The 281,808-nt window shown below is 41.3% G+C and overlaps 1 protein-coding gene across 1 annotated transcript; it reads right to left on the bottom strand.

Moving 5' to 3' along the window:
• Window positions 1-51,928: 51,928 nt before the first annotated feature.
• On the bottom strand, window positions 51,929-270,500 carry CLYBL (citramalyl-CoA lyase). The gene is given in 11 exon segments (XM_033104835.1): window positions 51,929-53,505; window positions 54,542-54,641; window positions 72,115-72,158; window positions 72,161-72,187; window positions 72,190-72,237; window positions 77,147-77,314; window positions 78,624-78,717; window positions 80,474-80,575; window positions 84,520-84,708; window positions 146,349-146,532; window positions 270,416-270,500. Coding segments are annotated over 10 exon segments (1,011 nt in total). The 5' UTR covers window positions 270,475-270,500; the 3' UTR covers window positions 51,929-53,505; window positions 54,542-54,545.
• Between the last annotated feature and the right edge of the window lie 11,308 nt (window positions 270,501-281,808).

The following is a 281,808-nucleotide window of genomic DNA, read 5'->3' as shown; positions in this document are numbered from 1 at the left end:
TTAGCACAGAAGGGCCATGCAGGACTCGGTGGGTTGAAACATCCACTCTCTGGTGGGCTCTCGCTTGGAGAAAATTAAACCCCCAGCCCTGCAAAAATACACTGGGCAGTCAGGCAGGGCGTTATTTTACAAAGGGACTAGCTCCCATAAAGACAAAGGCTTGGTGCACACAGCCTTATTTACTGGTTTCCTCCTCCTCCCTAAGGAGCTCTTCAGAGATCACAAATAAAGAAAGCCCAAAGGGCCTCAGCCAAGGACCTGAGATCCAATTTTACAGATCGTGAAACTGAGACCTCAAGCAAGACTCAGAGAAGATTTTTGTCAATATTCCCCTCAAGGAGTTGGAAGCTAAGACTCTCACTGAGTCCAAAGATCCAGACAAGAGTGGAGTTCCATTTAAGGGCACCAACAGCCGTGCCAAAATATACCTTGCGCTCCAATTCCAAGCGTTTCATTTGATTCAAAATCAAATGGAAGTGGGGCAGTCGGATGGCTCAGTTGGTTAAAGCGCCAGTCCTGAACAAAGGGTGCTGGTTCGATTCCCACATGGGCCAGTAAGCTGCTGCCCTCCACTACTAGATTGAAGAACAACAACTTGGAGCTGATGGGCCCTGGAGAAACACGCTGTTCCCCAATATTCCTCAATAAAAAATTTTTAAAAATCAAATGGAAGTTAGTTTCAGCAGCTGGAAATTTCTAACCTTCAAAAAAGAGATATGAAGCTTACTGCCACTAACTGTGGCATAAATGAAACACATGTTTTAAGAAACTCTTAACTATCAGTTCTTTATCAGTTCTTGATGAGAAGAGACAAGACTTGTCTGGGTGGAGAGGTGCAGGGTACCCTGGCAGGTTGAGTTTTGCCTCCAGAACCTCCATGAGAGCTTCTGTCTCCTGCTGTGGAGTTCCAGATGGAGATGGGCCTTATCTTTTATCACAAGATCCCTTGGAAGTGGGAGAAGATGCCGTCAAATGCTCTTTCCTGTGAGTGTGATATAGCTCCTTGCTGCTGGGTATAGGGGTTTAGCACCCTTAAGTCTAGATCCATTTACAATGTCTGAGTCTCAGGCTGTGTCCCTTCAGGGGTCCCTCCAACCTGCTGGATTGGGAGCAGTCATGTATTCCACCAAGAGCCATCCTGCAGGAGAAGCAGTTCCTACCTTCCTGCCTGACTGGGTTTTGTGCCTGGCAGGGGGAGGAGAGGTAGTTGGGATCTGTCAGTCTGCAGACTTGGTTGGGCCTGCGGCCTACACCCTCTGCCAAGATTGAGAGCTGGAAGCTCCCTCCAGGGCGCGGAACTGCCTGGCCTGGTCACGAAGCTGGCAGAGGTGGGCATTGGGGTGGAGGAGAGAGGTGTGCCACTCTTCCCCCTCCATCCCCAACAGGTCTGTAAAACCTAAGACTGGGGTTCCCAGGCCCAACCGCCGACCAGGGTGATCTTTTTTGCACCTTTCTATTCAGTCCCCATCTCCCTGCCTCTACTTTTTTGCACGAACAGGCCCCAGGCCAGGGTGGGGGATGCAAAAACATGGGCTTTTGGTCTGGAATGCACGGTCGTGAGCTCATGTACACACACACACACACAACTAAATCCCCCGCCCTAGCCGGTGCACTGGGCACACACTCGGGCTCCAGGCACCTTGCCAAGAGCGCGCGAGCACCCTGCGTGGCACACTGGCTGAAGTTCCTGAACGAAGCGGCTGGGTGGGGTGAGGCGGGAGGGGTGGGCGGCGGTGGACGCCGCCGACTGCTGGCGGTGAGCACAAGTTCAGTGCTCAACTTCCCGCTCTTAACAAGACCTGGGATCCCTTTGGAGAGGCCCTCGGGAGCTGGCGGCGGGGCTGGGAGTGGCGTGGGTAAGCTGGCCGGCGCGGGCGCGGGCGGCGGGGCACGAGGGCGCGACATGAGGAGGGCGCGAGGGTGCCCGCGGCCGGCCGGGTGCTCGGAGAAGTCAGTGCAAACAGCTGTGACTTCACCTATTAGCCCCGATGTCTTTCCGAAGAGCCTGGTGGAGTTAAACAGCCCACAATGGACGCTCTGGGGCGCCTCCAGCCTGACCTCCACCCGGGTTTAATAGTTTCATAGGAACTTCATTAAATCAATTACTTAGTGAGCACATCATCATTTATTTGTAATTAGCAGCGAGGAGCGCGTTCTCTACCCCAGCCTGCGGCCGGGGTCCCAGCGGGGTTGACGGAGTTGCGCAAGCACTTTTGTTTGCTGGAGTGTTGACTCCCGGCATTATTCGGCCTGGGTAATCTTTACATCTTAATCTAGCATTCAGGGGGTGAAGGGAAAACAAACAGGGCGCAGGCCGGAGGCCAGCCCTGCGGTCCCAGCCGCCCGCAGAACATCTCCCTCACTCCGCGCGCAGGGCGCGTCTCCGCGGCCCCCTTTCCTCCCCGGCGGAGAGAGGGGGAAGCCACCGGGGCAGAGGATACGGAGGGGAATGAGACAGGCCTGGGGGACTTAGAAGGAAAGTAGCGAAGGAAGAAAAGACGAAGGAGCGAAAAGAGGAAACCAGAAACAGGAAAGCACGTCCTTCAAAGCGAGCACAAAAGGCAAACGTCTAGGCTCATGCGTGTATGCCCGCGGCGTTGGAGGGGGAATGCGTGTGTGTGCACGTGTGTGAGCGCGCAGGGTCTGCGTGAAATCACATCCATTTCAGCTGCTGGGGAGCTGGGCGGAGAGAGGGGATCGGGAGCAGGAGAACTGGCCTGGCGCGCGCGGAGAGCTGGCGCGCTGGGTGTCTGGGATGGAAAAGTGCTTTAATTTGGGGACTGCAGCCTCGGGCGCAGCCCCACCGCGACCCACAGATTACGAGCTAGCGGTTAGTGAGGAGGAGGAGTTGCTGAAAGCCGGGCCAGATCCTGCGCGTGCAGAAAGACACGAATAATGGCTCTGCGAGGAGTCCTGTTTCCTTTCGAGGGTAATCACCTTTCCCCACACGCTACAGTGCGGACCAAATACCGTGCGGATCGTAAGAATCTCGGCTCCCCGGGCCAGAAACGTAGGCGACGAGTCCCTGCGCCCTTCCCTGGGACCCGATTTCCAATGGAGAAGTCCCGACTTCTGCGAGTGATCCCAGTTCAGGAAATGCAGGGTGCCCTTGGAGGGCCGGGGGAGGCGATGGGTCCCCGACAATCAGGCTCTGCTACTCTCAGGAGACCACTGTGAGATTAGGAAAAGGCCCATGGGACACACACTCCATGAGTGAGTTTCCAGAAGAAACAGTGGTGCCAGGGAATCCATGAGGTTGGTCTCTTAGGTGGACCCGTGTGTTTTTGAGAAGAAGGTCCTGAATTTCTCCCCTGGTTTTTGTGGTCAGGACTTTTTGATTCAGGATAATATTTGGAGGCAGTGACTGTGTGAAGGTGGTTGTTGCCTTGTTGGTGATTCCATACAAATTGAATCAGTTTGGAGTGTTTGTATTCTAGTGGGCCCAAAGAGAACTTGGTGCATCAGTGGGTGGTTGCATGGTTGCAGGGTCTGTCCTTGGTGGGAATAGGGAGAGGATTGAGGTGTGGCCCCAAAGGCCTCTGGATTCAGCTGAGTGTGGTTGTGGCCCTGGGAGTGGAAGTTTATCTTGCCAGGGACCCTGACCTGGGTTCTCTTGAGGCCTCCTGTCTGGTGAGCCAATACCCATGAGAATGCATTGGGCTCCGAGGACGGGGTCTGAAATCTCCAGCGTCCTTAGTCCCCCATTCTTGTTCCCCTTTTCCTCAGGTCTCACCGTCCTGCACTCATTCTTTTCCTTTTTCTATCCTCCTTTTTGCGAAGTTGACTCACAAGTTCACTTGGCCCTTGACCCCAGAGTCTTACACATCCTTCTGCCTGCTGGACACAAGGATGAGAAAGAGGCAGGTGGCAGCTCAGACCCTGTTTCCAAATAGTCCGCGTTGTATTGCAGAGATCCCCCTGAGATCCCCAGCTGCCGCCTATCAGCCCTGCATGGCCTGAGAGCTTGGGTCAGCCTGAAAAACAGGAAATGGATCCAGAGAAGGCCCGTCAACCAGCGAGTCAGCAATCAGGTAGAAAGAAGCCCCTTTTAAAATATAAAAGCACTTCGCAACTTTGCATACTGCCTCCTGGCCCCCGCACCCGCCCCAATCTGCTGCTGGAATAGTTAAAATGGCCAGGCATCCAGAAAGACTACAAGGAGCAAAATCAAATGTGTATATATAAAGTAAAAGATTATTTTCTTGAATATATCTCCAAATAGTGTAAACAGGAACACTGCTTCGAGTCTGCTGCACGTGTTCTGCTCTGGTATAATGAATAGCTAGGCATATTAAATGTATATTTGATCAGACAAGTCTACACACACACACACACACACACACACACACACTCACAGCATATTTAAATCCAACCTGCAAATTATCAGGGCCTACACATCCTGGACGCAACCAAATTTAGGACAACTTTGTAGGAAGCGAAACTGAGTGAGATTACATTTAAAATAAGTTTTAAATGTAATTCACCCCTGACTTCTCTCTCCTCTTCTCCTTCCCTCCCACCTCCAATAGCACTTAATAGAATAGCATCATTTGGAGAAAGGAAGGCAAATCAGGCAAGCATTTTATGAGCTGGCAGGGAATTTGGTGAAGCAGTTGATTTTGAAAATCTGGCTGCGGGCTGCAAAGTTTTCTTAGTGATATTCAGATTATGTGTCTCTCCCCCTGCTCCAAGTCCAAGTGTTTATCCCGTTGGCTCACATCTCAGACTGTTCTGAATCTGACTTTACTGCGTGTGCACATCGCTGGCGCCCTACCTGAGGCGGCCCCTCCGTAGTGGGAGCTCTGTGCTCTGCTCCCCACCTCCTTCCAATGGGGCTTCCCTTCCTTACTAGCCCGTTCTTCTTATTTGTCTGGAGTCCATGCCATTGGGCCTGTCAGCCTGAAGCTAATAGGCGTCATGCTCACATTCTGTCATCTCTACATAGGGTTCTGAACAGGCTTCTCCATCACCAGCTGCAGGTTTCATCTTTCTGACCTGGCAGGGAGAAGACAACCTGGCACTGACATACTATAGCTGGAAAGCTAGGCCAAAGCCTGTGTGAGGAAACCCAGGAGCTCTTGGCAGCTCGGTTTGGGTAATGATGTGTAAGGGAAATTTAAGGGAGCGCTTAGGGGAGACTTGGAGACTTGGGTTAGGCCAATGTTTATCTCCCTTTAGGGCACAGGGTAAAGGGTTGACTTTTCTGGCCAGTTCTTAAATAAACTGGCCCCAAAGAGCAAGCATTAAAAAACCTGTGGCCTAGGTCTAGTGTCTGTTGTGTTACTGAAGAAACTTCTGGGTAGCACCGACCTCAGTTTGGGCCACCCTTTCTGCCTTCAGACCCAACAGCTTTAGTAGTTCCAGGTTCTTCTGCTTGTATCTCTGAGGGGGCAAAATCATCAAGTGATTCTAGGCAAGTGCTTTCTAGGAAGAACCCCAAAACACAGAATAGGCAAGTCCAGGAAAAACACTGCAATCTAACCAGTGCCACCCCTCCCCACACACTCCCCCTGTTATTTCTAAAGTTGACTCTCTAGAACCTTTCTATCCACCCCATAAATCAGAGGGCTGGCGTGGTCCAAAGACAGAAATGAGCCTGGAAAGAACTTTGGCCACAGGCAAGGAGATTAGAGTGTTCATTTTCTGAGACTCCTCCACTCTGAATGATGTCTGTTAGGAAGGCAGCAGAGAAATTACATCATGAAAAGTATCATTTTTGGTTCCTTAAGTTCTCTTTTGAGGTTAGAACGGAGTTTTAATGGGAAGGTTTCCCTGGACCAGATGGGTGTCTGGGGAATTGTAGACATAAAACTTCTCATTTCCTTAAGGGCAAAGGAAGGCCTGCATGGGTGCTGGGGGAGCCTCCCTTGCAGCTGGCCGCTCTGAGGCTCTGGGGACAGAATTGTGGGCCCTGTGCAGGGATCTCAGATAGGAGAGGACATGAGAAGGTGTAGAGAAGACTAATGTCCATTACTCACCTGCTTTTTTACCTCATTAACAAAATCTGGTAAAGTACATATAACAAAACTTATCATCTGAACCATTTTTAAGTGTACAGCTTTGTGGCATTAAGTACATTCACATTGTTGTGCAACCCCCACCACCATCCATCTCCAGAACTTTCTCATCTTCCCAAACTAAAACTCTGTCCCCATTAAACACTAGTTCCCTATTCCCCTTCCTGTGGCCACTGACCTTTATTCTACTTTCTGTGCCTGTGAATTTGACCACACGAGGTACCTCACGTAAGTGTAACTGTACAATATGTGTCCTTCTGTGTCTAGCTTATTTCACTGAGCATAATGTCCTCCAGGTTTATCCATGTTGTAGTATGCATCAGAATGCCATCCTTTTTAATGGCTGCATAATATTCCAATGTGTGGCTATCTATCTGCCTATCATCTATATAGAGACAATATAGATATATCTCTATATATGATTTTGTTTATCTGTTCATCTGCCAATGGACATTTGGGTTTCCGCTTTTTAGCTACTGTGAATAGTGCTACGAGGAACACGGATGTGCTCACATGCTTTTATATGCACAGATGTACCTATATACTTTTTTATGAACTGATGTAAAACACTTCAAACTAAAGGGGAGCTCCAGCCAAGAATTTAAAATATCAGGTATCTCACTTGGATCTGGCATTCTAGGGTCAACAAAGTGCAGCTGGAATTCAAGGGAGAGCCAAAGCATTGTTTTCCAGTTCCATGGTATTCGTGTGTGTGTGTGTGTGTGTGTGTGTGTGTGTATGTATGTGTGTGTGTGTGTGTGTCCAGCCCTACCCAGTGCTTCTGCTTCACAGGAACTATTAACACATTAATATTATCAATAGCAGGCAGTGCCTGAGCCATTAGGGATTTATGAAAACATCTGAAGCAAGTCGTTTCAAAGCGCTGATTTGTTTTATAGTCAGTATTACATTTTATGACAGGCTCTTTTGCCAGCAAAATGAGCGTATAAGCATCATACACAGCTCAGTAGACGGAAACTGGTGCCCTGTGGTGCCCCGCAAATTTGTGTTCCAGATCCCTTGGGGAGCTTCTGCAATTTGCAGACAACTGCTGACCCTTTGCTGAAGGGACGGCCCAGAACTCCATTGGGAGTATGCCCCCCTTACATTTTTAGCTGTAGAAAAACTATAGCCCCTTCCCTTTCTGTCATTTTCCTGAAACTTAGAACACAATAAGAAAGCCAGTCTCCAGTTGATCAAGGCCAAACATTTTCCTGGCCATTTCTGCTTTTCTGTTGTGATTTTTCTCCTCTCCTGAGTTTCACGGGGCAAATTCTCTAGTTCTGGATAAGTAGCCTCAGCCTTCCTTAGGACGGCGGTGCCTTAAGGCGCTGCCTTAGGACGCAGGTCGCTTGGAGGAGATGGATGGATGTTTCTCAGCTTCCAGGAAACTCTCCCTCTCCATTCAAACATCCACCACCCCTGCACTCCTGTTCCTAACAGCAACCCAAAAAGAAGGTTGATGGGGTGGGAGCCGGACCGCAGTGATCCGGAAGGAAAGATCACGTCCCTTCCCCCACCAGCCTCCACCCCAAAGCTGGGATTTCTGCGTCTGCTCCCACAAGCTCCTCTCTAGGATGGGAGATAGCACTAGAAAGTTCCTTCTCAATAGTTCCCAGGGAGCGGGGTTTGTAATATTTTACAGCAGCTGTTTAACATTTCCCTACCTAGTTATTAAACACGAAAGGGAGTAAATTAAAATGGCAAAGTAAAATGAAATAAAAGGCGTCTTTTCTTTCGGTAAAGAGACAACACCTAATTAAGGAATATTTGAATCCCACAAAAATGCAGACTCTCATGGGTGATATAAAACTTCTCCTTTTAAAGCAGAACAAAACCAGAAAATTGGGGACAGGCCCAAGAGGTAGTTCTTTAAAACAAAAAGCTCCTTCCTCTCGAGACTTCTGACTTGTTTCCCCTTTCCTTTTTTCCTCTTCCACAGTCCTGGGGGAGGATTAAACTCAAACGACTCCTTTGAGTTAAGGTTTTTTGGGCTGCGGCCAGCCAAGCATACAGCCAGCCCTCCTCTCCTGCCAGCAGCAGGCTCCTTGCTCCATCTCAGAACCGTTTCCTCCCCCGCCCTTCCCCCACAGAGCTTTTCAGTCCTAACTTACAGTGCCATCCCAGTTTCTCTTTTGTCTCCTCCAGACTCTTTTTTCTTTTCCTTTTTTTTTTCTTTTTGGAGTGTTGGGGTGAGGGAATGGGGGCAGGCAACACTCTCTCTAACTCGCCCATCTCTTTTTGGGGAGATTTCTGAAATAACATGCTCACCCCCATAGTCCATTTCCCTCAACCTCCCAGAGCTTGGAGAGTGGGCCCTTGGCTCTTATCTGGTTCTTGATTAAAGACCAGGAGGGTTGGATGCCTCAGCATTTCCACCCTGGGTCCCAGGATCAGTCCTTCCCAGCCGGAGCCCTCCCTTCCTCCACTGGGTGTGGTCTCCTTATCCCACTGGAAGCCCCACTTCGGCCTTTTCTTTCAGCCATTGGTGTTGGCTTTGCCCTAAAGCCTGTTGCGGGGCACCTGCTGGGAATAAAACTCAGCAAGTCTAATGGGTGTTCAACGTCTAGGAGGTGGAAGAAGCTGGCTTAGCTCCTGCTGGAAACTTGCCTCCTGCCTCTGGTCTGCTCTGGCAGGCTTCCTGGGAGGACAGCAAAGGCCGGGCCACTCCACCGCGAGGCCAGAGTTCTTCCCATGGGAGTTGCTGAGTTCCTTCGCTATCCCTGGAGTTACTGTTTTAGGAGGGTATCCTTGTTGTTTAGTCCTATCACTGGGGGGAAAGAAAAGAAAGCTACGGGGAGGCTAAAAAATATAGACTGACGTGTTTTGAGACATTTACAAACTAAAGAAATTCTTAGTGACTCCTGCAGCAAGCTTGCCTTTCGGAGATTATTTTAGGATTTTGATGGCTTGATAGTCCCGCAGAATTTTCCCCAACATCACAATGCGTGGGATGCAGTTAGAGGTTCCCAGATTCCTGCTTATTAAACAGTAAAAGGAAATCTTTTTTCTTTTCAAGAAATAAGGAGAGGCTATTTTGTTGCCATTTCCTTTTGAGGATGGATCCTATGTCTGGCTTTGCCTTTTACCAGGATAGCCGCAGAGGACACCAAAGAAGTATGTAATGGAGGCAATATCTGGTCTTCCCTGATCTGTTGCAGAAACATTTGTGTGGTTGGCTTTGCCCAGGTCTGGGAACCCCAGCCTCTTAGCTGCAGTCCTACTTTCTCTTTTCTTCTTGGAAACATGAAAGGAAAAAAAGGTTTTAAAAGTTATTTAATTACTTTTAGCTACATTAAAAAGCATTGCATATTTCAATGATAGTAAAACCCTAGGTGGTGTTTTTGGAAAATATCTTATATCTACATTGTATCTACCTAACACTCTAAGCCTTGCATATGTATGAATGAATTGGATTCATGTACTACTTCTCCAAAGTAGAGTGGGTAGAATTTATTATTCTTTTTTCAGGGGGCAGAAACTGACCCACTAGGTTAAGCTCACACAGTGGTAAGTTTAGAACCAAATGAGTTAATTTAAGCATGCTGCACAGAAATTAAAAAAATAAAATAGAAAGAAAGTGATGTTGCGATTTGGTCACCAGCTATCCCACGTTTTCTGATGGGATCAGCAGATGACCATGGTTCCATCCATTGTTCTCTTTCCAAAAAGAATCCTTTACACAGATGGGGGAACAGAAAAAAAAAAAAAAAAAAAGGATGTTTGCCTGGCCCTATTCCTAAGCAACACTCCAGGGCATGGTACTTATTTTTTGATGTACAGTATAATCTTTACACTGAGAAGGCCACCATCATTTTTTTCATTCAAATTCACCTTATCTCAAAAGTCAGCCCTTCCACCATCCCAGTCTTTAAGTCCTGTGTCATCACTCCTTTCTTTGAATACTAGTAGTCAGACAAACACTGTCCTCTGTAGCCATGTGCTTTACATAATATTGTATAACTCATTTAAATCTACAACAAGGCTATGAAGCAGATGCTTTTATTATCTCCATGTAACAGATGAGCAAACTAAAGCACAGAGAGATTAAAAAGCTAGTTCAAGGTCATACCGCTAGAATTGGCTGAGCTGGGATTTGAACCTCTCTAGTCTGGGCTCCATTGTCCATGTTCCTGACCCTTATATGATGCTGCCTGTCAACCCTATGGCAAACTTAAGACTGTTAGTCATCTTGCATGAATTATCTTACAACTCAGTGAGCTCTTCACCATATGATGCTGTACCATTTCCCTAGAGCCTGCATCCTACTTTACCTCAGGTGTGTAAAAGCACATTTTATCCTTCTTATATAGTTGTAAGCTGCTTGAGAGTGGTAACTGTGTTAATCAGCTTTAAATGCCCTGAAGTACCTATCACTTCTACAATGCACACATTTGAAACACACATGTATTTTCGAATTCAAGCTAAATCAACTGGAAAATCATTTGTTCCCCAAGGATTCATTGACTACCAACTACGTATGCAGCGAGCACTCTTAGGCCCTGGTAAGCAAATCAGATAAGATTCCTGCTGATAAGAAACTTAATTTTAGTGGAAACAGATGATAAACAGATAAAATAAGAAAACTATCAGTTAGTGTATTCTGGAAAATCAGAATGGGTGATCAGAAATGGCTTCTCTGGGAAAATAAGATCTGAGGTGGGCTATGAATGACTAGAAGGAGTGAGCCATGCAGAAAGTAGAGGAAGGGCATTCTAGGCCAAGGGAATAGTTTATGCAAAGGCCCTGAGGCAGGAATGAGATTCGCATCCAGTTACTTTAACAGTTAACAGTTAGGATTTCTCAACGTTAGCACTTGCCTTAGCTCAGACTGCTGTAACAAAATACCATAAAGTAGGTAGCTTAAACAACATTTCTTTTTTACAGCTCTGGAGGCTGGAAAGTCTCAGGTCAAGATACTGGCAGATTTGGTGTCTGATGAGGACCTCTTCTTCATTTGTAGATGGCTACCTCATAGCTGTATCTTCACATGGCAAAGTCTCATCATTTTCTTACATGGGCGCTAAATCCATCATCGGGGCCTCACCTTCATGACCTCATTTAAGCTTAATTACTCCCCTCCCACTCCCATTCCCTGGCCTCTACACATTAGACATCAGTAGTAACCCCTTTCCCTCTAAACTGTGACAATAAAAAATGTCTCTAGACATTGTCAAATGTTGCCTGAGGACAAAATCACCCAACTCTGGTTGAGAACCACGAGTTAGTAGACCAGAAAGATGCTAGCATGGATGGAGCATGGTGAATGGGATGGAGTATCGTGCAAGATAAGGTTGGAGAGACACAGGCTGGACTTCGATCATGTTAGGAGTTTGTGTGTCATTGGAGATGCAGTGAAAGCCATTGGAGGGGTTTAAACCAGGGCATGGAACGATGTCATTTACTTCTTTGGGGGCCGGGGGGGAAACTGGCTTTTATTTTGGGGGCCAGAGGGGTGCAGGAGGTCCTGGGAACAAGCTATTGCAATGGTCCATGTGACGGGGGAATGGAGATGGAAAAAAGGGGACAGATTTGGGGTAAGTTTTAGGTGATTAGTTGACAGCATTTGCTGAATCAATAGTGAGAGGTGAGGGAGAGGATGAAAGAAATGACTAATGATTTGAGTCTAGCCGTGCCGTTAGTGCGGCCTTAGCTGGTTTGGGACAGACGGTCATTGATGTGGAGGTGCCAGGTAGACAGAGGATATAAAATTCTAGAGATTCAGGGAGAGGTTGGAGATTTGGGGCATATTGATTTTTATTGGTATTTAAAACCACGATGACTGAGTGAGATCACCCAGGGGTATTGTATGAGTGCACAAGAGAAGGGAGTCCAGAAAAGAGTCCTGGACATATGTTAGCAGGTAGACGAGGAACCAGGGCAAGATCCAGATGGAGCTTTCTGTGAGGTAGGAAAGGATGGTGCCATGGGAGTCAAAAATCTATCAAGAGGGCTGCGGGTTGATTGGGTGACATAGAACTTGTCGATGACTTTTATATGACTTTTATGGGGACAGTCTCTGTGGATGGGTAATGGTAGAAGGGTGGCTGAGTCCAGGAAAGAGAGTGACTTAAAAATCTTTCAAGAGGATGGCTGTGAAGGGAGCAGAGTACGGCGCAGTAGCAGGTGGGGAACGAGGGTCACAGGAGTTTTCTCAAGATAGGAAGCTGTGGAAGATGGTTGCATGCTGGCGCAGTTGGTCTCGTAGGGGGCAGGGGAGACAGAGAGAGAGAGATCGTGAAAAGTCAATGGTGTGGGAGCAAGAGAGAGTTCTGGAGCCCCATGGGAGGCAGAGCCCAAGTCAAGGGACTAGGTTTTCTGAAATATATATTTTTTATTATGGTAAAATATATATGCTATTTTAGCTATTTTTAAGAATATAATTCCTGGCCTTAATTACATTTGCAACATTGTACAACTGGATTATATTATTTCCAATATTTTTTCATCACCTCAAACCAAAACTCTAACCATTAAGCAATAGTTCTCTATTTCTCCTCCCTCCCTCCCCCGCCCCCCAGAGAAGAGTTTATAAGAGCAGAGCACTTGATCCACAATAACAGGAGGGAAGGCATAAAATATGGCTAGAGGTAGGGGTGGGCTAGCAGTCTTGTCAGTGGGAACATAAGGGGGCTTCTAGCAGATGGCTCGAAATTTTTCATTGAAGCTCAAGAGTGAGGAAAGGGATAGAGTGTAGGAGGCAACAGGAGAAAACATGAAATAGTCATTTGGAGAGAGGGAAAGTGAAAAAACTAGGGAGGTATACCAGGATCGATGTCCAGTGCCAAATGTCCACCTGTTCTCTGTGCACTTGAAATTACAGTGACACTACCCAGTAACTACCCAATAATAAGAGTTTTTTTTATTGTGGTAAAATGTACATGACATAAAATATGCCATTTAAACCGTTTTTTTAAGTGCATTAAGACCATTCACATTGTTGTTCAGCCATCACCACCACCCGTCTCCAGAACTTTTCATCATCCCAAACTGAAACTCTGTACTCATTAAATAGTAACTCCCATTTCCCCGGCCCCAGCCCTTGGGAACCACAGGTGGAGTGTTTCTGGCAATGTCCAGCAATGTCTGGGTGCAGACACAGAGTGGGTGGGCAGTTGAGTTACTCAGGTTTGGTGAGGGAGAAGAAGGAGAGAAAGGGAGTTAAAGGTATTTCCGAGTTAGGTACTACAGTGGTGGACATGAACCTCAGGCTGCGTAAGTGGCATGGCGGGGGGGAGGTCCAAAAGATAGCACATCTTCTTTCCTTTTCTTTCTTATGATGCTGTAGATGGCGGGAATCAAACCTCATTTCAGATTTATTACTTAATATGGTTCCCTATTGCTCGTGACATCCCTGAAGAATGTTCTACAGAACAGCCCAAAATGGTCACTTGAGTCACCTGGCTTTGCCTCCTCCCCTTCCATGCCACAGGTCCCTAGGATGCACGCACCCAATTAGGTAAGAGAAGAGGCATATGGTGTTTATTTGGGGAAAGAGGTACATTTTCTATGAATAGCATAACTATGTGAACAGACAGGCTGACAGATGATTCCACTTTATCTGATCACACAATATGGGCATCCACACTGTGTGAAAACCCCCAAAGCTTCAGGAATTTGCAAACGTCGTCCTTGCTTTCTGTAGCTCAGCCCTTACGTTTCCCTTCAAAACTGAAATGGAGATGGAAGGGCCTTTTCTCAATCACTGTCGGCTCTCTACTCTGAAATTTCTTCTGAGCTCGCCTCTTTGGTTCTTTTCACATCGCTGGGCTATTTCCTGCATTATTGATGAAATCACCTCTTCTTCACAATACACCGATTATCTTTTCTGGAGATTGTGTTTTCTGTTTTTATCTATAGAGGTTGTTTTTTGGGAGGGGGGAGCTATAAATTCTATTCTGGAAGGACGCACTTGTGCTGTGTATAAGGCTACACCTTAGAAGGGAACATTGGCGGGGCCACCGCCCATAGCACAGATGTCCTTGATGAGGAGGCAGAAAGCCACAGGGAGTGGTTTTTTCCATAATGGAAGAAGCTGAGGCGGGTCATCATAACATTGGATTAACTGATTGACAGATAAGCCTAATCTCACATAGAGTTATGTTTTTAGTAGTACTTTAGAAGAAGAGGAGTTCATCAGAATGGCAGCTTTTTAAATGGTTATCATAGAGTGACGCCTCAGTACTAATGCAAAGTGTGTATTAGCGATGCAGAACTTACTGCATGATAGCGATATCCTATACTGCACCGTCCAATATGGTAGACACTAGAGTTCTGAGCCTATTGAACTCTTGAAATGTGGCCTGTGCAACTGAGGCACAGATGTTTTCATTTTATTTACCTTGAATTTAAATGGCCACATGTGGCTGTATTGGACAGTGGAGCTTGTAGTAGGTACCAAGTAACTAATGAGTTGCAAGTGTTTCAATTAATGTAACATAATTTTAACCAGATTTATTCAATATCTAAATGATTGTGATTGTTCTTGGCTGTGAGTAATGGGAACATGAATAACTACCCAGGCGAGGGGTTTGTATTTCTCCCATAACAGGCATTGGAGGACTGGACTGATGGGTCACAGTCTTGGGGGGCTCTTTTGGCCATACTTAGGGTGTGGCTTTCATCCTCAAGGTTGTGAGAAGGCTGCTGTACTTTCCAGAATCAGCTTTTGTGTCCTAGGTGGAAGAAAGGAGACGGAAAAAGAGCAAAGGACAAACAAAAAGCTTTGCAAGGCAAAATGGCACAACTCTCACAGCAGAGAAATTGGCAAGCTAGAGCACAATGATGTATAATATTTACCCTTCACCCCAACAATCCCACTTCTAGGAATCATCCCAAACGGTATCAGACATAAATACAAAATGACGCATACATAGTCACTGTGGCATTGATGATGATTAAAAAAACTAGAAACCCAAATGTTCATCAGTAAGTCTGTTTGGATAATCCGTAATAGCTACACAATCAAATACTATATAATGAAGAAGAAACGAGGAAGCACTACACATGTAGTTATGGAATGACCTCTAAGATTCAAGAATATGAAATAAAAAAAGAGAACAAGGAGAACATTGATGTGAATATAGATATATTGATATATATCCTTTTCTGTAAAAAAAGAAGGAAAGAAATACATACATATCTACACTTGCTTATATTTGCAAGGAAAACAGAAAGCAAACATCTATGTCTAAAGGAGAAGGAGGGAACAAGGCGTGGGAGACAGGAACGGAGGTGAGACAAGTGTGAATGTACCTTATTTCACACTTTTGATTTTCAAATCATGTGAAAGTTTTCATAGCTGAAAACTAAAGCAAAAAAACTCTTTAAGGAAAGAAGCCTCACCTGGACATTTCCTCTTTCAGTTCCTTGGCTAGAATTGGGTCACATGGCCACACTCATCTGCTAAGGTGTGTGGGAGAGGAGTATTCTGCTGGTCAGGGTACCCTTCCAAACCCAATCACGATTCGGTAAAAGGGGAAGAAGAGTCGGAGATGAGACTCTGGGCAGCATCACGCAGGGTCTGCCATAGCCACTCCACGTGCCGAGGAACATGGTCCCGACTGGCAATGTCTGTGGCTGTGCCAGGTCTCAGGAGGGCCAATGCTGCCTGCCTGAACACCCACCACGAGCAGCTAGCTGTGCTGGAGGTCGCGCATGAACTTCCTGCCTCATTTCTTACTTTCAAGCCAGGTAGCAAGGGACCATTTTCATCATCTTCTTTCTGTACAGCAGAAAACGGACTGTAAAGCATTTAAGAAACTTGCCCAAGGCAATGAATGGCAGAGGACAGAGGTGAACGCTCAACGTCACAACCCACACAGTACTCCTCTCCAGTCACCATCCACCAAATAGTCGTGAATTCTCTTCCAAAAAGTGATCTGAAAACTGTCACATCTAAACGTATTTAGCAGTCCCACTGCTTGATAGATACCCACAAGAATTGAAAGCAGGGACTCGAGCAGGTATTTGCACACCCATGTTCCTAGCAGCATTTGACACAGTCACCCAAAGGTGGAAACAACCCAAATGACCATCAAGAGATGAATGGACAAACACAATGTGGAATATCCTTACAATGGACTATTATTCAGCCATGAAAGGGAAGGAAATTCTGACATGCTACAACATAGAGGAACCATCACGCTGAACAAGATAAGCCATAAAGACAAATACCGTAGAATTACATTTACATAAGGTACATAAAGTAGTCAAATTCATAGAGTACTCAAATCTGGGCTTGGAGGAGAGGGGGAGTGAGGAGTTAGTGTTTAAGGGGTACAGAGTTTTTTTGAGGTGATAAGAATGTTCTGGAAATGGATGATGGTAATAGCTGCACATTATAAATGTACTTAATACCACTGAATTATACACTTAAAAATGGTTAAGTGATAAATTTTATGTTATGTATATCTTACCACAATTTTAAAAAAATGTTTTGCTGTGAGCAGAACAATGCCTATATAACAGGATAAAAAATAATTTGCCCCCCAGAGACATTTGACAATGTCTGGAAACATTTTTTTTTCGCTTAAAACTTAAAAAAAATTTTTTTATTTTAAATTCACTGTGTTTTTTAGAGAAGTTTTAGGTTCACAGCAAGTTGAGAGGAAAGTACAGAGTGTTCTCATATTACTGCCTGCCCCCCACCCCGCCCAGGCTCCCCCATCATCAACATCCTGTACCAGAGTGGTACATTTTTTATAATTGATGGACCTACAGCGACACATTGTTATGACCCAAAGTCCTTAGTTTACATTAGGGTTCAGACTGGTGTGTACATTCTATGGGTTTTGACAATTGCATAATGACACATATCCACCATTATGGTTTCATTCAGAGTAGCTTCACTGCTCTAGAAATTCTCTGTGTTCTGCCTTTTCATCCCTCCCTCCCCCCTAACTCCAGTGACCACTCCTCTTTTCACTGTCTTCTGGTGACATTTTTGGTCGTCACCACTGGGGAAGGGGGTGTTATTGTCATTTCATGAGCAGAAGGCAAGGATGCTGCGAAACATCCTACAAGGCACAAAACAGCCTCCCACCCCCCAATAAAGAAGTATCTAGTTCAAAACATTGACAGAGCTGAGCTTGAGAAATTCTGAGGTAGAGGATAAGCAGGAATTTCTTTAATCAATGACTATATGGGGTCCATAGTAGATAATATTAAGTAAATGAGTGAATGTTTACAAGAGAAACATTTCAATAACAGACAGACCTACTCCTGAATTTGCATAAGACACAGCAGAGCAAAGGGAAACACTATTAAATTCAGTCCTGTAGTTACCCAATTTAGTGGGGCGGGCAGATATGGAGAGAGCATTTTCACAATTTAATTACTGTGCATGGAGGTTACATGTAGTGGGTGTGATTGAGTTTGTGCCGATATCTTTGGTGGTCCATTGGCATTAGGTATGAATTACATGACTACTGAGAAGCCTCTGGGTGCCTATTGCTTTTCTCTGTAAGACAGAGGAGTCCTATCTAAGTATTTAGCACACGAATAGCACATTTTGGTACTTTTCTTCTTTGTTATTTGAAGCATTCCAGGATATTCAGAAACGAAGACAGGGTAGGGGCAACAAGCCCCTAAACATTACGTGAAAATGTATTTTTTGTCCTCGGAGAGTTTTTAATGCAGTATGTAGAACTGTCAGGTAAATACTAACAGAAAAGAGAGGCTTTAGATTTTTAGTTTGAAACAAAGCATAGAGACATGAGATTCAAATATAATGAAGGGAGGGATTCCAAAGAGAAATTGGGCCATATTTCCTGGTGCTTACTCTCACACGTCAAACAAAGCCCAACTTAGATACACACTGCCAGTCTGCTGTCTCCGCTCTATCATGGGATAGTGGATGTTAATGCCAGGGGTCCTTCGCAGGACACACCTTATCTTTTGGTGTGTTTAGTACCGTGTCAGGGGAATTGAGTCCCACTCCGCCATGGTCGGGGTATTCTCTGGATCCTGAACTTCATGTGCGTGCCTGGTATGTCCAACTTTTTTTTGACAATATTGAGTCCTACTCAGACTTCTTATCTCCTGCACACGTGAGATCGATGGAAATGCAGGCACAAGAGCAAGGTGTCCATGCCAAGAAGGCTAAGATTCCTTCTGATCACAAGGAACTCGTGCAGCAAGTGAGGCCTACGTGTGGATGAACTGTGTGAGCCACATGAGAGCGTGCTGCGTTTTCTGATAGAGTAGTATTTGCAAAGTGCAAGTGCTCTGGGGACACTGCAGGTGAGGCAACTCTGCTGGGACATCAGACTTTGAGACTGGACTTAAAGGGTGAATAAGAATGGAAACAGACAAGAGCAGGGGGAACATTCCAGGCAAAAGGAGTACATGCAAATTCAAGAGGTAGTAGATGGGCCTGGTGTGTTGGAATGTAGACTAAAATGGCCAGTGGGAATGGGCGTTAGGAGTTAGTGGCAGGTAACAAGGCAGGGGAAGTAAGTTGGAGCTTAACTGTGAAGGACACTCTCATAGATTAAAATGCAAAGCTAATGGTTAGGGGTGCAGAGCTGCACAACTCCAGGGGCGCTATTCATAGCATAGCTCTAACCATTGAGCCAACCAGCTGCCCTATTTTATCTTAATTCTCACAAATCCCCCATGAGGTGAATTCCATTTCCATTCCCATTTGACAGATGAGGAAACTGAGGCACAGAGAGGCACGCTTGTGCAGATACGAAGTGGTGGAATTGGAGCCTAAGGCAGGCTACCCAGCTTTTGTCATATATGGCACTCACATGAAGTGATGTTTTCTAACACAATAGGCTGCTCACAATCTGAAAGGCCCTGGCTCGGGGACTCCAGTGTCACAGGCTGCACCCTGGCCTCCCTGACAGCTGAGGGGATGCCCAGGGTCTTGGCATACCTGTGACCCATTTCTGCAGCACCCTGGGTGGCAGGTGGAGCTCAGCTCTAGGGAATACTCTTGAGGTTGCTTTTCCAAACAAATTTTTGTTATATTATGATTAGGTTCTTACATGGGGTGCAGGGAAAAAATCTTATTTACTTTAGGGCTCTAGATAGTTGGCTCTTGGTTTTGTAGTTTTGTAGGTCAAGGGCAAAATGATTGTGGAGAAAACATGGGCTCTGGAGATAGACAAATTAGGTCTTTGTCACGTGACCGTGGGCAAGGTATTTGCTGTCTCTGAGCCTCTATTTCTTGATCGATAAAAAGGATATAATAAATAAGCACTGAATTGATTTGTTGTATTACATGCAGGAGTATATGTAAAGCAGCTGGCAGTGCCCCTCAGTAAATGCACGCCTCTTTCTTTCTTTCCTCTCCTCCCTTCACTCTGGACATTTCTGATGGGGAACCACAGTGATGCCATGCTGGAGGGCACAGGTGTGGGGAGAGCCAGGTAATAATCACCTATCAAAACCCTTATCTTTATTTTTGGGGACATTGCTAGTTGTCATGCAGGGATTCAGCTCCCACTCCCTGCACAAGAACGCAGGATACGGCGAGGCCAAAAAGGAGCACCCACGGAGCCATGGATACGGGAGTCATACCACCACATTCTCGCTGGCGGCTGGGTTGGAGACACAGGAAGCAGGAGCCACACAATCTGCAGCCTGCCGTCCGCTTCTCTGCCAACCAACCCACTTGCTAACTGCAATCCGCGCTTGCTAGCTCAGCCATGGCAGTTATATCAGTGGCCAATGGCTAACTGGTAATAGCCGAAGGCCAACTAGTCACAGTTAATGGCCATCTACTACCCGAACCAGCACCCCTCCACGTGAGGCCGAGAGCCTGGAAACTACTCTCTGGGACTCTGTCCCCACACTCCACCCCTACAGGTTCTCACCTCACAATCTACGCGACAAGTGTCTTCTGTGAGGGGCCCTGTGTCAGGAACCCAGCTCACGAGAAAAAGTGCCAGTCCAGTTCACATAATGTCCCAGGGGATGTCCCTCGATGTCTACCTACTTTCTGGGCACAACCAGGGTTTCTCAGGGTACTGCCAGTCTTTCTGGGCACAGCTAGACTTCCTGGGCACAGCCAGGATTCTCACATATTCTCGACAGTGGCTGGTTGAGACACAGAAAGTAAACATCCGCCTGCACCCCAACAAGGGGTCTTCCTGTACCACAGTCTCGCTGGCAGCCAGGCGAGACACAGGAAATAATCATCCACGAGTACCCCAACATGATGGTACATTCCCAAGCAAACAGTCAAGTGGTCCATCAAATCAGGGATGGAAGGCAATTCCCCACAGTCCACAGTCATTCGCCAGGGCTGTGTGTTGGCCTCACAATGTGTGCCCTCTCCCTCCGGCGAGAGCTCCAAGTCCTCCCCAACATGGGGGTGAGGGACGACCTTGACCTCACCCACATCCTCCACGGAGGACTCAGCAAGCATTCCTCCTGAGACTACAAGTTTCACATCTGGGCTGCCTCAGCAAGCACATCCCAGCCCACACAGCCACAAAGACCTTCGCTTTCTCCAGCCTATGCTGGTTGGAGAGCCATACATGTTTTTCTACCCCTCCACGGGGGTCCTGAGACTGAGTGTTCACACGCACAAACTGCTCCACCTCCCTTCAGAGAGCTTTGGCCGGCACCATACCCTGCTCGTTGCACCATGTGTCATGCAGGGATTCTAGTCCTGCTAGACACAAGAACGCAGGACATGGTGAGGTCAAAAGGGAACACCCACGGAGCCATAGATAGAGGAGTCATACCGCTATATTCTCGCTGGCGGCTGGGTTGAAGACACAGGAAGCAGGAGCCACATGATCCGTAGCCTGCCGTCCGCTTCTCTGCCAACCAACTAACCCCGTGCTAACTGCAATCCGCGCTTGCTAGCTCAGCCGCAACAGTTCTATCAGGAGGTAATGGCTAACCAGTAACAGCTGATGACCCACTAGTCACAGCTGATGACCATCTACTGCCTGAGCCAGCACCTTTCCACGTGAGGCCGAGAGCCTGGAAGCTGCTCTCTGGGACTCTGTCCCCACACTAGTGACACCTCCATTTCTTTAGAACTCCTTTCTTACATAAGCACTGAGTTTTGTTGGCAGAAGTTCACAGGTGTTGAAACTGTCCATGGAAAGAAACAAGCAAAACTGTCCTATAACAGTTTCCATGATTCCCACACTTGTTTCCATGTGGTCCTCTTCGTTTAATTATTTCAACATTTGCATTTATTTTATTGTGGTAAAAAAAAAAGTTTAGAACATAAAATTTACCATCTTAATCATTTTTAAGTGTGCGTTTTTTTCACTAGTGTTAAGTATATCCATGTTGTTGGGAAATGGATCTTCAGAACTTTTTATCCTGCAGCTCTGAAACTGTACCCATTGAAGAGCAACTCCCTTTTGCCCCCTCCCCCAGCCCTAACAACCACTTTCATTAGTTAATTTTTCAGAAGACAATTCAATTTCCTAATAAGAAGAATATTCTGCCTTGCTAGTCTAGCAAGTTGCTTTTGGAATCATGTCTAGGTTAAATACTCCTGTGTTAGAGGCCAATCAGAATTACTGTCTTTAAAAAAACAAAAAAAGGATTCAGAGGAGATGAAGATTGGTGATACTACTTGAAGACACATATAGCTCACATAATATCCAAATCCTTTTTACTTCCTATTAGTTGACTTATCTCATGGTCACCCAGCGGTCTGAAAGTATCCTGAGTTTTACAAGTTCTCTAAAAGGCATATTACTGACTTTGGTATACAGATCAGACAAAGTACCAGGAAATTACTAATTCATGGTCAAAGAGTGAGAATTAGTAGAAAAACTCATGCATCTGGACTTCTGCCATTGAGAAAACAATTACATTCCCCTCCCTGGTACACCACGGAGAAATCGACACTCCCAAAGCCACCTGTGAAATCCTTGGGACGTGAAAACAACCGTTGCGTCTCTTGTTGAATTTAGTCCCTTGCGCTAAGAAGAGGCTCATGCATGCTAATCAAGAAAAGATAGAATGACTCTGGGAGCAGAAAGGAAAATGCTAAGAAGTGACAGCCAAGGGGTGTTTTACCGATCTGTAAAATCAGGTTTGTATTATTCATTATTGTCTGCATGGTTCTGGCCAATTCATAAACTATTAACAATGCAAGGCCCATTTTCCCAAATAAATTGCACTAGGAAATAGAAATTAGCCCACAACAATTGAGTAGGGAAGAAACCTTTCACAACTGGTTGGGGCTGTCATTATCTCTGCTTTACTTGGGTGTTGTCAGGCAGCAAGTTGCCATTTTTGTTTTCTCTTGGGGCGTGTGTGTGTGAGTGTGTGTGTGTGTGAGTGTGTGTGTGAGTGTGTGTGTGTGTGTGTGTGTGTGGGTGTGTGTTGAGATGTATGCTGATTTCCCATGCCCCAAATGTCTTCTTTTCTTCCATAGAGAGTGGGTTCTAAGATGTGTTGCTGTAGTAACAATGTTCTGGCTGCCCCAATGTCCCTTTCTTTTTTTAAAAAAATTTTTAGGGGGAATGTTGGGGAACAGTGTGTTTCTCCAGGGCCCATCAACTCCAAGTCGTTGTCCTTCAGTCTAGTTGTGGAGGGCGCAGCTCAGCTCCAAGTCCAGTTGCCATTTTCAATCTTTAGTTGCAGGGGGCGCAGCCCACCATCCCATGCAGGAACTGAACCAGCAACCTTGTTGTCGAGAGCTCGCGCTGTAACCAACTGAGCCATCCAGCTGCCCCCCAGTGTCCCTTTCTGGGTAGCATGTTTCAGAATTGGTGTTACTGGACCCTTACCCAGATGTTAAGAATCTGCTTTCCTTGGCCATCCATGCCTCTGTTTCTTGAGACAGAAGGAGTGTTTGTCTGTCTACTGGCGGGACCTTACTCATGTTGACTGATGAGATTTTTCTGGATGCCACAGCTTGGCAGTAGACTTTCACTTCATCCTCAGGAAAGCCTCCTCCTCTTCCCCTCTCTCCCAGCTCCCTCAGTTCCCATTCCTCATTAAGCTGTTGTCCCCACATCTCTTTCCTCCCCTTCCCCTTGTCTCTCTAATCTCTAGGTCTTTTGTGTCCTCATTTCGGTTCCTCTATTCATGACATAAATTGAGGACTTGGGCAGACACTTCAAAGCTTTTCAGTGACCACAAGTCATGCATCCCTTCCTTTGCTTGGTACTTTCTGTGCCCGCCCACGGGACAAATAATGATAAATCCATAAAATGTGTTTCAGTAATTCTCTTGCTTTACATTCTCAGGGACGGCTCTCAGGGAGGTATAAGGAAGTGGCAGCCCTCAGAACTTCTTCTGTCCTGTATCTTCAAACAGTTTGGCATTGATTGGTGTCAATAAATAGTCAATGGGATTGGAACTAATGGAAGGGGGACGGCTTAAAGGAAATCTGGAGACACTAGGTTCAGTATAGGCTAAGTTACCCTGGTTCAGTGCAAGACTCGAGTGCTCCCTGGGTTTACAGCGGCCACAACACATAAGGAATGTCAGCGGTGGAGGATAAGAAGGTGGAGAAAAGGGCCCAGCAAAGAGACCAGCCATTGAGTGTTTGTTGGGATATCATGGCATAGAGAGGATCCTGAAGCATATCAATTTCCATAGTGTTTGTCCTTAAGAAAAAAACATGGGCTGCAAATGGCACAGAAAGTGAGAAGCCTCTTTAGTGATGAATTTCACAGGAAGAACCAAAGCAATGCATATGTACTGGCCAGAGGCCCAAAGGAGGGCCAGGAGGGGAGAAGAAGAGTCAGCTAGAGCTGTAGGGGGAGGAGAACCGGTGGACAGCTTGGCACAGCCCTGCCCTGGTGTGGCCAGCAGGAGGTGGCCACAGGAGAAAGCCACATGAAGCAAGTCAAATTCTTCCCAAGATTTCCACTTTCTCCTTGATGCGTTATCAGATTCACATTTCTCTCCTTGTCATATTCTCTTCAGCTTATTACTAGTTATTAGCCTTGGGTAATTCGTGTTTTCATTTGATCGGCATTGGTTGTAACATCCCAAATCCATGACCTTCCTGGCTGACTTCCTGGGTTAGACAGCAGGTGTGAACAAGACATGCTGCCCTCCTCTAACTGGCTTGTGGAGGGGCGCTGGTGGGTTCTGATTGGTGGACTTTCAGTGTCCAAAAGGGATGGAACCTCATCAGTAGGCACACTTCAGAAGTGGAGATTATCATAATTGCTGTTGAAGAGAATAAAATTGTGTGCCTTTGATGCAACATATAACACTTTGTATAATACTCATTAATATCCAGTCCAGTAGGTTCTGTGGGACGAAACATCCCAGACACCATGGCTGAAGATCCATGCATATCGCTGCCCTGTGACTTATGGGAATGATGTGGGGACATGTCCTTAATGGTGTCCCACGTTAGGCAGGAGCGTGTTTGTGGAGGTCTGATGCAGAACACATGGCCTGGTGCGGCCCTGACATCTTGAAGCCTAGGCAGTTCTCCAACTCTCCTCGTGGCGGAGGTTCTGATGCAGGTGGTGCCGGGGGTCTTGGTGAGAAAGTGTGTTTTGAAGCAGTGAAGTGTCGAGTTTCATTTTGATTTCTGTGTTACCTATCTGCATGTGTGGACAAATACAAAGTTCATTGTCTTCTATTTAAAATGTACTGTTGGGATTAACACCTGTTGTTAAGTGCTTATTGTACTGTATCAGGCTTTATACACACATGTACGTAAGTGGTTAACGAGTATACAATCATCTTATTCATTCCTGAAACAGCCCCATTAGGGAGGAATCCTATTATTGTCCCCATTTTACAAAGGAGGGAACAGAGGCTTGGAAGTTACATGGCTTGGTCATAGAATAAGTGGCAGAGTCAGGATTTGAACTCAGTTCTGTCTGGTTTCAAAGCCCACACTCCAAACTGCAAATGACACTGCCTCTACTTCAAGTATTTGAGTTGGAGTGATTTATTTTCTTCACGCCCAGGATGGTCTCCAAACCACCACCTCCTCATACCTCTTACTTCTGCTTTCCAAACACAGGCCCGGCTCCTCTTCTGCTCAGAATGAATGATGGTGGATGCCTGGATGACATCCCCGGCGGCCTCCCACGGTGAGTTCCCCAGTCCAAACCAAATGGAGAGATAAAGCCCACTGGGGGTGTCATTTCCTCACCCCTCCAAAAGTAATTCAGTTGTTTCTGCTTGTCAAATGCTTCTGTTTCCTCACTAAGCCCGTATTAGTCATTGGGATATGTCAGTATGTGAATGGATTTACTGTGTTCCAACAGCTGCTGAGCTCCAAGCACATGCCCCACACATGGCAGAAACAGGAGCTGAGCAGGGGCGGGGGGGGGGCAGCAAACAACCAGGATCCCCACAATTACATCTAGGCCCTGAGATGGGAGAGAGAATGTGAGGAGGAGAAACTGTCAATCCTCTATTCAGAAGTGATCTGTCCCCATGTAGCCCCCACCTTGGCAAAGTGATGAGGACATTTTCTGTATGGGGAGAAGACAACCCTATGAAAATTTCCTCTTTGAGGCATGGATCGTCCCCACTCGGAACAGAGCCCATCTGTCCAACAGTGTCTGAAATAGCACCGGACTGCCAGCAAAGGAGTGTCCATTGTCACATGCACATTTGGACCGCAGGTAGTCCACATGGGCCCCTGTAATTCAAGTCAAAACAGCCTCTTCTGTGACAGGGAGGCGGGGAGTGAAAGTGGTAGTTGTGATTTCAACAACCTGGAGGATTGTTTTTCTAAGCATTTCTGCCAGTGGCCACTGAGGATTCTTTGTGTACGGCACCTGCAGGAGATCTCGAAATTTAGGCAGCGATCAAATTCCAAATTAAACACCTAGGCACTGCTGGTGAGCTGGAGAGGTACCCTGATCATACAGACCTGCGTTTGGGAAAGACCAGTATTTGACTGTCCTTGCTGCCTTTATGGAAACACTCCTAAAAGGCTTTCCCACCATTACGAATTAGATGCTGGGGTTTGAAACTAGCCGGCCAACAGAGCTCAGGAAATAGTCTGCTTTGAGACTCTGGCCTCAGCATTTTCTACAGTGGGCTATTATCCAGTTACGTGGAGATTTGTTTTTACTGTTTTTACACAGTGGGACCTTTAGCTTCCATCTGGCCTTTTGTGACTCCTTTTCCAGAGATGAGCAGTGGTCAGATTGTAGCAAACATTTTCTCCTTTTCCAAATACTAACTTTAATATCAGTGAGGGAAAGAATCAAGATGGTGTCCTCCGGGATTGAGGTTTATAAAAGATTTTTTTATGGCGTGTCATTGTAGCTTAGCACCGGCTGTCAGACTACTGGCTTCATATCCTGAACCTGTGCTTTCTGGCTTTGGGACCTTGGGCAAATGACTTAGCATCCTCAAGTCTCAGCTTCTCCATCTATAAAATGGGGATAATGGTCATGAGAACTAACTTGTTAGATTGTTTTGTGAATTTAAATGAGTTGATTAACAAAATGCTTAATACAGTACTTGGCACATATAAGCACTTAATACATTACTAGAGTATTGTCTAAAGATGAAGATGGAAATAGTTTTTTGATGTTTCTTTTTGTCCACTTCTCCCTCCTGAGGGAGTATAAGGTTTACTCTTCGGTTTTGGGGGGCTGGAATTTGAGCACAAACATGGGCCCCAGAAAGGCAGAAGGCCAAGCCATTGTGAGGTCAGTGGGGAAAAGCCGAGGTACAGACAATGGGGAGATGAGGCACCAACCTTGGGCTTGGTGGCCAGAGGTGCAGAGAGGGACAATGTCCAAACAAACAGGCCAGGGACAAGTTAGGGGTATGGGTAGTAGTCCCAGATGATTGCTCTTTGGGGTGCTTGGGTAGATAACGTCAGGTTTTAGGGATGGCAGAAAGGTGGATTTTTTTTTTTTTAAGTTTGTAGTAAAATATATACATAACATAAACGTTACCGTTTTAACCATGTGCAAGAGTGCAGTTCAGGTCATTAGGTCATAAGAACACTGCCATTGTTGTGTAACCATCACCACCATCCATCTCCAGAAAGTTTTTATGTTCCCAAGCTGAGACTCTGTACCTGCTAAACAGTAACTCCCTGTAGCCCCCTCCCCGGCCCCTGGCAACCACGGTCCTATTTTCTGACTCTATGAATTTGATGACTCTAGGAACCTCATGTAAGTAGAATCATACAATATTTGTCCTTTTGTGACTGACTTCTTTCACTTGGCGTGTTTGTCAATATTGTAGCACGCGTCAGAATTTTCTTCTTTTTAAGGCTACGTAATATTCTAGTGTAAGGATAGACCACATTTTATTCATCCATTCATCTGTTGATGGACATCTGGTTATTTCCGTCTTTTGGCTACTGTGAATAATGCTGCTGGAAATACTGACACACAAGTTTGAGCCCCTGCTTTCAATTCTTTTGGATCTATACCCAGAAGTGGAATTGCTGGATCATATGGCAATTCTATGCTTAATTTTCGGAAAAACCGTTATACTGTTTTCCATAGCAGTTGCACCATTTTACACCCCCACCAGCAGTGCACCAGGGTTCCAATTTCTCACCGATACTTATTTTCTGTTTTTAAAAAAATTTGTATCGAGAATTGCCATCTTAATGGGTGAGAAATGGTATCTCATTGAGGACTGATGTTTAGAGGAGTCCTTAAAGAATCAGTCTCTAAACAAAAGGCATGACCAGCACAATGCCTGGCACATGTTGAATTTTAATAACTGACCCTCCTTTAAGGAGCTGGCAATTGGAGTGTGTAGGACCAAATCATTTGTACTCCCTGGATTCTCTTCCTGGGGTAGACCCTATTTGGAGACAGGTGGCAACCTTGACAGTGAGATTTTATGGCACCAAAATGTCCATCTGGCCCCAAAGGTGGCCTATGTAGGGTGGGCTGACATCCCCAGCAGGAAGGTTAGCTGTTAACATGGAACCGAGTCACTGGAGGAGCAGCACAACACGCCAGTGTGAGTGCCTGGCTGGCTGTCACCTGGCAGAGTCCTGGAACGGTCGTCCGGGCATGCGTGTTGGGAAAGGCAGGGAGAAGGTCTGAAGCTGGAGACCTTGTTCAGGCAGCAGAAGCCAGGCAGCCTGGGATGGAAAGGAAGGCCTCCGACAGTCCAGGGGTAGTGGATTGTTTAGGGCCAGCACTTGTGTTGCTGGGGCAGTGGCTGCAATAGGGGAAATGTCCCCACTCGTGTCATAATTCCTGTGTGGCTTCTTCATACCTTTGTGTGATTCCCACTCATTCCATAACCTCGTCGGTGTCTCCATCTCTCATTTACTTTCTTTCTCTCCTGTCCTGAATGTACCCTGAGCGCATGTCTCTACTTCCTAGCTTCCTCCCACTTCTTTGGGCATTAGTTCTGGTATTTCTCACCACCTGGGTCTTTACTAGAAAGTCTAAAAGTCTTGATTCATCCTTATTCTAGATGGAAAATAGCTTCAGGATAAATGTGCCAAGTGGGATTTAGAGCAAAACAAGGATTCTGGAGAACCCAGGTATTTGTTCTTTCTATATTTGTGAACACATTGTTGTCAAAAGGGCTATGGCAGTTGATGGGGATACAAGTGACAGAGGTACTCACTCCCACTCTTGAGGAGTCTGTTGTGTGGCCAGAAACACAAATGTGGAAGCCAGTGGTGTGGACAGTTTAAGTGTGATGGGTACTATAATGAAGGTCCTATAGGGACCAACAGGGACACAAAGGAGCAGTTGGGGGTGGGTGGGTCAGGAAAGGGTTCAAAGAGAAGGTGACACACAATACACTCAACTCTGGTACAGCATGACATAATTGGGGTTTGGAACCTTCCAGAATCCAGGAACCCACGGTGCTATTCTATATATGGAATTATTTCTCTACTTAATTTTCTTATTGTGCATTTATGTTTTAAGAGAGACCATATATTGGAAAATGAAAGGTCATCATCTGGGGGTCCAGGCAGACTTTCATATCCTGGATCTGGTAACACAGCAGTTACTTTACACATGTTTCCCTATGGCTTATTCCTTACAGAACTCTGTTGGGGGATTTGCAAACTGATGCTTATGCTTTGAAAACCCCGTGTCGAAAAACATATTAGGTTAGTATCAAGTAGAAAGCGTTTCTTATTTACTTAGAGATGGTCAAAAAATCGAAGTGTATATCAAAGAAAGTTTAGCTATTGGGTTGATCATAAGGAAAATGAAATGATGTTAAAACATTATACTTTAAAACTCACGAGTAAACGAAAAATACAAGGAGAGGGAAGCTTTCATTGCAGTTCAAACTTTAGCCATTAAAATGAATTGAAAATGGAAACAAACATCACCATGAACTAAATTCAAGTGGCTCCCTTTGTCAAAATAAAGAATATTGTTAATCATTAGTATTACAGAATTTTTCAGGCCCTTGAGAACTGGGATCCAGAAATCCAAATCAAGTTTAAAACAGCATGACCTCCATTGTATACGATTTGAATAAGAGACTGGTTAGGGGTGTGCTTAATGTTTCATTTATTTATAATCATCCTGCAAATCTCCCCTGTGTATATGCCACCAGCCTCCCCAAATGTATTCATCTCCCCTTTCGAAAGCTGGTATATACACTTAAGGTTAGTGATAATAACTAGTAAATCCATTGTTACAATGACTGCAGCTGCGAGTGCAGCGTTTCATTGTCAATTCAGCAAATATTTTAAAAACAAGATTTAAATGCTTTTTTGCAAGTTGTAAATCTACGTGTTGTTTTATTGTAAAAAGAAAAAGTAATCTTTTCTTTATTTTTTATTTTGGAGATACCATCACATAGCTTTTTGTAAGTCCAGATATTGGCAAAAAAAAAAAAAAAAAAAAAAAAAAAGCTTTAAAGTGACTGCTAGTGATTTTTAGGCAGCGATTTATTCAACTATTTCCTCCTATTTCTAAAATACATAGAAAAGCAATATGCCTGCTTTCTTGAAGGATTTTCCAGGGCTTTACCCTTCAAGTGAAGTGATCCTGAATTCAGTCTGGTTGTCAGTTTCATTAAGAAGGAAGTAGCTCATCTAGGTACAAATATGCTTCAGCAAGGTCTGTCATGCTGACAGTGGTGCTTGCAAGGAGCACCCAGATGGCGGAAGAAGCTTTCCAACTACAGTTGGAAATAGTCTAAGAATAATTCATTTATTTTAGAGTTGGTGATGGTAGATTTTTGTTTTTTGTTTTTTCGTTTTTAAAGACTTCTTTGTGGGCTTGGACTTTTCTTGGGTAGCAAAGTGAAATCTGCAAGCCTTGGGCCTCTGCGACAGTCACAGGTTTAGCAGACTCTCCCAGTGCTCTCCCAGGAGGACGGTTACACCCAGTTTCCACCTCACATTCCTTATTTTATCCCATATAACCTCCTGATTGGAACACTATGCTCACATATTTAACAAACATATACTTGTAGTTCCTTATGGTTTAGCAGCAATGTCTTTTCTCTCAAAAGTAAGATATTTTTGAAAAGATGTATTGACTAGGAAATTATGGGTCAGGGATGTGTCTAAGACCAGGTGTTTCAGGTAAGAAGGAAGGAAGTTTTGAAGATGTTAGAAACCCTTGTTGACATTTTGGGCTGTCAGCTTGGCTAACTGGTAAAATGAAGAAAGATAGTTTCATTTCCTAATAGAAATGTGATGTGGGCTAGAGGAATATTTAATAATTTGGTGATCAAGACTTTCAACTGGATAGTTGAAGTGCAGGAGACAGTTGTCAACATTTTGTTGACGTCCCTCATATAAAAATCTGAATCATAAATTAATTCCAAGTGAATGGCATACTTCTTAGTTTGCTAAAATTATAAAATGGTCGATAGTAAAATAATGTGATCTGAGCAATAGGTAATGAGACTGACACTGGATGTCCTGTCTGGTCATGGAACATGAGAACTTTTATGTGTTTGGGGGTTAGGCAGGGGAGGGCTTGGGAGGACATACTATTTTGGGGTGCTCCATGTTAGCCAGGAGTCATGGAAATTTGCCTACCCTGTTTATGTCTGAGTTTGAATGGTTACACATAGGTTCTGTATATGATTTTAATGTCTTTGTTGGTTTGAAAGAGTCTTTGCATAAAAGTGCTTTTGAGGAATATCTGCATGAAGCTGGGAGCCATTTAGGGAACTGTCATAGAGATTCTTCCAGACGCATGGGCAAGGGAGAGCTACTGCAGGAAAAAGGGCAAACGCATTGGATTAGCAAAAGTAATAGCCCAGGAAAGGGGGAATGAGTTGGTCTCACCACCATGTGGCCAACAAGGCATGCTCCAAGCTTGCGATGCCAAGGAGCATTTTTAGGAAGGGGAGGTAACCACATGACTTTCTTTCCTGGTAAAGCACATAAAGTGCAGAGTTGACCAGAGGTGGCCAAATCAATGCCAAGCTTCTCTTTGGAGAATGAAGGCCATGGAAATGAGGGAAGTGATGCAGAGAGCAAAGACAGTGGATGGGATAAAAGTGAAAAGACTACTGCAATGCTTTCCAACCTTTTATCCACAGTGGCACACAGAGAAAACAATATTTTTATAGCAACTCGGCAGCTCTTGGCAGGAAATGACTAGCTTGGAAGCTCCAGCCATTCCTGGCCCTGTTTAGCCATCCAAGAGTTGGGGAGATGAGAGCCTCAGGCACACATCTGTAGCCCATTCTTTCCTTGTGATGGGGAATCTCTGGTCTGGTGAGCATCATGAATACACAGTGACAAGATGGAGGTCATGGAGCCCTTTTAGAATATGACGAAAGTTAGGGGCCTCTCTCCCCAGAAAGACCATGATGTATATACACATAGAATTTTGCTCACAATTTCAAAGGATTTGTGGAAATGCTCAAGTCTACTTCTGGACCTCCGGACAAGAACTCTTGCATTAGATAATTAATCAAGGAAAGAGTGTTGATGAAGAAATGAGGGCAAAGTCATATGGATAAATTCAGCAAATCAGATTAAAAAATCCACCTAAAGAAGGACAGAATCAAAGACCCATAGGGTTTTAAAAGACCTTTCTATAAAACTCTGCCTTTGGAAATGGTTCAAAGCCTGGGACACCAAGCAGAAAATATCCAGGCCGTGTAATTAGATACAAACAATTGAGCCCATTGCAGTGGTCGAGCAGGTGGCTTAGCTCTACATTGTCTGCTTTTGAAAGGTATTAGTGTTAACTTGGTCCAGGTGATTATTTGGTAAATGGTCAGTTCAGTGGCACAATTTTAATTTCTAAATCCCTTTCTTCCAAACATTTTTCAAATGGAAGCTTCTTTAATTTCCTCACTATGTGTGGCAGAATGGGGAGGGTATGGTGAAGGATGCCCTGGCATGGCCTTCCAAGTTTGACAGGGGCTGCTTGGGTACTTTTTGCCCCCAGCACTCTGCTCCTTGGTTCATAGTCATTTTCACTTGCCCAAAAAAGCCCATATGTACTCTCAAAGCACCTAGAATGCCACGATGACAGGTACTCAAAACAAGACATTCAGGGCTAAACGCCTACCAATTATTTCTGAAACAAAATAAAAACCAGATCGAAAAGACTAAATGGTGAGTGAGGGATGGTGCATCAGTGTTACCTTGAATAATGTATGACTTCTGTTAGTTTAATCTCAGGTCTCACGTCACATGAAAGTTGTGTCTTTGCAAAGTATAGCCTGGAGGGAAATTTTGCCAGTGTCGTGCTCTGGTGAGTTAATACGCATTTAAACAGTTTTTATAACAGATTATTTACCAACGGGAACAGAATGCCTTGGCAAGGCACGCCTTTGAGAGAGCTGTTCTATCACGCTAGCTAATTCCATTATTTCCAAATAATTTCCACATACCTCCTCGTTCTTGTAGGTTCTCTCAAACTCTTCCCTCTACTGGTGAAAGGAAAGAATTGACATGTAGGTGAGATTATGTTGCCCTCTGGTGTCAACCAATCCAAAAGAAAGAGCTAGAACTCCGGAAGGGGATAAGAAGTAGAAGGAAGTAGAAACAAGATACTCGATATCAGGAGAAAGATGGAGAGATGAAGAGGGAAGAAGGGAGATAAGCCTGGCATGCTGTACCCATTGGATCTCCTTCCTGCTGGTGAACAACAGGATTTCAACTCCTCATCTGGCTGAGGAGTAGAGTGATGCCATCAGAGCTATTTACCTGATGACCTGGGAGTCTCTGTGATCTGTGATGGGGAAGAATAGGTTCATGGAGAGATGGGGCTTGGCCCTCCTCTTTGGGGAACCGATTTGGAAGAGAACTGAGTTATGGCTAATTATCAGAATTGGAGGTTCCTGTCTGAGAACTCACCTCTTCCTTGAGAGGGAGACCGAGACTGCCATCCCTTTTAGGACTGTCCAACAATCCCCCCAAATGGGGGCTGGACCCCACTGTCTAGCTCTTCAGTGTAAGGCTGGACGTGAGGGCCTTGGTGGTGGTGGTGTGATGGTGACAGTACCACTACTCCCTGGAGCTCCTCCTTGCCCCAGCTCTTTGCCCAGCTCTTCCCCTCTTGCCCTGTTGTCAGGCTTGGCCCACTCTGGCTGTGATGTTGGGCACATAAGCAGCCTATTAAATCTTGAGTCATTTTTAGATGGATCTGTCCTGTCATTGACTTTTTATGCTCTCTATAGGACAGACGTGTCTTCTTGCTAAAAACTGTGGAAAGTCAGTGAAATATTGACGGTTTTTCTTTAAAAACAATCTATTTAAAGAAATCAAGGAAACCTAGAGCAAAAATGTGGGCAAAGTCTGGACAGAGGCATGGAGAGGTCAAGCATTCCATCTTTGGTCAAGACTAGAGCAGCTAATGGAGCCATGGAAAGGAATCCCTTGGGGAGCAGAGCCCAGAGCAGAACAGGGATGCTGGGTTACTGGAAAGGGGCAGGAAGTGAGACAAAGGAGGGAAGTGAAGTTGAGAGAAGGACGCCTCATCAGGTGCAAGTTCCTTTTGTAGATTCTACCAGGATCTTTAAATCCTAGTTCAAAAGACAGTCAAGCTAAAAGTTCTGATGTATTCCCCGGGCTGGCAGAACTCTTGAGTGAAAGAGGATTAATAGCCTAGCACTTAGCACCCAGTAAATTCAAGACAAATTATTGAATGAATGAGTGAAATATTGCAACTGACACTGTTATTGGTTTTCAAACAGAGGGATTGTAGATGGATGTTAAATAAGAAAAAACAAAAGGGAAAACAGATTCTTTTCCAACACTCCCCCCTAGCCCCCCAATGACCATGTAAGATGCCCAGGTTAGGGCTAGTTAGATTTGTGGAGACTATGAAAGATTAGAAAATATAAGAGAAGTTTAGCGGGAGAAAAGGAAACCAGTAGAATAATTTTCAAAGATAGCTAATTCACAGATTTGTAAATTAATTTATTTAATAATTATGAAATTGAAACAGAAGAAAGCATAATAACAGTTGTTTCCTCAAACTCTATTCTATACGCAAGGCTTTGCTTTGGGGGTTGAGTCAGGATCCCAACCGGGGCACTTCCTGTTTTTGTCCCCAGCAATTCTCCCCACAGGGGAGACCAGCTCAGGTTAATGCATATGAATATCTAGGATTGGATTTTTGAGCAAAGAAGCTGCAAAAGGACACTGAGCTGGTGGTGTGTGAGAGATCAGACCCATTTACCTCGGTGCCTTCCGGGTGGTCTATGCCTTTGAACTTCTTGTCTTTGAGGACCCATCCACCTCAACCCACTTCCTTTGCATTTGCTCCCTCAGAGGAAGTGGCTGAGTTTATTCTACTCTAGCACTGGCTTTGCCTGTAACCTCAGTACTCTTTTCTAGAAAAAGATTTGGTGAGATCCCTTGTATTCAGACTAGGTTGTTCCTTAAGAAATCAATTCATTTTGGCTTCATTTTTATTTGTCAAAATATGAGCTATACCACTACAGATCAATCATTTTGCTAAATCTTTCTCCTCCCTGCCCCGCCCCCATCTTTCTTTGTAAGTCAAAGCTATTTTGTATTACCCAAGCAACAAAATGATTTACAAAATGTAAGAGAGGGACAATCTATTCTGTGGTTAGAAGGCAATAAAAAATATTTATGTGTGCCTGGCTGATGCTGACTTTTGGAGAGCGTTCACTTGTAAACTGAAAGCTGGGGAAAATGAGAAATGAAAAGCCAGTCCTCAGGGTTCTAATTCTGAGTACACGTCGTCTTAGGAAAAAATAAATCCTCATTTTTTTGGTTTCAGAATCTGTATTTGTCAACGGAAGCTGTTAACTTGGAACCCTCTGTCAGTAATGCTGTGCAGAGTTGTAGCTGATTTTCATAAGGCTGATTCTCAGAACTGGGGCTTGGAGATTGCAGTCAGGGGGAGAGGCACTGGGGGGTGGGGTGGTGTCAATCCTTAAAAGGCAACACGGCTGGTTTCCTGGGGCACAGGTGGGGGCAAGGGGGGCTCTGAGGTTCCAACTCTTCCTAGGCCTCATCTTTCCCTTTATCTTCCTCCCTCTCTCAAATAATAATGCCCTTGTGAAGAAAAAATATTTTTTAAATTAAAAAAAAGCAGACGATGATAAAGGCTTGTTTCATTCTCCTACCGGTGGCATCATCCACCTTGCTGAGCCCTACCTGCAGCCCAATGTTGGGTGTGCAGGAGATTTAAGGCAGTTGGGCTCGCATTGTAAACCTGCTTACACCCTGGCTGATGCATCAGTAGTAAAGCTTTGCTCTGTAATATTTGTACAGAAAATGCAATGTTTGCACAATAAAGCTCTCCAGATTTTTAAGCCGTGGGAGTGAAGCCAGTTTACAATCAGTGATAACAGGTTTCCCTCACTGCCATTACCACAAATAGTATCTTATTTCAGCAAAATGGTGGCAACCAGCAGGAGGGCCAACAATACAGATTTTAATCAGAAAATTTAATTTTATATACAATTCACAGTTGTGCACGGTGAGAAATGTTTCTCACTGCATGAACTTTCAGGACTCAGCTCGGAGCAAAAGGAGTTTCAATTTATGTAACGCCTTTCTCAGCAAACAATACCCCTAAGCACTTCCTTGGTAATATATGGCTTAAAATTACCCAGGATATTTATTTGGAGCAATTAAAGGAAGCGGCTGCATTCCACACAAATCCGTTTTTAATGTAGACATTAAATTGGCCAAGATTTCAATGCTGAGTTTCTCTCCCGCTGCACTGTGTTTTCTGCCTGGATTTGCTCCCTTGTAAAGCAACTTTCCGCCTGGGCTCATTTTGTTTCCCAGCTGACTTGTAAACTCTCGGAAGAGAAGCCTACCATGGAACTATTGACAGTCTTTACATGAAGAGCCCTGGGTTTGGTGGAGTTGACTTGCAGGCTCGGCTCAGGAAGCCGGATGGGCACAGGGAAGAGAGGAGGGTCACAAGCTGTTCCGTGGATAACTGAGAAATGCCAGCCCTTGACTAATTTGCTGTCCTTGAGCATGGGCTGTGTCCAAAGGATGCAAGGCCACTTTCTCTGGGTGGGGAAAGCAGGATCTGCTCCTCTGTGTGATGGTAGGGGGACATCACATACATACTTGGTAAGAGCAGGCTGTGACACAATCAGAGGGGTGAAACGGGGGCAGGGGTCAGACAAAGAGGAGAGGCAGAGTCAGAAAGGGTTAGGCTGAGTCAGAGAGGATTAGAGAGTCAGAGTGGGGCGGATGAAGCAGAGCTAGAAGGCCAAGGCTAAGCTCCTCAGGGACCAGCCCTCCTGATTGAAGAGGGGACAGGAACTCATGTTTGAGGCCTTCATACAGAGGTCCAGTTGGGAGGAGGTAATGAAAGTGGCTCCAGAAACAGAGGTAAGTCAGCCCTGAATTAGGAGAAGCTAGAGAAGGCAGGGGCGGCCAGGTGGCTCAGTTGGTTAGAGCACGAGCTCTCAACAACAAGGTTGCCAGTTCGATTCCCACATGGGATGGTGGGTGGCGCCCCCTACAAGGAAAGATTGAAAACGGCGACTAGACTTGTTGCTGAGCTGCGCCCTCTACAACTAGATTGAAGGACAATGACTTGTTGCCGATGGACCCTGGAGAAACACACTGTTCCCCAATATTCCCCAATACAAATTAAATATATATATATATATATACATACACACACACATTTTTACATATATATACATATTTTTACATATATATCTATATATATCTATATATATGTATATATCTATATCTATCTATCTATCTATCTATCTATCTATCTATCTATCTATCTATCTATCTATTTCCTTCCAGTCTTAAAAAAAAAAGAGAGAGGAGCTGGAGACGGTCCTGTCCACCTGGCCCATCCCCAAAGTCACCAAAGGCACCTCTCTGGGAGTCAAATGTCCCCTCCCACAGGGAATGGGTGGAGTCCCTGCGTGTATGGGGATCCTTTCATTCCCCATCCCTCACCCCTCCTACCACTGCTCCACTGCTGACCTTCACTCTTCCCAAGTGACCTTGAGTTTATCAACAGTTAATGTTGAGTGGGGGGCAACAGTGGCTTAAACAAGAGCGCCAGGAGCATCCCAACCCTGTTTTATGTTAGGCCAGGACCCTGGCAGTGGAGTCATGAAGGCACTGTGCCTGGCTGAGGGGAAGACAGATCTGGGCTTAGCAATGATGGCATCCACCATTGACTGAGAGCCCACTCCAGCTGCGTACAGTTACATATGACATTTAATCCTTGCAGCGATCTGGGAGGCAGGTCCTATTTACCCAAGAGGAATTGGAGGCTCAGAGAGGGATAAGTAACTTGCATAGCGGAGGTCACATAGGTAGCTAAAGGCCATGGACCCACAAGGGGAGGCAAAGTAGAACCTACTCCATTGTATTCTCTCAGGAGTCAAGGTTGACAGGGCATTTTGGGAGCTGGGCTTCAGTCATGTGAGAAGGGCAGTCGTACGGGTGGCTCCTGTGGCAGGGGACTGGCACAACCCTGAGGCCCAGAAGGTAAGATTTAGTCCAGAGACACCAACAGGCCCTGGTTAGCAGTCACTGTCTAGGGCCTCGTTTAGAAAGCATTTCTGAGCCTGAATTTAGACACAATTAGAAAGAACACTGAGGTTGATTAGTAATGTCTGTCCTGGACCAGGGAGGGGAAGTAGTCGTTGTTTAGAATGAATTTACAATACAATCCTGGTTTAGGTGTTTCTTTGCTTTAAGAATTGTTTTCATCCGGTCAGGTGCTCATTATTTTCCACAAACAGGAATCTAACCTTTCCTTCCCTTAGTAACCTGAGTCCTCAGCTTTGAAGTTACTTTTGGTCACAAGTCCTATTAGGGAAGAAGAATCAGACATGCACAAAGAGAAACCCAAACAGAGAGTTCTTAATGAGAGTTTAAAATGCAGAGAACAGAGGAAAGATTTATTTCACGTATATATATATATATATTTGGTACTTAGTACAAGTCTGGCACTACACTGAATGTTTTACAAGATATTAACTCATTTACTCTTCATAACAACCCTGTGCTACAGCTCCCAGTGTTATACTCATTTTTACAAACGGGACAATGAAACCCAGAGAGGCTAAGCAATGTGTCTAAGGTCATACAGCTTTGTGAACTCGGGCAGTCTGATGCCAGAGTCTACATGAGTAAATGACAGTGAACTGCCTCTCTATCGTGTACATATTTTTGTTTTGCTTTCCATGTGGTATTGTGCTTTCTATGCTTCATGTTTGTTTTCGAGACTAGACTGTGAACTTTGAAGGAAGGGATTATGTTTTACAATGACACATAAGAGGAGCTGAAACATGAGTACTGACTATTAGTGGTAGATTTTAGGAATCAATCACGTTTGTATTTGAATCATTTTTCTATTTGTGTGTCTGGCTCTTCCAGGACAGCAAGCTTTTAGGGATGGGACTCAGTTACATATTTCTGTATCCCCAGCATCTAACACTATACAGAAGAGAACATCTCTTATTTGTTCATTAATTCATTAACTGATTAATTCAACAAAAATTTATTAAGGGCAACTACCACACTAGAGCTCCGAAATGAACAAATTAGATAAACTTTCTGTCTCTGTAGTTTAATTTTAACCTTAATTAAGAATAGATATAGAAAAATGATGTTGACAGTCTTTAAATTTGACACATATGTCCGTGTTATAAAGAATACTACTAGCTTATTTGTTATTGCAAATTATCAATTCCCTACTTACTACACCGTGTGAGAAATAAAGTTGCAAACAGTCATTTTATTCCTACTTTCCTTACCAAGGAGCATTGGTTGCCCATTGTAGTCAGATCTAATATTTAAAGTTAAGAGCGAGCCCTTTTGGTATAGTCAGTGGAAGAATTATTGGGCTTCCACAAGGCGAGGGTGGCTGTTCCATCTCCTTTTGTTGTGTGAAAAGCTTCAAGCAATATTAAGTGAAGACAGACAGTACACTTGCCTTTTGGTATTTCTGTGAAGGCTTGCTTGCAGCATGCTGCTTGGAAGCAGGAATGATTCCACAAATGGTCAGACACGCACCCTCCTCCAAACCGCCCTTGGCACCAGGTCCAGGTGTCTAAACAGAGCAGACTGGCCCTCTGCCCTGGAAGAAGGAATGCCGAGATTGGAGAGGAGAGCATTACAGTTTTCAGGATCTCTTTTTCTACCACCAAGGCAGGATCTTAAAAATGTCCTCGACTGCTTTTCTGATCCTTTGAGGCTGCTAATTGCATCAGAGATTCCTCCTTACAGAGAAGGAAAATGCTTTTTCCAAGAACTCACAAGGAATGAGTGGCAGAGCGGAGACTGGAACTCAGGTCCCTTCCTGTGAGTCCTGAGTGCTTCCCTCTCCCCGGCACCGCCAAGGCTGTCCTCCTGGTGAGGGGACGTGACCATGCTGCCCAAGTCAGAAGGAGCCCCTTGGCAGCTCATGCCCAGAGTCCTGGCAGCAGGATGTTTCAGCTCATAGGAAAATTATCTGGTGGGGCTTCTCTATTCAGGGTTATAGGCTGTAATCATATAATGATCAAAAGCAGGGCTTCAACAGACTTTTATTCGTAATTAGCTGCAACCTGCGTTTTAAAAATTTGATATAGGTACGTATATATTTAATGAAAAATTTGGAAATATAAAAATGTAAAAGGAAGTAAAAATAAAAAATCACCCATAGTCTTGTCATCCAAAAATAGTAATTGCTAACTTTTTGGTGTGTTTTCTTCTGATGTTATGATTTCTTTTTAAGACGGTTGTACTCACGTTGTAATAATAATAGGCACTAACATTTGTCAAGGACCTACTATGTGTCAAGTATGGTTATTTATATGTATTAACTCATATAAGTCTCATAAAAATCCTATGACGTAGTTACTATTACCTCCATTTCACAGAAAATAAAAACAAGGCGCAGGGAGGTTAGTACCTTGCCCAAGGTTCCTCAGCTAAGTGGGGGAGCCAGGGGGTCCAGCCTGCTATCTGTTTTTGAACTTGTCTTTATATTAAACACATTTTCTTTTCTTCAGAAACATCAGCTTTAGTGGCTGCCTAATATTCCAGCAAGTAAATATCCCCCAGTTTACTTAACCAATCCTCTGTAATTTAAATAATGCAACTGAGAACTAAGTAGGGAATGAGGCTTTTTCTGTATTTAGGATCACAGCATTTCCTTAGCATAAATTCCTAGATCTAGATTTAAAAGGCACAACAAGATGACAATAAGTCTGTTGATACACAGACAAATATTTTTTAAGAGGAATGTACCTGGTCATACTGACACCAGCCCTGTGTGTGCTGGTCCTTGGAGGTTACCACTCAAAAAATGATTAATGAATTTGATAGGCAAAAACACCAAAAAACAAAAAAAAAAACAACTTATTGTTTTCAGAGGTTCTCCTTGCCATTAAAAAATTTTAATCTTTTTATAAACATTGTTTTTTTTTAATGGCTGCTTGAGAATCTACCTCTAAGATACTTTTAGATTTCTTCCTTTTTTTGGTCTCAGACCTGGAAACAGTTCTTGGTTAATTTGTGTGTTTTTTGTAAAGGATAATGAAGACTAATTAGAACAGAATTGGGGGTGAGGGCAGGGAGGGAGGGGAGAGAACATGAATAGGAAAAGCCTCCTCTGTCCACCCTGCTTTCACTTCTGATGGAACTACTGGACCAGAGGGGCCTTAAGGCCACCTCCAGGATTACTCTTTTAGCCCTCACTAACACAGTGATGTTACTTACCACAGGCACATAATAGAAGCTCAATAAATATCTGCTGGAGGAGTGAATGAATGAATATATGCTACGTAGGTCTGCCATATGTTAACCTACTATCTGGTAGTAACTCTATCGCTTTAATCACTGCATCTCAGTCCCTTGGTTTAAAAAAAAAAAAAAAAAAAAAAGGTTTGCATCTGTGATCCCAGGTCCTGGCCTTATTAGGATCCTAGAAGAGTGGCCAACCAGAGGTCTTTTAGCCCAAGGCAGATAATTGAGATCAAAGTTTCCTGCATCTCTCAGGGGAGGTCCTGGCCTGAGAGAATCAGGCCCTCAAGTCAAAAGGACTGGAGCTCTCCTTTTACCTTCGTGACCTGCAAGCACACCATCTCTGTACAGGGAAAGGGGAGAAGGAGGGAGATTAGGGGAGTGGGGGGAAGGTGAGGAAGGTGTTGTCCTTGGGGGAGGCAGTGTGAGGGGAAGTGTTTACAAAGATGGCTCAAAGGCCCCCTGAGCCCCTAGCTCTGAGGCTTCTTACTAGAAGGAGCCCTTGCTCAGCATATCCTCTCTTGCTGTCTCGAAGCCATCAGAGATGGTGGCTAAGCTCAATCCTATCTTCATGGGGCTGTGGGAGTCACTCGAATGAGTTATTTGACATCCCTTTGCCTCCATTTGAATAAAAACTGTACAGTGTAAAGTTCCACAGTTCAGGTATTTTGAGATCTTCAGATGATACTCAGACAAAAATTGCGTTTTGCCTATATGTTTTACATATATGTAAGAAAAATAAATGTTCAGAATATGATCCTGCCACAGAACAGGTCAAAATTTAAGTGAAATATATAGGAAGGCAGCCATCCATACAAATGTACCTTGTTTTAAAAATTAAATGTGAAACATTTCGAGGCTATGTCTATTCCCACATCTTCATGATCAGTCAAGGATGTGAATGTGTATAAAATTAGAAAGCATATCACATGGGAGGAATCAAGCAACTATTACAGAATTAGTGTGGCCCAAAACATAATTATGGAAACTTATTTGTTTTAAGTAAGTTTGCTTTTTAAAGTTTAGCATGGCCAGGAGTTCCCAAATCATATTATAGTTATGTATTTTAGACTTATAATATAAAAGGCACATTTAATCTTTCCGGGTTTTGTTTGTTTGTTTTTCACTTTTTTAATCTGCAAAATGACAGGTCATATTTGAGTCTGATTTAATGAGTCTCGGTGGGGCCCAGACACTGGTATTAACGTACAGGTAATTCTAATATGCAGCCAGGGTCCAGAACCATTGACCTAGATAATCTCTAAAGTCTTTCTTTGGCACCAAAATGCTATGATTTCTATAATTTTAAAATTAAAATCAAAGTAAATTAAAAAATCAGATTCAACTCGCAGATGATTCTGCTGAAAAACATCTTCCTAAATTCAGCGGTTTAAGCATCCTAAAATGAAACTTCATAAGTGACCCAACCCCCGTGAAATATTTTGGGCAGATCTTATGAATTTGGAAAATTTATGTTTGTCCACATTTCAATATTCCTAAATGAGTTTTAAGTCAATTACCAAAAAAAAAAAGTATTTTTCACCTTTAGAGTCAAGATGTGGTCAAATTTTTGATTTCCAAATGGAAATCAAAAGGATCAAATGAAAATGTTTATGTATAAAGATAGATGAGAAATGAAGATACTGAATCTTTGCTACCATGTTTCCCTGAAAATCAGACCTAGCCGGACAATCAGCTGTAATGTGTCTTTTGGAGCAAAAATTAATACAAGACCTGGTGTTATATTATATTATATTATATTATATTATATATTATATTATATTATATAAGACCCAGTCTTATACTATAGTAAAATAAGACTAGGTCTTGTATTAATTTTTGCTCCAAAAGATACATTAGAGCTGATTGTCCGGCTAGGTCTTATTTTTGGGTAAACACGGTACTAGCTTGGGATGACAACTCGTGTGTGTGTGTGTGTGTGTGTGTGTGTGTGTGTGTGTGTGTATGTTCACAAATGAGCCTCTGCTGGGGTCCAGGAGGAGCAGTTGATGATGGGGTAGTAACTCACAGAAACTATAGCGACTGATGGTGGCAGACTGCAGCCATGGGCTACTGATTTCAAGGCAATGTGCACCTAACACCCCTTCTTCTTGAAGACTATGTCCCCAGAACCATCAAGTTTTTAAAATGTAGTTCAACTGGAGATGGGTTTTATTTTCTTGTTATGAAAGCTGGGTGTCCAAACTAAGGACTCAGATGAGTACATCCCATGTCTACTGAGGAAGAACATCTGTGGCAAAGAGAGGCTGAGGCTGTAATCTCTCCATGAATAAGTCAGGAAATAGATCTATGTTTGGTATTTAGATTAGAATTACAAGTGAAAGAAGTAACATTACCATCAGAAATGTGCATTTCTAAAGATATTCATTTGAAAGTTTTGAAAAAAAGTCAAGCTCATGCCCTGGGGCTTCTGGGAGTATGTACAAAATACAATAATTAAATTAAGTCCAGCAGTTAAAATTCCTCATAAAAAGAAAAAGCTGGAGCACTTCCCAATGGGGAATGCTTGACTTAAAAGAAAGGTTTTACTCTGTGGCCTGAAGGTCAACAAACTGGGACTCTGTGGGAATGTATAAAATTTCTTAAAGGGGTTCTTTGGTCTTTGTTTTGTTGAAAGAAAATAAAAGAGTAAAAAGGGACAAGTTTTGAAAATTCAAAAAATGAAGGTGCAGTCCGAAAATCATCATGATTTTTATAAACGCAGTACTGGAGGCTATGAAAACATGCTCTCAGATTTTCTGAGTACTAATCTAACACATATGCTCTTTGACAAGGAGGAAAAGGGCCAATGGCGCCATTTGAACAAGCCATTTTAAATATGCTCATTTTCAGAGGCAGTGAATGCAAATTTGTGACCATTCATCTGGTACTTATTTTGAAAATATTTACCTTAAATATTCTCATAAATACATTTCACAATTTAAAATTCCTTAGATGACACAAAAACTGATTGGTTTTTAAAAAGGTTTTTACGAAGCAAGGTTGTAAAAAATGATTTTTTGTGGTCATCTCCTCAGTAATCTAAAATAGAATATTATAATTTGAAAATATCTGTTTTTATAAATAATCATTTATAGATACCTTTCTGGTAATGTCCCCCCAAAAAGGAATAAGGTAAAGAACAGGATAGAAATCAAATTTTATATCCTTAAACTTTGTTATTTATAAGCATTATTCTGGACTCCCTTGTGAATTTCAGGCTGCACTCAAATAGTTTCTACTGAAACAAAAAGAACCAATACTGATCTGCCAGATCCTCATCTTCTTTATCACTTAAACAGAATCTGAATGTTGGCTCTGCATTAAGACAGCGTGATCAAATGTAGGACATTAGGAATAGCAGCTTAGGCAGCAATATGTAATTTACTGAATAATTAGCAGCCTCATTGACATTTCTACTTTGATTCCCAAAGTACAGTATGAGCGGTCGGGCCTCTGCTCTCAGGCTCTCTGCAGTAAAATGGGCTAATAAACTTCCTGTGCCAAGTTCATAGTAAATGAAGGACTGCGAAGCATCCTGCAAGCCACTCACAACTTAAGACACTAGATTTACTTCCAAAACACGGACACAGAATTAGGAAAACATTTTTTTTTACAGGAGCAGCCAGGTGGCTCAGTTGGTTAGAGCATGAGCTCTGAACAACAGGATTGCCAATTCGATTCCCACGCGGGCTAGTGAGCTGTGCCCTCTACAACTAGATTGAAGACAAGGAGCTGCTGCTGAGCTTATTGAGGGGCCGCTGGATGGCTCAGTTGGTTAGAGCCAGAGCTCTCAACAAGGTTGCCCTCAACATACAAGGTTGCGGGTTCAATTCCCTCCATGGGATGGTGGGCTGAGCCTCCTGGAACTAAAAATTGAGAACGGCGACTAGACTTGGAGCTGAGCTGCACCCTCCACAACTAGATTGAAGGACAACACGGAGCCTACAGAATTTAAGAAAAAAAAATTATTTTCTATTCATATGTTTTTGTTAATTTTGCTTTTGGAATTGTGAGGAAAGGAAGGTAAAATAAGAAACAGGAAAAGGGAAGTGGCAGCAGACAACAGTAGACAGTAAAAAGAGAGAATGAGCTATGTATAATACATAGACTGATGAAAGCCATGGAGGATGGGGCTGCAGGCGTGAGGGCGGAGCCAAGAGGAGGCCCAGGGAGCAAACACAGCTCGGTGAGCGCAACCTCTGCCCTTGAGGTCTACATCCTGCTCCCTCGTCCTTCCACTACGACGCCTTTCCTTAGACCACCCGAGGCATTCTCCTGCCAGTTAGACCAGTCTCCAGTAGACCATCCTGCAAACTGTATGAGGGCCTGTTCCGTGTTGGAGGAGATGCGGGCCTACAGGGACCAGACGGCCGTGTAGGCCTACAGCGAGGTAGTATTTACCTGGTGGCAGAGCTTCCATGCTGTGTTTGATGACTAGTTGTTTGAATTGTTGTGAGCCCAAATATCTTTGCCGGGGTCAGGTACTGTCTCTAAGGGAGGCAGTTGTGGAAAAGATGCTTTAGCTATTTTCTTTTTTTTCATAAAACTCATTTGGAGCGTCCTCAGAAGGGTAGTTAATGTAAAACCGTAAATCTGAGGCGTTCTCGGGTATGGAGCTGTGTGGTTTAATGGTTTAATTTCGAGACGTTAGTTGTAGTCTTGGTTTTGCCAGTTGTGTGACCTTGAGCAAGTCCCCTCAAAGGGCCAATATTGACAACTCCAGGAGGTACACTCACATTGTATTTTTTTCTGTGTGAATGGAGCCCCCTTCAGCCAGCAGTCGGTACTGCATAATCCTCCAGAGCTTCAGTGTCTTTCTCTACCAAGTCAGGTGGTTAGATAAAATGATAACACGTTTCTCGTCAGAATGCTCCAGAGTAGGAGAAATTTCCATAGTCCAGGAGTGGCAGTAGGAGATTCTCAACAACAACAACAACAACAACAACAACAACAACAAAGCCACAAAGCTCCCCTGGAATACACATGGCTGCCTGGGATTGGCCCCACCAATGTTTTCCTGTGAGAACGTTCCTTTACCTACCAATAAAGTAAATGAGAAAACGGGGTTCATGTAGTAAAAATTCACTTTCCAGCCAGCTTTGCTGCAGTAGGATTCCTATCCTGGACTGCAGCACGGGTTTAGCCCACGGGATAGAAATATTTGACCTTTACGGAATGCTATGCACCAAGCATGATGCTAGGTGCTTTTCAAAAAGTACTGTATTTATTATAGTTTTTAAAAAATCTTTATTTGACATTCATTCATTTTTAAAGATTATTTTCTTTTAATTCTGGTAAAATATACATAACATAAAATTTACCAGATGCAGTGTCATGCAGGGTGTCATTTGGGTCTCAGCTCCCGCTCCCCGCACAAGAACGCAGAACATGGCGAGGCCCAAAAGGAACACCAACAGAGCCATAGATAGGGGGTTCATACCAGTATAGTCTCGCTGGCGGCTGGGTTGGAGACACAGGAAACAGGATCCACACGATCTGCAACTTGCCGTCTGCTTCTCTGCCAACCCACCAACCCACTTGCTAACTGCAATCCGCGCTTGCTAGCTCAGCCACGGCAGTTATATCAGTGGATAATGGCTAACCGGTAACAGCTGATGGCCAACTAGTCACAGCTGGTGACCATCTACTACCCAAGCCAGCACCTTTCCACGTGAGGCCGAGAGCCTGGAAACTGCTCTCTGGGACTCTGTCCCACATGCAGGCTGCCCTGGGAAGGGTGAGACCTTGGGCCAGGCCCCTGTCTGCAGTTGAGGAGGATGCACTCACTGCCCCAGCCAGGCAAGTGAGGACTCTCGAAGGGGGATTTGGGTGATTGCACAGCCTCCTCGTAGTGACTCTTTGTTAGGTAATATTCTTATAGTTGACAAAACTGATACTCAGAGAGAATAAAGGACTTGTCTGAATATACCACAACCTGTTAATCATAAAGCCAGGATCAAAACCAAAGTGTTTGATAGAGGAAAGACTCAGTTCTTAATTTTAATGAACACACTTTTAGCAAACTCTTGCTGGGGGTGAGAGATAAGCAGGAGAGGGATTGAGAGATGACTGACAATGGCTAATATTCAAGGATCCACATTATTTTGGGGATACACACACATAAAAAATACTACAACAGAAATCTGATCCAATACAATGGAAGGACTGGGGGAGGGCCAGCAAATTGTGTCTGGGGAGTTGGGCAAACTCACAGAAGTGGCCTTCAGGTGTGTCTTGAAGAATGCTTAGGAGGTTTTTGGATATGATGGAGAGAACTTGTACAAAGGCTTTGCGAAAGAGTGTCAGGCGCTGCAACCAGGCATAGTCCGGCTGCATGGTGGCCAGCGCCCTTTGATGGAGGCAAAGCGTCACTGGTATGGAAATGCTGGTGGGGCTCCCAGTGGCTGGAGCTCCCTCATGACAGACTGTAAGAAGCATCACAGAGCTCTCATGCAAGCTGCTGCAGGAATTCCTCTCCCTGGAAATCCAATGGAGGAAACTGATGTGCTCCTTTCCTCATTTGGGAGTTTGGCTTATTAACATAGTTTTCCCAGAGAATATAAGCCAGAAAAAGTTCATGTTGGTTGTTATGTTCTTCCTTCCATGGAACTCAAAGGAGCCCATTAAAAAAAATAATAATAAATTAAGCCAGATGCCTTAATAGAGTGTGCAGTCTTCTGAAGGAATTCTCCACCATAAAGCTACCTGAAATGGAATGTTCATTTTTCTCTTGATTCTTTTACTGTCTGAATAACTAAGGCAATTTGATTCATTATTTAAAAACAAAACAAAGCCCAGCCAAAACAGCTATTTGGCATTACGTGGACCATAAAATCGAGTTCCTTTGCATTGAATTTCTCCCCTTTAGCTAGACATTTTAACATCATGAGGTAGTTGTTTGGTCTCTCTTGTTTTTCATAAGATGGAGTTTTTAGTATATCAACTCTCTCATTTCTGTCATGAAGGGAATCTCTAAAGTTCCTTCTAGGGCTCAGACTAATCTCTGGGACCATGTCCAGTTTTCTATGTGTAAGTGTTGCACACACAGTATTAGAAAGATTAACTTTGACCAATGGAGAAGTCTAACAGGATTCCCCCTCTGTCTATAGGTAGGCACAGGTGACTTGAGAGTGAGTTTTCTACTTCTCCTGGTAATAGAAAGCTTTGTCTTTGACTTAGGGTTCAGCAGTTATACCCTGGAAGTGTGGTCCCCTCTGCCCTTCCTGAATGGGTTGATTCCTGAACAAGAACTCATTGGAGAAAAACACCTCAATTTGGCCAAATTCTGCCCTAAGCCTGAGCACAGATTTGCAGTTCTCTTTGTAAGTCTAAGAGGAGGCCCGGCAGAGTGTTTGTTCCCTTCGCAAGGCTGACAGGCTGTTTACAACATACAGAAGGGCTGAGTTTACTCCTCAGACTTCAGCCAGGACTCTGGCTGCAGGACTGTAGCCTGGCTGAGCTCCTATGGACCAAAAGAAGAAGAGAAAAGATAAAATAGGTGGAAAGGTGGCTGGTTTTCAAAGCATATGGTGTGTAGTTTTTCAAACCTGTTAAATTCTTAATTCGCACCTCTTGTTATTATCACTATTGTAGCCAATGAACGGCATTTCTTTTGGTTATGGCATCTAACCTTATTTTACGCCTTTGCTCCTCCTTTGACTTCACACAAGAGCATCTTAATTTTAAAAGTGCATCCAGAACCAGTACTAGACTTCCAGACTAGCTGCCTGGCACCTAGTTGGGCTCAACAGATGTTTGTTGAATGAATAAACGAATGAATGAAGTGATTTTCACGAAAAAGTTCAGAGAAATCTTTCAGCAAGGTTTTTGTTTTTTAAACTCGGGATCATCACTTAAAGTATCCTCTATGGATTTGAAAGGAAAATCGGCAAAGTTGATTTTAGAGGTTTTTGAAGAAACTCTCCAACCAAAAGCTGTCCGGAACAGAATGTTCATTTTCCTCTTGATTCCAATACCATGTTTGAATAACCTGGGCAATTCAACTCCATGATTGGAAAGCAAGGGGACCCGGGTCCTCTGTAAGTCCCTCGGGCCATGGATCCCACGGACCTGGCTCTGAGCCGGAACAGACTGAGGGCGCGGGACTCGGGCCGAGGAGACCAGGACTCCGGAGATTTGCGTGTCGCTTGCACGGGCCCTAGGTCCTCGTTCTTGCGCCTGGCCCAGGCGCCAACTTTGGGGCTGGAGAGACACAAGGGCCGGTGGGTCCCCAGGGAGGGCGCGAGGGCCCCGCGCAGGTGTCGGGCCTGTGTGCGGGGTGCGCCGGGGGTTCTGCGGGCCTGGGAGACCCGAGAGAGACGTTATTGTTACACTGTAACGAGTCTGATTAACATGCTCCTGACACTTTCTCTTAGTTTCCCCGGCTCCTAGCAACAGCGCACAAAGGCGCAGGATTGTCCCGGACTCCGCGGGGACACGGGGCAACCTTTGATCTGCCACCATTACAGTGGGGCTGCGCGACAGGCTCGCGGGCTCCGGGCGGGAGAGCCGGGCCGCAGTCCGGGCCCTCCGGGCTCCTGCCTCTGCCCGACCCGCCGGCCCGACCGCCGCTGCGCTGGGAGCGGCCCCCGCGGGCGCGGTCGGTGCTGTTCTCCGCCCCGGTGCTCCGCGACCTCGGGCCTCGGGGAGCGCGGGCGGCGGGGGACTCGGGCTCCGCGTGTCCCGGCCCCGCGGGCGCACGTCCTTCCGTCCTGCCTCGCCGGAAGCAGCAAACAGAACCGAGCCGGTCACTTACAACGTGGGGGGAACAGACAAATTGAAAAAGGAAGGGTGCGAGCGACAAACAAATCCCAAAAGATTCTGTTAAAAAACAGAAACAAAAATAAATCTGCAGGCTTCGTCTCGCTAAGCTGACCCTGGGTTCGTTCCATCGGCAGCAAACAACCACCACAAAAGGCGCTAACGAAGATTTCGGTTCCTTCCTGCACATCCCTTTCTTTATGTCTTTGGCAATTCTTACTGATTCGGAAGGAAATCTGCTGCCAAAGAATTGCTGGAATACAAACAAACTTCCAATCACAACAAAATCACCCGTCACAGAACAGCAAAAAGCTGCCCGGTCCCACCTTGCAAGTTTTCAGGTACGAAGCTAGGTATTTGAAAGTCATTTATTTTCCATTTCGTTCGCTCTTTCAGTCCTCCACGTCCACCCCGATTTAAAATAAAGCGCAGAAAGACAGACTAAGGTTTTCACATTTAAATGTTGCGGTCAGCTAGTTACTTTCCCCCTAAGTTCCATCTGAAACCCTCTTGGGGGAGGGCGCCTGGGCTGGGAGGACAGTGACCCCGAGCCAGTGGCTGAACCTCTGAGGTTACAGACCCGCTCGGGGACTCCCGCCAGCATTCACAAGCACAAGATCCTGCTGGTAACCCCATAACCTGTATCGTGCCACCGATTGCCTTCCAAGTACTAGAGGTAAAAAAAAAAGATAATAATAATAATAATAATAATAATAATAATAATAAAACCCACGAAGACATTTAGCTTTCCAAGATAAACGGAAATCGTAAAAGCAGAATGTACTTCAAATAAAAAAGCGTGTATTCTTTTTCCACTTCTAAAGACATCATTGGAAATTCAGTGTTTCCAAGGTGAGTCAGTTTCCCGAACTCCCACAAAACCATTTTGGAGCAAAGATGTTAATGATAATAATTAACACACATAGTCTAGAAAAGGGGAAATAAAAGGGGGGGAAGAGACAGAAAAAAGGTCTGCTCCATCTACCCAGCAAAATGTGCCAGGCAACGAGTTACTTTCAAATTCAAATTGGAGGCCGTGAAGCCTTCGTTTTTTGAGGACACTTTCCCCAGCCCATTCCTGGAGGAGAGGACGGAAGGACAGCCTGCTGTAAAACACTTGGAAATCTGAAGGGACCAGTTCCCAGATAGCTGCCCAGGAACTTCCCAACCTGTGCTCCCAGGACAGTGCCTGACTCCACCGGAGTTTGCCTCACCATTTCAATAAAACATGGTGGTATTGATATAATCCTCTATACATTAAAATGAGGTTGTCACAGATTGTCATTAAGACCTCAGTAAAAACAATGAAGACATTATTGGACACCCCCCCCTCAGGCAAGGTATTAGGGGAATAAAACAATCTACACCACACGGGTCCTATTGAGATTAATGAAAAAATTATGCAAAAAAAAGGTCTCAATTTCATTTTCCCGTGACAGTGCTTTGCATACATACAGTCAGTCTTGCTTTGCACCTGATGATTTATTCAACTAATCTGCAGTGATCACCACTGATGTTCTCAACTCAATCTTGTCCTGGCTCATTTTCTAAGTAATTGTTTCTCATTAGTTCTGATAATGTTTTAATAGTGTTGCCCATAATTTAGCCCCCAAGAGTTAATAAAAGGGGGGTGGTGGGGTGCAGGGGCTTGTGATGAGCTACACAAAATATAAACAGGTATGGTTTTTAATTAATCAGATTACTGCAAAGTCTTCTTCTTGTGGTCCATTCCTAGCTCAGAGGAATCCCCCAGGTTGGGCATTGCCATCATGTCAAGTGGGATCAGCTCACCCTGCCCGCCTTCCAGCCTTCCCACCTTCCCTGTGATACCAGCCCCCTCCCATGGCTCCACAGAGATGCAGGTGGGAAAACAGTGGTGATGCCTCTGGTCTCCCAGCACCTCCTGTCCTGGAATTTTGTTCTTTAAGAAATGAGGCACAACGGGTTTCTGGTCCTGACTAAACACTCTTCTGGGGCTCTGATTAGGGTCTCTACCCCGAGTGGGAACTTGGTGTAGATTTTCAGCTCTACTGGGTCCCACTCTCATGATGCTACCATAATCAGGACCACGGGTTATGAGGAAGACGATAAATCTGACACTTAGAGAGACTTAAACAATAAGGTGGTTTTATTTGAGCAAAGTGGTTTTGTGATAAAGGGCATGGTGACTGGGCCAACATGGTCAGGGACCTAGGACCCCACAGGCCTGTTGGTGATGGGGGTGGGGAGACCTAGCCACATCCAGGCTCTTGCACCACCCAGAGAGGTTGCTGAGGGGACAGCTTTTCCCGAGGTCCAAATGCCTTCACCCCGGCATCGGACGTGCCCTCAGAGGGAGGATTTGACTCTTGGTGAGCTCGGTGGCTTGAGGCCCACCTACAGCTTGGGGGTTGCCTATGTAACTGGGGTGGAGACTAGAACATCTGCCCTTTCATCCTGCCAAAACCTGGAGGGGTTATCTGGACCAACACAAAGAGCGGCAAGGACACTTGGGTTGAAGTGGGGTTGCCTATGGGGAAGGATGAAGGAAGGTTTTTATTTTTTCTTTAAGACAGGTCCTGCCTATACATCTAGCACCCTGAGGGGTGTCTATGTGTGAGACAGGTCAGAAGGAGAGGAGGTCTTTGTCTTCTGAGCAGTCCTCCTGTGTTTCTGCATTTTAAATACACAGGTCTGACTGTGGGACACCTATGGTCCTAGATGACCCTTGTGAATACCTGACGACTGGCATAGGTGGGCACAACTGCTACAGCAGGATGGGGTGGGGGCTGCTTCTCCTGTAACTGCCACGCACTGCCCCTGTCCGCAGTCCTGAAGCCCAGTTTGGCTGGAGGACAATCATCTCGGAAGTTGGCTGAGATGCCATCTTTCTCCTTCTAGCCCCTCCCCATGAGGATGGGGCTAGCTCTCACCTTCCTTTCCAGCTACCTCTGAGGCAGCACAGGGTGACTAAGGTGACAGGTGACAGTGCTCTTGAGTGGGTGAAGGGGGTGCCCCAAGGAGGGGAGGTGTGTTGCCCAAGGCAGGCTAGGACCCCAGCCTGGCACATCCCTTCTCAGTTTAAGAGCTGTCTCCTCACGTCCCATGTTTGGGAATATTAGTTGGTGTCTCAAGAATGTGTTTCCCCAGAACCATCCTGCCTGGGTCAGGTTCATCTGCTGGACTGTCAGAACTGGATTGTGCACTTCCTGCCCAGCGGTGGGTGGGTGGGTGTTGCGTGATGGCGTATGGGACCCTCCCACTTTGGTTTGATTCCACGGTGCCTTTCCTTGTATATAACTTCAATTCTACTCCCCTCTTGGGCTTCCTGTAGGAATGGAAGAGGTAGGGGGAAAGTAGACCCCTTGTTGGGGTACATAGTAGGGGCCGCGTAGGAAATAAACAAAAAGGGCATAGGAGGAGGCGAAAACTGAAGATAAAAAACAACTGTTTTCTATTTACAAATTTAAATAAACAGAACAGCCTTCCCTGCGGTGTTTGTCTAAGAGTAGCAGCCTTGCTGCTGTGTAGGTCATGAAAAGGTTGGTGTAGAGTTTAAAACTTCCCATTCTGTTAATTTCTTAAAGAACAGTCGTCCAGAGTCTCAACACAAAAGCTCATGATTTAATGAGGAGCAGAAACAAAATCTCTGATTGTTGGTGTTTCAAATTTCATTGGCGTCCTCTGGCAAACACAAGTTGATCCTTCGCAGCTTCAATACCCTTTAGCCTTCAATATAAGAGCACATGCTGAATAGGGAAGAATGGCTGGTTGTTATGTTTATTTACCCTTCCTACAAGCTGGGTTAACCTCTTCAAAACAGCTTTACTAAGCCCGTTAACCACACCACCCATACGACCTGTAGCAGCATCTCTAATGTGATGCAAATCTCGGAGGGGACCATATGCACCAGCTCCGCCGCATTGTGTCTTCTTAGAGGCTACAAGTTTATTGCCGAGGGGGCCCTGTCCCGGCCATACATTTACAGGGGAAATGGCCTCAATGGCAAACAGTTAAACGGGGAAATAAAGGGGGAGAATGGATGGTCTTGTGCTTCTGCACATTTATTTTTTAATGCTGGTAACTGTTTACCCAAAGCATTCACCCAGGAAGAGGGCTTTCATAGTCATCATCTAGCAGTGCAAGGATTATGGATGTTTTGTTTTTTGGGGGGTGAGGGTTAACAGAAATCAGCTTTGAAGAATTATTTGTAGAGATATCTGTAAAAACCAATAAGATACTTAATCAACTTTTCAATGCCCTCTCTGGTGTTTTATCAGTTTCTAGTGAAATAAACACAACCCCTTCATTTCGTCATTATTTTTTAAAAGGCTAGCCTTTCTTAAAATTACGGGGTTGAGTGAACAAATGAACAATGTGGGAAATATCTAATGTGGGCACTTCTAACGTGAGAAGGGTAAAGGGAGTACTGTGTGTGCGAAAGACCTGTTTCATTAAGACCTCACTTTCCCTCACAGCCAATCTTCCCCCACTATTTTAGCTCCCTGTGACGTTGTAAGTCCACATTTTATAACACATTCATGAACAATAAAATCATAAACTTGGAACCAAAACGAAGAAAGTTCATTTTTAGAGGACTCACTGGCCAGTGCATTAACAACAACAAAAGTAATTGTGATCAACATGAACTGTAAATGGAGAAAGGTTCCAATCTGGCATGCTCACAAGTTGCCCTGAGTATTATGGTTTGTCTTTAAGAAACCCACTGTATATGTTCCGCCCACCTGATGAGAGCCTCATTTACCAGATCATTTTTCCTTGATGGATGTGGCAAGCGTAACAATGTTCTGGGCTTGCTTCAGTAATGGCATGTCGATCATGCTCCCTTGGAAAGTAAAGGCTCCCTGGAAAACAGAGAATATAAACTTCCTGAAAAAAACGCTCAGAAATTATAGGCTGCCTTTCGGCGCACACTCATACAAGAACATTTTAGATTCCACCTGAATTATACTGACTTTCCCACCCAACTTTTGAGAAAGCCAATGTAAATTACAGGGGAAAGATTTTTTTTTCCCCTTCTGAAAAGGGGAAAAAAAAAACCTTTAGCATTTTAATGGAGTGGAAAAACTTCAGACACACGTGTTGGAAACTTCATTTAACTCTTGAAATCAAGCAGAAAATAATTATGGAAGGAAAATGTCAATAATTCCTTAGTTAGGTTTTGAAATATTGCATAGAACTTTGAAAACAGTAATATGCTCTGGTAACTGATTACTGTTTGAAAAAACTAAGTGTATGATCAAGTTTCCGGCAAAATGCTTCCTCCTTGCTGTAACATAATTGAAGGGTAACACTAACATGTGATGAGAAAATGTAAGGTAGGATTGTACTGAGTAAAAAGAGATTCCTCTGTTGGTACAAACTTGCAGAAGTGGATTAGAATGACAAGGGACATGAGCCTGTAACAACAATAACAAAAATGGTGAGACTGGAAGGAATCTCTGAGATCTCCTGGTTTATCCCCATTACAGATTCATTTTTTTTAAACTTTCTGCAAATACTTATTGAATGTGTCATGTGATCTGGGTCCTGTTCTAGATGCAGAAATGGAGGCCCAAAGCAGTTAAGTGATTTTCCAAGGTCACGTGGCTAGGAAAAGTTAGAGCCGGGGCTAGCTAGTGCTTGGGTCTCAGAACTTCAAGTCTTCATCACAGACCCCACAGTAAGATAACAAGGTAGTTCCCTCAACGCATCAGAAAAATTTAACGGACAGAGGCAGCATGCCCAGAATCTGAAGTTAATATCTGGTTATTTTTGTTCTTTTAATCACTTCTTTTTGCTTTCTGTAATCACAGCTCTTCATCTCAATTCTCCTTCCTTCTACCTGTTGGCAAAGATGCTGGTGTGAGTGGACAGCAGGTGGTCTTTTGAGACCTGGAGGTGAATTGGAGCACTCATAATCCTAGCTGGCCTATTTGTACATATTTCCATCTATTTCCGGATTTTACAAGTACTACCTGTCAACAGTCAATGCCATTATTCAGGACTTCTGGGATGGATCTCCTGGGCTCTTTGAAAATCCTTATTTCCCACAATAACATAGAGTTATACATAAGATGGAGGTTAAAAGAAATTGGCAGGGAATCCTTAGCAATGATTTCAGAATTTATTTTTCAATCAAGAGAGATTTAAAATCACTAGGATTAGCAGTTGCACCAGTGCAGTCATACACCACAAACTACGTTTCTGGCAATGACAGATCACATATACGATGGTGGTCCCATAAGATTATAATGGAGGGGCGGCCGGTTAGCTCAGTTGGTTAGAGCACGGTGCTCATAACAACAAGGTTGCCGGTTCGATCCCCACATGGGCCACTATGAGCTGCGCCCTCCACAACTAGACTGAAACAACTACTTGACTTGGAGCTGATGGATCCCGGAAAAACACACTTAAAATAAATAAAAGTTTAAACAAACTAACAAACAAAACACACAAAAATTGTCTTAAAAAAAAGATTATAATGGAGCTGAAAAATTCCTGTCACCTAGTGACACCATAGCCATTGTAAGGCCATAACGCAGCACATTAGAATTGCCTGTACAGTCACATGCTGTACAGGTGTGTAGCCCAGGAGCAGTAGGCTGCCACACCGTACAGCCTAGGTATGTAGTGGGCTATACCATCTAGGTGTGTGTGAGTGCACTCGTGATATTTGCACAATGATGAAATTGCTTAACGATGCATTTCTCAGAAAGTATCCCTGTTGTTAAGCGACGCGTGACTATATTGCTTAACCTTCTCAGCCTCAGAACGGTAAATCTGATTCATAGGAACACCTGTGTGGCCTAAAATCCTACACTGTAAGTCATTTCCAACCCTCCTATTTTCACTACTGAGACTTCCAGATTGGCCTTTGCCTAGTTTCATTTAGCCTAGAACTAATTTTGGTCATCTCCGTGACCCTGATGAATTTGGTGAGAAGTTCCGAGGATGTTCCGTGGGTTAGCATGACACGTGAAATCAGCGCATGGGACTCATGCTGTTTTACAAGGCAATAGTCTAGTTTCCTTATTGGAGTAAATGACGAAGACCAAAGACCTCCTGGTTATCCGCCCACCAAGTGGATTACGGCCCTGTAAAACTGCACATCTGTCCTGCGAAGGCTTAAATCATAGGCTGGCAGGACGAAATTAGCATAGATGCACACAAAATCAAAACGATGCACAGAGAATTAAAATGACGGTTTTGGGTCTATGCCATGTTCCCCGAATCTGCTTTGAGTTCCACATGTAAATCAAAGATGCAAAATATTTCATGTAGTGTTTCAAGCCAGAGAGATCATTTCTCTCTTCGACGGTGGCAGATTTTGCTTGACTTCCTTTATGAAGCTTAGGCTGGGAAATCAAATCCAACACTATTGTTCTTCGTTTCCTTCATCTCTGCAAACTAGTGTTAGGAGTCACACGGCTTAATATCAATATCCTCCTGCTTTCACGTATCGACCTAGAATATGGTTGGTTTTTTTAGCACACGGATCTACCTGTGAAATGTGAATGCTCTGTTGGTCCAGGTTTAGAAAAATACAGTTTGTGAAAAGCTATTTGAATTTGCGGGGAGGGTTTGAAACATTCCTTGATAAATAGTGATAGGTAAGTTTCACTTTCACAGCCCAGTGCATTCCTGAGAAACTGGCGCACGTACCATTTCCAAAAGTAAAGGGAACTTGCATCAGCTTGAAGATTCAGACTATAATTTGGATTAAAATGCCTTTAAATAGTAACCCATTCATGGTTAAAAACCTTAACAACCATGACTACAACAATCATAATAGCTGTAATTTTTTGAGCAGTTGCTGTCTGGGGACTGTTCCTGGAACGGGACATGCTTTATTTCATGTGATGCTCATAACACCACTGTGATACTGTTACTCATTTGCATAAGCAATATTTTTTCTATTTCTTTTTAATTGTGGTAAAAACATGTAACATAAAATCCACCATTCTCACCATTTTTTTTTTTTTTTGAGGTTTTATTGGGGAAGGGGAACAGTGTGTATTTTTCCAGGATTTTTTCCAAGTTGTTGTCCTTTCAATCTTAGTTGTGGAGGGTGCCATTCAGCTTCAAGTTGTTATCCTTTAAGTCTTAGTTGTGGAGGGCGCAGCTCAGCTTCACGTCCAGTTGCCGTTGCTAATTGTAGGGGGCACAGCCCACCATCCCTTGCGGGAGTCGAACCAGCAACCTTGTGGTTGAGAGGACACGCTCCAACCAACTGAGCCATCCGGGAGCTCAGCTCAAGGTGCCGAGTTCAATCTTAGTTGCAGGGTAGAGCCCACCATCCCTTGAGGGAGTCGAGGAATTGAACTGGCAACCTTGTGGTTGAGAGCCTACTGGCCCATGTGGGAATTGAACCGGCAGCCTTCGGAGTTAGGAGCATGGAGTTCTAACCGCCTGAGCCACTGGGCCGGCCCTCTCACCATTTTTAAGTGTACAGTTCAGTAGGGTTAAATATATCCCAGTGTCGTGCAACACATCTCCAGAACTTTTTCATTTTGCAAAAGTGAAACTCGTTAACATAATATTGTATGTTAGTTATATTTTACTACAACTCTTTAAAAAGACAAATAAAACAAACAAAAAGTGAAACTCAGGACCTGTTAAACAACTACTCCCCATGTCCCCTCCCCTAGCCCTGGCAACTACCATTCTGCGTTGTTTCTATGAGTTTGTATTTATCCTCATTTTACAACTGAGGAAATGGAGGCACGAAGAGCTTAAGAAACCTGGGCAAGTCTGCCCTGTAGCTACTGGTAGGAGGCATAGAATTAAAACCTGAGTTAAAACCTGGCTCTATCTGATCCACAGCATGTGCTCCAGGCTTATCCCCTGAAACGTGTGCTCTGAGTGGGTTCCCCGACCACCTGAATCAGAATCATCTGAGGGCAGGGGGCGGGGGGCGAGGAGATTGTCAAAATGCGGATTCTTGGGCTGGACCCTATATTGTTTGACACCGAAAGCCTGTGGTTTGGCCAGGAATTTTCTGACGATTCTGATGCACACCGAAGTTTGAAGAGCTCCGTTTTAGCCCCCCTGAGTAGAAATGGTTATGATGCAGGACAGCTATGATACAGGTACGACTCCATCCCTGCCCTCAAGGAGCTTCCAGTTTGCTGGAGAGATGGGGAGAAAGAAGCAGGTGCCATAGAACACAAGAAGAATGAGAGGAACAGCCAGTGTGATGGGCACAGAGCGCTGAGAGGGTCGGAAATGGCGGCCCGTTCCGATCAGGAACGGTTTCTGCTCGTTTGGACCGCTCACTTAGGTTTGATGTTGTGTCCCTGCCAGAGCTGCCGGGGAGCTCCTTGCGCAATGGGCTCTTATTCAGCGATTACCTATTGAGTTAGTCCGTTGTAAAAAATGACTGGTCGATCACTTTGGCACATCTTCCTATACGTGTTCCTTGGTTTCAGGCTCTTGGAAGTGAAGGGCAGTATCACCTTAGCATGGGTATTATCTGCACAGGACGGAAGACGATTACTATGGGGCTGTAGTTTGTTTGTTTTTTTAAGGAGGGCGCAGCTCACAGTGGGCCCATGTGGGGATCGAACTGGCAACCTTGGTGTATTAGCACCACGCTCTGACCAACTGAGCTAACCGACAACCCAGGGCTGTAGTTTTCTAACACCTCCGTCATGGCCTGGTGGTAAGATAGGCATTGAAATAACAAGAACTTTATCAGATCCTGAAGTTCTCCATGGGGGGGGATCTGACTTATAATCTGATGGCAAAAGTATTGATGATGATGGTGGTGGTGGTGTGATGACAACAGTAATCACACCTGTGAGAAACACATATTTTGCATGTCTGGCACTTAGTACTTGAGAATTGCCTTCTCTAGAGTAAAGGAGTAATTTTCTGGAAACCATAAATTGAATCGAATGCTTTCCCTACCCACTTGATTTTCAAAGAACTTCTTTGGGCATTCAGGGAGTTCTCTCTGGCAGCTTCCAATGATGGCGTTACTGCGATTCCCTACGAGAGGGATTTTTCTGGTCGGCATTAATGATAGTATTTGAGTATAGCTGTTACAAGTCCGTTTTCAGGGTAACCTCTTCTCTGTGATGCTAAGTCTTACACCTAACTGATTAATTATTTCCCTTACAAACAATTCCCAGTGAATTCTTAAAACTTTCAGTCAGCGTTGGCCATTATCAAATTTCTCTTCAAGATCTTGGCTGTATCTCTACTGGCTACAATCTCTCAGGCGCAGCCGTGACCTCCCGTGATGTAGCTCTTCCTTCCCCATAGAGTTAACTGCTCCTTGAAACTCCTCCATATGGGGGAAGATGATGCTCTGACAGTCTTCTTCTTCCCCATTTTCAATTTATCACACCTGGAGAGTCCTTGGACAGGCCTTCGTATGGCCTTGGTGCTCTCAACCCTTCGGTTATGATGTTTCTTTTAAGGATGTAAGGTTGGTGGCCTGTCACCCAAAGCTCAGTGGGGCAGCTGCCCGGCTCCCAGGCCGGCTAGCAGAGGTATCACTGAGAGAGTGCTGGGATACTTATTATGGGGCAGTGGCACCTTCCTAACTGGGATTGTTATTTTTCTAAAATATAGGATAGGATGATCCCATTTGCTTAAACCCTGCTTTGGCTCCTTTGGACTTACAGAATCAAGTGCAATCTTCTCAGGAGGAACCTTAGGCTCCCCTGATGGGACCCCGGCCCTGCCTCTACTTTCAGCCTTGTCTCCTGCCAGTCCACCAGTGCGTGCACACACACACACAAACCCACCCTTTCCCACATGCTGCTCCTCTGCTCTGAGGGTCCTTTCCTAGTCTCTCTGGCAAAGTCCTCCTGGTGCTGCCATGCACAAAAAGATGCCATCTCTGTGAAGCATGTCTGGATATTCCTGTAGGGCTAATCTCCTTCCATTCTTACCCAGCCTCCCTTTACAGCCCTTGTCACACCTCTGTTGTAATTACTTGTTTACACTGCTGTCTTTCTCACTATGCTGTGAGGCCCTTGAGGGGCAGGAAACCATGTCTTCATATATCTTTGAATCCCTAGAACCCAGTACCCCCCAAAATCATGTTTGAGGTGGAGCTAGGCTCTCTTGTGGGGCCTGAGCTGGGTGACCGAAGAAAGAATGATATAAGAAGATAGAATCTATCTTACCTTTCTCCTTTCCTTTATCTGCAAGCGTCTTTCTGCACCATTTGATCTTTCCCTGGTCTGGTAATATACGCGTATACTGGTCAGTTGGTAACACTTGCTGAGCGCCTCCAGTAGGATACAGTAACTGACCCCAACAAATGTGATGCTGCGTTGGGGTCAGGTTAGCTCATGCAAATGACCTACTAGTTAAAATGCAAGTAAGTAGAAGGTACATGGTACAAGGATGGAGGAGCCACAGAGAGAAGGAGCCATCAAAATGGGGGTGGTTTGGCCAGGGAAGGGCTTCAAGGAATAGGTACTTTTAAAGTGAGGTTTATAAGGTCAGAAATGTCAAATGAAGGTCGAGAGAGAGAGAGAGAGAGAGAGGAGAGAGAGAGAGAGAGGAACTGGGAGTAGCACAATGAGACCGAGAGTGGGGCAGGCTTTCTCTCTGTACCTCAAGAGCCACCCGTGCCTCTGACCATCAATGACTCAATAGATCAAGCAAAATGAAGGACCACAGTATGAGATACTGCATCTTTCTTTGGATTTGTTGTGGACGGAGGGGTTTCTCTAGGGCCCAAGGAAAGGGAGGCTAATCTAGCCTAAAGTAGAGCAATCTGGGAGACAGACAACATTTTAAAACACTGGTTCTGCTACTCATTCGCTGCTTGACTTCCCTTATGACAAAGTACTTAGACTTGTCTTTGCTTATGAAGCAGGACTGGAAACCCCACGAGGGATCCCTCTGTCCTTGCTGCCCTGGTGGGCCCCAGACTTTACACTTTCCTGTGCCCCAACGGGAGGAAGTTGAACCACCTGTTTCCTTTCCTTTATTCTGGGGCACTTTCCCTCTGTCCAGGGTGGTACGGGGAACCCAACAATGGGAAAGCTAAAAGAGCTGGGTGGGTCCGGCTCAGCTTTGCTTCTGAGTGGGACCATGATGGATGGAATGACTCTTTATCCATAGATCTGAGAGCCAGGAAAGGAGGCTGGCGGTGGGAAAAGGATGTTCACTCTCCCTTGCTTGAAGAGGAAATATGAAGATTCTCTCAGCAACTGTGGTCCTATACTCTAACTATAGCCTTCAGCCCTGGAATGTGCATTTCCAAATTAAAAACGGGAAGACTGTACTCTTACTAGGAAGACCCATTATCAGAAAAAGAGGTTTCATCTGATAGTACTTTACACTTTTACAAAATATTTTCAAAGATATTTCTCACTTGTAGTAAGGGAGGAATGGCTGTCTCTCTGATTTACAGATGCAAAAACTGAATCAGTATTTTTTTTTTAAAGGAACTTATGAGAAGGATAGGATGAGAATCTAAGGCTTTTCCTCCCAAATCGCATATTCTTCGTACTAACTCATATATCCCCAAAGTATGGCTGTCAACTGTGATACTGGTGATGATTCTAGAAAGAAAATTTAAAATATAAAAAAATAATCTATATTTGTTTTATATATACTTTAAAATTTTATTTTGATATCATATATAAAAATATAACTAGCATATCTAAACTGTTATTTCAGAGATATTATTACTTAGGATGAGACTGAAAAAAATAATATATAGGTAAAGTACAGATAAGCAATATGTGAAAATGCAATTTTAATAACTGAATTTGGGGACTACTGAAATATAACATGCTTCCATCCTGAGTTTCCACTTGAGAGTTCTTACTATAATTGTCTTAATATCAGAAATACCAAAGGATATTTTCGGTGAGAAAAAAATTCAATAATAAATGTGTGAATGACATTTTTAAGTCCTCAAAATTTCAAAGCATTTATAGAAGGATTAAAAAAGGTGACACATGATCCTTGTATATGCTTCTGGATATCAGTAACCCTTTGTTTTATGGATAAACCATCTTTTAAGAGAGTAAAGAATATCTGAAGACTTGGGAAATAGAGAACATGTTTTTCCTTTTAAAAACACTTTAAAATGTACTGATAATTTGATAGGTATTTTAATATATTTTCAATTAAAATTCAACAGCCATTTACTCCCATGGCCAGAGAATTTACAGATGCTAATGTATCTCTGTGAAAATTTCTAAAAGTTCTTACTGAAGGCATTCAACACGGACAAGAACTCACATTGGGCTAATCTGTCATTACCATGAGCCTGAAATTCTGACACATGACATTCCATGGCCTTTGATGGGGAAGCCGTTTAAATGATTCCTAAGAATGGAACAGTTGGAATAATCGAAGGGAGTAATTTCATACCTGATTGGGAGAATGCAGTAACAATTTAGGCCCTGTTTGAACTGCTTCAGAAGGTCCTTTCAGCCCTGGCCTCAGAGCAGGGCCTCAGAGGGGGCGGGACCCTGTGTCCTGGGCAGTCTATTGGATTTATTTTCCAAGTTCTGAAAGGTGGAAAAGCCTGGAGAAGCTCCCTCCTTATGCCTCCTGTCCTTTCCCCTGTAGCTCTCTGGCTTTAAAAAAGAACATAGAACCATCACTGCAGAATGGAATGAAGGGCTCTGTACGCTCCCCCAGCACAGGTGCACTTGCCAGGTCAGTGCTGGCCTGAGAGGACACCAGGGATCACCTGTCCAAGCAGCTCCTCTGTGACTTTCCACCAAAACCAAATAGGCAAACTCTCCAAGATGGGCACATTCTCAGGTGGTATTCAGTAGCTGAAACTGAAACAAAAAACTACACAAAGATACATGGAGCTAAAGGGACTGCTTTTTTGGGCTGTCCCATTTTGAGTCACCTTAATGCAGAGGTCAGGACTATGGGCTTTGGGTCAATACACCTGGATTTGAATCCAGGCTCTTCCTTTTCCTAGCTGTGTGATTCACAGCTAGAAATAATGGTACTTTTCTGAGCCTCAGCTTCTTCATCGTAGAGTGGGGATTAATACCTCCCTTGTAGAGTTATCATGAGGATTAAATAAGACACGCAATGGCCTGCCACATACCAGGCTCTCAGTACATGGAAGCTGCAACTGCTACCACCACTGCCATTCTGTCACCACGCAGGACCATGTCTGTGTCGAAACTGCTGCCACTACCATCACCACCTCTATCTGATGGCCATTACCAGCAGCGTGATCACTGCTACCTCCACTGCTGCTATTACCACTGCTGCTGCTGTTCGCGAGAGATCATTTCATTCCACGTATCACAGAAAGGCCCAGTGAGAAGCAGAGCAGTTGAATTATAACAGGATTTTATGATTTCAGAGTAGCTTTAAGGGTTCTGAGAGACCAACGTTATTGAAGATGCAATGAGTAGAGGCCGACTCTTGCCTAAAGCTTCCTGTTCCCTCTAACCTCTTATAAATCGTAGATGGGATCGCCCCTTTAAGAAACTAGAATCAGGGGTGCTATATATTTGACACGGCACCAGTATGTGGAAACAAACATATTTAAAAGAATTTAAAAACTTAAGAACATCAGCTGGAGGAGATAATAATCAAATGCCAGTGACCTGAAATTAGGAGCATCGCTTATGCTGGGGGAGGCAGTGAAAAGAAGGACCGAGTTTTCAGCACAGGGTCAGCAGGACAAGGAAGCGGACGGATAAGCAAAGACAAAAGACCTGATGGGTTTGAAAAGGAGGAAATTCCTTGGAATGTGGATATTGTAGGTGTAAAATGAATAGACATCATTACCATTTTGCTCTTTAAAAAGGAATGATTCTGCTTTGGCTCTACGTAGAAAATAGAAACAGTATTGTAAGATTAATTTGGGACTTTACCAACAGTTTTAGGAAGCTGGAGGAGGGAAAAAAGAAACAGTAGAAGGTTTGGAAAATGAATTTGGCAGGGAAGGTGGAGGCGGCTGAACAGTAGGGAGGAGAGCTGAGGTGAATGTTTGGGTCAATTATCTTAATCTGTGACCAGTCCAGAGCTGTCTACTGCCCAGATGGAGGGTCGCAGTGGACTGGGGCCATCCTTACTTCACAAATGGAAAGGGGAGACCAAAGGTGACTTGTGTTCTTAAAATTCTTCTCAGAGCTCACCAAATGTAGGCAGCAACATTTATCTTTAAATATTTTCAGGCAGAATGATCAGATAGAAATAGACAAGTCTTTGTTTTAAATAGCTTTTGATAAGGAAATCTGGGAAAATCAAGCCAAGTATGCCACGTGGAAAGCTACCTACCGAGGTGAAAAAATTGGATTTACAAGCACATTGCAAAATCTAAGGGAGTTTCCACATCTGCTAGCAAATAAGATGTTGTGCTAATTTTCTCAGTTTTATAGCTTTGTTGAGGTATAATTTGCATACCATAAAATCCACCCATTGGTAAGTGTATAATTTACTGATTTTTAGGAATTATCTAGAGTTCTGCAACTATCACCTCACTCACAGGTTTTTATTTTTTTTTTTGACTCTAGAAATCTTGTTTGAAAATAGTTTTATTTTTAACACTGAGATAAATGTGTAAATATTTTTATTTAATTTAGAATACTTTATGTCACATTCAAGCTGGTATTGCCTATGAGACAAGCAGAGAATGAAGGATATTATAGCAGCTTGCAGCTAAGACCAATAATGTTGAACTTTTATTTTATACACTATTTTATACACTGCAGACTTACTCTTTCTTTGGAAAATACATCTAAATGAACAAATATTAACTGGCAGGCACTTTGAACTTTGTAGGATTTACTGATATACAACTAACTGATAATAACAGATGAAATAATTGGTGAAAAATTTTTCTTTCACTTTTTCTAGAAGGAAACAAAAGGTCAGTATCGTATATACTGTTAAAAGTAGAATGACACTTGAAACCTATGTAATTTTACTAACCATTGTCGCCCCAATAAATTTTAATAAAAAAAAAAAGTTGAACAAATAATTTCTTTTTAGCACTGTCAGAAGCTAGAAACCAGTTAGCTAAATAGTATTTACTAAATGTATATTGTGTACCTATTTCTGTCCAAAATGCTGCAGGGAGGTAAGTGATACAAAGAGAGAATTCTTTAATCTCTAGAGTAGTGGTGAGAAAAGCTCCCTCCCTTTTTTCATTGAGGTCCACTAACCAATAATGAAAAAAAAAAAAGAGAATTATAGTAGAAAATCTTGACTTACATATTTTATAAAATAAAATTTCAGTTACTTGCTTTTAATATAAAAAATTACAAAATTCTTTAATATATACAACAAAAACTAAAAGAATGCTCTGAACTTCTCTGTTATAAACAGTTAAAGGAGAGAAGGCAAGGGATGGTGGTGGGGTGTAGAGATAAAGTGGTGAGAAAGAAAGATATAATTATAGAAAAAGAGGACACAAAAAAGAATTCATGGAAAGGAAAACAAGGGAAGAACAGGAAAGACATACACAGAAACACACATACAGAGCTATACATACTAAGAGGGAGAAATACTATAAGGGGAAAAGAAAGAGAAAGATGTCCAAGGAGTAAAACCATCCTTTCCTGACCCTTATTTGGATCTTGCTATTAAAGACATGAAAGCCATGGTGTGTTTGTGCAACCACAGGTGTAACTGAGGACATCACTTTGGGAACCTGTCCTTTGAGGGAGATGAAACTGAGGTCGGGGCTAGATATGGCCTCTTTGCCAAAGGCTCCCAGTCTAATTCTGAGTTTCCTGTCTAAATTGGGAAATCGAATGAATGATGACTAATAAAACAGGATGGGTTTCGCAGTGATCTGAGCCAAGAAGTCTTTCTGGAGCAAGGAAGGTAGACAGTATAAGACAGAATCATGAACGAGGGAGTGATGTGGGGAATAATGGCTGGGAAGGCACACAGATACTCTGTGCTCGAATCTAGCTTTGGTCATTAACGTGGGGATTCGCTGGGACTCAACTGAAACCACATTTATGCTCAGATCTTTATTTACAAATGAGTCCAGAATTCTTGTTGGGGCTCTACCTGGTTGGGGCTGTGCCCTGACCTTGGGCAACTTCCAAACTCTTCTTGGGTCTTGGTGTATGAAGCTGTAAACGGAAGGGATTTGACTAGAAAATTTCTGAGATTTCATCTAATTAAAAGAATTACCCTTTTACATTGACACTGAGCAAAAAAAAAAAAATAAAATAAAAAAATAAAAAAAAAAAATAAATAAATCCTGAAAAATATAAACCAGAATAAAAATATTTTGATTAAAATATCCCTAATAATGTGTTATAAATTAAGGATGTAAGGATGAAGCAAACAACTTTAAAAGTTATCAGATTTAACCTATGTATAAAATCTCTTGTCCTCTAATTCTAAACCAGCCATTTGACACTAAAACTATGTGAAATAGGATATGATCAACACTAGAACTGTCTTGCCTTGCTTTAAATATTTAAAAATCTGCAATTTGTTGTTAATCATCATTGGCAACTCTCAGCTTTTCTAAGATTGGACTTTTTAAAGTCAAAATTATGGCATATAGTTCTAAAAGTATTAAATAAACAAGGAAATAAAGGGAGAAAAGCAATGTGTAAGAATCTCAAAAGTAAAGTTCTATCTCTTCATCTTTCATTTTCCCTAGAATCACTTGGTTCTGATTTTAGTATTCCTGCTTACAAATAAAGGGGGAACCGGCCACGGTGGTGGGAAGTCTGGGTGTGGGAGGGTGCACTGTTGTCTATTCGTAGAATCAAGCCTTTCAGTTGACTAAGACAACAACCAAATCTGTAGATGGTTTATTTGATCTGCGTGAAAGAGTGGCAGTGGGAATTTTGGCACTTGAATAAGCGGAAACAATATTTTTGGCTAGAGAGACTTCTGTGTTCTCTCAGGGAGCCTTCTAGAAGGCCATCTGGACCAACAGTATTTCTTTTGTAAAGCCCTGCATTTGGAAACACAAATGAAAGGTGTGTGAGCCCTAATCTATGAAAATAGATACCTATGAAAATAATTTGCTTTCAATATTGGTGTGTGGGTTTCATTCTTTGTAATTTTCGAGATGAAAAGACTTACATGAGGAAAAAGGAACTCTTACTTTTTCCTTTCTTTGTTAAAATATAAGTTCCTAATTTACGTTCCAGTAGAGGATTTGTTTATGAATATAAACTTATTATTTTGCATTATTGCTTGTTCCAGTGAGTGAAATTAGAATATTTCAGTTATGGGGTTGTTTACAGTTGTTATGTCAGGTAGTGACCTTGTTTTTGACCTTCATAATTGTTACTTGAACCTAGATTTTAAAGATGAACACTTCCTCTTCCTTGATTTTTAGCCAGCTTGTGAAGATGTAAAAACAAAAAATTGTGAAAAAAGTTAAGGAAATCTTTGCAAAACCAAATAAAGCATTTATGGCAATGATATGAGTAAAACAGAGTGCTTGGAAAACTGAATATGAAGCAAAGCCATATTTGTAGCTAGATACTATAGAGATATCAATATTCTAGCAAAGTACCTTTAAAAATTGATCATGTAATGCATTTTGCTGTTCTTACTACATTTTGCTACTCTTTCACATTTGTCTGTTAGAGCTTTCATTTGGAAAGAAATGGTAAATTATTATATTAAGATTTCTTGGGATTATCAATCATTTTAAAAAAGCAACTATTTCCTTTAGCTGTCATTTTTGCCCAAGAAGTGATGAATATGGAAAGAGAAAAAATTTAGCATTGAGTTTATAATATAGACATGAAAAAATATGCCTAACATGAATATATATAGTATAAATATGTATATTACATGTATTTATTTATAAACAAATTATAGTTTCCACTGACATCAACTAATATTAAGTAATTATCTGCTCAAGATATTTCCATTTCAATGATTCAATTTCATATTACATATAATTCTTAGTTGATAAAAATCTGTTAAAATCATACTTTTTAATTAGCAATACTAAATTCAGTGCTGATGGAGAATTTTCAAATACTATTGGAATGAACATTTTTATGAAAAAATGACAAAGATGAAATTAACTTTTAAGAAAATCCTTTATAAATTTAAAACAAATCACATGGAAGTGATTTATCCTGGCTAAAGTATCTTAGCAAACAATTTGAAGCTAAAGTGATTAATGACATGCAGCTTGCATCTCAAAATATATTTTTTTTCTAGAAGGATGGAAGAAAAAACTCAAGTTTGATTAATATTGCAGGTATATACCTCACAACTGATGTCAGCTAAGTCAGAACTGTTTTAGCTTATGAGAATTAAAATAGAGCATAGAGTATGGGGAATGTTTAAACATTTTCCAACAGATTTTAATAGATGATAACCTCAGTCCCCAATGTCAGTCTATATATAGTCTAATTCTTATTAGTGGGAACTGTTGTACCAGGCAACAAAAATTCTTTGGCCTGTAAATATTTTCAGTTTCCTGAATCAAAGCAGTCACAAATATCATTACCAGCCAAACAGTGACAGGTTATATGAGCAGATTATTATTTTTTAATGTAAAGTATTTTCACCCTACATTAGACTAAGGGCATCAAACTTTATTTCCTTAGATCTTCCAGTTAAAATAAAACAAAAAAATTCATGTGGTACCAAAGACTGAATGAACCCCAATCATTTATCTACTCATGATCTAAGTATTCCCATGAATTTTGTTATTTGGAGAGGACAGGAAGAAAAGGTAGAACTTTTATTTTTGAGTAATAACTATATAACAATAATAAATATTATTACTATAGAAAACACAGATGAGGTGTTTATCCAGCATTAACTATGAACTTCTGCTATACCTTTGGTCTTAGGGCAGAATATAATTTAAGATGGGAGCAGGAAATAGAGAAAAGCAAAGATATATAATTTTGCCTTCTTGGGTCATTTCTATTTAAAAACATTACTTGAATGAAATTTTCATCAGGGGGGAAAAAAGGTCCTTTAGAAATTTATAAGTGTCTCACTAGGACATAAACCATCAGTTTCCTACCATTGACAGAGTCACCTGTGCTTTGGACAAAATATCCGAGGGTGTATGTTTTCATCAGTGATTCACATTTGAAATAAAACAGATTAGATGTTTGTTGGAAGCAATACTTTACACAACCGAGCAACCTATTTAGACTAAATCTGTACAAACAGAACCTACATTATTTAAACCCTAAGACCCCTCAAGACCCAAAGTCACCTTCCTGCAGACCCAATTTTTGTGACCAATTTATGGGCAAAGTAAAAGAAACATGCGAACTGGATAAAATAACCATATGTCCCCACTGGAAGCCCCATTACTTGAATCATTTAAACCTTGCTGGACAAAGCACCAGGAGAATTTGCTGTAGGAAACAAACCTACACGAATGGGCCAGGGAAGAAATGACCTAATAGTCAGTCTCCCTTCTGCTCTAATTTCTACGGTTCTCTCCTAAGAAAAGCTGCCACATCATTGTGAAAGCTTATGCCCCAACAAGAGGGAATTTCTTATTTAAAAAAAAAAAACAAAAAAGTTCAGAATTTAACATTTAAGTTGCCATCACCAAATAGTAAGGACACTTTGAGATGATTTTCCCTGGGAACAACACTTGCAAGATACAATGGAAACCGTTTTTTTTCCTTCATTCAAAAACTTAAATGCCAGTAAAAGAGTGTGTGTCCAGATTGAATTTTGTTTGCTGGCTACTGAAATTTGGGGTAAGCCTTCCCATACCCCGAGCTGCTGACAGTGCCAAGTGGCACCCTTTGATGTTATCCAATGTGAAACCAATGTGGACGGTTAATGGGGGCAGTGTTGGCCCAGACTGGAACTCTGCTTGGCCTGCCGTTTTGATGGTGCACATCCTGCCTCAGTTTATTATTTCAGTAGGATTTATCACATGCATGTCCTCAGCTGGCATAAGGAATACACAGAGGTGTCGGACATTTAGTGAGCGTGTGCAGAAGCAAGCACGCAAGAGAATAGAGTGGATAGAGTTATTTGCATGCATGAATGAAACAGTACATGGCTCTTCTCTCTAGGTAAATATTGGTGTTTGAGGAGCTGGGATTTTGGGTCAAGATATAGAAGTGGACATAAAACACAATGTCAAGTTAAAAATATTTTTCTATGAACTGCGCTGTTTGCTGATGGCCACTATTGATTTGAAATGGAAGGATGCTATTGATCCTGGAAGTGGTATGAGTCCAAATGGGATGTTTTCCATAGCACATATTCTGCCTTTTGATTTTTAAGTGAAGTGTGCACGTAAGTGTGCAAAGGTGTGCTGGTGTGAGGGTGAGCAAGTGTGCATGGTCGGGACTGAAGGCAGGTATCCAGAGTGAGAGGAAGGCAGTGACCCATTTAATACTGCTACTCACTTTCCCAAGTCCTGGGGTTTTCAGGTGTTTTAACTGCCAGTGAAAAGTGCAAGTGACATTTCTCACATCATGTCACACTGAAAACAAGTTGTGTCTTTTTTTTTTTTTTTTTTTTTACAGGGGACTGTTTAACCCTTAGAACCTTAATAATGTTTCAACATTCTTTTTCCCCTTAAGTACTTCCACACGGTAGTACCAAAACCTAACTCCTTATGTAACAAGGCGGAGTTTAGATATTACCTCTGGGATAGATTTCCAAATGCCGCTTCCCCTATCCTCTTAAAAAGAGGCACACGGTATTATTGCAAATAACCTTTAAGATAATTAACTGACAATGCTGCAACTAGCATAAAATCTTCCTTCAGGCGACACCTAATTTAAGTGTTACTGGCACAAAGTGGAGACAGATTGCCGCATCGCCACTGCAATATTTACATAGCAGAAACCCACAGAGCAGGAAGCGCGGGGCTCAATGATGCACTAAATTAGGACAACCGCACCCCAGTGTTAATTTGCTTTCCATTCTATCCAAATCTCAGGTCCAGAAATGGGTACAACACAGACTACAACCTCCCACTCTTAAATGACTAAACCGGAGGAGATTTTTGTACTTTTCCCCCGCAAAATTAAAATAACTTGAAATTTATTTATTCTCTCCACAAGAACCGTTTGATCAAACTGTGTTTATTTCATTACAACTTGCTCCTCACTTGATCTAAAATTATTTTCATATGAATGCTGCATCAGAGTCCTAGAGAGAAAACTAAACAGAGTTCTATTTCTCGAAGGCTGCCAATATAGTTTATGAAAAGAATAAAAAGAGAAACTTGAGAGCCGGTGGGTGAAATACTTAGGAACACGGAAGGGCAAACTGATTGGGGTGAAATGTCTCACTGATGACTATTGTCCCCCCGATACAACTCCCCCCCCCCAAAATATGAGTTATTTTTTTAAATCATTGACACAATTTTTTTTTCATTCTCCTCCGTAGTATTTTAAACATCAGTTTCATCCAAGGCACGAATAACACATTTACCTTTCCTAATTGTTGATGTTCTTTAAAGGCAGCAATCAGTTCTCAGCCCACTTAATTTTTTCAGGGGATGGAGAAACTGCTCCTGGACGACTGCAATTTGGTTAGGGTGTATCACCTGCTTACCTACAAGAAGATTAATAACAGTGGAAACACAGAACAACAGACAGATGTTCAAACAAAATGTCTCAACCACGCGAGGCTCCTGAATGCCTCACAGACTGTCTGTAAAATAACTCATTATTTAGAACATTTTAAAAAGAAAATAACCACAATCGGGCAGCCTTTTCCAGAATACCACGTAAGAACAAATACAACAATGGGAGTAATTGTGGTTTCCGATCCTATAGAAATGCCACCTTGGTGCAGATAATCTCTCAGTTTTAGTTACAGGTGGATTGACTAGGCAGCTCGTTGAATAACTGCTTTGGCTGGAAATTTAAAGGATAATGTCTGCAAATTAGAGTGATTATTTTGAGTTTCATGAAGAAAAAAAAATTATGTTAATTCTTTCTAATTTTATAAGTTGTCTTTGGCTTATTTTGTACCATTACCCCTCCTTCCAGGATTTCTTTCAGGAGTAGTCTGTTTTCATAAAGCTTACAGAAGCACACATTACAACTATACTAATATCAAATAGTGTCTTATAATACTATATTTAACTTCCTTTCATTTAGGTAAATATAGTATGCCATTTCTAATCACTAATAGAAAATTGGATTTCAATTAAAAAATCTTATTCAGTAAAGTAAAATAGAAGGCATATTTGAACACTGTGGTCTCTAAATTACTCCATTTAAAAATGTTTAAATAAAAATTACAGAAAGTTTCTCTATCCTAAAATAGAACCAGATTTTCCCTTTTTTCTTATAGAATGAAGAATGGATATTTCCCTTTTATATAGATACTTAGATACCCCAGATGAAATCTTATCTGTGTAGTAATAGCTTTAAAAAAGGGTTTGTACTTTTTGAAGTGTTAGGATCTTAAATAAAAACATTATACAGAAGTAAGAGGCACAGGATTCTATGAAATCCTGCTGTCATTAAAAAACAGTGTAACAATCAGGGAAGAATGGAATCTAACCAGTCATTAATAAAATGAAACATAATGTTATAATATGATGAGGTTATATTTTATTACATGATAAAATCATGGACATATTTGGTTCTTTAAAAATGAATTTGCACTTAGTGATAATTTACTCTGCTCAATGTATTTGGTTGGTACATCAATTAGCTTTGCTTTTGAAATACTTGTTTTAACATTTAGTCAGTCTAAATTATATCCTTGGTGTTTTAGAAAAGGTCAATTCCTGTTGCTGTCATTATTCTGTCAAATAGAAAAAAGAACAATGCTTGTAAAAAAATTTTTTTTAGTCTTTCATGAAAAAGAGTTTAAGTGAATAAATATAGTAATATCTTTTCTTACAGTGGCATAATTAAACCATCCTCACATTGCTATTTCATTCTTATCTGTCAGCATACTAATATTAGGTTGGTGCAAAAGTAATTGCGGTTTAAAAGGTTTAAAACAGCAAAAACTGCATTACTTTTGCACCAACCTAATAAAACATTCAATATATATATAATTCAATATCTATATAAATAAAGATGCTTTAAATTATTTGAGGAATAATTTCTGTGATGACAAATGAGAGCTTTTTTCAATAGTAGGTATTGAAATTATATTTAAGTAATCTAATAGTTGTTACAATATTATTAATAAAGGATGTCAGTTCTGGTAGTCACTTTGTACTAATTGTTAGTGCTGAATTTTATAATTTATGTACATAATTTACACTGATGTGTAAAAAGCCAGATTTCATGGGAACTTCTTGGTACAGACACTGTAATTTTAGAAGCAAAACCTAAACTATTCAAAATACTGTGAAACTATTGATGCCTTGCAAGTACCCATATTTTGATAATAAGGCTAATTTTAAGATATGTTAGCATTTAGAAATTGATGAACATTCATGTGTGAAGTTATCTTTTGTCGAGTCTTATATACCCCCAACAACTGAGCATCAGACTTTCATGCCATGTGGAAGTGAAACAAATATTTTATACAGAAGAGTTGTTATTGACAAGTTACTGAGAGGGTACAAAATTGGAAGACATTAAAATTATGACCATGAAATCCTTTTACAGTACCACTTGATATATCGTGCTTTAAATCAATACCTGTCAAGTCTTTTAGGTAACTGTATGATGGTGTCATTTTTGTCTTCTACAAAAGACTGCAAAAAAAAGAAGAAAACCTATAGTGCTTCATATTTATAATCTTTCTTCTCAGCATGAAGTACTAGAGTAAACTGTGATGAACAAGTCAGCTGTTAAAGCTTTATTCCAAGATTAATTTTTGGTTTCTTTTTATAAAAATAATTCCTGAATTAATAGGCCTTATGCAGCCACGCATTGATTTAAATCTATCTACTGGATTGGTGCTCTGTGAAACAATGACTGCAGAACAGAAACTATAACCTGCTGTTGATGCATGGTTAACTTTTAAAAAACTACACCTCATTAGAAATATATAGAAAATTTTCAAAGTACAAGAAAATCCATGTGATTTTATAACATAGACTGAGTGTTTTTCTTATCAGTGCTATGGATAACACAATATCTTCATTGACATTTAAACCTTTCAACCACCTGCTTTAAATAGGATATGTATCTCCCCTCCCTCCTTCCCTCCCTCCCTCCCTCCCTCCTTTCCTTTTCTCCTTCCTTCCTTCCTTCCTTCTTCCTTCCTTCCTTCCTTCCTTCCTTCCTTCCTTCCTTCCTCCCTCCTCTCCCTCTCTTTCTCCTTCCTTCCTTCCTGTACTTTTTCTCTTCCCTTCTTGTGCAAAGCCCAAGGTATGGCAATTAAATGACAAACAATAGGACAAACAGATCATGAGCGGCCTAAAATACTCCTTAAATCATTTATTGTTTAAAATATTACAGATAATTTCATATCTTATCAGACTAATTACCTTCTATTGGTATGGAGAAATATAATTGGGACAACAAAGACCTTCGTTCTAAAAATGGAAAAATAGCTATAAAGGTGTAGCTCCCTACTTTACTGACTTGTTCACTTGAATAGATAACGGGCACTGTACCCTTTGTGCCTCCCCGTTCCCCCCTTCCTTTTTTTTTTTTTTTTGTGATTTAATACTCCCTGTTGTTGAGAAACAATAGTGCCAAGCCCATAAGCTCCTCATGCTGAGTTGGGCACAGTCTAGAAATTTAAATCTGATTTGAAATAACTTGTCTTCTGCGATTGAATTAGGGACCAATTTAATTCAGTCCTGTATCTTGGAGAAACTCTCAAACTCTTTTATAAAAGTTCTGGAGCAAACATTTACCCCAGAGGAAGCAGAGGACACCCAGGTTATACTGAATGATGGTGACAGAGGCCCACATCAATTCAGTGTTTTCTGTTTTTTATTGCATTAGTGCCCATTTCAGAGCAACATCTGGCTGCTTGGCAGCCAGTGCCACACATTTTAGACCAACAACATCAGGCTCTATTAGATAGATTTCATGGAGTTTTTCTCCAACTTTTCCATTTGGGCTGCGTTCTAACTGGTTGTTGGGAAAAGGCAGGTGTAACAGGCCACAGGGACCAGGGCAACCCCAGGGCCAGGGTGGAAGGAGTCTCTTTCTCAGCCACTATTAAATGTAGGGAGGATCCATTGATTAATAGTTCAATGATGCAAAAATATTTCCCTATGAAAAATCATATTCATTTACTTATTTATGTATTAAACAAATTTGTGGGATCACATTTTAACTCTTTATGTTAAAAACACAAAATCAAATGTCAGAGCTTTATTTAATGCAAATATAACATTTAAAATGTTTTCTGAAGCCTTTCAATTTTATTTTGGGTTAAATCATCATCTAGTATTAAGATACGTCTTACATTTAAGTTCACCTTATGAAATGTTTCTTTCTGTAACCCCTAACTGGACACATTTCAAATATACAGAGGATGCCAAAAAAATGTATACACATTTTAAGAAAGGAAAAAAAACTATTAAAATTGTAATACTCAATATATACCGATAACAAAAGATATTCACAAGTCATGTGTATACATTTTTTTGGCACCCCCTGGTGTATACATTTTTTTGGCACCCCTGGTATATATACAAAAGGGATATAGCATGGATGCTTTGTCTCTTTTCCGTATTATCTGGGTACATTTTTGATCATAAGATTCTTAGAACATGCAGCAGAAGAACAAATAAGAAGCAAATTGTAGTGTTTTTTTAAATCCACGGTTGCACATGTGTGAATGTGTGTTTGTGCAACTGCAGATGTGCTTGGGTATAGAATCCTATCATGGTTTCTCAAAAAATAGATTTCTGTTGCAAAAACACAATTTTCAGTTGCCCCCTGGGCTCCTGGGGACCTGGGTGATCGGGCACACCAATCAACAGATATCCGCTTGCACTCCAGGACCGGATTGCGAGGGACCCGCTGATCTTAGTGCCAGCCAATGCCCGTAGGTGTCACCAGGTGCACAGACACTTACTAGGCGGTGGGAGAAAAAGGAGGGGCTTGAAGTGGCAGAAGAATAAAAACCTAGTTATGAGTGGAAAAAAAAAATCAGAACAGATATCACCAACATTTTTTCAGAAATGAATTACGATTTGGACTATTGGAGGAAATTTTTCTTCTACCCATCAACCCAAATTCTTCTGGCAGTTCCTCCAAAAACTCTTCAACAATAGCCTCAACCCTCCTCTCATGTCAGAAAAAACTGCAGCAAAATCCTTAAGAGGACAGAAAAAAAAAAAATGGTCCCTAATATAAAGAGGAAATAAAATGAGTGATTTGATTGTTGATTTGCAGAGCCAAAGAAAAAACCTGACAATTTGTTTCGCAGGTTCTTGCCCTGGATGGCTTTTTTCATGTGTCAAATAATGGGATAAGTATATGAGCTACCTTAGAAACAGTCATTTCTGGTTAAATTTCTATTGTCCTGGAATGTCGGTGAATCTAGACACTGCTTTCTAAGATGTCATCAAGAATCATACCAGTAAATCCCATTGCAGCTCCTTCTCGTGACTGCCTGAGAAGGCCCTCTCCGTCTCGAAAGTCGATGTACACCAGATCTATGGCCTGGAGACCAAAGGCCTTCGCTACAACAATAATCTTTTGTCGGGCGTAGAGAATATCTTGGGTTTCTTTACTACTTGTTGCACCTGAAAATGGGATGTTGATAGAAAAAGGAGCCGTTAACTTTGGAAACTGAACCCATACATCTGTTATAAAAACTCAGTTTGTAAAGACCTGTGTCTTCCTGAAAATTGCCCCCAGAGAAATGATGATTCAAATATAAACGAAGAGAGGGATGTGTGGAGGGAGAGTTAAATCTCCTGTGTGTCTCTTGCAAGGCATCTTTCAGGGTAATTATTTGCGTGTGCTTTAAGAAAAGGCCCCTCCCCCACCTTAGGAGATAGAATCACCAATAGCTTGATAGGTCACAAATGACTCCTGATATGGCTCCTTCTTGCCAGTGCTTGGAAAGTGTCCGTCCAAAGATAGCACCATAAAAGGTGGCCCAGCAGCTGTGCAAGGAAATGGTTAACTTCTCTCACTGAGCACAGAATTTCTTGCGCTGTGGTTGCAATGCCCTGTTATAACTGAGATTCTGAGCCAAATCCTGCAGCTTCAGGGTTTGGATGGAGAACTTGGGGAATGGAAGGGCACTCATTCTGAGAGAAGCAGCAAGTGTCCACTAAACTGTCAGAGACACAAAAGTCTCCAGGAAAGACTGGTATTAAAATAAGTTCCTTTTTTCACTCCAGGGGTTGGGGTGCCAGGGAGAGGGTCTGTTTATATTTGCTCAGGAAAAGTTCCTGTCTTCGGGTCACTGGTAGTGTGGTTCTGAAACACTTGTGACCTTGGCCTCTTTTCTAGATGCATTCACAGTCTCCAGTTATACACGCACGCAGACCAGAGACGTCACGCCCAAGGGACAGGGAAGATCAGTGAGAGCAAGCATACTATCTCAATGAATATTTAATAATAAGAAGAATTCTGAAATATATTTTAGAAGGAATTTAAGATTTATTTTAAATAATATTTACATACTACATTTAATATAGAACATTATTCATTAAAGCAATTGTGAAATTGCTTTAAGTTTGTGTTAGAAGCTTAGTTAGCCCTCAGACTGATGTGAAAAAATATTTAAGCAACATAATATACTTATTATGAACAAAGTAGATGCCATATATTTCTGAACATATCTGAGGCTGCAACAGGCTTTTTATTAGTTATTTTATAAATGAACAGAAGTAATAATGTCATGTTCTAGAAGCAGGACAACTATGAGGTATCCTAAATTACCAGGAAGTGTTGCCTATTCAGCTGAAAAACCATTGTCATGGTTGGCAAATGTACGTTGTCATGCAAATGTAGGCTTGTGAAGGGGCAAAAAATATATATATACACATATACAGAGAGAATGAGAGATAGAGAAGAGAGAGAGGAATGAATCTTTGACACCTATACTGGCTCGAAAGTCTTCTCCTCCAAAAACGACTGCATCTAGAAAAAGACCCACTCGAGGCCCGGTCTTTACTGCTTCTTCACACACTGCCTGTAAAAGAGCATAACAGAACCAAATCTCACAGAAACGCACGAATTAGAGAGAAGCAGCATGATATATTTCAGTAACAGAAAGCTCTAACTCTTAACACAGTTTGGCTGAAAGCAGTCCTAAAAATGCAGCTCTTTTTAAAAGTATTTAATATTGTCCAAGATAAGTTATGTTGTATATATTTGCTTTGCTTAATGAATTTTATTAATATAGTTATTAACATATATTAATATAGCTATAATGTTCAAATTGTAAGTCATCCAATTTCTAGAGAAATTTTGAATTAACTCATTTTGATTGTACTGTAAGTTATTTGTATTTTTCCAAAATTTGTTTTTGCTTTAAGAGACCCTGAAACGATACACATAAAGCCGCAGGAGAGAAGGAAAGAATTTTTTAAATCAAAGTAATTGGATTATTTGCATTAGGATCAAGATTTCTTAGTAAATGCTTTTAGGATTAAAGATATACAACACAAAATCTACAATGCTAGAGGGGAAAATAAAAATGCAACAAGTCATCCAAGATGTATTAATCAGTAACTTCGACATTTCTGTGTGAAATAAAGGTGAATAACATTCATTGCAGACATAATTGAATCTACAAAGGTGGAGATGCAGCATGCTAATGTAGGTGGGTGGGGAAGACCTGAAAAACGGAGGACACTGCTGATTAATTCAGGGGTTGTAAGTGCTTCTAAGTATAATGTAGAATAAAATGGCAAAATAGCACTAAATATTAAATCATTATTCTGAATCTAGCTGCATCTATGGGATATGCTTCGATTATATTCCCAGAATTCTAGGGCGGGCTGGGGGAATTTGTGGTTAGTGGTGTAAACACGCTTGATCACGAGGGTGGAAGCAGCTCCCCAAACATTTGCACTCCGCCCCTCCTGCCTGCTCAACTGGGTCTCAGTTTCCTCTCAGAGCATTTGCTCACGTGTTACCTCTCCAGTACAATTCAACTATCTTTTGTTTTGTTTTGGAGATTTCTTTCTTAGGGATTTCTTTTTCTCCTGTCCACTGAGATGGGGTGCCACACTAACATTCACAAGTCAGGTGGAATGTAAGGCGTACTTTGGAAAACAATTTAAGGGACCACTGATAAAGGGATTTTTTACAAGCTAGCTATGAATTTGTTAAGGCAAATAGTTCCATGCAACCATACAATGCTGGAAGACACTTGACTCAGCTAATCTTCCTGAATGTATATTAGGAAATATTTTATGTTCTAATGTAGTAAATTAAAATAATATGCGACAGAGTATTGGTATATACTAATTAACAAATAGTAATCCTATCAACTAGACATTATGGATAATGTTGCTACCAAGAGGCCAGAAAATTTTCCAATAAAAGGCAATTGTTACAAAAGAATAATTGAAAGTTAATTCATAAGAGCGACAAAATAAATTTTCATTTTCATGCACATTTAATCTATAAATGTAATAAATCAAAGCATATATTTACAAAGTGGTTATTTAATTAAAATCATTGCTAGGAATCTATAAATATTTCATTTAACAATTTAGGACTGGGAAGTTTCTCCTTGCTATTTAACCAATTTCTTTGTTTTCTAAGATGCTCACAACCTGGTTTTGGATAATTACAGATAACAAATTATGCTCAAGGTTTACTTTGCTTAGAAATCTTTCTAGAAAAATATTTTAAGTAGATGTTCAAATTGAAAACAAAAGTTCTCTTTAGGTAATAAATAAAATACTAACTTCTTAGCCACATGATGGTTTTCTTACCTTAAAATTGAGCAAACCCATTGCAGTTTCCACAAAAGGGATTAAATTCATAGGCTGTTCAAGTTTTCGGCCTTTTAAGTAGAATGAAAATTTGTCTGAAAACTAAAATAAAAAATGTCATAGGTGATTAGTGGGGCAAAAATGTACAACCACTGAAATGTAGACGTCGAAGTAGTATTTAAGTCTTTGACCTGAGGAAGTAATATCCCAGCCTCTTTCATCCACACAAAAGAAAAAGAAAAAGAGAGAGAGAAAAGCCCAAAGAAAAAAGGTAAGAAAGTTCTCACAAAACTAAATAGTAAAACCCCAAGCATTGTAAATTGTTGGGGTTTTTTTTTCTTCTTTTTTCCTAAAAGAGCAATTTGAGGCCTAGAAGTTAGAACTGGACGGAGAGATGCTTGAGTTTAAATGCTTTCCTTGAAACCGTATTTACTTCAGACCTCTCGCCCTCACTTCTTAAAATGTAAGTGGAAGGCCTCTGAAACAATAGTCTTGCCCTACCTGCCATTCTGTGTTTGTTTCATACCCAGCTCTGACATCAGTGTAAGTGTGCAGCAGCCTTCTTCATGGAATCCATATTATTCATTATAGCACCATGATTACCCTTTGTTCAGAAGGGTTTTCTTCGTAATTTTTTAGCTTACCTAGGAAGACCTTAAAAAGGAAGTTTAATTCTTTGAAGACCAAAGCTCGCCAATTTTTTCCATGAGACCAGTTCACAGCTAGCTCGGTGCTGCCAGTGGGGTAGCCCAAATTCCAAAATCTATCATCTGGAAACACACAAAAGCTCTTGCACAGATTCCCCCCCCTCCCCTTTTCAAAAGGAAAAAAACCCCACCACACTCTACATTGTAAATCTATCATGTCTATCTAGATCTAATAAGATGTGGGGAGATAAAAAAAAAAAATTAACACAGGTATGACAAAGATATTTTTGTAAATAAAGATGAAAACACATATATCCATTTTAAATTTAAGGAATATTCAGCCATTAATGGATATCAAAGGAAAAGGGAATTTTAATCATCTCTCCATTCAGTCTCAGTTGGGTAAATCATATCTAAGAGATTTGCATAAATATAAACCATCAAAGACTTTTCATCTTCAAAGGGGGTTTCAAGACCCTATAAGCTTTGTACTGTAATCATCGCAGGTCACCACCCTGCAGGAATAGGGCTGCTATGGCAACATAAAAAAACTAATGCTTAAGGCTTAGCATAATATTCTGACTAATAGAAAGGAAACTCATTTTAAAAGCTGGCAGCCTATTTACCAGAAGCAGGATTAGAGGTGTTATTTCCCCTTTTAGCCGCCCCCTCCTTGCTTGTGCAGCACCCCCCCCCAAAAAAAAATCTAATCACTGGGATCTTTAAAAAGCTTTTGAGCAATTTGCAGTAACTTTACAATTAGGCTAAAATAAATCACAGCTTTCAGTAAATGAAGAATTATTCCCAGTTGTTCTCACTGCCCCCTCCCTTCCTCCGGCACCATCATCATCACCTCCTTAGTAAGTTTGCAAGGGAAGGCATAACTCAACCAAAATAGCAAGAAAGACGAGAAGGCTACGATTGAAGGGGACAAACATAGAGTATCCCATGTAAATGAAAATAAAACCTAATTTATGTCACATTGAAGCTAGAAAGTAGGTAGTGAAATGTTAGTGGTTTTGGTGTTACATACGCAGTGGAGGAATTTTTTTTTCTCATTAAAAACAAAAAACTTATAATGTGACATGCCCCACTCTTTGGGATAATAGTTATGACGAAAACATGATAAAGTTTAAAACTAGGTAAACACTTTATAATCTAGTCCCTGTTCTTAGTGAGAAAATGTCTAACGCCTTTTGTGTTTAAGCCCATAGGAGCATTTAAAAATTAAATATTCTAGCCCATTCTCCTTCTCCTCCTCCCCTTCTTTCTTAAAAAATTGCATTAAGTACTAACACAAAAGGTAACTAGTGGAGAAGTTTCAATTAATTTTTTCAAAAGGAGACGATTAAATGTTTCCGGCCTGGTAAAGTGTTCATTTCAGCGAGGTGGTGGGGGCTGGGGGGGTAGGGGGAGGAAAAGAAGGGGAGAAAAATCACAAAGAGATTGGGGAGGAGATGAAGTAGCAGGGCTCAGCAATTCTTTCAATTCCAGTGCACACCCAATAGTGTGTTGGAAGAATGCACACTGTTCGGGATTTGTGGGAGAATTGTCCCACGACAAAGGAGGCAGAGTCACGCTTGTTATAGTCCAATAAGCCGTGCCAGTCAAACAAGAACCCACACTAGCGACAAAAGGCCAGCAAGAGATTCTCACACAAAAGAAAACAAGGAAGCCCATCTTTCAGTTGTGCATCAGGCTCTGGGTTTTATGCTTCACATAAATACAAACGGAGAGGAAAAAATAAACAGCCCAAAAGACTTCTGTTAACTAGAAATCCTATTTAGATTTCGGTATGTTCCTCACATCCAGGGATTTAAAACCAAGAACAGACGCCATAGCTCAAGGCGGGGGTGGGTCCTCCCCTCTCAAACGAGGGTAATAATGGTGATAAATAGGCATTAACTATGAAACCAAAAGGAATCAGTGACTTCGGATTCCATTTCAATCAACTTAAGACACATGCGAATGGGGTAGGAGCCCTCGCAGATATTAACCTACTATATAACCAATATCTCCCAGCCTCTGAGGGGTGACCTTGGAGAGGAAAACTCTACTTTAGAGAGTAAATATGGGACCTTGAACACAGGGCTTCAAAAAGATGCCAACAGGGAGCTGTCCAACAGAAAAATAATGGCAGCTACATACATAATTCTGAATTTTCTAGTAGCTACATTAAAAGAGTAAAGTGAAACAGGGGAATTTAATGTTTATTCAACCCAATATATCCGAAATATTATCATTTCAACATGTAATCAGTACAAAAAATTACTGAGATAACTTACATTCTTTTTTTTTTTTTTTTTTTTGGGGGGGTGCCTGCTACAAAGTCTTCAAAATCCCATGTGTATTTTACACTTCCAGCACATCTCAATTTCGACTTGCCCCATTTCCAGGGCTCAGTAGCCACATGTGACAGGCGGCCACGGCATAGGAAAGCACAGGTCCAACCTATCTACATGCATTAAGGTGAACAGTTTCGTCAGGTGTTCCAACTACTCAACATATTGCTACAGTAGCAGCCATGGCCTTAGAGATAATCCCACATGTGGCATCAAAATCACCACTGTCCACATGCCCTTACCATGCGTCCAGCACTTATGTGTCACAGGCCCTCTGCTCTGGAGTGGCACAATGGAGTGTTATTTTATTCAGCAGAGATCTGCAGAATCATAGCAACCCCCAAATACAATCTCGCCTCCCCCCACTTTAACAATTAAAACAATCAGAGCATAATTAGGCCCATTTCAAAGTTTTCTTAAGTAATTTGACATGCCAGGTTTTTATTGGCTGAAAAATCTGTCATGAAACACAAACACACCTGTCAGCAATTTAAAAAGGACGAACTAGAGAACTGCTCAGGAAATAATATCTGTGCTAATTAAAACCACTAGTTAAAAGCTTCCTGTTTATTCCTCTGTTGGCCCTAAGGAGTGACCTTTTACCTCTCCCCCTCTAGGTTCATTTTTTCATTTGTGGCTAATGTGCTTTCGTAATCTATGATGTCTTCCAACAAATCTGGGTAAGAGCCACTTACATCACCACCCTCCCGGGTGAGGGTTAGGGCCTGGCAGGATGTAAGAAGTGATGCAATTCTCAGACAAGCTACTTTCCAAGGACTGCTCTGGAAAGGCGAGTGAGATGGCCATTGTGTGCAAACCACAAATCCGATTAGGGAGCAGAAGCATCATTTCAGGAGTAGAGTTGTTCTGTAGAACACTTTGGGCAAAGCCAGGTTCTCCTTGTGTAAAGAATACGGTCTCTTGGGTTTACTCCTTTTTCTGAATTCCCTTTCTGCACATGCATTTGTAAAACCGGCAGCACCTGAATCCTTCCTTTCTGGTACTCCTTCTTAGCTCGTCCTGAGTCTTTAATTAAAGCAAAGCATTAGCTACTCACCCACTGGATTTCTTCAGGACCTTCCACCTTCGGTAGCATTAGGCTGGAAGGAAGGACCCGGGATTGCAGGAGGGCCTCCAAGTCTTCTTCAGCCAGACCACTGGACACTGAGTTGACTCGCACACACTTTTCAGTTGGGCCCAGATCAAAGTCTTCAAGAGTTTTTACTATTCTTAATCGAGCTTCAAGCTGTAAGTATAGAAAACAAATGTACCTCCTAAGTTTATTTATCATTGAGAGGAAACACAATCAAACCATCTGTGAAACTGTCATGTGGATTCAGAGTTTGAGCACCAGTACAGCATCCGCAAATCGCCTGTCCAACAAATAAATGGTATTTGAACCAAGTCATCCAAGCTGATAGGGAAGCAGTTGGTTTCCACTCTTCATTCAAGATGACTATACCATAGGTGACAGCCATTATCACGCATACTGGGGTTCTTCTAAGTAGACTCACCTTGCTCATTGGTATTGCTTTCCAATTGCAAAGGTAAAATAATTAATAGGTAACATTTATTGAGCATTTACTAAGTACTAGGCAGGGTTCCAAGGTCTTCCACCTGCTATTTCTCATTTAATAAATATAAGAAGCTAGATAATATATGGATAATGGTAGTCTCGTCTGTCAGCATATTCACATTAGGGAAAAAAAATTTTGTTTTTCTTTTTCCACATGCTTCGTGCTTTTATACTCGCTTTTAAAAAAATTTTATATTTTTGCCACCGAGTTGAATCTTGACATTCAATTAAGAAGGTGCTCACAGGAAAATGACACTCCACACTACAAAAAAGCACCAACTTATTCAGATGGAAAGCCATAATATCACCAAAAAACCCCTTCATGAAGTGGTAGACAAATACAATTTTTTTTTCTTTGATTTGACAGTCTTTGCTCCAGTTAAGAAAAGCTGAAAGGTTGAAAGTCTGCTTCAGTATGTGAATTGTTCCCAGAAAAACTGTCTGAAACCAAACATGTTATTTATTGGCTTTGAGTTGGAGGTGCTGAAGGTGAGGGAGTGGGGAGAGAAAGGAGGGCATTGAGGGGTTCGGGGTTGGAGCTGAGGAAATAAAGCACTTTGCGGTCATTACTTCCTGCCAATTTCAGTTTCAAAAACAAATTCCTCCAAGTTGCCAAGAGCTCTCAACAAATTCTCATTGTCAGAATGAACATGTATCAAAAGTAGTTTCATTTGGGAAGGGTTTTTATGATACTAATAAAACTTTAAGGCTTCTCACTGCTGATGAATGTGGTTTAAAAAAAAAAATGTCTTAACAATATACAGCCATTTGAACAGCAATACTTATCTAGGGAAATAGCAAACCAAAACAGAGACAAAGAAGAATTATTTGAGCCAATATTGAGTCTAAGTCTAATCAACAAGACAAGCCAGGACAGTAGATTTAAACCAGACGGATGTAGGTCTACGACCCAGTGGAAGCAGGGAAGGCTTCCAAATGTGGTCTGAGTTAAACAGTGTGAGGAAACAGTAGCTTAGAGTTGTCAGGTCAGATGGAAACAGAGTACGTAGGATCAGTTTAAGACAGTTCTGTGGAGTCCTGATTTAAAGAGCTCCGATTGCCAATAATTAGACCAAGCTCAGACAAAAGCAAGAGAGTGCTCACGCTAGTTAAAGTGAGGGACGCCGCAGCCAACAGTGCTTTGGTTCCACATGATGCTGTTGGCCAGTCCACAGCTGTACCACCCATCCACGGCTCTACCATGCCATCTTGTTACATCCACTAAATATGAAAATCCTGAAGGTGAAAGCAGAAGCTGGCTCAATATCGTGGTTCTAAGGCTGTCTAGAGCTGGTGAGAGAAAATGTTTCCAGCTCTTTGGCAGTGCGTGTATTTAGATCCATGGCCTCAGAGAACCTAAAATGCATTACGTTTCATGTAGCCTGCACAACTACAAACTTGGGATTGCTGCCGTTTGTAAACATGTCAACTTCTAGGATTTCTTTCAAAAGCAGGTCGGGCTTTGTGAAGAGATGGTTGGGACAGAGTGAATGCAAAATGGAAGGGAACTAACTAGATCGTTTAGGCTGAAATGCATTTTAAAACTAGAGTTATTTGAATCATCAGTCTCCATTCTTTAATCTGCATGTGTGCTCAAGGAAGCAAGATCATGGGCAACGTCAGCTTCCTGAATTGTTTAATATCAGTGTCAAACAAAATGTGACCTCTAAGCTGTTTTGTTGTTTCACTTGGCTTTGAACAGGACTGTTTGTTCAAAGCTCATGTTTTAAACCTATTTGTGATTTTTATCTAAAGTCAGATTGCCATGGTATCGGCACATTCTGGTTTACTTAGTAAAATTCAGCCCTTGTGAAATTGGCTGCAAATGAAGTACCTAATTCCAACTTTAGGCATAATCTGATTAGTACTTTTCATGTTGTAATAATGAGCAATGCATACTCAGCATTTTATTACACTTTTTTTCTCCTTCTGGCTCACAATGAAAATCAAGTTCTTTCCACTTCATCATTCTGTACTTTTCCAAAAAAAAAAGAGTGGCTTTGGAGGTATATTGCCACACAACACCCCTCTTAACAGGCTGTTGCTTGTTTCAATTTACATAAACTAAGAGTGCATCCCTCCACTATGTATCCCAAAATATCCAACAACTTCACTGGATTTACACCAACCAACAAGCATGTTGATTTCTTTTTTTTCTTTTTGGTATTTTAATGGTGAAATATGTTACTGTGCTAGCAAACACACCCATGCCATCTGTTGGGTGAGAGGAAGGCAGTTTCTAAGAACAATTGAGTTTAGTTCTGGGTGTTCAGCTCGAGAAAGCCAGTCTATCCAGTTGTGAAAAGAAAAGAAATTCTGTTCATTCTGTTCTCTCCCTCTCTCTTTCTCTCTTCCCCTCCCGTCTCTAGTACTTTACTTCTTGCTACTATCTCTCACATCTTGTACATCTCTCTCATCTCCATCACCTCACTCCCTTTCACATTTTCATTCTTTTTTCTCTCTCTTTTTCTTTGGCTCCTCTTTAGCCCTGACCATCCTTTAATTTCCATCTTGTTATAGGGATTAGTAAAACACAGCCTGGCAGACAACCCTTCTCAGAAGGGCTGTCTGGGTGATCTGCTGAGATTATGGGGAAGTGCTCCCTGGAGAAAGAAGGAAAAGAAAACGAAAGCAAAAAGAGGCCACTCAAAAAAGACCGTGTGTGTGTGTGTGTGTGTGTGTGTGTGTGTGTGTGTGTATCTTACGTTCTAGTAGCAAAACAGGTTGCTCAAAGTGAGGTTTACAAGGAACCCCATTCTAAATGTGCTCACACTATAGGACAGCCTTGGTAAGTGTTTCGCATGCAGGATGAACTTGTCCCCCTAAAATCTGACAACCTGGAAAAGACAGAATAATGGAATTAAGGCCTCTATCAACAGTTACATTAGATCTTTGCAGAGACTAATTGCCATAGTGTGTTCTGTAGCACGTTTGATTCCAGAGGTGGGCTCTGCAGAGGTCACAGAGAAAGTTGGCACAGATCGCAACCTTCACAGGCTTCTATTCTAAAAAAAGGGGCTGTTACCAAATTTCCTGCACTCAATCAATATTTCGTGCCATGGGCTGCTCAGTGCAGTGGACCAGTGGCTAATAAACTTGTCCTTATACATAAGCCACCGTATTATGTGACTCTGTCTGGGCTAGGAACCAAGGCGTGCTATGATTTCAGAGAGTGGGTTCTTATCACCTGGGGAAGAGACACGCTCTGGTGACGTCAGAAAGCAGATAAATCAACCATTACCAAGACCTGCAGACTCTGAAATTAAAGGAGAAAATATGCGTGCAGTCGGTTCAATTGGCACCCATTAAAGCTAATAACTAATCATCTTTGCAAGTTTCTAGCTCAGAATGATCAAATCTGCAAAGAAAACAACATCCGTCCACTTTTACACGCCAGTGGAAGAGGTGGTCCCTCGCGGCAGGGCGGCACAGTCTCGCCATCTGGAGAATAAATCGAGTGTGAAGTACGGTATAGTTTGGGACCAAGCTCCGTGGCGGCAGCTCAGCAGTCAGTTCATTAGTTCCAAACTTCCAGGGATTAGAGCGGCATCAATTCTACTGTCGGATAGGAAGAGACAGACAGGATACCACATTCAAGGAGGATTGTGACAACCAGGAAGAGCCCCTTGGGCTTATTTATAAAACTACAAAGTATAAACAGACCCAAATAAATGCTTTCAATAACAGCATTATCACAGTTTCATAACATCTGAATTAACACCTTTCCCTTCTTTCCCCCCCCCCACCCCCAAACCCTGGATGTTAATGTATAGTCGTTTTCAGAGGAAATCGCGAAGATGACCCCTGGATGTAACAGCAGCAATAAGAAAGTGTGTGGCTGAACCGAGATTTGGTAATTAAGAAATACGAGAGGCTCTCTAGACTCCAGGGAAATGCGTAACATTTGTGATTTTTTAAAAAGGTGTAATTAATATTTTCGTCCTGCAAAAGGCAAATTGCCATGCCGCATATTAAAAAACACTAGTGAATTCTGTCCTTTCTAAATGTGTCCATCTCATCTCATTTCCAGTGTATCTAATTTGTAAAATGATGTCAGGCATGGAGTGGAACAAATTTTGGGCAGAGGCCTTGATATCAGCATCTATATGAAATTTTTTTTTGGAAAATTTCAGAATGTTTTGTTTAAAATAAACTCTGAGTGAACTGCTCCATTTAAGGTCTCCTTTTCTATATAACTTCTTTTTACACATGTATATTAAAAAATAGAAGTGTTTGTGACATAAAATAGGTCACCACTAGGAAATTACATTTTTGTATTTTTCTTATAAATGTATAAAAATTTACTATAATCACAGAGTGTGGTAGTGACCGCATTGGGAAAAAAGGCAAATAAATTCTCATTGATTATTACAACCTGGTAGTGTTTCTTTCGGAAAAGTGACAGTGTTGAGTTTTGTTTTTTTATCCCGTTGTTTTTTCCACATGAAAAACAAATCTTGGTTTGCCTGTTTCTGAAAACAGAAAATCTATAACAATATTGAACATACCATGAATTAACTGGTTTAAAAATTTCATTCATTGGTAACTCCAAAGGCACAGGTAACAAAAGAAAAAATAGACAAATTGGACTTCATGAAAATTTTAAAAATTAAAAAAAAATTTTAAAGGCAACCCACAGAAAGGGAGAAAATATTTGTAAATCATATGTCTGATAAAGGATTAACATCTAGTATATATGCATGACTCCTAAACCTCAACAACAAAAGAAAACAACAACATAATTCAAAAAGGGGCAAAGGACTTGAACAGACATTTCTCCAAAGGAGACATACACGTGACAATAAGCACAGGAAAAGATGTTCAGTGTCACTGATCACTAGAGAAATGCACATCAAAACTATGAGATACCACTTCAGATGCATTAGGATGGCTACTATTAAAAAAAAAATACAGAAAATAACAAGTGTTGGTTAGGATGTGGAGAAATTGGAACTCTTGTGCACTGTTGGTGGGAACGTAAAATGGTACAGCTGCAATAGAAAACAGTACGGTGGTTCCTCAAAAAAAATTAAACATAGAATTACTATATGATCCAGCAATTTTACTTCTGGGTATATACCCAAAGGAATTGAAAGCAGAATCTCAAAGAAATTATTTGTACACGCATGTTTATTGCAGCATGATTCACAATAGCTAAAACATGGAAGCAACCCAAGTGTCCATTGATAAAAGAATGGATAAGCAAAATGTGAATATTACTCAACTTTAAAAAGGAGGAAAATTCTGACACATGCTACAACAGGAATGAACCTTGAAAACATCATGCTAAGTGAAATAAGCCAGTCACAAAAGGGCAAATGCTGTATGATTCCACTTATATGAGGTAGTTGTTAAAATCGTAAAGACAGAAATAGAATGGTCGTTGCCAAGGGCTCGGGGGAGGGAACGATGGGAAGTTATTTTTTAATGGGTATAGAGTTTCATTTTAGAAGAGTAAAAAAGTTATGGGGATGGATGTTGGTAATGGTTCATAACAATGTGAATATTACTGTACACTGAATCAGTACACTTAATAACCACTGAACAGTATACTTAAAAATGGTTAAGATGGTAAATTTTGTGTTATATATATTTTACCCCAATGAGAAAGGTGAAAAAAAATTCATTTATTGATTCATCCCACAAATTATTACATTCCATGTAATATTACATGTTTACAATGAAAATGTAGATTTTGGTAGAGAAAAGTTTCTGATGTGTTAGTTATGAGACATACATACTACACAGGTTTATAGTTAAAATGCCAAATCAGTTTTCATTAAAAAAAAAAAAACTAAAAAGAATTAGGATGTGTATGGATGGGTAGCTCATAATACGTAATTGGCATTTCTGCCCCCATCAGAGATTTAATGGAAAGAGAAAACCCTACAAAAACAACACTAATATATAATAAATTTATGAACATAATTTATTTTGAAGGTCTCTGAGCAATTAAAAATATTTTTAAAAGATAGTAAATCAATGGCTTTAACTTGAGTCAGACAGGCCTATACTTTTGTCAAAATTCACAGAATGTACACTTAAAATTTGTGCATTTCATTGTATATAAATTTTATCTCAAAAGAACAAAGAGAAATGGAAACAAATACTGAACTCTAATCAGTGGTGTGTAGCATGCAGAGTATTTAAGGGGAGGTATACTGCTACTCTCTGCAACTTACTTTGAAATGAATTTAAAAAATAAATGCATTGACGGATGGACAGAGGGATAGAGAGTGGATATACATTGAAGCAGGCAGAGTGAAACATTAATGGGAGGTATATATGGGTATTCACTGAACAGTCTTTCAACTTTTCTAATGTTTGAAATTTTTGTAACAAAATTTTGGAAAAAATTTTAAAAATACCTCTAAAATGTTGATAATTTTTAGAGCTGATTGATAAGTACATGAGGGCTCTTTACACTATTCTCTTTATATTTGCATATATTTGAATATTTCCACAATAAAGTTAGAAACTGGTTAGTGATTTAAACTGCATTTTACTTGTTACTTGTGACAAATAATTTTGGGGAGATTATTTTTATACTTGTGATTTTTTTTTCTAACAGCTTTATTGAGGAAAAATTCAAATAACACATAATTCACTTGGTTAAATGTTTGTTAGTGTATTCACAGAGTTGTGCAATCATTGCCACAATCTTTAGGATATTTTCATCACCCCCAAAAGGAACCCTACCATCTGTAGCAGTAACTCCCATTTCCCTCTTGCTCTAGACAACCACTAATCTACCTTGTGTCTCTATAGACGTGCTTAGTTTAGACATTTCATAGAAATAGAATCATGCAATATGTGGTCTTTTGTTACTGTTTTCTTTTACTTAGTTCAAGGTTTATCATGTTGTAGCCTGTATCAGTACTTCCTTTTTCATTGACAAATAATATTCCATTGTATGGATATATCATATTTTGCTTATCTATTATCAGTTAATGGACGTTTAGGTTGTTCCCATTTTTGGCTATCAGGAAAAATTCTGCTATGAACATTCATGTACACGTTTTTGTGTGGACATGTTTTCATTTCTCTTGAGTATATACCTAGGAGAAACTGGAATTGCTGGGTCATGTGGTAACTCTATGTTTAACCTTTTCAGGAACTGCTAACTGTTTTCAGCTGTGCCAATTTACATTCCCACAAGCAGTGTATGAGGGTTCCCACTGCTCTACATCCTCACCAACACTTGTTATATTTAAAATATATATATATATATATATCCATCCTAGTGTATATGTGGAGGGTCTCCCTGTGCTCACTGTAGTTTTGATTTGCATTTCCCTGATGACTAATGATGTTGAGTATCTTTTCATGTACTTATTGGCCATATTTATATCTTCTTTGGGGAACTGTCTATGTAGATCCTTTGGCAATTTGCAAAAGTTGTGGTAAAATACATATAAAATTTTCCACTGTAACCATTTTTAAGTATACCTTTCAGTGGTCTTAATTACATTCACAGTGTTGTGCAAACATCACCACTATGTTTCCAAAACACTCCAAACAGAAACTCTGTAACCATGAAGCAATAATTCTTCATTCCCTTCTACACCTTGGTCCTAAGAACAGCTAATCTACTTCTGTATCTATGAATTTGTGTATTTTAGGTATTTCATATAAGTGAAATCATACAATATTTGTCCTTTTGTGTCTGGCTTATTTCACTTAGCATAATAATATTTTAAGGTCCATTCATGTTGTAGCATGTATCAGAATTTTATTCCTTTTTACAGCTGATAATATTCCATTGTATACAAATACTATATATGTTTTTATCCATTCATCTGTGGATGGACATTTGAGTACTTTTGGTTATTGTGAATAATACTGCTATGAACACTGGTGCACAAGTAGTTCTTGGAATCTCTGTTTTCAATTCTTCTGGGCATATGCCCAGGAGTAGAATTGCTGTGCTATATAGTAATTCCATGGTTAGCTTTCTGAGGAACTGCCAAATTGTTTTCTACAGCGGGTGCATCATTTTACATCCCATCAGCAATGTACCAGAATTCCAATGTCTCCACATCCTTGACAACACTTGTGATTTCCCATTTTATTTATTTACTTGTTTTTGTTAATAGCCATTATAGTGGATGTGACATGGTGTCTCATTGTGTATTTGATTTGCACTTCTCTAATGATGAATGATGCTGAGCATCTTTTCGTGTGCTTATTGGCCATCAGCATTCTTTCTTTAGAGAAATGTCTATTCTAATCCTTTGCCCATTTTTAAAAATTGAACTTTTTGTTGTTGAGGTATGAGTGTCCTTTATTTATGTATTCTGGATATCAGATATATGATTCACAAATATTTTCTCCCATTTTGTAGGTTGTCATTTCACTTTCTTGACGGTGTCCTATGAGGCATAAAAGTTATAATTTTGTTGAAGTCCAGTTTATTTATTTATTTTTGTTGTTGTTGCTTGTGCTTTTGTTATCATTTTGAGACCATTGCCTAATCCAAGGTCACAAAGATTTACACCTATGTTTTCTTCTAAGAGTTTTATAATTCTAGCTCTAACATTTAGGCCCTTGATTATATGTATTTCAGGTCTGATTATATCTATTTTAATATGGTGTGAGGTAGGGAGGCTTATGATATTTTTATTTTGTGTTTTTTGTCTTTGTCTTTCAACAAAATACAATGGAAATTCTCTGGGAAAAGAAAACTTAAGTGGAAAGAAGGGGCTTACTTTCCTCAGCCTCTTCATTCAGCTTTGCCCTAGCCCCTGACTGGCGAGTGGCTGGCGTTTGGCTTTCTTGCTAACATAGCCCAGATACTTGAAAACATTTAGATAACTGATAGGATGTTTCCTTTTCTTTGTGATTGTTTGTGATTCTGAAAAGAAAATTTCCTAAGTACTATCCCCAGATTCTGCCTGATGCCCTCGTCTGGTGCATTTAACATATTTAACCAGTAGGAGAGAATCAATCAAACGCTATCCACTATGCTGGGTGTGTGTGTCTGTGTGAGTGTGTCGGGGGCTGGGGTAGAGAAAGATATCGAGGTCACCTTTATATCGATACATAAATCAATAGAGGAATGTATCATCTATTAATAGTTGTGGCAATGAAAGACCCACAGAATAGGAAGTGAAATAACAGTTCAATTCCGTGGAACAAAGAATAGGACCATGGGACTTACAGACAGCAGGGAGCACGTCAGGCTGAGATGGGGGCAGGGGAGTTGAAGATTTCAATAGGTGCAGAGGAGAGGGTGGCACCCAGCAGAGAGCCGAAATGGGCAGAGATCAGAGGCAGGAAGGGTAAGTGAATAAAAAGGCAGATGGTCGCAACATATGAAGTCAGGTAGGGAAGGTGCTGGTGCCAGGAGATGGACAGAAAGACGGGAGATTCCAAAGCAGGCAGGGCTGAGCCCACGATTCAGGAACAAAGGGCTGAGGCCTGTTACACGGGGGGGGGGGGGGGGGGGGGGGGGGGACGGGGGACGAGAGGGTGAGGGGGTGAGGGGCTGGTGGGATACGACTCGCGGGTCAGTTGAGAAAGGACCTTCCTTATTGGAAGCTGCCTGCCGGCTGCCCTGGCCTGGACTAGAGGAAGGTCAGTGCCCCGAAGTCCCTCGAATGGAGAACGTCCCTTAGTGGCGAAAGTCCCTGCTCGAGCCTGCCCTGCTCATTGGTAACTTCCTCCCTGGAGCGCGAAGCACGCGCTTTTGTCGCGAGGGCCTCTCGCCCCAAAGCGATTTAATTTTATCTTTGGGTTGGGTGTTTGTACATGGATCTCTGATCTGGGGATTCACAGTACAATACATTGAAAAAGAAATGTAAAGTACCATGGAGAGGGGACACTGGCCACCTCCCTCCCGTGGGCCTTCTAATTGGTCTCCCTCCGCCATCCCTTCTCACCTGGTGCAAAACACAGCCCTAAGCAAAGCTGCCCTCTTCCTCTCAACCCGCTATATTTGTGTTTTGCAACTTCTCTGGGTTAGAGGAGGTAATTAACTGTTTTGGTTTAAAAGCCCCCTGCTGGGTTGCAGTCTGCGTGGGAGAATAAAAATAAACAAGCAAAAGGGAACAGTGTCATCAAAGGGCTCTGCACCTACCTTTCTTCATTATAAGGATGAAAACGCTCGTTTGCCACAGGTGCCACGGATTACCCACACAGGGCAGGGTCCGCGCGCCTTTCATTCTTTTTTTAATGAGAAATCAAGAGTGATCGATTCATAACTTAATGCTGCAGCCTTGCCATGGTTCCAGACGTGGCTCAGACAACACACGTGTCACCTGTCCTGGACTGACCAGTTTTACTGTGACGCTCACAACATATTCTGGCTGATGACTTCCTTTAGCTCTCAAGCCGGCTTGAGATACATTGCTAGAAATGATCCAAATTAACCTCTTTAATGTAAATGTGAAGAACCAGTTTTTTAAAAAGCCAAAGCTTCTATACTTCCGTGCCCGTCGCTAAATTTTGGAGGCAAGTCGGGCCGCTTCTCTCCCGGAGCCGCACTAAGGGGGTCCTGCGCCCAGCGCGCAGCCCGTCAGGGTTTTCTGTCTGTGCGCCAATTGCTCGAGCAACACTTCTCTAAGGTGCTGACACAAAGAATCTTGTCTCCATAAGCAGAAGATTCTAAGAGCTTACAGATAGAAGTGCAAATGTCTAATGATAAGGTACATCCTTGCAATGAAACAAACCCAGCGAACGCAGGCTCCAGGCCTTGACTTCTCATTCTGGGGAGGAAGCTTTACCCAGCAGCGTCCCAAACAGGATTCTTTAGATTCCTTAGTGTTAATTAGTCTCCCTGGCAGCCCCGAATGAAGAAACCAGGTAACTGCATAAGCTCTGTGACAGCAGAAATAGTACCTAAAGAAAGGTTTCTTGCAGTGCACTAAACTGGATCATTATCCGCACAAACTACTTTGAAGGTAGGAGAGGCTTTAAAGCTAAAAAGGAATTTTAAAACTCCCCGCATGATATCACCAGTTGGTTCTACCTTTGCATATGTTGATTTCTGTTGCTCAAATATACACTCACACCCTCATTTGATAGGAGCTAATCATTTGTTTTCATGGTTTGCTGCTGTTGTTTGTCTTGCTTCCTAATTATTTCCTAAAGAAAGTGGTAATTAAAAAGATTTTGTTTCTTTTTAGGTGGCGAATTTACAGCTACTTTTAAAAGTAGAACTTTTCCATCCTATTCTTTATCTATTTTATCTTATTGTAAAATCAATCAAAGGAAAAGAAAAACATAATGTGGAAAACTAAAGAATGGAGGATGATGATGGCCATCAGAACATTTTATTTAAAAAAAAAAAAGAAAAGGCAGATTCTGCCCTATGAGAACTGTGGTTACAGCAATGGGCCCTCCCTTCTCAAGGACCAAGCCGCGTGGGAGGAGGTTCCCCTTGGCACTCCACTGGAGCGTGCCACAATTCCTCTGAAAATGGGTACTGCGGAGAAAGTGGCAGAGCCCAGTGTCATCTTACCTAGCGCATGTACCCCAGATCTTCTACAACTGTCTTCCTCGAGAAAATGCTAGTAAAACAATGCAATGCTGGCGCCGCGTTTGATTTTCATTGCGTTTTACACCTTTTTCTCGTGCCAGCTTTTCACGTTGACTTTCTCGGCGGCTTCATTCCTTCACTGATGCCAGGCAGGCTCACTGTGGAACCACTTGGGTTTTCTTCCCTCTTTTTGCGCCCAGTAAATTTTCATAAAGCATTTAACGTGAGAACAAGCAGTTTAATTTCCCGTGCCGGGGAGCCAGGCTCTCAGAAGGCTCTCTGCAACACGGCCGTGTTTTGGCATCGGACGGAGTCAGCGGCCTCTGTCCCAGTGGTGAGGATGCTTGCCAGGGCCTTCTCTTTGCAGACACCAGGTGTGATTTAGCATAACAGATTGTGTGGATGCTCAGCGGTTTTGATAACCCGTGCATCAGAACCCAATGGTATCCTTCGTGCAAGACGAAGATGAAAGTCTCCTGGGCTAGTTCTGCCAGGAAAGGCCTCTGGACATGTAGGAAATGGGAAAATCACCCCACCTGGCAACACACGCCTGGTTTCAAGAACACTAAAATCCTTCTTCATGAAATCAGTACCATGTTAAAATCCCCTGTCATATCACAATGCTGTTTTCCTCTAATGATAGGTAGGCAACGAGAACCAAAGATTTAAAAACCATATACATAGATATGCAAAAAAAATGGAATTATAGTTGACCCTTGAACAACGCAGGGGTTAGGGGAGCCAATCCCCCAGTGCAATAGAAAATCCAAGTGTAACTTTTGACTCCTCAAAAACTTAACTATTAATAACCTACTGTTGACTAGAAGCCTTAGTTATAACATAGTCGATTAACACATATTTTGTATGTTGTATGTATTATATTCTGACAATACAATAAGTTACAGAAAAGAAAATGTTTTTAAGAAAATTTGCCCTGATACCTAAAAGATTATACAGCAAGCTGTAACAAATATCCCAGAACATTCATCTTAGAGCACTGGTCTGAATATTTCCTTACGATAAACCCTAGAATTGCAAATGCTAGGTCAAATTACATGCTCATTTAGGCTCCAAAGGATTGGCCATGAAATCCCAACTCTCACAGACTCTCTCAAAACTAGCTCTGGATCCAGCAAGTCTAGTTTACTTTCCCAACTGTGCCCACTGACTGGCTCTGTAAGAGACTGGACAGTCTCTTAACTCCACTATGCCTCAGTTTCCTCATCTGAAAAATGGGGACAGTAAAAGTCCCTGACTCAGGGATTGGGAGGATTGACAATGGTGTAACACAAGTGGTAAATCAGTGTTAGATTAAAAAAAACACACACACATATGCTCATTTTAACATGTACACTTGTATACTAAAATTGCTTTTTAAAAAAGGGATGTACAAATTTAAACTCCCATTTCCTGGTGCCCACTTACTTGGGGTTGGTTCTGAGCTCATACTAGCTTGATCTGATTTCAATCCCCAGTGTCCTCATACCAGGACTGGGAGTGTATCTTGTAGTTCATACCACCAGTGCATAATTGAAAGGAAAACACAGGGGCTGGTCCCCTGACACTAAGGAGAGCCCCCCAAGGGGACAATCTACTCACAGATAATGGGAGCTAGCTTGTCCACCAAATCTTACACCTTTTGTTTTATATGAAATTGGATCTTAAATATCTAAAGAGTCTACTCTCCTATGGTTGCTGTGGCCTTCAGACAGCTGATTTCTTCAGGAAGGCAGGTCAGCTAGTGTACTCACACCTTCACATATTAAAAAACAAACAAACCCAAAACCCACAAATAGCAACCTGCTGAATGTTTTTGTTCCAACTTAGAAATCCCAACCCTGGAATCTTGAATCAGTGCCTCAGCAGAACTAGAAGGCCACAAGTTGCAGATAGCAAATGACTTACTGCAATCTGAAAGGGTCTAGACTGTCGGTACAAAACAGAACCACGTTCCATTTTGTTCCTTTGCCATCTGCTAAGGTTATGGTCTAGAAGTGAGGATGATTTTAAAGATTCAAATGTGGATTGCGTTTAAGCTGACTTCTCAAGCCATATTTAATATATTTTGGCAACAAACACTATTTTGGTAGCATTTCTAAACTTGAATCTGGGGCTCCCACTGTCCTTTATCTGGATGTTATGTCCAGACTGAAGGTATTACATCTGGGTGGCTGGCCACACAGGTGACTCCTAAGAAAGCTGGTAAACATTTTGCTTGATTCCCATGTTAGACTAATTCTTCATCCATTCAGTGTGTTAAACAACATGATTTTTATGGCAGTATTCTTAAATCCAGCCATCCTTAATACCAATTTTTCAGTTTTTCAAAAGGGTTTTAAGAATGTCATACGTGTAATAACTTATAGTAGTATGGGAAGATTACTATATTCCATGAAAGTCAGTCTTAGCCTTCTCCAAAGCTAAACAACAATATGTGTATTTAGAATTATATTTTTGGCAACTCATGTTTATCTGCCATGGAAAATATGGCACAAATGGTGGCATTCTTGAGTTAAAATTTGAGGTGCTTTGGACCTCAGTTTCTAAACCTGCAAGATTAGCTCTGAGTATCTTTCTGGCTTTAACATTCAACTTTCTCTGTATAAACTTACTCTGGTCAATTGTCTCACGAGAACCTCCTCTTTCAAATAATGGAAATGTGCACCTTTATTACTTCGTTTTGCATAGAAATAATAACATAGTGCTGGCCTAATATTTCAACTTAGTATGTATTTTATGGTAGAAAAGTGCAAAATGTCTAATGTTTTGAGTATTCTTTAGTTTTGAATATAAAAGCTTTCAATCTTTGTCATTTTAGATGGAATATTTTTTTTTATTAGCTGAAATGTGTTATTTACCTTTATGCATACATCTACTATTGGATTATGCATAATCAAAGAATAGGTAATGCCTACCATCTTTAAACTGTATTAATAAAGCATTTAATGGACATAAAAGCACTGGGAGTTTAAGAACTTAAAACCAGTTGATATAGAGAAGGGTAAATCAGAAATAGTAAAAAATATTTGTTAATTTTTGAGATCCATTTCTCATTTACAGTTAAGAAGCTATATGATGAACCATTTTTAGTATTTAGCAATTCATTTCTTTGCTATTCTTGATATTTGGCTTCTTTGACTTGATTGGTTTGGGTGGGGCTTACCTTTTTTGCAATAAACAGAAATGAAAAATTGCAGTGCAGGGTGGTGTACGTATGCGCGTAATAGGGAAGACATCACACAGTGGTTGCACAGGGGTGTGGCAGAGACTGCTAACAGCCCCAGCATCCGTTCTCACCTCTTCCTTTGAGTTTTGGCAGGGCACGTGGTCTACACTTAAAGCCTACATGTACCGGCCCCACTCGCAGCTAGGATGTAAATGGAACAGAAATGGTGAGTGTAACGTTTAGTCCCGTAAGAAAGCCACTTGTCCTCTACTCTCTCTTCTCCCATCTCACAGGCTAGAGTTCAAACATGGTACAGAGCCAGTTTCAGCCATGCAAGTTAGGGTGTCATTGCAACACAGCAGAAGCAACATGGGTTTCTGGAAGACCTGAGAAGGAGCACTGCCTACCAGCCTGGCCCACCCACCTGCCTCTGCACTTAGTTGAGAAATACACTTCATTTGGTTTGAGCCACTATAGCTTTGGACCTTATTATTATAGCAGCTGAGCCTGTACATTAACACAAAAGAAGAGAATAATCCCTTGTACATGAGGGTGGGGGTGATGGTGAGAAGAGAGCATGCAGCTGGGGCAAGGAGATCGTCTGGGAGAATGTAACAACAGAAGCACAGGCTCTGCTACCCGGCCTCTGAGCCCTGGGCTTTGCCTGGCAATACTTTTGCTGGTCCTGGATAATTCCCTTTCTCATTCCTCTGTGTGTGTTTTGGGAGCTGGAAAGCATGTTCCAACAACAGAGGGAGAAGACCTAGGAGGAGCAACGGGTTTATGTTTGTAGATGATCAGTTTGGTTTTAGATGTGCTTGTTTAGGGCCTCAATAAATTATAACTCTTGAGCATCAAATTTCTCAAACAATTGAACAATAAGACAAAAGAGTCAGCAGGGAGAGATACAAACATCTCCCACATTTTTGATAAAAGCTGAGTTGAGTACAGATTTTGGTGAAAGCAATGAACTGGCTTTCTAATGCTGAACCCTGGAGCTGGACTGATCATTATGTAGTTATGGCAGCATCTGCAAGATTCCAATATACACACCTGAAACTAAAAAAAAAAATTTAAAAAAAGATTCTGATATAATGTAACATTTAGGGTTTATTTAATCCTTCTTTCCCTTTAAATGATAAGAACCGGTGGAGTAAAGAAATATAAAGTAATGAAATAATATATGATAGTATTTCAAGATCTGCTAAATAGTTCCATTAACATATAATGGTTATATGATGCATTCTTTCTTTTTCTTTTTTTCTTAATTACCCTCCTTCTTCCTCTCCCTCCTTTTTTTTTTCTGTAACAGTTTCGATTTGAGATCTCCCACATTTAATTGGCCTTCATTGGTGTTCAGATGGAGCCATTATTGATGTTTTGTTCCCTTTCTATAACTACCAGAAATCAGAAGTTATTATAAAAACCCCCGTTCCTAATTCTGATTGTGACAAGTAGTTAATAGCCAACTTGCTCTGTCCATTAAGGGATGAGTTCTTGAGCTCTCTGGTCCACTTCAGGACTAGAGAAGTGTGTCTGATAATAAACTTACTTTCCAGGGTATTTCTCACTTTTTACACAAGTCTGAACACACTGGCTCACACCTATTCCAAGTCACTCCTTACACCATTTATTGAATGACCCATCTGTATGTTGGTTTCTTCTACCTGGCTCACATGTTGTAGGTATTTAATAAATGTTTGTTGAATTGAATAGAATAATAAGAAAAAGCTTATATAAAATAATAGGAATAAGGTAACAGTGGAGTCTAAAGTGGGTTCTTTCAAGAGATCATCTTAAGACAGGAAAGGACAAACGAGTGGCACAATCCAGTGGTGGGCACTGTGGAAATGTGGAAATGTCAGGAAGACCCAAGACCAGGACAAGTTAAATGCTTTCATAGTTTCCCCAGTGGAAGTCAACCACCAGAGCAAAGTTGCTCAGATACTGAAATTGGATTGGGAAAAGCAAGCAAGCACACAACGTGCTGTTATTTAAAAATCACTCATTTGCAAATAAATAATATTTATTTATTATTTGTCACAAACATTGTAAGCTAGTCACCCTCAATTGTGAACTAGTAAATTGATTAACATCATTTCTAAATTTGAAATGAAAACTATGTTGGAAAACAGTTATTAAAAGATGTACTGAGACAGAGCTGTGAGAACAGGCCAACAAATTCTGGCCAAAAGAACAGAGAGTCAACTGTTTGGTAAACATATAATAAAACAGCAGAATGTTATTGGTGCCACTGCTCTATGGAGCTGAAATACCCTAGAATGGAGAGGTTAATGAAGAGTGTGGAGCTGGTACAGAAATGAAGTTACAAAAACAAGGCCGGGCATAGAGGAATATAAAAATGAAGCCCGTTTCTCTAATAGTGGGGTGTTTTCCTTCTACAAAAAACAAACAAAAAAAAAATTGTAAGAAAATAGTGGCTCATTCAGGAGGTGGTATTTACAGACAGCTATCATGTGAGCAAAAGAATGATTATCTCAAGAGGGATCTAATATCCCTATTTAATATAATATTATTTTATGTGTTAAGTCAGTGTTCTCTGATTTTTATTATTAGTACAACTGACCGTGATGTTAACAGGAAAAGAGATAGTGCAGTTCCCGATTAATTACGTCCATCTTTTAAGCTGCATTCATCTGAAGTATATTCGTTTTCAAAGGCTGCCATAACCAATTCCAAAAGTTGGCTGCTTAAAACAACAGAGATTTACTATCTCATAGCTCTAAAGACCAGAAATTTGAAATCAAAGTGTCAGCTAGGCTGTGCTCCCTCCCTTGCTTCTCCAAGCTTCTGCTGGCTGTTAGCATTCTTGTGGCTTCACACTCTAATCTCTGCCTCTGTCTCCAAGTGGCCCTCTCCTCTGTGTGTCTGTTATAAGGACACTTGTCATTGAGTGGACTTAGGGCCCACCCAGATGATCCAGGATCATCTCATCTTGACATTGTATCTACATTTCTGTAAAGACCCTTTTCCCAAAGAAGATTGCGTTTGCAGATTCCAGGGATTAGGATGTGGACATATCTTTTGAGAAGCCATCATTCAATCTACTACAGGAAGCCTATTCAATGAACAGTGGACTGAAAGATTCCTTAAAAGAACTACTAGAAAATAGTATGTTAATAAAGGTGAGTTCTCCCTTTTCCATTCTTCCCTCTCTGAATACGACAGACCGAAGTGCTCTCTGGAGCCACATTCAGCCTCCCCATTCTTTCTGTGCATCAGTGCCTATTCTTTCCCCTTTTGCCTCTCAGCTCCACTGAAAGAGTACCTGTTAAGGGGAAGAAGAAGGTGGCACTTGTGAATCACTGTGTTTAGGCTGTGTGCTTAGAGTAATTCTTCCCGCCAAGATGGCTGGCTTTTCCGTTTAGGCCTCGTAGATATCTTTCATCATCCAGAGAATGCATTTTTAGATGGTTAGCAAAGGTTTGGAATCATAAAATCATACAATTTTAGGGCTCAAGAAAGATCAGCAATTATCTAGTCATTTTAGAAACAAGGAGAGATCAACACATTACTGAAGTTCCCTCAACATAATGGGGGTAGAACCAGGACTAAAACTCAAGTCTCCCCATATGTATTTAAGTACTTTTTTACTCTGTTACGCACAATACAAAATGTGATGCAAAGCTTGCTCCTACCTGAATGAATCTTTAAATGTTGGCCTCATTGGTATCATCCAATGAGATAACCTACCTTCTATGGACTGAATGGTTGTGTCTCCCTAAAATCTTTATGTTGAACCCCTAACCCCCAATGTGATGGTATTTGGGGGTGAGGATTTTGGGAGGTAATTAGGTCATGAGGGTGGAGCCCTTGAATGGGATCAGTGACCTTATAAGAACAGATGCAAGAGAGATGATCTTTCTCTGCACCAAATGAGGTCACAGGAAGAAGGTGGCCATCTATGATCCAAGAAGCAGGCTGTCACCAGGAACCACACCATCCTGCACCTTGATCATGGACTTCCCAGCCTCCAAAATGTGAGAAATAAATGTTTGCTGTTTAAGCCACCCAGTCTATGGTATTTGTTATAGCAACCAAAACTGACTAAGAAGACACAACCCAATGAAAATATTCAATGATATTTAGTGAATGTATGCTACGGGCAGATAAGGTCTCCATGCTCCCAGAGCTTGCACACTCAGGTGAGTGAATGATTGACAGTAGCTGAAGATACAAGGCTCTGATCCAGCTTTCACATTAAGGTGAACTAGGTACTAAGCTCACCTAGTTCAACTCTTGATTCTTCACTATACCTTTTAGAGGAAAGGTAAAGTAACCAAAGTTACTGTCCCCACTTACAAGTGTTCCTTAACTTTCAGATGTCATCATTTCAGTCAAAAGCACCTCGTGGCCTAGAAAATAAGTCTCATCACTTCCTCTCTAGTGCTTAACTAGATTAAGCTGGAATCCAAGGTCAGCCACAACAACAACAAAAAGCTTTTTTTTCCCTTTTAATTATTAAAACTCATCGGGGCTCAGTAGCTCAGTTGGTTAGAGCGCGGTGCTCTTAACAAGGTTGCCGGTTCGATCCCCACATGGGCCGCTGTGAGCTGCGCCCTCCACAACTAGATTGAAACAACTACTTGACTTGGAGGTGATGGGTCCTGGAAAAACACACTTAAAAAATAAATAAAAGTTTTTAATAAAAAAGCAAAAAACAACAACAAAAAACACTCATCATTGTCCATAGAATAAGGTATATCTCTTGGGAATAATAAATCCATCACCTAACTACTTGACAATGAGAGAGGCATTTTCTAGTTGATACTGAGCAAAAAGGACCCAGATGGTGGATCCTTTTTGGCATAGACTTATCTGCTCTGGCTGCCTAATATGTTTCTTCATTGCGCTAATTCTTCTTGCATCAGAACCATCATGAAGTTTTGTTTATTTCCAAGGAATATAAAAACAAAAAGGTTTTTTTTTATGTATAATTCTTACTTTCCTCCTTCAACACCAAGGCAGCCTATTCAATGCAGGATGCACTGAAATGACTTGGGTCCTTTGGTGAAATGACCTGGCTCCTTTGGTGAAAAATCTCCAAGCTCTGGCCCATGCGAGATTCAGCGCAATCCTTTCCTCATGCAACAGGAAAGGGGACTAGACTTTTGGGGAATATTTTACCCGGGCTGGACCTGATGCCTGATGAAGATTCAGAATTTATTTTAAAATGGGTTTTGGCTTGTGGGATGGAGCATGTTGCATTGTTGCTGGCTGGTGTGAATCCTGCGGGCTTGTGGCCCTGTCTTCTCTGATGAGAAATCCCTGCCAATCGAGGATCTGTGAACTGATTCTGCCAGCCAATCTCTAATTTAGCATATGCACAAAGCCAATTTTTGGACACCATGATGGAGCCTGGCACCTCTGCAGCCCTCCATGTTTGCAATGCTCACAGTGAAATACCAAGTAACTAGCAAGATAGAAAAAAAAATAAAACAAAACACAACATGAAAAGGCTTTCTAAATTCAGATAAATAGTCTATGTATTATATATGTGTATGTGTCTCCCTCCTGCTTTTCCAACATAAACTTCCCCCATGCCTTTCCTTCTAGTTATTTCATTTAGATTTTCAATCTGGGATGCATTTAGCAAAAGCCAACACTGACAAAGATAAAATCCTGCTTCCCACTGAGAACATCTGATTTTTAAAATGTAGAAATGCTGCTGTTTACAAAATAGGACATTTCCCTTTTAATTAGCTTCAAAATACACCCAAATAATTTGCCACTAGGAAACGATACCAGTTTAGAGTACTTAAAAATAATTCGCATCCATGCAAAACCAATTTGATGAAAGGTACAAGCTAGTGAAACCTTCAGTTTTGAGATAAATTGAGCTACTTCTGTGGGGACGGCTGTCACTACTGTGGGAAAATTCACCTAAGTCTCAGACTTTTATTGTTGTCTTCTCTCAGAAAACCCATGTCTAAGGTGTGTTTACGGAAATATTTGGGAACACTTGCTAATGCTGGCTGGAGTACACCCATCCATCTTAGTTGAAATTGTGGATCTTCCCACCTTCCTTCCCTTCTATAGATTTTCTTGCTAATTCTCTAGTTTTCTAACAGTTCAAAACAAAATAGGTAGCCACAAAAGCTCCATGGTGTCATGTTATGCTATCTTTGAAAATAAATATATGCATTGTGCTCACCCACCCCGCAATGTGCTGGCACTGAATCCTGAGTCGGGCATCCATGGGGGTGGGGGTGGGGAGGCCTTGTGAATTTCCCTTGTGCATGAATGAAATCAAATCTCTGAATAAAAGGGAGGGGGAAACTATGTGATTTTCTGATGTGTATTTCTTCCAATGCACAGATCGTGACAATGACCAATGTTTTGGCTTTTTTGGTAAGAGTCTGAGCCCTGCCTGTGTAAATATAAATATTTCAGGAGCTTGGCTGATGGCAAGCTTTGCACGACTCAGCTTGATTGCCCTGGCCTGGTGTGGGGCTCGCCGGGTGGCGGGGGCTAAGAGCGGGCAGTGTAGTTGGTGGGGGTGGAAGTGAGTGCCTCCAGTCATGCTGAGTAGACCCTGGGCTGATTACTGACAAGGGCTGACAGGCTCCTGAAGGGAGGTCCTGTCCCATTTCTCTCTGCAGCAGGATAATGGGCCATGCATGAGGTCCTAAGGCGGGGACTTTTTTGTGTGACTATGGCTACATTACTCATCAGCAAGGCCACATTCATGGTGTCTTTGGAGGCCACTGACCCGCTGGAGGTTTACCATTAAGGGAAGTCTGCTCAGTGGCGCCAGATTCTTCCCCAGCCCTTAGGGGCCAGCATGGTGCCTGCAAGCTGCTTCACCCAAGCCAGACAGAAGGGCAGCCCACCAGGTCTGGGAATCAGGGCGATCGATAGGTGTATCTACAACGCAGTCAAGGGCAACTGCAAAGGCTCACACGTAACCCCACGGGGAAATGGCTAACACTGAAGTCTGAGATAAATGACTCACAGAAGCCAGACCTTAACTGGTCTGCTGGGAGTGGTCAGAGGGGAGGTTCATAATGTTTGTGATTCATAGAGTTCAAGTGACTAGCAGGTATGGAAAGGATTCCAGGACTGGCCTGACAAATAAAAGTAACTTCTTAAACAGGGATGAGTTTTGCACTCCTGAGTGATTCTGAAACCTTGAATGATGAGATCACCACCTTTCAAGTTTAGTTTCAAAGGAAAGACGACTTCATTGAAACATGAAGCTTACAACTTGAGTTCTGTTGCCTTAGCTCCCTGGGACAACTGCTGCCCTGTTGGTATATTGAGATTCCCTACCGACTGGCATGTGTTTAAGTGGGGAGACCATCTCCCCACTTGAATAATTAGAGACCGTATAGTTATAAGAACCGAGGCAGATATGGGATTAGAATGTAGATGCTTTGAACTTTTGACTTTTGATGAGATAAAATTGCTAAGGATTAAAAAAAATGTATTTCAGTTATGTCAAAGTTTAATAGATTTTAAGAAGATCAGAGTTGAACTATAACTTGGAATTAATTTACATGGCTTGAAATTCTAGTAATGTCATTGATTTTCCTAGTTAAAACAAACAAACAAACAACAAAACATTTTGTACCCCAAACCACTGAGAGTTAGGTTACAACAGCCTTAAAGTAAAGGGTAAATTCTGGATAGAGAGAAGCTGTATCAGTCAGAGCTCTCTAGAGAAACAGAACTAACGGAGGTGGATGATAGATAAGTAAGATAGATAGATAGACAGACAGAAGATAGATAGATAGATAGATAGATAGATAGATAGATAGATAGATAGATAGATAGATATTTAAGGAATTCAAAATCTACAAGGCAAGCCTGTGGGCTGGAAACTTAAAACGAAGTAGATGTTGTAGTCCTGAAGCAGAATTTCTTCTCCAGGAAACCTCAAATTTTGCTCTTAAGGCCTCCAACTGATTGGATAAGGACCACCGACATTATCCAGGGTAATCTAATTTACATAAAGTCAACTGACTAGATGTTAAGCACATCTACCAAATACCTCCTCAGCAACACCTGCGTTAGTGTGTGATTAAATAACTGGATGCTATAGCTTAGCCATGTGGACACATATAGCAGATCACCTCAGTAGCTTTCTTCCCCCCAAATAAGACGTGTCTTTAGTCCATGAATATTAAGACTTCTCCCTGTTGGAAGGGTCCTGCAATCCACACTCCATCAAATGAGACATGATACATAGTCTTCCTCCCCCGATATTCGATGGAAGAGGGCTGCAGATCCTGAGCCTTGCACAGATGATGTGCAGAAAGGGGCCTGGCAAACAAGCCAAAATAGAGGGGAAGAAAGTCCACCTACTTCATGGTTTTCATTCTGGTTCAGAGACAGGTGTCTCTGAAGCAGTTACTCCAACTATAGCCAATATATGAATGGTTGTCTGTGGCACCCACCTGACCAGTTAGTTCCTGGCACATGCTCTTCATCATCATAATTCTCAAATATTCACCAACTGTGTCCTTTGAGCAGTATGTGCTCTCAACATGTGGGCAAACCTCATGAAACGAGATTCTGAATGTGCTGTATTGGGCCAACAAGTCACAGGTGTTCTCATGCCAGAGAAATATAAGCTTCCTTCCCTGCTAATTATACTCTAAATCTTCCCTTTCCTCATTTCTACAGTTATAAAATATTTTTAAACAACAAAACAGCCTTCATTTAAAGACAAAATCAAAAGGGGAAAAAAAAAACCCTTGGAATAAAAATATACCATTTTGGTTCTTCTCTCTAAGGTCAGATGACAATAAGTAACATTTACATGGTACTTCATCATTTGTAAAATGTTTTTGCATATACTTATTTTATGTTTCTCCTTGCAGCAACTTTGAGAAGATGATGGCTTTCTCCCAGTGTTACAGATGACAGCACGAAGGCTGAGAGAGGCTAACAGACTTTCCTGATACCACACAGCCATCAGAGGGCGAGGCAGGCACCGGAACTGCAGTTGTCTGCCCCTCGCTGCACCTGGCGCGGCCGACACTACTCTGGGGCTTGTTACTGTGACCAGCTCCACTTTCAAACCCTAGTTGATGGAGTTACATAAACGTGGCCAGAATCGGACTGTCCAATAAATCATGAAATGACTCTCTGCTTAGGAAAACCATCACTGAAGGCAGTGTTCCCACATATGGCCAGGTAGCTTTCCCCCTCCACGTGTCTTTCTTGGAGCAGAGACCGCTATTGGAAATCAGTGGGAGGTCTCTGCACAATAAAGAGCAGGGAATGAGAAGCAGGATGTGAATCTATTCCATAAAGTGAAAACTTACGTCCTCACAAATAATTAAAAAATTCGAGGTCGTTTCCTCAGCTGATCACCACTGGCAGAGCCAACTTTGGATGAAACACTTCTGCTCAGTGGTTTTGACATTCTCAGTCAGGCATAGCTTGATGAAATTAGAGACGCAGAAGATATTTTTTGATGAAGTACAGAGACAAAACAGCTAGAAGGGAAGCCAATTCTGTGTGCAAACTCATGCAGACTGAGATAAAGAGGGAAAGGGAAAGCAAGAGAGCAAGGAGTGTGAGCTCATGTGAGTGTGTATAGAGGGAGGAAGATGAAAGCAAGTTATAGAAGAGGAAAGGGGAGGCTGCGGTTATACTAATTAATTAGACTTGAAGATCTTGGCAGCAAGAGGTGTGTCTATAAAACAATCTTCACTAAAACATACCTTTTCAACTATGAACTGTTGTATTTGCCAGAAATAGTCGCTAATTATTCTGTACTTGTTTTAATCCAGCAGTGGAGAAGAAAGTATTCATAAGTGAATACAACCATTCTTATGCTATAATATAGATTTCTGCACAGATATTGATGTCTCTAATGTTCAATTAATGAAATGTGGCCAATTCAAACTATTTTGCAAGAAGATTAGGTGGGGGGGGCTATTAGTCAGAAGGCTTCCAAGCTAGTAGAAAAGAAAAATTAGACAAAGATATAAGAAATAATAGAATGCCAACCATTCAGGAATCTCTTAATAGCATGCTTATATTAAGCCACTAGCAAGCCAACTAGTTTTCCTCTTGGGATTTAATTCTAGAAAAGTCTGATATGTGAGGATAGAATAAAGACGTGCAGACATGCCAAATCTTTTTAAAAAATTATCTCCCATGTGTCCTTTCTGAGGAAGTTATTCGAGGATGTACTCCATTAAAAGGAGGGAATAAACCAAGAAATAAAAATACATGAGCTCCAATAAAATGAAGATCCAAGTCAGAAATTAAGCCAAAGAACTTCCAAAGTACTCCCCAGGATAACAGAAAGGGAAGCTACCAGGTAACAATTTAGTGGGCAGCCAGCACAGACTGGAGCAGTGGATGGAGACGTCAGGGAAAAAACAAACGAACGAACAAAAACCTAACAGATTACTTGACATATTTAAAGACACTTTACAACTCTGTTGGAGAGTTTGGGACTGAATTAGTGAGAGAGATATAGAAAATAAAACAAATGCAATAGTGAAAGGATAAAGAAACTGTGGTACTTTCATCTGATGGAATATTATTCAGCAATAAAAAGAAAAGCTATCAAGCCACAAAAAGACATGCAGGAACCTGAAGTGCATATTGCTAGGTGAAAGAAGTCAGTCTGAGAAAGCTACATACTACATGATTGAAACTATATGACATTCTGGAAGAGGCAAAACTACAGCAAAGTAAAAATATCAGTGGTTCCCAGGGAGTTCACTGGGACAGGTGAATAGGTGAAGCAAAGGGAATTTTTAGGGTAATAAAACTATTCTGTATGATACTGAAATGGTGGATACATGACATTACGCAGTAGTTCAAACCCACAGACTGTACAACACAAAGCCTGAATCCTAGCTTTCTCTCCAGGAACATGCACCCAGGAAAGGCCACACAGCAAGAAGGCAGCTGTCTACATGCCGGGAAGACAGCCCTCAGGAGACACCGAATCTGGCAGCACCTTGATCTTGGACTTCCAACATGTATAATAACTATGAGAAATAGATTTCTGTTGTTTAAGCCAAAAAAAACAACAACAACTGAACCCTAATGTAAACTATGGACTTTAGTTAATAAACATTTTCTAAATAAATAAATAAATAAAACCAAGGCAAGTATTAACTTCAGGAAAAACAAAAAAGTAAACAGAATCACAATAAACCATAGGGCTCAGTTGCAATAGTAGGAAGAAGGAGGGCTTTTCACATACATACATGTAGTATGTTGGACCTGCCTTGCAACATACACCAAATTCTTGGCTATGTCCTTTACAAGAGCAACAAGCCTAATATTCCATAGAAAATGAAAGTTAGAAATATGCTTATTCAGTAACAGGAGCAAGTTTGCATAAATTACGATATCTGTTCATTCACTTCTCACGGACTCATGTGAACTAAACCAGTTAAGTCCCAGGCACTGTGTTAGATGTTGGGCAAAGACAAAAACATTATAGTTCCTGTTTTTAAGATGCTCAGAGCACACTAAGGGGTCAGATGTAGATATCCTTCAATATCCAATATCTAATCCATTCCTTAAAAATGGCTGAATATTACGTTTTTGGGTAGCAAGAGGCTATATTCCATCATTATAACTGGAACCAACAATACGCTGTTCCCAGCTCCCCCCAAATCCCCAATCGATTCCCTCAAAAAACATTTTTTAAAGTTTAACTGCCTATGTAACAACCCACCAAGTATTTTCTACATAATGTAAAGGACTTAAGACATGAATTACCTAATTATTTAACAACAAATGAGCACTCATAGGTGTGTGTTTTATAGCACATGACACTGTACACTAGTCGATACAACTTATGTTTTCATTCTATGCCATATTAAACATGTACATACATAATGTAATGTACATCAATAATGAAACAACGTGCCAAGGAAACTTTTTTAGAAGACTTAATAACACGAGATGGACGTGAGGAGTAAAGCGCACATTTAAACGACATGCAGCAAGACCCCGGCCGGAGAACAGCTGAACACCTCCAATCCTCTAATCCGAACCCATGTGAAATCTAAATGTTTTTGCCGGCACACACATGCAAACCCATGTTGGAATTTTGATCCAAATGGTAAATTCTGGGTTAAAAGTTTCTACAAGTGGTTATAGTGACTACTCCAATGGTGAGAGTTTAAACAGTGGGGAATTTTGTACTACTATTGAGACTATGATGCAAGGTGACAATGATCCCTGCAGAGGCTTACACGATCAAAGGAGGAAATAAAACTGCATTTAGACAAATACAACTAGGTATACATTCTGTGTGCATACAGCAAGGTGAAACAGTGTTCAAGCAGCACATCTACTGTTACTGTGATACGTTTCTGAGTGATTTTTTTTCAAATTTCTATTATTCTATTATCATTGTGATACTTTTAAAATATGGGCATATGTAAAAACAATGGATGCAAATATGAGTGTGAGCACACATGAAATGTAACACCCATCCCTGCCCCGGCATGATCTTCAGTGCCTGGTTAGACCCTTGCAAGTGGAGAACGTCAGACACTCAGGAAGGTCACCTGCTTCGGCTCTGCTTTAGGGAGGCTGGGATTCTCTGCACCCAGCAGCCACTGTATGCAAACGTCAAAATGTATAGATATAAAACACAAGTACTTTCTTCAGATAGTAGGTAGCTGAAGCTGTATTGCATTTTTGTAATTTAAATTATACCAAAGAATCACAAGAGGAGTTCAGTATTTAAAACTCCCATGTAGAGAACTCTTTAGACGGGAAAAATTCCTTGAACCTTAGAAGTAGTCACCCCCCGGATTTAACTGTTTTAGTAAGTTGGATTTTCTCAAGCAGGGTATAACAGCAGCATCTCCGTATTTATTTTAGACAGTTATGGTACATCAGCTTGAAGGAATATTAAGCAGTCATTAACATTTATAATTATGAAGACTGTTGCTATGTGGAAAAATGCTTGTGGTGTCTTAAGTGAAAAGAGCAAAATATAAAATTATATTTAAACTATTACTTCAACTAAGTAAAAAGTGCATGGGGAAGTGCTGGAATAGAATATGGAGTAAGGAAAGTATTTTTACACACATCACATTTCAATCTGAAGTGGATTAGATGGAGCTTCGCAAAAAGCAAATCCTGCAATATGGATGGACCTAGAGAACATTACGCTAAGTGAAATAAGTCAGGCTGACAAAGACAAATACCATATGATCTCACTTACATATGGAATCTAAAGAACAGAACAAATGAGCAAACAAAACAGAAATAGACTCAGATAGAAAGAAAAAATTGATGGTTGCTAGATGGGAGGTGGGTGGGGATGGGGGAGAAAGTGAAGGGATTAGAAAGTACAAATAGGTAGTCACAGTATAGTCAGGGGGATATGAAACACAGTGTGGGGTATATAACCAATAATGTAAAAATTACGTAGGGTGCCAGAGGGGCACTGGACTTATCAGGGGGATCACTTCATAGGCTGTGTAGGTGCCCAACCACTTCAGTCACACCTTAAGCTAAAGTAGAATAACACTGAATGTCAACTATAGTAAAATATGTATATAATTAAATATATAAATATATGTGTGTGTATATAGTCACAGGATGTGCAGTACAGCATAGGGAATGTAGTCAATGTTATTGTAACAGCTTTATACGATGTCAGAGGGGTAGTAGATTGGGGTTCTCACTTTGTGAGGGGGTAAATGTCTAACTATTACATTGTGTTGTACACCTGAAACTAATAAGAAAAAATAATGACAATAAAAAGAAAAAGGAATCCTACCTCACAGCAATAGAAACTGAAGAGGGTAAACGGCTTCACGTTTTAGCTATAGTGAAGTGAGCTGCTATAACAGAGACACCCACAATCATAGAGGTTTGACACGATAGCAGCTCCTTTCTTGCTCATGTTGAATCTAATCTGTGGTGGGGGAGAATGGCAGGGTCTGTGCCTTCTGTTCCACGCAGTCTTCAGGGACCCAGCCTGTCAGTGGCTCTATTATCATTAACTCACAACTTCCAAGATCTCTCTCTCTGGCTATTAACAGTCAACAGGAGAATAAACATGGAGGAGAGTGAAGTTTTTATGAGTGAGAACTGGAAGTGGTATATATCACTTCCACCCACATTCTGTGGGTCAAAACTTAATCAACAGCAATATATAACTGCAAGAGAGGCTGGGAAGTATCAGCTGTGTGCCAGGAAGAAGTGTAAGTGGGTTTTGGTGAACAGCTGGCTGATCTCCGCCACATAAATTCTCACATGTAACCAGAGGTAGGGCAAGAACTAGATTCCAAGTTTTCCTGTATTAGATCAGTGCTTACTTATATTTTCATGCCTCATTCTCTCTCTCACACACACATACACATTAAAGATAAAGACTTACATGTTGAAATCTAAACAAAACAGTTGTTCTTCATCTAAGGACTCCCAATATACAGTCTGATTCCTTTTAAAAAAACACATTGAATTCTCAATGAAAATCATCTCTGGGAAGGAAATAGTTACCAGGGATAAATCCAAAGTTCTGGAACAAGAGAATTTGGCTAAGAGCTGACTTGGCTGAGAAAGAATGAGCAAATACTGACATAATTACATGACCCTTATATTTCCAGTGTCATGCACATCTTTGCTTAGGCATTATCCCATTACTGATGGGTAAGAGAAAAATCGAATCCTACCTGTAGCACACATTAAGACCCCCTACCACTTCCCATGAAATCCCAGCCAGAAGGCACTAGAAAAGATTTGGCATATTTATCTTCTTTGGGGCCTGTTTTACTAGGCTCTTGCCCAACTTTTCAGGTCCATTCCATTGTGGTTGTGACCAGTGAAAGTAAAGAGCCAATGTCGTTGGGAGCCATTTTCAAGCAAAAATACCTTAAACATTAAAATATGACTTTGGTGTAGGTTCCAGAATCCTGGAAAACAGATCCAAGTTTGGCATTTTTGATGTTAAACGTTCTCATTTGGTGAACAAATCAGTTCAAATCAGAACTGATCACCAAATCTTATTGGTCCTTGGTGGGGCCTGGTGAGTGTTGTTTATGTTAAATATCTAAGTTATAGCTAGGGCTTAGATGAACAATGAGAAAAATAAGTTTGCTATTTTATATTTTATTCTCCTCTGCCAAGACTAACCAGTACAATACCTTGAACATTTAGGTACTTGGTGAATATTGAGATCGTCATTATGAACATAATTATGTTATGTTGTTTGACGACAATTCAGAAACTACTAAATTTAGGTAACTGTAACTATGATAAATTCTGCCACGCTGCTCTGTTTATCAGCCTGCTCTGAACCGTTTATAGGTCTACCCATTCCCTCATCCACACATACCATCAACTCTCTCTCTCTCTCTCTCTCTCTCTCTCTCTCTCTCTCTCTCTCTCTCTCTCTCATACACACACACACACACACATACACACACACACACACTAATGAGTTTTGTCTTGCTGTGGGCTGGGTTTCAACTCTCTTCTGGGACTGTGACTTCTAACCTTTATTCTTGGGAGTGAGGCTCCTCACAACTGTTCCATGGGTGACCCCAAGTGTCCTGGTGAGCAATCGGGTCTAAAGCGCCTCCCCCCAGAGGCAGAGTGGGACTGGTGCACTGGCCATCAGGGCATCAAAAACCTGTGCTTCAGGAGGCACACAATGGCTCACTTTCCCCTATTTTTTATTTCTACACTGGAAAGGGGAAACCTTGCCTTTGGGATAAAAAGTCTTCTAGGAAGCTTGATTCCTATGCTCTGAGCTAAGCGTCTGCTTCCGTCCACATGACCTTGGGTAAGTTCCTTACTTTTCCAATGGGTTTGCCAGCCTATGAACCAGGACTTGCCATAACCCATAATATCTGTGTGATACGGAGGGAAGAAATGGAAACTGAAAGGCTGGTGTCAGATTTCTTCAGGAAGCAAACAGTCTTTTTAAAAATATAAATTTAATCACCTTCAATGTAGTTAAGCTACATTGGGTAGAAAGGATAGAAAGAATGGTTCAGATAAAAACAAACAAACAAACAAACAAACTGGTTGGGCCCTTTTCTAGTGGAAAGATAGCGCTCAGGGTAAAACTGGGATGGACTAGGAGCGAGACCGAGAAAACCAAATTTCTCTACAAAATAAAATACGAAACATGGAGAGGTTCTAGCAGTTTGAGAACGAAGGGGAGAGGGAGTCCGGAAAGGTGGTGGGACCCTGGTTTGTGGCAACGTGTCTATTTTAAGTAGCTGACTGTGCTGTGATGTGATCCCCAGACGCTGGAGGACTTAGGGGAAGGCAAAGTGGCTGTCACCTAGTCTGCAGGTAAGATACGAGCACTTACAGGTGATGCAGTTTCTATGCACGTTCTGATTGAATCCTCATGTCCACTCTCTGTGGTAATCTGTCACTATCCCCATTCTCCCGATGAGGACACAGGCTTGCCGAGGGCTAGACACCCGGCAAACCCGAGCCCAAATCTGAGTGGGACTGATTCCAAGGTCCGTCCTATTTATTAGTCACGAGAGCATATTGTCCTCAGGAATACTGAGGACTCTAGTAGCTATGCAGCAGAAACTATTTGTGGCTGACTAATTAATGGTGACAAAAGCATTAAAGTACTAAATAAATACTAGTGTTACTGCTCTTGCACTTGACCGTTGACATTTGAAGGAAGCGCTATCATCTATAATGAAAACATGACAAGCTGGCAAGGGCTTATTAATGTCCCATGAAAATGATATAGTTAAATACTCCTGTTTGCATTCCACTGGATATTTGTGTTCTGAAGACCATCCTCACAGGCACTGGACTCCCATTGAGGTCAGGATCGTTTGCAAATCGAAACGAAAATGGGGCCTTATCACTTCTTTTTCTTTTCCCTGAGACAATAAAAGGAAAAGTGGTTCACCATTTTGGTGCAGAACTGTAAAGCAGAAATCATGGTGCCTCTACCACTTCTGCTTCGGAAAGAAGAAATTATAGCCTTTCATTCTCCTAGCAGCATGTAACTAAGGTTTAGATGAGTGAACAGATGCATGCAAAAATCAGCCACGCGCATAGAAAACATTCATTTTCACAATCTGGTAAATCTGCTAGGTACGCATGAAACGGAGCCAAATTGATTTCAGCAGAATGCAATGTCACAGCCTCGGCACAACAGGGATCCTGCTCAGCCTCACTCATTGCCAGGGATGTTTCCATCCAGCATCCTGGGTGTATTGATCGCCCAGCCGCCAAGGGTCTGTGAATAGCCCCATAAATGGTGGCATGATTTGCAGAAGCTCAGTTGACCAGCTTGTGTTATTTCCATCCCTATTAACGGACCGGAACGTGCAACTATGTTCTTGTTTTTCCCAATTCAAGGACTGTTCTGAGCTTCTGGTTACTCGGTCCCTTAGCCCTCCTGTAGAGAGTTCATAGAATTACGGAATCTAAAAACAGAGGGTCCTTAGGGATCCTCTTGCCCAAGTCTTTCATTTTATGGATAAGACCCAGGGAGGAAGAAGTCTTGCCCAAGGTCACAGGGGTCATTAACAATGACCCAGGCACCTTCTGACTCCCACACCCAGGCTTTTTTCACCACATGCTGTCTCCATTGAAATTCGGACTCAGGCTATATGAGATGAGACTTCTGCAACTCCATCAAATGCAAACATCTATGGGTCTATGAAATATTTGTAGTGCAAAGGGCTCTGTTTAGTCTGTCCTTGGCTTTCCTGATTGTCTACTGGACCTCACATCCTCAAACCTATAACAATACAAGTTTGCAACCCCTTATTAGAAAACCTGGGAGGAAAAGGTGTTTTGGAATGAAGAGTTTTTTTTGGCTTTTGAAAGGTAAAACAGCACCTATACAGTCTATCTTATATCAACCCTCCTGGAAACCTGGAGCCAAACGTATGACTAGTTATGCTGAGGCGATAGAGCCTACAAACTGTCTCACATCCACTTGGGTCAGGTTTTGCTGCTGAGTAAACTTTTGGTTTTCAGAACTGTTCGGATTTTGGAAACGTGGATGAAGGACTGGATTTCTACTACTCTCTTCACACAAGTGGCCTTAAATAAACATCACGAGCCAGTCAGAGAGCATCACTTTATCAGTCCAGGGTGGTTTTGCACTAGAATTTTCTTGGCCAGACTTTTGTATCTCTGTAGGTTTCAGTTCTTGCAGCTGCCTCTCAGTTACATCCCAGACAACAAAACGGAAGGGCCCCAAGCTGCAGACATAAGGGAGCGTGGGTTCAGAAGCTGACTACCCTGTTTGTTTCTCGGATTTTTTCTTTCTAAAACAGATCCAGCTGGGATCACTGGAGGGTCAGGCACGTCACGAAGCAGCTGGGGATGTCATGGTGAGGGCTGGCAGCAGCACCTGTCCTCTTGGGCTTTGGTAAAAGCAGAGCAGAGTGGACTTGCCACCAGGTCCCCAATGGGCAACTGGTCGTGCATGCATCTCTGGGCTTTCTCGGGCTCCAGCCGCTTCTCAGCTTCCTCCTTCTCATCAGATGGGCAGGTTTCCAGAGCTGTCAGATTTTCTTCTGCCCAAGTTAACAGGGACATTGATTTTGGAGGAAGGGAGGCCCTTCCTCCCCCAACCCGTCTTTCCCTTGCTCCTGGCTTAGGCACGCCAGCTCTGTGGCATTGTCCGGTTTTATTAGTACTGCCTGGCTGAGGCCTCCTTTCCCAGGTGGCCCCTGTGATTTCCAGTCCCTCTCTGCTTGGCATGTCAACGTGCACTTCTGCTCTCCCAGGGAGAGCCTGCTTACCTGGATAATGGGCACTTGACCCCCTGGTTTCCAAAGTGGGCTTCTGTGCCACAGCGGGGCTTGCATCTGTTTTTATTGGTTTCTGGCCTGTTGCCGGAGGGAGTCCTATAAACGTGACCTTGCTTGGCTGGCTTTGGGATTAATGGAAATTGGATCACTTTGGGGTTCTAATGGGCCTGGATAAAGGGGTTTTGGAGTGGCACAGGAGGGTCTACTGCGTTTATGAGGAGGCCCTTTGCTCCTTCAGAACCGGAACACGGCTTTCCTGAAATTTTTTGTCTGGCTTAGAATTGGAGGCACCTGTTTCTTTGAGAGATTTCCCCATAGAGACAGGCGGATGTAATTTTACTTAGAAAACTATAAATGTCTTCTATGAAAAAGAACCCATTTCTGTCTCTTTTGGAACGCGCAGGGTAGGAGGAGAAGGAAGGAAGGAATGGAAGTCCTGTCTCCTACATCCGCCATATTCCTCCTCACCCTCGTTTCTTCTCACTGACCATGTGACAGTGTGTGCATGGCCTTCCCACCCACCCTGCCCAGATCCACTCCATTCTACTGCACCCAGAATGATATTTTGTAAGACACCCATCGCTGCTGCTTAAAAGCCTTAATGGCCTTCCGTGACCCTTAGGATACATGGACAGCCCACACCATGGCCCCCGGTCCTGCAGCACCTAGCGCCTGCCCACTTCTCTAGCATCATCCTGCGTGACACCCCCGCTCTGGGCACTCTGGCCTCAGTGTCCTTCTCACAGGCCTTTTGTTTCTCCTGGTCCTTTGTACATACCTTACACACCTCTCCTCCTGCCCAAAGACTCTCTGTTCCATCTCCCCCGCTGTACCCTTAGCCTAGTTATCTCTCGTTCATCCTTTCAGATCCCAGTTCAAAAGCCATTTCCACAGGAACTCTTCTCCAGTCTGGAGTCCTGCTTTATACTCTCATACACTCTGTACTTTGCTTTCCTATCACCGATCACAACTCACAACTACACACTTATGTTAGTGACCGTTGGGCTGTTGAGTGTCTCTCTCATCAGCCCACAAGTTCTGTGAGAGGAGGGACTCCATTTTATTTGCTCACCACCATCATCTCTAGGGTCAGCCTTGTGTTGCCAGAGAGTGGTTCCTCAAAATTATTTTGATGAGTTATGGAGTGAATCATTTATCTAGCTGGTATGACAACCTCACAAACAATGCTACTCCTACGTAAGGAAAACAACTCATATGTTACTTCAGTATGGAATGGAAATTTCCACTTGCTGGCAAAACTCAGACGTGGGGTATTCTTGACAGTCCAGATAAGTGAGCCAGTGTCACCACTTCCTGAGGGCAGGTCAGCGGTGGCTACAGAGCTTCACGTTTCTCTCCTGAAGCTCCAAGGGCCCTGTCTGATGGCAGACTGGCAAGTCTTCGCTGAGTTTTCATGTTGGCCCAGAGGAACATGGCACCTTGGTAATAATGTCAGTAAACTCTGAAGCTGCCAAGGAGAACAGCAAGCGAAGGCCAAGAGGAAGCCAGCCGAGCCTTAAGCATGCAAGCCCTGGAAATCATCTCATTACCAGAGGTGCCAGACGTCAGTCACACCCTGGATGGAAAGGCATAATTGCTGAAAACAGCTAATCACTGACAGCATGACAGCCAAGGGCCTATAGCCATTCCTTTCCTCACTTCAGGATCTGTCCCACCCTGAGGGGAAAGGTGCCACAAGTGGAAGCCATGCGTGAAGATTCAGCTCCCATCTCAGGGAAAGGGCATTTCTTCTCCCAACTTTCACGAGATGCTTTAGGAGCCCTCTATTTGCTACCAAGCTTGAAATCTTGAAGCTTTTATCCAAATGCAGTGCCTCTTGACTTCAGAGATGTGAATGGACGCCCAGCATGGTGGCGGATGGTCTTCTGTGTGACACTGGCCAATCACAGAAGGATGTCTCACAAAAGTAACATTTTGCAAAATTTTCGGAGCGTACGTGGGCAAATGTGGACTGGGCACTCATTGTGTAGACACTACTGCATAAAGTTCCTAGGAGAACAATGAAATAAATCATGGGCTTATGATTTCTTAGGTCAGTTACAGTTATTATAAATGTGTGTACGATAATCCATTAAAATAAGTGGATCGCTTTATCTAGCAAATGTTCACATAGATATTAAAACAGAAGTTGTCACAGGTAGTATCTGGAAGGTATGTGTGTACAGCACTGACAAGCAAGCATCTGGAAAAAGTCCAGCACATCTTTTCCCCCCAAGCCACTTCTCCCAACCATCTGTTGAGAGCCTTTGGTGTGTCTAGCGCTGTACGAGGTGTTCAGGATACAAACATGGTTGTGGCCTCAAGGAGTTATGTACTGGTGGGAGAAACCAGCAAGTAAATCCACGACTATCCTGTGGAGTAGAAAGGACGAGGATTGGAGCTGTCGACATGAATTATTTTTCAATGTCTGAGGGCAGTTTTTGTGCACAGAAAAGACCAAGTAGGCTACTTTGATTTTAAAAATAACCAACTCAAAAATCTATCTTCTTTAAGCCTTTGTGTTTAGCCCACACTCATTATTTACAAATAAAATGGATTAAATTCAAGTTGAATAGATGGAAGGAAGTTCACGTCTCAGTTGGTGCCATTTACAACTTTATTAAATTCCCTTAAATTTTTAAAGCTTCATTTATGAATTTAATACATTCGTTTTATTTTTAAGTGGTTCAAATGCTTGACCTAACCAGCAAAACCTTCTCAAACACTTGCCAGTCTATAACTTATTAGGGACTGAGATTTCTGCCCGATGCACAGCCAGGCCTAAGTGATCCATCCTCTGCTGAGATAACCCTGAGCCCTCTTGCAGTTGCCACAGCAACAGGGAACTTCAAGTTTATGCTCTTCAGATAGAGTTGGTTTTCTTGAATCTAAATTACACTCTAACCGAATTCCTTCCTCTGCTTTGAGTTGTAACTTTCTCAACAAAGTTGCTGCTAACTTTTTTCAACTAACCTCTTTTTATGTTATTCATATTCTTGGTTGGGTCCCAATTGTTTTCCTCTTTAATAATATTTTATTGTGGTAAATGTTACCTAACGTAATATTTACCATTTTAACCATTTTTTAGTGTACAATTTAGTGGCACCAAGTACGTTTACACTGTGGTGCAACCATCATTACCATCCATCTCCAGAACTTTTTTCATCTTCCCAAACTGAAATTCTGTACCCATTAAATAATAACTCTCCATTCCACCCTTCCACCCAGCACTTGGCAACCAGAATTCTACTTCCTGTCTCTATAAATCTGACTATTCTAGGTATCTCATGTATGTGGAATCATATATGCCCTTTTGTGGCTGGCCCATTTCACTTAGCATGTCTTAAGATTCATGCTAAGAATGTCTTAAGATTCATCCATATTGTAGCATGTGTCAGAATTTCCTTTCTTTTTAAGGCTGAATAATACTGCATGGTATGGATACACCATGTGTTGTTTATCCATTCATCCATCATGGACACTTGGGCTGCTTCTACCTTTTGGTTATTGTGAATAATGCTGCTATATGAACAGGGACATGATGAGTTCCAATTCTTATAGATATTTTAATGCTATCCTACTGGATTCTGTACCAAAGTAGATTTTTGTGGCTGAGTCATGCTCTGGTTGCCAGAGACCGGGGAGTGGGGGTGGGCCAAATGGGTGAAGGGGGTTAAAAGGTACAAATTTGCAGTTCTACAATAAGTAAGTCATGGGGCTGTAACATACAATACAGCATGGTGACTATAGTTAATAACACTGCACTGGATATTTGAAAGTTGCTAAGAGAGTAAATCTTAAAAGTTTTCATTAAAAAAAAATTCTGGAACTATGTATGGTGGTGATCTTTTTGTAATATATACAAATATCAAATCATTCTGTTGTGCATCTGAAACTAATATAATGTTGTATGTCAATTATACCTCAATTAAAAGAAAGAAATAAGTCCAACAAGGAAAAAGTGATATACACAAAACTCTTTATCGATAGAGTTATAAAATTTTAAGTTAAATAATTTTATAATAAAATTATATAATAACTATTACAAAATTGTAGTGAATACCTGGAGGCAATCTAAATATTCAGCAGTAAGAGAATGGTTAACTAAATTGAAATGAAATCACTTGATGCATATTACATATCTGTTAAAATAATAGGCTTTTGTAGTAATAAAAAGCAGAATATAAAATTATAACAATGCAACCATGTTAACATTATGGCTGCAAAGGGACAAAGCCTGAAAAAGAACAGGGAGAACTGATGCAAACTTCGTATGAAATTGATGCATTAAGAAGGACTGATTCCTTTTAAAAATATTCCTTATTGCCATTGAAAGCAATAAAAGTTAAAAATTTTGAAATAACTGATAAGACTTGGCCATAAAAATAAAGGCACCTGCTAGGTTGTTTTGATGATTAAGTAGGTTAATGGATGCAAAAGCACCGAGGAATAGTCCCTGCCGGGACTCAACAGGGTCTCTCTCTGCACCTCACCTTTCCATCCTCCCAGCTTTAGGATCCTGAGTCTCTTCCTCAGTAACAGTGCTTCTTTCACTTTTTATTGTTTTTAATCTGTGAATTCCAGAGCTCAATAGGATCTGGACACCTACTCTTTCTGACTCTCATCAAAATGAACTTGTTCTTTTCTCCTTGGATAATATATGGTTTTTAAAAAGCGTATAGTATTAAAAACATGGCAGTTCCCCCCCAAATTACACATAGAGCTACCATATGATCCAGCAAGTACACTTCTGGATATGATACGTATATCCAAAAGAGGTGAAAGCAGGGACTCAAACAGATACTTGTACACCAATATTCAGAGCAGCATTATTCACAACAGCCAAAAGGTGGAAGCAACTCAAGTGTCCATCAACAGATGAATGAGTAAACAAAATGTGGTATATACATATCATAGAATATTGATTCATCTTTAAAAAGGAAGGAAATTCTGACACATGCTACAACACGAATGAACCCTGAGGACATTATGCTAAGTGAAATAGCCAATCACAAAAGGACAAATACTTCATGATTCCACTTATATGACATGCCTAGAATTGCCAACTTCACAGAGACAGAAAGTAGAATAGCAGATAGCAAGGGCTGGGGGACGGGGAGAATAAGGAGTTCGTGTTTAATGGATACAGAGTTGCAGTTTGGGATGATGACAGAATTCTTGAGATGGATGGTAGTGATGGTTGCACAACAATGTGAGTGTACTTAATGCCACTGATTGTACACTTAAAAATGGTTAAAATGGTAATTGTATGTTATGCATATTTTATCACACTTCTAAAAAAGCATATGGTATTAGTGTCCTTCCCAGGTAACAACTTACTTGGGTATTAACAGCTTAAGAAGCACTATATTGACATCTTATCAAGTATTTTCTGGAGGCAATGCCTTAGATGAAAGATGAGGAAAATGGGAAAATTTCAGGTATGATGGCAGGTGAGACAGAAGGACGATAGGGCAGGTAGGCCTTCCTGTTCCCTAAGAACTGCACTGCAGCTACACAAATCCCGTTACTCTGCATGCCTGTACAAGATCACTCTGGACATCCAGGGAGTGTGGGAAAAACAAAACAAATAGAGGCTCTCGGAACCCACCTGCCATTGTCCAAACAAGAGTCTAGTTGACAGTTCAGTGTCAAATTCTGATCTTTGCAAGAGCGCTTGGGGAACAGATGGCCCAGGCTCCTGCGGGGCACTTCCTGACGAGTGGGTGCTGAGGCAGGCCTCTGCTTTGCTGATGCACTCTCTCCCATGGATGCACTGCTAATTCTCTGACAATTCTTTCTCCTGTTGAGTGAAAAATCTATAACCTAGTCGTGTGCTGATGGGGTCTGTCCTTCTGAAGCTGCATGTACTAGTTCTACTCCCTCTTCTCCTTGAAGTCTTTTCTGGTTTCAAGTCACCTTCAGAATTAACGGCCTCAGCATCTCCCCCTGGTCCTGGTCCTCTAGTCTACGGCTTCAAGACTTGAACTCCAGCCTTCAGATGGGGTCCGACCGGGACTCTTACCTTCCTTTAGCAGGACTCATTCTCCAATCAGGGCTACTGTGGAACCCCACTGGAATTATGACTGTTTATGTCTGACTCCCATGCTCGATTGCAAACTACTTGCCAGTTCATACGCAAATGACCTGGGGTTTTAATCATTTCATTGTTCATTAATTCAACCCATTGGACTCCCAAGATCAACACCTGAACATCTCCTAAATGAAAAGAAATAACATTTATTGAATACTTAATCTGTTTCAGGCATTCTGGAAGATGTTTTAATACCTAATATCGTTTAATCCACGCATCAACCGCATGTGAGAAGTACTGCTCTCTCCACTCTATCTATTAAGAAAGTCAGGCTTGCGTCCGCACCGATGAGAATCAAAACCAATACATCTGACACCAGAGCCCATATGTTTTCCACAAAAGTTCCATTTCAGTTTGGACATGTTAGGCTGCAGAGAATGGAAAACCCAATGCAGACTGGCTTAATTAAACACTAGGGACATTTATGAGACAACATCCAGTGGTGGGGGAGCTTCCGGGCTGGCGAAGCCAGCCCCTCAACAATGTCAAGGATGCCCCTTCTTTCTATACCCACTTTGCCACCCACAATGTTGCCTTTGTTCTAAGGCAGGCTGTCCTTAGCAGTAACCATGGCGACATGCCCCTTTGTCATTGTTAGCAGGAAAGAAAGACTCATTTGCCATGTTCTCTTTTAAGAGGAAAAAACACATTAGGAGAAGCCTTCAGCAAGCCGTTCCACATACCTTAGAGGCTATACCAAGGGATTGCTGGCAAGGACTGAATTACCCTTCCTCGGCCTAGTCAGACTTAGCCCTCGAATTGGGATGTTCCCCAAATCATGACCTGATGCTCAATATCAGAGTGGGGTGGGGGGCGGGGGGGGGTGGCTCCAGCACAGTTGTGCCACCCCCACCTCTGCCGAGAGCAGCGAAGTGGCGCAGGCAGGACAGTGCCGAGCGCTGGGACCCAGACCCAGTCCCTGCCCTCATGAGCTTTCCAGGTCGTAGGAAGACAACCACTGCACAAGTGTTACAGGTGCAATACATGCTCCAGAAGGGAAAGCCCAGCGAGCGCACAGAGCCGGGAAATCGCTCTCCGGTGTCCTGGAAGGCCTCCGGAGGAAGGAGCCTCCTGGTGAGTCTCAGAGGACGCAGGGCAGAGGGGGAGGGCACATGTGAAGACTGGAGTGGAGAGTCAATTGTACAACTCTCACACCCGACTGTAAGTCCCTGGGACACCTCTCAGCCAGAGAGCAATCATTTGTTCAGCCACTCATTCATGCATGCACTTGTTTCACAAATATCTGCTGCAGCAGGTGAGAACGTGTGCATATCGCTGGCGAAAGGGACTTCACAGAAGATTCATCTGTAAATACGCCAAGCCTTGCACTTTCTCTGTCTTTCTTACTGGTCATCCTATTGCTTATTTGAACTTCCACTGGAGTCTGGACCCCCCAAAACGTGCTGAATGCCAAATTACAAGTGGTGCATTTTGCTATCTCTAACGCTTGAGTTAAGCTCGAAAGAAAGAGAATTATTAAGTTAAAATGAAGTTTTAAGATTATAAGTAAATTTCAATGACCTGTGTTCTCTTATTAGGAGTTTCTAATTAACCTCTGACTTCTCACATCAGCATATGCAGCAAGTGATAGTATCAATAAAAATATAAACTGAAGGAGAAAAGGCACAACCTGCTTGACACACAGAATTTGGTAAACAAAGCATATAAATTCCACTTAGCTTTTCTAAGAAACATTCTATTCAAGAGCAGCATCGAAGGAGGAAGTGAGGGCAGAGGGGAGGCTGGCCTTGGTTAAAGGAATCTCCTTGACATAAGTTCTACTGTTATGAACTTATGTCAAGATTTCTTTCTATTACTTCGTTTCTAAAACTTTTGGCTCTTTCCGAACCAATCAATAATCATCAAATGTAGCATTCAGTCTTATTAAAAAAAAAAAAACAAAAAAATCTGTCCACTGAAATGTCAATAAAAGAATACCTTAGAAAGGTATGGTTCTTGCCATGAAGACACTTACATATTTTTTCATTTATTTTGGTGGTTGAAACTGCACTTTGACGATGATGCCTAACTCACACATTGTATTTAATATCAAAGTAATAAGAATAGGCAGGGGGAAAAGAGAAAGCATTCAGACTGCATTTAAAGGTCTTTGGTAAATGTTCCTCACAGCTTGAGCTCAGCTGTTTAGAGGCAGGAGACTGGGGCACTGCCACAGGGCCCCGTGCAGCTCCAGGCCCAGGCAGGGGTCGATGGTGATTATTCTCTAACCAAGGCCAGCCTCCCCTCTGCCCTCCTTCCTCCTTCGGAGCTGCTCCTTCTCTCACAGACCTGCTCTGATGAAACCTTGTTGTCAGGAAAGAATCAGATACATGTATCCTATCAGTTAGGGCTCTCTTTAAAGCAAGGGGCAGAAATCCACCTCCAAATGGCTTACGCCAAAAGGGATTTCAATGGCACAGGAGAGTGTTTTCAGGTCAGGGATTTCGCTTCAGGGCCTTCTGGAATAGGGTTCAGACAACGCTCTCAGGGGTGAGTTCCTCTCTATGCCTCAGTCCCAACTTCTCTGGGGGAGGTTTCCTTTTTGGCTCCATGTGGTAGATGGGACTCCCCAGGTACCCATGGTTGCAGCAATGGGGTACCGTGAAAAAACGAAACAAAACAAACCTCGCCGCTCTCTCCCACAACAGTACTGAGATTCACTCTGATTGGACCAGCTACTGTCACGTGTCCTGGCCTGAGCCAGTCACTGTGGCCAGCTGAGAGTGGCGAGGCCTGACCACTAGACCACCAGGGACGCTGCAATGCGGCCCGTGGAATGCAAGTCACTGATTGGTTAGGGCTGAACCCGGACTCTGTCGGGGTTGAAGCCACACCCAGACCGGGAATGGAACTCAGCAGCCGACTCCTGAAGGCATGAGGATGCTCCGTGGTAAGCCACAGATGTCTTCTATACCTAGTCACACTGTTCCCAGGAGTATTTCCACTCTTGCAGGAGACAAAGCCTTAAAACAATAGAGGCTCGAAATACAAAGGATCATCCAAGAATACTATGAAGGACTATATGCCACCAAATTCAATAACCTAGAAGAAATGGACAAGTTCTTAGAAACATATAGCCTTCCAAGGCTGAACCATGAAGAACTGGAAAATCTAAACAGAAGCAAAAGTCTGGGACCAGATGGCTTCACTAGTGAATTCTACCAAACCTTCACAGAGGATCTAATACCAATCCTGTTCAAACTCTTCCAAAACATTGAAGAAGAGACAGTACTCCCTAACTCATTTTATGAGGGCAACATTACGCTGATACAAAAACCTGGTAAGGCCAACACAAAAAAAGAAAACTACAGACCGATATCTCTGATGAATACAGATGCAAGAATCCTAAACAAAATTCTAGCAAATAGAATACAACAATGCATTAAAAAGATTATTCATCACGACCAAGTGGGGTTCATCCCTGGGGCACAAGGATGGTTCAACATCCGCAAATCCATCAATGTGATACATTATGTAAACAAAATAAAGGACCAAAATTATATGATTATATCAATTGATGCAGAAAAAGCATCTGACAAGATACAACATCCATTTATGATTAAAACACTTAATAAAATAGGTATAGAAGGAAAATACCTTAACATAATAAAGGCCATCTATGACAAGCCCTCAGCTAATCTCATAATTTATGGTGAAAAACTGAAGCCCTTCGCTCTACGTTCAGGAACACGACAAGGCTGTCCCCTATCACCTCTGCTTTTCAACAGTGTTGGAAGTCCTTGCCAGAGCAATCAGGCAAGAGAAAGAAATAAAAGGCATCCAAATTGGGAATGAAGAAGTTAAATGATCACTCTTTGCAGATGACATGATGCTATATATAGAAAACCCTAAAGACTCCACCAAAAAGCTATTAGAAACAATCAACGAATACAGTAAAGTTACTGGCTACAAAATCAACATACAAAAGTCCATTGCATTCCTATATACTAACAATGAAATATCAGAAAAAGAAATACAAAAAACAATTCCTTTTGCAATTGCAGCAAAAAGAATAAAATACCTAGGGATAAACTTAAACTTAACCAAGGATGTGAAGGACCTAAATGCTGAAAACTATAAGACATTTTTGAAAGAAATTGAAGAAGACACAAAGAAATGGAAAGACATTCCGTGCTCATGGATTGGAAGAATCGACATAGTTAAAATGGCCATATTACCCAAAGCAATATACAGATTTAATGCAATCCCCATCAAAATCCCAGTGGCATTTTTTAAAGAAATAGAACAAAAAATCATCAGATTTGTTTACAACCACAAAAGACCCCGAATAGCCAAATCAATCTTAAGAAAAAAGAACAATATTGGAGGTATCACACTCCCTGACTTTAGCTTGTACTACAGGGCTACAATAATCAAAACAGCATGGTATTGGCAGAAAAACAGACACATAGACCAATGGAATAGAATTGAGAACCCAGAAATAAAACCACATAAATATGGACAGATAATTTTTGACAAAGAAGCTAAAAACATACAATGGAGGAAAGACAGCCTCTTCAATAAATGGTGCTGGGGGAATTGGATAGCCACGTGCAAAAGAATGAAACTGGACTGCTATCTGTCACCTTATACCAAAATTAATTCAAAATGGATCAAAGACCTAAGCATAAGACCTGACACAATAAACTGCATAGAAGAAAACATAGGTACTAAACTTATGGACCTTGGGTTCAAAGAGCATTTTATGAATTTGACTCCAAAGGCAATGGAAGTAAAAGCTAAAATAAACGAATGGGACTATATGAAACTTAAAAGCTTCTGCACAGCAAAAGAAACCAACGACAAAATAAAGAGGCCACCAACTGAATGGGAGAAGATTTTTGCAAACAGTGTCTCTGATAAGGGGCTAATATCAAAAATATACAAGGAACTCACGAAACTCAACAACAAAAAGCAAACAACCCAATTGAAAAATGGTCAGAGGACCTGAAGAGACATTTCTCCAAAGAGGACATACAAATGGCAAATAGACATATGAAAAATGCTCAAAATCATTAATCATCAGAGAAATGCAAATAAAAACCACAATGAGATATCACCTCACCCCAGTCAGAATGGCTATCATCAACAAGACAAATAGTAACAAGTGTTGGAGAGGCTGTGGAGAAAAAGGAACCCTCATACACTGTTGGTGGGAATGCAGACTAGAGCAGCCATTATGGAAGGCAGTGTGGAGGTTCCTCAAAAAATTACGAATAGAATTACCATATGACCCAGCAATCCCTCTCCTGGGTATCTACCCAAAAAATCTGAAAACATAAAGACACGTGTGCTCCAATGTTCATTACAGCTTTGTTTACGGTGGCCAAGACATGGAAACAACCAAAATGTCCTTCGATAGATGAATGGATAAAGAAGTTGTGGTATATATACACAATGGAATACTATTCGGCGGTAAGAAAAGATGATATAGGAACATTTGTGACAACATAGATGGATCTTGAGAGTATGATGCTAAGCGAAATAAGTCAGACAAAAAAAACAGAGAACCATATGATTTCACTGATATGTGGTATATAAACCGAAAACAACAAAAGAACAAGACAAACAAATAAGAAACAAAAACTCATAGACACAGACAATAGTTTAGTGGTTACCAAAGGGTAAGGGGGGTGGGGGTGGGAGATGAGGGTAAAGGAGATCACATATATGGTGATGGAAGGAGAACTGACTCTGGGTGGTGAACACACAATGGGATTTATAGATGATGTAATACAGAATTGTACACCTGAAATCTATGTAATCTTACTAACAATTGTTACCCCAATAAATTAAAAAATAAAAATAATAAAAGAATAGAGGCTCAAATGGCCCGCGGAGGAAGGCCTCGTGGGCAGCACGGCTTCTTCAGCCCTTCAGGGCCTCAGGTGGCCCCTGACCCGGTGTGTGCACAGGGACGGACTCTTCTCTGACATAAGCAAACACATGATGTGATCGCTTCACACGTAAACCTCTGCCACAAAACCAAGGTGTTGATATGATTGATACCCACTTAATTATCCCCATTAGTATATGTGATGGCTACACACAGGATTATCTCCCATACCTAACCTGATTGATACCCATGTGATTATCTGCCACGAAGACACACTCGTCCTTGCTTGCTTAATGCAATTACCGTCCTCTGTATAGATGGGGTTGAGGCTCACGTGATGACTTGCTCCAGATACACATGTGATTGATGCCCGTGCAATTATCTAACACAATGATATGCCAGTGATTGATACCCATGTGATTATCTGCTAAGATGATACCCGTGCAAATGAAAATTGGCAAGTCCTGCAAGCTCTAATAATAACCCTCACCAGCAAGCCAAAACCAATGGCTAAGACTGAAGGAAGTTTCTAAAGATAAAAAGGCCACCCAGACATGCTAAGTGTATATGTATATTTGTACGTGTGTGGTGCATGAGTGTATATGTGAGAGAGACTGAGAGATCCATCTTTCTGTAGTGTTTAGAGTAAAATTTGGAATAGGACTATAAAAATGAAATAAGATTAATGTCAACACTCTTTCCAGTTCTAAAGTTCTCAGATTCTAGGGTCTAACAATAACTGGAAAATTATTACTGATTTCATAGAAAGTGGCAGAAGTTTGTTCCACCATCAACTTGTGTTTTAGTTCATAGACTTTGGTTCCTAGTGACTTTTTCCCCCCTGCTTTGGTGACCATATGAAAAACCAGAAGTAGGGAATTACTGATGCAAATAACTATGTACGACTGAAAGTGGGGTGCCTGCATGTAAATCATCAAGGCCACGTTTCCAACTCCAGAGCCTGTGCCAGGATTTAGACAAGGCCACACTCAGCTTCATTTCCCAGCCTCCATGCTTTCTTAAAAAGAAACAGTCTAAGTAATAACATGTTTGGTCATTTATCTTACTCCCTTTTCCCAATTTGCTCTTCTGACTTTTGAGAAAAGCATGTAATATCCCCATAGAATTTGATTATTTTCTTTGTTATTGTCAAAAAATGCTAATCCATGAAGAGAACCTTTCTGGGTAATGTTAATTCAGCTGTCTGTTTTATAATAGGATTATGTTTTCCAGGATTTAAAAATCCCACTTGTTAGCTATCAAATAGACTTCTACAACAGCTATAAAATCTAATTTAATCCCTATTGGCATTAACAAAATAGCTGTGGTACAATTTACATCTAACTACACTTAACACCCTACAACCTCCAATAAATACATAACATTTCTTTTGAAGTTATAAAGGGAAACTGTTCAGTGGGATAACTGGAGTCTCATGGGTCCAATCATACAATATCTCTAAGGCAGAACAAATGTTGTTTACATACGGTAAAGATTATGGGGAAAGTTTATTTAAACAGATTAATTCATGTTTACATGTATTAATGCTCCCTTTCCATCATGCAAATTCAACTTAAAATGATCTTCATTTCTTTCATTTGAAAATAATTATAGGGGGAGTTAACTATTTGGTCTGTTTTTAGTTTAAGAACCTAATTAGGTTAGAATAAATTTCAGAATAGAACACACACTACACCAAACTCAAGGTAGAAGGCTAATAACGTATTTCACTTTACAAAGGAGGAGGGCATTTTTTGGAGGGTGGGTGAAGATAAGGGAAGAAGGTGCTCGGAAATGATCCCATGGGCCAAAGAGAGTGGTAAGCAGATTCCCTTTTATCTTTGGCTCTTCATTCCTATTTCACCTTCTCTTCACAAATCGAGTTGAGTCAGTATTGAAGGGCTTTTCTGGATGTAAAATTCAAGCGCAGTGAAACAGACATATTTCTTCTCCTGCCCCTCCCACCCTTCCTGCTTCAGACAGGTGACTATTGGGAAGTTTATGGTAGACTAGATAGGGAAAGAAATACGCTGGCAAATACTGTTTCAAGATGGAGAGGAAAACAAGGAAGCTGACATGTAACACATATCAAAGGATACCCAAGCACTAGGAAGTTGAACATGAATTTCAGGGCCGTCCAACCTCTTTAAAGATGCAAATTGCAGTCAAACATAGAAAACAGTAGGGTTCTGTTTATCCTTTCACAAAGGGTGCAAACTGCTAATCAGTCTCCATTGCTGGGCTGGCCACTTTGTTTATCAATAAACAGGAAGACAGTTAGACTATAATTTTCCTGCCTAGTACTGGTAGCCAAAAGGAAATGCTGGCAGCTTGGTAGTACTGAGTTCCAGTTGCATCAAAACCCAATTATTACTGTAATAATGTATGGGTGTTTGCAAGTTGCACAGGCGCGCTACACATGTCCACAGAATCATGTGAAACATATTGGCAGAGAACAAGCTTGGTGATACATGGACTAAGGGGACCTGTCAAAATAGGCCGGTCCTCCAAGAGCTCAGCTGTGGAGTGTTGTTTAAAAACACATACACACTGGAAAAGAGTTAATATGGCAGATATGGAAATCTTCTACATGTTAATACAACATGACAAAAACATGGTTTGATTAAAATAAAAAACACATACACAATAATCTCAGCTCCAAAATGGAATATTTCATTGGAACGTGCTATAATTGCCATTTATACTCTATTACCACAGAATGCTTGTACACCTTCTAACAGAGATGCTCAGAGTTATTTTCATGTCAGTGAAGCTACCTTCCTGAGATACTATAAGACTCAAATCTAAAATACAGGGCAAGATTTAAAAACCTAACATATTAACAAAAATTCAATCATACATGTGTTCAGGCATTCAAGTTGTCTAAATCATGACCTTAGTTCTTTGTTTCATTTTGTCTGTATAGATGCATCTATAAAAGATTAAGATGCACTCCAAACATCATATAATTCCTAGCATTGTCAGGACAAATATGAAATTATAAAGGAAATATAATTTCTATAACATGGTGCTTTTTTTTTTTACATTTTAACAGATTGATGGTGCTTCTATTAATGTTTAAATAATACATGCCTTATAACAGTTATTATATTGACCACATGTAACTCATTTATTCATTAAATGTTTGCTGAGCACCTACTATGTACTGGGCACTATGGTAAACTGTGGTGGATACAATGGCACCCTCGTCACAAAGCTGGCAGTCTACTAGGGAAACAAACATGCAACAAGTCATTATATTAAGATGTGATGGCTGTTATGATAGAATAGTTGGGCCACTCACTTTTATGTGCATCCAACCAGTCTTCACTGTGGTATCTGGCTCTCCAAGATGCCAACCCACAGCAACCTGCCCTGGCAATTTGAGATAGGGAACTGTGGCTCACTTTTGCTAGGATGATACCTGGACAAGTGAAAACTTGACACATTCTGGTATGGCTCCATTAATAATTCTCATTAGCAAGTGTAGTGACCAAAGTGCAGCTCTAGGGTGTGGATTGCCTGTCTTCCTACTTGTTAGCTATGTGACCTTGGGCAAGTTTGTTAACCTTTGTACATTCCACTTTCTTTACCTGTCAATGGGAATAATAATAGCACCTCTTTCATAGAGTTGTTGTGAGCATGAAATGAGTTAATGCATGCAAAGAAGTTAGAAATACAGCAGTTCCCCCTTATGTGTGAGGGATATGCTCCAAGTCCCCCAGTAGATGCCTGAAACTGGGGATAGTACTAAACCCTACATATACTATGTTTTTGCTATACATACATACATATGATAAAGTTTAATTTATAAATTAGGCACAGTAAGAGATTTACAACTACTAATAAAATAGAACAAGTATAATAATATACTGTAATAAAAGTTATGTGAATGTGGTTTCGCTCTCTCTCTCTCTAATAATGAATCTGATAATCTAGATGGCTACTAAGTGACTAATGGACAGGTAGCATATACAGCATGAACACACTGGGTAAATGGAATGATTTACTGTAGTGCTGGGATACAAGAAGTACTCACTAAACGGTCTCTAGTACTGTATTATTCTTAGAACACCTTCAGCACCATGGTCAGCTCCCAGGCCCATCCTCTTGAAAAGGGCAGTCGTTGGAAAGAATGATTGTGGGAACTGCCTTTGGCCCAGGAATGGGCCAAAATCCAAGGCGGCTGTCATCTTTCAGACAACCCAGGAGGGGTGTGTGATAATGCCTGTCCCCTATCGGACCCTGAGAGTTGAAGGCCTGTATATGCACTATGTCTCCAGAGAAAATATGGAAAAGCCCAGTCACAGCTCCCAGCCCAGAGAGCCATGACTGCCCTAACCAACGGCAGCTCTTGATCTGGCTCTCCCCAACCCTCTCATGTCTTGACTCCAAACTTGGGCTCTTCATACACACTTCAGGCTCCCTTTGCTCTGACAGCCTCTTTGAAACTATTTTCCCACTTATTGGCTCTGTCTGCTTTGCCTTCCTCCATGCATCCATCCATCACAGCTCCAGAAAAGAAGTCTTGGCACTCCCTGTGCCCTGCAAACCTACACCAGTTGGGCCAGACCATCAGCCTTCCCCTGCTACTAGGAAAGGGCAATCAGACAGTATGGTTGACAGGTTTAGAGAAATAGGCCTGATAGAGCTCAACCCTAGCTTTGTTCTACCCTGGGAGGCTCCAAGAATTCACCCTCTATTGGAAAAACTTGAGGGGTCTTTGGGAACTTACTTTTATCTCAGGCCAAACCCCTGGTTCATCTTTCTCTCTAGGCTTTTGCTCTTTGGATGTCTTATTGGTCTAGTTAGCTGGAGCTAAACAATACTTTACCCAAGAACACAATGCTTCTTAGACTAGACTTGGCTGGGAATTCAGGGTCCAACTGCTATCTTTTGGAGGTTAATTTCTGATCAATGAATGGCTAGCACAATTGCATCACAGGGGAAAAAATTACAAAAATACATTTGAAACAGATAGCATATCTCTAGTAGAAAGACAGGCTATGCCTTGGGTTAACACTTGCCCCTGACAAACCACAATTTCCTTTCCCTATTAAAACATCATCTCCCCCAAGCTACACAGCAGGCACAGAATAAGAATTAAACTACCACCACCACCACTATCACCAACTTGAGAAGCTCTGATGCATTTAAAAATACATGGCAAAAGTATGATATTATTTCTTAATTATCTCTCTAAATTGTAATGTTGAATTATGCCTTAAAATAGTCCCACCTATTTATTATTGAAAACACTTTGCTATGAATTGTGGCCACCAAAATAAGAAAAGTTGAAAAACAATATTATCCTTTGATATCAAGCCTGATGGTCTGCAAGATTTCCTGCTGTCTCCCCCTCGTTTTGGTGGTGGCTACGTATGCTTGATTCTTTAGTCCCAGAGATTTAGCACACTGAAACCGCATGGGCTCATTTTGTGAAAATCACCTGTGGTCTCCTGATAAAAAAAAGAAGAGGTTTTAATTGGTAGCTAAACCCGGAATAAGTAAGCTTAATGATTTTCACTACAATCTCCAAGCTATTTTTTACTTCATTTCAGGGGGAATGGCTACAGTTTGCAGTTCTATAAAGTTTTTGTTCATTTAAGCTGGGTTCCTTTCTTTCGATCTTAATTTTGAGCTGGAGCTCAAAGATCTGTTTTATTGCTTCGGCCGGCTTTCCGTAGTCAGGTATATCATATTAGAGATCATACTCAGTCTTGCTTAATTGGATTCTTAGGAATTGCAGGAAAAGAAATAAGTGGCAATTTGAAGCCTGCATCTCTTTGTAAAGAAATTTTGTTGAGCTCATTAAATGGAAATTGCGGAATATTATGACCCTGATAGAAATATTCGAATTCTTCGAGATGCCTGTTGTGAAGAATAAAACAATGAGGAGGGGGAGGGTTTTTGTTTTGTTTTGTTTTCTGGGTTTTTAAAGCAATTACTACACAAAAGGGGAAAGGTAATTTAAAGGTATGAAAAGACTGATAAAAGACTGAAAACATTTTACTACTTTTATGAAAACCTGGATAGGTTTTTATATCAGAACCTTGAAGGATCAAAAAGACCTTGCAGAGTTTCTAAGCACAGTTCAGCTTTCCATACTATTCCCAAAAGACTTACAGATACCCTAGCTCCTATTGAAGAAATCTCCCAGCCTCTCAAGTCTTTTAATAAAGGCAAAGCCCCTGGGAGAGGGCCCCTCCCATCCTAATTTCACACCCCTATTGAAGAGGAGTTAGCGCCCCACGCCCCTGTACACGTTTGATCAGCCATTGCTCATCAGTTAGCTTTCTCCCTGTGGGGAGAGTACACCTCGCTAGTCTACTAATTTATTTCAACCACAGTGACAGCACTGAGGTGTTTAAATTTTAGCCAAATGGATTTGTGTATGCATATGGTAAGTACAAATGGGGATTTAGTGTCTGTGTATGTGCAAGTGTGTGCGCAAAAGGAAGCCAAATGAGAGAGCACAAATTAGAGAGACTACATAGGCTCGGGGTAGAACAGGACGTTCCATCTGTATGGCAATTAAAGGCATTACAGAGGAACTCAAGAGTTAACTGGTTTAAAATGATGAGTGTCAGGAAATCATATTCACAGTACTTGCAGATTAATAATTAGCCAACAACTTTGATCGATACTTGGTGTTTCTTAATGAGCAGGTCACAGTCACCAATGCAGTGACTGAAGGTTCTGCAGAGTCTGGCAGGTAGGTATAGGAATCCTTGTACGAATTATTGTTTGTGAAGAGGTACTTTGAAAGTCCTTACTGGGGAGGGCCACAGTCTCACTCCCCTCGCCTCTACAGTGTTGTCTCCTCCACAACCACTAACTTCCTTAAGGCCCGACATGTGTCCTGATATCCAAGATGGAGGGAGGGAGCAGAAGCACTCAGAGAACACTGCCCGGGGGGTGATCCTGTGGAACTCCCGAAGAGCAGACTGCTGCTTAGAGGGCAAAAGCTTCCTCTTGCTTTTCATAGTGAAGGGCAACTTTGACAAGACCCTAGGTCCTCCTAGCAGCCCTAGGTCGTCTGCCACGCAGAGCAGGTGGTGGAGAAAGGAGCCACTGCTGCAACCCTCACCTGTCAGGAGCTTCCCTCACACTGGTGAGGGCCACTCTCTTCAGATACTCCAGCCCTAACCGCTGTGGGGGCCCTCCTCCCACCCCACCCCCGTTTCCCATAACGGAAAAAGCCATGGTACGTGGTCTTGCCCAGGACCCAGACCCCAGCCCAGCTCTCTCGCTCTGAACTTTTCTCAGGGGGCCCAGGCGCTCAAAGGCAGATTTGGCCACCTTCCTTCCTCTACCTTCTTTTTACTCCCTTCCTGCCGAGAATAGCTCAAGTACCTGGCAGAGAAATGTAAAGTAAACAGCTATTGCCTAACTGCTTAAGAAAAAGAATTTTCTCTCTGGTTTCCTGAGGGGGGAAAAATAAGTAAGAGCTTTCTAAGATAGCTGCTTCTAGCCCCATAGTGTTAAGAAATCTGTGAGGAAGCTTGAGAGGAAAAGTGATATTTTGCTGTCTCTAGAGTCTTTTCTTTGTCTACAGTAGTTGAAGGAGAAGGTAAAAAAAATAGCAAAATTGGCAAACTCTATGACATGTGGAGCAAAAAGCTACCTGTGCCAATATGTTACCCTATGACAGTCAGGAATGTAAGGTATGAATCAATACTAGTAAACCTCGGCATTCTAAGCAATCATCAGAGACTTGAATTGATACATCAGACCCTTGGCAATAGTTATTTAGGTATTCATCAAACACTTATACAGCACTTATTATGTGCCAAGCCCTCTTCTAAGTACTTAAAAAATATCAGCACATTTAATATAATTCTGTGGAGTATACTATTATTACCATTATTACCCTTATTTTACAGAAGAGGAAACTAAGGCCCAGAGAGGGAGTGATTTACCCAACGTCACACCGTTAGGACGAGATGTTAACAGAATCAAGGCACTGAAGGTTTGGCTCTAAAGTCTGTGTTCTTGACCATCAAATATGTTCCTCTATGTGAAAGAGAAATCTTAAAGAAACATGCTACCTCCCATTCTCCTAAATTTCCTAAGCTTTATTCCTTTAAAAATGACACAACTGCTTAAAAAAAAAAAAAAAGCAATATTTATATAGTACTTGAGAGTTTACGAAGCGCTTTTCCACTGGAGTCTCACAGCGGGTCCTATGCTGGGCAGTGCAGGTTTCATTATCACCAATCTCATGGGACAGATAAAGAAACAGAGGCTCATTAGATTATAGGACTCAAATTCCCTGGTTAGATAGTGTTCAAATGGGAAAGTTAAATGGGTCTTTTGTTGCCAAGTGCTCTACCCTTTTCACTGAGTCGGGTTGCTGGTATCAAATTGAGTTGCCCATGAACGACAGCCCAGATTTTATTAGTTTAGGTTCCCACAAAAAAGCTTTTCTGGAATCACAATTTAGAGTTCCTCCTTTGATTTTTTAAAGGGTCAGTGTAAGACCCCTCATGACCATATACTCCTAATCTATCCCCACTCTTTATAAATCAAATTAGAAAAAAAGGAGATTATGTTTATAGGAGTTACTTCTGTGCATCTGAGGGAAACCTTCTCTCAGGAACTATTAGAGGATATGCTCACCCAAATAAGGAAACATACCCAGATATACAAAGCCAAAGGGTACAAAACACAGGATAGCCAACACAAGCGAGAAGTGAAGGGAATTCAGTCCAGACTTGAGGGGATCAGAAGAGTCAAGGAGAAATTTCTCCAAGAAGATGAAACTGATAAAATACTGGATGCTTCTGAACATACTTAGATTTAGACAATTAGTGAAGAGGTGGGTGTTAAATTAGTGACAAATGAATAGAAAACTAAGCCAGAAAAAAGAAAGAGAAAAAGAAGATAATTATGAATTCCAGGAAAAACAGTAGGTTGACATAAAAGGAAAGGTAATCAGTTTATTACTACATAGTTCATCTCTAGTTTTTACACTCACTACAAATCTCATCAAAGTTACATATAATTATACTGGGACAACTGAGAGATGGCTTACACATAGTGGGGATAGGGAGATACTAGTGGGAAAAGAAAGAAATCCGATAGCAAAGAGTCAATATTATGTCTAAAATTGGAAAGACCATTCAAGATATATATTATTTAGAAATATGGGTGTGTAAATTCCACAAGAATAAGCTAAAAGAGATAAAAGGGATTGTCTCTGGAGAGGGGAAATGGAGTAATGGTTCGGGGCTGCTTTATTTCATACCTATTTGACTCTTTATGTGTAAGAAGGAACTAATTTTATTTATGTTTATAAAAAAATTTTAAATAATGGGTACTTTACTTTTGACAATATAGAAGATCACATTCTCTCCAGGGCCATCTTACTGTAAAATGGATACATTTCAACAAAAGTACTTATTAATGCATTGCTAAGGGAATTCTCCAGAGGCCAATGTAAAACAATAACAAAAAAATGAGTTGAATTCTGATTTATGAGAGGTCAGAAAAATGAGGAAGCTAGGAACCAAATGCCTATAGCAGACCTGATATCAGGGTACTAAGCTTTTGATGACTACAAAGGTGGGGAGAATAAACTGAGACTCTAGATTAGTAATATCCCTGACTCAAAGCAGAAGCAAACACAAATCCTCTTTGGAGGAAAACCTTCCCACTCCAAAGAGAATTTCCAAGAATTAATTCCAATTAATATGGGTTCATACCATGAGTATGAGTCAGTGAACAACAAAAGCAATTTAGACGCAAAAATCTTGGAATTATCAGATTTAGAATATACCAGGCAGATATGAAGAGAATCAAATAGAACTTCCATATATGAAAAAATATAATCACTCAAATTAAAAAGAGGATGAGTTAAACAGATTAGACACAACTGAAAAGAGAATTAGAAAAGTGTTAGAGAATTCGATATGAATTACATATCTAATTAGAGAATTAGGTATGAAGAACTAACCCAGAATGCAGCACAGAAAGACAAGGAGACAGAAAATATAATTGTCAGTCTAGATTTATCTACTCAGCCAATGAAGACATTTTCAAACAAACAAAAACTGAGAGTTCACCATCAATAACCCTTTGCTACAGGGAAATTCTGAAGGATGTACATCAGGGGAAAGAAAAATGACCTCAGAAAGAAGATCTGAGATGCAAGAAGGAATAATGAGCAGAGAAAATGGTAAAATATGTATGTTAATCTAAATAAATACTATATAGAGAGGGTGCCAAAAAAATGTATACACATTTTAAGAAAGGAAAAAACTATTAAAATTGTGCTGATGGTAACCACTTTGAGCACCTTTTGTAATTGCAGAAGTTAAACGTGACTTGCATTCATCTTTCGTTATTGGTATATATTGAGCATTACAATTTTAATACAGGTTTTTCCTTTCTTAAAATGTATATACATTTTTTTTGGCACCCTCCGTGTGTGTGTGTATGTGTGTGTGTGTACACACACTCGGTATATTATATATAATATATGTGTATATGTATTGAACTTAAATATATACATATATTATATATACATATATTTATATGTAAATTTCATTGGTTTAAAAGAGATGACTAAAATATTGGACAAAAATAACATAAATTGCAAGGGAGATGATTGGATTTAAAGGTTTCTAAAATTCTTGTGTTGTCCAGGAAGAAGATATAGGTTAATTTTAGCCTTTGTTAAGTATACTTGGTAAAATTTCAAGAGAAACCAATAAAAGTTAGAAATACAATCATAACTTCTAAACTAAGAGAGGAAAAAATAAACTAATAAAATAAACAAAAAAAGTCAAATAATCTTTAAAAAGCAAGAAAGATGAGAAAAAGAAACAGAATAGGTAAGGACAATAGGCCAAAAGTAATGGTATATTTAAGTCTAATTTTTCAGTAATTACATTAAAAGTAAGTGGATTAATGTTCCAGTTAGAAGACAGAGATTGTCTACATGGATATAAAAAAATTTTAAAACAATAGCAGACATATATAAAACATAAAGATATGGAAAAGTTGAAAGCCAAGGCTGAAAACGATATACTGGGAAAACACTAACCAAAAGAAAGTTGGTGTATTCATATCATACCACATAGACAAACTTGAAAGCAAAAGGCATTATATGGGATAAAGAGGGCCAGTGCATAATAATAAATGATTCAATATACCAGAAGGAGATAATAATTCTAAATTTGTATACATCTATGTATAGGCTCAAACTATGAGCAGCAGAAATTGATAGAATTACAGGGACAAATTGGCAAATTTTCCATTGGAGGATAGATTTCAACTAGCCTCAATAACTGACATATAAAGCAGATGAAAATCAGTCAAGTTTGGATATTTGAAGAACATAATTGACAAGCTTGGTCTAATGGAAAATATATAGAACTGTGCATCTAGCAAACAGAGTATACATTCTTCTTAAGCATACATGGAACATTTACAAAAATAGCTCATGTGGTAGGCCATAAAGCAGGACTCAACAACTTTCTAAAAATTAGCATCATTCAGATCACATTTTCTAACAATCATGCAACTAAGCTAGAGGTCAGTAACAAAAGAATAAATTAAAAATCTGCTATACTCTTGGACATTTAAAAATTCAAAGTCCCTGCTACTTTTGAAGTGTGGTCTGCAGACCATTGTTGGTCCACAAACTCTGACCATGAGCACGCCACTAGGAGGTAAGTCTGAAATGGGGAGTGTGAATTTAGAAACTTTTACAGCATTTGATATTGCCTTGGCACCCAAACAGCATTTAATTTTCTAGCAATTCTTTTTTGCTTTGTTTTATGTATTTTACAAAAGTATCAGTCCACAATAGAGTGGGAATGTTTTAAACTGAAATAAAGTAACAACAACAACAACTGAAAATAACCAAACTAGTTCTTCACCATAGCGTTTGGGAAGCACTCTTATGGATCTCATGGCCCAAGCAAGAGCTCAAAACGGAAATTAAAAAGTACTTAGAACCAAACGATAATAAAAAGTATGCATTCTTATAGACCTGTGTTGTTAGATTATAATTATTTACTTTGTTTCCTGTCTCAACACCAGCCTTTGACTCCTCCAGGTTAGGGACTACGCGACCATCTCTGTTCCCTTCCTGCTTGCCATGGTGCCTGGTTGAGCAGGTACTCAATACTTATTTAAATATTGAGTGTTTAAATTTACATATTTGAACTTAAATACTAAATAAATCTAAATATCTATTTAAAAATTCACCTAACTAAAATAGTAGCCCTAGAATCCTGACTCTATTTACTTCATTCCCCCCTTCTTGGCCTCACCCAAGTGTCAGGGAGATTCACCAGAAATCTGATTATTTGGCTTATTTTCACTGTGCCCCAGCAAGCAGGGGCTTAGACAGTCCTGCATCTCCTCATGTATTTAACAACGGAAAAGGAGAAGATAAGAGGGGAGTGGAGATGGTCTTTTCATCATCCACTCTTGGGGAGGTGAGCTGGTATTGCATTCCTTGACATGAAGGAACTACTTAAACACAAATTGGATTACCAGAACAGGATTAGAACCTGCTGGAAGGTATTATATACTTATAAACTGCTTTGTGAAAACTATTGTTTTCATTATTAGCCTATACTCCACAGAGTGAATCAAATGAAATGCTGGGTTAGTCTACTAATAAAAATGAAATAAAATGGGATACAAAATAAAGTGACTAAGTTTTAATAATGCCAACAAAGCTGAATTAGGCAATAATAGTTCAGTTAATAAACTAGATATATAACTAGATCATTGGAAATGAGAATTTTAATATGGATTTCTTCTTCATAAGAAATAAACTCACTAAAAATGGCCTCTATTTTATCTCCTCCATTAAGAATAATTTCAAACAAGAAACATGACAAGGAGCTGACTTTAAGAAAGAAAAAAGAATATGAGATATGGTGAGAAGTTTCAGATTTATCTGGACATTTCAAATGAATTAAAGTCCCTAGGTCTAAATGGATTACAATCCCAGGACACTGAAAGAATTTGCAAATGTGAACACGGAACTCCTGTCAGTAATTTTTGAGAAACCATAGAGTACACAAAGGTACCAAAAGATAAAGAGAAGCCCAGGAACTAACTTTGCAAGAAAGGGGGAAAGGTTAATTATGGAATATGCTGACAGATGAATTTGAGGCTGATTTCTGGTGGTAATTCTAGAAGATACAAATCTTTGTTCTGCCATTTAATGGCACTGAGATCTTGGACGTATTTCAGAGGTTAAATGAACTAAGATATATAAAGCATTTAATATGGCACTTCTTATATTGAAAACTCTCAGTAAATGGTAGCTCTTCCCATTTTTGTGTCTCCAGCACTTCCAAAAGGAGGTGGTAATAACTGGGTACTGACGTGGGTTCTTCAAGATCAAGTCTCATCTACCTAACCTCATTTTTCTGGTCAGGTGGAGGTGTGATGGGAGAAGGTATTTCTAGACAGGTAGATAGGGAAGGTATCTTCATTTTGAAATGGCATTAGATAAAAATCTCTTATAGCATCCTTGTGAAAAGATTGGGTTTTAGGGAGTTAGGTGATTGAATAACCATATTCACAGTATTGATTCATGAACTTGACCTCTCCATGCCTCAATTTCCTTATCTGTAGAGCATAACAGTACCTCACTAGGTTGTTATGCAAATTAAAGCCCTTACAGCAGGGCCCAGCATTTAGTGAGCACTATATAAATGCTTGTTAAATAAAGTGGAATAGAAGTTGCTAGTGGCATGTTGGTGTAGCACTTGGCTCCAGCCTCTTCAATATTTCCATCAGAAACTTGTTACATTTTCATAAAGTATGCGGTTAAATGCTCAAATAACATAAATGTTGGATGATGAAATAAAAGTCCCAAAAGATCTTGACAGGCTAGGACTATGAAATGAAATATATGAGATAAAATAAAACCTAGATAGAGATTTTAAGAAAAAATTTTTGTTTACAAGGACTAGCCTGGCTTGCCAGAACTTTCTGTGGATAAGAAAGGGGGGAATTTAGTTGAATGAAAGTTCAGCATGCATAAAACAGTGTGTCTAGCAATTAATGCAAACTTTAATTGCATGAAAAGAACGGGAGTATCCCGATGAAGACATATGAAGACACGAAGAAGGCAGGCCCATCATAAACTCTCCTCTCCTCTTCACTCCTTAGGTTCCTCCTAAGTAGTGGCTCTGGGTTCAAGAATAAACTTCAGGACACAGATGAACAGGAAGGAAGCTTGAGGCAAGAACAGACCATATTTCTAACTCATTTGGGTGGCAGAAAACACCCTCTGGTGGGTATGGGAAGATAGCCTCAAGATTTGTGAAGAAATGTAATTAAAAGTTTATCAGGTCACCTGATGGCTCACTGTGCTACAATGCTAAAATAAATTCCCCTCTATCGTGATTACTACAGGATTTATCTAATCTATTTCCTATAGCAAATGAAGCTACTCCCAAGCGTTTGATCATTTTTTCCTTGTAATAATCCCTAGGCTTGACAAAAGATTTTGTCATCTCACGGAACAGATAAGAAATTGAGGCAAAGAAGTAAAGTGAATTGCCCTGGGTCACGAACAACTGAAATTACAATTTAGTATCTAATCTTAGAGTGCACGACATGAGTTTTGGGAGAGAGCATACTGGAATCACATTATATCCTGCAAGAAAAGGCCGATTTATCCTAATCTCTGGGAGAAAGAAGATTAATTGTATTTTCCTTAGGGCATGCCAAAGACATTGAGTACACCAACTCTTTAGATTCCACATGCTTATTCTAATCCTTTTCCAAACACTTAGAAAACCTTGGTTTGGCCATTAGGAAGATGGTGGAAATTAATTTTTTTTTTAAATTGAGGCAAATATCTGTTTGCTAGAATCTCCAAGAAAAGCAATTAATCAAGAAAACAGTCATGCTATATCAGATCACTTAGGACAAGAAATTATCCAAATAGGCCTAAATCCATGTGGTCAGCTCGCTTGGACCCCCAGCCCCTCAATCCATTCCCAGCCCACCTCACTGTCTAGGGACTGGATAGATAAAGGTCGAATGAAAGCGTGTTTTTAACTTAAAAAGTCCCATGCAAACATTAATTATTGTTACATTAGGTTGGTGCAAAAATAATTATGGTTTAAAAGGTTAAAAATTATTGCAAAGGGGTTGCCGGTTAGCTCAGTTGGTTAAAGCGTGGTGCTAATAACACCAAGGTTGGCAGTTCGATCCCCGCATGGACGACTGTGATCTGTGCCCTCCTAAAAAATAATAATAACAAATAATAATAATTGCAAAAACCACAATTACTTTTGCACCAACCTAATAATTATTTACATATTTCACCTAGTTATGGAAAGAAAACATCCATGTTCATTATGAAAACCTGAAAAATAAAGTTAAGCAAATCAAAATGAAACAAAAGCATCCATGATGCCACCACCAAGAATTTTTGTACCTTTTGACAACTGGATGTTTTCTAAGGGTCATTTCTCTGGTCAGGCCATGAGGAAATCAGCCAAACCTGTAACCCTAAGGTTCTGTGTATAGTTTCCCTTTAATTAAGCAGGGAAAATGGTGACTTATCCATAGAAGATTATCCCCTATTTTCTTGCCACTTGCCGAAGAAAAGATAAGGCCGCTACTCAATATACCTGGTAGTAAAAAAGAAGAAATAAATCTCTAATTGCATCTTACTGGTCTGAAAAATTTATACCACAATTCTAGGATTAAGTCACTCTCCCAAACTAGCAAATATCACAGCCAAAATGGATTGTTTCTATGTCTCTTTTCTATGTACACACAGTCATATATTGAAGGTCATGATTTTAAATACATTTTGGTTGGATTCTTCTTTTCTCCAAGAGAAAAGAGACGCACACATCAGGAACCCATACCACGGCTGGGTCAAGGATATATTAGTAATCAGCAAAAAGGGAGAACAGTAGAGTCTTTCCAAATAGTGAGCAATGCTACTAAGAAAGCACCAAATTTCGATCCATTTTTTTTTCCCATCCTAAGAAAAAAAATCATGCCATTACCTTTTTGTTCACAGCCACACCATCCTCACAATCGAGCACCGCACAATCTACATGCAGGGACGGAATCTTCTGTATTTTCTTTTCATCATTTCCAGGTACATAGAGCACTGCCCTCCGGGGAATGTACTTGTGACTGGATGAGGAACTATATCCATGCCCGGACACAGCTGCCAGAGATGCGTTCCTGAAAGAGACATAATTGGGGTTAGTCCCCCATAGAATTTACTGAAAATTTTTGTCAAATCCGCTGATTTTAATGCAAACTTAAAATAGAAAACATAGGTCATCTTTTTTAATTGAGGCAGAACCTAATCACATAAAACCAGGAAAACAGCACTAACAGAAATAACCAAGAAACAAACTGTCATTTCAGCTGAGATTTTGAAAACGTGTAACACTGTTTACTGACACAATCTTCTAAGATAAGAAGGAGTGTGTCCCTGTTTCTTTTTGGAAAAACACTTCCAGTCTTAGAATACTGTCCAGATATCATCCGTGGAGAAAAAGGAAAGACATTTATATCCAAAAGATCCTAAATAACAAGACAATCGACAATTACACAGAAGTAAAATAAAAAATAGAGAATAAACAAGCTATTTAAGCACGAGTCTGTGGCCCTCTCCCTGACAAATAAGTGATTCAAGTTCAGTGTTAACAAGGCCAGGATGGTTGGCCACTTCTTGAGTAGAACGGACAGTGCGTGGGGCCATTACTAGCTCTGTAATGGTGGGGAACTTAATTACTGGAAACTTCAGAGTCTACATACATTTACAAAAACAGTACACATTGTCCACTTTGTTGAGAGGATTAAGTTAAAGGAAACAATGCACGTGAAGCACTTAGCAACGGCCTGCAGATATTAGCTCCTTGATGTGGTGGCGGGGCCAGCAGCGGTAGCAGGTACGGTTCCCCTAATGGAGAAACTCTAGCTGTCAGTAGCTGCTCCCTGCTACTCACCTCTGCGCTCTCCTTCCCGATTGTACTCAGTCTAGCCTCCTGAGGAAACAAGACGAGTTGGCCAGAAGCTCCTTTGGCTCATCCTAGACCCCACCCCTCACCTGGTCCATAGCTTGATCCTGGGAAAACCATGTTTTAGCCCATAATATATGGTAAAGGAAGGTGAAATCAGTTTTCATAATCAGGACCAATTATATATGTTGTGGTGCCCGGTGTAAAATTCAAAATGCAGAGTCCCATGTTCAGATTTATTAGAAATTTCAAGATGGTGATAGAAGAACATCTAAGCACTAGACTCTTCTAAGCCCAGTTGCATATCCATGAAGCCGGCCTTGCCCACAAAAGACAGAGCTAAATGTTAGACTCCAGTGAAGGAAAGGTTAAGGCACCAGCAAACTGGTAATGCACTGCTTCACTCTCCCCTGGTTAAACTACAATACCCTTTTCAAAAACATGTCCGCTGTACTCTTAATGAAAGCTCTATTTGGTGGTTATACCAAGTTAATGCCATCAAATCTTTTGAATGGTTGTAACATTTTGCCATGACGAGTGTGCCTTGTGACAATGAATCGCAAGAAAAATCACTTTCTTTGCAACCTACCAATTTTGGGTGGGCCCCCACATTCCTTCTTGCAGCCAATCTTCATAAACCCTAAAATTGGAGTCTGAGTCTTACTTTTCCACAAATAAGCATTGTGCTACGTGAGGTACGGTGAGTTATGATGGATTTTAAAAGTATACATGTCTTACAAAACATTTTATTTGATGTAAAGCATACTATGGCCTGCTAATTGAAGAATGCCTGAAATATCTGTCATCATTATGCATTGATGGAAAATACCTGATTTATCTAGAAAAAGGGAGAAAATATAATGATATAACAGCATTAATCACATTTCACCTATCATTCATACTGTAAACCAGGATTTGTAATGTATACATTTCCTTAAAAATGGCAAAAATGCCATTAAAAGAGATGAAATTTGTGTTTGCTAGGAAATGCTTAGGACAGAATCACTTCTCACGAGGATTTGTTGTAACCACATGTGTAATAACCAAAGAGAGGATGAGAACAGCTGTAGTGGAAAGAGGCTCCTTCCTATAGCTCTTGTCTCACCTTTTCTTTCCACATTTTCTGATAACTTGAATGTCTGGTCATCTCTGTTCCAGTGGTAACTGATTTTCATGAAAACTGAGATTTCCTCCATGTGAAATAGCTTCTGACCACCATTTTGGATCCAGCCATTGTAGCCACCAAGCCATTCATTCATTCATTCACTGAGCACTTAGTAAGCATCTACTGAGTGACCTGCACCAGACCTCCAGTACAACACAGGGCAGGTACCTTTGTGCAAATCAGAAAAGGTACCCCTCGTGCCTTCCAGCAGGGAGCAGAACACAAAGGTGCCTCCTGCTCCTGAGTTAGCATGCTTTGGTGAGTGGAGTTGAGCTGACACTCTGGCCCTACTCATGTCCCTCGCGAGGCACCCAATAAGGGTACACCCTACAACACTGTATGCCGTGGCCCTGACCCCACTATGCTGAGCACTGTGGGGAGTTGGCACAAAAGAAACAGGACATGTCCAGACAGTTCAGGGAGGAACACCCAAAGGATGGCTCAGGAAGGCTAGAGGCCTGTGCATGACGACGCTTGAACATGAAAGACATCAAAAATGGCCAAACTGTTTAGACTAATAAAGAGAAGAAGGGTGCGGAGAGGATCAGGCTACAGGTTCTGTTCTTCTCTTTGAGGTCCAGAAGAGGGCTGTGGTCACAGGGCAGGGGGCAGGGGCTTCCCCAAGCCCCCCTCCTCCCTGCTATGTTCTCTCTCCCCCCATCTCCGGCTGTTTCCAAATCTGTTCCCTACTTGAGTTGTGTTAAGCACCGACTACTGTGTATGAATACCATTGCAGTAGGTGACAAGATCCGGACTTATTTTAACTTACATACTTGTAGTTAGGGCCTCTTGGTAGTCAACATGTAAATGTATTCAAACAATATGCAAAACAAGAGCTTAAGATGTGTTGAAAAAAACCTGGTAGGCTTACGGAGAGTTCTCGAGTTCTCGCTACAGAGGGGAACTTTTCGTTAAATTAGACATCCCTCAGCAGGTCCAGGGGTTCTTCTGGCTGGAAGGGGGCCCCCTCTTGGCCTTGGTTTGGTCATCTCCCTTTCCTCCTCCCTCTGATGCCATTTATTAATCATTTCTATAACTAGAGTCAAGGCTGATCCCCAGTGCTGCAGGGGTTCTCCATCTGTGAGTCAATAAAACCATCACCAGGGGAGCTTTTAAAAACTGTCAACTTCTGGACCCCACCCAGCGCAATCAAATTAAATTCACCAGGACAGGACCCAGGCTCACTTTGTTTGTTTGTTTGTTTGTTATTTTTACACTCCCTAGGTCCTTCCGACCTAAGCCAGCACCACTGGCCTCTTATCTGTTCGCCTGTGAGGCTCACCCATCTCTTGCGGGAGCATTTCCTGTCACATGGGAGTTTGTTAGAAATGCAGAATCTGAGCCCCCAGCCCAGTTCCACTGAATCAGAAGCTGCATATTAACAAATCCCCAGGGGATGCTTCGCACATGAAATGTTGAGAAACTGCTCTAGGCTGACTCAAACTTGGGGGCATATGGCAATCACTTGGGGAGCTTTCAAAGATGCTGACGCTAAGGCCCCAGCCACGGTCCGTGGTCTGGGGTGAGGCATAGGCTCTGGGCCTTCTAACAACCTCCCTAGATGATTCCTATGTGGAGCCACTGCCCTAATGCAGGAAATTTTGCTCCAACAAAAATTTCTCTTAAGTGAGTCATGTGTTACCAACATATACACATAGATGCTGTGACAGTAATAAGATCACAACTGAAAATCCAGCAAACTTGAAAAAACAACAACTCATGTTTAAAGAAAAGTCTTTCTGATAAAAAAAAAAAAATTAACCCTCAAACTGCTCACCATATTAGAAATAGCAATAATAATCAAGCTAATGTCCATTTGAGGACCTGCAATTTGGTAGGTGACTTGGAAACGCCAGTTAGTGGTTCCTTAGCTGAGAGCTAGTACAGGGGTCTCTGCTCCGGCTGCACGTTACAGTCACCGGGGGAACTTAGAAAAAGAAACCCCCAGGCCACGCCCCAAACCAATTAAACCTGAGCCTTGTGGTGATTCCAGGCATCAGTGTTTCTTTAAAGCTCCAGGGAGACTCCAAAGTGCAGCCAAGGATGAGAACCTCTGCACCAGGGTTTGCAAGTGCAACCAAAGTGTTTTATTGATCCTAGAAAGGACTCGGGTTGTGGGTCATTAACAGTTGCCAATAATCCTACCAGATTTAGGCAGGGGACTTGGGTGCCAATTATGCAACTTTCCACTAATCAAGTGACTGGGGAATGGTAATTTTGAGAGGAGTGGTAGTTTTCCTCACTTGGAAATCACGATACTTTCCATTTCCCACCCACTAAATCACTGCAAAAGTTTGGGGTTGGGGGTCGGGAGGTGAACACCAAGAAATCCTTGCTGGGCTTAGAGCTTCAAACTACATTCTTATATCAAGCCCATAGTAAGATAACAAACTTGCCATTTTTAACAGAGAAGGAAGTCTAATTTTCAAGTTTGTGGTTCTGAACCAAGAGCTCCTAGGAGGCAAAGTGAGAAAGGATGGGGGACTTGAAGTAGAGGAAGTCCCTTTGGATGCTGACAGAAGCTGGGTGGGGGGAGGGACGGAACATGTGAGTGATGAGACCCAGGGGTCTGCCTGGCCCCCTCTCCATCCCAGGAACCTCCATGTAGCAAAGGTGTCTAGAGAGGGGATGAAACACCCAAGATCAGCGAGGGTGGAAGCTGAGAGCAGAAAAGGAGTTTGCCAACTCCCCATTTCAAACCCTGGAAGGAAACTTCATGGAGGCTCTGTTCTAATATGGGGCAGTGCAGGAGATAAAGCGGGAGGACTGTTTAGGCGGAAGAGGTGCGAGAGCAGGAGGCTCCCCATCCCCCAGGATATGCAAGGAATCCAGAAATTTCTACCTGACCCATCTGCAGTGTCCCTGAAAGGGAGGCATCACGGTGCAGAAGTGAGGCGCCCATATCAGAGGAGACAGGGCGCACAGCCAGGGCTGGGCCCGGATGATGGACACTGCTGTGTCACCCTAAGCGACACTGGTAAGACAGGTGTCTTGGCCAAAGCCTGGGGACAAACCCTGGGCATCACCTATACCCCGGGAACAGACCACGAGTCCAGCAACCATTAGTACTGCACCAGAGACCAGTGGCCAAGGGCCGTGAGGATGAGCCTGAAGAGGAGGCTGCATGATGCCATTCTCTAGGCCGCCCCTGGACCCCTGGCCGCCGGAAAGAAGAGGGGAGGCAGAAGTCCTGAACTGAGTATTGACTGTGCTCATGAGAAAGAAACCGTCATTGGAATAGTCAGCTTTGTAGTTACTTTTTTTTCTTACCAATGAGTAGGAATGGAAATTTCAGATCAAAATGAGATTAACTATAGAAAATGAAGCTATATTTTTGGCACATCTGACTTAGGCTGCCTACATTCCAGCCAGCGTATGAAGGATATCATGGAGCTAGATCTCGATGTTTAATGAGAGTGGTCTAATGTGGGCTCCCTGCTGCCAGGGCCCTGTCCTGCCCTGAGATCCCACTTCTGCCATTGCTCTCTCACTTCTACCTTCTCGGTCTTTCTTTCATGTCCCAGACTGCAGGAACTTTCTATTTGTCTTCAGTGCAATGCAGTGAGGGATATAGCTACAAGGCAAGAAAGACATACCCTTACTGCAATTTAGTAGCTTCTGATGACCCGTAAACCCCGAGGTAACAAAATAGTTGTGTCAAGTGAGTTTTAGTGTGGCCGAGTCTAGTATCTCCCATCAGGGTGAACTGCTGAGTCTTATTGAGTCTACGTATTTTCCAATAACACATTTCCCCTTAGTTGGAGCCAATTTTACTCAAATTTATAGTTTTCACAAAACTATACAATTGTCTCAATAGATGCAGAAAAGGTACTTGACAAACTCTTTTACCATTAAAAACATTCAATGAACTAGATCTGAAGGGAAACTCCCAAATCTTGAGACAGAAGGACTACATTGCAGGCAGTACAGACAGAATCCCAAGTTAACAAATATCAGTGAATCCAGCCTCTATTTTGCCTGTCAGTGCTCATGTTGTCTTGCTTTGGAAGTTCTAATGCACTCATATTCCAGGAAGATCCCTTTTATATAACTTTTACAAGTACTAGGCTAACGCACTGTTGGCCTATTTAACGAAGGTATTTTTATCCTGGTGAAATGTGTTTTTGTAGCAACTGGAGGTTTTAAAATAGCAATTAGTTTGTAATAGTATATAATGTTTTTGTCAGAAAATTTAACAGACTTTTCAAAATACATTGGTGACTTGGGAAGAAAGGAGGGCTTTACATCGGTACTCACAGGCCAGGAAGTGGGCCTGGTGACGAGATGCTGCTTTCAATCCCAGATCCGATCTGATTCTAGTCATCGCCAGACAACCAGTGATCAAAGGGGGTCAGATCCCTGAGAAAAGCACGAAGTTAAAGGGAAGTCCCTCCAGTTCTCAGGAAGTGACCCTCTAAGGAAAAGAGGGGTGAGGGAGTCAGTGAAGGTGGGCATGGAAGGAGCTGGAGATCTGAAGCCCCGGGGAAGTTTTATGACGGGCTTATGTGAGCAATAATGAAAAGTCCACGAGTCATGTCAGTCCTTCAAGATCAGCATTCCTCACCTTGAGCTGACCTATATATTCTATCATTTTATCCCCCTGCCACGTCCAATATTTTTTTATTGTGGTAAGTATACATAACATAAATTCTACCATTTTAACCATCTGAAGCAATGGCATTAAGTACTTTTTCGTCGTCGTATAACCATCACCACCACCCACCTCCAGAACGTCTCATCTTTCCAAACTGAAACTCTGTCCTCATTAAACCATCACTCGCCATTCTCCCCTCCCACCCCCAGCCCCTGGCAAACACCGTTCTACTTTTTGCCTCTATGAATCTGACTACTGTAGGTACCTCAGAGAAGTAGAATCATACAGTAGTTGTCTTTGTGACTAGTATATTTCACTTAGAATAATGTCCTCCAGTTGCATCCACGTTGTAGCATATGTCGGAATTTCCTTCCTTTTTAAGGCGGAATAATACTCCATTGTATGTAATGGTACATCTAGTTCATTCATCTATCAATGGACACTTCAGTTACTTCCACCTTTGGACTGTTGTGAAAAACATTGCTATGAACACTCTGCTTTCAATGCCTTTGGGTAGATACCCAGAAGTAGAATTGCTGATCATATGGTAACTCTATATTTAATTTTTTGAGAAACGGTCATACTGCTTTCCACAGTAGCCACATCACTTTACATTTCCACTTAAATATTATTTTGAAATATTTTATGCTGCGTTCAAGTCCAGTTATGACTAAAAGGCTATTTTGGAACCAGGGAAAAAAATCATCTTTTATGTGTCCTTGGCCTTTAAATAAATTCTGGTAAATTCCCATTTGTTCATAAAAATAAGAAATAATAATAAAAAAACAAAGCATCATTTTAAAATAATACATCAATAAATTTCCATTTAGGATACCACACAGAAATGATATGTCCCTTTCAGTTCTTGTAAAGAAATTGATTCTAGGGCCGGTCTGGTGGCTCAGGAGGTTGGATCTCCGTGCTCCTAACTCCGAAGGCTGCTGGTTCGATTCCCACATGGGCCTGTGGGCTCTCAGCCACAAGGGTGCCAGTTTAATTCCTCAAGTCCTGCAAGGGATGGTGGGCAGTGCCCCCTGCAACTAAGATTGAACACAGCACCTTGAGCTGAGCTGCCGGTGAGCTCCCGGATGGCTCAGTTGGTTGGAGCGTGTCCTCTCCACAAGGTTGCCGGTTCGACTCCCACAAGGGATGGTGGGCTGCACCCCCTGCAACTAGAAATGGCAACTGGACCTGGAGCTGCGCTATGCCCTCCACAACTAAGACTGAAAGGACAACTTGAAGCTGACCTGCACCCTCCACAACTAAGATTGAAAGGACAACAACTTGACTTGGAAAAAAAGGCCTGGAAGTACACACTGTTCCCCAATAAACTCCTGTTTCCCGCCCCCAATAACATCTTAAAAAAAAAAAGAAAGAAATTGATTCTAATTGCTGATAAAGGTTGAAAATAAAAAGTTTTACAGAAAGGTTTGCACAGATCCATAGCTATATGACAGATTCCTGGCAGATCCCTCAATTTGGGGTTGTATTTTCAATCCTTTGACGGAGTTGAAGGAGCATAACAGCCTTGTCATAGCCTCTCCTAAGATCATAAGCTGGGAAAAACCGAGTTCTATGTGGTATGGCCCATGGGTCTGAGCTCACATGACAATTCTGATGCTTACAGAAGAATCTGTGCAACTAGAGTGAAGATAAGAGCCCATTCACTGATCCTTTCCTGATCCCCCCACCCCAAGAGACAGTAAAATTCACTTACAAATTTCAACCATGCAATGACTATTAATAACTAGGTATTTATGCCAGCATCTGTAATAATTGAGGCTTACTTATAGTCTCAATTTATAGAGACTTTACTAAGTTCCCAAGTACCCAGAGAAATTCCTTCCCTATTTTGAAAAACTGTTTCGGTTCCTATGGCAACAGTGCACAGAGAAGTGGGGAGCTTTCCTGGGCACGAGAGCAAAAGAACAGCTATTTGTCCTCTCATTGGCAGAACAGGGCCATTTGTGAGATTAGCATGTGGTGCAAATACAAATAAGCGTGCAGCCCGCTTCAGAAATGCCAAGAAGACATTTTCAGGGCAAACGCTCTCATGAAGCAATTATATCACACCCTCATCCAGTACTCTATTTTGTACTGAAATGAAAAAATAGTCTTTAGTGTCCAAAGTAGACACACATAGGATAGCAGTCTGTGGTCCGCTGTGGGTTTGCTTCTAAGGAAGGATCCAGAGCATACATAGGATGAGACAACCCCACAAGCTGTGGACCAGCCTTTCAGCCATTGTGGGGTGCCATGTACAAGGAGGGGCACTGGTGAGGGAATTTCCTCCTGGCCCATCCTTGCCATAGAACTCCGGGAAAAGGGGTGGGCATCAGATAAGGACCAGACTTAGCAGGAGTAGAGAAAAAAACAGAATCCTTATTTATGCCCAATTTGGTAAAGTATGTGTCATGCTATTTCCACGCAGATCTCTGCCTCCTCAGACCATCAGAATACCAAGGGGCAAAGCGAGTGACCCCCATGCTGGAGGTCCTTTTGCACAAAGAATGAGAAAGCAAACAAACATCCATGTCAGAAATTAAAGTTGCTCATTATGCTCCGTGAAATAAGCCAGACACAAAGGACAAATACTGTAGGATTCCACCTGTCTGAGGTACCGAGAGTAGTCACATCCATAGACAGGAAGTAGAATGGGATGGGGGAAATAGGGAATTATTATTTCATGGGAACAGAGTTTCAGTTTGAGAAGATAAAAAGTTCTGGAGATGGTGGTGATGGTTGCCTAACAATGAGAACGTACTTAATGCCACTGAATGGTACACTTTAAAACAGTTAAAATGGTAAATTGTGTATTATGTACATTTTACCACAATGAAAAAAAAACTAAAGTTACCAAATCTGTTTTCCTTGTCACATCCATGCTGTCATTCCATAAACACACATGTATTGACCAGATTCAGTACAGAGTCTACCATGAGCTGGCCTTTGCTTGGTAAGGGCTGTGGGGTGTACAACCGTGGACAGGAAGCGGTGTGCCAGCAGACCCTCACTGCCACTCAGGAGTCCGCTTGGCATGACCACAGAAGTCCAGTTCTCCAGGTAGGCACACAGTTTTGAGTCGGGTATGTTCCAGGAACAGGGAAAGTCCCGACAACTCTGTGACCACTAATGGATCCCATAAGAGGGCAAATTTTCCATGAAGACAAAGACCCAGCTTTACATCCCATATGGCTTAGTCTTTATTAATAAATGTGACAGTGGCACCATTCAGAGTTATTCTACCCCTGGTAGCATCTTTGATGGCAAACATTGCCATTTTTCTGCAAGGAAGATGAAGGGGAGAGTTCTATCCAAGCTAAGCCTAAATCAGCCCAATGGACACTAAGGAGGGAGAGGGCAGAGGAGAGGGTATTTGAGAGGAGGTGAGGGAGAGGAAGATAAAGAGGAAAAGGAAAGGAGGGAGGGGAGAGATGGGTCCTGGAGGTGAGGTTGGGGGGGATAAGAAAGTGGGATGGAAGAAAGGAAGGTGAGGGCAAAGAAGGGAGAACAGGGAGGGGAAGCGGAGCGAGAGGAACTTTGTTTTTCAACAAAGCTCCTTGTTTTGTGTTGAAGAGAGGGTGACAATAGAGCATGTGCCTGTTGGTGGGTATTCACCATAATCCCACTTTCTTGCTCTACTTTCAGTGAGAGAAGGAGGAGCAGAGGTTTTATCTAAACGGAAAACTGGAGGGACTTTTTTTTCCTTGGCGTGACACCGAGGTCAAGAGGGAAACCTGCCCTCCTCCACTGAACACGTTGAAGAGCACAATGCGATTAGCTTCTCCTCTGTTTCTGGGCTGCTTCAATCCAGGGCTCCTGGAAACACAAAGAAGCCCAAAGATGTTGGGCATTGATAGTTAACTGTTGATGCTGCTGAGAACCTGGTCCAGGAAGGACGCTCAGGACCCTCTATCCTCAGAGATGTGATCGATGGATTTCCAAGTATAATCCCAGCGCCGGGAACTGTGAGAGATAATACCTGTCAAGCACAGAACATGGAGCCTTCGGTGGATTGTAACTAAAACCTTAAGGATGTGCCATCCAACCTCCCTTGGCCTCTGTGCAGATGATTTGGGATTTCTGATGGTGAAATTCTGCGTGGCAGGAATAAAGAGCATACTTGTTCCATTCCTGGCCAAAGGGGAACATTCGGAGCACAGCCTTCTGTTTAGGTTGTTCATTGTTGGTATTCCTGCCTAAGATTGATTCTAAAACCAGAAAAGACAATCTTTAGTAGTTAATGTATTGAAACAGCCAGTGGAGAGTATAGGAAATATTATTGCCATAGCACCACCAGAAAGTTTCACAAAGGAGAAATTCACAACATTTCCCCATTTAGCGATTCTGTTAATACTGGGTTATTCTATCTCAAAAAATAATAAATTTAAAGCTGAGATGATGATTTCCTGGCTTGTACAGAGCTTTAGAGGTAACTAAGCAAATATGAGCTGGAAAGATCAATTTCTCCTTAACTTTTTTTAAAGGTCATGAAAGAAGACTGTCAACCTGACAGATGTAACCATGGATTTTTTTACAGAGTTCTTCAAAAGCTCAAAGGCTGCTAAATTTGTCAAATTAATGCATCTCCCCCATGACGGGGTTCTTTGATATGAAAGTAATCATGGAGAAAAATTTTTTTCCCTCCAGAAAACGGTACTGTAATTTTGAGAAAATAGTTCTCTTAATTTGTTTTTTTGTGTACTTTTTTATTTTTATTTTTTGGTAACTGTCATGAAAATAATCTGGTTAATGGAATCTCCATTTTCTTCTTCCTCGAGTTTCTCAAAAATTCCTTTCAAGTGTCAATCTCAATCAAATAAGGCCAAATGTTACATAGCTTAGAATTCTGATATTTTGTTAGCCATAGTCCCTTGATTATCCTGATTTGAAGATTTTGGGTGAATTTAATATTGATCTCTCTCTAACGCTGAACAATTTTTAGAAGAAACACACTCTGAGTCTAATTGCCAAACCCATACCACACACACGAAAGCTGTGAATACAAGCTGTGATCACAAATCACGTGTATGTGGCTTTGATTGTGTGGGACCCACAATAAGATTAGATTGTTTTTTTACTCTTTAATTATTCAGAGCTAAGTGTGATGAAAATTAAAACTAAACATATGGATATGATCATGAAGGCTTATTCTAATAGTTTTTTTAAAGTATGTTTAATGTGCTACTGCCACTAATTCCTTTAAATATCTATTTAAGGCAAGACTTCTTAGAACTTGCTCTAATTTTAGGGCCCCTTAAGGTTTTTTCTTAATTCGGTGCCACACTTAGCAATACACCAGCTCAAAATGAAAAGCTGCTTCTTTTTCCTTTTTTAGTCCCCTCCCCCAATCCACTCTTATTGAATATGTATTATTATTTAGTTTTCAGTGGACTGAACTAGTCAAACTCACAGAGTAGCATTTTTAATGTAAATACAAAGAGAATAAAATTAAAAATTAAGAGGAGAATCCTTCCCACAAGCTGTATGTCCATAATAATTTATGTCATGGTTTATTTGTGACTTGATTTACAGTTTTTTGTGACAATTGCAAGAGAAATTAAATGGGTTATCCAGAGAACAAGATAACCAGACAATTTTTTGCATTTGTCTTTGGAATGTATTAATTAGTTTTAAAAGCTAATTTAATCTTATATTCTATCTAGACTAACACTGATACTTGTCTTCCTTTGGAAAGTGCTAATGATATGCTAAGAGGTAGGTGGCTCAGAAATCTGCTGGGTGACAAGAACAGGCCACTTGAGACTGAAAAGTTGTTGCAGGTTTTCATGGCACCAAATGGACAATCTCCAAATGGTTCTTCCTCTGACTCTGGTTTCAGAAATGTAAGCAGGGGACAGAGGAACATGAGCTACATGTTAGGAGACCTGAAACATCCATTCTTAGACAGAGCCAACCTTGGATTTCAGCTTCTACCTCCCTGGCACATCTCCCAAGTCCTCTTTGCACCCGAGTTCCATTCAGCCATCTCATATCTTCTTTCTTTCCATTCCCATTTGTGCCTCTGAAACCTCTCACTGACTCCCATTTAGCTGAGCTCCCATTTCTTTGCTAATCCCAGACTCCTAGATGCATTTCCAAGGGGAGTTCAATTGCCATCCAACTCTGTGAATTGCTTCTTACTCCACTGGTCCGTTCTACCTTCACCCTGGTTCCGTTCACTTAACTTGAGGGAGGCTGGAAGACTGAGCAAAATGCTGACTGTCCATATGGGGCAACCAGTTCCCACGTAGTTTATGTTTGACTAGGTTACCTTGGCCAGGTGTCGGTGACCACAATACAAATTCCAAATACTAGAGCATCTAGCAGAACTACTCATCTAGATTGATGAGTGACTATTCAAAAACAAGTAAGAGAGCAAACTTTGCAGTAGGTCTCCATGGCATCCGGCATTTTAAAGAAAGCAAAGCAAAGAAGCAAAAACCTAAGAACTCATTTTATTTCATTCCCAGCAAGACCAGTAGACTACAATAACAACCCAAAAGCAGGGAAAACGATAGGATATTAAATTACAAAATGCCAACATTTGCATAGTAATTCCCACTAATTAAGAAAGAGAGATAGAAGTTGTTTGTTATAAACACCACCAGGTCTTGAGCAAACACCAAGAGCTCACCACAGAGCCAAACCAAGCATTTGTCTAATCAGAGCCACTTTCCAAAGCGTTTTATTGGTACAGCTGCAGAGCGCACATTTTATCACACATGCTAATAATCCCAGTTATGTCGCCTACATTTTAATCATTTGTTCTGGGCTTGTTTCTCAAACAATTAGCACTAATGAATGGCCAGAATACCTCGGATCATATATGTCTAATTGCAGTCAAGAGTGGTTCTCGTCTGCATGTACATTTCAATTTACCTCTGGGGATAATGTTTGTTAATTGTATTTCTTTATACGCAAGCGAAGAAAAAGGCAGCTCAGGCAAAAAAGGACTAAGTGTTCTTCTCTTTCCCTTTGTTCTCACAAGAAGCTAAAGTCACTTCAAGAGGCACTTAATCCCATCATCCGCGGTTACAATTGCCTTGCAGCATCAATAAAAAAGAATCTGAAGTAAAATGATGCAGCTATATTGTGTAATTAAAAGCAATTCAGGTAGTTACTGCTTGGGGCCCTTTACAGGTCCAAATACTTAAAATGGCCCTGCAGGGTTCCTAAACACTGTACTGTTTTAAATTTGGTCAGCAACAATATCTGGAGGAAAAGGAGGAAAATGCAAATAAAACAAAAAACAACAAACCAACCCCAAAAAAACCAAAAAGAACTCACCACCCTCTCCTAGTGCAAACTGTAAAGCAAAAGAAAGAAGAGGCAGAGTAAAAGTCAGAAATAAAAAAAAACAACCCCCCCCCCACAATTCCCAGCTACAAAATGAAATAAACAGAAGGAAAGGAAAGAAGAAAAAAAAGAAAACTGAGCTTTCCAAATTCATCAGTCCCTGTCCCAATCCAATTTTTGCACATAAGGGGAAAAAACAGTGTAATAATTACTGGCTGGGTCTCTTTAACATGAAATGAAACAGCCTTGTGGGATCTATAACATAAAAGTAGAGGCTATATGAAAATTCAAACTTATTACAAAAATACAAAGTAAATTTATGGTGTGTCTAATTCCACAGTTACTTAAAAAGGCAAGATGTGAGAAGTACTTTTTTAAAGTTTGGCCCAGATTTCTAAAGCAATTTACTTAAATCATTAAAAAAAAAACTAAGTCCTGAGCCATTTAGGCTTCATATTTGGCTTTTTAAGCCAACAGGAGTTTAACACAGTGTTTTCTGCTGTGTGCTTTTAACAAAGAGCCACCATAGACACAAGGTTGGGAACAGGCATAGTTCTCTGGTTTTGATTTTTGGCTAAAGTATTTTAAAGTAAAAACACAACTCCTCAACAGATGTAAAACTAGATGTAAAAATAACAATGTGTGTTTAAGTTTAACCATCATTTCCCCTCTTTATAATAAAAAAAAAAAAAAAACGGGAAAGAAGGCTTCCTGTTGATTTACGAAAGAATTTCAGGAAAAATGCTAAGCGAGTGCCTGAATGGGCTACTGGATATACTAAGGAACTTTTCAGGAAAGACACCAGGTTACTCCCAGCATAACGTGCGTTCTGGAAGCGGATGACGTGTGGAAATGCTCCACTCCACATCACTAAAATACAGCATTTCACAGCAGCATCTATAAATACTTCCTAAGGTACAAATTAGTGGCAATGTCATTGTGGCCTGAAAACTACTATGTGTGAGTATGTGAGGAGCATATGATTTAACACTCAAATCATAAAATGCTTGTCAAGTGAGATATCCAACAACAGTTCATTTAAACACAGAATCGTCCTCATTTTCTACACGAATATTCTAGCAATATAAGTGTGTGCAAAAGCCTACAACTGAAAATGCCAAAGTGCTCCCTCAAAAGTTTAACCTTACACGAACTACTGAGGCAAAACGGTAAAATGGAACCAACTGTGTTTCTGTATTTAGTAGAATCAAACTTTTAAAAAATCTGTCATTTTTAAAGAAAATCTGCCGTCCATGCTTTTTCAATTATATTGATCATAGTATGAGAGATACTGTATATGCTCAAATGGTTTTGTGCTGTAAACTGAAGTATTTCCTGTAAGTTTAATTATCATTCCTCGCTCAGTCCACCTTCAAGTAGCCATCCAATATCATTAGCCCTCAGTGGGTGGGGGTCATGGGGCTGACACCCCCCACTGCTATGTTCTATATTCTTATCACCCATACCTTCTAGCTGCCCTGGTGAGGTGACACACTCTGTGGGACTGAGAAGAGCAAGTGGGTGACAGAAGTAGCCCTGAGCTTGTGGCTCGGCACCATCACCATACAACTTCCCAGATAACTTACTTCATAATCGGGCATCGGTGCTTCTTTGCCACAACTGTGCTGCTCAAGGTAAGCTACCTGAAGGGGCACCAAGTTAAAAACAACGACAACAACAACACTTCATTTTTGATCCATCAAAATGTCTGTTTCATGTCCTACAATTTCTTTCATTAGCTTGTATTAAAATAGGCAGATACTTTCTCTTAACGGGACATTTTAGGAATACCCAAAACTGAACTAAGCAAGGGAGAGAAAAACGAATTCATTGGTAATGAATTTCAGGCAAAAGTCTGTACTACAATCTGTCTCCTGTAACAAGTCCCACGGACAGGTGCTTTATCAATATAATATTTCTTTCCTCTCTCACCCCGGTCTCCACACTGCTCCCTTGTCCCTGATGCTTCCCTGGGACTCCCCAGGGATGGTGCCCGCCACAGGCTGCCCCGCAACCGGCCCTTCCATTCCGGCCATTGATCCAGCTGTGTGTACGCTGGCTAAATGCTGCCAGGTCAAGCTGGAGAGCAGGACTTGAAAATTCAGTGCTAATTACTGTGATTACAATCTGTGTCTCAAGCAGCCAAAGCCTCCGGGAAGTGTCTACAGGCAACCTGTCGCCGAATCAAAAATCTCAGTTTGAGAAATGCAGAATCTATACACATGGACTTTCCAGCTCGTTAAGTCATAATATGGGCATCAAGTCATTCACGTACCTTCTCTCAAAGCAGGAACTAGCGCAAGCCAAGAACATAGAATGTACGAGATGGACAGAGAGTGAAAAGGATCAAACAGAACCCACGTAGCCACAAAAATTGCAAACACCCGAGTCCTGCAACATGAAGCTCAGAGGGCAAGTTTCTTGGGACGTGTTCTGACCACTGCGCTCCCAAACACAGATGTACAGGAGTCTGAGAAAGTGATTTCATAAATATGTCTTATATGACAATAAAGAATCAAAAAAATGTTGATGAGAGAACACTTAATATCATTTCACTTTCCTGGACTCATAAATGTTTTTTTAAATAATAAGTTTGAATCATTTGGAAATACGTTGAGGAGCAAGGCAGCTAGTTTTACTCTGGAGTGTATGGCACATTTTCCTTTTTTCACAGACTATATGAAGATATGCTTGTCCCTGTCCAAGTTTGTACAAAGACAGTTCTTCCTGGGGCATGAAAATTAGGACAGAATTAATCGCTCTGAATCATCATGTAGAATTCTAAAGGAATTTCTATTCCTACAGTGACACCACAATGCTAGGTTTCCAGACACTGACGAAGAACTGAGTGTGATTTCACATCTAACCCATCACAGGTAGTGGGCACCACACAGGTTTTCTCTGTGCCCGTAACAGGGATTCTGGAAAAAGAGAGGCTTTTCAGAGGACACACTGGCCGGTGTGTTCCAAGACAGCAGGCAAAAGCCAGACCTGTCATTCTGAGCCTGGCCTGAATCGGCCAACACGTGTTGAAGACCACAGAGCCTTTATGAAAATATGACTTCAAATATTTTTCTTTCCTTCTCTAATTTCCTTTTTTCAAGTGCTCAGTTCACAAGGTATGTCTGTAAGTGTGTTTATTTGAATATGAAACCGCTTTTAAAGGGTTTGGTTGTTTTAAATTCAAGAACCCTGAAAATGGAAGGTAAAAGTTTCAATATGAACTCATTCTATAAAACATCATTATTTGATGACTTATTTATTTGCTGATTACTCAATCTAAATACAATTTTTCAAATGTGTGATTGTATGTTTCAGGATTTGGTAATTTCAGATGGCAATTTTTCTCTTTTTAAGAATTAAATGAAATCCCAGCATTAGCTTGGAAAAACAAACCATTCCTGCACTCAAAAAATGTACTGAGCTCCGTGTCAGCCTCTTTTGCCACTCAAAATGAGCATCTATTAAGTCAAAACTTTTGAATACCTATGTTTCCATTTTTTGTGTTTGTTTTTCTCCAAGCAGTGAGAGAGCCAGCAAAGCTCCTTAGTCTGTTTCTGAATCAGAGTCTCTGGGTCTGAGTCTTTGGGTCTGTTTAGCTGGCAATAAGAACGTGGCCCTTTGGCTCATGGACACTGAAACAAGTTAATCAGCATCTAGCACAGGTCTGGCACATGGTCACACTCACATTTGTTGACCGACTTACTTACCAACTTCCTTCCTGGTTAATTGTAGGGACCACCCAAATCATCATCAGTGGATTTCTTGATGGCCAAGAAACCCTTACTTTTGTTCCATTTCTAAGATAAATTCTTTTAAGAACTTTCTGCCCTGTGCTATACCATAGCCACAATCTGTCCCCTGCAGGTTGATAAATAGCTTACTCTACAAAACCACTAAATAGAAAATGCACCAAAATATGCTCTGATCAATACAAATAAGTACAATGAAGACTGTCCCAGAAATAATTTCAATCAATTTTATACGATGGATTTTGTTCTTTCAAGAGTCCTTAATTTACTCAATCCCTGATTGAGTTGTTACATGAATCATGAAGGTTTAACTATGAAGATAAAGGCAGATATTTCAATCAGGGAATACCCATGATGGTTTAATTAAAGAATTTTGCATCTCACTTTGCAGAACATCACTCCTCAAGTACGGCATGACATTTATTTAAAATGTCCCAGAGGCAATTAAGTCTTTGATTAACAATAAAATTTTCTTCCTTAGCTTCATTCTCAATTACCATGAAGCTCATTTCTCATTGCCTGGAACTTCTAGCACACGGTACTCAATGGATTTCACTGGCATGTGATTCCATATGATGCCCCCCAAAAAATGTTAGAAGAAATTGAAGTATACAGAAGCTACCCTTTTCTAAAAGTTGGAGGGCTTACTTGAGTTGCTTTGCCTCACCTGTCACCTTCAGCCTGGCCATGTCCCCAGATGGGTGACGACTCCACTCTGAACTGTGAGAGGGACAAGGCACCTATCGACCAGGACAATCTCTAACTCTGAGAGAGTTCAGCTGTTCTCGAGCTCAGAGAAGAAGCAAAGGCAGCAATTAATTATATGCTTGCCCACATGATGGCTCCGGTCTGTGTTTTGAGGAGAAACCAATGGTTATGACTCCCAAACTAGCCAGCTCCAGAGACCTTTTCCACTTCCCCGGAAAAGAGGTGAATGGTAAGGAAAGGGGAACACTGAAGAGCATGGGCTCTGGAATCCAGCAGCCCTGGATCTGGTGACACCGTAAGTGTGTTACTTAACCTCTCTACATTTTAGATTCCTATTATGAGTTTGGATGTAACAGGATTGTTGCGAGAAGTCAATGAAATGATGCGTGGAACACACCTGATAAAGTGCCTCACACACAGGAAGCAGCGACCATTAAGGAGAAGACACTCCCCGCCCTTCCCGGACTTCTGTGAGCTAAACATGTAGGTCTGGAAGTGTGTCGCCTAGGACTCTACTCAGGCATGCTGTTCAGAGAGAGAGACAGAGAGAGAGAAATGGTGGCAGGCACTCTGGGAACACACCCACCAAGGGGACTGGGGAGCTGCTTCCATGTTTCATTTGAAAGGTTGGCACAGCAGAAAATAAAGAAGTCAGATTTATGTCTCCTCTCTGATGTCCCCAGGTCTTGAGAATGTAATAGCTTGACAAGCTATATATAAATTTGCCTTATCTGTGAATTTGTAATCAGCGCTACAATAATGTTTCATGATTACCTATGCACATTAATCTACATCTAAAAAGAGAGGAAAACCAAAAGGATTTTGCCATTCACTTTATTTCAATGTTAGAGGTATTTTTATTCGGTATTTCACTGATTCAACAAATAGATATTGGACACCTAAGCCAGGCCCGAGGCTATGCAGATGAGGAAAGACTCAGCCCTGGGGGAAGCAGTGCTTAGCTGCAGTGACAGGGGTCTCTAAGGCAAGAGAGCAAATGCTGCACTGGTTGTAAAACAACCGCACAGAACTCAGGGGCGGAAGGGGGCAGAGGTGGTGACAATGTGTAGGGCCTTGGAGGGGGCAGGACAAACTCCTGAGGTAAAAAGGACACTGTGAGCACAGCAGAATGAAGAAGAGCACAGGCGGCCAAGCCCACTGATTTCCTCTCAATTATCATCAGCGATGTTCCTTTCTTTGCAAACGTCATGCCCACCTCTAATTCTTATCTGTTGCTTCGTGCTTGGTGGTGGTGGCAGCGGCGGCGGCGGCGGTGGGGTGGGGGTGGGGCAGATTCCCAGGTATCGAGCTACTTGAAATACCAAGATCCTTTTTCTGCTCCCGTAGTCTGATGGTGACCAAAACAGTGACACCCAACATCCTAACATTTTCCGAACCAAAAAAAACAACCTCCCTTTCTACTCTCTGATAAGATTGATTTATGCTTTAAAAATCATCTTAGAAATGTATAGGACTTAAGTAATCATTTTAATTTAAACAAATAGGGTCTCCCTTTAAAATCAAAATTGTGTTGAAAAGAGACACAACCAGATTGTATTTTGCATTTCCTGAAGCTTCTGAGAGCATTATTTAGGTACCTCTGGTGTACAAGGGATAGTGTGTCTATACACAGATACAAAATGTTAAAATAAAGGTACCAGGACTCATACTAAGGCAAACATACTCAAGTTCTCAGGGCAGACTTTGTTCTTTTATTTCTTTTTAACATTTGTTAAATTGCATTATCTCAGTAAATCCTTTCAACCATCCTACGAAGTAGGTACTATTATGGCCTCCCATTTTATACAGGGAAACACAGGTTTCTTTTATTCTGCAACTTGAAGTTTTCAAACGGGCAGCTGCTGATTACGTTATGCCCCATTTCATCACTGGTACCAGTTTCCTCAGGGCACCGCACAAGCCAACTCCTTGGCCAGAAAAACTCTTAAAAAGAAAACCTAGAGATTTAGGTCAAGAATGATAACAAAAATGCCTTTTCCCCCCCTTCAAAACTGTCTCTACCTGTAACAGTTTAGAACATGACTCAGCAAACTTTTCTGAACAGGCCAGATATGTAAATACTTCAGATTTTGTGAGCTGAGAGACAAATGGGGGATATTAAATAGGGACTTGTACAAGAGAGCATGCAAATTCCATACGTTTTGTACTGGCAAAACTCAAAATTAAATTGAGTACAATCTTTTGGTAATACTGTACTACTTGTGAGAAAAATGGCATTGCTTTTTGGAGGGGGATAGCATTTTGCTTAAATGGAATTCAAAATTAATGAACTATCCTTATCATCAAGTCATTCATCTGAAAAGAGAAAAAAATTCTTAGTTTGAGGGCTATACAAAAATAGGTGGTGGGCAGGATTGGGCCCATGGCCCGGTTTAAAACTTTTCTCTGAGGGTTTACTCCTGGACAAATCTGTATACCCCAGAGAGCCAGTTTCGCAGACACAGGGCCCAAGTCATGAGACCCCTGAACACAATCACGGCAACAAGGCGAAATGGTTAGGCCTCAGGTCTGCGTGCGGCCTTAAATCACAGATGAGTGTACCAGCCCTGGTTATTATTCAGAGACAGCAACAAGTAGGAAGCCTCCAGCCTCCGCTCCCCTCCTGTGGGATTCTCTTTATTTCACATCACTTGTTAACTTAGGAGGTTTGAAGTCGCTGCCACACCTACCAGTTTGTGCTGCACTAAAGAAAAGTCGGTTTGGTGTGAATCACAAAAAGCAATGTTATATTTTCTTCTATCTGTTGTATAGTTTTTTTTAATCTCAGTTTCTCTTACTTTACTGATTGTCCCTATCCTGACACCAATAAATTTCTTTTTTGGTAAAGTTTTAACAGATCAGTTTTGTGTTCGTAAGTATATCCAGTATTTCAGCCTCCTTTTAAATACAAAACCCAGAAACTCCATCTTTTGTGGGCTCCTTGCTTTGTGTGACCACAGGGAAGGGGGTGGGGAGAGGTGAGGTGGGAGGTTACTGGCTCACAAAAGTCCAGACAGTATTTGACTAAAAAAATGCAGACCAGGGGAGCAGGGTGGAAGAAATGAATCAGAAATCCCACAAACAGAGGAGGGTTATTTTTCTTTTACAAGATTAAGGATTGTAGGTTTTCATGCTTACTCAGATGGAACAAGAAAAGATTTTAGCCTCTTTGCCTCATTCACTTTGGGTCTGAACAAAATAAAAGTCGAGCACATTCAAAACAGCCATTATAACTTTCTTCTTCCCTTTAAGATGGCGAGACAACATCTGGTGAAAGACTCAAGTTTACATTCCACTCAGTAATAATCATAGGGAAGAAAAGTCGAAAGCACGCCGGAAACAGAAAGGAAGACGGAACTTATTCAGCTTTCTCCCACCTTTCGTGGACATTCTAGGTAAAGCTGCTTTGCCCTCCTGAAGTATATTCCAGTTCTAGCTAATCAAGCAGGACCCCCGAATTCTAGTTGTTCAGAATGAATAGGGAAATGCACACAGCTATTTTGTAGAAGTGTCTGAAGGAGCATGAGCTGTTTCTTTTGAGGAGAGGAACCAGGTTTTCCAAATTAGTCCAACTTGTAGCTGATGGGGTGAACCCCCCATTTATCTGCATCTATAACGAACCAGTGCTCCTGATGACTAATAACGCCTTCAGGAAGTAGTTAAACACCACTGTGCCATACACTGGAGGTGCACAAGATAAAAAGCAAGGGAAATAGGCAAATGAGGAGAAGGAGGAAGTTAAGGCAGTAATTTTGACAATAAAATGGAAAGTGTTTCAAGCATTCAAATTACAACAGGGGTTCAGGTCAGCCTGAGCAGCCCTCCATGTCTACATGGACAAGTCTGTTCATTTCCCTGATAGAGCCAACTCCCTAGTAATTAAAATTTCTTACAGATTTTCTTTTCTCTAACCATCTCTACTGCATATCGTATCATTGGGATTACAAGATTTTAAAATTAATCTAAATCTCTGATCACAATGATAGCACAGAACAGGAGATAATAGTTGGAGGGTGGCGTGGCAATAGAGACAAAGGATTGATTTTAAGAGCCATGATTTTAGGGAGTCATGGTTTTTGAAAGCGTTCTTTTCGCCGACTCTGGTGCTATACCTGGCATATAATAGACGCTAATTAAATATAGAAATGCATAAACAAATGAATGCAAAAGTCAAATATCTTAAGTTAGCTTGAAATAAAGTTCCCTTCCTTCATTGTATGATATTGATAATAATCATTGTAAAGCATTTTTTTAAATTAGAAGAGCAAGTAAATGGGCCTTTCTTACCTATCACAGCCTAACCAATTGTAAACGTTTCTGTTTGTTGAGTGGAATCTTCAGTACGTTTCATTTCAATGCGTTGAGGCATTCTTCCTTTTGTTTTTAAAGCAAGTTAGAGAGTCATTTATTCTTCTGCTAGGCTTTTTATTTAAGTAAAGAAATTGCAGTCATCTTCAGCTTTTAAGCAAGACTCTGCTAGCCCTGTTTTGACTATACCAATCCATGTAACTTTTCCATCCACATTTATTTTTCTTCATATAGTATAACCTGCCAATATATGATCTGTGTTAACAAAGTGCAACAAACCCACAACCCTTCTTCCCTCCTAGGGAAGCTCGCTCAGCGGCTCCTGGGTTCTCTCACGGGCTGGCTCTGTGCCGCCATCCTCCCAGCCATAGTTTCCAGGCTGTGGCATCCGCCCCTTGGCGTGCCTGCAGCAGCATCTCGGGCTGCTTTCCTGCTCCCTGGGCCTCGGGGCATGTGTGTGGCCAGGCCCCCCCGCAGGCAAGTCGCTGCTCAGAGGCACCCTGGCCCCTTCTTGCCCATCACCGCACAGGGGTGAATCATCTTGTCCCTCCTCTTGGGCCTCATGTGGCCTGTCCTGAGGAGGATGGAGGGAAAGTGCTTCACGTGGCATCCCGGGCCCTCCCTAAACTAGAGGTCAGCAAGGTAGCCAAATGCTTTCTGCCTAGACACAGCCAGGGCCCAGGCTGCCCCCAATAAGCCCATGCACTGTGCCTCCCCCGCCACGGTGCCTGCCATGCTGTCCACGCACTGGCAGACTGCGGTGGTGGTTGGCTGTACCACTTCTGCTGGTCAGTTTCTGAAAGGCAAACCCAGATATGGAATGGCTACATTATCCCAGGACCTGAGGCCTTAGCTGCCCACCCAAGAGGCCAATTCCTGAGTGCCCACAGGTGCACCTGGAGAGCTAGGTGACAAGATCTTGGAAAGATGGGACCTCACAGCACTACCTCCCCCACCACCCTCTGGCCAGCAGCTAGTCTGGCAACGACACTAACAATATTCACACAGCACTGATTGGGGGGTGTCGGGAGCGGTGGCACTGGGTAGACAGGACCGTCACACATGTGAAACACTCAAGTACAGGCTGAAAGTGGTCCAGGATGCAATGGCCCTCTTTCTGCCTTCTTCCTAAAATGTATCAACAGATGAAAATCACACTTGTTAATTGACAGAGAAAGAAAAAGAATCTCTTCAATGGCTCTTGGGCAACTCACCCATGGGCCTTTGCCACTTCCTTTGGTCTCCTCTGGAGGTGAGGAGTGAGGATGTATCTCCTAGCCTCTCTTTTCCCTCAGAGAAACAGTTATGGCAAGCAACTCTAACCACCACTTCCTGTGTCATCTCCTTAAGCAAAACTGATACTCAGGCAGAGGGCTGACAAAGGAGTCCCATCGAAATGGCCATGGAAGAAAGGCTTAGTAAATGACCTGTGAGTGGAGGTGAGGTCACATATATATTATCTCCACAGAAATGCCTGAGTACCTTTGCTGGTCACCAGCAACGTGTGAGGCATACCACAGTACACAGACACGCTCTTGCTCCTTTAGAGGTCACGTTTCTTAAAAGACAAGAGGAATCCATCTAGATCATTCTTTTCAGTGCTAACTTAAGATGAGAACTAACTTAAGTTTCCAGCTTAAGATGAGAAAGACCTTTCAATGCAGTTCTTCAACCTGAGCTACAGGAAGACAGTTGGATGATCTGGGTCTCATAGCAAGGCACTATAGAACTTCTAGAACATAATTATGCAGAAAGAAGTTTTCAGCATTCCAAAACAGAACAGCTGTCCTGGATATTTCCAAAAACTGCTGTAGTTAAATTAAGTATTGAGAAGGACCCAGTTTATACTGAATGGGTTTTGGGGAATATTCATTACAAAACATTAAAAGCAGTATAATGGGATCTGTAATATTAACATTTTTTTGTAAATAAAGACCAGAATGTATGTCCCGTGAACTCTAAGTGTGAGGTATAAAGGACAATTTTCTTCAGCTAGCATTTATTACATGTTTGCTATGGAAGAGAGATCTAGGTATGTTTTAAAGCCCAGATCTCTTACTTGCCTGTTTCAAAAGAAAACTTTGACTTTCTAGATCCTAGACCTGACCTGAAGGAGGTTTGGGGGAGAGTGAAATGTGCTCGTGATCATTCCTTTTTCCACTTGGTTTCAGAAGATGAGGTGCCAGGAAGAACGCTCTCCTCTGATTTCATGGGAGGACCTCCTACCCGGCCTGCCCTGAAACCTTGATCTGAAAAAGAACCTGCAGCCCTGGAAGAAACGGGATGGCAGTCTTGACTTTGTTGAGGAAGTTAAGGTTGTAGCCTCTTTCTTCTCAGCAATCACCACGCTGATTTTGTGAGAAAAGCAACATTGGGAAGATTTCCACTGGAGCAAAGAGTTAAAATATCTGCCGTTATGCTTCAAGTAAGCAAGTGAGGCGCATATTCTCTGGACCTAAAAGTCTGAATATACAACTTTGCTCCCTTTTTGGTGGCACAGAGAAGTACTGACCAGATAACTCCTTTGGCCTTCAGGGTGCATGATGGGAATCAGAATGTAAACTCTTGATGTCCTGTAGACACCTATTACTTAGGAATAAGGGAGTGGGGGAAGGGATGTCGTGTGGGCCACGCTCTTGCTTTAGCACATTCAGAGAACTTAATTCTCACACGAAGCCCTGAGCAGTGGCTCTTCCCTTTCAGCCGAGGAAAAGGAAGTGACAGCCTGTGTTCTTTCCATGACATCACTCTGCCTCCATGGCTCTCTCCAGTTTCAAATCTGGAAAAATATATCAATCACGCTACTTCAGTTAACATTTCAAGAACTATGGTCAGGTCTGAGTAATCTATTCACAGACATGCTTCAGAGAAAATACGATCACCCCCACCGAGAGGTAAAGCTGATTACCAAAAACGAGGATATTTAGGGTGTCCACTATGTATAATAATAGTTGCACATATAAATTAAACCAATTACACTGACAGTTATAACAATAGTGTTATAATACTATGAGCCTGGCAGAAAGTTGGAGTTTAATAAATAACATTCAATGAATAAACAGGTTCATCTTTGGGTCCTTAATCTGGGAACAGTACCAAAAAAGAATCAAGAGAAGTCTAACATCTTACTCATTTTAAAATAATAATTTAAAACACTCTTATTGGCTATAATGCCTTTAGCAAGATAGTAGTCAATTATCATGAAACATACTCTAAAATTAATTCTGACATCTTGCCTGGTTTACATAAACATACCTGATGAATAATTTCATGATAATAAACTCAACTATGCCTCTTTCAACTGAAAAACAAGTGCTTTAACTAGAAAAGCTGGGATTTTATCTATCCACACCTAAAACTATCTTCTTAAGCCAGGACTATTAACCTGTTGCCTCCATGCATATGTGTAGTGGCTGAATTCACCGAGCAGAAAACAGCAGCCCTAAAAATCGATCAAGTGTATATAGCGACTAAACCACAAACAAAAGGGGACTTACACACCATCACAATGTCCCCCGGGAGCCGTTCTGGTCTACCAGAACCCAAGTTCCACTTTTCAATGACACCTAAATGTATGGATACCTAACAGACCTGGCATTTGCAAAAAAGGAAACATATCTCTCTGAAATCAGCTTATAAAATCCAACTGGTATGTGACTGAGTTTTTTTTTTTTTTTTTTTTAACTAAGTGCTTTAACCAAGAGAGTTAACTTTCACCACTGGGTTTCTATAGCATAGCAGTAAAATAGACCTTCATATCTCTGATGACCTCTCAACAAAGATGGTAAATAAACTTAAAAAAAAAAAAGAGAGACAATAGAATCCAGTGTTCTACCTGAACCTGACCAGCCCGGGGCCAATCTCCAACTCTCCTACAGAAGCTTCAGTGACAGCACACACTGGTAGCCCTCACTTGTCCCTTACTTGCTTTTGTTGCCTTTGAGAGCCATTCCTGAAACTTCCCCAAACTGTGAGTTTCTGAGTAGGAGGCAGATCCAGTACCTTTAAAAAAGTTAAGCACGGTAAATCACAGTCTTACTTACTGTTAGGTCTTTCCTTCTTTTACACCAAGATTTCTTTCTGCCACCAACCTGAGAGTGGGCTCTTCCCTAAGCCAAGATCTCAGATAACGGTCAGGTTTAAAGACCGGCCCTGCTTGTCAAAGATTACAGAGCTGTCTGCGCATCCACTCCTCTTCGCCATAGCCAAGTAGGCCAGATAAATGCTAACACTCAGCATGACGCACCAAGAACGTTAAGCCTCAGCAAAGGCTAAGCAGAAAGTATCACAAATTTACTGAAATTATCTGTGGCACAAAAGAAAAGAGAAGGAATTAATCAAAGTCTCCCTCTTAATGCAATGCTTGATTGAACTACCCCAATCCCTTTTTAAATAGGATACTGGTGGCAAGTGACCCTGATGGCATGCCCCAGGGAGATACAGAAGGAACACTTGTTCCATTTTTTTCTTTTATGACCTCATTAAGGAGGATTTTGAAGATTGTTCCTGAATCTGAGAACAAAGTGTCTTAAGGCATCTCTAGCTTTTTATGTCTTTAGCCTTTTACTGCTGGGACGGCCTTTAGGGTTGGTGTTTATAACCAGGTACATTCATACTCACACCTTCCCCCAAAACAAGAATTGGGCAAGGTGATCTGGACGAAAACAGTCAGAGCTGCACACTTCTACACGAAGAGATGCACTAGCTTCTTACACCGGAAAGTTTTGCCAAGACTAACTTGGGAGCCATTCTTTTTCTCATCGTCTCCAAGCTGTAGCTGCCATTAATGAGCTCTGGCGGCTGTTTCGCAGCTCTTATCAAGGGAGGGTACAGCCTGCCAAATCTGCTAGTGTGAAAAATACTCCACCGCCAGGAACATTTTTCTCTAAGTGTTTGTTGATTCCACGCTTTGATTTAATATGGAAGATTATATTTTCTGATCAGAAACAAACAGATTTATAACAGAAGACTTGAAAGGGAAACGGAAAAAGCGAGCCAAGGACTCAGCCTAAATGTAGTATTTTTATTGACTTCTTAGAAACCAAATAACCTGGCATATTAGTGTGTGCATTCTGCAACAGACATTCAGCCCCATTGTACTACTTAGAAGAGAATAAAAAGAAACCCTACTGTTTGAAACCCAGCGGAACATCCCCACAACAGGGCGCAACTGTTCCCTCATGCATGAATGGGAAGGAGATGAAAGAAAAGATGGACTTCTGAGGTACAGCAAAAAACAAAGACAACAAAAGTGCTGATCATGAGGGAATGACACAACTCATTGCAGCAAAAAGGATGAGAGAAAGGAGCTCAGACAATGGTGAGGACAGCTAAGTGACATGTAGGAGAATTGAAAAATCTACAGAAGTGTCTTTTCTCTCCACCCTTGAGGGAAAACAATTAAATGTTGGTACATCTGTCATAAAAAAGATCACTGAAACCTGTTGCCACCATTATGTATGGTAAACTTAACTACCCAGACGGTAACTCTCTGATTCAACGTTATTCCCTCCATTTCTTACCCTTGCTAAAATGAAAAGTTTTCATTTCTATGACACTTTACAACATCTGAATCTGTTGTAACAGATTATAAAGATTGAGGGGTCCTAAAAAATGTGTGGACGCATGTATGGGGACATGGACACAAAGGTTTAAAACATCCTATGTAAAAGATGGGCTTTAGGAAATTTGTATGTAAACTCAGCTTTTGTTTATAAAATATTTCCTGCTTGATTCACGTTATAATTATAGAGATATTTGCTCTAAACTTTGGGTTGGTTTTCATCTAGCTGTAGCTCCAAACATTTTGACTTTAAGTTTCTTTGCTCTCAAACCCCACGGTCAAGAAGATATTGTTTGTAAACACTTAATATAAAAGAAGGAAGCTCATGATTTAATGCTACTTTTAGGTACATGCAGTCATTTGTATGTGATGGGAATAATTACCTTTTGATGTTTCTGTTTTTCTTAAACAGAGGTACACCTGTCCACACTTCACTAATGTTGAGCCCTGCTAATGAAGTGTTCAGTGAGAAAATCCCATCAACCAAATATATTAAAAAACCACCATATGAAATCCCCACTAGATGTTTATTGCTCCGGAAGTCCACCAGCCTGGGAAAGTCACACTGTTTTAAAGTCAGCTCCTGGGCATTATTCCTTGCTTGATAACGTGCAGCCCCTCACAAAACCCAAAAAGCAGTTATTGGCCCTGTCAGAACGCCTGATTAATGGATAAACGCTGTAATTGATTAGCCGAGAAGTGTGAATTAAAACAGGGCACGGCATCAATAACCAGCTTCTAACAAAGGTGGTTGACGTAAAATGTAAAACAAGAGCCCATGGCTATATCTCATCAAAGGCACACTTTTCTCAAAATAGGGGAGAGAGAGGGAAATAAACAGGCCTAGCGTCCTGTTCACGGCGATGCTTTAATCTTTCCCTTTGGTAAGGATGCTGTGTTGGAGCCACCAGCAAACGGTAGAGGAACTCACTTCTCAGTCCATTTTGCCCACCTTTGGAGAGCAAGCAGTGTGAGGCAGCAAACGTTCCCATTGTTCCAGGACTTAAAGAAAAAGCATGTAAAAAGTCCTATTCTCTCTTCATTTTGTTTACTGAGAACACTCTTCACTTATTTCCTCATGGAAAACTAAATTCTTCTTGCTCCAGTGCCTCTGGAGAGATAAGAGGCATTACTCACTGGAATACTGTTTCCATCTGCTTCTGGATAAAAAAAAATCATTCATTTAGCCAGTCATCCAGCATCGGGTATGGACCAGTTACTCTTCTGGGCTGAGAAGTACAAAGATGAATAAGATTTAGGCTGAGTCCGTACAGACCTTACTCGTGCTTAACATACACAGAAATATTGGATTATCTAAAGCAAAAATATGTTTGAAAAGATTTAATGTATAGCTGAACTTGAAAGAAAAAGTAAATGGAAATCTTCAAGTGCTGAAACAAAGCAGGAAGGGCTGGAGCTGCTGGAGCTGGTGCTGTGGGATGAGCCCTGGAACGAGGACTAGGGGCCGGAGTGTCAGCACCTGCCTGGGTGGCACAGCTTAGGTTTGTGCAAGGTGGAGGAACTGGACAAAACTGGACCCCTTACAAAGCTCTCTAATACATGAGTAGGAACTAGAACTATGCTCACCAAAGAAATAGTAAGGCAGCCTGAGGTCTGGCATGGCCTCTGTGAAAATAAATAAAGCCTTTTGTAGGAGTCATGAAAACCATGAGTGTGTGTTAAGAGCGAGTGCAGGCATTACACCACCTGGAAACGTTGGAAGTCACAAAGAGAGAAATTATAATTGCAAAACTTGAGTTCAAGAGTCTAAAACAACTGAGTCTTGATTTACAGAATAAAAATGCAAAGCAGTGCTGCAAAAATGTCTCCACAAGCCAGGGCACATGGATTCCCAGAGGCAAAAACAACCCTTGGTGAAGAGTGCTTACAGTACGAGTCCCAAACATGTGAGGAAATAAACCACCAGGCGGGAAGGTCAGCAAGTACAACATGAGGGTGATTAGGTACCTGGGAACTAGAAATAAGTGAAAACCTAAGAAGAAATCTGATATATGTTGGAAGAAAGAATCTGATATATGTTGGAAGTTATTAAAGTGATACAAGAAAGAATAGTAACCACTGAAAGAATAGGACAGCACTGAAAATAAAAATTAATTTGAAAAAGAATCAAATAGCATTTTTTAAAAGGAAAAATATACAGTCATGAAATTAATAAGTAAAACAGTAGCTTAGACATCGCTGACAAAAGAATTTGTGAACTACAGGATGAATGAAAGGAAACCTACAGAACATGATACAGAGAGGTAGGTGATGGAAGTCATGAAGATAGGAAATAAAAAGGGTGGAATGATACATTGCAATAAAGGTCTAAGAGGGAATAGAAATAATGAGGATTTGTAACAGGGATGTTTTCAGGACTGAAAGAAATATTTAAGTTCACAGATTGAAGAAGTATTTATCCAGTCATGAGCTGGATAAAGACAAATCAACACCTAAACACAGAGTAATGAATATATAGAATACCTAATTTAAAACAGAAGAGAAAGAAAAGACTTATTACTCATGAAGAAAGAACAATTGTGCTGTGTAATATAATATTCCTAGGAAGCAAAATAAACCCCAAAATAATGAAACAATATTTTCAAAATATTGAAAAAAATAGCCATTAGCCTTGAATTCAACTAATTTGTCATTCAAAATAGGGGCAAAATGAATGCATTTTCTACACAAAGGCTGAAAGAAGTTACTACTCTCACTGCACTGTGCACGTGAAGCTGAATGATAATGAATGCCAACCTTGATTTTATATATATATATATATATATATATATATATATATATATATATGCATATATATGTATGTATATACTTATAAGAAGTGGAGTACAGCATTAGGAATAGAGACAGTGGAAATGTAATGGCTGTGTGCGATGTCAGGGGGACGGTGGATGGGGGGGAGGGGGGTCCACACAGTGTGAGGGATAGAAATGATAAACGTCTAAGTATTACTTTGTCTTGTGCACCTGAAACTAATAAAAAAACAAAATTAACAAAAAATATACAAAGAGATTAAAGGGCTGGAAACTACTAGAGCCATTTAAAGTTAAAAAAGAAGGAAAAAAAAAACTTTACTGAGAGATGTGACCAAAGAATTATTATTTCAGAATAAAGGAAACTGAATCAAGAACGGAATGGGATCCAAGAAACAATTATTAGCAAAGAGGGTGTAAATGGTAAGTAAATTTAAAGGAGTCTTTACCAGAAAAAGAATACCAGCAGCAGCAATAATAATGTCTCATTTAAAACAAACTACAAAAAACAAAAGTCACTTGGAGGCAAGCAACCTTCCAGATACAGAGTTCAAAACAATGATTATCAGGATGCTTAAGGAACCTAGTGAGAACTTCAATAAAGAGATAGCAAGCACAAAAAAGAACACAGAAACCATAAGAAAGAACTAATCAGAAGTGAAGAATATAATAATTGAAATGAAGAATGCACTAGAAGGAATCACCAGCAGACTAGATGAAGCAGAGAATCAAATCAGCAATTTGGAAGACAAGGTAGCAGAAAACATCCAATCGAAACAGCAAAAAGAAAAAATAATTTTAGAAAATGAAGATAGCTTAAGAAACCTCTGGGACAACAACAAGCCTAACAATCTTTGCATCATAGGGTTACCAGAAGGAGAAGAGAGAAAGCAAGGGATTGAGGACCCATTTGAAGAAATGACTGAAAATTTTCCTAACTTTTCCTAACGTGAAGGAAATAGACACACAAGCCCAGGAAGGGCAGAAAGGCCTAAACAGGATGAATCCAAACAGGCCCAAACCAATATACAAAATAATTAGAATGGCAAAGGTTAAAGACAAAGAGAGAATCCTAAAAGCATCAAGAGAAAGGCAACTAGTTATTAATACTTATAAGGGAGCTCCCATAAGATTGTCAGCTGATTTCTCAACAGAAACTTTGCAGGGCAGAATGGACTGGCACAAAATATTCCAAGAGATGAAAACCAAAAACCTGCAACCAGACTACTCTGCCCAGCAAGGCTATCATTTAAAATTTAAGGACAGATAAAGAGCTTCCCAGACAAGAAAATGCTAAAAGAGTTCATCACCACCAAACCAATATTACAAGCAATGTTAGAGGGACTTCTTTAAGATGAAAAATATATATATATATATGAATAATAAAATGGCAATAACTACATATCTATCAACAATTACTTTCAATGTAAATGGATTAAATGCTCCATCAAAAGACATAGGGTGGCTGAAAAAAGATATTTCATGAAAATGGAAACGAACAAACAAACAAAAGCCTGGGGTAGCAATACTTATACCAGAGAAAATAGACTTTAAAATGAAGGACATAGCAAGAGACAAAGAAGAACCCAGTAATCCCACTTCTGGGTATTTATCCAAAGAAACCCAAAATGCTACTTCGAGAGGACACGTGCATCCATACGTTCATTGCAGCATTATTTACAATGGCCAAGATATACAGACAGCCTGGGTGTCTGTCGATGCAAGAATGGATAAAGAGGAGGTGGTACACATATACAATGGAATATTGCTCGGCCACGGAAGAGAATGGGTTCTTGCCATCTGCAGCGGCGTAGATGGACCTGGAGGGTACTGTGCTGAGTGGATTATGTCAGACAAAGACAGATGAGACATGATTTCGCTTATATGTGGAATCTAAAGAACAAACAAACAAATGACCAAACAGAATCAAATGCATAGATACAGAGAGCATTTTAATGGTTGCCAGATAAAAGAGGGGTTTGGGGATGTGGAAAAGGGGAAGGGATTAAGAAAAACAAATTGACTGTTACAAAATAGTCACAGGGATGTAGGGTATAGCATAAGGAGTAATAATATTCAATAATACTGTAATAACTATGTGTGGTATCAGATGGGTACTAGGTTTACTAGAATGATCGGTAGGAGGGGGTTGGAGGGCAGGGTGAAAAAGTGAAGGCATTAAGAAGTACAAACTGGTAGTTACAAAATAGTCATGGGGATGTAAAGTAAAGCACAGGGAATATAGTCAATTATGTGGTAATAACTATGTATAGTGCCAGGTGGGTACTAGACTAGTCAGGGAGATCACTTCTTACATTATATAAATGTCTAACCACTATGTTGTACCCCTAAAATTAACATAAAATAATATTGTTAACAATAATTGAAAAATTACAAAGGAGGGAAAAGATGAAGGGGAATAAGAGGTCCAAATTTCCATGTATAAAACAGTAAGTCATGGGGATGTAATGTACAGCATAGGGAATATAGTCAATAACATTGTAATAGTGTGATTGGTGTCAGATTGTTGCTGGACTTATTGTGGTGATCGCTCCTCTAGGTACCGTGTTTCCCCGAAAATAAGACCTAGCCAGATAATCAGCTCTGATGCGTCTTTTGGAGCAACAATTAATGTAAGACCTGGTCTTATATTATATTATTTATATAATTATATTAATTTTTGCTCAAAAAGATGCATTCGAGCTGATTGTCTGGCTAGGTCTTATTTTCGGGGAAACACAGTATATAAATGTTGAATAACTATGGTGCGTACCTGAAACCAATATAACATTGTATGTTAGCTATATTTTTAATAAAAATCTTTAAAAAGTAATAATCACAAAAAAAGAATGTGTAATTTCCAAATCAATATAAGGAAATAAATTAATTAAATAGAAGGAAGAAATAAAGCTAAGTAAATCCAATGAAAAGCAGGAAAAGAGGAAATATAACAAATAAACAGCATAGTACATAAAAATAGTAAATCACGGTGGAAAACATAAATTTAATTACATTAGTTATCAAAACAAATATAAATATTAAATATCTCTGTTAAAAGACAGGATAAATGTAAAGAAAAAAATGATTCAATTAAATACTGTTTATAAGCGACACAGCTAACACATAAGGACACAGAAAGGTTAAAAATAAAAAAATAATATGGTGATAAACATCATCAAGGGATGCTGCCTGTTTTAGTCACAATGTACCAGACATAGACCAGGTTCCCAGTAGACACTGCAGAATGAATGACTGAATTAATTAATGTTAATATCAAATAAGATAAAATTAATGTAAAAAACATCCTCAGGTATAAAGAAGATCATTATCTAATGATAAAAAGAACAGTTCATCAGAAGGAAATAATATTCCTCAAATTGTAGACAAACTCTGTAGGAGGAAGTCAAGGAATAATGTCTAAAACTAAAATTAAAATCAAGAAATATATGCCAAAATTATCACAATTACAGAAGTAATTGACAAATGCGCAGTCAAATGCAGAAACTGATAGGTCTAAAAGACAAAAAGTTGGTAAGATTTGAACAGCATGTTAATAAGCACTAGCTAATCGACATACAAAGATTACTCCACTCAATAATTAGAGAATATACCTTCTTTTCAAGTACAAATGAAATATTTACAAAATGTGACCATTTACAGGGTCAGAAAGGAAGGCTCAGGAAATACTAATGGATTTTGTACAAACCAAATTCTCTCAACACAGTGCAGTGAGGTCAGAAGCCAGTTATTTTGAAAATTTAAACACATACTTTTAAATAATTCATGAATCAAAAAATTTATAATTGAAAGGAAATATTTAAAATATAGTGAAAATGAAACATTACATATCTAAATTTGTAAACTACCTAAGGTAGTTCTTAGGGTCAATCAGTAAGTTTAAATGCATATATTATAAAAGAAGGTGAAATATTAATAAGATAGGTTTTCTACTCTGGACATTATTTTCAAAGAAGAGCAAAAGACTACTTCCAAAAAGTAGAAAGAATAAGAAAAATAGAGTAAAAATTAACGAAATAGTTAACAAAGGATAAGGAAGAACATCAAAATAAAAAAACTGATACTATGGAAAGACAAAATTGGCAAACCTCTGGCAAAGTCAAGAAAAAGATAGCACAAATAAATAACATTAAGAATGAAAAAGAAACTAAAACTACAGATGCAGTAGAAATTAAAAGTAATGGGAGAATGCTAGAAATAATTTTATGGCAATAAATTTGAAAAAAAACAATATGAATAATTTCCTAATTAAATATAACAAACAAAAAATGATTCAATAAAAACTAGGAAACCTGAAGAGATTATATGCTATTAAACATATTGAATTGGTAGTCAAAATACACACACACACACAAATTGTACAGTTAATTTCTCACAAGTTTTGACAAGCTTTTAAGCAACAGGTAATTTATAACATATACAAACTGTTCCAGAGAATAGAACTAACAGGGAAAGTTCCTCGAATAATTCTTCCCAATTTATTTTGAAGAGAGTATAAAAACCAAAGAGGACGATACAAGAAAAATAAATTATAGGCCAGTCTCATTTATAAGCACAAATGCAAAATTCCTGAATTTTAACAGACCAAATTCAGACACAGGAAAAAAACTTATGTTTTATACTAGTAATGCAAGAATAATTTAACCTTAATCTGGCAACCATTAAAATGTTCTCTGTATCTGTGCATTATCAGGTTGGTGCAAAAGTAATTGCGGTTTTTGCAATTATTTTTAACCTTTTAAACTGCAATTACTTTTGTACCAACATAATAGCATAGTTCATTTGATTAACAGATTAGAGAAGGAAAGCATTTTGAACATCTCAAAATATGTAGGAAAAACATTTGGCAAAATTCAATAATTAAAAATGTTATGCATCAAAAGACATATCAACAGAGCAAAGAGGCAACTCACAGATTGGGAGAAAATATTTGCAAATCATATATACGATAAGGGATTAACATCCAGAATATATATGTCTAAAACTCAACACAACAAATATATGTCAATATATATGTCTCCTAAAACTCAACACAACAAAAAAACAAATAACACAATTCAAAAGTGGACATAGACATTTCTCCAAATATGATATACAAATAGCCAATAGCATATTAAAAGATGCTTCACCTCACCAATCATTCGGAAAAAGCAAATCAACACTACAGTGAGATACCACCTCACACCACTGGATGGCTACTATCAAAAAATCAGAAAATAACAAGCACTGGCGAGGATGTGGAGAAACTGGAACCCTTGTGTACTGTTGGTGGGAATGTAAAATGGTAGAGCCACTATAGAAAAGAGTATGTAGTTCCTCAAAATATTAAAAATACAATTACCATATGATGCAGCAATTCCCTTTCTGGGTATACTGAAAAGAATTGAAAGCAGGGTCTTGAAGAGAGATTTGTACAGCCAATTAAAGCGGCATTATTCACAACAGCTAACATGTGAAAGCCACCCAAGTGTCCATCATAGATAAATCGATAAGCAAAATGTGGTACATGCATACAATGGAATATTATTCAGATTTTAAAAGGAAGGAAATTCTGACACCTGCTACACCATGGATGATACTTGAGGACATGATGCTCAGTGAAATAAGCCAGTCACAAAAGGGCAAATTGTTCCACTTATGTAAAGTACTTAGAGTACTCAAAATCACAGAAACAGAAAGCAGAATAGTAGTTGCCAAAAGCTGGGAGAGGGTGGAATGGAGAGTTATTATTTAATGAGGACAGAGTTTGTTTGGGAAGACGAAAAAAGTTCTGGAGATGGATGATGGTTGCACAACAATGTAAATGTACTTAAATGCCAACAAAGTGTACACTTAAAAATTGTTTAAATGGTAAAGTTTATGTTATGCATATTTTACCACAATAAATGAAAATAAAAATAACGTCAATAATCATTCATAATTTTAAAAAACTAATAAAAGTTCATAAAGTTGGCTGAATACTAGATTAAAACACTAAAATTAAAACATGGCCGATCAATAAGTGTTTATCTCCACTTCCTTTCAAAACCCCACATTAAAGGGAGGAAGAGTATAAATCCACAGGAACAGACATAATGGAAGAAAACCTCTTAAAACAGATGTCAACCAATTTGGAAAATGGAAAGTGAATCAACAGGCGAAACACCTAACTACTAATTGCCCATAGTATTGGGGCCAAAGAGGTGTGGGCCGGCCAAAAAGAATCAAGCTTCTTTCCACAACAGAACTCTGGGAAAGCTTAGGAACTGGGGGTCCTGGTACCTCTCTGCAGGCAGGGTTGTGGGTTTAAACAATAGTTTGAAAATCTGTATAAAGAGCACTTTGACCCTCCCCCTACTAACTTCTTCATTCCAATAGGGCAAAGGAAATAACTAAAGAAACTGAACCAAAACAGCTTCCAATTTGTGGATGCAAAAGCAATGAGGAGGAGGGAGTCAAGGAGGTGAAAATTGGGATTAAGTGGAAGTTTGCATATGAAATGGTGAGGATTCCTCAGGCCCCTTCCCCCTTGGCTTCCAGAATGCTGGCAGCCAGGTTTTATCCCCGGAAGCTGGAAGCCGGAGGTTGGCGCATTCCTTTCCCAAGAGAATGGCCTGACAGACACTGATGCTTGGTCATCCCCTAATGAAGGTGTCAAGTCGCCATATGATAGTCTTACCATGAGGTTCATCAATTAGCACCCACAAAGAACTCTATCTATTCGTAAGTTCCTCGTTCTTAAATATAGACTGATAACCACAAATCCAACATTTGATGAAAAGCACTAACATGAAAGATAAACAAAACAACCATGCATAGCATCAAGAGAAACAGAGACCATGCAGAAAGCAGAAGGAAACTAACAAAACACCTACTATTAATATTCTAAGAGAAATAAGATATTACATCTAAAAAAAGATAAATTATTTATAAAAGAAACAGAATGTGGAAAAGCTGTCAGAAATAAAAATACAAAAGCAAAATAATTCTTTGAAAGTAATGGAAGATAAAAAAGTTGAATAAAAAGGTAGAAAACAGAAAAGATAAAAAATGAGAGAATAAAAATGGTCCAACATTCAAACAGTGAGGGTTTGAGAAAGAGGAGCCAGAAACAAATGGAGAAAATAAATTTATCAGAGAAATACAAGGAAAGCTCCCAGAACTTCCAGGCTGAAAGGCTTATCGAACACCAACATAATTAAAAAAAAAATGTCCCCCACCAAAGTACCACTGCAAAGTTTGAGAGGACCAGAGATGCAGAGATCTTAGAATGTTCAAGTGGGGAGAAAAAAATTCATATTGAAAAAAGGATCAGAAAGATAAGGAATCAATGCCTTTAACATTCTAAAGGAACATATTTTCCAAGGGAAACATTCTCCATGAAGTCTGAAGAACACCAAAGACATTTTCACATACATAAAGTTACAAATTTTTTTTACCTTTTGTGCACCCCTTTTCACATAAGTACTTAGAAGATATGCAACAAATAAAGAATAAGGCAAGAAAGGAGGCATGGTTTGGTTGTGATACAGTGACAAAACAGGCAAAAAATAGAATTAGAAATAAGAGAAGTCCTAGAAACATAAAAATGCAGCTGGCCTAGAAAGCAAAAAGTTCAGGATAGAAGGCTCCAGAAGGGATTCCTAAAAAAATTTCTTTTCAAAGTGGAATAGATAGATTGCTTAAATATGGATGATTTTGTCAGGCTTGGAGAAAAAAATTAGTTTTATTTTAATTTAATTAGTAAAATTCAGGGGCGGCCGGATGGCTCAATTGGTTAGGGCGTGAGCTTTGAACCACAGGGTTGCTGGTTCGATTCCCACATGGGTCAGTGAGCTGTGTCCTCCACAACTAGATTGAAGACAACAAGCCACCGCTGAGCTTCCAGAGGGCAGCCAGATGGCTCAGTTGGTTAGAGCGCGAGTTCTCAACAACGAGATTGCCGGTTCAATTCCCCCATGGGATGATGGGCTGCGCCCCCTGCCACTAATGATTCAAAAGGGCGACTGGACATGGAGCTGATCTGCGCCCTCCACAACTGTACTGAAGAACGACCTGGAGCTGATGGGCCCTGGAAAAACACACTGTCTCCCAACATTCCCCACCCCCCCAAAAAAATTGAAAATCTCTTAATAAATAAATAAATAGAAAATTCAGTTAATATAAAATGGAGTCAATGACAAACTCTAAGGGAACAAAACTTGTATGAGAAAGGAAAAATGTTGTGCAAGAAGGGAAACAATGATATGTACTCGGGGGTTCCGTTGTGGACAGTTTTTTCATTGGCACAGTATAAACACAGAAGTGTGAAGAGTGTTTACACAGCGGTAAGGTATTACAAAAGAGAACTATGTCTTCATCTTCTATAGGAAGACGTCAAGGGATATCTAAAATTAAAATAAAAATCAGGAATAACAGTATATTATTTATAAGAATAGAAGTGCATGCAGATGAAACAGCCAAAAGAGGTCACAGCAGTTGCCTTGGGGAGGGAGGAGCCTGACGTGGAGTTTGGGAGGTCTTAGAGAATTACCTGACTTTTCAAACTCTGTATCTCCTGTTATATACCATAAAAGTTTTAATTTACATTTAAAAAAAATCAAGCAGCATTTCCGTACATCAGCAACAATCAAGCACAGATGTTGTGGGGAAAGAAAAAAAAGACACAAGTCCTATCTTCATGGCCTTCAAATTTTAGTTAGGTTGACAGACATACAGAGGGATAAATCACAACACAACACGGTAAGTGCTGACCCCAAGATGTTTTTGAGAAATCTAATGAAGTCAGTTTGGTACACACTAAATTTGAGCAGCCATATAAACATCCAGGTTGAAATAAGATTCTGAGACCATCATAAATGAAAAGGATGTTATCATCGAGGGAAATGACCCAAAGGAAAAGACTGCTTTGGGCAGTCTCAGGATTTTAAGGTCCACGGAAGGATGAAAACCCCTGTTAGGAAACCAAGAAGGAATGTCCAGATAGCAGGATGGAAATCCAGGAGATTAGCATCTGTAATACCACGAGGGGAGAGGGAAGAGAGAGTTTTGGGAAGTAGGGCATGATCTATAGCACCACAGAGCTGGAAAGACTCAACTAGTATGGGGATTAAAAACAGTGGCTTGGATTGGCAGTTCTGGAAGCATTTGAGGCCAGGCTCAGAGTTAGAGGGAATGAACACCTTCCCAATGGGCAGAGAATTCAATGGGACTTTAATGGAATATAGGGTAGGTGAATGCAGACCACTCTTCAAGAAGTTAGGCATCAAGAGAAGTTGGGAGGCATGCCAGCAACTTAGGAAAGTTTATATTTTACTTCATTTCCATTTTTGACAGAGATGTGTGTAGTATATCTTTGTAGGCTGGGGGCAGGGGGGAGATCTCCACAAAGGGGCACAGAGTGAAAAGAAGAGAGACAGCGGCTAAATTGGTGTGCCAAGATTCCCCAAGGAGAAGGAAGAAATGAAGAGGGGCCAACACTGGAGAGGGAGAATGACTCCTCATGTGAGAACATTAAGGAGGCAGGAAGAGGGTTCCTTTCCCAGGGGAGGGATTCCCGATCAAGAGGCGTGATGCTTGAGTCAAGGTCTGCCCTATTGGACCAACGATGACTCTTTTTGCTCAGAGAAAAGGATATTTAAATGAGAGAGACGTTAGAGACAAACTGCGGAGAAACCTGACCATTAAGCAGCTCCCCCAGTGGCGGGGACACTGTTTGGCATCTATGGTGACAGCATGGCTGAGAAGAGGCAGAACAGAAGGGTGGTGGAGGCAGCAGGGAGGCAAGGGCAAGTTCAGCGGTCACTGTAGAGCTCGTGAAAGGACAGGCTAGGAAGAGCGCAAAGGAAAGGACTGGGAAAACTGAAGGGGTCTGGAAAAGCAACATTCCTGGAAAAATAACCCCCTGTTGCCTCACTCCCCTGCCTGGATAAAAACTCACAAATGTCCTTGTATCTGACGTTGACTTCATACATCGCAATGACAAAGACCACTGACTAAAATGCTGTGCAGTATAAATAATAACAGCTTTATTATTCTCCCAGCTCCACTGGGGCAGAGAAAAGGAGCAGACGGTCCCCGGGAAGAACAAATGTTAGCGCTGCCCAGTCCAGAATGCAACCCGGCCACATTGCTCTGGGCCTCTGGAGGGGAAGGAGAAACACCGTCCAACCTCAAGTTTCTTTAAAAACAAACAAAGGAAAACCCAAGCCACCCAGTTAAAGATAGGTAAGAGTGAAGTCTGCTCCTGACATGCAGTAAGAGGGCTCCCTTCTCATCATAGCTTTCATATGGCTTCATTTCATAGAGCTGTGCATTGCATTTCCTTTTTATTGAAAGAATTCACACATCAAAGCCTACAAAATAAACTCTCGTCAGGACTTTGGGAGTGGGCAATCTCTATGAGTCAAAAATGTATAAGGGGTTATGATCTTTCAAAGAAAGAGAAATCAAGCTGAGACAGAGAAGAAATCTGGTAAGAAAGAAAACAAACTTTTCAACTGCAACTTTTTAGGAAAAGACATGGGAATGAAAGGGCACGGAGATTTTCTTGAACACCTGCTTTTGCTAGGAATTTTTTTGCCTGCTATTTCATACGAAAGAAAAGAAAATATACAAGCTGAAAAGGAGCAAATATATTTCCTGTTGGCCAGGAAATAGGCAGAGTAAGGTTCTCAGGTCAATGAGAAACACTGAGAATACAGGTGAGGCTGATAATGTGTGCTGTATTCATTTATGAGGCCACCACAACAAACTACTACAAACTGAGGGGCTTAAACAACAGAAACGCATTACCTCGCAGTTCTGGAAGCGACAAGGCTGAAATCAAGACAGTGTTGGTTCTTTCTGAGGCTCTGAGGGGAGGACCTTTTCCGGGCCCCTCTTTCCTTGGCTTGCAGCTGGCCATCTTTTCCCCACGTCTCTTCCCATAGTCTTCCCTGTATGCATGTCTGTCTCTGTGGCCCAATTTCCCCTTTATTTAAGGACACCAGTCCTACTGGATGACGAAACACCCTGATGACAGCATCTTAACTAATTACATCAGCAACAACTCTACTTCAAAATAAGGTCCATTCTGAGTACTGAAAGTTAGGACGTCGATATATGAATTTTGAGGAGGGACACAATTCAACCTGCAACAGCTAGTATTTGTTGGGCTCTTAGTGGGTGCCAGACACTGTGCTATGCACGTTTCATGCGACACTCTTAACCTATTATCGGCATTTTATAAATGAGGAGGGTGAGGCACAGAGAAGTTATTTGCCCAAGATCAAACAGCGGTAATTAAAGGAGCTGGGATTTCAGAATCCGGTCCCTATGGGTCCAAGGTGCTAACCACTATCCTTTACTCTGTATATAATAAGAGAGGTTCTACCCATTCAGGTATCTTTGTAATAGAATCAATAAAGAAATGCCCAAGTGAATGAATGAAGGACACGACTGGGAAATGAACAAACTGGGTGGGTGGTTGAAGATTTCTATACAGTGAGGTGGGGCCTTGTCCAAAGCACACAGCAGGTTTCCAGTAGCATGTTTAGGTCCAGGGTGAGTGCTCAGTGACATCTATCAGAGAGCATGCAGGCGTTGGGGTCCGACAGAATGGGGTTGGTGGCAGGAGACACATGCATGAATGATTTGTGTGTGCCCCAACTATAATGAAACAATTCTGAAATGATTTTCAAAGGTGAGGGAAATGATGAGATTTGAGAAACTAGCCGGAGAAAAGCACAATTTGGGCAATTATACAAATCACCAGGTTTTATCAACTCCCTAATAATCCAAGGTCAACTGTCATCGCAGCAGCAACAAGATTAGCTGCCATTACAGAATATTTTTAGTAACTAGTGCTTCAAGCTTTCAAATGTGTTTTATTATAACATATCATTGTAAATGATCATTCAAAATCATTAATCCAAAAATCAAGGCCAAACCTCTCCTGAAAAAAAGGCATTTCACATTTGCACTTAATTCAGCTAACTGCACTTGGAAAAAAGAAAAAGTCGAAAGAGAAAGATACACGTAAATACGTTAAAGAGTTTGCCTGGCTCTGCCTGCCACTTAATTCACTAGGAAGAAAGAAAAGGCATCAATCGGTCTGTGAAAGTCTCCCACATCCTCCGTGCCTCTTATCTTGGCTTGGGGGCTAAGTGTGATTTGATGCCTTTGTTTAAAATCAAATTTCAAAATACGCATTTTTCCAGGAGTGTCGGACTCTAAACGTAGCCACCTTCTCCTTCTGGCACATAGCGGAAGGAATGGAGATATGCTCCACTTTCTGGAGAGAAAATAAATCTGTGATCAGGTTAGTGACATGTCGGTCTAACCGAACGTTGTCAGAGATTTGAACTTGAGAATATGTGACTTTCCCTTTATCAACTGTCTTTATGCTGAATGCCCAAGAAAGATGCAGTTACTCCATATCACCTTCCACATGATACTCTATTGATAAGTTTTTGTCTCAGAAATACATGGTATTGATAATCCAAATTTACTAAGAATCTAAACGCCATCTCTGCCATAGTGCAGCCCTTGTGCCTCACTGACAATGAGCTCCTCATACCTGGGCCCATTCAACAGGGGCCGCTCAGGATGCAGACCAGGCACGAGACTGAGAAGATGGTAGACGAAAGGTACACAAAGTTTTGAAACAGGTTGGTATTTTTTGCTCTTCTGGGTATGTTTGGTTCAGGGGCACATTATACCTTTTCCAGTGGCTTTGCCTTCTTTACATTTTTGTTCTTAAAATAAATACCACATGCAATTTACCATTTTAACCACTGTTAAGTGTACAGTTCTGTGGCCTTAAGTACATTCACATTGTTGTGCATCCATCGCCACCATCCCTCTCCAAAAGTTTTTCCTCCTCCCATACTGAAACTCTGTACCTGTTAAACACTAACTTTCCATTCGCCACGTCCTCCAGCCCCTGGTAACCATTATTATATGTTCTGTTTCTATGAGTTTGGCTACTCTTGCTATCTCATGCAAGTAAAATCACATAATATTTGTCCTTTTCCACCTGCCTTATTTCATTTAGCATAACATTTTCAAGGTTCACCAATGTTGTAGCATGTGTCAGAATTTCCTTCTTTTTAAGGCTGAATAATATTCCATTTATAGATATACCATATTTTGTTTATCTATTCATTCATCAATGGACACGTGGGTTACTTCCACCTTTTGGCTACTGCGAGGACCTGAAAGAAGCAGGTCTGTTGACAACAAAGTATTTAATAATCTAGAACAATGAAATGTCCTACGGTAGTATGCTACTTCCTTTTACATTCATTCCATCAATTTAAACAACAGAAATTTGAGTGCTGACTGTCAAACAGGCCCCAATCCTGGGCTGTGGAACTGTTCCTCCCGGGATTGTCTGTACAGTGCTGAGCACCTGGTGCATAGAAAGTACTCAACAAATTGGTTGGTTTCCCTGTTCACAGGTCAATATGAACACATAACCTAGCAAAGAAGGAAATGCATTGCATTAGACAAACAAGTCAGTAAGTAGATTGTTATTTTTTTAAATTTTTCAATTACAGTTGACATTCAATATTATTTTATATTAGTTTCAGATGTGTAGCAGTTAGATGTTTATATAATTTACAAAGCGATCCCCCTGATAAGTCTAGTGTCACTACCCATAGTATTGCAACATTATTGACTATATTCTCTATGCTATACTTTACATCCCCATGACTGTTTTGTAACTACTACTTTGTACTGCTTAATCCCTTCACCTTTTTCACCCAGTCCCTAACCCCCTTCCCATCTGGCAACCATCAGTTTGTTCTCTGTATCTATGAGTCTGTTTCTGTTTTGTTTGTGTTTTCATTTATTTTGTTCTCTAGATTCCACATATAAGTGAGATCATATGGTATTTGTCTTTCTCTGTCTGACTTCTTTCACTTAGCATAATACCCTCTAGGTCCATCCATGTTGTCACAAGCGGTAAGATTTCACTTTTATGGCCAAGTACTATTCCATTGTATATATGTAGTACATCTTCTTTATCCAATTATCTATTGATGGACAATTAGGTTGTTTCCATAGCTTGGTTATAGTAAATAGTGCTGCAGTGAATATCGGGGTGTATATGTCTTTTTGAATTAGTGTTTTTGATTTCTTTGAATAAATACCCAGAAGTGGAATTGCTGGGTCATAAGGTAGTTGTATTTTTAATTTTTCGAGGAACCTATATGATTATTTAAGTCCTAATTAGCATCCAAATTAGTTTACAATCATGATTTAGATTTATAGGAAACCAACCTATGCCAATTAGGCTATTTTAAAATTCAGAACTGGATTTTAAGTGTTCCAAGAACATCCCTGTAACTGAGTCATTGACCTCCCAAAAAGAGAAGGAAAACATCAAAATAATCGGAATAAATCTTTCCTTTACTCTTTTCTGTAATGTGTCAGATAAAGGCAAAAGACATCTGAAGGCTTGGAGGAAATGAATGACACACAGAGAAGGAGAGGAAAGAGCTGAACGGCATTAATGCACAAAGAAGGTTTACTCACTTATTGTATTGACACAAAATCATCTACAGGTGCTTTTCTCCTTTATGATAACCACGTTCTCTATATGTCATTGACAATTGCAAACACGGAGTATTTTTATATACATAAGCTTTGGTTTTGTTTTATAAATATAGAATTTAAGGAACATATTGGCATTCTACATATCTTTATGAATGCTAGACATTCTCATACGTGCACAAGTTTTTATGCCTGTTGACATAAAAGTAGAAAAGTTCCCAACCAGTGGATAGGAGAATAATAAGCCAGATTCTCCTTTCTACTCTAAATCTAGAAGATACATTTTTGAAGGAAGAGATGTTATCTTAAAATGTGTATACATTTTTTTTGGCACCCTCTGTATATATGGAGAGAGAGAGAGAGAGAGAGAGAGAGAGAGAGAGAGAGAGAGAGAGAGAGAGATTTTTCTGACTAAATCTTCTATGTGGAAAAAAGAACATATTTATGAAACAAATGCTACCCACAGAAATCCACATATTAAAAAACAAGAGTTGAGGGGCATCCTGGTGGCTCAGGTGGTTGGAGCGCTGTGCTCCTAATGCCGAGGTCACCGGTTTGATTCCCACATGGGCCAATGAGCTGCACCCTCTACAGCTAAGATCGTGAACAAGGGCTGCACCTGGAGCTGGGCTGCCGTGGGCTGCTGTGGGCTGCTATGGGCTGCCATGGGCTGCCGTGGGCTGCCGTGGGCAGACGACTACCTTAACCGGGTGGAGCACGAGGCTCATAATACCAACATGGGCCAGGGAGCTACTTCCTACCCAAGTAGACTGAGAACAACGGCTTGAATTGTAGTGCAGGGGAGGGGGGAAAATAACCAAGTGTTGAGAAATAGGAAGGAAAAAAATCACTGAGTTCATTCTAAGAGGCTATGGTTAATTAAATCGAGAAAGCACTGTGGAGATGGTGGCCCAGGAAATAAAGGATAAAGGTACAAATGGAGACACAAGCTAGGTGGTACAGCAACCCACAAAATAAAAGAGGAAATTTAGAACTACTGATATTTGCATGATAGTCTGGATACAGTGAAATTTTCATTTCAACTGGATTACCAGAAGTGGCTTTTTAAAAGAAAGGGTCCTTTGCTTTTCAAAAAGAACCACTATGTTCACATGGTTCCAGAAAGGTACCAGAGAGTTCATGGGGACGGTATTCCTCCCATCCACCCCATCCCTCTGTCCCCAGTTCACCTCCGTGAGGTCAACCAGTGTTATCAGCTCCTTGTGTAACCGAGCCAAGTGTTTAGCTATAAATTCAGATGCTCTGGAGGCCTCTCCAGATGCCTCCAGTAAATGAGATGGACCCATACGGAGATATTTTCCAGGGAGCATCTTAATCTTTTGCCCCTCACACCTGCTTTAATCCTCAGGGTTCTCAGACAGTCTTTTATCCTGAACTTGCAGGGAATTCTCCATGAGGCTTTGTTATTCAATGATGAGCCAATTTTTTTAAGCCCCAAATAAGTCAACCAAGTTAAAAACAGAGTAAAAAGACAAATGTGATGGAAAAACAATAATCAATAAGCAGTTGTTGAATGAATGTGAAGGCGGCTCTAAAATCTGACACACCTGGGTTCAAATGCTGGCTTCCACTACCAGGGGGGGCCTGAGTCTTGCTTCACTGCTTTGTGAGAATGGGGATAAACACACCTCCTCGCGTAGCTGTTATGCTGTTGGAATTAAATGAGACATGAAGTGAATAGAGTTCCTGATAGGCTTTAAGTGCTCTGTAAACGATTGCTATCATTATTGCTGCCATGAGCTATAAGTCACCTCCTATATGACTTTCGGTCATAGAGATCATTTAGAAATTTGGTCCCCCCAGGCTGTCACTGAACCATCGCTAAGCTTGAAGCATGCAGAGGTGAAGTGACACTAGACAAGGGCTTATGGCTATTTTACATCATCCTCTGCGACATCACTGGAGCAAGGTCAACTTCCTCTGCACCGAGGGGAAAATTCACGCTCCCAAACTGACATCAACAAGGGAACCTTGACCATTGGGGGGAGGGGAGAAACTGACTTTTCCATAATGAACAGTACATCATTTGCTTTAAAATTCACTCGTGCTGGGCTCCAAGTTACAAGACAATATATTGAAAGTGTCCCACAAATACCTTAACACCGAAAAGAAAAGTGTTAAAATGTTGATTATTGAGGCATTACATTTATCACTGTAGCAAATAGTCATCTGGATTCACTGAAACCTTGGTCTAAAGACCAGCCCATTTCATCGACAAAATGCGAAGAGTCATGAGCAGTGATGTCTTCAAGCATTACACTGTGAAAAGGAATACAGAGGCTTCTGCAACGAAAAAGTCGTCCGTTGTTATACTTTGTGGCACCAGGGCTGTCACAGCATTGAACCACGAAGGAGCCACACAGCAGACTTTACAACCTCAGAACCATCCTCACTTTCCTACGTATGCGTCCTGTGCCCAGCCAGGGGGGTTACAAGTAGCCATTTAGCACCTTCCTAGTGATATTTTTACACCCGTGTTGTTGCCCTTCCTGTGACAGAAAGGAGAAGAAACAAGAATGCTGAAAAAAATTTTCTCTTCTGTACTGCAATTGACAATAGGAAAATGTAACCACATTAGGTTTTTTTGTTTTTGTTTTTGTTTTGGAAAAAAATGGAAATTTAAAATAATCTCTTCTGTGTCAACGACAAAGAAAAATATCTTACTCCTAAAAATGACTCTTTCATAGAACATCAGGGTTAGTTTCTGAGTGGCACGTTTTAAAAACATTTAATCAGTGATCTGAATATATGTCAACACCTTCTGGCGGTGTGCTATAAAATGTGAACCTTGTCAACAGCAACAGAAAAAGGTGACACACTTGGGACACAGAGCTTTTATGCTGACACACAGTAATAATATAATTTTAAAATTTATCATCTGTTTAGCTGCAAGCACAACAATTAATCTTTTTGACAATTCATACAATGCTTTAAATAACACCTGGGAAGGAAAACAATGCATTCTAATTTTTACTTTCATCGTCTTCCAGGGCTTTGTAACTACAAAAGCATATAAAGGCACACAATCAATTTTGTGATTAGGATTAAAACGTTAGCAAAAAATATTTCCCTTGTCACCTCATGCCCCTCCTTGCCTCAGCTCATAAAATTACTTAACATGAGAGCTGTAAGTGAGAGCAAGTCCCAGAGGAAGTGTGGGTCTCTGAGGGTTCATTTCTGTCACGTCAAATGACATTTTATTCCCAAATCATTTAACCTATGACTTTGCATGACTACTTATAGCTTGAACGGAATTCGGCGGTGGGGGGGGGGGGGCAGAGCTGACACTAATCCCTCTACTAGAAACTCCATCAAGCCATGACTATCCTGAGTCCATGTGATACCAACAATTTAAAAAATACAGCCAGACAAATTATCTTCAAAACGTTCAGAAGCACATGACTGTACAAGTGCTGTATGGATTGGTGTTTCATGAGTCCTGTGAGGCTTCATGAGATTTCTCGTTAAACCACATTAACATTCTTAATTAATCACTTTCCTATTAACATGAAACCAAATGCATGTCGCCAAATACACCTTCTGACCCAGTGGCCTGCTGACCCCAAGATATAAAAGCCGATGAGCGTAAAGCAGAAGCACGGTAAGCACAAAACAGGATCCAAGCAAGAGTAAATCACAAGCTTGTGACCTCTGAGGTGAAATGAAATGGGAGGGTTGCTGCAAACAACCCCACTGTCCATACAGTTTTCTATAACCTCCAAAACTGATTGTACTCATTTTATTGATGAGGAAACCAGAGTGCTGCAATTACAACTCAGGGGTTCTCCAAATCCACATCCGAATCCCTTCTGTTTTCTAGGTCACACACCTTCAACATCGACTGAGATTCAAAAGTAAGAAAGCAGCTTAAAGAGCTCGACCAAATGGGTTAGGGCATTGGGGTGCAATGGCCACGGTTTGGGAAAGTACCAACAGCAGAAATACATCGAAAAGTATGAGCTCTGCTACAAATCACAGAGGAGATAGTGTCAGAAGAAGATGTAGGTCATAAAATATAGTTGTGTGTTTTTGAAAAAAGTAAAGGTTGAATGTGTGTGGCTCTTTTGCCTACAGGTACTTCCTTCTTTTCTCATCTTGCTTTTCATTCTTATCTTTTTCTTTCTTTCCCGAGTCTAGGCTTCCTAGGAAGTGATCAAATTGATTTTTACCATGTGACATGTGTCTTCTATATTAGGACCTGAATAGTGGATTTTAATTCCAATCATTTTTCCTAATGAATTATCTTTATTACATGGTTTTGGTGTCTATATGCCCCATAACTTTGTCCACGTGTTTGTTTATTAGAAACAATTGCAGAGGGGAGATTGCCATTCTACATAGAACGACAGACTTTCTCTAATGGCCATTTCTCTAAATTTATATTTTCAGCTTCTAAGCCAAAACTTCATAAAGGCTTCCTTCATCCTTTGTTAATTACTTTGAACTGATCCCCTACAACGAAGGGTCCCCCAACAACATGTCCTTTGCTGCCAGCTCTATGGGGCTGCTTGTGTAGCATTTGAAATAGCAGCAGGAACTTTTAAATATCGATGATTTATTTTGAAAGTCAGAATTCTAGAAGGAATTCTAGGTCTGTGAGGGGATTCCATTCTCCTCACTGTGGGGACCAGGAACCTGAGACTAAGGACTTTTTGAATTTGCTCCCCATCTTGTGACTTCCTGTCCAGTTCCTTCTCCGTGCCTAACAATGCTTGACCATTTTCCTAGCCCTAAAAGGCATAAAAATTGCTTTCTCCCAACTACCAAAGGGGGGAAAAATCCCCATACATAGTTGATTGGTATTAAGTCTCAGGCCCGAAACAGAACTCTCCAGCTAGTGGGAAAGGCAGTGACATCCACAGCACATAGGCAAGAGAACAACTCAAAACGTGTTTAATTACAGGGAGCCCCTCACAGCATGGAACCAGAGCTGTGGAACTGGGATCTCAGAAAGCAATTTTCCATTTAGATTGTGCTCCTCGGCTAATTAAAAAACCAAACAGGCCAGCAGTCTGGACAAGGAGACAACGAAAACCTACATGTTACAACACAGGTAAAGGTATGTGTGAGTCTAAATGGAAATGAAAGCTGCAGGAACCCAAATGTGAAAAACAGCCATTTATAGCAGTAGCCCTGACAGATGAGTAAGTACCTGACTGGAGAATGACACACTGCCCTCTCACTTCGTGGTTGAAACACGGAAACACTCAGGCCATCTGTTGTATCTGCAGAAATCCCCCACTCAGAGGAGAAGAAGAGCGCATGCTTTGGTTGCAGCTGTAATGCACATGCTCACAGCTGATGTGTGCTCTTGGCATGGCCAGGATTTCAGGTTTGAGCCATAAATGACTGATCTTTTCCTTCCCCAAATGTTCTATCAGATTTCCCAGGTTTTTGCAGGAATGTTTCAGGGGTGCGAGACATACGCATATAATGGAGGAAAGATGCAGAGTGGTCACTGACTTTCAAATGAGCTGACTCTACTGCAACTATTGAAATGCCTCCCGGATAGAGGAAGGAGGATCCAGCAATTTGATGCAGGTTTGCACCAGCCATAAATCCTGCTTAGCTTCCTTCCATTTGCAGTTTATTGCATTAACATTTCTTTTGTGCCGGCTGCTACTGGGAAGCTATTGTAAATTTGGGCAATTACGACTTTTGTCCCATCTGTCCCTTCCCTCCTCAGTACTGTAACATCAAAGGTGGCCAGTTCAGTAGAAGTCAGCTCTGTCTCTCAAATCCAACCTGAAATAAATGTTATTAGAAATCACAGACTCGAAGTGAAAGGTAGAAGGATAAATCATGAAGATGCTCCTCTTGCCTTCTGAGAAGGTCTTAAAACCAGCTTTCTTCAACTTCCCACACAATGTCCAAGTCAAAGCCTGGTGAGGCACTTTAGGGCCTCCTTGTCCAAACCCCACCCCCACCCCCACCCCTGTGCAGATATGTGAACCATGCCGAACAGAGAGCGGGTACCCAAACGCCTGGGTTTCCACCAGCCCTGCCTCCGCTTGGGCTTCACTGGTGCTTAAAATAATCTCTCCTGAAGCATCTGCATAAACTGGAGTGGGGTCGTAACTGCTGCAGCCTGGAGAAATCCCAAGATCCAGATGAAGGCCCCACAGCAGATAAGGAGGCAGCAACCAGCCGGAATGCTCCAAGGACAATAGGGAGCTTCTTCTATTGCTGAGAAGCTGTTGCTTGTCACAGAGAAGAGAGAGAGGGAGAAAGCCAGAATCTGAGTCTCATGAGTGTTGGTGATTCCGTAGGCAACAGGACATTGCACTACTCGGCTCCATTCTTCACACACTCCTGGGAACCTACTATGTGACTTGGTGGGTGCTGGACAGGGGAGGGAGGTTCAAAGATGACCAAGGACAACCTGTCTCAAGAAACTCAAAACCTAGTGGAAGAGACGGGCCTAATGACAACTGACTGTAAGTTGCTTCATAATTAGTTTTGTAACATAGGCACAAGATTTATGCATCCTAGTTCCTCAAAACGTTACACACAGCGTTACCACATGACCCAGTAATTCTACTCCTAGGTATACCCAAGAGAACTGAAAAATATATGTCCACAATGTACACTAATGCTCATAGCAGCGTTATTCACGATAGATAGAAAGTGGAAACAACCCAAATATCCGTGATGAATGAATGGATAAGTAAAATGTATATTCCTACAACAGGACATTATTTGGTCATAGAAACGAGTGAAATGCTGACCCATGCTATAACAGGAATGAGCCTTGGAAACATTATGGTAAATAAAAGAAGCCAGGCACAAAAGGGCATAATTATACAATTACATTTATATGAAATGTCCAGAATCAGGAAATCTGTACATCCAGAAAGTAGATCAGGGGCTTCCGGGAGAACATGGAGAATGATTGCTAATGAGAGGGGTGTCCTTCTGGGGTGAGGAAAGTGTTCTCAAATTAGATAGTAGTGATTGTTGCACAACTTTGTGAATAGGCTAAAAAACTTTAAATTGCACAGTTCAAGAGGGTGAATTTTACGGTATTTGAATAATATCTCAATAAAACTATTATTTAAAAATGGTACAGGAGCTTAAGGTTGGGAGTAATTGTGACTAAACGAATATGTTATATATGGCACACCTGCTTGTATTAAGAACAGTAAGGATTCTAAGCACTTTCTTAAAACGAAGAACTAATGAATGAAAAAAACAAATAAGTCCCTGGATTCATTGTTCACTTTGATACCTCCTGGCCATGAAGAACAGACACTAAGTTTCCACTTTCGGAAACCATTATACTTTGATACAGTCCATAGAAACAGTTTTATAAAAACTAGGGACCTGGAGCTCTGTGCAGTGTGGATTTCAGGTTTTGAAGATTCTAGAAACTCCCGTTCTGTGTTCCCATTACCTCTTGGGGTCTGTTTCACAAGACATGGAGCAGCTTATATTTAGTTGTCCTTAAGCAATTTATCTTTATATCCCTAGAACCAGAAGCACATAGAATGAACTCAACAGGTGATTGAGAAAAAAGGGTGGGAGGGAGGGAAGGAGGGAGGAAGAAAAGAATGAAGGAGGTCTTATTTGCTTATAATGAACTTATAGTTTAATTATTCAAGCTTTCTTATTTCTCAATTTTCTTATCAGGAGGTGTTATCACACTAAAAAATCTTCAGTACTCTGGTGCCGTTTTTATAGGTCAAAATTGGTCCAACAGGGGCAATTTCATTGGTTCAGTCTAAAATAGCATTTTGGTCCTATTTCATTACACAAAAAATGCATTTTAAACTTGGGGCCTCTGAAAGCTCCTTCAGGGAACATCAACTGAGAAGCAAGAGGGAGGGTCTCTGATCCCTGACTACCTCCTCCAAAAACAATAAATCAGAGTTTCTACATAAGAGTTGGTTTGAACTAAAATCCTAAAGATGTGTGTCTATAAATTAGTTTGCACAGCTTACTTACACCTCGAGATCAACTTAGATATTCGTTCAGAAAATGGCCTTAGGTCAAGGAAACAAGCAGTAATGCCGAAGCTTTCTGCTTTCAGTCCATTTGAAAGCCAGAGTGCTGCCAAATGTTGATGCCGGCTATGTCAGGGCAGCCAGGGAGAGGCACCTGCAGAAGAGGCTACCATGTTGGAAATTCTGCGTGGGGCAGTCACAGTGGTGAGAAACTCAAAGCAGCAATCTAAGAGTTAATCAGGAGAGACCGTAAATCCAGAAAGTACTTATTCACCCAAACCTTCCTGCAGTGTCTACACCACCTTGCTGCCTCTAACCAAACAGGACACTGTAGGACTCAGTATGACAGAAAGCTTTTGTTAAAAGGGGGCGGTTGACAGCTATTTGTGATGAGGAGGTTTTATTTGTTTGTTATTCAAATAACTTTCCCCCCTCCAAATTCAAAGGAAAAATGTCAGAAGTATGTGATTAATTATTTTTGTTTAAATAGATGGGGTCCCCTCTGTTGAATTGAAAAGTGTGTCCTGAAAAGGAATCCATTAAATGGCAGATTCTCATAAGTAAGTTTGATATTCATTGTCTCAAAAGAGTTGTGCTCATGAGTCAGAGAAATGACAGGAGGGTTTGTGAAGTACCAACAGCCTATGAAGGGCAGCTACTCAGGGACATTCTCAAATGGTGATCAGTAGAGCTGGAACACTGATGATTTGATCAATTGGTGATGGGGGAATAATCCAGTTCTCTTATCCTCCAAGCTGTGCGGTATTCATGTGCTTCCTAAAATACTTTTAACGTTAAAAAAAATTACCTGCTGCTGGGGATAGGGGAAAGGTGGTGATGAAGGGGGTCAGGCAGGAAGACGAGGGAAGATTCCAGAAAGAAAAAACTTACACCAAAAACTACTTTCTTTTAATTTGTTTTAAGATTCCTTTTAATCAGCTCTTAAAGCAAAGACAGAAGCTGACAACATTCCACGTAAATAAACCGCAAAGAGCTGCGAGTGCTCAGCAGACCAGAACACCGGAAAGAGCTTGCCTGGTACCAGGCATGATCGGCTTTAGTGGATTTAACAATAAAAAAGAAGATGGCGCCAAACTACATGCAACCTTCCCTTCCAACAAGAGAAGTGAATAAAACTTTCCACTGGGGTGGGCAGAGGGTCCAGAGAGAGAAAATGCTACTTAACACAACAATGTGGATAGCATTTAGGCCACATGCAAATCTCATCCACAAAGCTTGCAAATGCAATGCAATTTACTGCTCAGAGGATATAACCTATTTAAGTGTAGAGAGCTAATTAATAAAACAGTCTGAAAAAGAATGCAGAGTTAATTGCCTTCCATCTTCTGTGCTATTTCAACCCAGTTCTTTACATTTGCTGTTAAATGAAATTCCAAATATTGTTATAGCGATCATGTTTTAGCTATGTTTAAAAAAAAAAAGGCAAATTAGGTTTTGGTCCAATTTAAATTCCTTTAAGAAACACTTGAAAAAAATCGAAGCTGCTTTTCTCCTCAGAGCTTGTTCTATGATGGATAAAAATTTCAAGTTAGGTCATATCTAGAAAGTAATAGTAAATAAATGTAGCTGTTCAGTAAACAGTGCTAGATCTTTTTTTTTTTCTCAAATACTAAAGTTGAAATAATTAAGTACAATCTTCAAAAAGCATACTCTTATTTACAGATATAGTTGGGCACATGGGATGTAAACTTCCTTGCTGTGAATCATGGCATTAAAGACAGCAGTGATTTTTATCTCCAATTTTCCTCTTGACTTTTTCTTCCCTTCAGCATGCCTGCACTAAACAATTTTTGTTTTCCATTGATAACCAGACGTTCGGGCCAGATTACTTCCTTTGAGACAACCTGTCAATGATTGCAAGAACACAATTCAAAACATCCTGCAAACGGTGTGCTCATGATTCATTTTGATCTTATTTCCCCCTGAAGCGTGCTGAAGGAAAGCACGTTGCTTCTCCATTCTGTCTTGGGATATGTGCTTCTGGAATCCTGAAACTGAGAATGAACAATTTCTATTTTTCAGTAACTAGGCTTAAAACTTCAAAAACTCTGTCAGAGGCGTTTGAGTGGAAGAAGCTACTTGGTGAATTTGTATTGAGCCCCAAGGCCTAGCTCCTCAAATCCGTACATCTCAGCCAGTGTGCTTGCTATGGAAGGGCGGGACAATACTTGGACTGTGAGGCCTTATTTTATGGACAATCTTTCAAAATCTGCATGGGCAGAGCTGGAAAATGTCGGTCTTCACTTGGCCACAGTCCCGAAGGTGCGTCTGTACCACTGGCTTTTGTCAGGATGAAAAATGGTGTTGGGTAATTTCAGGAAAGCAACTCATCTGCCAAAATACGACTGCCAAAATAGTTGGAATAATGTAATTTAGCACTTCAGTGTGATTTTACTTCCTAATTTTACAAATGAGGAAAAAGTTGCCCTCCGGACATTACAGCTTTTGAGCTTTGCTTTCATTCCCAGGAACAGCTAATTTCACCATCCTCCATTCCACGTAGAAGCTGGAAGGGATATTGAGCATATTTCTCCTCTCTCTTTATGTCACCACTTTCTCACTCTCAGTTCACTTGTTATTCTTCTAGTAATGCCAAGTTTGTACACTAAAAAAAAAAATCTGACTAAAGAAAAGCCAAAGGAATGACATCATTAGCAAATGCAAATATGCTAATTAAGATAAAAATATAATGCTGAAAAAGTCCAACTTGTCATATGTAAAATTATTTTAATGACATATTCAAGAAGAATCTGGAGCTTATGCTGCCAAGAAGGCAATACATTTAAGGCAATCTTACAAACTATATGAAATCACAGACTGTAATATCCTGCAACTATTTTAATTTTAAAAGCTCAGTTTACAAATATATACCAATATTTTTCTCACTTTTAATCACTCCCCTACTGTTTTAGCATAAGAGCTAAACTAACCTAAAACGGCCCCCTAAAACACACACAGCAAGTCTGTTACACAGATCTAGAAAACAAAAAATGTATGAGGAAAGGAATTTTCAAAATAATCTCAAACAAAGCAATGAAAAAAATAAAAAATAGGTATAGTTTGAGGTTTCAGCTACGAATAAACAATTTTCCTGGGAAATGTTTACTTTAAAGCAACTCTAAATAAAAATGCATATAATTAAGGGAAAGACCATTGCTTCAAACAGATTGACTGTCTTTAACAAGTTTCTCTCTTTCTAGCTACTCAGATATGCTATATTTCCTAATTATCACCTTTTAAGGGCCATCTGGGCCCATTCCTCCCCATCAGGGGGCAATTCCATTTGCATTGTTCCTGGGTTTAGTCATGATCAAGTAGTCTGGTGGTAAAGTTCATTAGAAATTAGAACAGAAGCATTCAACCCAACACAGTAAACCAAGTATGTGATACTCAGGCACCCACAGGAGATGATAAGCATTTCATACATATTCTCACATAACTAATAAGTCTTCCGTGTGCATTTTATCAAATTGGTCAAAGAAACATTCAGCTCAGTCCGTGACCAGGTAGGCAATGAAAATTTGATTACGTCTCCTCATATTGCGAAATATTTCTCAATTAAGGCAACATAACTATCGTCCCTTACGTCTATTGGTTCAAAAGTCTATTAAAAACCCTTTAATGATTCCCTCATTTAGCCTACCATTCACGAGCAGTATACTACTTCCTTCCTGTAGAGAACACACAAGAATTATCCTAATTGTATTTTCTGTGAAACGAATGCACATTACAGAGAAAGCGTATCCAATCCACAGACCGATGCTAACGGGGTATAGGTTCCAAAGAGCATTGCCTTTTGTCCTCATCAATGGACCATCCTATACATTCACACGCTCTTTACAAACATGTTTGTGAGCTAAAGGCAAGCCTGGCCCCTGGATATGCTAGATAGTTTAGGCAGGGCTGATTGGGAAAGGCATGCCTAATTGAAGGCGGCCGTATATAAGGGTTCCCACTTCATACCTCATAAGGTCTAATACATAAAACTCAGGAAATAGTTACCTGCCTCATCTTGCAATTTCTGAGGCTGGCTTGCAATGGCCATCTTAATCTGAAATGCCAGCCTATTCGGATCGAAAAGGAGCACTCCCTGCTGAGACCCACCGCCTCATCGGGCTACACCTTAGTCTTGCAAATGCAGACAGCTGCAGCGAGCCCTAATCTATGCAAGGCAGGTGTAGCCCCGGGGCTCTCTAGTAGTGACCCTAGGAGCTCTTAGGGCTGTGAAGTTAAGAAGTTACTGTTACAAAAAGAACTATTTCATAGCCTCTCATTATCGAGGTTACTATGCTTTTTAAAGGAACAATAGCTTATTTCCTCCCATTTGTACCTTGATATTCTCCCCTGCCTTTCTGAAATTCCCTTATTTAGACAGTCCCTAATTCTGACTCCAGCTGGGACACTTCAAATTGGAGGCCCAGTTCACGCCTAACTGATGCTATTCATTCAAAGCTATGTTGGAAAATTGGTTTTACGTAAGTTCTCTATGTTTAAAATCTATTCTAAAATCTACTATCCAGACATTGGTGGAGATCTCAGGAGAAAACAATGGCCTATAGATTGGATCTTTTGTTCATTTAATCATGAACAAAAATGATAATTCAATGCTGCTTAGTAAAAAAATCTACAGCAAAACAGAGCAGCACTGAGACTGAGCCCACAGTAATTAACTCAAGAAGTAGTCACTGAGTTCCTTCCCTTCCTCTCTCACCAACCCCCTTCTCTTTCTCTCTCTCTGAATGTTGAAACAAATACATCTATGTCTGAGGCAGTTCCTGGTCTCGAGTGTCCCCCAAAGGGCTAAGGAAACAACTCCTGGGATGTTTCTGCCCTAAGAGGGTATGGGGTGAGCCCTGAGTACCTTGGGCTCAGTCGCGAGCAAGGCCAGCAGCTGAGGCTGTGCCAGGCCACCAAACTGAGCATGTGTGTAAGGTTCCTGGAAGAGAGGGGACTCACCCGACGTGGAAGGCTTAGCCCCTGGGAAGGCCCCCCGATCTGAAGGAATCAAGTTTTGCTCAGATGCTTCAGTTATGTAGGTTTCAAGAAGAGGCAGTTGAAAACCCAAAACCTTGTATGTGATTATACTAAAAGTACGTCATTAAAAGTCATTTTAAAAAAACGGAATTAGTTTAAGGCATGCTTTAAAAATCTGGAAGTTGATATATTAATTTTGAAATAAAGAAGATACATATTTTTAAACGTTTAGATTTTCTTGAGTTATTTTAGAACTTATTATTTTTTTTAATCAATTCTATATTTTTCTACCTTTCATTTTTGGAATACACATAATAGGCTTTTTTTTTTTTCTCAATTCCTATAGAACTGTTGCATTTTTATAAAATTATAAAATTTGAAACAAGTGCAGAAAGCCTGTAAGTGTACCAGGAAGACCGGCCGCACTTCCATACCCATTACTTCTAACAATTTCACAAGAAGGAGCTCATTTTCATGAGTTGTGTGATGTTTTAGCAACAAGACTCCTATGGGCTTTAATGGAAGTCACACAGCTAAAACTCCATGTACCACTTTGAAAATTTAAGAGTAATTGCTAAGTCCCCCTTAGAGGGTCATAGAAATATTAAAAACCAAAGTATTTTGCTAAGCACTCCAATTATGCCCGAAGGCTTACATCAGATTTTATAAAATGATTGGTCACATATATAGTGTACTCTAATACTGTTTTATTGGCTGGTTGTTTTCTTTATAAAAGAGGGTCTTTGTGAAGTCCTGTCTGAAAGGGAACATACAATACAGCGAACTTCAGTTCTCATATTCACTTAAACCCATGGCTCAACCTTACAGGGGAGGTGTGCGTGAGAAATAAATGGACTTGGGGACATTTTATCTTGTTATTTGTAGACTCGGAGGGGAACATTTAGTTCGCTGTCCCATCAGGCTGGTAGGTTTTGAAGAAACACATTACACTGTTGAACATAACAAACCTGCCCTGGCCGATGGACATCGGGAGAATCTGTTCTGACTGGCAGCGTCAGGACGACTGACCTTCTGCTTGTGACACAGCGACAGCGTCTGTCTGAGAATCCCTGCCGTACTAGAATCTCTGACTTCTTTCCAGAATCACGCACAAGGAGGTTTATTAATTTGGGGGAAGAACCCAGCATTTCTACTTTAACTTTTAAAAAATTTCAAGTAATTTCAAACTAACAGAAAATCTGCAAGGGTAGCAAAAAAAACTCCCGAATACCCTCACCCAGATTCACCGACTGTTAACATTTTACCACATTTGCTCAGTCATTGCTGCCTTCTCGCTACTGACTTATTGGTTGATGTTCATATATTATACAGATGTTTATTTTTGTCTCTGGAACCATTTGTAAGTTGTAGTCATTCTACCCCTTTACCCCTAAATACTTTCCCAGACAAAGGACACTCTACAACTATATTATAGTGATCAAAATCAGGAAATATAACACTGATACAATGCTGTTATCTGTTCTACAGAACTTCTTCAAATTTCATCAATTGTCTCAATAACGTGATTTACGTACATTTTTTTTCTGGTCTATGATCCAACCCTGAATCACTCATTGCATTTAGTTTTAATGCTCCTTTAGATCCTGTAAATTGCAAAACTAGAGCCTTCTTAATGACACTGTTCACAGACAAATGACGCCTCTCATAATCTTCTGACGTTATGGTTCTGGTCTAAAATAATCACAAGGGAAAATTAAAATTTATAGAAAAAAATGTAATTATTTTTTCCTTCCTTTAATGGGATAAGAGAGACCATGTAGGACAGGCCACAGTAAACCACCATGAAAACTGTGATGCATTTTCATAACTAAGCTGTTTGTTTCCAGCCTGATGCCAGTATGACTACGGTCTCAGGCTAGTGAGGGAAACATAAGTGACCACAGACTGGACCCTTAATCTCAGCGGCCACCCATGTCCGTGCTGCTGGCCAGAGGGAGGGCTGGGTATGGAGCACAGGTATTCTGTAAGCACACAGAAGTATCAGCAGAGAACACACTCCAAATTCCAAATCTACTCTGGTGAAATCATCAATAAATGATGGAAACACAACAGAGAACTCAAGATTTTATTTCGGCATAAGACAAACAAAAAAAGCTGTGCTACTAGTAGTGACAAATTCAAGGCTTTGGATCAGGGGTGAGAGGTTTGGTCTGTTAGCTGACCACCCCTTGTCAATCATTTTTGGACGCCTTATAAAAAATTGCCTTCTGTAAGACGTGCTCAAGTTAGGTATCATTCTTTTATTTTAATGCAACAAGAATATCAGTCAGGTAACTGTTATCCTAATCCTTCTAATGCCATTTCATCAGGTACGTTACTCACCTTCTAACCTGATTCACAAAATAGTTTACATGGAATCTATGCAATGGGAATATGTTTTTACAGAAGAGCACACTGCGTCCTTAAGACCTGTTGGTATGAGCGCAGGGAAGTACAACAGGTGTTCTGGAAGTCAAAGATGGTACCAGATATTCTCTTGTGAATGTGTGGAGGAAGATATTATTTTTAAAGAATGCGTTCCATTTGTTGTACTCACTGCCATTTTGAAATTCTCCCATTAGTAGGCCACTTCCAATTGCCATTACCCATGAAAACACCAACCAGTAAAAGCTATTTTATCACAGTTTGCTTTCAGCCAAAGCTGCGAATGCAAAAGTTTCCAGCACAATTACTGAAAAACGTAAACCAAGCCTCCTAAGTTTTTATATTAACTATTGCCCCAAGAATAAAAATGGTCATTTAGACATTGTTATTTAAATTCTAAGTACACAGACCAGTCAGTAATTTAGTATGTGGCTCTTTAGAATGCTGCTTCTGACACCAGGATCTGGTTGGCCAAACATTTCCTTTGAATGACATTTAACTATAGGTACCTATAAATCTGAGGGAAGCTGTTGAATTCTGTATGTAATTAATGGCTAGAGGAATCCATAGACATGTTTTTCTTCCGGTTTCTAGCAGACATTCTTCCCTCCGTCTCCCATTTTAAAAACAGAAGAAATATGGTTTCTATAAAGTGGGTTGTGATTACTCATTACATGACACTTGGACAGATGTGTCATTTGCAGATATAACAGGTCTGCGCTTCACCACCCCCTACACAATTACTCAGATCACCATCTGAGGAGCTATAAGAGCGATTCAAAAGGTAAAAAGACAGTCCCCGCACAGTGGACATCTGAGTAACACTCTGGTAAACAGAAACACAGATCTGCCAAGTGAGGAAGACGCAAGCAGAATACCCCAAAAGTCCACGTTATTAAAGAGGAGTTCTGGGATATTAAACAGCATGTTTTGAGGCCTAAAAAAAGTTCAATTCTCCCTTTGTACCATGTATCCAAAGCAGAGTTTAATTAGCTGGACGATTTAGATCACAAGGCTTTTTTCTAAGGAGGAGTAATATCAGCAACACAAACCGTTAAAAAATTCTGAGTGAGAAAAACCAGTCGCTGCATCCATGCTTGCTTTTTTACTGTATGGAGTAAGGATCCAGTACATAGTAGGTCCTCATTAAATGTCTGATAAGTGAATGAATGCTAGCAGAATTATCCTGTACTTTCCATTTAAAGAGTTAACCTACATGAAAGTCCCCGGAGAGTGAAATGTTTCACACTCTTACCACCTACCTTTTCTTTAATTATATAAAAGATGATTGTAACAAACCCACTCGAAAGTCTCCAAAAAACAGAAAAGATAATAATATTTTCCTAATTTCAGTTTGGTCATAGAAAAGGCAAATTGGTGCATAATTAACAATTTGTTGGTGCAAATTCATCTGCATCTTTTAATTGGTGTTAATTAGATTAGGACTAAAATTTCTTTAATCCTCTATCTTGCCTTTTTTGATGCAAACTAATTTTCTCAGCTGGATGTCAAAGTTTCCCATTAATTACACTTTTCTAACAGGAGCTTCTTCAACCAGGAAGGCTCAGCCATAGAGACCAATAGCAGTTTTCAGAAGGGCTTGGGACCAGCCGTTTGGGGAAAATAAGGAATGGTGAGAATTGACACCTGGGAGATAACTAGTGAATTTATCCAAATTCACTGGTGAAGCAAGGCTTCCACAATTAGTGAATCAGGGACTGTCTGCTACATGAGAGTCTCCAGCATTTGGTAGCTGTAAATAACATCCTGAAATGTAACTCTGCCCCACAGCACAGCTGTTAGAGCAGACTTTCTGAAACAACAATGACAAAATGTTTAGCCTTACAGTTAAGAAGATAACCTGCTTTTAAATCCCCCAAACAATATGTTGCCTTTTACTCTATTACCTAGAAGCCATTCAAAATACTGGTATACCCATTTCCAATGGAAACTGAATGCACATGTAAAGCATCTTAGGTGAATTAAGTCCCACCTTTCATATGGTTTCCTCCAAATATTGTAACCCTTCTACAATGGTTAACATGCCGGGTGGTGGCGGAGCCACAAAATACATTCAATATCGTTTATGGCAAGGTGACCTGAAATAAAATTTTATGTAGTTAAGGATTTTTGATAGTTCTTTATCCATCGCTTTCCCCTCACTATGCAGCAGTGATGATTGAAACCCGATGTGTACTGCAAAAAAAGGCTATAAAACATTTTATGTACAAATAAAACAGTAGCCATTAAGTTTTGCTATGATGTCTGAGTAGATATTCAGCATGAAAACATGATAAAACAACTGTAAACTGATTGTGATCAAATGTAATTACAAAGACTTGTCTCCAATGAATGACATGAACTAAACACAGTCACAGACTTCTCCAAAATTACTTTGGGCAAAGAACCAAGAGAACACTATATCCTTTCTTCACTAAAGGCATTTTGCCAAATAAATCGCAAACACACAAGCTTTAATAGCCATGGCCAAAAAAGCACTTGGGAACTCATTATGGAAATGTTTAAAACCACACACACACACACACACACACACACACACACGTGCACACACACGATCATATTTGATAAAAACTCTTTCACATTAATATAATTCCACTGAAAAATCCACATTTGAGATTTGAAATTGGTGCTTCTCAGAAGTAAATCCAAGCACTGATAGGTAACTACAAGTCTTTCCCCAGACCTCCCTCCCCCAAGTCATTGTATTTATTTGGCTGCCTTTCCTGGCATCTTTATTTTGGAGATGCTGTAAGAAAATCTACTTGAAGATTTTTATGCAGCTCAAAGTAAACGATGACCTGGATTCTGAAATAACCTTCTTTTTCCACAAGCCAAGGCAGGTGGATTCTCCCTCCTTCTCTGCTCTTTCTGATACGGCTTACTATGGTATTGTGCTCCCAAACAGAACAAAGAAAAATATCCATTCATTTAGCAATGCAGTAACGCAACAGTAGCTATGGCTGAAATAGCTCTAGGAACCTAGGGACCTAGGAGAGAAAGGAAGACAACGTGTGTGCTTGGTCCTACTTTTCAACTTTGCCTCATTTTTAAAACACTAGCCCTGAAATTTTGGCAATAATGATATAGGCTATTTGGCAATACTAGCGAGAAAGTACAAGTCTAATTCTACTCCAAAGTATATACCCCAGAAAACATATGTCCACACAGAAACTTGTGTACTAACGTTCATAGCAGTATTACTCATAATAGCTACAAAGCAAAAACAACCCAAATGCCCGTGAATTAACAGATAAATAAAAAGGTGGTCTATCCATACAGTGGAATAGTATTCAGCCATAAAAAGGAATAAAGTACTGACATAGGCTAGAACATGGATGAACCTTGCAAACATTATGCGAAGGGGAAAAAGCCAGTTGCAAAAGACCGTATTATATGATTCCATTTATATCAAATATTCAGAATGGGCAACTGTATTGAAACAGAATGTTAGTGGCTGCCTAGGGCTGGGGAGTTTGGGGGGGCAATGACTGCTAATGGGCATGAGGATTCTTTTGGGGGTGATGAAAATGTTTTAAAATTGATTGTGGTGATGGTTGCACAACTTTGTGAATAGGAGGAAAACCACTGAGCTGCATATGGGCCGGGGGCCAATTGTACGCTATGTAAATTACATTTCGGTAAAGCTGTTATACATATATTTGAAAAAGTATAGATCACTAACATGTTTGGTCCCTTTAATGTGTGTTCTAGTGTAAGCTGCGGTGTTAACCACAAAGATTGACGGGTACATCAAATACAGTTTTATTTAAACTCTGTCCTCCCTAAAATGAGCCCTAACATGTCTCTCCTTTGCTCAAAACTGCAGTGGTTCTCTGCTTCACTTGGAGTGAAAGGCGAAATCCTTAGAGTGCTTTGCGCCCTCCCCTGTTCCCCCCATTACCTCTCCCATCTCATGTCCTACTGCTTTGCAGCCCTCTCACCCCACTGGCCTCCTTGGACACACAGAGTTGGTCCCTCTGCCGAGAGCACTCTTCTACCAGATACAGGCATATATAAAATACATGCATATAGACGATACGTAAGTCCCTCCCTCCTTTCAGCCTTTGTTCAAATTTCATCTTCTCAATAGGGCATATCCTTACCACTCTACTTAAAACTGCAACCTGACTCCCACCCCCACCCATTTCCTTTGCCCTGCTGCACCTTTTCTTTCACCAGCTTCTAAAATTACGCATGCCCTATGTGTTTATTATCTCTGCGGTTTATTGTCAGGCTGATAAAATGTAAGGTCCAGCGGCGTGGCTCTTGGTTCTGTTCAACTGATGGCTCTCAAGTGCCTAGAACGGGGCAGTTCCCCGATATATATTTGTTGGGTGAATGAATGACTGCTGAGATCCCACTGGACCCATCACCTGCCAACAATTGTGTACTGGCTACCTTATGAACTAGGGGCATAAACTTTTGCTACACAGATTTTTGAACAAAATGAACAGTGGAGAAACATGAGGTAAAGAGTGATTGCTGCCATTGAATATTTATGACAGACCTGAAACATGCTAGGTGACACAGGAGAAATTCTCTCAGCTCCACGAGTCTTACCATACAACTGTGGACGTTGAGATATTTACGCTCTTCCAGCAAATGAAAATTTGCAGGTAAAGGAGGAGCGTATGCTCTAGATTTCCCAAGAGCTGAAGTACCAACACATGGAACAGACAGGAAATAGCAGATTTGAGAGACAGGTCCATCATGACTCTGCAGTGACGTGTGGAAATGGTCTTTAAACAGGGAGAGGGACTGGAAACGGCCCATGCTACAAAAGGGGGAAGTTACAGTGACCGGCATAACGTAGTCTTCTTAGAAGCAAAATGCTTTGCTGGGTTTAGAAACGAGAACGCACTAATCCCACTGACAAGGTCATTTTAGAAACGTCATATGAAATTTGCCAGTGAGACTGTGAAAGCACCGCCATATTCTAAGTCAAAACTTTATATATTTGAAAATGCATTGCTATAGCATTTTCTGATTAAGACTAAATAAATTCCCAAAGAAAAAGATCTAAAATAGTCACCTACACTGTATTTGTTTTTCCTTGAGAAGGGGCTAATAACAGCTGGTAACATAGTTATTGTTGACAATAACGATATTAATAATAGCTAACATCTAATACTTGTATAGCTCTGTATTAAAGCTATGTTGTCTTCTAAAGGACACGAGACAGATCTGACACTCAAGCATCACCCAGGCTGCCAGCAGTGCCGGCTTCAGAGGCGACAGCTCCAACAAGAAGCATCTCACCACCCCTGTTTACAACTGTAGCTACCACAGGTGGTGCTTGGAGATAAAATTAAAAATAAAAACATTGGTGACCGATTATAATTTCTACCTTTGGACCTTCAGCGTGATTTGCATCTAAGCAGTGTTTTTATCCTGTTTTTCATCTGTTTTTCTTTTTCAATTACAAAAAGTCCCTGTCATGTCCCGATACTAGACTAAGAGGAGAGTTGGAACTGGCCCAGGCTACTCAGGAACCACTGTAGTTTATGCTGGGTAAAACTGGCCCACCCACGAACATTTCTGAGTTTTGTGCTACCTCATTATGAAGCTCTTAATATATTCAATACTATCTTTATAATACACTATCGGGCAAATTTTAATGGTTGTCCAGACGTTTAATTGTATACACAAATATTTTAAAAGATGAGCAACCCCATAGTCTGTGAGGGACTGAATAAAACAATAATGCTTATCATCTCAAGATCCAATGTATCTCTTATTACTAGTAAACTTTGTATCCGAAGCTCTAACATTGTCCCAATCAATGATCTTAGAAGTTTAGATACTTGGTCTCATTTGATCTTTATCACAGTATCCTCATTTCTCAAATGAGAGAACCGTTTCAGAAAAACCAAACAACTTGCTTGGGTCACAGAACAACAAATATGGTGACAGGATTCTAACCTCTGGGGACTATGCTCTTTAACCACTATGCTCTCCTGCCACCACATTTAAACCAGAAAGTGAAGGAGTGGGCCTTCACTGCTCCAAGGTTATAGTATAAATCACTGAAAGTTTGCATAGCAAGTTGCTTTCAGGTTTGATTCATTTATTCAGAAGTATTGCTTGAGCACCTGCTATGTGCCAGCTACTCTATTAGACACGGAAAATAAGAATACAGTAAGGCACAGTCCTTGGTCTTGATACCGCAGCCCTTTAGGGCAGTCTGAGGGGATGAGCTAAGAACTGAAGGTGGAAAGAAGGTAAGGTCAGTAGTGTGTGCCTGGCGGGGTGGGGAGTGAGTCAGTGGATGCACGAGTGGAGGGAATGATCCCAGACAGGAGAGGGCGGTCTCTCACACATTGCTTCCACCTACAAGTTTGGGTCCCCTGTCACCACCCAACAATAGGACTTTTCTAACAATTTCCTAATTTTAACTTCTCTGTGTCCAGTCTCTTCCTGGCCTCCACCAGTCCCTTAAATTTATCTTGCCCACTGATACAGATTAATCTTCCTAAAATGCAATTGTATCTCCCCCCGATTAAAACTTTCAGAGGCTGTCACCCCCAAAATTTAAAAAACCAACTTTCAAAGGTTCCCCAGTGCTCAGTAGGGAGATGGTAGTCCAAAGTCTTTTAGAGCCTGGCTCCTACCTATGTCTTCCACTGTATCTCCTATTAATCCAGACTTGCCACACTTTGCAATACCTATCATAACCATATGCCACCTGTGCTATTAATTCTCTTTCCTTTCAGTCAACTCATTTTCCAGAATACTAAAATTAGGATGGTAGGGAGGGCTTTTAAGACCTCAGGATGACAAGGAGCCAGAAACAGGCAGAGGGACGGCCAGTGCAAAGATCCTGAGGTAGGAAATAGCTTACCACACAGTAGAGGTGCTGAAAGGAGACTAGTGTGGCTTATGGAGAGTGAGCAAGGGGAGAGTAGAATAACATAAAGTTGGAGAGGTCAGCAGGAGCCAGAAATGCAGGCCCTCGCAGGTCATGGTGAAGACTGCATTTCATTCTAAGTTCAACGGGAAAGATACAAGCAGAAAAGTGACATGATCTGACGCTGGCTATTTAAAGAATGGACCCCTTGATCCATTCTTCCAAGAATGGTGAAGCAAGAACAAAGTGAAAAGCACTGCAAATACTGAGATTCTTCATGGCCCAGCACCCTCACTGAGTGGAGAGGTACTACATTCCCATGGGAGGACGGATGGTTGAATGTTAGAAAGGGACCATGGCCTAGAAGAGATCAGTAGGTTACTTTTGCAATGAATCAGGATTTGTTTTTGTTGCTGCTGTTGTTTTGGCCAAAACCAAATTGTAGAAAGTCAGTAATAGAGGACAGTTTAACATATGTGAAATAGTCAAACACCTTTGTGTTTTATTTGAATAGTTGAAAGAAGATGCAGATAGCATCCCATTAAGGATGAGTTGATGTGTGCCTATTTTTAGAGCATGTGTCTAGAAATTGCAAACAAGTTATATTTCAGGAAATGCTAGACTGCCATGGAAAATTCCACATGAAATCATTTGGAGAGTGGGTTATTTTTAAGCACTATTTATACACGAGAATTTCTAACAGACCTTTCACTAAAATTAAATAATACAATGAGAAAATATGCCTATAAGGAAACTTAACAGATTGACTAACACCAAACTTGTCTTGCAGTTCCAGAAACTCTGTCTCTAATCCTGAGATGTGTAACTGTGTGGGGTGCAGAATACAATTTCTATCGCTGTTGTAACAGCTCTTAAAAGCTAAAAATAAGGATCTTTATGGGGAATGAAAAGAAACTTTATAATATCCACGCAGTTGAAGGCAGGCTGTCAGTAAACTAGGAAATCTTTCAGAGGTGAAGAAAATGAAACAATAATTTGAAACCCCCACCCAACGTTACATTTCCTACTTGGAAAACTAGGGTTCCTGGAGATACCCAACTTTTTTAAGGCTTATGACTTTCCCCTCCCTGACTCTAAAGGGTGCTGTGAAAAGAGGCTGTGGAATTTCTGCAAATGGTTGGAGAAGGCTCTGAAAGGAAAACAAGACAAACCACATGTTCTTATCGGTTTCTTGGGGCCCGTCACCCCTCACTCCCTGTTCAAAGCTGAGGCCCTCTGAAAGCAGCCCTAACACCCAAGAACACCCTTAAAGTTGGCAAGGCATTTTAAATGGTTCATATGGGTCGGTTTGCCCATCCCTGGTAGCTTTTTGGGTCAGTGGAAATTTTCACATTAATGGTGTAAATTCTGCACCGTACTTTGACATCTGCTACACCTGATTCATATGAAAAAAAAATCGAGTCTGCATAATGCAAACCCATTCATTTTTTTTTCCCTTTCCTGTCCCAGCAGGAATAGAAAGCAATTCCAAGACAGACACTCTGCAAATATATCCAAGGTTAGAGATGTTGGAGGGAAAAGTCAGCCAGTATCTCGTGCCCCAAATCACTGAAGCATTTCAGTAGACTGACTCAGAATAATCATTTAAGAAAGAAGAAGGAAAACAACAACAACAAAAAAACCGTCAGGGAAAAACCCTGTGAGATGTGTGATGGCTTTTTCTAGAACCATCTCAGAAAGTCTTATCATGTTGGACCCAATCTCTGGGGTCATGCCGAGGCAGTAAGGGTCGGACTGCTCAAAACCACCCTGGTGTGGTCGTCAGCGCTCGGCCAGGATGGGTCTAGGCTTGGCAAGTAGTAGTTTCTCTGGGATAGCTTTATTCATCTCTCCCTGCCCCCAGACCTTCCCCAAATGTCTGCTCCCTCTTCCCTGAAGCCCCGTCCTACTACTCTCCAGGTGGCCTTCTCAGCCTTGCAGCCTAGAAAATGTTCCCAAACCCAACACCCCTCGTGCCTCCTGCCCCACGTTTCTTCCAGCAGGTAGACCTGTGTTTGGGAGGTCTCTTCATTCTGCTCATCCTCTACTCTTTCAAATGAAACCTGCAGTAAATCCCTTCCCAGACATATCTTGGAAATGATTAATCTCTCAGATTAACCAAATGGGCTCAAATATAAAAATATTTTTTAAAAACAGTAGGGTCGTTAAAGAGTGACAGATTTAAGCGCCATCTGGGCTCGCTGGTCAGGGTGGCGCGAATTCCATCAAACGGCTGAATGGTGCACGATCTGGGAATCCCATCTGTTTTATGTAACATGAATCAGTCCAACAGTTTGGCCATTTTGATGTTAGAGTTGTTTAGAGAAAACCCCGGACATATAATACTAATAGATTTTTTCCTTCTCTAAACTTCTAGAAGGCAAAATGTATGTTAGATTATCACAATTAAAGATGGAAATGAAGCTTGATTCGATTCTAAGAGCGGCCCTAGTGAGATGTGAGATTCTAAATAGACTTTTTTTCATAAAATGATTATCTCCCCAGAGGTTTTTGTTTTGTTTTGGTTTTAATCTTTGGGACCATATGTGGAGACTTTTCTTAGAGTTATCATATGAAAGTTTACTTTAATGGGTTTTTTTTCACTGAAAATTATATTGATAAGATTTTGGTTCTTGTAAAATAGGAAAATTTTTTTGTCTTCTTTCTCATTTTAGTTATTGCTCCTCTGTTCCCCTCACAAAAACCAAATATTTTTTGTGAAAATAATACGGAAGTATTATAATGAAAAGTAATCAAGACTATCACTTGACAATTTTAATTATTCTTAAGAAACATCTCTCTCTTTTTGAACAAGTAAAGTCTTTTCTAGTTTTTATAAATTGTTTCTAACATTTAGCACTTGGAGTGCTTCCCTGTCTTGCTGTGCTATAATAATTCTTAGAAACACTAATCAGATTTTCCTGTACTCAATAATATAGTTCTGTTTCTGAACGGTAGCAGTAAATGGCCCCAAAACAAATACTCTGTCTACCTAGTCTTTAACGAGTGGGAGAAAAAAAAATTATTGTTAAGGGTAAATATATTTTGCTCATTTTGAGTTTCATAAGAAAAAAATCGTATTTTAAACTATAAATCAGAATACTCTTTAACTAAAAAACATTCTTCTGCTATGATATTGTTTTTATAATTTCTATCTTGAAAAATATGGGGAGACATTTTTCTATTATTATTATTATGTAGCATATTATGGCATTTTATACACAAAACATGAAAACATAGCAATCATAAACCCAAAATTCATGTAATTATGCATTAAAAGGGAAATTGCACATTATCACATGATTTCATTCTTTTTTTTGTCATCTTTTATAGCTATTATGTGGAACCAAAATAACTTCAGTCCTAGATTTGTGTTTTCCAACCATTTTACACACCAAATATATTTCCTAAAATATAGAATTCTCTGGAAATACAAGCTGGCATTATGTGTCATGTTATGAGTATAGGCATTTATTGTTTCTTCATCTATAAAACCAGGATAATATCTTCCTGTAGAACTCTTTCAAGGATTATAGTTAATAATGTTTCTAAAAGTACATTAAAAATTTTAAAGTGCTGTGCGAATGTAAGGTATCATTAGTAATCATAATAAGAATAATTTCATATTTTTATTGAACAAAAACTACTGAAAAATGAAACATCCTCCAAATCTCCCTTATGATTATTAAAGGAGCACATTTATATGGGTTCTCCCTAAAGCAGCATTTCACAATTGGCTTTAAAGTATCCACTTAAAGGAATTAAAATGTTTCAGAGAAAAAAATATTTCTACATTTGACAAGTGTTAAAATGCAGAAGTAAATAATCAAATTGTCAGAGACTTTATCTGAATACTTTACTTTCCTAAAAGTTGTTGTGGCCAATTCAGAATTCTAAGAGCACATGAAAACTTTTGACCTAGGGGACTGGTCTCAAAGCCAAATCAGCTCCATGTCAATGACCGTGATTATCTCGGTAAATGTCAGTAGGCAAGAGTTATAATCCACTTAGGTCGCCAACTAAGGCAAATGCGATGACCACTGACTTTTTCTCTTGTTCCTTCAAGTTTATAAATATCCATCAGAAAAAAGAGAACGAGAGAACTTTTGGAGGATAAATGCTATTCATGAGTCTTTAAGGAGAAAAATTGTACTGATTATTAAAATGTCATTAAATTTGCAGTCTTAGCCCTCCCTGCATCACTTGAAAAAAAGAAATGGGACACAGTATTGGGCTCCCATTTTATTCTCCCCCCTGCCCTATTGTAACCAAGCCTGCAGATGCTCCCGGAAGAAGAGTAGCCAAAGGAATCCACTGGAACCAGCGTTAGTGACAGTGAGGCAGCTTGGTTGTCCCTGTGAGATGCCAGCTGGGCTCTGCACAAAGGTGACAAGTTTTTTTGTTTGTTGTTAATCCCTTTGGCTTTCTTAGCATCTCCAAGTCACGCAGACATACACCGGACACTTGTATCAGGTGACCATATTACTTCCATTTGGTCTCCATGGCACCGTGGTGCCCTCATCCCTAGGCATAGCCCCAACTCTAGGGCCGGGAGTGCTCATTCCGCAGGCACACAAAACAGAGGTCAGTTACACTGGGTTGCGAGATGGTTCTGCTGTCTAGCAGTGGAAGATGAGGACTCACGAGGCCATGGGATGGGGGTGGGCTGCGACGCGTGTTTAGGGTAACGATAACGAGCAGTTACAGCTGTGGGAGAACTACCGCAGAGACGTTCTTCCTTGGCCAGGTAAAATGACCCAAATGAAGCCGCGCACATTCAAAAGATGCCACCCGGAACACGTTATTATTTACACCAGGGCATGTGGCTGGCATCAAATGAGGCCCCGCTTGCTCCAGTTTCATACATTGCTCAATCAATGGATGCATATCTCCAGGGTTTAGAAAGTTAAAGAAAATAGTCCCCTTGGCGCTCACCTAAGTAGACAACATTAGCTAAGACAAGTGATGAGCTTACACTGCCCTGTTTCCTAGCAGACTCCTTGACAAAATAATCATATTTTGAAACCACAGTTCATTTGACCCTATCTCATTCCCCGTGGCTGGATATACTTGAGTAATTTTATGTAACTTTGGTTTAAAGAAAATGTTCCATGTCCTGCATCCAAGGTGATGTTTTTTTCTTTGTCTCAACAGTAGGCACCTCGTATCTCAGCACTGTATTTTAAGCCACTAAACAGTGGCCTATTTAAAAGTAAACATAAGCAAACAAAAAAAATTACAAGAGAGAATGATGCCAATAAATGACAAGGAAAGTGCTTGTGCAATCTAAAAAACACTTAATTCTTCATGATGTCTCATTATCCCTTACCAAAACTGCTGTGACGCTCAGGGAGAATTGGGAGATATTTTATAAATGTGCTATACTTTGTAAGTTATTAAATCACATAGTGGCAAAGGATAAGATGGTATCACCCATGTGTCAGGTTAGCCCATAAATCTGTACTTTAAAATGTGATAATTTGTTAAATGAGCAATACTAATGAAAAAATAAACCTTTTCCTAATAATCTTTATTTTCAACTCATTATGACCATTGCCTGACAAAGAAAACATTTTACAGACTTAAAAGGTATAAATCTGTTTTTTCAAAGCATAAATTCAACAAAATAAGACCAACATCAGTAGCTAATCGGATTCTCTCTCCATGAAAGCAGCTATGGGGACGAGACACTAGAAAAGATTTAGAATCAATCTTGGCTCAAGATAATTGATGAAATTCTATTCCCCCTTCAAAAAAAACCCTATTACTTGTGTCAGACTTATAAAAATGATTTTAAGTGCTAACATCTAGTCAAATTACTAAAGATCGCACAGAAGAATTAAATCTTTGCTAAAATGGATCTTTAAAAATCCCCAACTTTTAACATTTCTGTGGCTTTAATAAAAGCACCATAAAGTACCCGACAACCAGAGTAAACCTCTTTATAGCGACAGAATAGCAAGGAAAAGGTCAGGGAGCCAAGCAGGTCAACAAAGTCCTTCTTCCCAATTTGGGGTCATTCTTCCCTCTAGCACTGATTGGTCTCCCAGTAAATTCCACATTAGCTCCTCCCTTCAGCTGCCGCAGAAACACTTGAACTGCCTTCTCTCTCCACAAAAGTTTAGTTTGCTGATTGGGCATGAAACAAAGGGAAGACAGCAGGGGTACAATTTATAAGGGGGCAGGAGAGGTTGACAGGCTATTGTGCTCTGGAGGCATCCACAAGCTGTTAATTCTATTTTAACATCGTTAATAAGACTGTTAACACATAGACTTTGTTTAGAGACCTCGAAAACATCAACAAACTATTAAACGACCCACCTGAAATAAAATAGTATCCATTTTGGAAGCATCAAAATCATACTTTTTTTTTTAATCCTTAAAATGGAAAGAATAAAGAAAGAAAAAGGGGAATTTATTACCGCAAAATATGTGCAAAGATTCCAAATTCTTATGCTTATTACTCTTGAAACATTCTTTTTCATTTTGATACCATTTTTGATTTATGGATTTTCAAACAAGGGAGTTATAATCAAAATAGAATCACTTCTATGTGCATAAGCAGAAAGGGATTTAAAAACACATAATCGCACAGGTTTAACCAAATATTTTAAATGAATAATTTAGCCAGACAGATGAATAGCAGTTAATTTTGCAATAGAATAGAAAAATGTTTTCATCTCAGGCTTTAAAGATTAGGAAAACACTCCATTTATATAACGGCAATTTTTATATTATACCCTCATGTCCAACTAAAAATTGTTGAGTAATTTCAGTAAGAGCAAAAAGTACTAATTCATGACTTATGGAAAATAAAATTCTCTAAAAATTATTTTACTTTTTTCTCCTTTGCTGCACCTAGCTTAATTTTAGGAATTAAGACTATTCCAAGTAAAAAGTATTATGCTTAAAATCAAGGAGGCCAAATAACCAGTAACCAACACTCAAAAATCGATGTTTGTAAAGAAGAAATTTCATTTGAATTTTTCAGTGTAAATGTATTTTTCAGTGTCAACCTGTTTTTCAATTAAAATAGTATATTTCTTGTGGGATAGTCTACTAAAATTATTATAATTGACATTTAATTATATTTTTCTTTAAAGCAAAAAAAAAAAAAACAAACATACTGCAAGGAATCGTAATAATATTTTAAAAACAATTTTCTGGATACTGTATCCATCCGAAATCTAATGACCGAAAACATTTGAAGCATTCTGGATGTGGCTTAAAGTATCGATTATCCAGCACACTGTAATACAGATTTGTAGGCGTTGATTTTTAAAATCCTTCCCTGTGATTTAAGAGAAAAGTTATTTCATACTCTTGCCAGCACTGGCAAGGAAAATAAAAAAGCACAAGAAATTAAGACAAAAACAAGTTACGTGGAAGGGATGTACAGCTTTGAGAAGACAGGACGGAATTCTAGGGCATATTTAAATATTTTCACTCCTTTGAGGGCTGCTGTTTGTTGGTGGGCTTGGGTTGAGGGAGACAGTGAATGAAAAGACCATAGCAACTATTCACAAACAAGGCTATTAATATGGACACAGAAGCGTAAACTTATGGGCAAATGCTGAGGCAACTCTGAATGCAATCTCCACATTAAGCACAACGCAGAGAGTGTGTTCTCAACAGGTCAAACCACCAATGAGCCAACGCTGCTCCAAGGGATGGTGACTTCGTGACACAGTCTGGGAAAGCATCAATCAACACACACTTTAAAAAGTGGAAATCAAGGCAGTAACCCTGAATGACGACCGACAGAGGAACAGTATTTGGCTACCACCGTTCAATCGCCTTTCCCAAATACAATGCCGCGCGTATTTCTGGGCTTCCTACAATCTTTCATGTTTCAGATACACACATTTCAATCCAAGTGTTTCAGTTGCCATAACAACTTCATAAATTTGTTCTCAGATGTCCTTTTTAATCACATCATTTTAAAAAAGCTGGATGGGTCAGGACAGTGCCTCAATTTATTTTGTTCACACCTAGCTCACAAGGAGCCTGGGTATTGTTCCTTTTCTCTAAGAAGCTCAAACACCTGAAAACAATGTCAACTATTCCTCTCTATCACTAGGCAGAGGAGATGTTTTTCTAAAAACCTATTTGTGTGTGGCCTTATTATCAAGTTTTTAAAACCCAGGCGACAGAATGCTCAGGAATCGTCCCTAGGTTCACGGAGCTACAGGGACGGCTGACATTGCCGGTCTGATACCGCAGGGCCCTGAGCACAGAGCGGCCGCTTTATTTCCACATATCAATTATTTATACTGCCAAACAAGTTTCTGATAGAATCGTAGCAGTTTTAATTGGCTTCTGGTGACTATCACTACCTAGTACCTTTAAAATACAATCCACCTTATGAAGGGGAAATAAAACTATGCAAATGTGTCACAGTTTCAACAGCATTCATTAATATTTAAAATACTCCGGGATATTTTCGGATTTCATTCCAATAAAGAATGAGGCATAGTATCTATCCCGGGCATCGTTAAACAAATGACTTCTGCCAACATCAACAACCAGACAATAGAAAACAGGACTCCACCAACAAATGGAGGGGGGGGTGTCAAAATATTCAAGCAGGGCTTTTTGCATATGTAGTGAAACCCAAGGCACTTCCCCAGAAGGTATTGAAATGCACAGATAAGGGCACAAAAGGCCCCGAAGTGGTTGTGAGGGTCACAATTTGCTATAAACTCAGCAGATGGAAACAAGTGAAAGTCCATATAAGTGAACTTTGGAATACTCGAGTGTAAAATAAAATCGAGAGTAATAAACAAGTTAGGGCAGTCGACGATTCTAGAGTTTTGTTTTTAATTGTACTATCAGTTTGTTAGAACAGACATTATATCTATATTTAAATTTAGGGGAATGAGCTACAGGGGAAACACTGTTTCTAACCACATCTGTCGGAAATTAAAATGCAGGGTGACTGGTATACAACTAAGCACCAGTAAAAAGTAAATATTGGTTATATTAATATTTAGGAAAGAGCATAAGAACAGATGTTATATTTAAAAAGTTAGACCTTTTACTTCAAAAAAAAATACTATACAGGACTAGCTCTTTGCCACTGGGGTAAAAAACAACCTTCTTTAATTATGTAAAGCGTGAGGAGAAGGTAGGATTCTTTACCTTTGAATACTAAATCAGGAAACTGCCGCATCAAAGCCAGGTTTGATCTGTTCTGCCTGAAAAATTAATAGGCTTGACAAGTCCTTGACAATATCTTCTAGAATTGCAAAAGAAGAGGCTCTAGTGACACCAACCGTCCCAGGTACAAAGTGCAGCTACGAAGGAGGGTTTGGGGTTGGGGGAGGGCTTTTTTGTGGCTTTTGGGGTTTTTGTTTATTTGTTTTTCTCTCCTCACAATGGATACAGCTTTCAGCCATGCCCTACCGAGGATCTGCACGATGCTCTCTCACCGCCTTCCTTGGGCCTCTTCTCCCTTTCCTTCCCTCTCTGCCCTGCCACCTCCCAACGGCCTGTGGCAGGGAGACGCGGCCTGCAGCTACAGCAGGGCCCGGGTGCAAGGCCGCGCCCCCCCAGCCCCCCGGTTTCAAAGGGCAGGGAATTGAAAGGAGGGGAGGGCCGTGAGAGGGGCAGGGAGGCCGAGGAAAGACATCAGTTAAGCATTCTTCAGCGGCTTCAGATCTTCACACTTGTTTTCTTTCCCCCTCTTCCCTCCTGGAAGGGTGAGGCGGGACTCAGCACTTCAAAGGGAAACTTTCTCTGTGGCGTGGAAGGACTTGTGATCCAGCTCCGGCTGGTCCCAGCAGCGTGATTCACACTAAAGGCTGCTATTATTATTAATGAAAATAAAGTTATCCCTCTTACAGAAAACCACGTTCCGTGTCCCGAGTGGCGCGCTGACGAAGCTGTCGGTGTGAGACAGGCTGGGGAGGGTGACAGCACAATAGTTTCCCTTCGCTGGGCCCCTTTCAGAAAACTGTCAGGAACCACTCTGCAGACGGGGGGCTCCCAGGCAGCCCTTCTGCTCACGCATCAAACCCATCTTCATCTCACGGCCACCACCGCTCGGAACCCCACTCGGAACCCCACTCGGAACCCCACTCGTTTGCCAGGGAGTGGGGAGGGCTGAGAGGGGCCAGCACCTCAACGGAAAGGGGAGGGACGGAAAGGGCTGCCAACTCAATCGCAGGAAACCCGCCGTCCCGGGCAGGACGGGGCAGGCACACAGCGTAGGCTCTGTGTTGGGGGCTGAAAGGAAACATGGAGGTTCAAGGCAAATGCCTCCTCATGAAACAAACTTGGCTTGCGTTACTGGGAAACGCTGATAAAGAAACTAGCTGAAGACCACTGTTTAAAGATGAAGGCGAGTTGAGCTGCTAATTCACTCAATAACAAATCTTAATTGCTCAAAACAAAGCAGCTAAGTTTCAAGCGTGCTTAAGAGGCCTTTCAGAATGTAACTTGCAGCACAAAGCCCGTGCAATATTATCTTTAAAACGAAAAGATTTTCCAGGATCAAGGATCAAGTTAGAACTTTACCTTTTCCTTAAGGGTTTGATTTTTTTTTCCCCCATCACCTCCAATTAGGTCAGAATTTAGATAACATCATTATGATCTAACTACAAGCCATTTCTTTTACTGCCTTTTTGAAAGAAGAGAGACCCATGTGCTTTAATCCTAAAAAGCTCGAAATCCGAATTGAAAAGAATAAAACATTGCTAAACAATTATATAGAAAGCCAAGAAAGATTTTTGGAAGTGCTATCAAAAGATAATATTTGTATAGAATTTGAGCATTAGCAGCTAGCCTGACACAGCAAAACCATTGTATTTTCCACTAGTTTTGTTTTGCTATATACAGCTGTGTTTTCACAGATGCAAAGCCATGTGTCTCCACCAAAAGGTCTAGCCTTCCCTTCAGATGTGAATGCAGATCAAAGGTTCAAACGCAGAAATACAAGATCCTTTTCCCTTTGGAACATGTTTTTATTTTTCTGCAGTGGCTGCAAACCAGAATTTCCATCTGTTGTCCTTCTGCAGCGCACAGGTTAACCTTAGCGGTGGGGCTCAGAGCACTGTTATCTCAGCTAAGAAGTGCACAGATGAAGCACGTCTGCATGACGCGCCAAACAGCTCGCCAAGATGTCCACGCAGCTGAGAGAACTGAACCAGGCAGCAGCAGAATCCATTTTAGATACATAGAAATTAATTTTTTATTTCTCTGAAATATCAGAACAGATTATTAAAATTTAAGATGGGGTTTTGCTTTTACACAAGCCTGCACCCTGATAAAGACAATCATGTCAACTGTGCTTTCCTGCCCATTACTTCTCCCTCCTGTGTCCAGCAGTGTGCCACAGACATGCTGCATTTGAATCTTGGCTTACAGAAAATTCTGTAACAATAGAAAACGATTTGATACAATAATTCATTAATCTTAAGTGATTTTTCTATTTCGTTACAAGTTACTAACCCATAATTTCAAATGGAAATATTTTTAAACATTTGTTACCTATTATCTTTTTAAATAACTCCTTTCCCCTCAATTTCCATTGCTTTTATTGAACATACCCTCAGAATGACTGGTGAGAAACAAGTTTCCCTCTGTTACTGACTCTAAAAATGGATTTACTGCCATGTAAACATTTGCTTAGGAGAACAGTAAAAATACAGCAGGGCAGCCAAAGGTGGGAGGCTTTGAAGGTATTTTTAGCAGGTTTTTCAGGGGGAGGAAAAAAGAGGGAGAGAGAGAGAAAGGCAGGCGCGCCTACCTATCTGTAGAAGATTAAGAGAGGTTAGAGGGATGAGGGGTGGATGGATGGAGATGGCAGATACAAAGCTTTGGCTAGTCCCTAGAGAGATTTTTACAAAAGCCCAAAGTGGAAAGTGTCAGGGAAGGGTCCTAACGCTGTGTGTGAGTGCCATCTAGTGGTCTTCCTGGAACCGCACCCTATTCTAGCACCTAGACACCATCCTCTTATCTGCAGCTCCCTACCCCCATTGCCCCACCTCAGTTTGCTCCTTCCAGTCTCCCAACCCTCCTGCCCAATAATGGTAGCTTTTCTGCCCCAATCATAAAATAATCCAAGAAAACAAAAGCCTCATAAAACAATACAATATGCAGCTTTATTTATGGTGGCTAAGACAAGGAAACAACCAAAGTGTCCTTCGATAGATGAATGGATAAAGAAGTTGTGATAGATATACATGATGGAATACTGTTCAGCGGAAAGAAAAGATGAAATAGTACCATTTGTGACAACATGGATGGATCTTGAGATTATTATGCTAAGCGAAATAGAAAAAGTTGAGAACATATGATTTCACTGACATGTGGGATATAAAACTGAAAACAACAAAAGAACAAGACAAACAAACGAAGAAACAAAAACTCATAGACACAGACCATAGTGTAGTGGTTACCGGAGGGTAAGGGGTCAGGGGAGTGGTAGAAGAGGGTAAAGGGGATCAAATATATGGTGATGGAAAGAGAACTGACTCTGGGTGGTGAACACACAATGTGAGACATAGATGATATATTACAGAATTGTACACCTGAAATCTATGTAAGTTTACTAACAATTGTCACCCCAATAAATTAAAAAAATATATATGATGTATTATAGAAATGTACACTTGAAACCTATATAATTTTACTAACCAATGTCACCCCACTAAATTTAATAATTTTTTTAAAAATTAAAAATAAACCAATAAGAGGTGTGATCCCAAAGGTTGGGGTGGGCCTGCCAGGACACCACCAGTGTGTTGTCACAGGTGTGCCCCCTGAAGACTACCTCTGAGCCAAGTGGGGAAGCTTAAAGGGGATGTTTCTACATTGTGACCACACTGAAGGACCAGACTAAATAAATAGGGAGCCTGTCTGTTTACACACGCCCACTCTGTGGTGTCAGTCTTTCTGGGGGAAAATAATTAGCTCTGTGACTGGGCATCAATATTCCTCCATAGGTACTGAGAGGAAGGAAAGAGGTAGTCTGTGAGCTCACCAGTACCTAGTCCAACTTTCGCTTTCCAGCTCAAGTGACTCACTCACTCAGAAAGGTAAAGACCTCTCCCCAGGTGACCCATGGAAACAAGAACTCATTTCATCATCTCCTCCTGCTGAGAAGGGGTCACAGAGCAGAGGATGGATGGCTCACATGAGAACGAGTGGGGGCACCTTTACAGACAGTACTGGATGAGTCCCCTGCAAGGGTACACGGGGACTCAGAGGGCTCACTCAGAGGCCGCTCCAGCACACGGGGTCTTTCATATGTGGTGGTGAACTGAGAGACTCACTTTCCTTAGATTACCACTTTACCTTTCTCCCTCCCTTTCCACTTTAATAATAGTATATGGTTACATCACACATCTAAGCTCTTCCAAACTTATCTCACTGAACCCTCACAAAAATTCTCTGAGCTAGGTACTGTTACTATCCCCTCCATTTCACAGACGAGGATGCGAAGAAAGAGGTGATGTGTTACCAGCTCACAACAGGTGGCAGAGCTGGGCGTAAGTGCTGGAGTCTGACTTGAGACCATGCTGCCTTCACAGAAGCGTCTGTCCCCTCTGTATGAAAATGTGGACACTTAAAACATTTAACACTTAAAGCATTTAAAAGCTGTTTGGGGACTAGTAGGATTGGCCCTTGGATACGCAGGGCAAAGGCTGCCATGCAGTAAGTGCTCCCCAGCTATGTGACCTTGGGTAAGCCATGTAATGTCAAAGCATTGGTTTGCCCATCTATAAAATGGGAATATGATATCTGCCTGAACATCTCAGAGTGGGCTGCCGAAAACGAAATGAGATTGTCTGTGTAAGTATGCTCTGTAAAGAGTTAAGTCCAGTGGGATGAAAATGGTATTTGTTTGTATCATGTGAGGCCACCCTGGAAGCTGACATTCAGGGAGAGCTGTATAATGAGCAGACAACAGGCTCCAGAAGCAAAGGCCAACAGTTTCCATGCTTCATATACTTTGATTGTAAGTTCCATGGAGGATCAACTCACAATGTGTTGTTTACTGGGATGAGAGAAGATGCCACCCCCAGTTTTGCTAGGACGCAACAGGCAAAATGGAGTTAGGAAGCTTGTCTTATGAATAATAATGAGAACTAATACTGCTGATATTAATCCCTACTGCGACAAACACACAGGTTAATGTCTCAAGCATACCTCCTCATAGCACCTCTGGGCCACCTGAGGGGTCATCCTGCAGTGCCCAGGCACTTATGTGTGCATTGAGGCTTGGGACGGAGGGGAGACGCTCAGAGCTGACTGGCTCACCCACCTGTGCCAGCTATGAGAGGCTACTGTCCTGGCTTCGCTCTGTGAGTCACGCTTTGTGTACGAGATGTGATCAAACAATATGGTGAATGTTTAAATTTTAAAAAATTTATTACAATAAAGGACACATTGCCATTTATCCCCCCTCAAAATACTCCCTCTCGCTTCAAACACACTTATCCCATCATTCTTGCCACTTTCTGAAGCAGTTCTGGAAGTCCTCTTTCATGAGTGTCTTTAGTTGCGCTGTCATGGCTGCCTCGATGTCCTGAATCAATTCAAAATGTTTTCCTTTCATGGTTATTTTGACTTTGGGGAAGAGCCAGAATTCGCACGGTGCCAGATCTGGTGAATAAGGTGGATGAGGACACACCCTAATATTTTTATTTGACAGAAATTGCCATACCAGGAGTGATGTACGATACAGAGTGTTGTCATGATGGAGGATGATTTATGGCACACTGTATTTATTTAGTTAGTTTTAAAATTTTTATTGAGGAACAGTGTGTTTTTCCAGGACCAAGTCAAGTCATTGTTTTCAATCTAGTTATGGAGGGCACAGCTCCCTGGCCCATGTGGGAATCGCAGCTCACTGGCCCATGTGGTAATCAAACCGGTGACCTTGGTGTTATGAGCACTGAGCTCTAACCAGCTAAGCCAACCAGCAGCCCCCTATGGCACACTTTAAAACACACCTTCTCGCAACCGTAGCTCACACCCAACTGACTGCACCGAACAAGCTGAAACTTGTCACTCACTGTTACTAAAGTTTGACACACTACTTCCTGTATTGAAGATCTCTGCCTTTCCATTGGATGGCACTCGGCAGTAGCACTCACCATATTGTTTGATCACAACAGAAAGGTTCGGTGTCACACATCGCTTCTGGTACGGCAATTTCTGTCAAATAAAAATATTAGGGTGTGTCCTCATCCACCTTATTCACAGGATCTGGCACTGTGCGACTTCTGGTTCTTCCCCAAAGTCAAAATGACCATGAAAAGGTAAATGTTTTGAATCGATTCAGGACATCGAGGCAGCCATGACAGTGCAACTAAAGACACTCACGAAAGAGGACTTCCAGAACTGCTGCAGAAAGTGACAAGAACAATGGTATAAGTGCGTTCAAAGTGACGGGGAGTATTTTGAGGGGGATTAATGGCAATGCGTCTTTTACTGTAATAAATTTTTTAAATTTAAACATTCACCATATTTTTTTTATCATACCTCATATATGCACCTGAAAGAACTTAGCTATATTGACAACAACAAAATGTAATATTATAGCACTCACCATACTCCTGTGGATTCTTTTCCCCCCAGCTTTATTGAGATATAATTGACATATAATATTGTGTACATTTAAGGTATACAGTGTAATGATTTGATATACAGGCATACCTCATTTTATTATGCTTTACTTTACTGCACCTCACAGATATTGCGGGGTGTTTTACATATTAAAAGTGAGACCCTCCACCAGCAAAAAGATTACAACTCGCTGGAGACTCAGATGATGGTTAGCATTTTTTCAGCAATAAAATATTTTAAAATTAAGGTATGTACCTTGTATTTTTAGATATAATGCTATCGCACATTTAATAACAGTATAATGTAAACATAACTTTATATGCACTGGGAAACCAAAAAGATTGTGTGACTCGCTTTACTGCACTATTTGCTTTATTGGGGTGATCTGGAACCAAAGCCTCAATATCTCCGAGGTATTCCTGTACATATATATATTGCAAAATGATTAACACAATAAGGTCACTTGACATATTCATCACCTTACGTAATTACCATTTGTGTGTGTGTAGTGAGAACATTTACAATCTACTTGGGCCTGGCAGGGAGGAGGGTGCTTGAGACAGACCTGCCAGTGCATGGAAAGAATGGGCTTTTGAAGTGGGTCTGAACCAGAATCCTGGTTCTGCCAAGCATCAGTGAGTTATCCCAGCAAGACACTTATCTCTCTGGGTCTCGTGCTCGTCAATATGAAACAAGCATCACACACCTGTCGTGCAGAGCTCGTGTCAGCGTTAGATGATGACGTACTCGGGAAGCTCAGAACCAGCCTTGGGGTGGGGCTCGTGCATATTCATTGGCTGACAGCAGGAGGGAGGGGACTGCCGCCGAGGGGTGATGGCACGGGCATCCCCCTGAGAACACGCCGTGAGGACTCTGTGGCAGGGCACACAATCCCCTGCCCGTGCTAGACGGGCCAGCTGAGCATAGCTTCATGCTTAAGAACACAGGTTGTTGTCGGGCAGACCTAGGTACACAGCTCTGGCTTCTCTACCTGCTCTTTCAGTAACCCTGGCCAAGTTCTTAGACCTCAGTGCACACATTTCCTAAGCTATGAAAGGGGACTGATACCAGGACCACGCCTATGGAACTGTTCTGAGGTGTAAAAGTAGGTAAGAGCTGAGTACAGGCTTTGGAACACATGTGGCAGCGTGAGGTTTAAGATATTAACCACTGGGTTTGACCCTGTAAGACTAATAGCAGCACTGTTATTTCTCATTATGAATTGGACACGCTTCCTGCCTCCCAGTTTTGCCTGTTGGGCACTGGCAGTGAGGACCCTCGGACCTTCACATTTTGTTGAAATATTACTTAATTTTAATATTGTGACCTGTCTCGATGTGGCTCACTGCTGGCTTGGAGGCTAGAGGCTCCGTGCCCTGCCCACTTTTAGTTTCACCCATTGCTCTGATGTGACTGCTTTGGAAACTGACAGTGAGCAAGACCATGATGAAATGAAAGCAGCATAATACAGTGAGAAAGAGCAGACTGGCGCTCAGAACATGTGGGTGGACAGGCCCACCCTGCCACACAGCGGGCCCAGGTCTCAGGTACAGCGGAGATCCCACGTCCCAGCCAGGCCCGCCTCTGCCCAGTCCTGCTCGTGTGTGGACAGGCCAGCCTGCCCACCAAGCTCTGTGCCTCACTTCCCAGCCCCGACCACTCTTTAACTACTTCTCAGGTCTGGGTGCAAACGCTGCCATTGGCATTGCATGTCCTCCAGGATGGACCCGGGGAGAAATTCATGGATGCCCAGCTAACAGTGACATTTCCCAGCCTCTCCTGTGTCTGGGTACATCTGGGACAAAGTTCTGGTTGACGGGACGTGGTCACAATGAGAAGTATGGAGTGCCCATAAAAGGAGGGAGCGTGTTCTCCCATCCTTTGTGTGATGGGCCACATCTAAGCAGCCTTCTTAGGTAAGATGCCGAGAATGGAAGAGCCACACGATCAAAGGAACCTGGGTTCTCACTGAGTCACCAGATGAGCCTCCACCACCTATTCATAGTGAAAGTGAGAGAGAAATTATTTTTGGTAAAGGCACTGTATTTGGGGACCCTTTGGATCCTAACACCCAAACCTGCATCCTGACTTATCTACTAGTGACTGGATGTGTTTGAACGAAATGCACCCTCGCCCTTCGTGCAAACCATATCATCACCTGAACCCATCTAATTTCGAGGAGAAAGAATAGTAAACCGAAGCTATACAATTGGTTCTCCCCAACACATCTGGACCATTATGGGGTTCCATAGTATAAGGGAAGGTTCATAAAAACTAGCCAGGAGGAAAGAAAATGGAGAACAAAGGGAAAACCAAGAAAAAGAAGAAAATAATCTTAGGTTCTTGTGTACTATTTTGAAATTTTCAAATAGATGTAGGTGATTAAATAGACATCTTTAAATGAAACATCATTATTTCATTTGATAATACCAGTGAATAAGCCATTATGTTTCAGGTGAGTAAACTGAGGCACCGACACTTGCCCAGGAGTTGGTGGTAGCTTGAAGCCCAGAATCCAAGTCTCCTGGGTGCTCCCTCCCAGAAAGGATTTAATTTTTTTCAGCCATCTTTCTCCCCAGGTTCTCAGCCCCAGGACAGAGGATGCTTAGTGGCCCGTTACCTAATCCTGCTCTTTTAAAAACAGCACATCCATCGTGATACTCCCATTCTGAAATCTACAGGCGCTCCTACAAAGCAACGTTTAAAATCCTTTGCCTAGAGGTCCAGGCTGTCCACAACCTGGTCCAAACGTGACTTTCCATCTCGTTTCCCACCACTCCCTCCCTGCACAGACCTTGGCCTTCCACTGGCTCGTCGGCCTTTTCCCAGCACACTACACACCGTCCTGTTTCCCAAGATTTTGTTCATATAATTCCAACCCCGTGTCACCGGCCTTCTACCACGCATGATCACAGCTTACTCATCGTGGAAGTGTTATGTTATCTCCACCTGCTCGTCATCGTTTAGATGGTGTCTCCCCAGCTCGTGACTGCAACTCCTCCCACCTCTGTCACTCCAGGTGCCAGCACAGCCCTTTCCACTTGTTCGAGCACTATCCTTTATTGCAATTTGATGATTTATAAAGAAAAATAAGCTTCAGGGGCATCCTCACCTCCAGGGCCCAGCCAAGAACCTGACTGTTCTCAAATGGTGGCCTCTGCGTGGCTTCGCCCATGAGTTTTGAGGTGAAAGGACATGGCACCACCGAGTGCTGTGGTGGTGTTAGCTGTGCCCACTGCCCTTTATGACCTCACCTGCCTGTGCCTGCTCTGCCCCCTGCACCCAGGTTCCACTTTGGGCAAATTGATGTTGATTAGCAGGGGCTATTATCATCCCTTCTAGAGATAACTGCATTGTGACAGAGAACTTCCTTCTCTTTGGGGTAAAAGGTGTGCTCAGAATCCCTAGCAAGACACACCAGCTGGCCCCCCTGGGTGCCTGAGGACTAGAAACGAAAGATTCCGTCTCTCGCGCACAGGTACCGGTACCTCACTGCCACTGGGCCCACTCTACCTCTTGAGGTCTCATCCTGCCACAGCTAACAGTCTGCTGGAATGGGCACCAAAGCGCTCAGCTCTCCCACCGCCACTGGCGGACCCATTTAGACCTGGAGCTTGCATTTGAGCAGAGTCAGAGACTGAACACACTGGCCGCACGCCCAGTGAGCAGCTGAGCCGAAACAAGAGGGAGAAGTGGTGCTGACACCGAGATGCCCAGAGCTGCCTTCCTATAGACTCTGCGACAGTGCGCCTATCTTTCCAATACATCTCCTTTTCCCTAAAAGAGCCAGGTCCAGTGTCTGTTGCTTACAACCGAGAAGCCTAACTGGTAGAAAGCCCCAACTCAGAATTCCATTTCACTCAAACACAATGCATTCAAGTCTCACCATGCATTCCGCACCAAGACAAGTGCTGGGCTTTCAAACAGGAGAAGGACTGGCCCTACCCTCCCGGAGGTTTAATCTGATATGGGGTACAGAAGAGGATGCAAAGAACAGTATTCACACATGAACAGAGTTAGAGGGATGCAGAGGAAGGGTGTCTGTTGGCCCGGGTGAGTGTGGGTGATTGGAAGATGTCATAAGAGGAAGGTGGTATTTGATTAGCAGGTGGAAAACGGGGAGGAGGGCAGTACAGGCAGAAGGAACAGCATGAGAAACAGCAAGGAGATGGGAAGGGTCACGGATGGGAGAGGCCAGCATTCGTCACAGGAAGAATTTGAAAGTGACTAGAGGTCAGGTACAAGGAGTAGGAAGGAAGTGATTCTAGAAAGGTGATTGGGATCCGGGTATCAAGGACATGGTATGGCCATGTCAGGTCTTCATTTTTCAGTGTTGGGAGCTCGTGAAGCATTTAGAGAGTCGAGTTATGGGCTTTGTGTTCTCAAAAACTCCTTCTGAAAGACAGACAATAGGGAGGAGGGACAAGCAAGAGGAGAGAGTCATGGGCCTGGACAACAGGGAGGAAAGATGGTGGGAGCTGTGGTGGAGACGTGCAGAATCAGAACAAGGATAATTCCAAAGATTTCAGCCACAAAACAGGGAGCTTCAGTGCCCGTGGCCTTGCATGCTGTGATGACCACAACCACACACAACGCAGAGGCGTCCTCGCCTACCTTCCTCATCAGAAGAGCACACTTACCTTCGGTCCAGTCAAGATTCAGCCGCACCCCTGCCTGAGCCTCTAGAGATGTCGTTTCTGCCTCTAGGGCAGTGAGGGCGAAACTGGACAAAGAAGTGAGCTTTCTAACACTGTTCTTTATGACTTACCCTTTTGAAAAAGATTTTTTTCATGAAGAATCGCAAAACATTTAACCCATTAGGTCCTTCAGCACTATTTCAAATTGTCCTCACCCTTTATCAACTTTTAACAGCAAATAAGATTTGCCAAAGGAAACATGACATTGCAAAGGTACATTGCACTGAAGTCTGCTTAACTGTTACACTCGTTTAGCTTTTTTTACCTTGATGACATAATTTTGAAGGGTGTTTAGATTCTTCACAGAACTGTACCTGGACTAGCATATGAAAAATGGGTGCCAATTAGAAGTATTTTAGTTAAAACCGGTTCCCGCATATCACTGTCTTACGCTAAGAAGTGAGCTGGCAAGAGCAACAAAGGGTTGCTATTAATAGTATAACACAGAACGCAAGCGGGAAACTTGAGTGAAATTATGTTTTTTAAAACCCACTGTTTAGTGCCCAGAAAAGGGACAGACTGTGAAGCATCTGTGCTGGGGGGATATGGAACTAATAAATCATTGCCATTTTTACTACGCATAGGCAGAATATCATAGTACATCCACAGCCAAACATTTGCTGTCCGAGAAAAATGATTTACGTTCCAGGGTTTTTTTTTTTTTTTTTTCCACTCAGTTTGAAAGTTTATGCATTTAGGCATCTGAAATGATTTTATTAATTTAACTCCCCTGTAATCATTAACAGTTTTTTTTATTTGGGGGATTAAATTTATGAATGAAATATTAATATAAACATATATACATTCTTATGTTCAAACATAAAACACATTCATTTCAAAGTCCAGTTGGCAAATGTAAAGACATGTAACACATAAGACTGGGCTGAAAAAAAAATGATACTTTGATGCATGTAAAAAACTACTGGTTTTTAAAAAAGTACTAGTGAAGCTGGATGGTAACTTTTTATTCCTAGTCAAAAAAAGCAGTAAGAAAAGCCTACCTTTTAACTGAGTTTATTTTATGAGCATATCAAAGCAAGTTTATAAAAGACCTTAAACATCGATGACAGTACAATATCCTTCTTTAAGAAATAATCTTATGATGATTTCTTAAGCCTTGGTCACATTTGGCCATCCTTTTTGCCCTGGAATATATTACTGTAATAAAAAAGGGCTTCTAAATAGTAACACAGGCAGTTCCACTAATCAGATTATCAGCATAATGTATTGATGGTGAGAGAAGTCACAGAAAACAAGGACTGACAGGAATACTGTTTCAGAATTCAAAGAACAATGGACTACTTATTTTGGCATTCCATAATCATTTTACCTACACACTCTTAGAAAACTGGCAAAATTCAGGCAGCAAAGCTAGAAGAGCTAAAACATATTCAGAGCCTTCTGAACAGTCAATAGCGTTCAGATTTCTGTCCTAGGACGTGAAAAGCTAAAGACGTGGTCCTGCCAATTGTGAGGTGCCCTCTTCAACACAGACCACCCACAACTACAGATTTTCCATCTGGTGAACAAAACAGACAGCTCCCTAATTATTTTTAAAAAGGATTTTTTTCCCCCTAACATACTTTCTTTATTTGTCTGTGACCTGGAACTTAATGGAAAACCTGGTGTATGCCAACTTCATTTCTTGTAATGAAACATCCTATTTTATTGTTTTAACTGGGGTTTTTCAAAGGCTCTGAGATAGAAATTATTACCCCAGAGCTAACACACCAAACCACCAAGACAATTCCAAATAACAACTGTTTTCTCTGAACAGAGACTGACTTGTTTAAGTACTAACCACTGAAGTTTTCTCTCACAAGCAACATGATGAAAATAGGAAGGAAATTATTTTCAATCATTTTCAACTGGGCACCCATACTGCTAGTGTCAAAATCGATGGCTTTTCCAAGAAGATGGCCACCTCTGCCAAAAGCATGCTCAGAAATGCCAACTGTAATTAAAATCTGGCACCTGTCTTGGGCACCAAATTTGCCTCCAATATCTCCATGCTGAAATGTGTCTCAGCTTTGAGAGGACGTAAGATGTTTCTTGCCCTCTGCCCTTTGGAAAAACGTTCAAGTGGAAAAATTGATGGCTGTTATCCCCCAAATTATGTTTTTTACATCTTAACTATCCTAAATTTTCTTCCTTTTCCCGAATGTGTTTGTTTAATTAGTCCCAAGAGAATCTGCATACATTCCCGTCACACTTTGTTTTAACCAGAAAAATTAGGCAATGAAATAAGTTCTTCCTAGTATGGAGTTGTGCTTGGCTACGGTAGCAGTGTGACATGGATAGATTTCACCAGGGTTTAGATACTACGGAATTGGGAGGCTATGTGTAGGGTGTGGGGTATTTCCCTAAGAAGCCTGTTCAGAGATCGGAGCAGTAAGTCTTGATTTGATGCACGTTGTCCTCTCTGACTGCTGTCTATGAACAAGTGTGTGCCCCCAACTAATACGTTATTGAGCTGGGGCTCTCAAAGTCTTACTGTTTCTGTTCTTTAAAGAATCTATAGCATTTCCCAAGAAGAAAGTCCCTTCTCTCTTACAAGCCGTTCACAGGCTCGACACCTGGCTCCACTTAAGACAGAGTGGTCCTTGGGCCCAGCTGTCACTTTGAAAGGGTAAATCTATTGCACAGATCAGCCCCAACAAGCCCAACGGACCAAAAGGCCAGGATGTGAGACGGCTCAAGAGCAGGCTTGCTGGAGAAGCTCCTGGGTAGGGCCTCTCCCCGTTTGCTCACCACGTATCCCTGGGCCTAGAAGAGTGCCGTGAACAGAAAGGGTGTTCAATAAATGCCTCCTGAAAGAATAGCTGGGCAGATCCTGTGTGCACATGCCTTGCTAAAGAGCATTTTATCGTATGAGGCCACGTGGCTTCAGTGGTACGAGGAACCTGATTAGGTAAGTTACAAATCATTGCAAGGGCAAGAAGACACCCTTGTGAGGTCTGCTGGGGGCGCAGACACGCAGATGTGCTGACCTTGGCACTCGGCAGCCTCCCTGTTTAGAAGCGCTGTCTGCCAGCAACACCACTTACCCGGCCACCCTGAGCTCCTAGAACGCGTCACTCTTCATCGGAAATGAAAAAAGGGTAAAGTAGCACAACAGACAACTTAAGGCACAAATAGATTTTACTATTCAATAATATAGGAAATGCCTACACGCAGCACTTACTTAACGAAAAAAAAAATTTCACCAAGACATTGCTTCTTTGGAACAGAAAATGAATTTTTCCCCAATGGAAAAGATGTTTCAAATGACACTTCGAGCCTTAGGACAGCTCACACAGGCCATTTATCTCCATAGTGTCCCAGACTGATGTTTTAACGACAGCCAACTACCCTGTAATATCGTGTTCATGGGGAGAGAATCCTGAACTTAAACTGAGGGAGCTCCATAGAGACAGGAAAAAAGACACCCAGACACCGCTAGTGCTTTAGGAAGGTCCCACATCTTAAGGAAAGCCATCTCCCTGGATCAGAAATTCCTTTAAGGCAGCATTTTCCCAATTTTCTTTTTACTGCAACCCACAGGAAGAAACATATTTTATATTGAGAGCCCATAAACACACGCATACACCCCCCCATATATTAAAAGAAACAAACATTTTATAAAACAAAACAATATGTGATGTACTCTGAATAGTTTCCTGAATAGAATAGTTTCTATACTATTATAGCTCATTTTTTAAAGTACTCATCATGACCCAATAAATTAATTTCCAGCTCATTAATGTGTTGGGACCTCTGTTCTAAAACACCATTGTCCCGAATGATCCAAATTGAGGAGCAAAGGGTGTCTGCTGAGGTATATTCACTCAACTTCTATATTGCATGCCTCAATTTTATTGTAATTATGAATAAAAAGATTAAAATGACACAATTTCTTGCAAATGTTGTCAGAAATGCATGTGTCCCTTGGTGCAGCCTCCCACCTGTTTAAGCAATTCCTTTCTCCTCCTTTTCTATCTTGGTGAAGATGTAGGTGTTGGCAGAAAACCCGAGGATACAGATAATTATAGATACTAGATAACAAAGGCAGAGGCTGCAAATCATGCGGATGAAAAGCCTGACGATCTGTATGTAAGCTTAAAAACAAAATGTTTCTGGTTATTCGGAATACGTGGGTATAATGCAGTCAGTGTTTGGGCGTCTACCCCAGAGCAACGTGCAGACTGGCTGAAAGTGGGAGCCAGTAATTCCTCTCCACTGGGAGGTGCCTTGGGAGGCAGACAGAAGCACAGTATCCCAAACCTAGCCCTTTCATACAGACCTGCTGCATTTTCTCTCCAAAGTCAAAGATTCTGGGTAAAAGAATGAATCTGGTGAACACAGGGACAAACAACTCCCTGAGAGTAACCCATGGCCCAGGGGCAAAGTCCTCATTAAGGCCATGCCCAGTGAGCACGTGAGTTCAGTAGAGTAGAAATGAGCAATCCTCCGGTTTTCACCCCGGCGATGGGTTTTAGCAACCTGCACATGCCGGTGGCCAGCCCTCCCACACCTGGCTTTGGCTGCCAATAACTGAATATTCCCAGGGACCAATGCCATCCTCACAAGAATTATACATCAGCCAAAGGAGCAGTCCTGAACGGTCAGGGAGAGAGTGTGGGCTTACCAACCAAACCCACCCATGGTGAGGTCCTAAAATGGGAATTCTTCCTGACAATCCCTCAGAATCACCTTGCACGGTGACTGAAACTTGGGACCCTTACAGGCTTTCTCCCTGGGGTGGGAGGTGGGGGGTGCTGCTCATTGAGATGTGTCCTATGGGTTTTCAATACCATAGGTATGCATTTTTTTTGCATTCTGTCACATTTATTTTAAAATTCCATTCAAAAGATTGGGGAGGGTTATTTTTCAAATCTAATTTTAAAAGGTTTAATTTGACTTGACATTTCAAAAAAAAATGCACCAATCTCAAACATTTCACTGCACTGAGTTCATCTTGGACTTATTATTTCTGTACCTTCTTTCCTTCTGTTACAAGTCTATTTTTAAGAAATAATTTTTTCGTGTAATAAATAATGGGAAGATTCATATAATATCAATACAACACTATAATTGGATTTGGTTCATTTGGGTTCCTACATTTATCCATTTATAATTCATTTTAACTTATACATTATAAATGATTCACGACTCATATATTAAAATAAGCAAAAAGCATCCTACGTCAATTAGGGTTGTATCAACTGCAAAAACAATGCATGATTGTAGGCTTGCAACAGTGATCTGAGAAAAGACTCCCAGTCTGGAACTGAGGGCAAGAATTTTGAGAAAACTCCACAGTCAAAAATTACATATTTTTCACAGTTGTCATCTAGCAATATGGTTCATAAAACCAACAAATGAAAATTCTATGTTAGAAAAACAATAAATGTGAAACAAAGTAAAACCAGGTACTGATTGTTTTTGTTAAGCCCTCCCGTAAAGGGCATATTTTTAGGAAATGTATCAGCATGAATGTTTGGATTTGAACTTCCCATCATGTATTCATACACATACATGTGTGTATTTATGTACACGTGTCTATATCGGGGTACATGCGTACACGTGTCCTAAGCAGTAAAAATCCTACCATCCTTCAGACAAAACAGCAGGGGCACTGCCCATTAAGTTACCAGTTCCAGGCCTTCACTTTCTAATTGACAACTTCAGGTCTACTTTCATCACTTGTCAACTTCAAACCCACACTCACTTTTTCCTTTTAGATGATGTTGCATTTGTAATATAGCAGTGTTTCTGACATATTGCAGTATGTTCTGCTAGGAATATTTCTTCAAAAGCACAGCTTAATAGAGGGGAGAAAGGGAGGGAACCTGCTAAATGTTTCTCACATCCATCAACTACTTAAAAGAACGCTGTGGAAAAACCACATTTTTACACTTAAAATATTTTTCCACTAGCCTCAGCAATAATTTAAACTATTTAAAGCAAGTATTGGGTTGGTGCAAAAGTAACTGCAGTTGAAAAGGTTAAAAATAATTGCAAAAACCGCAATTACTTTTGCACCAACCTAATAGATAGGGGTTTAAATAAAACACAAAAGGGTATTTGATACAGCAAAAAAATTCCTTAAGCCTAATATGGTGAAGCTAGTGAAACGTTAAAAAAGACATTTTATGTCAATTAACACAGAAAAACCATAGTGAAATATATTTGGCTCCAAGCTAAATGGTTCTTAAAACCTTTAATGAGATGAGCAAAAATATTAAATAGTTAAGTATGTAATTATCCAGTCTCTAAATTGCCTTGTGTGAAAAAACAAAATAATTGTCTTAACTTAGTAGTTACTTTGAGCATTAGTTTTTGTGATTTAAAAAACAAACAGCAAAACTTTTTTAAAAATTCAAAACTTCCTTTTATAGTATCAAAAGTCAGATTAAGATCATTTTGTTTAATTAAACTCTACATAAAGAATATAAATTTTCTACTAACTATATAGCAATCACATGCCTGGGATTTTCCTAGATAATTTCATTTTCAAATTTTTTGTACCATTACCTACTTTCATAAATGTACTCAAATCATGTGCTCAGACTGTGTACACCAACTTGTGGCTCTAAAAATATACTCACCTTGTATAGGCAAAAAGATGAGTTTATATTTCATTTTGGTTTTTGTTTCTGGCTTTCATTTTTTATATACATAAGTGCATTTAAGTGATTGCTAAACCTTTGGAGACCTCCTTTAAGAATGACTCTAAACGCTGATGTTCTAGAACTGGATTTGGCCAAGTATTTATTTTTATGGCTACCAACATTCATGAAACAATCCATGACTAATGCATGGTAGAGTTATTTCTGTGTATTGGGACGCTTATATTCCAAAGGTTAACCAATTTACTGATAACAATACACACACGCTGGGTGTATACAGCGATCATAGCCCTGGTTTTCCTGGATGGTCCTGGCTGACTCCTCATGTCCCACCCTTTTCACTCTCAAAAATGTCCATATTTGGATGATAAATTCTAAGGCCACGCTGTTCATCAACGTGAAGATTCACAGATTGCCGGTTTTCTAACAGCATTTATCACCACTAGCATCAGGGTCTTCGTGTGAGTTATTTTTCAAAATTCAATTGATTGGAATGTAAAATTTAGCCTTAGGTGAAAGGGTAAACACAAGATACCAGGTTGGCATAGCCTTGCCAAAAGAGCCCCGGCTTTGTTGGGATCCCAGCTCTTCCCCTTAGTTTGAAATTGGGGGTGTTGTGTCTTCCTCTGCTCCTTGGTTCCCTGATCTAGCAATGGGGAGGGTTACCCGGTGCAATGCCAACCAGCAAGGGACGCCACAGTCACTAAGGGGGCCTCTGAGTCATAGCACCTGGTACAAATCCTGGCTCCTCCACTTAGTAGCTGAGTAACCGTGAACAGGGAACTAAAAACCTCTTTGTGCTTCAGAGTCCTCCTTGGAAAAATGGATAAAATAATAAAACAATAAATAAAACTTATCTCATAGGCTGTTGAGAGGACCAATGAAAAAATGTTAAAAGTGTTAGCACGGTGCCCAGAAAGAACACAGTCAGCTCTCAATAAATGCACACACATGCATGGCTACAGACTTTCTCCTTTCCTAACATTCCTTTGCTGGACTGTTGGCTCCAGGAGGGCAGATGCTTTGTCTGGATCACAGCTAAGTCCCTTGTATCTAGCCAGAATCTGCAACAGAGTAAGTGGTAAATAAATATTTGCTCAGATGGTTTTATGGAATGAGTAAGGCACACATATATTGTGTAGGTGTGTATATAAACGTGTGATTATGTATTAATAAAAATCTCAATAATATGAAGTAAGAAAAAGAAGCCCGTTTGAATTAGTAAAAAGCTTTAAAGAAATGCAATGACGATGACTTCTCCAGGACAAAAAGCAAGTAGAAGGAGGTTAACAGGTGCAGTTTAGTAGCACTGTTGAACTGACTTTAATGCTAGATAAGAATGATTAACTTTCCTTGTGTTCCTTGTGTTAATGTATCTACTATGCGTGGAAATTGTTCTCTAAAGTTGTTCAGAAATATGAATGAAGGTGCATGTATATGGATACACAGACAACACACAAACTCATTCACAGATACCCATATACACTGTGCGGGAATTTTATAGTTTTCACATGGTAACATCCTGTGGCAATGTCATTTCTTCTTTTCTAAGATCTCTGCTTAGTTCTTTCAGCTTCCAGCTGCTGCTTTTTTCACCAGTTCCCTTGGAATATTCCCTACACACATTAGTTTAGTGGCTAGCCAAGGATTTTAGCCATTCTGTACACAGACTGTGGGGTTTACTCCCCTGTAGCTTCCTCCCCTCTGGCAGAACTGGCTGTTCTGCCAGTCTCCACCTCTGCCTTCTAACACTCAATACCGTAAGGCTGTGACTTTTTGCCACTTAAGTTAGATGGATTTAGGAGTAGGTAAAAACCCACAAACTTGCAGGCTTTACCCATTTTGTCTTTCAAGGGTAGAGTCTGCTCCAGATTCTGCCTGATTTTGCTTGCTCTCCTGTGCCTTAAAGCAGTTCATTTTAAAAAATATTTGGTGCAGATTTTATAAATGTCTTCTACAGGAGGATTAGTGTAATCAAGCTACTTCACTATTCATAGAAACTGCCTTATTTTTTTTTTTTAACAGCTACACTATTACTATGGTATGACTATACCATAATTTATTTAATAAATTCCCCACTAATGGACATGTTATATTATCTCTTTTGGTAACAGTAAAAGAATCTTCATTTCCAAAGGTGTCCAGACTAGATGGCTGAAATGTAGTGGTCAGCAAGCAGGCTTCAGAAATGGGGGTTTCCCTCCTGCGCCATCCCTTAGTAGGGGTGTAAATTTGGGTAAGTCACCAAACTTCCCTGACTCTCACTTTCTTCATCTATAAAACAGGCAAAAGAATACCTTCCTCATGTTAATATCATGCACATACAGCACAGTGCTTGGCGCATAGAAAGAGCTCAACAGAGTGTACTCCTCCCCAAGAATGAGAACAGGATCCAGGAGAGGGCAGCGCTGAGGTTCAGATGAACAGTCCAGGGCAACTGGGGACAAGAGAGCTCAGCTGGAATGGGAGGTCACAAAGGAAAGGTGAAGAAAAGAGAGGCCAAAAATAATAAGTCTTCGTACGAAGTCAGACTCCATCAAACACTTTTCTTGTTCAGGACTACTCGGGTCAGCACTTGTGAAACAGGCAACATCGCTGCCCGCAATCCCTTCACGTTCAGCACCTCTCGGAACCTGGAGCCTGGGACCTACCAGCCTGGGGCCTGCGTCATAAGCAGGGATTTTTCCAGGGACTGCACTAACCAGCAGCCCCCCTAAAGCCTCCCTCAACCCCCGGAAGGCCATCCTCGCAAACACATTCATACTTGCGTTACAAGAAACTCCAGAGTCAAGAAAGAGAAAGAAGTATACAAGGACAGGAGGCCTCTGAAAGAGACATTTCAATTTATCAGGACAATACCCCCCCATGTCCCCTCTCAGAAAAGCATTGCCTAAGTGGTCCACGTGACTGTTAAACAAGGAATGCCCCAAGTCGCTTCTGCAGAAGAGAATGGGGATTTGAGGCCAGTATCCGAGCACACATCTGCTTGGTGGGAACCATCGACTTCCAGCGTGGGTCCCATTCTCACAGGGGTACAGAGCACAGAGGCAGCAAGCAAGGCTACCTAAGTGGAGAAGGCCACCACCAACCATCTCCGGGCACCCCTCAGAGCCAGCCGGGGTGAGCGGAGCCTTTCTGCCACACCACTGGAGAGGACCACCTGGCAACTCTCAACAGGTGATCGCCTTCAAATGAATAAACCAGCTCCAAGGAGACAGGCATGTACTGGAACAGTCTGAAAGCCTCAAGAGAGGGTCAGCATAAAATCTCCTTGGGAAAGGAAGAAATCTTAAAAGAGGAACCCGAGCACGAGGACGCAGGGCCCAGCGGGCACAGTGGTTTCCCTCGGCTAATACTGATCTATCAGTGTGGGGCCTCCTCTGCCCAGACCAATCCCATGTGTCCTCTGGACAGAACTGGACCTTGACATGAAGGCTGGAAATATTACTGAATGCCTGCGATGGTTGGCAACCCCTCTGGGTCACCTGTGAAATCAGAAAGCATGTTTCCTACTGGCCAGAGAAAGAGACAAGCAAGAGGGAGGCAGACAAACCCGTGTCCCTCACTGCAACAAAGCCCTGCAGCAGGAGGGCCACCACTGAGCAGGAGGGTCAGCTCTGACCGGACGGGGGTACCAGGGGCAATTCGCGTAACACAGGAATTCCCAAAGGAGCAACAGAGACTGGGAGTACTGGGATTTAAAGTCACATCTGGTGCAAAGGCAAAGCCCAGAGCAGCCTGGTACACACATCACTACACCTAGATCGATTCTACGGACTGTTCATGATCTACAGAATGGGTTCGCGAATTCTCACCTAATCTTCTGGTGTTCTTCATGGTTTTAGGCACGGAACCACTTTTGGAATCATCAGCAGAGACACTGAAGCTGGGCTACCCCATCGTGAGGACCCTCTGTCATTCCCACAGGTGGCTAAGAACCCGACTCCTGTTCCCATGTCAGGGAACCCGCCACCTTATGAGCCAAACAGCAGTTGGAAATGCTTCCCCATCCCCCCTGCCCCAAGGGTTCTGTCTGTCACACAGTGACAGCCTGTCACCTGCTCTAGCCTGGGAATTCAGAGTCAGCTACACACTTCCTGTTTGTTTAACCTGTACATAGAACATGTACAAAAAACTGGGCTAGACTCAGAGGAAGTAGGAGTGAAAATGGGTGGAAGAAATATCAATGACTTAACATATGCAGGTGACACCATCTTACTGGCAGAAAGTAGCAATGATTGGAAATGACTTTCAATGATGAGAGTGAAAGGAGAAAGTGCCAAAGCAGGACTGCATTTGAATACCAAGAAGACAAAAATCATGACTACAGAAGAAGTACACAACTATAATACAGACAGTGAAGACATTGAAAATGTCCAAGATCATGCTCACCTTGGATCAACCATCAATTCAAATGGAGACGGCAGCCAAGAAATCAAGAGAAGGCTGCGACTTGGAAGGACAACAGTGGAAGAATGAGGAATAATCACCAAGAGCAAACCTAGGTTAAGATCGCCCACAGACTCGTGTTCCCAACGACTATGTCCTGAGGTGAAAATTGGACAGTGAAGAAGGCGGACAGGGACAAAAAAAAAGGACTCATTTGAAACTTGAAATATGGTTTGGAGGAGAGCTCTATGGATACCCCAGACCACCAGAAAGATGTACCGGTGGGTCCTAGAGCAAATGAAGTCTAAAACATCGCTGGAGGCCAAAATGACAACATTGAAGCTTCAGTCCTACTTCAGGCACATTGTAAGAAGTTTCTTTGGAAAAGACAATGATGCTGGGAAAGACAGAAGTCAGCAGGAAAAGAGGAAGACCAAATATGAGATGGATGGATGCCACAAAGGACCATGGGCATGAGTCTGCAGGAGTTGAGCAGCGCTGGTGAGGACAGGACATGGTGGACATCACTCACTCACAGGGTCGCCAGGAGTCAGAGCCAACTCAACAACACACAACACACACAGACACACGCACAGAGAAGCAGGGACTGTGCAGGAATAGCTGCTTCAAAGAAAAACTTCCGTATTAGCTGTGACACAACGGTCATCACGGCCTTTTTTTTTTTTTTTTTGTAACTAACAAAAATATTCACAGTTCTACTTGCTCCACTTGCAGCATGGCCCCCTTCCTTTCCACCCTCATCTGCAGAGGCAGAAAAAGAAAATAATATCATAATAACGAGGAGGAAATAACTGGCCATTGTTTCTCCCTTTTACAGTCAGATGTTTCATGGGATTTGCCCGCAACACATAACGGCACATTTGTGATGCTGATAACCTAAGACTTTAAACTATATTACAAACTGATTACCGTCCAGAGCCTAAAGCTAAGGTTTACAAGCCTGTTCTGCCTTCCTTCAGGCCCTCCATGCTTATAAATGACACCTTCCAGTGTCTTAAAGTATGAGAGGCAGCTAGCCCCAAATTCTCAGGCTGCTAATGGTTTCACATAAAATGAGCTCCTACGATTTTATTACCACCCTGGTGCGAATTTGCAGGTGAGGGGCCACCAGGGAAAGGATGAGGATATGTCTCTCACTCCTGGCCTCCTGACTTTTCAAAGTGCAAGGAACTTTTCCACTTAATATTTCAAATGATTGCTTCAACTCTCAAGGCTGCTGATTAAGCCAAACAGGCTCCACCATGTTACTTAGAGAAAGAAGGAGTAAACCTTCAAGACATCTCTCTGGAGAGAGAGGGGACGTGAATTCGCATCCCAACTTTACACCTATAAAGCTGGTTAAGCAACTGATCCTTTATATCTGACTTACATATAAATTTAGTGGGTATCAGTCGGTTTGCATGTTGAGAAGTAACTACCGGAAAATGTCCAATTTCACATTCCAATCCAGCCTGACGTGATTTTTGCATATGTGAGATATGACACATGTATCTCACGACACAAAGACTTGAAAAAGTATTTGAAAAGGTGATCATTAGCATACAAGTAAAAATGTCCTGATGGGTTCTGTAAACTGCACGATTCACTATCTCTGCATTTATATGAAGTTTTTTAGTACCACATAACTTGCCAAATACAGTATCAAGGAGCTGCTTTTGAAAGAACTCCTAGAAACCTTGAAAGTAGGGCTGGTTACCAGAAAATACATGAAATTCAGTGTTCAGATAGATCTAACTTTGTATGACTATTTTCTTACCCTTGAAAGTGACATAGAACAGGCCAAATATATAGAGAATAGGTCTAAGAATGTTTAGTAACATTATTTCTCCCTGGGGTGGGGGGGAAGCAACCTAAAATCATACAAACTAAAAATAATTTCTCAATTTTCAAAAGCAGTTGACTAATAAATAATGAATGCTTAGTGAGGGGGTGTTTCTTAGTATCTTTTAAAAATGGAAGAGGCAAATTAACTTTTAAATGTCAAATATGTGAAAAACAGTTCAATATGGCAGACTCTACTTTTAAAACTTTTTTAAATTTTCAAATTCAAATAAAACAAAATTCCACATAAATGGCTTACATAAAAAAAGCCTTCAAAAACAACCAAACTGAACTTAAAACTCACACATAAAAAGTTTTCCTTTTAAGACCAAAGATCTCCTAAGATCATTTGTCATAGGCTTAGAAGTGGTGAAAACTAAACCAGCTGCCAAAAATTATTTACTTTGTAGCACAAACGAGCAAGGATGTAGCACCCACTAACTGACCTGCAGAGAAAATGCAAGGTTAATTTATTGTGCATGTTTTTGGTTTTGCTTTCTGTTAAAATAATACTCATCACCATATTTGACTCCTTCTTCATGCATTTTATCTTAATCAAAAATAGAGACAAAGCAAGGAACACGGGGGAAAAAGTGGGAGCGGCAAGAAACAAACAAATCAGGATTGCTCTGTCAGAAATGTAAGATTAACCCATTTGTTAAGAATATGTGATAAAGTACATCATGAATACTTTTATCCTCTCAAAAGTATAGGGTTAAACACTGGAATTACTACATTTGCTATAGTCTCAACACATTTTTATGCACATAGTATCTTTCAGATCTTTTCAGGTTCAAAAGCACCAAACAAAACACAGAGTCAGAGTGAGTGCAGTGAACTGAAGATGGGAGCACCCAACCCCTGTCAGATAAACCAGCACTGGAGACAGTCCTACAAGTGTAGTAACAATAGGCCCGGCTTGTTAGTCCTAAAAAATACAGTATAAGTTTTTGTAACTGAAGTTCTGGAATGTCATCTGTCTTAAATTACATCCACCTGGGATTATGTTCCAATGACCAATATGGGCAGATTACTGGAACTTGAAAACCTCACTTTTTTGGTAATTGACATTTAAACTGTTTGAAGTTTCTCATTAAGGTCTCTTAAGAAATTAACTGCAGATGTAGGAAACTACGTGCATAGTACTCAGAGAAATGAAGTCACCTGAAGGCTCCAAATAACTAGAAGTATTTAAATGTAGTAAGTGCATTAGAAGGAAAGGATGAACTAGCCTGCCCCAGAGGCTGCAGTTTCCTCACTTTTTCTCTATTCCAATTAGGTTTCCCAGCACATTTTGAATGTAATTGAAAGAAAAGAGAAAGGCAAGAGGTTGAAATGACAGGGGCCTACGACCCTAGACCAGAGTACAGAGTGAAGAACTCACTTGATGGAGGTCGAGACAGATTACACGTCTGCACTGCTTCCCTGTTGCCAATAGTGTGTAAATTTGAAATCCTGGGCTGACCTTGGAGGCCATTCACTGCCTGGTGCCAACCTCCCCACTCAGTTTCATGTCCAGCTTTCAGCTCCCCTGCCAGTAGGCACCCTGCACTCCATCCACAATGACCAGCTCACAACTGCCCTGCTGTGCCTTTGCACATGCAGCTCCCTCGGCCAGGTATGCCAGTCCCTCTCCCATTAGCCTTTCAAATCTGCTCACAGGTCAACCCCCCTGTGTGTCACGCAGGGTCTCTGGTCCCGCTCCCTGCACAAGAATGCAGGAAATGGTGAAGCCAAAAAGGAACGCCCACGGAGCCATAGATAGGGGAGTCATACCGCTATATTCTCGCTGGCGGCTGGGTTGGAGACACAGGAAGCAGGAGCTACACGATCCGCAATCCGCCGTCCGCTTCTCTGCCAACCAACCAACCAACCCCCTAGCGTACCCACGGCAGTTGTATCAGTGGCCAATGGCTTACTGGTTACAGCTGACGGCCACCCAGCCACAGCGGATGGCCATCGGATCACAGCTGATGGCCATCTAATAACTGAGCCAGCACCTTTCCACGTGAGGCCGAGAGCCTGGAAACTGCTCTCCGGGACTCTGTCCCCACAGCGTGCATACTCCCCATGCCCTCCGACATTCACTCCTGCCTCCGCTTTACGACTTCCCACGGTATAGTCGGTTTAGTCAACATTTACTGAGAACCCACCAGTGGCCAAGGCACTGTGCTCGCTACTTGAAGAATTAGATTCCACAGTGGTACAATTACTCCTTTCGGGCTGTCTTCCCCGACCCAGCCCCCTGAGGCTGCACACACCTCACAGGAGATGGACTAAGTAAAGCACCTCCAGGGCCCAGCACAGAAAAGACCCTCAGTGTACGGTGCCAGGTGGGTACTAGACTTAATGGGGTGATCACTTCATAAGTTATATAAATGTCTAACCACTACACTATACACCTGAAACTAATAGAACGTTGCATGTCAACTGTAATTAAAACATTTATTAAAAAAGGCCCTCGGGAAATTTTCTTCCCTTCTCACTTTTAGGAGCTGCCTCTAAGGGCGCATTCTCATTCTTTTCAGGAGAATGGATAAATGAATGACTGAATAATAAAAAGAAATATGTTACAGGTACCTCTTACTTTAAAAGAATACCATTGATTTGTTCTAGAATTTCTTGTTGTAAAAATATTCTACGAAGTAAATTCTTTTCCCATTTACCACCATTAAAATCAATAATGAGTCCTGCAAGAAAATGATTTTCTCCTTGCTAAAATAAAAACCAAATTTAAAAACATTAAAAGAAAAAGAAAACCACATCAAGCAATAAACCATATGGCTGTAAAGATAAGTATTTTATCCCTCATTAACAATAATCCTGGAAATATTAACCTTTTTACTAATTCCTCAAAAGCAGTACACTAATTAGCAAAATGCACCTGTGTCAACAATCCCGTTTCTATCTTTAAAAGGCGTTTCTCCAGCTGATGCCTGGGGTCCTCATTTAGTACATTAAATGTCTGTGAAGCCTAAAAACTGCTCGCCGCTGCCGGTCACTGGCTACTTGCTAATGCTTAGCGGTTCCCACACACAACAGAACGTGTGAAGTCACCCAGCTGGTTTCAGAAACTCGCTAGTTAGCAGTTCCACCCAGGCACAGCCCAGAGACACAGACGAGGCAACAGGGTACCTTGTCCTCAAGGCGAGTACGGCCCAGCGGGCATCAGAGCAACAGCAGATCTCTGCCCCACATCACCTTTGGGTTCAGGAACTCATGCCCAACAGAGAAGACGCAAGAGGAGAAGGTTCACAATCAAAGTCAGGAACCCCTGCCCTCCGTGACACCTCACCCTAGTAATAACCAGGGTGTGTGGGGTGGGGGGAGGGGGTGACGAGGGGTGGGGAAGAAACAAAAACAGAACAGAAAATTTCAGAATGGAAGTCAATATTGTTTCAGATCCTGCTAAGATTCCTCCATTGAACTGAAAGACCATAACTTTTTATTAACACACCTTCCAGATGCTGAGTTGATCCTGCGTCGAGGGAAGGAAGCGTGTTCCACAGATGAGAAACTCCAAATAAACAGAATGTGCCTGGGACAGAAACACTGGCGGGGAGGAGCTTTCAACCGCATGGATTCAGACTGGCAGGGCTCTGCCAGTGGCACCTCAGTGCTGGGGGGGTAAAGCCAGGTTCTGCCACTAAGTGTCCCCTCTACCCACAACTTGTGTAGGCAAACAAACAATGTGGACAAGCACATATAGAAGACACCCCTTTATGTTTTCGAAAACTCTTTCGCAAAAAGGAGAATATTGAGGAATCTGAAAATAGCCCTGGACTGTGTTCAAAAACTCAAGCCAAGAAAGAACCTTCAGATTTGACATCTTAAATTAGCAGGAATGTTTAGACAAATCTATAATCTAGGAAAACATACATACACCCACACTCACACATAGAAAGTTTGCCTTTCCACCCTCTCGTGTCAAGTTAATAATTAGTAATGAATTCTGTTCATTGTGACCATATGATGATTTTTTTCATTCAAAAAATTTAAAAAATAAGTGCCTATTATGTGCCAGGCACTGGGCTGGACATGGGCATAAAGGGGTCTGGTGGGGGAGACCAAATATGAGGGGAAATGCACCCCTCTACGTCGTGTGATTACGCTGTATTTGTCAGCGTAATTGACAGAGGGAGGAAAATGGGGGTGGAAGGGAGGACACGCTTTAGATGATCACCCCCTTTTCCGAGGAGGTAGCTTGTATGTGTTTATCTTACAGTAGTCCCCCTTTATCCTTATTTCGTTTCCATAGTTTCAATTACTCGAGGTCAACCGTGGTCTGAAAACATTAAGTGGGAAATTCCACAGACAAACAATTCGCAAGCTTTCCATTGTGTGCTGGTCTGAGTAGCATGGTGACATTCCCCACCGTCCTGCCCCAGCCCACCCAGGACGTGAACCATCCTGTCCCCCGTGTGCAGGCTGTGCAGGCTCCCCGCCCGTGAGTCCCGAGGGATCCTGTCGGTTATCGGATCCGCTGCGATACCGAGGTGCTTGTTCGAGGGAGCCTGACGCGGCATCACCATCCTAGGCCGTTCGCCTCACTTCGCTCTTCACATCGGCACTGCACCATCTCACAGCATCACAAGATGAACCGCGAGTCCAGTACAGGAAGATATTTTGAGAGAGAGAGAAACAGACACCACTCGCATAATTTTATTACAGTATGTTGTTATAATTATTCTATTTGATTGGTTGTCGTTAGTCTCTTACTGTACCTAATTTATAAACTGTATCACGGGTATATACTTTTATGTATTGGAAACAAATGTAGTGTATATATATATATATATATATATATATATATATATATATATATATATAGGGTTCGGGATTATCCGTAGTTCCAGACATCTACAGGGGGTCTTGGAACGTACCCCCATGGATAAGGGGAGGCTACTACGTTCCTTTTGTTACAGCCACTGCTCACTGGTGTTCCTATGAGCCAGGCACTACCCCAGCATTCAGCGCATCACCGCATTTATTTCTAACCACGCTCTGTGGGAAGGCTCCTGAACCCCTTGTACAGGTGAGGAAACTAAAGGGAGCTGGCTAGTAAGTGGCAGGGCCAGGGCCCTGGCTCACATCTGGGTGACCTCAGGGAAGTGTCTGAACCCTGCTGAGCCTCAAAGCCCATGTTGGAAACAACCCAAATGTTCATCAACCGATGAACAGATAAACAGAATATACTAGACACCTACAATGGAATACTATTCAGCCATTCAAGGGAATGAACTACTAATAGATTCTACAAGGTGGATGAACCTTGAAAACATTATGCTAGGTGAAAAAAGCCAGTTACAAAAGGCCACATATTGTATGATTCCATTTATATGGATATCCAGACTATGTAAATGCATAGTGACATTTTGAAAGCAGACCAATGGTTTCCAGGGACTGGAGGGAGAAGAGAACAGGGAGAGACTGCTAACAAGTACAGGGTTTTGCTTGGGGGTGATGAAAATGTTTTGGAACTAGATAGAGGTTATAGTTGCACCACAGAGTAAATGTAATAAATTGTACCCTTTAACCTAATTTTACCTAATTTTTAAAAAAATGGCTTGGAGGGCTACACAGGGATGTAAAAGACCCTTTTTCCCAATGGTCCAGATGAGCGAGAAGACCACTAGGGTGGTGGCAGTGGAGACAAAGTGAAAGGGACAGATGCAAGAGGTATTTTTGGAGGCAGACACAACAAGTCTTGATAACAGAATCTACATGACAATACCTATGCAGGTGGCAGGTAAATGGGAGATGATAAGGGAGGTGAGGTGGGCAGAAATTAGACAGCTACTCCAAGAGCTCAAACCTGAATCCAGGAGAGAGGGTGTGGTAAGCAGAATAGTGGCTCCTCAAAGATGTCCGCGTCCTAACCCCACAACCTATGAATACCTTAGGTTGCATGGCAAAGTGGAATTAAAGTTGCAGATGGAATTAAGGTAGCTAATCAGCTGCCCTTGGCATTGGGAGATTAACCGGGATTACTTGGGTATGCTCAACATAATCACAAGTGTTCTTATAAGTGGAAGAAGGAGGTAGAAGAAAGAGAACCAAAGAGATGGCAGGCAGGGGAGAGAAATTCGACCCACTTTGCTGGCTTTGGAGACAGAGAAAAGGGGCCATGAGCCTCTAGAAGCTGGAAAAGGCAAGGAAACAGACTCTCCCCCAGAGCCTCCAGAAAGGAATGCAGCCCCGCCCACACCTTGGTCCCAGCCCATGGAGACCCATTTCAGATTCCTGACTTCCAGAAGTGTCAAATAATAAATCTGTGTTATTTTAAGACTCTAAGTTTGTGTCAATCTGTTACAGCAGCAATAGAAAACCAATACAGCGGGGAAGAGTTAATAACTCAAGGGGAAACTCAACCAACCTGGCAACAGATGGGATGCAGGTGGGAAAGGGAGAGGAAGGCATCGCAGATGACTCACAGTTCTGAGTCTAGATAACCTTGATGAAGAAAAAAGGGGCATGAGTCATGAGAGGGGGTCAGGGCTTCAGAGTGAAGGGGACAGAGGGCTGCTGTTTGAGGGGGCCCGGGAAGGATGGCTTCTAGGAGGAAGTGGCATTTGCAAGGGTCCTTGACGGGTGGGCAGAACCTGAAGGATGAGGGGTGGGAGGAAGCGTATGAACGAATCAGAGGGAGAGAGGGCTGAGTGGGCGTGAGGAACAGTGAGTATTGTGGTGCCAGGCGAGCTGGGGGAGATGTTGGAAACACAGGCGATGGACGAGGAGGCCCGTGCGCACTACCCTAAGGGGTCTGGACTTTGTGCCGCAAACAGTCGGAGAACATCAGGGGATTTATGCTGTGTAAGGGGCTGGGTAACACAACTGGAGTCCACTTTAGGAAGCGTAAGGTCAGTAAGAAGTGGACGTATGAGTGTGTGGGTGATGGGGGTAGGGGGTCCTCAGGGTAAGGCTTCTCGCCAGGTCAACTGGTCACCCGACTGTTCTTCAGCACAGGGAGGCAATGCTGACCTGAATTCACAGCCTGGACCCTTGGCCAGAGGTTGGGGGTGGGGGTGGGGTAGGAGAAGCACCACCAGCCTCTCCTATGTCCACATTTGCTTCCCTGGTAAAGGAGAAATTCTCTTTACTGGCCCAACTCCTTTACAGGTAAGGCACGTGCAGAAGGCATTTGGTAAAATGTGCAATACCTCGGAGAGCCTACATACAGGGCATTCACACGTGTTGGTGTCTTAGACTCACTGGGCTCACTAGGTGGCCTGCCCACTACGGGACCCAGAACAGGTAGAGCCTCAGAGCACTGCCGCAAGTACTGGGGCATTAGTGAGTCAGCATGAGGGCACCAAGAGGGCAGGAGAAGACGCAGGTTCTAGGCAGACATCACATCTGCACTTTTCAAAGTCCGTCTTACAGAGTAGACCCTCCTCTTCTTACTCCTGAGTCCCTCTAGTTTCTGTATTTCCAGCACATCCAAATTATTTCAAACTCACAGCCCCCGCCGTGCTGTGGCAGTCAGCAGCCACTGGAACTGAGGGCTTAAACAGAGCACATGGCCACAGTCGCTTCTTGCAGAGAGAAACAACGGAAATATCTCCGGACGCGAGGATGTAATGGATGAGGACAAAAACACCTCCCAAGATGGCGGGGGGAATTCAAATCAAATGAGTGCAGACTGTACCCAGAATTTTGAGGGAGGCAGAGATTTTATGATCTTCAGTCTCTGGTCAGATTGGGCTACAATGGACCAAAGTAACTCAAATCTCAAAGAGCCGTATTTTGTTGGGGGTGGGGTGGGGTGGGTATCACTTTGTGAGCGGTGTAAATGTCTATTATATTGCTTTGTACATCTCAAACTAATAAGGAGAAAGAAAAGAAAGAAAGGAAGGAAGGAAGGAAGGAAGGAAGGAAGGAAGGAAGGAAGGAAGGAAGGAAGGAAGGAAAGAAAAAGGAAGGAAAGCTGTATTTTGTATTTCTAAATTCTCCAAAGTCCTCTTACTTTAGGTCAATAATTCCTTTCTAGATTACAAAATATCAACTGGCAGGAGGCATCTAGTCCACCCTCCTTGTTTTAATTGTGAGAAAAATAAGTTCAGTTTAGACAAGGGCTTTGAACAAGGTCAAGGGCCCAATGCAGGGTCAGCACTGGGTTAGAACCCAGAGTATCCATCTAGATCTATCCAGGATCTTCCTGCCTACACCAGAGAGGTAGTAATTTGATTTTGTGAACTGAGTGAGTTTTTTTGTTTTTGTTTTTGTTTTTTTGACATTTATAAGAAACACCAAATCTGATATTTAGGAGCTTGACTAAGTTTCTACTTTAATCTGTACTTAAAGTATTTACCTGAAGGCAGAAATCACCCAAAGGTGAACTGTGACTCACTGGTATAATTTAAAGATGTTATCACCATTTCAAATAAATCTACTTTAAACTCAAAATCTTAACGTTCTAAGATCTATATAAAACCATGCACTAACGATAACCATAGGGTAGAAACAATCCAAATGTGCATCGATGGATGACTGGATAAACAAAATTAAGTATATACATAAAATTAAATAATATCCAGCCGTAAAAGGAGGGAAATTCTGACACATGCCAACAGCCTGGATGAACCTTGAGGACCTTACGCTACGTAACATAAGCCAGTCACAAAAGACAAATATTGCATGATTCCACTGATATGAGAATATAGACGAGTCAAAGTCATAGTGACAGAAAGCACAGCAGTTCCTGGGGCTTGGGCGCGGAGACAATGGGGAGTTACTGTTAGTGGGTGCAGTTCCGCTCGGGGTGATGAAGAAGTCCTGGAGATGGATGCCGGTGACGGTGCCACAACACTGTGAATGTCCGTAATACCATTGAACTGTACACTTAAAAATGGTTAAATTGGCAAATCTATGTTATGTATATTTCACCACAATAAAAAAGGCACTCATGTCCAAAAAACACTATCTTAAAAACTTAATTTCCTAAATCTGGTCTTTTTTCATTCATCAAATTTATACTGGGCACTTACTATGGGCTAGGCACCGTTGTCCTTGCTCGCATGAATATTTGGGGGTGGGCGGGGTGCAGACAGACAACAACAAATAAATGTCAGGTGGCAGTGAGTGCAATGAAAAATCATTAGGCAGAGGGAGGGAGAAGAGAGTACGGGGGGGGGGGGGCGCGCGGGCAGGGGCGTGCTATGTTGCCCAGGGTGGTCGGGAAAGACCTCTCTGATGGGTGACATTTGAGCAGAGACTAGAAGGGGCTGAGGGCTCTGGGCAGGGGGCAGGCCTGCAAAGGAGGCAGCGTGGCAGGAAGGGGCGAGAGAAAGGAGGAGGCAGTCAGGAGGCCCAGCGCACAGAGCCACTTCTTAAGTATTTTATCAACTTTTCAAGGAACCATTTATAGGTCATTGCAGAAATATTTCCTCTTCTATCACGTGTCTTTCATTTGTCTTAAAAATGAACAGAAAATATCTCATTGGAAGAGGCATGCTTGTAAGGAGACAATTTATGCGTCTCCCATTGCTAGAGCGCCCTCCAGTGTCTTCATACGAAAACAGCATTTAGCTCGGATTTTTTTTTTTCTTCCCTTAATATTTGTATTTGGTCAACAAATAAAGTGGGCATATCATCCTTCTCACAAAAAATACTGTGAGATTAATTAAGAAGACAAGTCAAGTATAAATGCTTTAAAATAAGCCTGCACTACTAGTAAAGTGTTATAACGTATACATATGCAATGATGTTTTTAAATGACCGTATAAACTTTAAAAAGGTTCAGAGAGGCCCTTATTTTAAAAGTATACAATTTTTTAGCAACGTAGAACTTTCAGTTAAAAAGCGAACACAGTCTACCACTAAACTGTGACCTCAGCTTTACTAGGGGTGGCAAATAGGACAATAAAGTAGAAAGTGTCATCTTTTAAATGTTTCGATATCCTGCAAATACTTACAGGGCACTACAGTCACTCTGCCTTCTCGGTCAGAACATAGTACAGAGAAACAGGACAGCCTTGCAGCCTATTAAAATAGAATCCTTGCTTCTCATGGAAGTTGGCTTTGACTCCTTTATTATGAAACCAGGCACCTTTGTCAGTTGCAAAAGCCTGACTAAGAGGACGATGTCACATGTGATACAGTCCTGAAGGGAACTTGCAGGAGAGGGAAAATTTATGGCCGTTTCAGAAACACCTGTAGGCTGGGTCAGTGTGACAGCCCAAACCACATAGGGTAAAGCCACCAGTGGGGTTCTTTCTAGGACTGGCGCTGATAGCTGTGTGATCAACAAGAGAGTCTGCTTACTTTACTGTGCATGGGCCTATTGATGCCAAGGAAAATGGGCACCTAAGCCTCCAAACAGCATACTGCAATCCCGGTATCTATCACCCTTTCTGGAGGGTGATTTGACAACAAGCCTCAAAAGACTTAAAATGTCCATACTCTTTGCCCTAGCAAGTTCACATATAGAATCTACCTCCAACTACGTAAGTAAGGTAGCCAGATTTGGGTATGGGGCATTTATCCCCACATTTCCCAAGAAAGAAAATGTGGACATAGACTAAATGAGCAACTGTGGTTATACACATACAAATATATGTGATAGAGTCATGCAACAATAGCGAACATCAATGAGCCAAGACTAGGTTAACATCCTAAAATTTAACCAAAACATAAAATCAAAGCAACTAAACAAAAAGCCACCTTAACCTGGCTTATAGAGGGGGGAAAAAGAAAGGAAGGAAGGGAGGGAGGGAAGAAAGGAGGAATGGAGGGAGGAAGGGAGGAAGGACGGAAGGAAGGAAGGAAAAGAATGAGAGAGGAATAAATAATTCTGGGGCCCATTTATTATCTACATCATTCAAGTGAGTTATTTAATTGATAAGCTATAAAACATTCAAGTAATAAGAAATAAATTAAACCTGTTTGAATTACAATGAATTTAAATTTGTACCCAAGTGACCTATATGAAAACACAAATACTATTTCCTTGATATTTTCTTTATTGACTAATAAAATTCTAAACTTAACCTGTCGAGATCATGACCAACGTGAAGAGGGATAAAGAAGCATCGTGTAATAACAGAATACAGTTCTACTTGCATTCAGGGGCAGGAAAGCATATTGTTTTTACCATCACTAACTCTTCGAATCTTTAAGAATATTCATCAACCCTACCAAGAATCACTCTGCAAGGGGCCCAGCTTTCTTCTCCCTGCCTTCCAAAAATTTTAGCCACATGCACCTGGGGACTACCCCACAAGGAGTCATGATAACATGGCAGCTCCTACAGAGCAGCCTCTGCGATATTTGGTTAAGGAACCTGTGACTAAAGGCTGTTTCCAGAAATTACGTCAATCAGATCTTGGCTGTTGCAAAGCCATCACTGGAGAAAACAGCCACTTCCGGAAAGTGCCGATGCTGAGCGGCCTCAGCCACTCCGGGGACGCACCTCCCTGACCACGTGTGATGTCATCCACCAGCCTCGCCCACAGCCAAGCACACGCGCGCCCCTTCTAAGCCTCAGGGAACACTCCATCCTCCATACACCACCACGGAGCATGTCCAGAAGAACGAAGTGCTTATGCCACTCAAACATTCTGCAAAGCAGGGGCACTCAGGAAAGTTCCTTGAAAGGACGGAGACGTTGGTGGCCACAGTTCTTCAAACTAGAGTAGAGAAAAGCATGTGTGATAAGATTGTCCTCAACTCCCCCTCCGGAGCCTAGGAGGTAGAGGGGTGAGGACTTTTCAGTCGAGCTCATCTGCACGTTCTGGCCTTTCCTCCCGACCCCCTGGCCTCTCCCAGGGAAATCATTTGGGCTACCCAACGTCCTTCCTGCCGGCTTATCCCCACACATACGCTTCTAGTCCACAGCAAAACTCTGTAACGGGGTAATGGTGTCGTGGGAGCAGCAGGCCTATGCGTCGGGAATAGATCCCAAGCAAAGGTTATGCTGTTCAGTAGGGTAGGCCCAGCCTTGCATCAGCAAACAGTGCCTCGCTGGGGATTTGCCCCTGCAGCTCTCTTCTCCAGGAGGCACCATCCACGCGCATTTGCATCTTCCAATTCAGGCCCAGCTACCATTTTCAGTTCTTGCTCACCAGCGCGGCTGCCGCCCACTAGCCTTTGCTCCGGGACACCTCAATCCCACCAGCTCCTCTGTCCAGCCCACGGGTGTGGCACCTGCCCCCACGTATCTCTTGGTCTATACACCCCTTCGCGGTGTTTCCTGATTCTTCAGTCTCCCCCCTCTGGCTCTTCTCTTCAGCCCTACTCCTAGCAGAGGCCCTTCTTTCTCCATGAAATACTCTCCCATCCCATTCTTGTAGGAAGCCATTCTAGAAGGCTCTAGCTCTAATTCTTGAACCTCTGTTCTATTGCCTTAGATCACCTTTACCTCATCCTTCAGCCCTTCAGTTCTCTGTCTCTAGGGTGAATAACCATTCTGTTTTGCCTGGAACAGACGGGGCTCCTGGAATGTGGAACTTCCGGTGCTAAAACCAGGACAGTCCCGGGCAAGTTGAGATGGCTGGTCCCCCTACCTCCCTGGACCACTTAAAGTTACTTTCTGCCTCACAACCCAAAATATTGTTTTTGTTTACAGCATCCCTTTTAGCTTCTCATATGTTTGGGCAACCGAAGTCAATTTTTAATGATACCAATAAACATTTTTAAACACATTGACCTTTTAATACCAGTTCAAGTGACAAAGTACACGTGTTCATTCTTATTCAACGTCATTTTCAAAATGACCATTTAAAAATTTATCAGTCCTTTTTAACCCCTGCCTCCTTTTTAGTGTTCTTTCTACAAAGGTTTCTCCCCTTTCTCATTGTTTCCATTCTTCTCTGCTCTATAATCTCTCCCCTCTGCACCCCTCTCCTCCCGTTTCCATCCTCCCTTTGGGTCCCTTCCCTTCCTTCTTCCCCTAATGACCTCACAGTAGTACAGAGGGACAGCAGTGGTTGTTACCACAGCCTTAGGAGGCTTCAAAAGCGAGGCCAACCCTACAAAAGGGCCCATCGGGACCTCTGAGAGGTCACCCCCCACAGCCCCTCCGGTACTCTTACACAGCCCTGCTGGCTCCTCACATACTGCTCCTTATTGCTCACCCAGAGTTTCAGGCGCCTTAGCTTGTATTTGTCACCTCTCTAAACTGTCGTCTTTACCTGTTTTTTTCTGTACCAAGTTCTTCTTTAACTTGACACTATCAAGCAAGAAGTAGCTATTCAGCACACTCCTTCCTGCTGTGTCTGAACATACACAGTCACTGCGCCCTTTTTCTTTTGGAGTTTTACTACTAATTATTTTAAAAAACAGAGAATCATGATAAGAAGGAAAAAGAGATTACAAGTATCAGAAATCTCGCACCATTTGCTAGAAGCAGCTAAAACAACACTTAGAAAGAAATGTATTATAAAATGCTTATATTAAAAACGTAGAAAGGTCTAAAATCAATTATCTAGAAACTAGAACAAAAGGGCAAATTAAACTCAAAGTAAGCTGAAAATAGGAAATCATAAAAATAGGAACAGAAGAAATCAATGAAATTGATTTCTATAATCAAAACAATGGGGAAAACAATGGGGGTTAAAAATCAACTAAACCAAAAGATGATTCATTAAGATCAATAAAACTGATAAAACCAGCCAGACTGATCAAATGAAAAAGAAAAAAAGAATTCCAGGGAGAGAGGGCACACCACTATGGACAATATGAACATTAAGAGGATAAGCCTGGAGTTGGGACTAAAGCTTAACTGCAAATGGGCTCAAGAGAATTTGGGGAGAGTGGAAATTTGGGGGGTGACCTAAACCTGGACTGTGGTAATGGCTGCACAGTTCTATAAATTTACTAAACATTACTTAATTCACACTTACAAAGGATGAATTTCATGGTGGGAAATTATACCTCCATAAAGCTGTAAGAAAAAGGATAAGAGATTATCATAAACGCTATGCTCATAAATTTTACAATTTATATGAAATCAACAAATTCCTTGAAAGACACAAACTACCAATGCTCACTCAAGAAGAACCAGATAGCATGAATTTGTAGTTTAAATTTTTTTCCACAAAGAAAACTCCAGGCACAAACATTTAAGGAAAAATATTACCAATTCTACACTAACCATTCCAGAAAATAAAAGAGAAGGGAACACTCTCCATTGCATTCCATGTGGCCATCATTACCCCATACCAAACCCAGACCAAGACAGTACAAGAAAACTATAGGCTAATTCTTTATAAGCATCGATGCAAGTATTTTTAAAGTAAATTTTAGCACATTCAATCCAACAGTATATAAAAATAATATATCACGATCAAGTGGAGGTTATTCCTGAACTACAAGTTCAGCTTAACTTAAAAAGTTGATCAATCTATGGAATCTAAAGAACAGAATAAATGAGCAAACTAATCAGAAACAAGCTTAGAGATACAGAGAAAAAACTGAGGGTTGCCAGATGGGAGGAGGGTGGGGATGAGGGAGAAGGTGAGGGGATTAGAAAGCACAAATGGTAACCACAAGATTGCCACGGGGATATGAAAGACAGTTTGGGGAATGTAATCAATAATGTAAAGATTTTGTAGGGTGTCAGATGGGCACATGTCTTACTAGGGAGACCACTTCATGGACGGTGTAGATGCCTGACCACTGCAGTGCACACCTAAAGCTGAAGCTGAATAATAATGAATGTCAACTATAATTTCATATATATATATGAAATTATATATATATATATTTATATATATATTATATATAAATATATATATATATATTCACAGGATGTGGCGTACAGCATAGGGAATAGAGTCAATGGAATTGAAACAGCTGTATACAATGTCAGAGGGGTAGCAGATTGGGGGAGGAGGGTTATCACTTTGTGAGGGGTGTAAATGTCTAACTGGTACATTGTTTTGTACACCTGAAACTAATAAAATAAATAAATAAATAAATATTAAGTGATTCAAATTAAAAAAAAGTAGATCAATCTAATTCAACATATTAACACTCTAAAGAAGAAAAGCCATATAACCATCACAATAGATATTGAAAAAATATTTTATAAATTCAAATCCATTCTTGATCAAAACTCTAGGCCAGGGAGACTTCAGCAAAATTGCAGAGAAAGGACCTTCAAAAATCCTATCCTCCATAAAAGCAATGAGAATATTGACAAAAATTGTCAGAATCAACTTTTTCAGAACTCTAGAAATGAACCAAATTCTTGCAGCAATCTGAGAGCCTTTATTCAAGAAACATGGATGAATCTTGGTAAGAATAGCAAATTATGTGGGTTTTTAAAACTTACCCTCTACCCTCGCCCCAGCTGGTGGGAGCCTTGCAAGTCAGCAGCCACAGTCATGTGAAAACCAGCAGGCTGGCAACCAGTGGAGGAAGCAGGGCAGGATCAGAGCTCTTTAAAGCCCCATTCCCAGAGAACTGTCACTACCTGACCTGTCTGGTGGTTCCCTGGAAGACCCCACTTGCAAAGCTGACCTGACTGAGAGCTCAAAAAAGTGGATTTCTCAGGGAAAAGTGGAGCATTTTCCCTGAGGACTTTTGTTGAAAACAATCAGAAGCAATTATCTAAAATCGTGTTACCTGAGATGGTGCATAACAGACGGGGCAAACAATGGGTTAACAAAAAAGCTTAACAGGAAAAGCTGGAGAATGGATGTCCATGGGGGGTTTTGAAAAGCTCTGACATATTCCTGAGAATCTAAAAGGCCATGTACAAGTACAGGGCTGCTGCTACTGTGTTTCCCCGAAAATAAGACCTAGCCGGACAATCCACTTAATGCATCTTTTGGAGCCAAAATTAATATAAGACTATCGGTCTTATTTTTGGACTTATATTAATTTTGGCTCCAAAAGATGCATTCAAGCGGATTGTCCGGCTAGGTCTTATTTTCGGGGAAACATGGTAGCAGACCCAACTTCCAAGAAATACTAAAGGAAGTTCAGGTTGAAAGTAAGTGATCCCAGGCAATAATTCAAATTCATACACAAAGAGCAATGAATGGTAAAGGTAATTATGCAATTATTAAACACAACCCAAATGCACATTTCTGCTCCTTTCTTCTCTTACCTATTTAAAAAGCAACTGTATGAAAGAATAGTATATGACTGTATTGTTAAGCCTACAACATGGAGAAGTGTTATACTTGTCAATAACAGTACAGAGGAATGGGTGTCAGCAAAGACATACTGGGTAAAGAAATGTCACCAGATGGTCACTCAAATCCACAGGAACAAATGCAGAGAACCAGAAATAGTAAATAAGAAGGTTACTATAACAAGTTACATATATGGTGTGTGTGTATGTGTGCTTACATCTCCTCTAAGTTTCTTTAAAAGACATAAAGTTATGTAAGTAATAACTACAACAATGTATTACTGGGTTTACAAATCTATATAAATATAGCATGTATAATAATAACACCACCAAAAAAATAAGAGAATAAAACTATGTAGAAGTAACATTTCTCTATCTTTGGAGTTAAATTAGTATAAATCAAACATAGATTCTAATAACTTAAGATATATATGGTAATATACACACAATGGAATATTATCCAGTCATAAATGGACTGAAGTTCCGACACATGCGACAACATGGATGAATCTTGAAAACATTATGCTAAGTGAAATAAGCCAGCAACAAAAGGATATTGTATGATTCCACTTACATATCTAGAAAAGGCAAATTCAGAGAGATAGCAAGTTGATTAGAGATTACCAGGCACTGGGGAAGGAGGAGTAATTGCTTACTGGGTACAGAGTTTCTGTTTGGAGTGATGAAAAAACTTTGGAAATAGATAGTGGTGATGATTGCACAACAGTATGAATGTGATAATGTCACTAAATTGTACACTGAAAATGGTTAAAATGTCAAGGTTTATGTTATATATATTTTACCACAATTTAAAAAATGTATATGGTAAGTCCTAGAGAAAACCTTTAAAAATAGTGAAAATATCATTAAAGACATTAAAAATATTACATTGGAAAATATTAACTTAATGCAAAAGAAAGCAGTATAAAGGGACTACAGGAGCAGAAAAGACATGAGACATACATATATGAGTAATCAGTACAAAATAAACACATTATAATAAAGGAAAACTAAAGACCAGTATCTCTCATGAACATAGATGTAAAACCTTCAACAAAATATTAGCAGATTAAATCCAACAATGTATAAAAAGAGTTAAACACCATGACCAAGTGGGATTTATTCCCAGTATACAAGTCTGGTTCAATATTCAAAAATAAATGTATGTAATCCACCACGTTTGCAGGCGAAAGATCATATCAATTGATGCAGGAAAAAAAATTGACAAAATCCAACACCATTATGACAAAACAAACAACAACAAAAAAAAACTGTCAGCAAATGGGGAATAAAAAACATCTACAACATCACAGCTAATATTAGACTTAATGGTGGGACACTGGATGCTTTCCCTAAGATTGGGAATGAGGCAAGAATGTCCCCTCTCATCACTCCTATGTAACATCCTCCTGGAACCACTACCTAGTACAATAAGACAAGAAAAGAAATAAAAGGTGTACATATTGGGAAGGAAGAAATAAAACTGCCTTTGTTTGCAAATGACATGATTGTCTATGTAGAAAACCCCAAAGAATTAACAAAAAATAATTCATGGAATAAGTGATTATGGCAAACTTTCAGGATATTAACAAAATTAATATTAAGAAGTCAATTGCTTTCCTATATACCAACAAAGAATATTTGGAATTTGAAATTTAAAACAGTATCATTTACAATAGCACCCCAAAAAATGAAATACTAAGGTATAACTCTAACAAAACATGTTCAAGATCTATATGCAGAGAACTATTAAGCTCTGATGAAAGAAACCAAGATTTTAATAAATCCTGGAATCGTGGAGAGATAGTCCATGTTCATGGATTAGAAGACTCAATATGTTAAGATGTCAATTCTTCCCAACTTAATCTGTAGATTCAAACACATGTCAGCAAGCTATTCTATGGATATCAAAAGACTCAGAATAGCCAACATAATACAAAAAAAGACCTACATTGGAGAACAGACACCCTCCAGACTTCTAGACTTTATATAAAGCTACAATAATCGGGCTGCCAGATGGCTCAGTTGCTTAGAGCACGAGTTCTGAACAACAGGGTTGCCGGTTCGATTCCCACATGGGCCAGTGAGCTGCACCCTCCACAACTAGAATGAAGACAACAAGCTGCCACTGAGCTGCCAGAGGGGTGTCCAGATGGCTCAGTTGGTTAGAGCACGAGCTCTCAACAAGGTTGCCGGTTCAATTCCCGCATGGGATGGTGGGCTGTGCCCCCTGCAACTAAAGATTGAAAACGGCAACTGGACTTGGAGCTGAGCTGCACCTTCCACAACTAGATTGAAGGACAATGACTTGGAGCTGATGGGCCCTGGAGAAACACACTGTTCCCCAATATTGCCCAATAAAATTAAAAAGAAATAAAAAGCTATAATAATAAAGACAGCAAAGTATTGGCGAAAGAATGGATACACAGATCAATATAACAGAATGGAGAGTCCAGAAATCGATCCACATAAATATAGTGAACTGATTTTGACAAAAGAGCAAAGGCAATTTAATGGAGACAGGACAGTTTTTTCAACAAATGGGCTGGAACTGGATCAATAAGCAAAAAATGAATTAGACACAGACCTTATACCTATCATTAAAATTAAACTCAAAATGGATCTAGACCTAAGAATAAAACACAATACTGTAAAACTTCTAGAAGACAGAAATATAGAAGAAAATGTATGTAACCTTGGATTTGGCAATGAGTTTTTAAATGCAACACTAAAAGCATGATCCATGAAAGAAAAAATTGATAAACCTGACTTCATGAAAATAAAAAACATCTGCTCTATAAAAGATACCGTTAAGAGAATGAAAAGATATGCCACAGACTGGGAGAAAATATTTGTAAAATATGTATCTAATAAAGGACTTATATCTAAAATATACAAATAATACTTAAAACTCTACAATAAGAAAACAACCAAATTAAGAAATAGGCAAAAGATCTAAATAAACATCTCACCAAAGAAGATACAGAGATGGCAAATAAACATATAACAAGATGCTTGATGTCATTTGACATCAAGGAATTTTAATGTAAAACAAATTAACATATTAAAACAACAACAGATACTACTACACACCTATTAGAACGTCTAACAAAATATTTTTAACCGACAATACTAAATGTTGACAAAGATGCGGAGCAATGGGAACTCTCATACATTGATGGCTGGAATAAAAAAATGGTACAGCCACTTTGGAAGACAGTTTGGTAGTTTCCTACAAAGCTAAATATAATCTAATCATACAATCATACTTCTAGGTATTTATCCAATTGATTTGAAAACTAATGTCCATACAAAACCTGCACATGAATGTTTATAGCAGCTTTATTTATAATCAACAAAAGCTAGAAGTCACCAAAATGTCCTTCAATAAGTGAAGGATAAGCAAACTATGGTACATCTACACGATGGAATATTATTCAGCAATAAAAGGAAACGAGTTACCAACCATAAAAAGACCATGGAAAATCCTTAACGCATATTGCTACGTGAAGGAACGCAGTCTGAAAGGACTATATACTGTATAACTCCAATTATATGACATTCTGGAAAAGTCAAAACTATAGAATCAGTAAAATGATCAGTGCTGGCCAGCAGTTTGGATGGAGGGGAAATGGATGACTAGATTGAAGCACAGAGGGCATTTTTAGGAAAGTAAAACTATTCTGTATGATACTGTTATGGCAGATACATGAAATTATGCATTTGTCAAAACCCAGAGAACTTTATAGCAAAAAGAGTGAACCTTAAATATGCAATTAAAAAAATAATCATTTGAAAGGTACATGGATCCCAGGAAAGAATGCAGACTGTCACAGGAGAATCTAACTGTATTACAAATGTATGAAACAACCTCACTGAAGGGGATCGGAGAAAAATGTGTTAACCCATGTAACTCTGGAAATGAGGGAGCTTGCAAGTCTAAAGGGAAAGAAACTCTACATAAGCACTGCACTCTCGTTGATAAAGATTTTTTCCCAAAGAGTATGGTCTAACAATTCGGATACTGCTATACGAGACCTGACAATTAAGTTCCCGAACTTGTTGCAACGATGGTGGTAACCTTTTTTGATATCAGAGGGATTACTCATTATGAATTTGTATCAACTGGACAAATAGTTAACCAAGTTTACTATTTGGAAGTACTGAAAAGGTTGCGTGAAAAAGTTAGATGAAAATGACCTGAACTTTTCGCCAACAATTCATGGCTCTTGCATCACGACAATGCACCAGCTCACATGGCATGTCTGTGAGGGAGCTTTTAGCCAGTAAACAAATAATTATATTGGAACACCCTCCCTATTCACCTGATCTGGCCCCTAATGATTTCTTTCTTTACCCAAAGATAAAGGAAATATTAAAGGAAGACATTTTGATGACATTCAGGACACCAAGGGTAAAACGACGACAGCTGTGATGGCCATTCCAGAAAAAGAGTTCCAAAATTGCTTTGAAGGGTGGACAAGGCACTGGCATCAGTGCATAGCTTCCCAAGGGGAGCACTTCAAAGGTGACCATAGTGATATTCAGCAATGAGGTACGTAGCACTTTTTCTAGGATGAGTTCGCGAACTTAATTGTCAGACTATATGTGTATGTTGAAACTGAACAATTAAGTAACTGGACAGGAATGGTGAAAGCCAGGTTTCTCACTGTTGAAGTGAAAATTTACAAATAAGGAAGGGGAAGAGGCTAGAATAATCTTTTTCATAATGGACTAGAATTGGAGACAGTATGAACTCATGTCTAGCTTAATGCAGACACAGATACTTACAGATAGAAATATTTATAAGTGTGTATATGCATGGGGTACTATTCATACATATATTTCTTTGCTCTTTTAGCTGAGAGGGCTTAAAAGACACCCCTGGCAATAGCACACGTAAGAGTTGGAAAGTTATCTCCCCCAACTTGAGGGCAGAGTATTTACATAAGCAGTGGCCACAAAGAGCAGCAGGACTGGAGACAGGATGGGAATGGAAGCATCTGGGACAGCACTGCATCAGGGGCAAATGCTGCAGGGTCAGGAAGAGGGGCAAGAATGGTCCCTGCTATCAGCAGTGGTGCTGATATGCTCTAAAAACAGAAGAAAAAAGCCAGCAGAAGCAGGTCCGCTGGCCTGACCCTGAAGTGCAACCCAACGAAGGTAGAAATGAAGGCATCTCTAAAGTGACATTCAGCACCTTTACTTCTTTCATCCCCCAGTGTTCTGAAGGTGCCAGGACCAGAGGATTTAACACAGGGTATACACTCCGGAAAGCACGCTGCATAAAAGCCTACTGCCATGGCCTTGGTGGGATGTGCAGGTGTGTTGAGAATAAGACAGTGTACTAATGGAGGTGAAGTGCATTGTTTGCTGAGCCCCAAATGCCTTAGAAGCAGGTGATGGAGTGTGGGCACTGGACCCATTGTTGAACAGCCCACAAAAGCTGACCCCTTCACAGGCCAGAAGAAACCTTCTGGAAGGGTCTGCATGCACACCTCAATGCCTCTCCTGGTGCCAGGGGTGATCCCAAGCCCAGAGCCATGTATTGGCCTGGGTATAGGAAATGAGAAGGTGGCATACAAAAAACCAGGTGGTCCTGGCAAAGGATATTGGTGATTCAGGAAGCAGGGATATAAAACACTTCCCCAGCCATAGACTTGGTTTCTGAAGGGAACCCTGCAGTTCTCTGCTTTGAAAGAGTCACTTGGCCTTTCTGAGCTTCAGTTTCCTCATCTTTATAAACAAGTCACCAGACTTCACATGGTGGTCAGGGAATCAAATGAGATAACTTACCGTGCTTCCCCGAAAATAAGACCTAGCCAGACAATCAGCTCTAATGCATCTTTTGGAGCAAAAATTAATATAAGACCCGGTATTATATTATTATATTATATTACATTAATTATATTATTATATTATAAGGACCCGGTCTTATTTTAACCCGGTCTTATTTTACTATAAGTAAAATAAGCACAGAATTGAAGCACAGAGGGCATTTTTAGGAATGCCCTCTTATTCCTAATAAGTAAGGAATGCCTTACTTATTTACTATAAGTAAAATAAGACCGGGTCTTATATTAATTTTTACTCCAAAAGACGCATTAGAGCTGATTGTCCGGTTAGGTCTTATTTTCGGGGAAACATGGTATGTATATGTAGTTAGCAAACAGACAAATGCTAGACCAGTGGTTCTCAAAGTGTGGTCTGAGGACACCTGTGGGTCCCTGACACCCTTTGAGAGGAGAGGGTCTCCGAGGTCTTCCCTTTTCCAACTAGTATCTGCGTCTGTGTGAGCCGAGAATTTCCTTGTAAATTTCCTCCAGAACAACTGACATGAAACTCCAATTGTCCTTTATTAAACCAAAGAGATTTTCAAAAATATAAAACCATGCCACTCTTCTCACTTTTTCTGAAAAGTTATTTTTCATTAAAGATGTCATTTGTGTTCAAATGTAATGGGTTTGTTACTTTTAAATAAATATTTTTAAAATTTGTTTTAATTCCTCATACTGTAAAAATCAACAGATACAAGCAAACGCTGTTCGGAGTCCTCCATAATTTTTCGCGAGTGAAGGGGTCCTAAGAACAAAAGTTTGGGAACCGCTGTGCTGAACCAATGAAGGGAGGGTGTTCTTATTCACCAGGTAAGCAGCCTCTGCGGCTGGCTCCAGGACCCCTTTTATAAAACATCCATCTGCAGGTTCACGGTTACCATTTGTGGAGGAGGCCAGCTTTGTTTTCTGGGGCTGAGAGATCTAAGGTTTGTACCCATTTTCCGGGCCCAAGCAAGGGCCCTCTCCCAAGGAAGCATAGGCAATGGAAGCGACCCTCCCAGGGCGTTTGCGACCTTGGAAGACACAGGTCGAGCAGGCGCAGAAGGCGCACGGTGCTTCCGGCCGGTGAAGGTTCCCGCCGGGAGTCAGGGAGGACGCACCCGCTTGCGGGGCTGAGCCGCGCTGAGCGGCAGGGCACTGGGGATTTGCACTCACAGCCTCGGCAGCGTCGCCGCCGCTCCACGCACCGCCCTCCGCAACAGACGTAGCGCCATCTTCCCAACGCGTGCGCCCCGCCCCCGCCATGTCAATCTCCACTTCGCCCCGCCCCGGGCCACGCCCCCACGTCATCACACCCCGCAACGCAATGCTCTTCATTCCACAACGCCCTAACTTCACCCCGCCCCTCTCACGACCTGCCTCCGCGATGCGTGTCTGGCTGTTTTCTCCACGCCCCGCTCTGTCCCTGAAGCCACGTCCTCCCTGCTCTGCATACCTGCTCCCATGCGCCATCGGAACTTCCCGGCTGCCATGGGGCCTGAGAGCAGAGGGTTCAAATGAATGGCTCCCTCTTGAGCGGTTTTTCTGGTGACTGAATCCAACTCTCCCCGTGCTTGTGGGTTTTTGAAGGCGGCTGTTGACAGACCTTGCCTGTTCCCAGCCAGAACAGGCCACATTTTCTAGGAATTTGTTGTTTTTGTTGTTAAATTACTGTCTTCCAAAAGTTTGTGAACCTCACCATGTGCACGGCTTGGTTAACAGTTAATCCATTAGGGGACATATACGTATGCCCGTAATAGGATCAGAACAGCTGCTGGCAGTTTTCTCAGCCAGAGAATTGCTTGCTGACGTCACCTGCAGCAAACACAACTTTCACTGCAACTCCTGCCAGTCTTTCAGCAAATAAAATTCCTCCTACTTCACAGTTGGAAGACTGCTAAGGTATTAAAACAGAGTTTACCAGCTGTGTGACTTTGGGCAAGTTACTTAAGCTCTCAGTGCTTCAGTTTCCTTGTCTATGAGACTATGAATAGTACTCACCTCATAGGGTTGTTATAAGGATATATTGAGTTTAGATAGATAGATAAATAGATAGCTTAAAACTTTACTTTGCCCAGAGCAAGTGTTCAAGGAGTGATAGTTACTTGTTATTATGACCACATCAATTCCCTTCTTAAAACCTTTTGGTGGCTTCTAATGGGAAGCATTTAGAGTAAAACCCAAATTCTGTATTGCAGCCCTGAAGGCTTTATATGATCTGGCCCCTGCCTGTCTTTCCAATCTTATATCAGCCCCCTGTCTTCTTTCCACGTTTTTATAAGTTCACTAAGCCCCCTCCCACTTCAGAGCCTTTGCACAGTCTGTTCCCAATCCCCAGAAAGCTCACCGCTACACCTTCTCATCTTCCAGGACACTTCTCCCCACCTGCCTCCTGTGCAAAGGGGCCTATGCAGATGACGCAAACTGGAGTATCACACACACACACACACACACACACACACACACACACCACACCCTGATCAATTTCACTGTCACAGCAACCTTATCATTTCCATCACAGCCCTCATCATAATGTTTACTTGTGTATTTGTGAATTTACTTTCTTATTGTTCCCTTCCCCGCAATGGGAGAAATAGTAGCTCACAACATGGAAGGAACCTATCAATCAGGTGAGCTTTTTGGATGAGTCTTTATCACTTAGGGGGCAGGGCTTGGGATGTGCGGGCAGTCCCACCTTCGCTGTTAGTGCTCTGGTTTAGAAACACCATCCAGTATAGGAATAGAGTGAACTCTGAGAGCAAGAACGTGGTATATCGGTCACTGCTGTATGCCCCTAGCACCTGGCCCAGCGACTTGTAAACAGCAGATATTTAATAAATGTAAGATGAAAATGTTCCACCAGCCTCATTATAACTCTGAGAACTGCCATATGAGTGGTTATCCTTATTAAGAATGCCCTGACCCTAAGGTTTATTACATAAAGTAAGACTTCCAAAGACTTATTTGCTAATGGATTCAATTTCTTTCAGATTCTGCTTGAAGAAATTGTAGCTTTACCCATTCTCACCAGGACTGTTGTGGTTTTGCTGAACTTCTTCATGAGATTACAAACTTGTAGGTTTTAAGAACTGTTTTCTAATTTTGATATATTTTAAATAAAGTTTTATAAAACCTTATCTACATAGAATGTGGATTTCTGGAGGATGTATTTCTAGCTCTAATAGAGAAAAGGATCCAGAGTTTTTCTTTTGAGGCTAGTCAAATCTGTCTTTACTCACAGTCCCTAAAACTGAAAGGAAATAAAGTTATGTTTGCCCCAAGAGCATTAATAAAACATATGAGATTTATCAGGGTGAATAATTCTATAAGACCCATGAGCTTGTTGAGTTAAGCAATCTGGTGGGGTAAGTACCTGGCAGAGATCTGAGAAAGGAGGCTAAGAACCAGAAATATCACACCCTGAGAGAGTAATGAATTTGGGGTGGTAGTGATGGGTACTAGAAAAATCAACCAACACTGGTAATTACTTGTTGAAGCGGGGTGGTAGGTACATGGGGCAGGAGTGGGTTGTTAGTTTTTTTCTTTTTTCTTTCTTTTTTGTGTGTGTGTGTTTAAGCAGCAAAAAAAGAAAGCCAGAGTGATTGGAGCGTAGTGAGGGGAAGTGGAGGGATTGTACCGGAGTGGGACCACATCATGTGAAACCTTCTGGACTTTGATAAGCAGTTTGGATTTTCTTCTAAGTGTGATGAGAAGCAGTATTAGTTAGAATTAGGTCGCACTATGATGAAAACCCAAAATAAACGGGGCTTAAGCAAGATGAAGTTTATTTCTCTCATGTAAAAGTCTAGGTAGGAGTTCTAGGGCTGGTGGGTTGGTCCATTATGTCAGGGACCCAGGCCCCTTGTATCTTATTGCTCCATAATGCATTACTTTCATTCCCAAGTTTACCTCATGACCTATTCTATTATAGCTTCAGCCATGTGTCTGTCACAGTAGCAGGAAGAGCCTGCTCTTTTTAAGGACAAGCCAGGAAACTGCACACAACCTCATTGGTCAGAACTCAGTCACATGACCACACTTAAGTGTAAGGAGGAACGCTGGAGAACGTATTCTTTATTTGGGGCCTCCATGTGCTCACCTAAACTTCAGAGGTTCTATTACTGAGGTAGAAGGAGAGAAAGGATGTTAGGATAAAACCAGTCTCAGCCACAGAAGCCTTGGAAGGATTGTAGCAGGGGCAAGGCATGATCTGATTTTCAGTTTTGAAAAAAAATCATTCTATCCATTATAGGAGAAATGGTTATAGGTGGGTGAGACTGGAATTAGGGCAATTAGGAAGTGAGTTTAGCAGTCCAGGTCAAAGAGAATGGTGGCATAGATCAGGGTGGTAGGAGTGGGTTGGAGAGAAATGGAATCAGGAGTGGGGATTATTATGTGTTCTTCAACTTTGTGTATGTTGGAAAATATTCTTAATAAATTAAAAACAAAAATAAATTCAACTAATGCTTTGTATAGAAAGAGCCAGAGGCAAATTTGCCCTGAGCTAGTGGAAGTTAATTTTTAGGGCCCCTGACTTGCATGGGCTTCTTCCGAGTGCTCACCAATATGTTCACAAACTGTACAAAGAAATGGCTTCCAGGAATAACTACTACCCACTGTACTGACTCACCTGCATAAAGGTACAAGGTCAGAGGCCATATCCCAATAGCAATGTGCCCCCTAGGGCACCTGACCCCCAGAAGTATGTGGCTAATAGAAGAGAAACAAAGTTTGAAATATATGGAGCCAGAGACCATCTGTGGACAATTCTTCTAGTTATCCACTATGTAAAATTACAAGCTGAGAGTTTGGTTCTTATCTATGTCTGGTCAACATGGAAGCTTTCTCCTGTCAGGAATACGCTCTAATAGCATTGTGGTTGCTTTGACATTGTTGACCCAGCTCAGATGGATCCCCTTTTCCCAGAATTCCTTTGCCTGTGTGGGTCCAAATTGGAATTGTTCACAAGAGACATTTGCATAAGATCTGGAAGGTGGAAGTGAAGCGGCTGTTTGGCGTAGGGAGTTAGGTACTTGATCTGTGTTGGCACAGGACACTTACCTCCCTTTTGCGATTGTTTACAGATCTCATTACTTTACATTCATATCCACCCATTTTTTTCAACTCAGACTTAAACATTTATTGACGTGATTCCTGACCTCAGAAAGCTAATTGAATGATTCTGACAAAGGCTACAGCACGGATGAACAACCTTGAGGACATCATGCTAAGTGAAAGCGGCCAGGCGCGCGCGCGCGCGCACACACACACACACAATACGATATGGTTCCACTTATTTGAGTTTCCTACAGTAGTCAAGTTCAGAGACAGAAGGATAATAGGGGTTGCCAGGGGCTGGTTGGAGGGGGAGATGGGGAGTTATTACTTAATGGGTACAGTGTTTCAATTCTAAGATGAAAAAGTTCTGGAGATGGATGGAGTGATGGTTGCACAACAACGTGAATGTACGTAATGCAACTAATGCATTTCACACGGTTAAAAGAGTAAATTTGATGTTATGTGTATTTTAACCACAACAATAAAAAAGATTTTAAAAAGAAGCTATCAGTCTAGTGAAAGAGGCAGACAGGTAAATAGGAAAAAATGGGTGGGTTCTGAGGCTCTCTGGTGATATGGGGAAAAGGGATATGGAAGCAGAAAAGATGCTACAACTCCCTCTGGGTAAGAGGGGCAGGGAAACCCGGGGGTTTTGCTGAGAAAGGCACAGCCACCCAGGACATGGAGAGTGAGTCTGAAAGTGTTAGGGAAGAGTAAAACAAGCAGAGAAAACACAGCAGTTGGAAGGGACTGTCTGGGGCCAGAATGTAAACCACTGGAATGAATGCTCAAGTCTCAACCAATTGGTGTCTTAAAAAATACAGGTCTGAATAGAAAGGTTACATTGTTACCACGTGTTCTTATAATTGTCATGAATAACTCTCACTGTTAATTTTAGAAATACAGTACTGGCTCAACTACACTTTTGGGAAATAGTCACACCCAAGGAGATATTGGATAAAAATGTGGTTTACTTTACTTTTTAAAGCTTAAATAGCTTAAATAACCATTGAAAGCAGTAACGATTAGGAAAATGAAGCTGCATTGTTCTTTTGTTATAAACACCAAAGGCTCCTTATCATAATCTATTTTCCCCTTCCTTTTGGTGTCTCACCGATATAGGTTATTTTCACCAAAGTTGAATCTCAAAGGCTGATGGGCAGGAGTCACTGATTTAAGACTTCAGAATACTGCACTTAGAAAGAGGCACATTAGAAGTTCTGTGGAATGATTTTTCAACAGTGACATACACAGAACTACACTCGGAAATCATCCTTCCCTCCTGCTGTTCTGATATAAAACCCTCCCAGCCTCCCCTCCTGGCAGGAGCTGCCTTTGATAACATGACGTCTATGTCTGGCCTTCTTGGGGAGAGAGGAGACTGTCTTTCAAATTTAGGCCAAATGCAGAATAAGTAGTGGCCACATTGTAGACGTGAGCCTTAACTTTTCTCTAAACTGAGGAAGTTAGACTAGCTAACCTCTAAAACTCTTTCAGGCTTCCCAATACTGATTGCATAAAACTAAGGCCCCTTTCTAATTTCAGCTGCCCAAACTGTGCTACAGCGCCCCCTAGTGTATGAAGGCGGAGAGTTCTCTGACGCCGCCCTCGCGGTTCTTCCAACCTTTCCCCTGGTCCACTCTTCCTTTTCTCCCCTAGCACTTAACCACTTCTCCATTACTCGATAACGGGTTTATTTGTGATGTCTTTGTTGAATGTAAGCCGCATGAGGGTAGGGACTTTTATCTGTTTTGTTCACTGACGTATCCCACACACCTAGAACAGTGCCTGGCACACTTTAGATGCTCAAAGCATACATTGAACTACAAGTGCTGAATCTTTGAGGCCAAGATTATTCTTTACATAATTTCCCGTTATTTTAATTCACTTTGTATGCTAATAATTATCTTGCTCCCCAGCTGCTGCCTCTTAATCACCTGTGTGATGGCCTGAATAACAAACTCCTCCCCCCAAAGATGTCTACCTGCTAATCCCCAGAACCTGTGAATATGGTACTTCAGGCGTGATTAAATCTTGAGATAGGAAATTATCCTGGATTACCTGGGAGGGCCCAGTGTCCTTAAGGATCCTAGGGTCCTTAAGACAGGGAAACAAGAGGGTGAGAGTCAGAAGAACCAGATGTGACATGGAATAAAGTTTAGAGGGATGAGGGGCCAGCAGTCAAGGAAAGCAGGTGGCCTCTAGAGGGTGGAAAAGGAGAGGAAATGGCTTCTTCCCTCCAGAATGAATGCGTCCCTGTAGACACTTTGTTTTTATCCCCATGAAAGCTATTTCTCATGTCTGACTTTCAGAGCTGTAAGATAATAAAGCTTGTTTTAAGCCACCAAGGTTGTAGTAATTTATTACAGCGGCAATAAGAAACTAATACCCCTCGTAAAAGAAACCTCCCCAAGAGCACCTCCACATACAAACCACTTCTTAAAGAGTGACTTTAAAGCCATCTTTAAGTCCAAAGTGACAGTATATGGCTCAGATGACCACAGGCCTCTCTGTCAGTGTCAGACAGAATCAACAAGCTTTTTCTCTAGCCAGAACTTCCTTGAGCATGAAAGTTTTGAAAGGAAGCAGCTTCCGAGAAATTTCACAAGAGAATTGGAACCCTTTCTCTGTGTGTCATTTGAAAAGGACTTACACCCTTGAACCAATTAATGACACACAGCCCATACTACTACCCGATATTATATTATGCATTGATTTGTTTATTGCCTGCCATTACTGTCATTTTATTTGTTTATGATGTGTTACTTTCCATTAGAATGTAAGCCCCATGAGGGTGGGAACTAAGTTTACTTTGTCTGCTATGATTTTATCAATGCTTAAAATGATGCTGGAGACACAGTAGATGCTAATAAATATTTGTCGAGTGAATGACTGAGAAGCTGACTTGTGAAGAAGAGGCAAGAAATCATTTAGCAACATTTGCCCTACTTCTCAGAAGAAATAAATGATAGCAATCCAAATGCAGCTTAAAATGATGAGATTAAAAAAACCCAAAAAACACAAAGGCCACCAGTCCCAGGCTGTTAGTTGTCATAGGAGGAAACAAAGAAGGAGACATTTAACAATAACGGGGAGGCTGAAGGAGACAGAGGATTATAACCGGGCTTCAGAAATGATTCCTTGGCTATTCGTGTATTGGGGAAATAAAAGAGGATGTTTGCTTACTGTCAGAATCTATTAGGAATTTTGGTTATTACCTTACAGAGTCAGGGGGAGAGGCCCTGTCTTGGCCACTACAGGTAGTCTTATAAAATGCAATAGTAATAACATGTGAAAGAACTCATGGGCAAGGTTATTCACTGCATCAGTGTTTGTTATCACAAAATATTGGAAAATAAATCTAAATGTCCATCAACAGGGCAGCAATTTTTTAAAGTATGATACATGAAACAGAAAAGTATGCAACTGTAAGAATAAAGATGATTTCCACATACAAACATAGAAGCTATTTTGTTATGTATAATAGAAGATATATTGTTAAGAGAAAAAAACAATGCACGGAACAATTGTATTATATGCTATATTTTGTGTAAAAAAAGAGTAAGATAAAAATATGTGTTTATTTTCTTATAGTCAATCATTTAAAAACTCTGAAAGGATAAAATAATACTGTTGATGACAAGGGGGGAGGTAGGAACAGAGCAAGTGAAGAAAGGAATGGGAAAAAATGTTTACTATATCCCTTTTGGAATTAAAAGAATTTTTGAACCACGTATATGTGTTACATATTCAAAACACTAAATTTAAATCACATGCACAATAAGGTAAAGAAAAAAGAAACCACAGTTTCATCATCATCGACCTACCCCCCTGAGTACCATCTTTGTATTTGGGGAGTGGAACACCATTTGCATTTTTGCAACTTTGTGGCTGCTGAGTTCTATACCTGTTCTATATCTCACATCGGATTAAAAACTCCTGAAGTCCCAGCCGGTGTTACACAGAGTGAGGTCTCAGCAACTTGCATAGTTGACAGAGTCTTCACAGCCTCTATGGATGTGAGACTTGATAAGATGTGTAATGTTGAACCATATAACGAACGCTGCTTGGTTAAGACCCTCTGGGTTTTGTGGAGTAATCTTTAATGCACCAGACAAGAAAATTGTTAACCAGCCTTATTACTGACAATTTCCTATTACCATGGTAGGGCAGATAGATGATTTGAGGATTATCCCTGCGCTGACAAATCCTCCGGGCTCTGACAATCTCGTTTACGAAAGAATCAAATCTGTTTATTGCTGATAATAGATGGCATGCCCTCAGGTTTGCTTGTGACTAACATGTGCATAGCTATTTAATTTTTTTTTCTTTTAGCAACAGGAGCCAAACTTGGATTCATCCTGACAAACTAGGCATTTGGGGCTTCATGCAATCTAAATGCTCTGAGCTATTCCTTAACCTCCATTTGCTAAACCTTTGCACTCCTGCCCACAATGGTGTAAATGGCCTCGATCCCGGGTGGCAACAAGGTCCATCTACAAAATAGCCTCATAATTGTTCATGTGGCTGAGACTCTCTAGTTAGTCTTCCTCATTTTTATTTGTTATTCTAAGAATTACTTAAAATAAAAGGACACAGCAACTCTTAAACTTGTTGTTGTGAGAAGTCCAACTCCCTGCATGCAAAGTCCATTTCTTCATTTGTGTTTGTGTTCCCAGCAACAGGTACAACAGCTAATACAAAGTAGGTTCTTAAAACCAGTTGTGGGATTGCCTTGTTTATAAACTATCATAATTTCTCTGGTGAAATGTTCTCAGATATCTAAATTTTAGTAGACTCCATTTAGAAACACAAATAGAGATTAATTAATGACCTGTAGTTCCTTTTGATTTATAAGAAGTAAAATGCCATCTGCCAAATTCTAAACCTATGCAAACAGTGGGAGACAGCCAAGATGGTGGAGTAGATAAACACCATGCCTGGCCTGTGTCCTTCTGTGAACACATTAAAATTGCAACTAAATTATAGAACAATCAACCTGGAGAACCATCTGAAGTCTAGCCAAACAGAAGTCCTAACTAAAAATATATAAAGAAGAAGCCACCTCAAGACTGGAAGGAGGGGCGGAGATGTGGAAAAGGCCCCACATCTGAGTGTGATGATTGAGAATTAGGAACCGCCTTAGTTCTCCTGGAAGAGTGAGAGACCCCAGTGCCCCACACCAGATTCCCCAGCCCAGAGTTACTGGTGCTGAGTAGAGGCACAACATCTGGCTATGAAAAACAGTGGGGATTCTGGCCGTTCGGGAGGGACAGAAGGCAACAGGAAACCCAGACCTCCTCTTAAACAGCCTGCACACAGACTCCCTCGCTCGCAGGCACTCACCTTGGGTTCCAGCAGAGGGACAGTGACTCCAGAGGCCTCGGAGACGTACGGGTGGGTGGCAGACTGAAGTGTGTGGCTTCAAAGAGAGGACTGGAGGACAGTCAGCATTTTCCCAGTGAGGAGTCCACCTTCTGTGCAGCTGGCAGGCAGGCGCCATCTTTCTTTTGTTGAGCCCGCCCTATCCGGCCAAATCTGAATCTGATTGGCCTGGTGAGCTCGGCTGCTCTGCTCTGCTAACTCAGCTGGAGCCCTGCCCCACCCAACTCATGCACTGCTGCAGGCATTTTCTCTATGAGCAGCCAACCCCACCCGCATTGCACATTCTTGGAAAACTGTTGGAGTCCAGCAGGCCCCAGGTGGGTGGCAACTGGCCTCGGTGTGCTTTAAGACTTTTGCTGAGTCACTCAAGGCTCAGTGCTGGAACCAAACCAGAGTCTACATTAACCTTGTGACCACAATTCTTCCCATTCTAGTGACTGCCTGAGACCCTGCCTCACTCAACTCACATACCACATAAGGCATTATCAGTGGATGAATCTTAAGGGAGCTGGCATGTGGCAACAGGCCTTGGGGTGTTCTGGCTTTTTGCGGAGCTACCCCAGACCTGGTACTGAAGGCAGCCATTCTCAGTTTGCAGTGTGTACTCTACATGCCTCCAGTTCCAGCACCGGCAGCAAACAACTACAGATTGCTTTGTACCTTTTACCAGGTAGCTTCTGGCCAGTCACAGGCAGGGGAACACCTGGACCTGCACAGGAGGCTCTCCCAAGAGGCCCCAGAATCAACATATTGGGAAGTTGGCTTCAGACCACAGCAGAGCACTGCCGAATTAGCCCCACAAAGTGGCACACTCAAAGGGTGGTCTCAACAGGCACCAGATCCTGCTGGACAAATCCCACTCAGTGGGGTAAGCCTCCCACACAGCAGCCCATAAACTGTGGACATGGCCATACCTCACAGCCAGTCAGCCTAATGGTCAATCCAACCCACTGACATGCTAAGAGCAATCGAGGCTCAAGTATAACAGCAGGGCACATACAACCCACACAAGGGACACTCCTGGAGCACCCGGCTCAAGTCACCAGGGAGACTATGCCACTGGGCCCCACAGGACACGTATTATATAATGCCACCTGACCAAGACTAGGAGACATAGCATATCTACATAAAACATAGAAATAAATGCAGAGAGGCAGCCAAAATGAGGAAACAAAGAAATGAGTCCCAAATGAAAGAACAGGAGAAAACTCCAGAAAAAGAACTAAACAAAATGGAGATAAGCAACCTACCAGACAGAGTTCAAAACAATGGTTATAAAAACGCTCAAGGAACTTAGTGAGAACGTCAATAAAGAGATAGCAAGCATTAAAAAGGACATAGAAACCATAAAAAAGAACCAGTCAGAAGTGAAGAATAAAATAACTGAAATGAAGAATGCACTAGAAGGAATCACCAGCAGACTAGATGAAGCACAGGATTGGGTCAGTGATTTGGAAGACAAAGTAGGAGAAAACACCCAATCAGAACAGCAAAGAGGAAAAATAATCCAAAAAATGAAGATAGTTTAAATGACCTCTGGGACAACATCAAGTGTAACAACATTCATATCATAGAGGTACCTGAAAGAGAAGAGAGAAAGCAAGGGATTGAGAACCTATTTGAAGAAATAATGACTGCAAACTTTCCTAACCTGGTGAAAGAAATAGACATACAAGTCCAGGAAGCACAGAGAGTCCCAAACAGGATGAACCAAAACAGGCCCACACCTAGACACATTATAATTAAAATAGCAAAGGTTAAAGACAGAGAGAACCCTAAAAGCAGCAAGAGAAAGCAACTAGTAACTTGTAAGGGAGCTCCCATAAGACTGTCAGCTGATTTTTCAACAAAAACTCTTCAGGCCAGAAGGGATTGGCATAAAATGTTCAAAGTGATGAAAAGCAAGGACCTACAACCAAGACTACTCTACCCAGCAAGGCTATCATTTAAAATCTAAGGACAGATAAAGAGCTTCCCCAACAAGAAAAAGCTAAAGGAGTTCATCACCACCAAACCAGTATTATAAGAAATGTTAAAGAGACTTCTTTAAGATGAAAAAAAAATCAAAATTATGAATAATAAAATGGCAAAAGCTACATATCTATCAACAATTACTTTAAATATGA

This window comes from Rhinolophus ferrumequinum, chromosome 4 (genome assembly GCF_004115265.2).
Source record: "Rhinolophus ferrumequinum isolate MPI-CBG mRhiFer1 chromosome 4, mRhiFer1_v1.p, whole genome shotgun sequence".
Lineage (NCBI taxonomy): Eukaryota > Metazoa > Chordata > Mammalia > Chiroptera > Rhinolophidae > Rhinolophus > Rhinolophus ferrumequinum.
This window is presented reverse-complemented; position numbering and strand designations above follow the sequence as displayed.